This window comes from Nannobrachium achirus, assembly GCF_963921795.1.
Source record: "Nannobrachium achirus genome assembly, chromosome: 11".
Lineage (NCBI taxonomy): Eukaryota > Metazoa > Chordata > Actinopteri > Myctophiformes > Myctophidae > Nannobrachium > Nannobrachium achirus.
The window spans coordinates 55,039,783-55,283,767 of record NC_137820.1 but is presented as its reverse complement, the minus strand read 5'-3'; the positions used below and the strand labels follow the sequence as shown (position 1 = coordinate 55,283,767).

The 243,985-nt window shown below is 43.2% G+C and overlaps 3 protein-coding genes across 7 annotated transcripts in view; 1 reads left to right on the top strand and 2 right to left on the bottom strand.

Moving 5' to 3' along the window:
- The first annotated feature begins 722 nt into the window (after positions 1 to 722).
- On the top strand, positions 723 to 111,709 carry LOC308294632 (FYVE, RhoGEF and PH domain-containing protein 4-like). Of its 5 annotated transcripts, none has more exons than XM_080737379.1 (18): positions 723 to 859; positions 50,224 to 50,307; positions 75,670 to 75,846; positions 79,733 to 79,928; positions 89,410 to 89,956; positions 98,785 to 98,874; positions 100,534 to 100,679; positions 103,100 to 103,256; positions 103,937 to 104,075; positions 104,758 to 104,816; positions 105,322 to 105,468; positions 107,113 to 107,285; positions 108,229 to 108,259; positions 108,372 to 108,458; positions 108,857 to 108,982; positions 109,551 to 109,688; positions 110,175 to 110,318; positions 110,416 to 111,709. In XM_080737379.1, the coding sequence occupies exons 1-18, from the start codon at positions 784 to 786 to the stop codon at positions 110,701 to 110,703; spliced, it is 2,805 nt and encodes a 934-aa protein (XP_080593505.1). In that variant the 5' UTR covers positions 723 to 783; the 3' UTR covers positions 110,704 to 111,709. The 5 variants fall into 5 exon arrangements, with proteins under 5 accessions (XP_080593505.1, XP_080593504.1, XP_080593503.1 ...); XM_080737378.1 differs by having other exon boundaries at positions 79,697 to 79,928; positions 89,413 to 89,956; XM_080737377.1 differs by having other exon boundaries at positions 79,697 to 79,928.
- Positions 111,710 to 117,691: 5,982 nt separating this feature from the next.
- On the bottom strand, positions 117,692 to 157,907 carry LOC308294764 (EF-hand calcium-binding domain-containing protein 4B-like). The gene is made up of 20 exons (XM_080737608.1): positions 157,627 to 157,907; positions 148,548 to 148,706; positions 147,810 to 148,071; positions 141,782 to 141,893; positions 140,955 to 141,147; positions 135,943 to 136,089; positions 135,508 to 135,598; positions 133,623 to 133,718; positions 132,291 to 132,478; positions 131,234 to 131,305; positions 128,487 to 128,532; positions 127,968 to 128,056; positions 127,246 to 127,359; positions 125,459 to 125,735; positions 124,626 to 124,758; positions 122,803 to 122,884; positions 122,246 to 122,360; positions 120,969 to 121,070; positions 120,448 to 120,524; positions 117,692 to 120,014 (listed from the first exon to the last, which is right to left on the bottom strand). Exons 3-20 carry the CDS (start codon positions 148,053 to 148,055, stop codon positions 119,927 to 119,929), a joined length of 2,268 nt encoding a protein of 755 aa, XP_080593734.1. The 5' UTR covers positions 148,056 to 148,071; positions 148,548 to 148,706; positions 157,627 to 157,907; the 3' UTR covers positions 117,692 to 119,926.
- A 42,753-nt stretch (positions 157,908 to 200,660) lies between these two features.
- Positions 200,661 to 243,985, bottom strand: part of LOC308294793 (GRAM domain-containing protein 2A-like) — a 54,805-nt gene continuing 11,480 nt past the window's right edge. Inside the window, exons 2-12 of the mRNA XM_080737654.1 lie at positions 232,174 to 232,296; positions 221,654 to 221,711; positions 217,288 to 217,360; positions 216,894 to 216,997; positions 211,517 to 211,615; positions 211,235 to 211,306; positions 208,855 to 208,917; positions 208,200 to 208,374; positions 206,927 to 207,023; positions 206,239 to 206,346; positions 200,661 to 203,523 (exon numbers count right to left, since the gene is read on the bottom strand). Of these exons, the coding sequence (XP_080593780.1) occupies positions 203,475 to 203,523; positions 206,239 to 206,346; positions 206,927 to 207,023; positions 208,200 to 208,374; positions 208,855 to 208,917; positions 211,235 to 211,306; positions 211,517 to 211,615; positions 216,894 to 216,997; positions 217,288 to 217,360; positions 221,654 to 221,711; positions 232,174 to 232,289 (1,014 nt within the window). The 5' untranslated portion in view covers positions 232,290 to 232,296 and the 3' untranslated portion in view covers positions 200,661 to 203,474. The remainder of the gene's footprint in view (positions 203,524 to 206,238; positions 206,347 to 206,926; positions 207,024 to 208,199; positions 208,375 to 208,854; positions 208,918 to 211,234; positions 211,307 to 211,516; positions 211,616 to 216,893; positions 216,998 to 217,287; positions 217,361 to 221,653; positions 221,712 to 232,173; positions 232,297 to 243,985) is intronic.

Here is a 243,985-nt window from a genome sequence, read left to right as displayed (position 1 = left end):
TCCGCGTCCCCCCGGGCCGTGCTTCCTGACAGCCGTGATGTCATTTCCCCTCCCTGGCCTGCTGACATTGTTAGGCTGTGACTCGTGAGGTTCTGTTCGGCTGTCAGGTGCACGGACGCGTTTCACTGAACACTGGAAAAAAAGCTTACGAGGACCGTGTGATGCTCCTGCTGTTTCGCTCTGTACCGCCACAGACTCCCAACGGAACATTTGGTCTAACACCTTGAGGTGGTCAGAGGATAGCATCCACCGTCCACCCAGCCTGACAGAGAGAGGGAGGGAGAGAGAGAGAGAGAGAGAGAGAGAGGAAAGAGAGGAGAAAGGTGTATTTCCAGGCCACCATCCTGTGCAGGAAGCGTGACCTCAGTCCTGTTTGACTTTCCCTTCCCTTTTACTTTCCAAACAGTCCATTCTTTCTCTCTCTGTCTCATTCTCCTGGTTGTGTGAATGTGTGTGTCTCTCTCTCTACTCTCTCTATCTCCATTGTGCTTTGGTTTGTGCTGTGTTTAAGGCAGCGGGGGGGGGGGGGGGACACAGGATGGACTGCCTGGCCACCGGTTACCGGAGGTCCCGTCTGAGACGCGGTGCTTCGGGTAGGTGATCAGGGGAACGGTGGGAGGACGGGACGGGACAAGACAGACTGGACCACCACCACGCCACACGGACACATCGCCATGGGCGTCTCTGGTCGAATAATACATATCGTCTGTTAGGAGAGCTTGTGGGGGTCTTTGTTTGGTCAAAAAGATAAGCGACGTCAACTTGGGATTTTACTTTTTTACAATGAAACGACGTCGCAAGTACTGGTTCTGGAGGCGGGAAGGTCAAAGTGCACATATGTGTCTGCTCTGCTGTTATGGTAAGATCTGGACTCTGACATCCACAAACGATGAAATCTTGTTTTGACTATTTGATCATTTCTCTCATTTAATAGGATTGTGTGATGCCGTGGATTGTAAGACCCATCGTAACGCATGCCCCTTTGGTTCTGTACCCGTTGTCAGGGCACTTGGTGCCGTATCCACTATCATGGTTCTTGGAGGAAAGTATATGACATCGGTACTACTATGCCGTCATACACAACGCCTCGCACCGCTTGTAGATTGGCTATTTTCACTATTTTAAATAATTTTTAAAATGATAAATACAAAACGAACGGTTTGGGACATACAAGGTTTCCACACAACAACGATGATATGGGGATGTGTGGATTTATAGATATTTAGGGAGAAGCACTGATTAGACTTGACACTGAGCTCCCTCGGGTTCGGCTCGGCGATACATACGCCAAGTTTGAAGTCGACCGATCAGTAGTTTCTCGAGATTCTCAAAGGACAGTTACTACTCGCAGAGATTTTGTACATTTATAGAGAGATTAGTTGTGGTTAAGGCTTGCATAGAGAGGTTAGTTGTGGTTAAGGCCTACATAGAGAGGTTAGTTGTGGTTAAGGCCTACATAGAGAGGTTAGTTGTGGTTAAGGCCTACATAGAGAGGTTAGTTGTGGTTAAGGCCTACATAGAGAGATTTGTTGTGGTTAAGGCCTACATAGAGAGGTTAGTTGTGGTTAAGGCCTACATAGAGAGGTTAGTTGTGGTTAAGGCCTACATAGAGAGATTTGTTGTGGTTAAGGCCTACATAGAGAGGTTAGTTATGGTTAAGGCCTACATAGAGAGGTTAGTTGTGGTTAAGGCCTACATAGAGAGATTAGTTGTGGTTAAGGCCTACATAGAGAGGTTAGTTATGGTTAAGGCCTACATAGAGAGGTTAGTTGTGGTTAAGGCCTACATAGAGAGGTTAGTTGTGGTTAAGGCCTACATAGAGAGGTTAGTTGTGGTTAAGGCCTACATAGAGAGGTTAGTTGTGGTTAAGGCCTACATAGAGAGGTTAGTTGTGGTTAAGGCCTACATAGAGAGGTTAGTTATGGTTAAGGCCTACATAGAGAGGTTAGTTGTGGTTAAGGCCTACATAGAGAGGTTAGTTGTGGTTAAGGCCTACATAGAGAGGTTAGTTGTGGTTAAGGCCTACATAGAGAGGTTTGTTGTGGTTAAGGCCTACATAGAGAGGTTAGTTGTGGTTACGGCCTACATAGAGAGGTTAGTTGTGGTTAAGGCCTACATAGAGAGGTTAGTTGTGGTTAAGGCCTACATAGAGAGGTTAGTTATGGTTAAGGCCTACATAGAGAGGTTAGTTGTGGTTAAGGCCTACATAGAGAGGTTAGTTGTGGTTAAGGCCTACATAGAGAGGTTAGTTGTGGTTAAGGCCTACATAGAGAGGTTTGTTGTGGTTAAGGCCTACATAGAGAGGTTAGTTGTGGTTAAGGCCTACATAGAGAGGTTAGTTGTGGTTAAGGCCTACATAGAGAGGTTAGTTGTGGTTAAGGCCTACATAGAGAGGTTAGTTATGGTTAAGGCCTACATAGAGAGGTTAGTTGTGGTTAAGGCCTACATAGAGAGGTTAGTTGTGGTTAAGGCCTACATAGAGAGGTTAGTTGTGGTTAAGGCCTACATAGAGAGGTTTGTTGTGGTTAAGGCCTACATAGAGAGGTTAGTTGTGGTTAAGGCCTGCCCTACATGTTGGTCAATTGGTGGTGAACCGGTGATGTTAAAGTCCAGATCATTGTGGGGAATGAATGATGCTGATCAAAGATGGAAGGATGTCACAGGTGGTAATGAGCTATCTCTTTCCACACAGGTGAATGAACAGTGTTAATGAGTTTCAGCTCCCAAACTCTGCAGTCATAACATTAAAAGACAACTACAAAAAGGGTTCCTATTTTAGCGATTTTAATTATTTTGATTTCAGTGGGTGGGGGCATGCGTACAAGTGAGTAGATATGTCTTTTTAGACACAATAAGCCCATTCCCAAGATGCACCGCAATTTTTCATGGGCAGATGTGACTTATACTGTAGGGGCTATAGTGGAAACTGTAAATTGTAATAAAGAAATCACCAGCTTATTGTGTCTAAAAATAAATATTTAGACAATTGTCACGCATGCCCCAGCCACTGAAATCAAAATCGCTAAAACGAATCGCTAAAAAAAACAGTCTTCTTTTCTTTTCTCTTGGACTAAATACAATCTAAATGTGAACCCTTTTTGTAAAAAACAAAAGCAAAGTTGTTCTTTAAAAACATATGTTTCCTCATATAGTAGCTTTCATTTCACCATGCCCATGGACATCTATAATAACCACTCTCAAGCTCTATGTACGTACTGTACTTTGTCATGTGACACATAGCAAATAGCAGCTCTACAAAGTCACGTAGATCTGCTATTTTGCTACTTTTAAAGCCTTTTTTTCTCCTTCTCTTTAACTATTTTCGTCTGGCTATAATGACATGCCCAAAATAGGGACGGTTCGTTACTCTATCATGCTATTGAATTACCGTGGTTGACATGATCTTGAACTGGTGTGCCCTTCAGCATTCCCAGAGCCATCTTCAAAACATTCTTTGACAAACAAACAGTATGTACTGTGGTTATACGAGCCAGACATTATTAGAACACTCCCTTCTTGTTTTCATTATTGCTTTGTCTGCTGGGCCATGCCTTCCTTATTTAACTGGCATTTGGTTTATGTCTATTTTCTAACCAGCAAGCGGGGTCCACTTTATGAATGTTATCTCTGGCCACTCGCCCAAAATGTTAGCGGGACCATGTCTTTTTCCACTGTACTGATATGTGGCCGCACTCTCTGACTGTGTGTGTGTGTGTGTGTGTGTGTGTGTGTGTGTGTGTGTGTGTGTGTGTGTGTGTGTGTGTGTGTGTGTGTGTGTGTGTGTGTGTGTGTGTGTGTGTGTGTGTTACAAAACAGGAGCAAATTATGTTAAAAGTGCTGCTGACATGAGAAACGACCGAGCCATGAGACAAATCAAGTCCTCCCCGTCTCCTCTGTCTGCTCTGTCTGCTGTGATTGAAAGCTGATGGTTTTAATGAAGTGATGTAACTCACTGGAAACGTCAGGAACTCAGGATATACAGGCTATAAACAGTGTTGGAAGAAGTACTAGAAGAAATTAGCAACACTATAGAATTATGAATTATTATTAACTCATCCGATGCAGACGACGAGGTGCCTCATCAAACTCTTTGGCAAGATTGGCTAAGTTGATAAGGTTTTATATTAAACCGTAGCGTGCGGCCAATACGTAAACACGGATTTATCTCGTAATCTATCTCCAGATTGAGTTATTGTTGTGAAGCAAGCCCTTCTCAACGGACTATAACAAAAGCACGGATGGCTGCGGATATAATCTTTCTTTACCGGGTGATAGACGATAGACAAGACGGGCTGGAAACGGAAGTAATCTGATTACATTGTGACGCTGCTGCTTTCAATGAGCCTCCGAGTCCTGGCACTGGTGATTAAATAATTGTTTATTGAATCGGTTAATATATCTTCAATGTTTGTAAATGTAAAGTATAAAGTATAAAAAAATTGAGGGGTACTGTAAGTACCACAAAAAGTTAGACAGCAACGAGATGTAGTCTACTCTGTACTGAACTGACAGTCCCCGCTGCACTCATATCATTACTAATGGTCAACTCATTATGCTGTATATCAGGATGCTGTTAATTACACAGTCAAATCTTGAGTGTTCATTTGACTGTGAGAGTGCAGGAGTGGAGCGCTACTGGAGGAGCTCGAGAGAGCATTTAAACCACCAGCCTGGGAAAAAAGAAAAAAGTCTTCAGCTCCCTGGGAACCATCTCTTCTCTCCAACCATGCTGGCCTTTTGGCAACGTCCCCAATGGCCCATTACTTAAGTCTGTGTGTGTGTGTTTGTGTGTACGCGTGCGTGTACACGAGCTAGTGCGTGTGCATGCACACAAGGCAGCGATAGTGTGGCTGTGTGTGGCAGAAAAACAAGGGAATATTGAGCCAAAGTGTGTGTATGCATGTGTGTTTCATGCATCTGTGTCTGCTTGCTGTGTGTTTTAAGATTGTTTTTTTTGTTCTTAATTCAAGGTCTAAACATCTCTTAAAATGTCTGGAATTTGAGGAGTCAAGGGGGTAATTAAATGTGGTTTGGGATACTCGTGGACGAGTGAGTAGTGAGCGAGACACATTTAACTCTGTTGTTTATTTCCTGACCTCGGCAGATACAGTAGTTACAGAAGCTCATTATGACACAATGCGAAGCAAAAAGCACATCGCAGGGTTGAAGTGGTTAATGTTCTGCCTCTCATTGTGCTGTGTATTACTTACTGGTACAGTAAAGCCTGCAGAGGAGAGGGAGGGAGGGAGGGGAGGGCAGAGTGTGAAATAATGTTCTGAGCTTCATTCTCTGGAGCCAGGAAGGAAAGGCTGTGTTGTTGGGTGGGTGGGGGGGTTGTGGACACCGGGGTAGCACTAGCAGTCCTAACTCCTTTCACCACCCTCATTGTTCCAACATGGGGAGGGTCACAGCACAAACTGTTAAAAAGCTTATACTCTACACAGCAGTGATTCCTAAACGTATTTAGCTCGAGACGTCATAAGAGAAATTTGGTCTACCTGGGACCCAAACCCAAACTGGTGGAAAGGAAATACAAACAACGTGTTGTGAGCTTCAGATTTGTTTTCTAGAAATCCCTTTTACATTTCTGAAAATGTTGTTCAGAAAATATTACCAGGGGGGGGGGGGGGGGGGGGGTTACCAGACATGTCATATATCAGGAATACAATTTCCAAATATCCCCAAATTGGAATCACATTTTGAGGGTCCTCTATTACAGCACACCTCACTTCTGCCCAGAGGCAGCAGCAAAAATAATGGTCATGTATTTAGGAGATGATGGATGGTGTAATGTGTTAATAATGTACTGTACATGTTATTCTTCTGTTGTGTCAGACAGTGAGTGTGTTCAACATCAGTGTAACAACGTATCAATGATTATCGCTGAGTCATAATTGCGACCGAAGGTTGCAGTTTAGTATGTGAAACGACACAATGCTGACTCTGTCCGTCTGGACGTGTACACTTTTTTGCGGTCTATAGGTTTGCCGTTCTGACGTCACTGTGATGTCAGGGGAACCGCTCAAACAGAATGGGTTTGCCGCTCTGACATCACACTCTGACTTCACTGTGATGTCAGGGGAACCACACTAACAGAATCCCTTTTATGCCCATACATGGACATCCCTGATGTCATCAATATTAAGCCCATATCTAACATGACGTCATATGGGAATGCCCATATATGGAGGCCACATCGGCCACATACCACACTAACAGCAGGGTTTCCTGCAGGAAAAAGTCTTGACCAGGGGGGGATCTCGATTTTTTTTGATAATTAATTAATTAATTCGAGTAATTAATTCACTTAATTTTTAATATTAATTCTTATTTTTGCCCTATAAAAAACACATGAATGTGCCCATGATGACGGAAAACACAACTACATGCTATCATCCACATTTATTCAACATTGAATAAATAGGTTTTTCACAGGACAGTGTAACTTGTTTTTTTCCCCCCAGGTTAATCAACCAGCACTTGTGCCATATAAATAGAAGTCTACAGCACAGTAAAAAAAAAAAAAGAACATTGGTGTAAAGTAACTTAGTAGATTTACTTAAGTACTGTACTTATACTGTACAAAGGAGATTTTCAGGTATTTGTACTTTACTTGAGTATTTCCTGTTTTCAGTACTTATTTACTCCACTACATCTGGGATCCAAATATTTTACTTTTACTCTTACAAAGTTAACTTTAGTTACTTGTTACTTTGGAGATATAAATGTTTATACTACAAAACATACATTAATACATTAACATACATAAAAAAAACAAGTTGTCCTTTAACTTCTTCGGTGCCATTATGTAAAGTGGGACCTCTTATATTGCCGGTTCGCCACCAAAGGGTTAAAAAAATAGTGTGCACGCTGGTGTACGAATTCGTGCACAGATGATGCACTATGCATGTACACGCTTTTCACAGCTTTCAAACAAAAAATCCGCTTGGAAATCCGCTTGGAAAAACAAACATGGCTGCCATGTTTGAAAGATAGGGTTGGTATGGGGTTTAAACCAAGCCCCCAGAACCCTGGGGGCGCTTTGAAGCAAAAAGTACATGGTGGCCGTTTGAGGTACTGCAGTTGGGTCGACTATTCAAACAGTTAGTTCAGTTGAGGCAGATAGCCCCCCCCTACCCCCGCCTCCCAGTTTCTCGCTCCCCGACCGTCGTGATTGGCTAAGAGGCCAAATAGTCGACCCACTACGTCACGTTTCAGAGGCGTTTCAAACGCGGAAGTACGCTTCATGCGCTGGGTGAGCAACTCAATGCAAGTGGACGGGCGGGGATATCAGTTGCCCTCTCTATTCTTATTATAACTCTATGGTTTAAACATGCAATTTCGCGATCGCGATCATGCCTAGTACATTGTTGGAGGTCCAAAAAGTTTTTTTTTTTTTTTTTTTTTTTTTTTTTTAGACCCTTGGGGGGGGCGGGGCGTTTTTCTGGCCGGGCGGGGCGCCTGGCCTGTAAAGTGCTGCAGGAAACCCTGAACAGAATCCATATATGGCCAAGACAGCCCATATCTGTGTGGCTGGTTCTACAGACAGGGATCTCCATGAATCTGCATAAAAGGGATTGTATATGATGTCAGATGTCATAGATGTCATAAGATTTTCACATAACGGATAACTGAGTAAATAAGCATGTTTGGGCTCTCCCAGCATATCTCCATATACAGTACATGGATCTCCATATATGGGTACCAGGGGTCTCCATATATGGGTATAACTGGTCAGATGGCCAAGACATGGCGCCCTGAGGCGTATTACTAGTGTCGTGAGGCTGAGAAAACATGACTGTGTGCTACAACTGCACTATTTCAAATACAATGACTATACTACTAGTAAGACACCTGAGGGTGACTTGCGACCTCAGGGTGACATGCATCTGGCCATTCAGTCAGACAGACAGCCATTGACTCCGGCCTAACAATGGCTACTGTCTATGACGGTAGTCCCATATGACATGATGGACTGGACTATCTCCATACATAGTGTTCTCCACATCTCCATGTTTAGGCCAAACAGGTTCGCTCTATTTCTCCATGTATAGACGGGTTTCTATGGAGGGATTATTGTATCAAAATTATCCAAGCAAAAAAATAAAAGAATCGAGAGATAAAAAAATAAAAACAGAGCAAAAAAAATGTATCCAAGCAAAATAAAAAGTATTGAGAGATAAAATATACAAACGCAGAAAAGAAATTTAAACCACAAGAAAAAAAGATATTTCCAAGCAAAGAAAATGATAAACCAAGCTAAAAGATTCAAACAGCAATCAAAAAAATAATAGTTGCAAGCAAAACATATATATATTTTAAACAAAACTTTTAGAACTCGAGAGTAAAAAAAATTAAAATAAGCAAAAATTTAAAAATAAATCAAGCAAAATCTTTTTAAACTTCAACAAAATACTTATGTGTTGTGCTACTACAAATTGTTTGAATATGTTTTTCTAGTGTGTGAGTCCTTTTTTGCGATTGCAAAAGTATTTTCTCTCTCATACTCTTCTCGCTCAGATTCTACGTTTTTGCTCTCGATTTTTTTCCCCTTTGCTTTTGAAATAATGTTTGTGTGAGGTGTGAAAGGCATCAAAGAGGTAGTTGTCTTTGATGTTTCATTGATTAGAGAGAACACTAACGAGCTATTGACACTTGTATGTCTCAATCAATTGCTCCCTTTGAACTTCAAAGGGGTTCTAAAACGCAGTAATTGATTGAGACAAGTGTCAATAGCTCGTTAGCGTTCTCTCTAATCAAGGAAACATCAAAGACAACTACCTCTTTGATGCCTTTCACACCTCACACAAAAATTATTTCAAAAGCAAAGGGGAAAATGTCGAGAGCAAAAACTTAGAATCTGAGCGAGAAGAGTTTGAGAGAGAGAAGACTTGCTCACCACATAAGTATTTTGTTAAAGTTTAAAAAGATTTTGCTCGATTTATTTTTAAATATTTTTTTTACTCGTGTTCTAAAAGTTTTGTTTAAAATATATATATTTTTTGCTTGCAACTATTATTTTTTTGATTGCTGTTTGAATCTTTTTGCTTGGTTTATAATTTTCTTTGCTTGGAAATATCTTTTTTGCTTGTGGTTTACATTTCTTTGCTGTGTTTTTTTTATTTTTTTATCTCTCAATACTTTTTATTTTGCTTGGATATTTTTTTTTTGCTGTGTTTTTATTTTTTATCTCTCAATTCTTTTTCTTTTGCTTGGATAATAAAGACACAAATGTAACTCCATAGGTTTCTTGTTTACAAACATTGAGACTAAATGCACAGCTGACTGTATCATGTAATCAATTCCCCAATGTTTTGGGGAGCGCTGGTTTCATTGGCTAATTTTGGTACGGACCCTGCGCACGCATCTAGTTTTATCAGTGTAACGTGGACCAGAAACCCGTCTATAGGTCCAAATGCCCAACGTTAAGCTTGACAACGAAGTGTTCTTAACTCTTTTACTGCCACAGAATTGAACAAAAAGCTCCATCCACTGCCAGCTAAATTGAGAATTGTCGCTCATCTTTGAAGGCCTACTGGAGAAATTTGGTTTCGACTATAAAGACAACAATTATATGGCAACGTAGAATAGAATGTCTACTTTGCAACAGAAAAAGATTTCGAGCTTTTATCTTGTTCTGTTCATTAGCTAGAAGCTGCAGAATGTGGCCTAAAAACAGCTCTTTGAGAACATAAAGCTGAGAAAAATGCATTTTTGTGAAGAATACATTTTCAGGCAGAAATCTCTCTTTAGCCTTTTATTGTTGGCTTCAGTAACATCACACCTATGATCAGTGGTTGTTTACAAACAAATTCAAAAAAATAAAAACAAGAAAAAGTGTCTTTTTACACACTTTTAGTGTGTAAGAGAAGTAAGAGCAGTAGTAAGAGCAGTGCAGAACATTGACACAGTGACATGAGCTTCAGCCTGAATCCTGCTTCAGCTTTCAGGGTTCTCTTTATCTCACTGTGACACTACATGTCTACAGAGTGTATATGTGTGTGTGCGTGCGTGCGTGCGTGCGTGCGTGCGTGCGTGCGTGCGTGTGTGTCATTCAGCCTGCACAGGGCCTGGGGCTCCATTCTGTTTCACTCCAGCCAGGCTCCTCCGGAAGGGCTCCACCGGGTCTGCTGAACTCGTACACGAGCCCATGGTCGATCTGTAAATTATACAAATACATAATTACTATAAAATACATGAAAAATAGTACACCTTCAAGCTCACAACGCGTCACAGCAGAATGCGTGACGCCCTCTCTCTCACACACACACACACACACACACACACACACACACATCCTTGTGTGACTCGTACACGAGCCCATGGTCGATCTGTAAATTATACAAATACATAATTACTATAAAATACATGAAAAATAGTACACCTTCAAGCTCACAACGCGTCACAGCAGAATGCGTGGAGGTTGGGGGCCTACTATTTTCATCAAAAGGCCGTTTTAGAAATGTCAACCCCTGCCTCTCTAACATTCTATGCACTTCCTGCTTACCACACAAATATATATATATATATATATATATATATATATAGTAATTATGTAAAAACAGCATTCATGGTCTGGAGAGGGCACTTTTTACAGATGGATAAAAGGGCAGGGGCTCAAGCCCCCTTTGATGTCTATGTGAGCATGTGCATGGTGCTAAGTCTGATTTACAGAAAAAAGTTTGTTTTTTCTTTACCTATCCTTGTCCTTGGACGACCACGATGTGGAAATGAAGAAGTAGGCTCATCATCATCGTCGACTCATCATCTAAAATCATAGCCAGGAAAATATCAAATAGTTTATATCTAAACAAATCAATTTACAATTTTGACATTTAGCAAATGACTTACAATAAGTTCATATATAACATAAAATGCAGTTATAGTAAATAGTTACCATGCATTTACTGTCACAGTGAAATTCCCTTTATACCCTGTATACCTATATAAAATGTCACAATGCAACATAGCTCTGTTTACACAAAGCTGTACTCCCTCCAACTATGTTCCCCATTTTCAACAGTTTTTATTTGTAACACTTGCTTTGGCAATGTAAACGTATGTTTTCTCATGCCAATAAAGCTCCTTTGAATTGAACTGAAAAGCTACATCATCAGCTACTGATGATGATGATGATGATGACGATAAAAAGAAACCTCTCCCTCTCTCTCACACACACACGCATCGTACGCACGCACACACAAACTAAGCCAATAAATCCTAAATTCCCATCAAATAATCTTAGTAGGCTGTGCAGTGCACGTACACTACACGCGGTACGTGCACGCGCGTGATAGGAACTCCACGTGTGTCCTGAGTAGCGACAAAAACAAACAAAGCACGTGGATCCTAACTGCTTGGATCAAGTTACTGATCCGGTCCGGATACGGAAACATTTCTTGCATGTATGTGTACGTGTAAATAGCCGGATGCAGTAGGCGGGCTCTAGACCGGATCCCAATGTCGGAGTGGCAACACGTCGCAATGGAAAACCGTTACCCACTGACCATCCCCCCATCCCAGGCTTCCAGTTCCACACGGATGCTCTGTTATCACACAGTATACAACTATATACAGTATACAACTATACAATACATACATGCACTGGATTGGAAGTCTTACTTTGGACAGTAGAATCGTGGCCTCTGTTCTCCGAGGGGTCTCTACGCGGAAGCCATTCTTCATTGGCCAAATCGCCCAGTTTGTCCGTCTTTTCGCGGCGGTACATGGGTCTCTGCTGCTGCGGCGATGTGAGCCCCCGGGCGGGGGGATCCATCCTACACGGGGGTCGAGCTCCGTCGGGATCGGTTTCCACAATATCACGAGGCTCTTGATCCATTTTTGGACCCCGGTTCTTCGCGACTGGCACCATCTTAGTCTGGGATCGCTTCCAATTTCGGGCTTTTGATCCGGTCGGGAGCGGATGACGTCCTACGTTCTTCAATCTTTTTATCTTCAATAACAATGGCTACAGTGATCTTTTTCTCTTCTTCATCATCATTATCATCATCATCATCGTCATCATCACGACCACCACCACCATGGGCGCTGGTCCTGGGTCACCAACACGGGTAGGTTGTGTAATCCTAATTCTAACAAAGTTTATTTCTATCGGTCAGGGGGGGTTGGGTCGCACTTCGGCGGAATGATACCAGCAAGTTGAGGCTGAGTTGGCCTAATACATCTCAATATTCTAGTACTGCTAAATACTACTACCTACTACAATTACTATACTACTAATACTATAAAACAACTGATTTCCGACAAAATGATCGCTTTTACCAACGTTTCTCTCTCTCTTTCTCTACTAACAGCCCGATGCATAAAACAATATAGTCCCTCAATGCTGCTAGCAGCTAGCAGTGGCGTCAGTTCAGAACAAGCTAAGGTATGGCAACATGACTGGTGTCTGGTGAAGACACCAGTCATGTTGCCATACCTTAGCAACAGGCACGATGAAAAGTACATTTTTATTATTTCCCCCTGTCAAGGTATGGCAGCTGCATACCCCTGCCATACCCAATTGACGCCCCTGGCAGCTAGTCGCTCTGGGCAGGCGGAGCCAGGACAGTCTGTTTACTTTTTTTTTTATGAAAGGTTTCCGGCTGTCCTCAAAATGACACAGACGACCAATTATGCATTCAAAAGTTGCGCAAGGACGACTTTTATCATAATCCATAAAAAACATCAAACGAACGAACGGGCGTATTGGCACAGACGTCCCTGGAGGATTGGGGCGAACAGGAACGTTCAAAGCAGTATAAGAGTTAACACAGCCGCATATTTACTTTAGAAAATATGTTAAATTCTAAGAACGTTTCGAGTACCGGTTTGATACAAGAGCAAATAAGCGCTAAACTTCTGGAATCCTGTGCGTCGACTTAAAGTCGGATCCAGGCCTAATAACTTTATCTGGCCGCCCCGTTGCCACCTCCTTGTTACATTTTCTTTTCTCCAGGTGGATGGACATTCTTTCATAGGTGATCTAAGTCCAGCCGCCCCCAGACAGTCAGACAGACAGCCATTGACTCTGGCCTAACAATGGCCTATAGTGTTCTCCACATCTCCATGTTTAGGCCAAACAGGTTCGCTCCATTTCTCCATGTATAGGTCCAAATGCCCAACGTTGAGCTTGACAACGAAATGTTCTTAACACAGCCGCCCCCATATTTACTTTAGAAAATATGTAAAATTCGAAGAACATTTTGAGTACCGGTTTGATACAAGAGCGAATAAGCGCTACACTTCTGGAATCCTGTATGTCGACTTAAAAGTCGGATCCAGGCCTAATAACTTTATCTGGCCGCCCCGTTGCCACCTCCTTGTTACATTTTCTTTTATCCAGGTGGATGGACATTCTTTCATACAGTAGGTGATCTAAGCCCAGCCTCCCCGTATCAGATCGGAGGAGGATACCGCACATTGTACCTCATCCACACTTTCTTCTCTCTCCTTTTGGTATCTTTATCCTCCTCCTCCTTTTTTTCTTTTTTATTCTTCTCTTTTTTTGTCTTTCTTAGTCTTGTGTATCCTTCTCTTTTTTTTTGTCTTTCTTAGTCTTGTGTAGCCCCCCGTACAGGAAGTGATGTCACGACTCACTGACATCACACTGACATCACTTCCTGTACAGAATACGGTCACTCAAGCGACAAGGTTTTTCAGGGTACTACTACTATGACTAATGCTGATGCAATAAGAACACTAATAGTCATACCGTAGGCAATCTGGCAAGCCGTCGTCAAAGAAAGGGAGACGCCCACTCAGTCTGTCTCTCTTCCTTTGACGTAGCCATCATTGACTCTTGTCTCGAGAGATTGTGCTATCTTTGATCAGAGGTGGGGCGAGCAACCTTTAGGTTAGAGGTCTGATGTGGCTGTGATGTAAAGTTTACTCCAGTGAGGTCATTGGTTCAGTCTGGTTGTAAACATTTGTAAGAATGTGAAAACTACTCTTAATTCCAGATTTGTGTCCACTACAGTATATACCCTCAGTGGTTGTGATGTCAGTTGTGTTTGTGGTGTTTTCTGACAAATAGAGATCCTGGGGGGATATGATTATGAATCCTGAATTTGATGGAATGGTGTTCGGCGAGTATTGGGGAGTGTCATCTGAAGGAATTGTAGTTTTATGGTAGATCTGTAGTTGTTTCTCTGTCTTTATTCTCACAAGTTCTCAAAGTATTGCATTGCGACACGCTATGATTTTGTAGGTCAGCTATTTTCTGTGAAAATATTTGGTGTAGAGAGAAAATGGGGAGTAGGTTGGAGGAGTCTACCATAAAATAGCAACTGTCTACAATTTGCTACTGGACCTAGACAGGTCTTCTAGCTTGCCAAAGGAAATTACTGCCCTCTGTTTTTCTGTAAATACTGTATACTATTGCTCGTCTTGTCTTGTCTTGTCTTGTCTTGTCTTGTCTTGTCTTGTATAGTATTGTCTTTATATGTCTTGATGAATTGAATACATAGGATCTCAAATGGGAATAAGCCCTTGTTGTGTTATTCTTTTAGCATTTGTATAACTGTACCTCTGTACATGCAATCAATCCATCCATCAATCAATCAATCAATCTCCAGTGAGTGACTCTGTTACAATAGCAGGCTTATACTTATTTATCCTCTTTTGTGCACTCACTGACGCCAGGCTGGCAGAGGCTGCCATACAACACAACACAGGCCAGTGGGGACGGCATTTAGATGAGCTTCTTAACAGGACAGGACTGATGTGTGTGTATGTGCGTGGCTCAGTCCTGCAGTCAGATAAGAGTCAGCTGTAGGGATGGGACGATATGAAAATTCCATATCACGATTATTGTGACAAAATAAATCGTGATTTACGATATTACCGCGATAATCAAAATCCATTATCGTGGGGCGGAACATTTGCCAAAAAATTGCCGATCTACAAGCTCACAAATCCATTTTTTGGGGGAAAAACATTTGATAGAGAGTGAAAAAAGACTGTATCAAGTACATATATTATAAGTACTTTTTACCAGTTATAGAGGGTTTACTGTAAGTGGTACCGGATATGCAGCTTGGCAAATAAAAGGTGAATTGAACGCAGTGCATGACGGAGGACGATATCACGATAAATTAAATCTCCACCATACGATTATGAGTGTTTTTTATCACGATAAATGATAATGTCGCGTATCGTCCCATCCCTAGTCAGCTGTATACAAGACATACTGCCTGTCAACACATAGCTAACTGTAGCGCTGTCTCTATGTCCTGGAAGTCCCTGGGTGGCTGTTTGTCTCTCCATCTCTGTGCTCATACGCAGTCACACACATCTTTATATGCTATTCTTTTTCTCTCTCTGTTGAATGGAAACCTCATATGTACAAAACTGTCTGTTACTTTTAAGGATTCAAATTAAAATAAACGCATAAGTAACAGCTCGAAAACGAGTTTGTGGATCTGTTACTTTATGTTTTTGTGACGCTGTAGTATGATCAAGTAGGGCGTTCATTTATGAAAAAAACACAAAGAAAATGAATATGCAGATAAGAGGTTTCTGCCTGACTGCGACGATATTCTGTCTCTCAAGCTATTCTCTCTTCTCTCTCTTCTTCCCCCTCTCTCTCTCTCTCTCCATCCCTGTCTCTCTCTCTCTCTCTCTTCTTCCCCCTCTCTCTCTCTCTCTCCATCCCTGTCTCTCTCTTCCTAGATCAGCATTCCTGGCGGTGTGTCGTATTATAGTCCCGATGTGATTCCCAGATCGTATTACTGAACAGGGCTCAGAGCATGCTCACACATACTGATGCTCTGATGCCAGGGAAATGAAACGCTCAGTCAGTGACATGCAGTACATAGCAGGGGTCTTCAACGTTTTCAGGCCGAGGACCCCTTAGTTGAGAGAGAGATAAAGCAGGGACCCCCACAACCTTTTCATAGATTCCATATAGTTTAATCTTTTGACAGCAGAATCATCAGTGTATTTTGGATTCGTGTCAATTTGTGTTTTCAGATATTTAACCACTTATACCGTCAATACTTAAAAAACTTGACCTTTCACTCTGTACTTAGTCTGCTCTTTTTCCCCTCTACACCAAACCTCTTTGCCGAAAATAGCCGATCTACAAGCTCACAGCTCCTTGCAGCTATTTTTGGCTAATGTTTTTTGGTTGTGCAAAAAAAAATCTACCCTTTCAAGATTTATGTACTGTATGCTCAAAAAATATATATACAGTATGTACTGCTCTTGTTTTTACTCTTATCTATTTTTTCCTACTTCTCTGTAACTTTGTAAATAACTGTATACTGCTGTGCTACAACTGGACAACTACATTTCCCCCTTGGGATAATAAAGGTATCTATCTATCTATCTATCTATGTACTGTTTGCTCAAAAATGTCAGATGTAGGCCTACTTCGTGCCGTGCTGTGAGCTTGTACATCTGCTGTTTCTGAATAGCCAACATAATGAAGCATGAATAAAGTGGTTAAAGATTATTGTGATTCCCCTGGAACCCCCTCAAGGACCCCTGGGGGTACCCGTATCCCACTTTCAGAACCACTGTTGTACAGTACTACTCACATACATCATGACAGTGTGCCAGAGGACAGTAAACACTGCAAGGGGAGCATTTCTTATAAAAACCTGTCAATGCCAAGGTGTGATTTATTAACTTTTGGCTCCAGGAACAACTGAAAAGATGATTCTCTGCAGCTGCTTGCAATGTTATTTTTCCTTTTAAAATTTGTAGTATTATTAAAAAAAATATGTAATGCAACACAAATATGATAGTATACATCCGCTCACACAAACAAAAACAATTACAAAGGGCGAACACACACACACACACACACACACACACACACACACACACACACACACACACACACACACACACACACACACACATGCACACAAGACAATTCTAAGCTTTACTCTTTACATCCACCAGGAGGCAGCAGACCTGGTCTCGTACAGGTATTGTAGCTCTGTGCATATCCCTATTGTAACCTGGCTAAGGTCATTATCACACAAATCAGTAAATGTAATGTATTGTATATGTATTGATTTTCCATAGTTGTACATTTTTTACTAATTAGATTATTTGCACCACAATAAAACTGTGCAGAGATACAGAATGCAGTGAAAACTGTGTGGATATGTATTTATCTGATAGCTTACTAACACATGTTATAGAAAATGCTAAGATGTGATATATAAGATATCCACCTAGCCATTTGAAGCCTAGAATGGCAAATCATTATCGGCTTGAACGCAAGTGACACCACTTCATTTGGCCTGTCATGAAGTCTGCAAAACAGCCATTTCATAGTATATTATACACTTCCTAAAAGGAAGTGTTCCACAGTATAACGCCACATTTATACTGCACACTCGCTCTCTCACTCACACACTCAACTCAGTGTAACAGTTTAAACAGTGTGACAGTTTAAACACAATTTGTTATAAGCAGTGGTGGAAGAAGTACGTAGTAGAATTTGGAATTAAGCAAAACGTCACTGTCGGGTAGAAACCTCGTATCTCCAAGTTTCAAATTTGTACATTCTTTTGCAAAGTATACAAGCCCTGCTTCATGCGAGGCCGTCGCACAAAAGTAGTGAAAACAGCAGATCTACAAGCACACAGTTGTAGATCGGCTGTTTTCACTAGTTTAAATCATTTTTAAAATGATAAATGCAAAACGAACGGTTTTTGACATACAAGGTTTTCACCCGACAACGACGAAAAGTACATGTACAGTAGAAGAGGAAATGGGGAGAGAGGTGAGGAGTGACACTCATAAAAGGTTGTTGGGATCGGGAGTAACTGCCCTGGCCAAAAGATTTTTGTTATGTCTTGATTTTAACACCGCAAATCTTATGGGGGTTGCTGACACATAAAAAGAAAAAAAAATCTTTTCAAATGGGTACCGGCGGCTAAATACAAATCAATGTTTGGGTTTAATCAGTTTTAATCAGCTGTGGTGTTGAGATAAATGGTGGTATTATGCATGCAGCAGTGACCGTACTATCGTCAATCTGGCACTACTGTTCTCCGTCAGCGGGAAAATACATTGATTTCTGAGGACCATGCTTTTTCTGGGGCATTTGGACGCACGCAGCTGTGTGTGTGCGTGTGTGTGTGCGTGCGTGCATGCATGTGCGTGTGTGTGGTGCATGTGTGTGGCACTCTAATAATTGAAGCCAGTCAATGCAGGGACAAGTTCCATCATTGCCTTCAGCCGACATACCCCCTCTTTGTCTGTCTGTCTGTCTGTCTGTCTGTCTGTCTGTCTGTCTGTCTGTCTGTCTGTCTCTGTCTGTCTGTCTCTGTCTATCTCTCCCTCTTTCTCTCTGTCTCTCTCTATCTCTTTTTCTCTTTCTCTCTGTCTGTCTGTCTGTCTGTCTTTCTGTCTCTCTCTCATTTACATATATAAATATAATTTGTCTTTGCAGACACCATTCATCGTTGACCTTCATAATGTGAAAACGTGAAAGGATAAAGAGAGAGTGGGATTCTGAACGTCTGAAGTGTGTGTGTGTGTGTGTGTGTGTGTGTGTGTGTGTGTGTGTGTGTGTGTGTGTGTGTGTGTGTGTGTGTGTGTGTGTGTGTGTGTGTGTGTGTGTGTGTGTGTGTGTGCGTGCGTGCGTGCGTGCGTGCGTGCGTGCGTGCGTGCGTGCGTGCGTGCGTGCGTGCGTGCGTGCGTGCGTGCGTGCGTGCGTGCGTGCGTGCGTGCGTGCGTGCGTGCGTGCGTGCGTGCGTGCGTGCGTGCGTGCGTGCGTGCGTGCGTGCGTGCGTGCGTGCGTGCGTGCGTGCGTGCGTGCGTGCGTGCGTGCGTGCGTGCGTGTTTAGAAGTGTGCATTGGGTGTGCATTTTAAGTGATGTGGGTTTAATTAATGATGTGTGTGTGTGTGTGTGTGTGTGGTTTGAGCACAATCCCACCTTTATAGACATGTGGTGGGTAATGGCCTGGAGCTCTCCTCTCCTCTCCTCTCCTCTCCTCTCCTCTCCTCTCCCAACTCCAAATTACAGTGGAGTTGGGGAGGGGGCCGGGGGGGATGGGGGGCGGAGCCAGAAGATGCCAGCATTGCCGGCAGAGAAGGAGAGAGATAGACAGGAAATACACAGGGAGGAAGGGTGGAGGAGGAATGGAGGGGGAATGAGCGCGGGGGGGGGGGGGGGGGGGGTTTGGATGGTGCCGACACCCACCCAGGGTCTGTGCTGTACTGTAGGTCACGTGAGCGTGTGAAGCCACACATGGCCGTGGGGTGGTGTGGTGTGGTCGCCCGTGGGTGACGTTTGGGGTGGGGTGCAGCTGTGGTACCCATGCAGGAGGACACGCTAAATGACACCCTAAACCTGTCATGCATGCACGCATACACACACACACACACACACACACACACACGCCTCGTGCTGCGAGGCGTTGTGAGCTTGTAGATCGGCTATTTTCTGACAAGAGATTGGTGTAGAGGGGAAAAGTAGCTAACCAGAGCCAAAGGTGAGGTTTACTACTGTACGTATTGAGGGTTTAAGTGGTTAAATGTCTGAAATAAACAAAGAACATTAATTTACACAACACAGCACAATCTGCAACACAATTATATACAAAGTAGTGGGGGTCCCCGCTCCCTGCATCTTTCTCTCAGCTAAGGGGTCCTTGACCTGAAAATTGACCTGAAAAACACTGAAGACCCCTGCTATAATAGCTCTAATATTCATAGTAGGCTAATCAGCGTGCAGATGTACTGTGGTTACGTAAACGGCATCGTCGCTCACTGTCCCACGATCAATGACCCCCGTTCATTGTCACCATGGAAACCATCTCCCTCCGGGGCCCCGGGGTCATCCTCCCCACCCCCATGATAATAATCAATGCATAGTGTCTGCCCAGGGAAGGGATCCTATTGGCTGGCTGACATCAATATTCAAATGGTAGTCGGTCAAACACACATGATTGACTTTCATCTCAAAGTCATTTCCATGTCTCAGCTCTCTCTATCTCCCTATTGGCTACTGCTGTTGTGCTGTGCAGAGACCAAAGCCAGACGACTTCAGTGTGTCATTGTCACATCAGTGTGTTTGTGTGTGGAGAAACACATTTATCTCCAAAAGCCCTTGAATCTGATGGAATATGATTAAGGATAACTGTGATTATGGTAAGCTCACGTTTTCATATTGATTGTTTTTAATTTTTATTAAAACGATTTAAAGGAGCTATAGTCAACTTTTTCATGTTTCAAAAATATTTTATAAAAAAGATTAAGCTTCATATATGTGTTTATATTTAAAAAATTACCACAAAAAGAGTAAAATAATGATAAAATAATCATTTTGGCCATTGTCAGGCTGACTTTGTTTACATCTCTTATCAATCCATATAAAAGAATAGAAGAGGGATGTAAACAAAGTCAGCCTGACAATGGCCAAAATGATTATTTTATCATTATTTTACACTTTTTGTGGTCATTTTTGAATAGAAACACATATATTAACTCATTAAAAGCCAACCCCGCGATGTCGCGGGAAAAGTAATAGAGTATCTATAGTGCCATCCACGCGATGTCGCGGGAAAAGTAATCTATTACTGTAACGGCGAGTAAAAATACCTAGTACAATGGCCGACGCTCCGGAGACGAAATCCGCGCTGATTTGTCATCATCACGGCTCCACGAGCACACAATAGTCATCCCATAACATTGAGGTGGACGGGCCGCCTCATCTTTAATGTCCATTATCTCAAAACTACACTTTAGAAGCGAAGATGGAGGCAGATGCTCGCTTATAAAACACATGTATAAACGCTACGAGCCGATCCAGCATGGCTCCACATAAACAATGATCGGTTCAGTCGAAGGATCCGATGACGTCAGACCGGAAGTACTTCCGGTGGCCTTCAAAATAAGACAAAATAAGAGAACGGCCGTGAATGGGGGGGGGTGGGAGGCACTCTGGATATTATAATCCGTTAATGTCTGAGGCTTTTAATGAGTTAAGTTTAATCCTTTTTATAAAATATTTTCGAAACATTTTTATTTTAGCGTCCGTTTTTCAAGAAAAAGTTGACTATAGCTCCTTTAAATCGTCCCATTTGAATTGATTTAAATCGATTTACAATAAATCGTTACATGCCTAGATGGTTGTGTTAGTTTTAGGTGTGTGTCAATAGTACTCGTTATTCATTTGTATGGTGCAGTTGTGTTGCTTACTAGAACATCAGCCTGGGGTTTCATGCCCCTTTAAGTGGCTGTTACAGATTTATTGGCAATTGGACCGTCCTCCAAAGATTTAGAACCCTTGGACCATTATACAACACGGTTATTATAGTTAACTAAAACTTATAACGACTATAACATCCAATGTATTCAATGGATATACTGTATTTGTTTTATGTGCAGAATGTGAGTTCAGGGTCATCTTTGTTCTGCCTCATTCACATTAGAGGATGACATTTGACAGGAATTCCCGTGGGTCCCGTGGGTCCCGTGGGTCCCGTGGGATTCCCGCAGGACAGGAGTAACATTTTTATTAATGCCAGGATCGGGACGGGACAGGAATGAAAATCAACAGGAGTGGGCAGGAGCGGGAATCATCCCAGACCAGTTCATCAAATTGCAGAATTAAATTGCACAGGAAAGTGAGGTCTTATAAAAGTATACATTATATAATAAGTGATTTTGCCCAGGAGCGGGATGGGACCAGGAGTCGTTGTACAGGAGTGGGACAGGACGGGATTTATTTTTTTACTCTGGCCCAGGATTGGGATGGGACAGGATTTTTGTGTGTGTGTGTGTGTGTGTGTGTGTGTGTGTGTGTGTGTGTGTGTGTGTGTGTGTGTGTGTGTGTGTGTGACGTGTGTGTGTGTGTGTGTGTGTGTGTGTGACCATGACCCTCGCAGCAGGGCTGTGACCTGTCAGCGGTAATGGGTCTCAGTGAATGGCTGCTGAGAGACTGAGCACGCAGCTGTTTCCAAACCACACAGGCGCACACACACACACACACACACACACACACACACACACACACACACACACACACACACACACACACGGTTGTTACAAGGTGCTGATATTGAGGTCTGGGTGTAGTTATGGCTCTCTAGGTGAAGAGAGCCCTTCCTGTCGCTAATCACTTTAATGAGGTCTGCACTTTATCAAATGATGCCTGTGCCATGTGTGTAATCTGTGTATGTTAGCAGAGAGAGAGGGAGCCGACTCAGACAAAGCAGTAAGCAGCAGCACGTTGTATTCATGTATTCAGATTAATTGCTTTAAACGTAAGCAATTGATTGATTTGCGAATTTAACTTTGACAGTCAAACCTGTACATGTATTGTTTGTTTGTTGCTGTCACGTTTTAAAGTTTGGTCACTGATCTGAATTTTGTTTAGAATTTATTTATTTTGCATGCCAACTTTAATTCATGGTGGCTTCAGGGTATTAAGCATTGTTGTATACAATATTTGGTGTCTAAGTTAATGAGGTTCTTCTTATCTCATTCCTCAAGTCTTGTTTGTTCTTCATGTTGGGTTTAGTGAAGGATTAGCTGCAGCACGTCGGTGGTGCATTTAGTAGCCAATTTATAATAAAGGCTTTGTTTTATATTTTACACAAGAGTGCCCTCCTTGGTTGCCTTTTGGTTTTATTTTGCTAATTGAAAAAGTAATTGATAGGATAATCGCAAAGAAAATAATCATTTGCCGCCCCAGTGTGTGTGAGAGAGAGAGCGGGAGAGAGGGAGAGACACTGTAAATGCGTTGTCTTTGTGCTCATGCATGTCTACAGTATACAATACATACACTGTACAGTGTTTCTGTTTATGCCTACTTGCCTAGAGGAAACCATATCCTAGGCGGGGGTAGGGCTCACTGTGTCACTAAGCTGGGTGTCCTTATAAAAGATGAACAGGTCACTGCTCATCATGAAGGCTTAACAATGGAGAGCCTCAGTGGAGTCTTTGGTCTGGCAGTGGCACTACATATCAGATGAGGGGTACGCAGACAATTCATATAAATGTGGGGGTCCTTTGATATGAAATATGTCCAAGGCAGAATGTTTGAACTAGGTTGCTTAGGAAGGCAGAGCGGTCGTGTGGGAGTTGGAAGGTTCCCGGTATGATTCCCAGTTCCTCCTGGCATTGTGCCAAAGTGTCCTTGTGCAAGACGCTGTACTCTTGATTTTCACATTGTGAGCTTGTCGGTCTGCTATTTTCGAAAATGTGGTAGATCTGCTATTTTCTATTTGTTGTATTACAATGTAGTTTTACGATGTAGTATACTAACATAAGGCTTAACAGAAAAGGAAATAAGAAATGAGGTTGGATGATGACATGAGGAAAGCAATGATGTAAAAGAGAAAGGTGTGAGATAGAAGAGTAGAGAGACAGAGAAAGAGGTGACACTGAATTAGAATGGAATTGATGAGCATGAAATCCCTCATAATCCAGTATCCTTGAACTCTTTGCGTGTGTGCGTGCATGCATGCGTGCCTGCGTGGCGTGCACACACACAGACACGTGCGTTTGTGCAGCCATGTACACACCCACACTTGTACATCTTGAGGTGACTGAGTTCACACAAACTTGAGAGGAGACTGTGTACGAAATTAACGTGTCACTAGTAACACATCGTGACAGTGCCTGGAGGACCTTTTCACTGGCAGTGTGACTGACACTTTGAGGACACGCAAAATCTTCCTCGCCACCGTGTCAACCTCGCGTGCGATGCCAAACAAAACAGGGGTGCAACATCTAATTCGAACACAGCTCAGTGACCTTGTAGTTAGATTGTCCGCCCTGAGACTGGGAGGTTGCTGGTTGGGGTTTGATCCCGGGTTCGGTCATACCAAAGACTGTAAAAATGGAACCCAATGCCTCGCTGCTCAACGGTTGGATTGGGGGGTTAGATCACCGCTACTGATTCCCGAGCGCGGCATGGCTGCGGCTCCAAGAGATGGGTCCAATGCGGAGAACACATTTAGCATAGCATATAGCAATGTATGTGACAAATAGTAGGACTTTAACTTAAACATCTAATTTGAAAGGAATCAATTTAATCATTTAGCAAAAATTGCTGATGTACAATCACGGGAAGCTCACATCGCTGATGCACTGGGCTGTCCACAGTCTGCAATGCTTGGCAGTTGAGGTCAGTACAGTAAGAGTTCCCACCTTCCTTTTCCACCACAGTGGATAAAGTTCCCATATATACCAGGCATTGATGCAGCCAGTCAGCATGCTCTCAGTGGTGACTCTGTAGAAGGCCCGTAGGACTCTTGGGACCCATACTGTACCAATCTTGTTCAGTCGGCTCAGGTGAAAGAGGCATTTCTTCCTCAGTTACATGGCTGGTGTGTACTGTATGTCCCTGGTGACATTCTCAGTGAATCGAAGCTCGCTAAACTCCTATCCACTGTGGTGCCGTCAATGTAGATGGGAGTGTGCTACTGCTCTCTGCCAGTTCTTGCAGCTTCCAGCAGTTGTTCTCTTTTGGCACCATAGACCATATTCACACGGCGGACATGTTGGCATTTTGCATTGAAAAAAACTGGGTGACATTTCATGAACTTAAAATAGCTGTGTGAATACGGTCTATTGTATCAGGTTCTCTACTTTTCTTCAGTAGGAGAGAGGTGATCGGGCCTATTACTGTTGTGTCTGTCATGTAATACAAGATATGTTGCACATTTTGTCATATTGATGTGACTACTGTCAATATGCCATATACCGGTACGTGTTTCTGCTAGCTCAGGTGGTTCGTGCATCTAGTACGAATGCCTCCTGAGCGCCTTCCTAGGAAGGTCCTCGATGCACGTCCCACTGAGAGGAGACCCCGTGGCAGACCAAAGACCAGATGGAAGGATTATATCTCCACAATGGCCTGGGAACGCCTCGGTATACAATACTACCAGAGTGAGTAGAGGAGGTTGGATAGGGAACTCTGGAAATCTCAGTTGGAACTGTGACTCGATTCCGGATAAGCGGTTGAAGATGGATTGGATGGATGAATGGATGCAATAATAGCATATACACGTGGCTATTCCTTATTGCACATTTATACTGTATATATTTTTTTTCTTCCATGACCCTAAAAGCAATTTGGAAAATATCAAAGAGTAAATAAATCAGATTTGGAATCTGACATAAGACAAAAAAAAACTTCAGTGAACACATGGCCAGATGTTCCAGAATCCCATGTGCATTAGAATCAAAAGGAACATTTCTTTTTATGATCTTTGAACATAACAAATGCATAACGCTGCCACAGTAGTGACTCCACAGCCTTTGATTTGGCAGGCATGGGAAAAGAGTAGGTGGCTTTAATCTTCTCCCCCCCCCCCCCCCCCCCCCCCACTCCACACACACACACACACACACACACACACACACACACACACACACACAGGGGATTTGAAATGTACCACACAAGACACTAAGCGAACAACTGCAAAATACAGTTTTAAATCTTTCACAGAGTTAAAGTTTAGTTGAGGCTGCAAACGCTGCCTCAACCATCTCTTGTTCTATGTCTCTCCATTATTAGACCCCTCCAGAAAATGCAATTATGCGATTTCCCGCATAATCAGCCAAATGCCGCAGATTATGCGGGAGGTCACATATTTTCAAAAAGGCTGCATAATCGCGTATTTCCACCCGCATATTTCGGAACTACCCGCATATTTCACTGCATAAAATCACATAAACCCTGCATATTTTGCATCTTTTTGCATATTTCGCATAATTCACAACTTTTCGCATATTTAGCATGTCACATATTTCTCAACTTTTCGCAGATTCCGTAACTTTCCGCAATTTCACAGCATAAAATCACATAAAACCCAGCATATTTCATCACAAAATCAAGGATTTTTTCCCGCATAATCAATGATTTTAGTCCGCATAATCAAGGATTTTTTCCCGCATAATCAATGGTTTTAGTCGCGCATAATCAAGGATTTTTGCCTGCGTTTTTCTGGAGGGTCTACATTATATGACCTTGAACAATGTTGACATCCTCGAGTCAACCATCTCGTCTTTTCAATCCCTCCGAGTTTCGGTTCTCAAGTTGTTTTTTGTCAATAATCAGACCTTGACTAACTTTGACCAAACGTTCCTCATCTCTTGGAGACAGACTGCTGATCATTTTCCTCTAGTAAGTTTCATAAAAATCTGTCCATTCGTTGTATGAAGATAACTTGGTAATGATCAAATAAACAAGCACACAATAGACAGATATAGGGTTGATTACAATACCCAGCCTGGCATGACCGTGTGGGCAGAGTAATTAACACCCACCCTCCCACTCCCATCCCCTCTCTCTCTCTCTCTCTCTCTCTGTCCTCTGTCTCTGTCTCTCTCTCTCTGTCTCTCTCTCTCTTCCTCTCTCTCTCTGTCTCTCTGTGTCTCTCGCTCTCTGGAGGGGGTGTTTTGTTAGAGTGTCAGCGCCCACTATATCAAGGCTATTGGCCACGAGCAGCAGCAGCAGATGAGCTGCTGGTCAACGGTCTCCTCCCCCTCCTCCCCTCACAATAGAGCTGATTGTCCATGCGAGACACAAGCACACACACACACACACACACACACACACACACACACACACACACACACACACACACACACACACTCAGTGCACAGAGGGAGAGCTTTACTCTGGGACTGAGCAGCGGGCTGAGTGGCGTTCCCCCGCCATATGCCCCCACATCCCTGGCGGAATGCGATTATCCTCCTCCTCAAGCGCTGCCGTAGTCTGGATTGGAGGATCACACCGACCCACTGGCAGAGGGGGGATGAAGAAGAGAGCCAGAAGGTAGAGAGAGAGAGAGAGAGAGAGAGAGAGAGAGAGAGAAAGAAGAAGTGGTCGGAAGGAAAAGACCAACGATAGGAGGCTAGGGGGGCGAGACTCCCTCGTCAGCAAGCGTGTGTGTGTGTAGAGAGAGAGGAGAGGGCGTGCGAGACAGAAGGGAGGAGGATGCAGCGCGGCTTAACGCCAGTCTGAACCTGCCAGTGTGTGTGCGTGCGCGCGTGTGTGTGTCTGTGTGTGAGCGACACACAGTGCCTGGCCGGGGAGGCTGTTAAGAGAGGGTAGAACCACCCCGTCGAACACTATTTTACTTCCACATTCAGTGGCTGTAGGACCAGCTAGGCTACTTCCCCTGGACCGGACCTCACCGGACTGGACTCTGGACAGGTTAGTTTGTTCTTCCTATAGCAGCTGTGTTGTACTGTACTGTACTGTACTGTACTGTACTGTACTGTACTGTACTGTACTAATCATGGAGGGCACAATGCAGGCGTTGCATGGGCGTGCATCCCTGATCCCCTCAGCATCACATGCTGCTGCTGCTGCTCTGCAAATAATAGGTAAAATGTGGGGTTTGGTTATTTACCACAGCAGCAGGCACGCACATATGCATACACTGACACACTGACTGAGGCTAACGGTTAAACAAAAGCTGGAGCACACACACACAAAAGACAGACCTTAGACCTCAACACAGGATGTGTGTGTGTGCCTAGAACGGATATCATAACATGTGGTGTGTGTGGGCGCGCGCGCGCGCGTGTGTGTGTGTGTGTGTGTGTGTGTGTGTGTGTGTGTGTGTGTGTGTGTGTGTGTGTGTGTGCGTGTGTGTGCGTGTGCGTGCGCTGTAGCTACATGGGGTATTAATCTTACAGTATCTGCCTGTGGACCGCCTCAACACATGCACTACAAAATGTACAAACACATGCACAGTGACACACACTGCATCTACTGCCAATGTGATTGCACTTAACTTCCTCTGATTGCTGTAATCGCCCTCAGCTGCCTAACTGTGTGTGTGAGTGTGTACGTGCGTGTGTGTGTGTGTGTGTGCGTGTGTGTTTTCTTGTCTGGGTTTTGCATGACTGTTGCAAATTATATTTCAACTTTGCAGTAGAAATGTCATTCAGAGTTGTTTTATTTTTTTAGTTTTTTTAGATTTGTTTTGGGCTTTTATGCCTTTATTGATAGGACAGTAGACTGACAAGAAATGGGGAGAGAGATCGGGAGAGACACGCAGCAACGGTCGTCGGGAACGGGACTTGAACCCGCAACACGCTGTCATGCATCAGAGCCTATGTGCTACTGTATGTGCCTGGACCGGTAGGCCAGCGAGCGCCCCAATTCAGAATGTTGCTTTGCGGTAACGTAACGTACAGTATCGTCCATTCATCAGTATGGGTGTAAGAGTTACTCAAACGTATCGATTATAACAAAAATAATTGATCATTCAATCAAACGAGAAGTATGCGCCGCTGGACTACTCGTGCTCCACGCAGGTCTAGTCTGATCTAGTTGCTGTAATGTATACATGATGACATGTTGGAGTCTCAGGCTTAGCTCACATTTTCTCACGAGCTGTCTCTTACATTGTTGAAGTGGTACAAACGTAGCAACATGTTGTGCAACATGTTTAACCACTTTAAACCCCAGCATCCGTATTCTGGGGAAAGCTTTCACAGAAAATAGCAGATGGGCTATTTCCAGCGAACACTTTCCCCACACTAACAGAAAACAGAAAAGACACTAGTCCACTTAAACCAGGGGTTCTCAAAGTGGATTCCAGGGACTGCGGGTTCCTTTACGGGGGTCCAAATTGATCCATACAAGTCTGTAACTCTGACAGTGTACAAATAGAACCGAATGGACCTCCATTCGGTTCTGTTTGTACACTGTCAGAGTTAAGGGGAAACCTTGAAATGTTAAAGTTTGAGAAACACTGACTTAAACCATATTGGGTTTAAGTGGTTAAAATGTGGGGCGACTGTGTACCTCCCAACAGACAAGGCCTCATGTCCCCAAACTGCGATCTTTGATGCTCCCCCAAGGTGGGGCCAGACCTCAGGTTGGGAACTAGTGGGCCACAACGTTAGAGTGACTTTATCCTTTACTGATGGAACTATAGTTTAAAGGAGCATTTCATCATGTCCGGCTCAGAAAGTGTTATGGTAGAGCAGTGGTTTTCAACCCTTCACATCAATGCCCATTATTTATTTGGTATTTGAGCCACAGACCACACCATGATGAGATCTAACCTCTCAGACCCAAAACGTAGAATACTAGTAAGACGCCTCAGGGCGACAAGCGACCTCATCCCTAAAGGGCGAGGTCGCACCACAGTGATGTGGACATCAGGGATGTGGACATCAGGGATCTCCATACTGTATATGGGCATAAAAGGGATTTGTTCCCCTGGCATCACAGGGATCTCCATATCTCCATATATGGGAATAAAATGTATTTGTTCCCCCTGGCATCACAGGGATCTCTCTAACAGGGCATCATTAATATTGATGACATCAGGGAACTCCATATATGGGCATAAAAGAGATTCTGTTAGTGTGACATCACATTTGAAGCCAGAGCGTGATGTCAGAGCGGCAAACCCATTCTGGTAGAATGGTTCCCCTGATATCACGTGACATCAGAGCATGATGACTTATTTTTTTAGGTCTATGGGTTTGCCCATAGAAAAATGTGTACACGTCTACATGGACACGGACAAGCTGTGCCGTTTCTCATTGTAAACTGTGACACCGAAAATACTACAGGAGACTTGTTCAAACTGTTCACAGACTGCAAAGAACTGCAAAGAACTAAGCACATTGAATTTTCCAGCCGACTGTATGCCGACTGTAATTACTGTACAGTTTTGCGCATGCGCACTGTGGTGCCATATCGGCTCGTTTACAAGCGACTTTGATCCTGTTTTCCTATAATGTTGCTAGTTGTGGGTTACTTTTGTTTGGGCATGTTTCTGAATTGTAGTTGCTTATTTGGCCTTGCTTTCAACATTCTTTTAGAAAATAGCTAATGTAATAGAGCTCAATAGGTGAAACTGGATGCTTCTTTAGGCCTTGTTTTCATAGACCTGGCCGCTTGTTTAACTCACAGAATCTGGCAACCGTGGAGCAGAAGCGGAGATGCTTCCTGTCCGGTGTTTACTTCTCCTCACACCAAAACAACACACATCACTATTACTAGCGTTGCCTTGGAGTTGATTAGTATAGGAAATTGAGAGTTGAGATTGTGAATATGCTATTTAGTTAAAATGTGCAACAGGAAAATGTCTCTGGCTTATTTAGGCTTGGTTTTGCTGCAGCAGTAGCAAACTAATGGTCCATTACAACTCGCTACAATTCACCGACGTCCAGGGGCGACTCTACAAAACTGAGCAAGTCCAGTCTTCGAGTTTTCCGTCGATACTGGTCGATAACGTTCCCGACCCGCTGCCGAAAACCTACCGATGAGCCCCCGTTCGGCAACAGACGCTTTCCGCCGCTATCCGCCGCCGATTCGGCCACGAATCTGTTTGGTTAAAAGTGGCCTTAACACAGAGCACATTTGAGAGGGTGAGTTATTTCCTTTGGAGTTTGATGCAATACCTGTTGTCAACCAATAAGAACTATAGACGGTTAAATGTCTCAATAGAAGAGCAGGGAGACCAAATACAACCACAGCAGTTCTGTTAGATATATTGTATTAACTTTATTCACACACAAAAAAAAACGCATGGATTGCAGCATCATTTAATCACAGAACCAAGTTGTCCCCCCTGTGAATGTTGTGCTGTGCTGTGCGGTGTGTGTGTGTGTGTGTGTGTGTGTGTGTGTGTGTGTGTGTGTGTGTGTGTGTGTGTGTGTGTGTGCGTGTGCGTGTGTGTGTGTGTGCATGTTTGTTTGTGTGTTTCCTGTCTCTGTCCCTGCTGTGCTCACCATAACTCATGTGGATTGCTGTTGCCAGCTATCTCTGCAGTTCACTTTATCTGCAGCCATATATTCAGTGTAAGTGCATCACTCTTTCACTGGTGGAGCTTTACTGTGCAGTGGGAGACTGATCAGTTTACAGTTGTGTGTGTGTGTGTGTGTGTGTGTGTGTGTGTGTGTGTGTGTGTGTGTGTGTGTGTGTGTGTGCGCACGCGCGCGTGTGTGTGTGTGTGTGTGTGCGTGCGTGCATGCGTGTGTGTGTTCCCACTGAGGGATTTGTTTATTCACCGCGTAACCGCTATATCGTTGCTGTCGGCAGAAACCTCTTATCTCCATATTTTAACTTTTAGGTTTTTCGTTAATCAACGCTCTACTGTACTTGATCATATTGCAGTGTCAAAAGTAGCAGATCTGCAAGCTCAAAACGCAGCGCAAAGCAATGCGGTTTGAGCTTGTTGATCTGCACATTTATTTGAATCCTGAAAAGAATGGAGTTGGATGGATATGATGTTCTGCCTCAGGAAGACGTCACACTGTGGTACATTGTGAGTCTTGGATGGATCACAAGTTCACAGTGAATCAGGTGGCAGAGGGAATGGGATCAGTAAGCTCTGAAAGACTGGAACAGACCTACAGTATGGGTTCCTGTTCAGCTCATGACCTACTGTATCTCTCTCTCTCTGTCTGTCTCTGTAAAGTAAGCCTCGCTGAGCCAAGGGCAGGAGCCTATCCTCTGTTTCTGTAGCATGAGGTTTTTCTCTGTCTCAAGATACTATATGTACAATATTTCAATAACACAATAATAATCTGCACAGTGTTATTGGTGGCTGGCCTGGGTGTCATACTGGGATCTTAGCCCTAACCAGCTGGGTTGCTAGGGCAGGTGGGGGGCAGGGAGACTGTGACAAAGGCTTCTGAGGGACAGGGGGGGGGGGGCAGTGTGACCAAAAGGAGGTTCAAATGGACAGAGAGAGAGAGAGAGAGATCTGTTTCTAAAGAGGAGCTCTGGGGAGCAACAAGGGTGTTTGCTGAGACCCTCGTCATTACTAGAACACAGCGAATGTTATACACACACACACACACACACACACACACACACTAGGGATGGGACGATACGCGATATTATCGTATATCGTGATAAAAAACACCCACGATAATCGTATAGTGGAGATTTCATTTATCTTGATATCGTCCTCCGTCATGCACTGGGATCAATTCACCTTTTTATTTGCCGAGCTGCATATCCGGTACCACTTAAACCCTCTATAATTGGTAAAAGGTATAATATACGTACTTGATACAGTCTTTTTTCACTCTCTATCAAATGTCTTTGCCGAAAAATAGCCGATCTACAAGCTTGTAGATCTGCTATTTTTTAGCAAATGTTTCGCCCCAGGATAATGGATTTTGATTATCGCGATAATATCGTACATCGCGATTTATTTTCTCACAATAATCGTGATATGAATTTTTCATATCGTCCCATCCCTAGCCCACACACACGTGGCTGCGTGTCTGTCTGTGTGTAATGTAATTTGAATGCATGCATGTCTCCTTTGCCCGGTGTCAGACCTCTGGGCCTACGGTAGCTGCCATGCTGTGTCAGCAGCCGCAGTGTCAGCATCATCATCATCACACACTCTCTCCATCCTCCTCACCTCTGCTTAAAGTAACACATCAACCCTGGAGAAGAGACTATTTTTACACTTACAAAGCAGGCAGAAAATAGCCATGCTTGCTGTGAGCTTGTAGCTATTTCGGGTATGTCAAATGATCAATGGTCGTCTCTGTCGGGCGTAAATCTCATTATGTCCCAAACTGTTTCATGCCACGTTTCAAGCTTGTAGATTTGCTACTTTTGATGCTTTTGTGTGATGCTGTAGTAAATGATCAAGTACTCTAGGGGGCGTTCATTTACGAATAAACACAAAAGTTTAGAATATGGTTTTCTGCAGTAATGATATACTACTTATGCCCTGCCTATACCAGTAAGACGCCTCAGGGCGACACGCGACCTAGGTCGTGCCATGTCTTGGCCATCTGGCCAAAGGGATTTGGTTCCCCTGGCATCACAGGGATCTCCATATATGGGCATAAAAGGGATTTGGTTCCCCTGGCATCACAGGGATATCCATATATGGCAATAAAAGGGATTTGGTTCCCATGACATCACAGTGATGTCAGAGCGTGATGTCAGAGCGTGAGAGTCAATCAAAAAAAAAAAAAAGCGTTACCCAGACAGACAGACAGACAGACAGACTGTCCCTTTTAAGCCCATATATGGAGATCCCTGTGATGCCAGGCGAACAAATCCCTTTCATGCCCATATATGGAGATATGGAGATCCCTGGGATTACAGGGGAACAAATCGCTTTTATGCCCATATATGGAGATATGGAGATCCCTGGATTACAGGGGAACCAAATCCCTTTTATGCCCATAGATGGAGATCCCTGATGTCACAGTGACTCTGTGCCACACTGGCCAGATGGCCAAGACAATGATGTGTCAGGGGAACCAGGCGCTAACCGTCCGGAAACACGGACAAGTTGTGCCGGTTCTGACAGTAAACTGCGACCTATGGTCGCAATTATAGGACATAAGTAGTTAACAGCCCCCCATAGACTCAAACATGGGCGCACAGTCAGGCGCACAGTCAGGCGCGCGCACGCGCACACACACACACACACACACACACACACACACACACACACACTTCCTTCTCATGATGTCATTCGTCCTTTCCTCTACATTGTCACAGCTAAGATGCCTGGTCAGTGTAACTGTGTACATCCCATGTTAGTCACCATTCGTCCACTCATGGCTTTGTGCCCTTTCTGAACTCCCTGTGACTCAGAGAGCAAACTATAATGCCATTGGACTACCTTTGTTCTAGCGGGAAGTGTCACGTGCAGTGCAGTGCGCACGCACGCACGCACGCACGCACGCACGCACGCACGCACGCACGCGTGTGTGTGCACGTTATTGGAGCCTCAGTGAAAGAGGAACTCCTTGCAAGGCTGAATCTTTAGTTCGACTATCGGACTACACTTCTATTCAGTGTTGCTTAATTATAAGCGACTTTGGGCTTGTTTTTTCTGCAACGTCGGTTGTGAATTTTGGTAGGGTTTCTTTTTTTTTCTTTTTTTTATTCCTTTTTTTTGGGGGGGGGGGGGGGGTTGTTTCTAAATTGTAGTTGCTTATTTGGGCTTGTTTGTTGTTTAAACTAGTGGTTCTCAAACATTTTCATGTAAGGGCCCCCATATTAATCTCCCTATCTAGGTTGTGCCAGGGACCCCCAGATTTGTTTTTAGAAAAACTATTCAAAACTTGTACGTCGTCTATTTTCAAATATCCGATGCATATAAGTTTAAAGTGCTCATATGGCCTATAATTAATAGTCATGTATTTCCATAGACCTGGTTGCTTATTTCCCTCGCAGACTCTGGCAACACTGCTCCTTTTCTCTCATCATCATTAGCATCGGAAGCCCTGTCTTCAGGCTATACCCTCCCAGGCTTCCTCTTTAGCATTCTTCTAGGAGAACTTTGCGTGACGCTCGATGATGCCTCTCAAAATTCCAGCTCCAATCCGAGAGGGTTCGGCGGGTTTCCAGCGGCCTTGAGTTGAGTCAGAAGGGCTTATTCATGCCGGAGCACAATGAGTCCCAGCCAGCTTCCACTGCTTGTTTGATTGGCATCAGTTTAGGTTCATCCATAATGCATCGCCCGGAAGATCTCCCTCTTCCCCCCTCAGCCATTGACAAATCTCTGGCCGTATGGCTTCCTGTGTGCCTTGGATCAATAGAAGGGGACAAATGCAGAGGGACACACTGACATTATTCAGACGGATTTGGGATTCATAAGAGAGGAGGGGATTGAGAGAAACATGCCCTTGGGGCCATGTGATCAGACCGGTTCATCTCCACTGAGCTAAACAAAAGATGAGAGAGAGAGAGAGGGCACAGCTGTTGTGTTTGGAGTGTTTATGCTTTTTATAGATCCGTTTGGCGTTTACTAGATTTGGACCAATGAGCAGGGGTTTTTATTATTATTGTTATTAGTCAGACTGCTGTGCTGGTAGAGGAATTTTAATTCAACATTAAATGGCTATTTTCATGCCAAACATGCTAAGAGATTACGATTTCTGTCGGAGGGTTGGAAGCTCCTTAAGACAGGATGACCCAGCCCATGTCTTTATAATTGTTATAATAATTATTATTTGCAAGTTTATTAGAGATGGACCGATTGCAAAATTCTTGGCCGATACCGATCCTCCGGTTTTATGAAGGTCTGACCTGCCAAAACCGATTTTTCCGATACCGATTTCTTTAGCTAAGAACTAGAAAATAGGGTTGCTCAAATACCCCCTTTTCAGGCCAAGTAGGCCTACAAGACATACTTCAATCTGAGTACCAATAAGCTAGAAGAACACTAATGCCATATCAATCACAATAGTACAATATCCAGTCTAATATGACCGTCTGTTTTTTTTTTCTCCTTTTTGGAGACGACATTGACACAGGATTATGGAATATATCCTTACATTGCAGTAATCAGCACCATCTGTATTCTGTAGGCTGCCACTAAGTAGACTGGCTGCTGCTTGCTAATGTTTACTTTAGTCACAGGACCAGAGCATCATGCTGTGCAGTGCCATAGACACAATTGGCATAAAACCGGTTTTATATCAGTGACCTGCCGATCACCGATTCGGCCGGTTTGATATAATACCTGCCGATTTTTTTATATTGGCCGATATCGATGTCCATCCCTAAAGTTTATTATTACACGGCAAGGGCCGTAATCAACATGAGTTTATATGTGGCTTGTCCACGGAATAACATTTGAAGGAATAACAATGGACAAGGACATACAAAACAGACTAATAATATAACTTAGCCGTGCACTATTAAAAGGTAGAGGAATCTATCTGTGTACGTATCGAATTGTTTATCCACAGCATCTGTCTGCCTGTCTGCCACTGCTGTAGCTTGTATATTTCAGATCAATATCAGGCCAATAATATCTCACAACAAATACATCAACAAACTAGTATAATGTATCATTCCAGTGCTGCCATCTACTCACACCATTAATGCAGTGACTGCTGTATATTGTAACTATCAGGCTATAAACATGTAATTGTAACTGTGCCATCATCATACATTGTTATCATGGCAGTTTGTTTTGTAGTTTATTTATGGATGATGTAGAACCGCTGTAGTTATCAAAGTGGGGTCCGGGGACCACTAGGGGTCCTTGGTGGGGTTCCCAGGGGGTCCCCAGCAAAATGTTTAATACAGCAACACATTTTTACCACTTTATCCATATTTTTATGTTGGCTATTCAAAAATAGCAGATGTACAAGCTCTCAGCGTGTGAGTGCGCTGTGAGTTTGTACATGCTATTATTGAACATTTTGTTTTTCGAAAGTATTACGAATTTTTAACACCCTTTACAGGACCCCATTGGAAACAAGTTTCCAAGTTTTATTACACTTTTTAAATGTATATCCTGGGTTTAAGTTACAGTATATTGTGTTTACTCGTATTTCTAACACAAATATTTGCTTCTGGGGGTCCCTGGGACAACACATTTTCAAATGGGCTCCTGGTCCAAATGTATATCAAATTTGGGGTCCTTGACATGAAATTCTTTTGAGAACAACTGCTAGTAGCAGAATTCATCCTGCTGTGTGGGCCGTTGGGATGCAGTGAATGGGTTGGACGAGCTACTGTAAGCACTGACCTGTCTGGATGGAAGCTCAGAGCTTGTAGATCTGCTATTTTTTGGCAAACGTTCTGCCCTTGGTTAATGTATGTTGTGGATATTGATTATCGCGATAATATCGTAAATCACAATTTCTTTGGTCACAATAATCGTGACATGAACTTTTCATATGGTCCCATCCCTACTCTCCACTGACCTGTCTGTTAGCTCCGACACAGCTGCTGCGATCCACTGTGCGGAGATACGTAGGCGATAAAGAAAATAGTACAAGCTCACAAACGCGTCGATGATGCAACGCGTTGTGAGCTTGCAAGTCTCGCAAGCAGCTTGCATTGGGCTTTTGAGGGAAGACAAACAGACCTGGTGCTGACAAGGGCGTAAATTGGACCGCGGCCTTGGAGGGGCCCCTGGGTGCTGCTGAGGAAGGAGGAAGGTGAACCAGGAAGAACGTAGGAGAGAGATAGAGGATGAGTGAAGGAGCGTTGCTGTCGATGTTATCATTGTGTTCTCACTCTCTGTTCCCCCATCGATCCTTTCACTGCCAGAGTTCAACATACAGTAGTCTACTGTCTGAATGGTAATCACTATTCTCTCCCACCTCCTGATAGGCCTCTCCCTCTCCATTCTGACCTCTATCTCTTGTCTCTCTTAATCAATATTCCTCGTTGACCGCGGGGTCCCCCAGGGCTCTCGTATACTCGACCTGGTCCTTTTTTTGGAGCTGTGTGCAGCTCCCTATACGTGGCTGTGTGGGTCTGTCTGTGTGTGTGTGTGTCTGTCTGTCTGTGTGTATGTAGCCTGACTTCGGCGCGTAACTAGTGCCGCACCATTTACGCCACTCGCGCAATATATACATCAAAATGTGCGGCTCGGCCGGGAATGGTGTTCTATTACCTTTCGTTCCGATCCGCCTTACCATGCCGACGTAATCGGCAAAAAACGACGCTTAATTGTCCCCATTGACTTATAATGGGACAATGCAAGAAATCACTTTCAAGTATTTTTCTCTCGTAAACCATAGGAGCTACAGTTTCAAACCTCGGAGAGGAGATTCATAATGATTTTAAGAATGAATCGAAAAATAATTACATCACTCGGCCTCATGGTGGCGCTATAACGGCCCACTTTACGTTTTGCCCCGTAACTCTTGAACCGTAGATCGGAAAATTAAAATTCTTTTTTCCCTGGATTCCTTGGGTCAAGACGCATCTCCCCATATAGGCCATGCCCATTTGCGCCAGGATAGATTTTCCGCCATCGGTACACATGATCTACACACACACACACACACACACACACACACACACACACACACACAGCTCCACTTCACACGGGTGTGATTTTTCTTTCTACACCGAATCTCTTTATGTTAACATTAAGCACACTGTAATAGAGTGGTTCTCAAAGTGGGGTCCGGGGTTTCCTGGGGGGAGGTCCCCAGAAAAATGGGTTAATATACAGCATCAAAATGTGTTTAACCAACCACTTTAAACCTATACATCAGCTATCTGAAAAAATACAATTCATATTTATGAAGCTTAAAGAAAATCAAATCAAATCTTGTATTGGAGGTCCCTGGCACAAAAGGTTTTCAGATGGGGGTCTGCGGCCAAATACACATTAATTTGGGGGTCCTTAGCCATGAAAAAGCTTGAGAACCACTGCTAGAATGTTAACAGACACACAGCCTCACCGGAACTTTAATGGATCTGACAGCACAAGATGCAACCCCTGCATCCTGGCCTGTCAGATTCATTAAAGTTGTGGGTGGGGGGTGGGTGTGGGGGTCTTCAGTTTGAGGATCACAGCCCTCAACAGCATGGATGTGTGCCCTCATTAGCCGGGGGACCAGGGGACATGGTGGTGTCACGCTGAGAGCTGATCTTCACATGCTGTGACCGTGGATGTAGGGGCACGTACTGCACACATCAGGTCAACCATGCTAGCAGAGAGGGCATCGACACCGTTTGTTTGTGTGTGTGTGTGTGCGTGCGCGCGTTTGTGTGATGTACTTGAATTACTGTACTTGTGAGGGCCAAATGTCCCCTACACCAGTGCTTCCTGTCAGGTGATAAGAAGTGGCGTGCTCACTCCTCATGCATTGAAGGAAGCATGAGCTCAGTCCGCTCAACCTCTCCCCAGGTTGGCAGAGGGAGAGTAGTAGCACCCAGGATTACAGCTTAGGTAATTGGCACTGGGTGAAAAATGGGTTACAAAATCATGGGTATAAATGTTTTGAAAAATAGATCTTACCGAGAGAGTGTGAGAGTGTGTGTATGTGTGTGAAGGTAAAGAAGCAAACAGCATGTACTCGTATGCAGAGCAGTGTGTTCAGTTTAAGGTGGCTGCAGGCGGTTGTTTTATGCGTTCATTACATTCACACTGTGCCATGAGAGGGAGGGAAAAAAAGGCAAAGTTTGGATTTATTTGCCCTGTCAGGCGACTTGCCATCCAAGCGGAATTAATTCTTCCTGTCACGCTGTGCGACGAGGAAGCTGAAACCTACAGTACGACAGCCCAGTGTACTGTAGAGCCTGCCCAGGAATGTTTTACCTCAGAGCAGGACAGGTTGGCAAGTTGAAAAGGGAGGTGGTTATTATGTTATGTTCTGTGCAGCCACGTTTCACTAAACTATCTGCACATACAGTAGACTTAGCAGAGTAACAGTTAACATTTATGGCCTGTGTGTTCGTTAATACGCGGAAGCTGATAAAAAGGAGCAAGGTAATAAACTGTATATCTTTCCTTTTATCTTTAACGTGTGTGTTATGTAAACCAGGCGATTCTCAACCTTTCCTAACTCAAGGCCCACACCTGGATATGTGTCAGTCAAAATGGTCGTCGGGGGCCCACCAAATGATGGTGCAAGGGCAAGGCGTTGTGTGCTTGTAGATCTGCTATTTTCACTAGTTTTGTTCGACAGTCTGGTATGATGAAGCAGGGCTTCTTTACTTTACGAAAAGACATACAAATTTGAAACTTGGAGATACAAGGTTTCTGCCCGACAGTGATGATATTCTAATTCCTAATTTAACCTATCAACTCGGGAGGGGTTCTGAGGCCCTCCAGTGGGCTCCGACAGTTGAGAATGGCTGATAAAAAACCATCTCATGTCACAGCATCAGGTAAAACATTTCAGACACTGTCAGAACACTGTCGGGAGCCCAACAGTCATGCATTGGGAGCTTGTAAATCCACCCCCTTCTTTTTATTAGAATTCTGAAAAGTAATAGCTTTTGACACGATGAGGTTTCCACCCGACAGAGAAGATATGCATCATCACGTTTCTACCCTTTTTGGGAACAAAAGTGACGTTCATCAAATAGCGAAAATAGTGAAAAAGTTGTGATTAGGGCTATTTTCGCCTTCAAGTTCACCTATTATGACTTGCCCAGAATAGACTAGGGGCGCTAGGCTTCATTCATGTGGTGAAAAGGAATAATTACAGAATTGTAATTGGCCGACAATAATTGAGACAAAGACAAAGAAAGGCACAGAGACAGACAGACAGACAGACAGCAAGAGGCTCATCCGTTTGTCTCGGTCACGTTTAAGGTCTTTACGAGGACTTTGAGTGTTCACTCCATTATGAGTGTGTCAGAACATTGTTCATGATGTAAGAACCAGAGAGATGATGAGGGGAGAGAAGCCTCATCTGGCCTCATTCAACGGCCAAGCTCCTTTGTGTTGTATGGCCGCTAACACCTCTCTGACACAAACACACGCGCGCACGCTCACACGCAGGCTTGTATTGCTATACAAGCACACAACGCCTCGTATAGCGAGGCATTGTGTGCTTGTAGATCTGCTATTTTCACTAGTTTTGTGAGACATTCTTATATGATGAAGCAGGGCTTTACTTTTCAAAAAAAATTACAAACTTGAAACTTGGAGATACGAGGTTTCTGCCCGACAGTGACGATATTCCCCTATACTTGTGGGGACATTAGGTCTTGAGAAGTATAGTAACACAAACACACACGCACGTGTGTGCACACACACACATACTGTACACACACACACACACACACACACACACACACACACACACACACACACACACACACACACACACACACACACACACACACACACACACAGTCACCAGCACAGACACCCGGTGTGATTAAAGGGGTGTGACTGGGCATATTAACATGTTCTCTCTACATTATTTATGAGCAGCGTTCTGTGGTGTTTCTAGATGTAGGCCAGCCATGCAAATGAACCTCACACTATACTGTAGTGTAAAGTAAGGTTACGCTCTTGTTGGCATTGGATTTAACTACGCTGCTCTCTCTGGGTGAGATAACACTATTGATATTGTGATATCTAGGCCTGTCACAATTATTACGTAATCGTCTAATTGCAATTATTAAACATACTGTAATCGCGATTGTTTTGTCATAATGGTTTCCATGTTGAAAAATGTTCATACATTTTCAAACATTTCCAAAAATAGTGTGAGCTTGTAGATCGGCTATTTCCACTATGAATGTTCTTTTTTAATTAGTTGTCAAATATGTCAGTCATTTCTTTGTATATTTATTAGTTATGTGTCGTATCTGCCGTGTGCAAATTCAAAGCCTAAAAGCCAAACAGAAATGTAATTGTGAATGAATGGGTGTATGGATGGATGGATGGAATGAATGGAATGAGTGATATCGTTGCTGTCTCGCAGAAAACTTGATAAATGTATATAGAGAGATTGCAATATATACAAAATTTGCAATCTCTATTCTAATTCGTAGCGAGACTAAACTAATTGATTTGCATTAATTGATTTATGTGGGGGAACAAAAATAATGCGACGCCAAACCGGAACCAACCACCGGAACCACAATTCTTTTTTTCTTTTTCTTTTCTTCTTCTTTTTTTAGAACGAATACCAGGCTTTCCTCTGAGGTGGAAAGTCGCGAGGTAACAAGGCGGGTGCCATGCAAACGTTCCCACATTAACGTAGATTGGCTGTTTTCGTTGTATATTTTTTCGTTGTATAATTCTTTAAGTGAAAGTGGTTAAGTGTGTCTGTGGCTTTTATAATTATTGAACCAATGAAAAGTAAAGAGTGTGTGAATAAATAATAACTACAGTACATTGCATCCATTGGGAAACACAGGTTTGTTTAACCATTTCCTGGAAAGTAACCGTTTTGGACATACAAGGTTTCCTCCCGACAGCCATGATGTCAGACCTTGCTGGCGATGGAATCAGGTGTTTTGTTGTGTGTTTGTAGATGTGATGTAATCAGTTGTACACTTGGCACCAGAACACAGAGCATGCACTGCAGATAACAAGACTAATTGAGGCAGCATTTCTGCTAGAAAATGGGTTTCCTCATTCTTATGTCTGGCTGGATCTGAGCTGCATAGAGTTAAACATTATAACCCCCTCCCTACTGGGCTGCCTTCCCTTTAGTTTACTGTAACAATGGTGTGCTCTGAAGAAATATTGCTTTCCATAAAACAATCCATCACATGCATTACTTATGCGCACCACTTTATGGGTCACTGACGAGTGACGACACAGATCAGCTGCCTTTATCATTTTGTTTTTGGTGTTGTTCTGTTTTCCTTTGAGGACATTGCAGGCCAGATTGAGATGGTCCAGGGGCCAGGCCTGGCCCTCGGGCCATATGTTGCCCATGGCATGTGTGATTTACAGCATCCTCTCCTCTCCTCTCAACCTTACTTTACTTTAAGTTGCTGCTAAAACCTTTCTCCTTTTACTCACTCACTTTACTTTTGAATACAGGATTTTTTACCTGTAACAGAGTACCGTGGTAAAAAAGAATTTGAGTACTTCTCCCTCCGCTGCTCATCAAACCGGTTTGTGCAGCTTTACGCGCTGGTAAGCAGAAGAGATTGCATGCATACAGTAAACATATCGCAACCAGCCCACGAACGCTCGCAACCAGTCTGTCCAAACCATGAGGAAACTGGCAGAGGGAGAGGGCCAAAACTAAATGCGATCGTGATTCGTGAGCTTTTAGCTGAAGGATAAAATAAATATGGACAGAGCCGGTTTGACAGAGAGCTGCACGGGGGAAACCCGGCCGGGTACGGTTGAGATGTTACGTGGGTTCTTTCTGGAGAAGGCAGGCTTCCTCTGGGGAGCTGCAGATACCTCTGATTGCAGCGGTGAGTTTTATAACCCTCACATATTGTTGGCACGCCGTGCCAAGCCAAGGTCTCACCAACGACAAGGTGTGGTGGGAAACTGTCCTTTACATGGCATGTATTTATATTAGTGGTGGAATGTAACTAAATACATGTACAGTTCTTAAGTACTTTATACTTCAGTAAAACTTTAAGGTATAGTTACTTGAGTCTTTTGATACTTTTTACTTTTACTTTACTGCATCTCAGAGGCAAATATTATTTGACAGCTTTAGAGTTACTACTTAGTTACTTAACTTTGCAGATGTACTGTAGATTATTATTACAAAACACACATTAACTGCTTTAGGCTTTATTCTTTTGAATACAGACCTTTTACTTATAATTGTGGCATTGCTACTTTTACGGGGGCAGCAGTGTCTCAGGAGGTAGAGAGGTGGATCCCCAGAGTTAAGCCCTTTGCACACAGGCGCGTTTATCCGTACGGATAAAACGGACAATTTCACTTTTTAAAAAGAAAACAATGATTCTCTACGACCTCATGCACACCGGATCCGAATTGGCCGTGCGACGAGTGACTGCGGCCGTGCGTCTTTTTCTCGATCGAACCCAGTTCGATTCGTGCGTCTTGTCGCATGCGGTAAAAAACTCATCACTCCTTTTATGACTCCTTTTGGGATCCGCAGCGCCGATTCCGCACAGCCTTGCACACCAAACACCAGTTTGCGGCATGAATAAAACGCATTGGATTTGGTGTGCAAGGCTGTGCGGAATCGGCGCTGCGGATCCAAAAAGGAGTCATAAAAGGAGTGATGAGTTTTTTACCGCATGCGACAAGACGCACGAATCGAACTGGTTTCGATCGAGAAAAAAACGCACGGCGGCAGCTACTCGTCGCACGGCTAATTCGGAGCCGGTGTGCATGAGGTCATAGAGAATCATTGTTTTCTTTTCAAAAAATTATATTGTCCGTTTTATCCGTGCGGTTAAACGCGCCTGTGTGCAAAGGGCTTAAGTCTCGAAGTGTCCTTGAGCAAGACACTGAACCCCCAACTGCTCCTGATGAGCAGGTTGTTGCCTTGCACGATTTTCCTCTGCCGTCGCCCATTGGTGTGTGAATGTCTGTGTGAATGTGTGTGAATAGGTCTATGACTGTAATGCACACTGTGCATTGGATAAAGGGTGGCAGTACAGTACATACAGTAAATGCACTATTTATGTATTTTTCTATTTCTTCCTCTTACTTTCTACACACTTTAGATCTCTACATTATTGTTTGTTTGTGGCTCTAAGTAAAATGTCTGTAAAGTGTGTGACAGAGTAAAGTACAGTAGAAATTAAGTGCTGTTATGGCATCATGCATACCTACACCTTCACCTTGCTATCTTACAGTATGTGGGCCTACCGGTATGTGATGTGTCATGTTTCATAACGTATCTAAATATACGCTGATGACTAGCCAACGGTAAGGTAGCCAAACTCCTCGTCATCTAATTAGTGACGTGCACAAGATTCCAGTGGGTGCACAGTGAACTCCTCCCTCCTCGGTGTAATTCAAGTCTCCTTGCGGGTCCATTTGTTTTGCGGGAGATAAAAGTCAATTCGCCCGGCAGAAAATGGATGCAGGGGGTGAGGAGAATGGGAGAAGTAATATTGACATTGTTCTGTGGTGATTCGTGATTGATGGTCACAGAGGCAGGTGATGTCATGTGCTGCCTGAGCCAATAGACCCACTGTATTTATTGTTGCTAGGGAGGAGGCTAAAGGTAAACACAAGCACATTCTCAGAACGCACATACTGTATCTTTCTGTCTCTCTCTCTGTTTCTCTCTCTCACACACACACACACACTCACGTCACGCGCACGCACGCACGCACGCACGCACACACGCACGCTAGGGATGGGACGATACGCAATATTATAGTTTTTTCGTGATACAAAACACTCACGATAATCGTATTGTGGAGATTTCATTTATTGTGATATCGTCCTCCGTCATGCACTGGGACCACTTTTATTTGCCGAGCTTCATATCCGGTACCATTTAAACCTTCTATAATTTGTGAAGGGTACTTATAAATATACATACTTGAGTTGATACAGTCTTTTTTTCACTCCCTATCAAAAACGCACTCACACTCGTGCTCCGACAATCACTGCAGCTCATCTCCAGTGACCTGTGAAGTGTGTCATGGCTGGTGGAGAGAGAGGTCACGCTTCAGTGCTTTTGAGGAGCAGAGATTACTGCGTTATGTAAACACAACATGACATGACTTCACACATGTTCGCTCTGTGTCATCACACTGTGAGAGAATACCTGCTAAAAGCACCTCGTATGAACTCCACCTAATTCTATGTACTGTATAGAAACAGTTTGCAATTTAAAATGATTTATATGTATATTTGTACTGTGCTAGACTAGTTTTATTCATTCATGTCGTTTATGCCAGGCAAAAAAAAAACTCTCATCTCCATATTTTAACTTTTTTTGTGTTTTTTGTTTTTCTTTGTAAATGAATGCCCTACTTGATCATGCTACGTAGTGTCACAGAAAAGCATCAAAGGGAGCAGATTCAGGGACACCCGCTGGCCATTCCACATAGCCTCTGATGCCTGACAGTGCATTTACATTGCCAAAGCAATCTGCCTCTGGGAAAGAGGGAGTCCCGCATCTGATTGGCCTACCGAACTTCAGTTTCTGTGACTCAGTTTCACGCAGAAGCATTCCGTAAAAATTGCCAATGCTTTTTTACAGACGCCCCAGAGCCGGAGGAGGCGTCTACCTTTCTATGTCTATGGCTTGTTCTACTTTTGCGACTTTTGAATTTGAATCCTGAAAAGTAACAGTTTTGGACATACCTGTATGAGTTTTCCATCTGACAGAAACGTTATGTACTGTGATAGTTTTATTCATTCATTCTTATCCAAAACACATGTTGGTGATCATAAAATCAGTTCAACTTGCTCAATTGCAGTGAGGTTGATTCTTTGACGACCAAAAATAGCCCCAGGACTGAAACTGCTAGTCATATAGGCTAGTTGCAGAGTCAGCTTGTTATGTCTTTGCCGTCATATTAACCGCAGACTGGCATTAAACTGAATGGCAGCCATTGACATGGCTCTTTCATTAAACCCACATAGTTTCACTTCAACATTCAAGTCACACCATGACCTACAGTATAACTACTCTGCTGTGACTGTGTGCGCACGTGGCTGGATGAGTGCGTGCGTGTGCGTGTCACGTGCGTGTGCGTGTATGGGTTATCGGGGGTGGGTGGGTGCGTATGTCCGTGTCACAGTTTGGGTCACAGTGTTGTTATGCAAAGAACGTGTTCCCCAAGTTTGTTGGGAAGTGAAAAACAGGAAGTTTACGGTCAGGAAGAGGAAGTTTTGGGTCAAAAAACTAACCGAGTCCCCCTTCAGCAAAGCATTCTGGGAAAGGTTCAGTTTTCCTTCTCCATGCTCTTGTATCTGGTGATTTCTTTAAGCCAGAGGTTCCCAGTCCTTCCTGGATCAGGGCCGATCTGACTGTCACCCATCTGACGGTCACCCATTTGACCACTTAAAACAGGTGGGCCACGTGAGTTTTTGGAGCATGATTATTTTAATGATCAATCAATTGATTGGGTACCACTACCAGCTTGGATCCATGCAAATAACATAGTATACTTTAAGTTTCTATATATTTGTATCAGGACAGGCCGATGGGACATAACTTTCGGAGTAATTTTATTTAAACATTGAAAAAAGGAGGTTTTATTTTCGGTACTTTAACCACTTAAACCCCTGTCTATTCTTAGTAAAAGGCAGTGGTTTAAAGTAACTAATTACATATACTCAAGTACAATTTTGAGGAATTTTTACTTTGCTGTAATATTTACAGTTAATGCTTTTACTTCTACTCCACTACATCTCAGAGGCAAATATTGTCCTTTTATTCCACTACAATTATTTGAAAACTTTAGTTACTTACTATGTAGATCTTGATTATTATTACAAGACAGCCCTATACATTTCGGCCATCTGAAAATAGCAGATCTATATGTTCAAAGGAGTTTATATAAATGTTATACATTTGAAAACTTGATACAGGACATTCTGCATAATGTGTGCTTTATACTTTTGCTACTTTAAGTACATTCTGATACCAATACGTTTATACTTTTACTCAAGGGCTCCCGACTTGATACTTTTACTTAAGTAAAATAATTGAGTACTTTTTCCACCACTGGTAAAGGGTGCTTGAGTTACAGTACAACTGTACTTGGGCGTCACGAAATCTTCCAGATCTACAAGCTCACAACATGTTGCATTGTGTGACACGATGTGAGCGTTGTCAGTAGAGTAGATCTGCTATTTCTGGTGAATGTTCCCCCCAACATACTGTAGGCATGCAAACTATATTCCGATGTCCACATACTTTTCTACCTTTACTCCATTAAAATCTTTAATACAGTATTTCTACATTGTGATATTGCTACTTTTACCCAAGTAAAAAAAAAGAAGAAAAAAAAAATTAAATCCACTTTCACCTCTGGTAATTTCCTGCTGTTAAGTGTTTCCTGGGGTTTTGGATACAATGTAACACGTGTTATTTCCTTCTTTAGAGTGTGGGTGTGTTTTAATGCTGCCATGGTGACCCCTCCTCCACATAGGGAGACAAAAGGCGTAATAGCACAGTGTAGATCACATGACCTCTCTGGTCACAGTCCACTTAATGCAGTGGTTTTCCACATCAAGGTGCATCATTTATTGGACATTTGAGCCACGGACCACCGTTTGATGAGATTTGATTATTTTGTTATCGTTGGACTTTTGAGGATGCTCTTTTATTCTCTCTTTGCTCTTTTTCCTTTTGCACTCTCTTCCCTAAATCTTTCTGCTTCATTATTATTGGGACCGTAGGTCGCAGTTAACTATGGAAACCGGCACACTTTCACATAACAAATAACTGAGTAAGCATGTTTGGGGTCTCAAAGCATATCTCCATATACAGTACATGGATCTCCCTATATGGGTAACTGGTCTGATATACATCACCGGACAGACGGCCAAGACATTGACCTCGCTGTTTAGGGTATGTGTGTGTGACCCCGCATGTTGTCCTGAGGCGTCTTGCTAGTTATTATTACTATATATATATATATATATATATATATATATATATATATAGCACCGCTGCATTGTCTGAAGGAATACAAAAGATGTGACAATAAAGTACAACCTTGAACCTTGGATAAGATTTAAGTTCACAATTCCATGCTGTATTTGTGCTGGCACCAATAGGAGAGATAACAGGCAAACGTTGACCAAAATAACAATTCTTCTACATTCTCTAATTGTGTAGACTTCTATTCAAAATTAAGTAAATTAAGTGATGCAGATGTTTAACAATGGTTTAACTCTTGAGAGTGTGAAATGAAACCCTACGGGTCCATTTGGTTACATTTTACCCTCTCAATAGTTAAAGATCTATAATGGTCCATTTGGTTACGCAGAATACGCACTCTCCATCATATAGCTGGGGACCACCTGGAACCCCCTCAAGGACCACCGATGGTCCCTGGACCACTGGTTGAGAACCACTGAGGTTTCTGCAAGGTTTCTGCCGACTGCTGCGATAAGCTGCTAGTATACATGCTATAGGAACAGCCCTTAATCACTGTGTGTGTGTGTGTGTGTGTGTGTGTGTGTGTGTGTGTGTGTGTGTGTGTGTGTGTGTGTGTGTGTGTGTGTGTGTGTGTGTGTGTGTGTGTGTGTGTGTGTGTGTGTGTGTGTGTGTGAACAGCAGGCATGCGTTGTCATGAGGTATCCAGATGGTGGGTGGAGAAAGCCCTGCTTTAATCCCTGTGCCAGGATATTATACCCCCCCCACGTGTGCACACACACACACACACACACACACACACACACACACACACACACACACACACACACACACACACACACACACACACACACACACACACACACACACACAGGCCTGTACGCATCCATACAGACACAGATGTTTGTATTACTATACTTGTGAGACAAGACATCAATATTTCTTATAATTATCTTTTGCAATTTTGTTTGTCCCTAAACCGGAACACATGTAGCTGAAAAGAAGCTCACAACTTGTGAGCTGGCGATCGCTATTTTCTGTACGCGACACCGGAACACAACCAAGTGTAAAACAGGCATAACTCCAGTCCCAACCCAGCCACATCCTATCCTAACCCTAACCTCTCAATGTGTTATCCTATCCCTAACCCTAACCTCTCAATGTCCCATCCTTCTGCTAACCCTAAATCTAACTCAGGGGATTGAACTACCCTGCCATGCAGAGTCTAAATAAAACTTACAGGAAATTATTGTCAAGATGGCCTGAAAGGATTTTTTGCAATAGATGACTTTCCTTTAAAAAGGATGGCGAAAGTATAATTCTTTTTATAGTGCTTTCACAAAGGAAGCCTCAAAACTTCTTCTGTGAGACAATATGAACTGAACTCAAACCCCAAATCTCAAACCCCTGTCATTCCTCTCTGATGTCACCGTCATTGTTTTATTGTTTTATTTGTTCTCTTTCATCTTTTATGTGCATATTGAACATTTGTGTTGAGAGATTATTAGAATGCGTGGCCTACATATCACAGTCTGAAACATGATAATGTAAAATCTCTAAGGGCTGCGAGACGTGGCTTCTATTTCATAAACAAAAACAGGATCAAACCAGTGATAATAAATACAGCTATTGTTAGTTCACTTCTTTCTTAGTTTCTTTCTTTGTGAAGAAAAATGAAAATAGCACATCTTCAAGTTCTCAATGCTAGTGCATAATGCAAGTTGTGAGCTTGTAGATTGGCTATTTTTTGTCCAGCTAGCTGCAATGGCTTTTCTGAGACCTTTATATGTCACAGTAAAACAGAGGCCCTCTGACTATGGGATCTAAATCTAAACTACACTGCCTTGTGGCAGAACTCGATAGGCAAAGAGTAGCCTCGGAAACCCAGACTTTTATTTTGGTGATAGGAAGAAAAATAAAGGCAAAGAGTGACAGAGACAGAGGGGCTGCCTATTTCTCACTTCAAATGTTCTCAGATACATATTTTAGTACTCTGTTTTAAGTTCAAAACAAGACCTTTGTGGGCGCCTGGTGGCCTAGTGGACCAGGCACATACCATATAGGCATTGCCATTTCGGCATCAATGCCTGTCGGCGTCGCCGGTTCGATTCCCGATCTGGGTGACCTTTGCCGCGTGTCACTCCCTGTCTCTCCCCCATTTCCTGTCAGTCTACTGTCCTATCCAATAAAGGCAAAAAGCCCAAAAACAAATCTAAAAAAAACGTTTGTAATGCATGGTACGGCTGTAGTAGCCCAAATAGGGTCTCCATAATGATAATCAGCTGTGTGTGGACTGGAGGAACATGAGCTACTATGTGAATCACACAGGTCAATGAAATCATGATTCATGATTATTCATAAGGGGATTGCTCATGTAATCACTTATAGTACGTTTTAAGATTACGAATGGACTTCAATGGACTTTTGACATACAACACATACATAACAGGACATAGGCCTACATTTCTTTTGAACCTATTGTTAATTGTATCTGCACTGTGACCCTGGATATGCTCTAAAAGTGTGAAAAACTACATTTTTCATCAGTATAACGTGTTGGTTCTGTGTGTTTTGTGTACTTGCAGAGAAGAAAGGCAAGGCCAGCTGTTTCCAGGTGAAGAGCACAGAGGAGGAGGCCTGTGTGGCTGTGAAGATCCAACACTCCACAGGTAGGCGCTGTCGAGTTGCCTCCACTCACCTCCACCTCCAGTCAGTGTTGCCATCTCTGCTCATTATAAGCGAAGCGACTTTCGTCTTGTTTAGCCTCCTATTGTCATCTGTGTGATGAATGAACTCTTCCCTCCACACGTGTTACTCTTGCCTGTTATATTGCCTGTAATGCTGTGTGTGTGTGTGTGTGTGTGTGTGTGTGTGTGTGTGTGTGTGTGTGTGTGTGTGTGTGTGTGTACATTGCCAGATTTACACTGATTTTTTTTTTTATTCTGATGTTTCCCCACGACCTGCGGTCACTTCTCGCCCTTAAGGCGTCTTACTTGTTTAGCCTCCTATTGTCATCTGTGTGATGAATGAACTCTTCCCTGCTGCAGTTTGTCTCCCTCTGTTTCTTCTCCATCTTTACATTCTATCCGTCATTCTGTATACTGTACATCTTTACTTTCATTTACTTTGTCCTCTTTTCCTCCCTTTCTCCACTGTGCTGTCCCTCCCCTCCACCTCCTTCCCCCATCTCTCTCTCTCTCTTCCTGTCTCTCTCCCTCTTTCCATGCACCCTGTTACCTCTATGTGGGTTTCCATCCAGTTAAATAACATAAATAACACAATAACATAAGATACATAGGGGTTAAGCATCTTGCTCAGGGACACTTTGACACATAGACCAGGGTCTAGGATGCAAACCATGGACCTTAGGTTTCCCAGAAGGCCTCAGTCTCTACCCATTCAGCTATTTGGTCACTCCCATTAGTCTGAGGCTGGTGAATACTAACCTGTCGACGCTGGTGAATGCAAACCTGGTGAATGCTAACCCTAACACTAAACCTAACCCTAACATTACTCGGACTAATGGGACCTCAGACTATCAAGATTTTCCCTGCAGGCGCATGGTTGTGTGTGTATTTTTATGCTATATCATTTTATTGTTTTTCTTTATTTCAACATTAATGCCCATTTATGCCTTTTCATGCCTTATATGAAGTGATTTAAATTGAAGTGTATTTTTTCCTTAGTTTTAGTTAGTTAGTTACTGTATTCTCAAGTGAGTTTGCTAGTTCTCTCTCTCTCTCTCTCTCTCTCTCTCTCTCTCTCTCTCTCTCTCTCTCTCTCTCTCTCTCTCTCTCTCTCTCTCTCTCTCTCTCTCTCTCTCTCTCTCTCTCTCTCTCTCTCTGTCCTGTCCTGTCCTGTCCTCGGTCCACCCCATGTCTCCTGACAGAGCAGATTGTGGGGTTATAATCTGACGTGGGCCCTAGGATTAGGGGATGAGCCAGGGTTAATCTGAAGAAAGGCTGGCTGGTTCAACACAAAATGGCTAATCCCCCCGCCAGGCCTTACGGGGATCTGTCGCTGTGTTTGTGGCCACGCGTGTACTGCGCGCGCAGCGCGCACACACACACACACACACACACACACACACACACACACACACACACACACACACACACACACACACACACACACACTCACACTCACACACACACACATTTAGCTTTAGGCAGATGCTCTTAGTCCAGGGTGACTTACGCAGTCTATATAAAAATGCTATCTAAACTGCATTTTTGCCTTTGCATAAGCCTGCACACGCGCACACACGCACACGCGCGCACACACACACACACACACACACACACACACACACACACACACACACACACACACACACACACACACACACACACACACACACACACACACACACTGTACCTTTGCTAATATTATCATTGTGATAAATGAAACCTTCATGTTTTTCTTAATAAAACAGAAGCAGCATCTTGCAGCCCTTAAGGCCAGACAGTAGCAACTCTTTACAACTGCCATTGGGGATTATAGTTGCATAGTTTTTTTTGCAAGGAGTTGAGACTGGTTGTGGTTGCATTCGTGTGAACTGGCCTTTAGAGATTGTAGACTATCATCTTTGTGATATTATATTGCATTCTAACACAACACAAATGTTCAATATGCACATACATCTTGAAAGAGAACTTATTTTAGTGAATAAAACAATGACGGTGACATCCACAGAATCAACGTGTCAGAGAGGAAAGACAAAAGAGTGGTTGCGTTTAAGCTGCAAGAGAGCGTGTGAATAATGTGTGAAAGAAAAACGGACGTGTGCGTGCCCGTGTGTGTTGTATGCTCATTAACGGTAAGAGACAGCTATTTAGATTGCAATAAGGTGCTATATTTGCACCAAGGTGAGAACTGACTGCTCTGTCTCAGTGCTGTGTTTATATAGTGTATGTGGTGTTCTAAAGGTCACTTACTGGTGATGACATAGACAGCACTGCTTCCTCACAATGGTGTCCGGGGCGGGGGGTCCTTGAGGAGGTTCCAGGGGGTCCTCAGCAAAATGAGTTAATCTAGCATCAACATCATTTTAACTACCTTGAACCTATAGCCGATGTAAGGACTCTTAACCCATTTAGGCCTGACCACATTATGACGCAATATTTTATGCTTTAAATATTGAAAAATAGCAGATCTACAAGCTCACAGCGCGGCACCGAGTGCCGCGCTGCGAGCTTGTAGATCTGCTATTTTAAAGAAAATCACACCCGTGTGAAGTGGAGCTGTGTGTGTGTGTGTGTGTGTGTGTGTGTGTGTGTGTGTGTGTGTGTGTGTGTGTGTGTGTGTGTGTGTGTGTGTGTGTGTGTGTGTGTGTGTGTGTGTGTGTGTGTGTGTGTGTGTGTGTGGATCATGTGTACCGATTTTTGTGACATTTGAAGAAAATATGTAGGAAAAGGAGCAAAAAGTGTGTTTTGGAGAAAATTCAAGATGGCGGAAAATCTATCATGGCGCAAATGGGCGTGGCCTATATGGGGAGATGCGTCATGACCCAAGGAATCCAGGGAAAAAATATTTTTAATTTTCCGACCTACGGTTCAAGAGTTACAGGCCAAAACGTAAAGTGGGGTGTTATGGCGCCACCATGCGGCCAAATGACACAATTATTTTTTATTTAATCCTTGAAATCATTATGAACCTCCTCTCCAAGTCTTGAAACTCTAGCCCCTATGGTTTGCGAGAGACAAATAATTGAATGTGAGTTTTTGCGATTCCCATTATAAGTCAATGGGGAAAATTAATTCACTAATAAATTAATATCAATTAAACTATAGAACCTTTCTCTTAGAAAAGTAATAGCCCACGATTCCCGAGTAAGCCGGTCGATTTGACATATGGCGCGAGTGTGTGGTGGCAAAACTGTGGGACTAGTGGCGTGCCGAAGTTTAGGAAGTTCAGGCTACATACAGACAGACAGACAGACAGACAGACAGACAGACACACAGACAGACCCACACGGCCACGTATAGGGAGCCTGTGCTTCACACAGCTCCAAAAATAGCATTTTGACCCGATTCTATAAGTGTCTTTTGAATCCTTCTAAGATTTTTGGAAAAAACCTATGTTTCTATGTCAGCAATCTGGCCAGCCATCGTCAAAGAGAGACTACTATGTCAGTGGTTCTCAAACCTTTTCACGTGAAGGACCCCCAAAATGATATTTATTTGGCCACGGACCCCCATTTCAAAATATCTAGTTCCAGGGACCACCCAGAAGCAAAATTTGAGTTACAAACGTTTGCTTTGAAAATACATACATCCAAAGATTTGCACACATTTTCACGACTTTTTCAAAAATAGCAGATCTACAAGCTCGCAGCGCGGCACTCGGTGCCGCGCTGTGAGCTTGTATATCTGCTATTTTTCACTGGTTAAAGCTTTCAATAATTATAGGCCTAAATGGGTTAAAGTCAAATTAACGCACCTAGGCTCCATTGTAGCCTGACAGCGTGTCACCGGTTCGAGTCCTGATCCCGACGACCTTTGCTGTGTGTCACTCCCCATCTCTCTCTCCCCCTTCCATAAAGGAATAAAAACGAAATCATTTAAAACAAAAAAGTTAATTTTAAACTGCATGGTTTTAGCTTCATATTGTGACAGTAATCATTGCTATAGAGCAGTGGTTCTCAAAGTGGATTCCAGGGACTCTGTGGGTTCCTTTAGGTCTGTAACTCTATACAGTGTACAAGGGGAACTAAATGAACCCGTCCTAATGGGTTCATTTGGTTCCATTTGTACACTGTCAGAGTTAAGGGGAGACCTTGAAATTTGAAAGTTTGAGAAAAACACTGCTGTAGAGTGTTTGTTCAATAACAGGGGACTCCCCTGTCTCTCCTGCTCTTTGATAAACAGAGAAAAACATACATACATACACAGGTGGGTTACAAATTTCATCCAATCAGGAAAGAGAACTCCATTTATCAGCTTGTGTTCATGTTCCAATTTTGTCCATTTGGCCATCATACGGTAACGGAACAAGGGTTTCCTGTGTGCATTCATTTGTGTGTGCGTGCGTGTGCGTGCTCGCGCGCGTGTGTATGCGTGTTGTAAGTGCAACCAACAATAGAGGAACCACATCAAGCAAGTAAAGGTTGATACCTTGCTTGCGCAATGGTGTGTCGCTCAGCCAAGATATCAGAACTACAAACCCACAAGGCCTCACGCTGCAACATGTGGTGCACTTGTAGATCTGCTGTTTTAGGTGCTGCGCAACACGGCGGCGCAACCAAGTATAAATACAGTCAGTGTCAGTTACTTACTGTAGACCTCAATGTTTTGAGCTTCACTGCACACAGCCATGGCGTCTCAGCGCTCACAGTTCCCCTCATGGACTTCTGCAAAAGGTAACAAAAAAGAACAGAAATGAGTGCAATGACTATACTTTTTTGGTTTGAGAGGCCCTTTCGTTTTCCTGTTTTTCTTTTGTACGTGCGAAGGCATTGCCTTTGCTGCAGCGTTCTGTTTCTGGGAAATGACAAACTACGTTTAGGTCTTGTCTGGTTGGAAGCTTGTTTTCTTGTTTGTTTGTTTGTGCGCCTTTGAATGTTTGCACAAGGACCGAGGCTGAGGAGGAGGCGTACTGATAAAACAACTATGGGAAAAAATGACAGATTATTATAAGCTTGGGGCTTCATTTGTGTTTACTCTACTGTGTGTGTGCACGCTCCAGGCTGTTAGCATGCTGTTTGTTAATCATTGAGAGGTCAGGTGCTCGGCAGACCAGGCACGCCTGGCAGTCAGACAAGTTGGACTTTCCCCTCTCTCTCTAGTTGTCTGTCTTTTCATCTGTCGGACTAATGCTTAGAGGCAAGTTGTTTAGATGGCATGTTAACTAGACCAGGGGTCTTCAACGTTTTCAGGCCAAAGACCTGAGAGAGAGAGATGAAGCAGGGACCCCCACAACCTTTTCAGAGATTCCATAGTTTCATTCTTTGACGGCACAATTATCAGTGTATTTTGGATTCATGTCAATTTGTGTTTTCAGATATTTATCCACTTGAACCGTCAATACTTAATAAACTTGACCTTTCACTCTGTACTTAGTCTGCTCTTTTTCCCCTCTACACCAAAGCTCTTTGCCGAAAATAGCCGATCTGCGAGGCGTTGTGAGCTTGTAGATCTGCTATCTTTGGCTATAGTTCTCAGAATATGCACGCTAGGGTTCAAGTGGTTAATATAAGAAAGGGGGAAAAAACAAGTTCCTATCACACAAAGATTTGGAGGACCCCCTGTAGTAACTCTAAGGACCCCCTAGGGGTCCCGGACCCCATGCCCTTGATCTAGACAGATGCTACTGCAGGTTCATTGTTTACCTGGCTGGTGGTATCCTATAGTTGTTAGGTTGTTAGGTGAGGAATGTTATTTAGGTAGCATGTTGTTTACCTGGTAGTTTCTTGAGGCACTATACAGTTCTCTCTTGCATTCTATTTATGTGATTATTATTTACCTTTTTTGTCGTAAGTCCCTCTGGATACGAGTGTATATTTTGTGTCGACATGTGAATGACACTTCTTTCAGTTCAGTGCCACTGAACTGAACGGAGCTCAGGTTTTGCTTGCTCAGCAGGTTCTGTCAGCCATCACAGTCGTTCAACTAAATGAAAATGAGCGTTTATGATGTGTAGAAGAAAATGTGTCAGTTTGGATCTGTCTGCCCACCTCTATCACACACACTGTTACACACACACACACACACACACACACACACACACACACACACACACACACACACACACACAGTACATTCTCTCTCCCTCACACTCTCTCTCTTTCACACTCTCTCCAGCTTGTACCCGCTTCCTTCCTCATCATCTTCATAGTGTCTTCTCCTCTACTGTAGGCTGCATCATGTGTTGTTCAGCCTGTTCGTGTCACCTCTTAAGCCCTGTTGCTGTTTTCTGCTTCATCATTAGACTGTGTTGGTAACCCATCTACAGCACTGTTTCCCAAACACTGGGTCGGGACCCATTGGTGGGTCGCGGAGAGGACACATTTGTACGGGTCGCCAGTAAATATACATTCTTTTAGCTTCTTTAAATTTTTGTAATTATTTCAAAATAAAAATAAAGAAATAGGAGAAGAAATGTACTTTTCAGGTTTCATTTTTTAAAAGAAATTCATAAAATCCAAGGAATTCCATGAAAATGTTTGAATGAAAGTAGGAAGTAGTGAAAATAGCCCATCCACAAGCTTAAAACGCAATGTGAAGCGACTTCTTGTAAGCTTGAAGATCTGCTATTTTCACTAGTTTGGGTCCCAGGAAAACGTCAAACGTCTTTCTGTTGTTTTTGAACATTATTTGAACATTGAACAACAAGTTTCACCCAGAATGAGGGATAACAGGTTGGAAGAGGTCAAAGGACCCCGGCTGGGTGTGGACTATAGAGTCAGCGGGGAGCTAGTGGAGGAGTACATGGGGGGATAGGGTGCACCATATGTTGGATTGATTGATTGATTGATTGATATCATATAATAATGATGTTAAAACATAATGTCTCATGTAACATACATCTGACCCAATATAATCAAAAGGAAGACAGCTCAGTGTTTCCCCTAGCCAGAAGCTGAAGGAGTGGGGGAGAATTGCGGAGAGCGGGGGGGGGGACCCATAAGGGTCTATTTGGTTCATAACTATTTATCATTTGGCTGGGGCTTGGGGACCCCCTGGAACTCCCTCAAGGACCCCTCGGGGTCCCCGGACCCCACTTTGAGAACCAATCCTACTCACCAGTGGTGGAAAAAGTACAGTATCAACATTCTAATGTAGACATACTGTGTTACAACTTAGAAGTAGATGTCTGGAATAAAATATGTAGTGGAATAAGTAAAGGTACAAAAGTATTGGTGTCAAAATAAACGTAAGTACTAAAAGTTCTCAGTAATCATAATAACAGTTTCCAAATGTATATATATTTTTTAAATCCTATAAAAATAGCAGATCTACAAGCTCACAACACGTCACTTTGTGAGCTTGTAGATCGGCTATTAAGCCATCATGTCATAAATGTAGAAGTACTTAAAGGGGCACTCCACCACTTTTCAACCTATGTTCATATAATTGGTCCTCACTCAAAAATAGTAAATAAATATATTTTTTTTATTTTTTATTTTTTTTTCCTTAGAGGAGGGTTGTGGGCAGGTCAGAAACTCATCGTCTTGTGACATCATCGATTGCCAATCCAGCTTATAGAAACTGCAGGCTTTCTATTCCTGAAAAGTTGCAATTTTAAAGTGGAAGCCATTGTTCTCGCAATAATAAAAATCTAAATATTTTTTTCAAAAATATTGATTAAAGTTTTTTTTTGGAAAATGATGATGTCACAAGACGATGGATTCTGAACTTCCCACAGCTCTCCTAGGAGACTTGGACTGAGTAGAATTTTTTTTTGATATTTTATCATGAACATTAGTGAGGACCTATTATATGAAGACAGGTTGAAAAGTGGTGAACTACTCCTTTAAGTACAGTACTTGTAAAGTAAATGTAGACTACTAGTTACTTTACACCACTGCTACACACTCTGTGTGTGCATGTAGCAAAGTTTATTTTCTAGTCAAAAATGTTTGTTGCCTAATGACAGTGGTGTTGATGCATCCCTCGTTTCTATTCCACATCTAACCAGTGAGTGAATGACAACCGTGTTAGCACTTAGCTCTCATTAGCATGAGACAAGTAAGCCTACTATTGCCCAACAGCGGTAAACTACATGATTCAAACCCGTGGGGCACTGCTTTTATCCACAGCCCAAATCTTCTAATTGTACACACCAGTTGCAAATATGCTAACGAGGGGCAAAGACGTAGTCAGCTCAGAATCAGAGGTGCTCAGCGCGACGAGGCTGCTGCCTGACTGACTGGATGAATGAGAGGGGAGGGGGAGAAACTAGACATATACATCTCCTTCCAACCGTATGCGAGTTTCTAAATTCTAGGAGAGCAAAGGCAAAACCACGCCCCGGACTCATTTTTGAAGCTTGTGATTGGCTGAACCGGACGTAGGGAGCGCTCTGTTGTAGTCACTTGGACCGCGCGAGGTGCACCAAACGTTGCGTTTATCGTGCACCTGGGCATAAATATAACGATTGCATTCACCACGGCTTCGTAACTCGCGCGGCGCTCCGCCGGCCGCGCGGCCCTGGCCCGCTCTTCGCGGCCACTCGTGCCTGCGGCGCTCGGGGGCGAAGAGCAGGACCAAGGTCCGCTGGCCTTCGCGCCGCTTGCAATGTCGTGGACAATAACTGAATGTCGTTGAAAACGAGCGCTCCTTGCCTGCGCTCTCCTAGAATTTAGAAACTCGCCAACCGTATGTAAGCGAGAGAAGTTAGAACGCTATGCTTCACATGAGCGCTACATTGTTGTGGGGGGAAAAAATCTTAAAAAAAAAAAAAAAAAAAAAAAATCTTAAAAAAAAGAAGAAAAAAAAAGTTAAAATCATACAGTGGCGGCCGGATTTGAAGCAGCGGTGGCCCGCCGCTGCTTAATGCATGTAGGGGAAACACTGAGCTTGTTGCCATTGTGGTCCTTAGTATGAGGTCATGTAGTGTGGTGGTGCTGGTGAGTGCATGAATGTATAGAGGTCATGATGTGCTAATGTGTTGCTGGGAACATGTGAAGAAATATCGCAGTGGATGCGTGGGTGTACCTGCCACTCAAAGTGTGTGTGTGTGTGTGTGTGTGTGTGTGTGTGTGTGTGTGTGTGTGTGTGTGTGTGTGTGTAGGGGGGGGATACAAGATACATCAAACACAATCATGATATTTCCAATATACCGCCTACAATATCGATACAAAAAGTCCTACAAAACCATATAGCATAACGCTTCAAAAATACTATTTTTCATTCAAAACAAACACATCTCTTGCCTACCATAGCTGGGTGGAGTTTATTGGGTTGAGTGGGTGTTGGTATGGAGCTCAGTGAGTAGCTAGTGAGGAGTAACAGGGGGATAGGGTGCACCATAGGCAGGTAGAGGTGGTTGGGTTGCGGGAGTAGGATTCCTGTGGAAGTGGAAATACGGTGTGGCTGGCATATATCGTATTGTACAGCACATAAACATGGACTGTTTTCCCGTGAATGCTTTATCTTTAGATTTCACCTTTGTTTACATTTTCTCCAAAGTCATTAAAATGTAACTGAACATTCCTGAAAAACGGAGTCACCAATGTTTGCATTTTATTTCGTCAGCAAACTGCTCCAGGAACGTATTTTTTACAAGTTTTTTTTAATCAATCCATGCTTTAAAATGGATAGAAATAACTCAAATGTTACCAAAAAAATGCAATATTGAATTACATAGAATGTGTTTGTGCATGTGTGCGTGTGTGTGTGGACAATGTGAATGACATCCATATTATAATTGCTGTCAATAAGAAACCTTGTGTCTCCATTTATTTTATTTTTTTAACTAATGCCCTATTTGTCATAGTCACACAAAAGTAGCTATTATTGCTTTTTTAATTGGTTAAGTGTGTCTGTGGATTTTATAAATATTGTCCAAAGTAAACGTCTTTGGATATACAAGGTTTCCACCCGACAGTGACGATAATGATGTTCTTTTTTTATATCAGTAGTTTTATTGGTGATGCAGGAACCAATGTGATGTGAGGTAGTAACATTCCCTCGCTCTAATGTCATTTTAAGAAGCGCTCCACATTCTTGGTCACAGACAAAGGGAGGTGTATTATACTACTGTACCTCATTATTATTTGATTTGATTGTTTCTTCTGATTAACTGTTTCATGTCAACCACTTTGTAATTATTTTGGATGAGTGCTTTATAAGTCAAATATATCTTTGTGACATCACTGCCCACATCACTGCCCTCTGTTGGTGCTAAATCAGTGGTCTTCAACAGGGGGTCCGGGACCCCTAGAGGGTCCTCAGAGTCTACAGGGGGTCCTCCAAATCTTTGTGTGATAGACGTTTTTTTCTCCTTTTTTATATTAACCACTTGAACCCTAGCGTCCATAGTCGGAGAACTTTAGCCAAACATAGCAGATCTACAAGCTCACAGCTTGTAGAGCGGCTATTTTTGGCAAAAAGGTTTGGTGTAGAGGGGGAAAAGAGCACACTAAGTACAGAGTGAAAGGTCAAGTTTATTAAATATTGACGGTTCAAGTGGTTAAATATCTGAAAACACAAATTGACATGAATCCAAAATACACTGATGAAGAGGTTGTGGGGGTCACTGCTTCATCTCTCTCTCAATTAAGGGGTCCTTGGCCTGAAAACGTTGAAGACCCCTGTGCTAAATGATATGCCTTGATGCAGTGATGGACAGAAACAATTCATTTCTGTCGGGCAGAACACTAGGGTTCAGATGGTTAATATAAAAAGTAGTAACTCTTGAGTAACTCTGAGGACCCCCTTGGGGTCCCAGACCCTGTTGAAGACCCTTGCCCTACTTGATCATACTACAGCGTCACACAAAAGCAAGCTGAGCTTGTAGATCTGCTACTTTTAATATTTTTGAATTTTAATCCTGAAAAGTAACAGGATTGGACTGTGTCCAAAACCTCATAATATGTCCAAAACCTCATATTATGTGGTTTCCACAGACGAGTACTGTACTTAAGTACATCTTTTGGGTGTCTGTACTTTACTCGTGTCATTCCTCTTTCTGACTTTCCCTCCACTACTATTTCAAAGACAATCTAATCTAAGCTTGTGGATCGTCTATTTAATGTATTCATTTAGGGGGGGACCATCAGCCAAAAATAGCATAGCCTATCTATTTCTAGATGTCTTTAAAGGTGTGTGTGTGTGTGTGCGTGCGTGCGGGCGGGCGTGCATTCGTGCGGGCGGGCGGGCGTGTATGAGAGAGAGAGAGAGAGAGAGAGAGAGAGAGAGAGAGGGAGAGAGAGGAGGAGTCTTGTTGATCCATATACTGAGCTGAGTCACTCATGATGCATTGACTGCCTGGGAAGATCTCGTGCAACCACTAAACTTCCCATTTCTAGCGCTCCTCTGAGACGCACACACACCCACTTACACACACTCACTCACTCGCGCGCACACACACACATACACGCACGCACGCACGCACACACACATACAAACACACACTTGCACATACGCATGTACAGTACGCACTCACACACACTCACTCACTCACTCAGAACGTGGATGCTCACATTGTGTGCCACTGGGATTGTGTCTCTCTCAGGCTTTCGGGTGAGTTTTGTTGTCTTTACTTTGGATTCTCCTGCTCAGTGTTGACACCGGTGTCTTCAAGATTTTGTGTGTAGAGTAGACCAGGGAAAAAAGGCTAAAGTACAGAGCCAGCTCGGGTCAAGTTTTTCTACATGGAGGTTTTAAGTGTGTAACTTCTGTGGACTCTGTGTTTCCTATCCAAGGCAGAGCCATGCAGGCAGCGTGGGAATGACTGTGGGTGGATGACAGTGGGGGACATGTTCTCACCACTCTTCCACTGAGGAGTGTGACACTGTGTATACACTTAGTTTATATACACTCTAGAGCAGGCTTTAGTCTTCAATACAGTACCTGCATGCCGCTATAGGCACGTTATAGGAAGAAATAAACATTTAGTCCTTCTGCCTGGAAGGTTTTGAGACAAGGGCACTTATATCATTCATTCATGACTGGGCTCAAGTCTAAAGTCAAATAATGTTGATAAGATACAGTATGCTGCTGTTTCAGTTTAACTTGTTTGACTTCTTTATTTTCTCCGTCTGCCTGTTCCCCTTTTACGCACTTTCACCCTGGTGTCACTATCTTGTGCATGTCATTATAGGTGAAAATCTTCAAATAAAGTTAATAACGTTTTTTTCCCTCAAAGGAATAGCAGATCTAAAAGCTCACAGCGTGTTGTGTTGACGTCCTTATACTGTATGCCCAGCAAGTGGTCCCACTTGTGCTTACATATCTGGCAAACATTTATCGAAAGTATGTGAGCTTGTAGATCTCTTCAGCAAATCTATTTAGTGTAGAGGGAAAGCAGGAGCATGCCCTGGTACAGACCCCTGGGGGACTACAAATTATGTAGTATAGTGTTTCTCAAATGGGGGTACGTGCACCCCTAGGGGTACGTGGGGGTACGGCAGGGGGTACAGGAGATAACGGGAATATGTATTTTACTGTTTATGGCTAATGACAAAACATTGACAGTCTTTGTGTGAACCTTCTCATAATTTGTTAAACCAAATCACATCAATAACCTTGAGTAGTACAGCTGTTATTGAATAGAAAGCAACGTTTATTTGCCATTATGCTGTTTTATTTTGAACATATTGGCATTGTAACTGGACTTTTGATGTACATTTTATAAGCTAAATGCCGTAGTCAGGGGAAGGGGGTACTTGGCAGAAATCAGTACTTGGCAGAAATCATTATACAGGGGTATGTCTGTATAGGTTTTAAGCGGTTAAGTTGTGAATGTTGTCCCTACAGGAAAAAACACAGAGAGAATCTTCGGTATGGTAACCGGTTTGGTAGTGTATTAAGAGTCCTCTCAGACATTGTGTCTGCATGCATGTGCTCTGCCTGGAGGCAGCAGGCTTTAAATATTTTAGGAGAGAAAATGAGGCTTTTCAGCTTGAGGCCGTGTCAAGAAGACACTCCCTGCCCGGTGACAGGGTGGGGACACTGAGACAGGTGTGACGCTGTCTTTTATGCAATAACGCTGTGTTTCAGAGCATTGGCACACACACACACACACACACACACACACACACACACACACACACACACACACACACACACACACACACACATTACCTCAGAGAGATAAGACAGACAAGACAGTGAGGGACAATAGAGGGCTTGTAACAACTTTAAACTGGAGTGGAGTCACATTATTATTATAGGTGAAATGTTTCACATTTGTTTAGCTTGTAGAGTAGACTACCTAGTTTCAGCCGTTTTTGGAAGTAGGACTTGAGTGGTTAACGTAGGCTACCAAAGGCCTCTTCAACTCTTCAGCTGAAAAGTTGCGTGGAGCGGAGTGGACAAAATGAAATGCCAAGGTAACGCCTCTTTCCTCCTTCATGGCATCTTTCCTCCTGTCATGATAACTTTTGATGCACCTTTTCTAAATATTGTGGCCGAAGTCAAAGTCCGCCTTTAGATTAGAGTTTAATATCATGTACAAGCGCATATGGATAAGCCACTGAATGTGATACTTCTATTTTATTTCAGTGAAGTAAAAAGAAAAAAAGACAACATTTTAGTCGTCTGCTTTGAAATATTTTACTATTTTAAGCACTTCCCAGGACCGCCTCCTTTGTTTGTGTGTCTGTGTGTGCGTGTGCACGTGCGTGTGCATGCACGTGTGTGTGAGTGTGTGTGTGTTTGTTTTTGTGCACGAGGGAGCTGAGCTGTAGAGACAGACTGTACCGTAGGAATAAGGAGAAAAACAGTCCTACATTTTGTGTCAGCTTGACAAATTCTCCTTCCTCTGTGCTACTGTAGATGAGCCTATAGTTGCACTTTGAGCTTAATTATTTTATTCCTATTTTATTATAATTACCATGTCTTTATTTTATTCCTTCTATTCATTTACTCTCTTTCCAGTAAAGCTCTTTGAATGAGTCTGGTTTGAGTGTGAGAGAACTTTTCCCTTGCATTTAATGACGTGCATGCCATCTACACTGTAGATGGCATGCATTATCTTTAGAATATATTCTAGATATACTGTAGATTCTACAGTATATCTAGAATATATTCTAAAGATAACCTACTTTATATTTTCTTTCCAGCATGGGTAGATTCAACAACCCTCTGTTTTCAATGACATACTCACATAGTGAGGAAGTGAGGAAAGTACTCCAAGTACTGTACACAATTGGAGAACACACCAAAACACTTTACAGACCTTTAAGCCCTTTCCACACAGGCGTGTTTATCCGCACGGATAAAACGGACAATTTCTTTTTTTTTTAAAGAAAACAATGATTCTCTACGACCTCATGCACACCGGATCCGAATTAGCCGTGCGATGAGTGGCTGCGGTCGTGCGTTTTTTTCTCGATCGAACCCAGTTCGATTTGTGCGTCTTGTCGCATGCGGTAAAAAAATCATCACTCCTTTTATGACTCCTTTTGGGATCCGCAGTTACGCTTTCAGGAAATAGAAACAAATTACCTGTGTTTCAGATCTAATCATGCAGGGAAAATAGCAGATCTACAAATGTGTGCGACGTTCCTGGAGTAGGGCATTCATTTGACGAAAAACCATTAAAAAGTTGAAAAGTGGAGATGGCAGGTTTCTGCCCGACAGCGGTGATTTATTAGGAGAGGAGGCAGATGCGTCCAGCCTCTCTCAGTCCTGTTGTAAAATAAATGTTCATCTTCAGAAGGCAGCGGGCCAGTTGCCATGGCAGCCAAGTCCTCCCAGACTAAAAAGCAAGGACACGTCCCGACTTCCCGAGGTTGAGTTGCACTTCAAATGTTACTTCTCCTTCTTCCAGAGACAGCGGGACGGTGTTTTAACCACTTAAACCCTTTTATTATGGTAGGCCGGAGTCCCTCAGGGCTCTGTACTAGTGTCTTTTCTGTCTTCTGTCATTGTGGGGAAAGCTTCCTCTAGCAAGCTCAACGTGTCGCTTTGCGAGTTACGCGTTGTGAGCTTGTAGATCGACTATTTTCCCCACAATACAGATGCTGGGATTTAAGTGGTTAAACAATAAACGTAGAACGATTTGCTAGATTATATTAAATCGTAAAATGTCCATTATGTATTGTTTCTTCCTTGTTACAGATAGATTTCAATCATCCATTGCAACAAACATCACCAAACCAGAGTGAATAGCAACAGCAGAATAGAGCTGTTTGGCATTGATTGGCAGAGAAGATCTGTCTGCTGTTTCTTTGGCTCAACCCACATATTCGGCTGTCCTGCTCAGTTCATCCCACAAACGCATGTTCCTTATAAATGGAGCACCACATAAACAGGCTTTACAACAGTATAAAAGTTATTGTCAAGGTTAATCTACCAAACACAATGTTTATTTAATACTAAAGACATACTAAGTACTTTAACAGACTAATGCTATCTTAAAGTTTGCGGTCATGCCATCTCCATGTCCCTGTTCTGGGGGCGAACAAACATTCGGCGAAAATAGCCACTTTACAAGCTCACAACGCGTTACAAGACGACACCGCGTGAGCTTGTAGATCGGGTGTAGAGGGAACATAGAAGCGGACAGAGTATTAGAGTCCTGGATGACATAGGGGCCTCTTTTTACTTTATCTATTCGAAAATAGCCGATCTACAAGCTCACAGTACTTCCCTCCACCCCTGGTCAACACCATGGGCCTGGACTGTCAGGGAAGCCTCTCCTCGTTCCATGTGTTTACACATCAGCAGACCTGTCTGTCTAGTCGGGGAGCCACAGGCCCAAAAGCTCAAAGAATAGGGTTTTACCTGTGACGTCATGACATACTTTTTATTTTAGTTTTTTCTGTTCATTTTGTCATTAAGGTACACAGAATGAGAGGCCTGCTCTGCCGGAAACATTGCGAAAAAAAGTTATGGCCATTTTATTCACTGTCCCATCGACTTCACTATACAGGAAAATAATACAAAAATAAATTTGTTTTAAGTAGCATGTGAGGGGTCAAACTAGGGGTTCTTAATGATTCTGAATCCATTGCAAGCATTTGTTTTGCATGAAAAACATTCCTTGGGGTAGATTTCGGCCTCTCAAAACTGTGATTTTTGATCACTTTTCACAGTTTTTTGGGGCTGAAATCTAGCCTACGGAATGTTTTTCATGCAAAACAAATGGTTGCAATGGATTCAGAATCATGAAGAACCCCTAGTTTGACCCCTCACATGCTATTTAAAGCAGATTTATTTTTGTATTCTTTTCCTGTATAGTGACGTCGATGGGACTTTTTTTTTCGCAATGTTTCCGGCAGAGCAGGCCTCTCATTCTGTGTACCTTATTGACCAAATTAATAGAAAACTAAAATAAAAAGTATGTTATGACATCACAGGTCCTCTCAAATGTTGGGCCCGTGGCTCCCCGGCTAGTCTGAGAGGCTCCTTCCTCTTAAAGAGACCGCAGGCAGACTGCTCTGAAAGGGGCCAGAATGGGACCCTTTGTGTCCACTAACAACTTAATGTTCACATGCTTTTATTTAGCGCTGCGATGGCCGCTAATTTGCATGGAGTTCTATCAGTTTTTGCCAGCTATGCTTTAATGACAGGATGGCAGGGAGAGGGAGAGGGAGAGAGATTGAAATGCTTATTTTTTGTGGTTTTGTAAGCTAGTGATTTTCCTAAGTTGCAATGTGACACAGCTCTGTTTGCACATACATTTCTTTGTTAGGTTTTTTATTTGACACTTGCTTTGGCATTGTGTAGACACATTTTATCATGCCAGTAATTGCTCCATTGAATTGAATTGAATAGAGTGAGAGAGAGCAGTTCCCATCCTTGTTCCCATCCTCTCTCTCTCTCCCTCTCTCTTTCTCTCTCTCTCTCTCTCTCTCTCTCTCTCTCTCTCTCTCTCTCTCTCTCTCTCGCTGTGGTCTGAATACCTACCAGAGGTGATTTACAATAGAGAAGCTGGTGTTTGACACAGTTTATAACAACCCCAGGAGAGAGCCAGTTCGTCTGTGGAAAAGTGAACCCTCTGCAATCTCATCCCATGAATTGAGTGTGCGTGCGTGCGTGCGTGCGTGCGTGCGTGCGTGTATATAGTAGAATTGGAGAAATGGACATAGAGAGGACCATTTCCCTGGCCCTCACAGGAGAAATGGTTGTGCTGTGGTTCAGACAGATTTGGGGAGTTAGACTTTCAATTAGGAACAGATTAAGGTTGGGTTTTAGCGTTGGGATTAGACATTTAGAGGTTATGTTTAGAGGTTGGGTGATTTTGGTTGCATGGCAGTGTCACACTCAAAAATAGCTTGGGCTTATTATATAGACCTAAGGTGCAATGTGACAGAGCATATAGTGGTTCTTAGTAGAGTTTCTCAAACTTTTACTTTTGAAGGTCTCTCTTTAACTTTGACAGTGTTACAAATGGAACTAAAGGGTCCATTTGGTTCCAATTGTACACTGAAGTTACAAACTTGTATGGGTCAATTTAGAACCCCATAAAGGAACCCAGAGAGTCCCTAAAATCCACTTTGAGAACCACTTATATAGACTATTTCCGGTTTTAAAATTGAACACCCAAAAAATTGCAAACAAAAAGTTAATTCGCTGTCCTAAAAAAGTTGTTGTCCTCTCAAGTGTAGTAATGCAAGTGTGTGTGTGTGTGTGTGTGTGTGTGTGTGTGTGTGTGTGTGTGTGTGTGTGTGTGTGTGTGTGTGTGTGTGTGTGTGTGTGTGTGTGTGTGTGTGTGTGTGTGTGTGTGTGCGTGCGTGCGTGCGTGCGTGCGTGCGTGCGTGCGTGCGTGCGTGCGTAGTATGTGTGTGTGTGTGTGTGTGTGTAGTGTGTGTGGTGTGTGTGTGTGTGTGTGTTTGGGGGGGATGGGTATTTATGCTGTGTGGGTGGAGTCTCCGCTTTGTGCCAGAAATGTGCATTATGAGGTGTAACCCGTTCCTGGATGCTTCCTTATTGTGCTTATAATGTGGCCGCAGGAGGAAGCCAGGCACATAATCAGGAGGAATTCCTGAGGCCAGCGTTTTAAAGATTGATCATAATTTTAAGGGACGTGTTTAGAAAGTCCCTCGGCAGCGCCGAGCGTGGGAGCAGTGCAAGGCGGACAGTCACTGCGGTCGTTGCCTTTAATTAGGGTCAGGACTGGCAAAAAATAGGAGCCGAGAGTGTATGATTCTGTGGCATTTTCCCCTCCAGATCGGTTTTAGATAAAGATCACTGTTCAGAGCGAGATGAAAGGGGAGGGTTGTGGACGAACGCCATACTGGATGTATAGTTAACTTATTCTGCCCCCCACCACCACCCAGCCACCCACCCTCCCCCCCTGCCATTTTCATACCCAAGTTATACCCACTATATGTTTTGTTTTCATGTGCTGGGCGCTGTTTATAAATAGAACGGTACACTGTGTGCACGCTGCTGTGTGACACATTGGGTTTATTGTGTTTCACTGAGGAATCAGAGGAATGCAGCCATTCATGAGCCCTGCATTTGGGTTTCTCCTTTTGCTTTCGAGGGGTGTTGGGAATCAGAAACAGAACAAAATATTACATTTTCGATGAAAGTTAACTTTCTGTTAAACAATTGAAAACGGGACTGACTTTCAAAATAGTCAATGCAAATCTACCATCAACCCCCACAGTGCCCGCATATTTGACCAAACACCTCCAAAAAGTAAGCGACACCCACAGCTACAACACCAGAGGGAGTGCAAATAACGATTTAATAATAGAAAACCCATGGTACAAACATGGGGAAATTCTCCTTTTACAATACAGCCACTGAAGTGTGGAATTCCTTGACTATTTCCCTTAAAACAAGTAACTCGCTGGCCTCTTTCAAAAAGGCCCTGAAAATTCATCTTTCAGGAGGTCAGAGGCGTAGGTAGTCATCACTTTCTCCCTGAAGACAGGCGAGAAGTTCAGTCAATCAGGAGCGAGTGCCCATTTATCAGCTTTAATTTGATAGTGTTCCAGTTTTATTTGTGTCCTCTCTTCCACTCGTCTAGCCTGCATCCTGCACTACTGATTGGATCAAATGCGTATAATCCTGACCTGAAAATACATTTTCTGTTTACTAAAGAGCTGGAGAGACAAGAAGACCGGCCTTACTGAACAAACACTCTGTACTGTAGCAGGGCTACTCAACTTAAGATGGCTCAGGGGCCACTCAAAATACAAAAATCCTTGTTACTGAACAAGCACTCCATAGAAATTATTACTATCACAATATAGAGCTATTTAACACTCTATAGCAATTAGCTATTTAACACATATTTTTAACACTTACAGTATTTTCAATACTTATGTAACTGAACGCTACACCTTGTTACTGTAGCACTCTTTAAACTACTTCATCACATGCACTGTGTGTGTGTGTGTGTGTGTGTGTGTGTGTGTGTGTGTGTGTGTGTGTGTGTGTGTGTGTGTGTGTGTGTGTGTGTGTGTGTGTGTGTGTGTGTGTGTGTGTGTGTGAGTCGATGCGAGTCAGTGTGTAGAATTTGAGAAATGGACATAGAGAGGACCATTCCCCTGGCCCTCACAAGAGAAATGGTTGTTTTGTGGTTCAAACAGATTTGGGGAGTTAGACTTTCAATTAGGAACAGATTAAGGTTGGGTTTAGACATATAAAGGTTATGTTTAGGGTTGGGTTTGAAGTTTTGGTTGATTTGAGTGATTTCTTATTGGTTGTACGGCAGTGTTGTGCACCAAAAATAGCCAATCTACATAACTGTGGGCTACATATCAATACTGTAGCTCTTCTTTAAACTGCTTCATCACATGCACTGTGCTGTTCCTGCATTTATCTTATCATAGTTAGTCAAGAGTGTCAGTTGCCAAAAAAGAACAGAAAGTAGTCAAAACAGACAAGTGATATATCTACCAGCTACAGTATAAGCTTGTAGCTCATTATGGCGTGAACCAACTAGGCTGAGAATGCTAGTTGTTTCCAACTCGTTCAAACACTGCTTACATAGTTAACTTTTTGTATCTGTCATGTAATGTTTACTGTTTCATGATTCCAAGGAAGTCACTTGCCTGCAATTTGCCACAAACGTCATCCATCAGTTTGCTCCCCAGCCAGTAGCTTGTAACCAAATTAGTTCGGGGGTCTTTTACAGATTGTAGCAACTCGCTTGTTGCAGCAAATGAATGAATGGTGTCATTTTGTGACATGTTGAACAGATCTGAGCTGCAGTGTGAGTATCTGGAGATGATACAGTAGCTTGGCTTATCCTTCATTGTAATCCTGCTACTGTACAGCGTGTGATCAATGCATTGACAGACCATTGTTTGTTGCACCCTTTGTAAATCCATTCATCTTGCTAAATGTACCAAGGAATGAATGCCCGTTTCGACGCCACTGCAGAACTCAGACCTGTGCGTGTGTGTGTGTGTGTGTGTGTGTGTGTGTGTGTGTGTGTGTGTGTGTGTGTGTGTGTGTGTGCGTGTGCAGCAGGACAGTAGGCAGCAGGCTACTCTCAGGAAACCACACACTGTATTGTAGTAGTTAATAGTTGCGACCGTAGGTCGCATTTACTACCAAAACCTCCACAGGCTGTCTGTCAGTGAGTGAGTCAGTGAGTCACACTTTTGCCCTGCTCATATCTCCACAACCGTTGCCCCCATCCATGCCACATTTTGCACACACACTCCTTACCTGCCAAACTACAACCTCCAAGGACCCCCGGAGCTCCAGGGACCCCCAGGTCCCTGGGGGACCCCCAGGTGTAAAAAGAATTCCCTCCGTGAGTGACACATCACACGTCACACTTTTCCCCTGCTCATATCTCCACAACCGTTGCCCCCATCCATGCCACATTTTGCACACACACTCCTTACCTGCCAAACTACAACCTCCAAGGACCCCCGGAGCTACAGGGACCCCCAGCTCCCTGGGGGACCCCCAGATGTAAAAAAAAAAACCCAAATGTGCAAAAATGACCAAATGACCACCCCAACGGGGCTGCTCACGGGGAATTCCCGGGGACCACCGACTCCTGGTGCTCCAGAACGGATGCAAAAGTGGTGGTGCCCCCAGTGGAGGACCCCCTACACTGCAGCTCACATAAAATGCTGTAACTCCGGCTAGGAGCGACCGGGAGAGCCGGGGCCGGTACCTATTCGTCCGCCTCGGCGCCGCGCAGACCCCACCCCTCATTTCTCACATGGCCCTCTTCTAGCGCCACCATCAGGCCGATTCTTGCAAAGCCACCTACGGTCGCTTATCTCCCGATTAGGGAGTCTTACTGGTATTGTAGTGCTTATAAATCTACGTATCGTAATGTTGTGTTTCTTCATTTAATAGCCTCATAATTATCATAGTAATGCAAAAATAATTCAGCAACTTTAAACTGCCACAATGGCGGGTAGCCTGGCAATGTTTATAACGACCAATTAAGATTCCAGACGACCAATGTACGGCTATATACCGGCTAATGGAAAACTTGCTATAAATACGGTATGTTCCATAAATGTAAAAGGACAGATCAGACCTAAAAGAGCACAATCTACTTAAAAAAATAATAATAATAATACAAATAGAAGCGATCTAGATTCATACCACCGGGACGGAAATATCACTCTTCCATGTGAAATAAATAAAACTATAAATAGGAACACTGTGTGCATCTACAGTACAGGACAGGACAGTACGTATCATTGCAGTCATTTATCATGAGTTTTGCCTTCTATTCTAGAGCAGTGCCTCTCAAACAGTTTCATATCAAGGACTCCCAAATTCACACTTATTAGCCCGCGGACCCCCATTTGAAAAGATATGCCAGGGACCCCCATAAGAGAACATTTTTTACGGATTCTTACAATTCAATGTTCATTTAAGTCATTAACTCTCTGAGTTACATACCGATACTATCTTTTGGTTCCTAACTATTATTTAGCCTATCATTTCCCTCAAGGATCCCTGGAGGTCCCCGGACCCCACTTTGAGAAACAATGGTCTAGAGTACTAGTAGAGGCAGGATGACAGATGAGCTCTCCATTGAAAGTTAAAGGACCAGGTCACCTCTGGGACAACCAGATCTTATTTTATTGTTGTGTGGGACACGATCAACACAATCCTGAGTTATTTTTTGTGTTCAATCTGTGTTTTTAGATATTTTAGTATTTCAGCCGACAACTGGTCATATGATGCAAAATGCATCATATGACCAGTTGTAGCATGCTGAAATACTAACATACAATATAACCTATATCTCTACACTATATGTGTCCTGTGAACATGGAAGAGACAGACCATTCTTTTTGCCATTCTCAAGAGGAGGAGATCATTCAATACAAGTGGGACGGAACAGAACATCACTTTACCATGTTCCATCACCGGGGGCCAAACAGAGGGCAGACAGATGTATCTGACACACTTTTAAAGAGTGGACACGCACTGGAAAACAATTGACTCTGATGATAGAGTATTATAACATGAACATACTGTAGTCCACTGCTGTTGCCACTGTGTGCCTTTCAGGCACGTGCACACATAGACATCAAAGGGGGCTTGAACCCCTGCCCTTTTATCCGTCTGTAAAATTGCCCTCTCCAGACCATGAATGCAGTTTTTACTATGGTGAAAGAAAGGCAAATGCCCTCTTTCCATGCCATACCTGAAGGCAGCATTCAAGAGAATTGTCTTGTACAAACTCTCCTGAACTTGAATTTAGCATCTTATGGTTAAAGAATTGTCCTCTCTGTGTAGAAATCCATGCCGTATGCCACATCTCCAGTATTGACTGCTTTGTTCTGTGTGGTATCATGCAACGAAAATAGCCACCAAAAGCCCCTGTCAGCCCCTGCCTCGCTAACATTCTCTTTGTGAATTGCATTGGCACAATGATTGCTGCCCCATATACAGTATACAGTAGTATCGTCTCTGTCGGGTGGAAACCTTGTATGTCAAAAACTGTTGCTTTTCAAGATTCAAATTCAAAAGTAGCCAAAGCAGCAGATCTACAAGCTCGAGACACATCGCTTCACATCACGTTTCGAGCTTGTAGATCTGTTACTTTTGATACTTTTGTGTGATGCTGTAGTATGATCAAGTAGGACGTTCATTTACAAGAAAAAAACACAAAAAGTTAGAATAATGGAGAAAAGAGGTTCCTGCCCGACAGCGACGATATACTATAGTGCAGTGGTTCTCAACTTTTCAGGCCGCGACCCCCAAAATAATCATATTTTAACTGGGGACCCCCCCCCTCTCTGAAGAGAACTAAGAGTCGAGGAATTACATTTTGTCTAACACGGTTCTATTGTGAAAATAGCAGATCTACGCGAGGCGTTGTGAGCATCGCTATTTTCACAATTTCTGCCTCTAATATTTGACAATTTGGCCAATGTTTCATTTGACATTTTGGAGGCATCAAAAAGTCCTTAAATTGTCACTTTAGAAATGTGCAGATACCCTCTATACACTTAAACTTTATGTTGGTTCGTTTACTGTTAAGAGAGAAAACAGTGTTGCACATTGATTTCATCATCTGGGGACCCCCCAAAATAATTTGGGGGTCCCGACCCACAGGTTGAGAACCAATGCTATAGTGCACTGTATACAGTATGTGATGCTTCAGTGTGACTTGTTAAGTGTCCCGCTGTCGTTGTGTGAAGGTTTTAAACAGAGACTAATGGACCAATAGACAACCTCTGTGTTTATAACATCATGAGAGAGAGACCACCCACCGCTCTGTCCTTCTGGAAAGATGGCACCGCATGAAGAGGCTTTACCTGTGCGTGTGTGTGTGTGTGTGTGTGTGTGTGTGTGTGTGTGTGTGTGTGTGTGTGCGTGTGCGTGTGCGTGTGCGTGCGACCGTGCTGTTTAATCCCTCAGCGTTGCAGTAAGCTGGTTGGGTGAAGCCTGACATCATTAGCTGGAATTTTAAGTGCCGATTGCAGCGATTCTTGAGGATATTGCAAGTGGGCCCCTAAATAATTTGCAAACACTACGATTTTATTAATACTATAGCATTCATGTAAAAGAGGGCATATAATTCTTTTGCCTCATTTTGATACAAATATATTGGAACGTAAGGTATACTTAGTTAGCCTGAACACAATCGATCGATCCTTAAAATAAACATGTTTTTTTTATTTAGACATGTGCCCTTATGCTCTATATATACTTACAGTCACAGGATAATAGATTTATAAGACTTGTTGGACTGATATCACTTTGAGAACATACCATAGCGCTGTGTTTCTCAAAGTGGATTCCAGGGACTCTGTGGGTGCCTTTAGGGGGGACTAAATTGACCCATACAAGTCTGTAACTCTGTGTGTACAAATGGACCTTAATGGGTCCATTTGTTTACTGTCAGAGTTAAGGGGACACCTTGACATTTTAAAGTTTGAGAAACACTGCCATAGAGCCAGACAGTGGATAAAAGCAAAGTCACACACCACCACCACCACCACAAGGAGCTCCACTGCATCAGGCTGAGGTCAGCATTGACGTAACAACAGTTAATGACAACACATGTTATCTTCCTCTTTCTTCACCCATATTTCCACATCTTTGACCAACAGACACCAACTAATATATAGCCTACTTGATGTGTTTATTGTTGGACAAAGCCTTGAAATCATTGATCCCTTAAAGTTTTAAACCCTGTGTACTTTGTTGCCTATACTTACCTACCCTAATGGCTTTGTTACTCTGAGAGAGTACAATAAGGAACTAAAAGGACTGTAACTCTCCATAGCCTAATCAAACTGGGGGTCCTTTTTTTTGGGGGGGGGGCAGCATGTATTATTGAACAATACATGCTGTAAATACACAGGATTTAGCAAGAGTCCTCCATCTCAAAATACGGCCGCACTGACAGGCCATTCTGTCCAAAAACCTCACAGTCTCCTCTAGTCTAGAAGTTGACCTGCTAGTCCTAAGACAACATATGTTTCCTTTTTGATCAGTTCTCCTGGGGGAGGAGGACAGAGTCCTTAATAAGCTTGAGCAGGGGTCTTCAATGTTTTCAGCCAAGGACACCTTAGTTGAGAGAGATGAATCAGGGACCCCCACAACCTTTTCATAGATTCCATATAGTTTCATCATTTAATTGACAGCACAATCATCAGTGTATTTTGGATTTATGTCAATTTGTGTTTTCAGATATTTAACCACTTGAACTGTCAATACTTAATAAACTTGATCTTTCACTCTGTACTTGGTCTGCTCTTTTCCCCCTCTACAGCAAACCTCTTTGCCGAAAATAGCCGATCTACAAGCTCTGTGAGGAGTTGTGATCTTGTAGATCTGCTATAAAGTTCTCCTACTAGGGTTGTAATGTAAAAAAGGATTTTTCCCTATCACACAAAGATTTGGAGGACCCCCTGTAGTAACTCTGAGGACCCCCTAGGGGTCCCGGACCCCCCCGTTGAAGACCCTTGAGCTTGAGCATCAATAAATGAGTCTTCCTTCTCTCTCTGTGTGTTGCAGCTGTGGGCAGCAGTTCGTCGTGCGGTCCGGGTCAGAGGAGTCCTCCCAGCGTCAGGGCCTGTCTGACCAGAGCAGAGCGAGGTGCAGGCGGTGCGGCAGGCAGGGAGAAGAGCAGCAGGCCAGGAGTCAATGGAACAGCCTCTGGCAGCAGGCCCACACTGCAGCCCAAACCACAAGGTACGGTGTGTGTGTGTGTGGCTGTGTGTGCGTGCGTGCGTGCGTGCGTGCGTGCGTGCGTGCGTGCGTGCGTGCGCGCGTACGTGCATGCAATAAGATAAGATGAACCGCTATCGATCTAAATTCAGGTGTCATAGCAGCAACAGCAGTAATGCTGCATTCGTTCACACAGGCATTTTCAGTGGAAGCCAGTGAAGATGCAAAGATACACCTGACATTTGTCAGCTGCTGCTGTACAAAAGCTACAAAAGAAGGCCCCGTTGGCGTCCCGTCTCCCTGTAAGCAGGAAAAAACGGAGGAAACCACGACAAAGCGCGTGACGTCATGGCTCCCGCCATGTGCACCACGTGCGGATGTAAACAAACAGCCATGTAGTAGGAAGTAGAACGAAGGAGTGGTTCTACACATGCACTTGTCTATCTGGTCACTACAGTGTTTTCAATCCCTGTTGTGTCACCGTGTTACCGTCTGTAGAGTATACAGTATATGGGCATAGCTTTGTCCATCTCTTTTTTACAGTCTATGGTCTAACATGGCCTAGGTCGACTTCAGACACAAAGCTACAAAGCGACAGATGTGTCGCTTTGTAACTTTGTATATTTTGTATCTGCCGGTGTGAACACAGCATGAGAATGGACCGCAGGAGAGGTCTGATGGAGGTGTGATGCGAGAGCGTGGTCGTCTAGCCCAGTGGTTCTCAATCTTTTTTGGCTTGAGTACCCCCTTTCCCTGATTTCTGAATCCAAGTACCCCCTTTACCCGACAACATTTTGCTCATAAAACTGCATAAAGCCATTAATAATGGTAGGCCTGGCCCTATATGAGCACTGAACAGATTTATTTTCAACACTGTGGCCAAAACATTTCAGTCCAGTTTTCATGTCAATAACTATCAAACTTTCAAACACATCCCAGGTCCCTGGTACTATTTAGTTTGGGGTGGCAACTATCAGGCTCACACCAATGTCTCCATGTATCATCATTAAACATAACATATTTTCCCTCTCCTAATTCAATGTTTTTGGAGCTGTGTGGAACACAAGCTCCCTATACGTGGCCGTGTGTGTAGGTATGTGGGTGGGTATGTGGGTATGTGGGTGGGTGGGTCTGTATGTAGCCTGTATGTAGTAACCCTGGGTGACCAGAGAGGTGCTGTTGAGTCTAGCCTGCCCTGAGCATCAACTGCAATACACACACACACACACACACACACACACACACACACACACACACACACACACACACACACACACACACAGCTCCACTTCGAACAGAGGTTCGATTTTTTTAAATTATTTAACTATGAACAATATGTTTGGGGGGCATTTACCTGAGTACCCCCTGCAGTACCTGTGCGTACCCCTAGGGGTACACGTACCCCCATTTGAGAAACACTGGCCTCTAGCCAACACCAACTCAGGACTCCTGAATTGCTGCCTTTTTTTTCCACACCCTCCTGTCTGTAGCATCAGGGTCTTGAGCTCTGCAGTGTTGTCAGCTCCGCTGTCTGTTGTGCTGCACTGCATCTACGTAGGTGGGTGGTGGTGCGCCTCTTTCCTTTCCTGGTTGTGAGTCTGACCTGGGCTGCACCTCCCCATTGATTGAGCGCCAGGACAGTGAGCAGGCAGAGTACAGATTGTTTCTTTAGAGACCAAAGGCAGTTCTAGCTCAAGGTGTGAATGGAAAGAGTGGAGGCAGAGACATGAGAAAAGCATTCTACCTCAGTCAGCCTTCAGCATACAGCAGCACAGAGCGTGAGGAGAAGGTTCAAGGAAGAGTGATTCAAGAGCCTAGATTCTGCATAGACAGATTTGATTCTGAGACTTCATCATACATTGTACATTCTATTAACAGTAACTATATGACTGGGGTTTGATTAAGTCAGTGTTGTTATCTTCATATGGTTATCCATCATCCAGGTGATGATAGTCAGCTGTCTTGCTAACGAATTCTGTCTTGGCCATATGGAGCATCCATATATGGGAATTGCCAAATATGAGCTTAATATTGACGACATCAGGGATCAACATATACCTGTATGACCTGTCTTGGTCATTGAGTCAACAATGTGATGTCACAACAGGTCAGCTATAGACATTGAGGCGTTACCCACTAACGTACGGACAGGATCTGCCGGTTTTCATAGTAAACTGCGACCTACGGTCGCAATTATGTTTGGATATGTTGCACAGCTCATCAACACTACTATGAGTATGAGCGTGAAGGCATGAGTCACCAACATCATAGTCTCTGGAACCAGACTGCTGACTCACAATTTTCAGATGCTTCCGTCATACTAACATTCTGTTGAAATGTGTGAAATCAAATTAGTCAAACATAGCTTGCGTGGGAGAAATGGGAATTCTAAGAATATATTTTCTTGAATGCAAATGACGAACATGATGACAGCTTCCTTTCTCAGCTGTCAGGAGTTTTAGTTCCACACAATATATTATGGACCTTTGTAGGAATAGACTCGTCTGGCTACATAAAAGTACTATTTCTGATTTACACCACGTATATAAACGTAACTATTCACAGAGAAAAACACCTTGTATAATTTTTAAATAGAGCACCAAAGTCTGACGCAATTTACACATCCTACCTGGTATTTTTCTTTACCCCCATTCTGAATTCCCATAGACTTTCTTTTTTTTAAATATTGCGTCAAATAAGATCTGTGTATGAAGTGTGTATGTAACTGCCAGCAAATTTGTAAAATTTTCGTCAGACACAAACTGTATCAAATATGAGTGACTGTAAACGATACAGAGCCTCCCTGTCAATATTTTAGTTTGTTTATTTTTTGACCACAATTCTTATATGAGACGATTTTAAGATCACTCAATGTTATTCTCCATAGAGGAATTACTCCTATGACCCAGGGGGTGACAGTGGCTGGACAGTATAGTGTATGCTTGCCTCATGACTCTGCACACACCACCACTGGGATGCAGTGAAAGCAGAAGAGGCCAGGAGATTAGGAGAACCTTGAGTTGCATTCCTCTTTTATTTGACGAAGGGTAAATCTTTCTCCACACGGACGAGGAAGCCATTATAAACCAAACAAGGAACCTGTTAACCCTAGTTAATGTTTAACTGACGTTATAAAAATGTAAAACTAAAATAAAACTTCTCTTCTATGCAGTTCATATACCAGGAACGCTTTATCCACTTTATAACCATACTTTTTAACCATAATTTTATACTGGCTATTAAAAAATCTTGAAAAGTTTGTGCAAATCTTTGAATAATATTTTGGTTCTGGGGTGTCCCTGGAACAATGTTTTGAGATGAGGGTCTGAGGCCAAATACATATAATTTGGGGGGTCCTTAGATGCAAAGGTTGGAACACCACTGCTAATATCAACATTTTTTTAGAGACATTTTTAGAATCTCAATGGGTTAATTCAGCATAGTCAATAAAGTCACTATGGTCTCTCCACCCATAGCACTTACTCTAGCACCCAATGACCATACATAAAAGCTAGATAGCCTTTTATATATATATATATATATATATATATATATATATATATATATATATATAATGCCTAAAATTGTAAATTGTTTTAAATGTTTAATCAGCAAACACCACTTGTTTCAAAAGAGGTCAGAGTCTTATTGGTCTGAGGTCAGGGTGGATTATAAGATGGCTTTTGCTGCCCTCTTGAGTTCACACTGTTAAATGACACTCAAATCCCATGCTTGAAATATCCATGCTTCATTTGACCTCATCATCATTATCATAGCCATCATTCCTACCATGTCAGTCAGTGGGTTCTCAACATGTATTTTCATAACCTGTGTATACTGAACCTCTTTCACTTTCGACATTTTTCGGAAGCAGCGTCTGCGACGGCTCTTCTGTGTGTCTCTGCCACAGTGCCTCCGAAGCCACCTCACCTCCAGAGCCCAGTGACGGAGCAGACCTCGTCCCCTCTGGCTCAGCTCCAGAGCCCTCTGTTCAGAAGCAGCATGGAGGAGGGAGGGGGAAGGGGAAGGGAGATCCTGAACAACAGAGCCAGAGAATCCAAACACAGCAAAGTGTCAGAAATCATCAACAGCTTTGAGAAGAAATGGTGAGTCCCTTTACACATGTCGTCATCATCATCATCATCATCATTATCATCACTCATAACATGTCACCTATCGCTGTGGTTCCCAAACTGGGGGTTGGATTTTTTATTACACAAGAAAGAGGCAAACATTGTGAAAATAGCGAAACTACGACTGCGAGGCATTTTTGTAGTTGAATTTTCACAATATTTATCTGTAAATGTAATACATGTCTGCAATTCCAAGTGCTTACTTTGTCAGGGTGGGGGGGTCACCAGTTCAAATCTGATTATCTTGCGGGGTCCACAGCCTGAAACGTTTGGGAACCCATGACCTATCTTACAGTTTACCATAAACACCACATCCACACCTGTGTCTATCCCGTCCGTCCGTCCGTCCGTCCGTCCGTCCGTCCGTCCGTCCGTCCGGCTGGCTGGCCTAAAGGTCAGAGGAGCGGGTTTGTAACCGGAAGGTTCTCGGTTCGATTCCCCCGAACTGGCAGAACAAATCGGAGTGGAGAAGTGAATGGCCACCACTGACACACCCCCTCCCCCCAAATCAGCTGGTTGTATTCGAGAATTGGTGATGGAGGGAACCTCCTTACCTCCCCTGGATAAATAAAGTTTAATACTAATTGTGAGGAACATGTTCAGGATTCAAGTGATTTTAGGACTGTCATCTGGTTTCGTGTGAGTCTGCCTACTTTTGTGGACTCTGCTCCCATTGAATGAATCTCGCTGACTCAAGGCGGTTTTAATTACCCCCCTCTCATCTTTAAATGGCTTCGGGTTATACAACGAGAGAGAGGAGGGTCAAGCTGCGGAAATCCCAATAAATGTCACATTGTAGCTTTCACAACAGAGCTGCCTCATTAAGGGCTGTGGTAACCGGTCCGGAGACCTTCTGGAACGGAACACATTGTCTTTGCTAACATTTCCCCACTACTATTTCAAGCCCTCAAAAAGCAGAAGTCGTTTTTTTATTCTAATATATACTAGGCTGTACTAGACTATCCGCTCCTCTTGGTGGTATTAACTTAGGGAAGACACACACAGAATAAGCCCCGTGCTTCACGCGTCCAGTGCTAAAGCGAGGAGGGGGGATGAGAGGAGATTTGTTCAGCCTCGGGGAAACTCAGCGCCTCGTTCAGTCGTGGGCCAGAACTCAGTGCAGTAACATGAAACCCAGTGGCATGAGGTAGGAACTCTCTTTAAAACACTCTGTTATCTGTAAGGTCCATCTGATGGACATGATGGTCGGTTGTATAGCTTTGATATAGTTTTGTGTGTGTGTGCACGTGTGTGTTTAAAGTAATTGGACTTTCCTTTTAGCATAAATAGTTTTCCATTTTGCCACAGAGCATGTACTATTTCACCCATAAAAACCAGGAAAGCATCTGTGTAATTTTTTGATTTTAACTTTGGCTATTCAAAAAATAGCAGATCTACACGCTCACGGCGCATCACTTCCTTTTCACACTCATCTTTTATTCTGGGGGTCACATCTTCAGATTGGGGGTCCACGGACAAAAATATCAATTTGGCCCATTCTTGGCACAAAAAGGTTGATTGGAAAGTACTGATTTAGAAGGCATTTGTAGTATGATTTGTTTCAGTAATTCTTTGCATACAAAGGTATTTCCATATTGTCCCTTTTATAGGACAGTTTTGTCCCGTTTTAACCCATTTAGACCTGGAACCTTTATTTTATGATTTAACTATTAAAAAATAACAGATATACAAGCTCACAGCGCGGCAGCGAGTGGGGGACCTTGACATGAAAATGTTTGAGAACCACTGATTTAGAAGGAGGATTTAAAAGAATCAGGTAAAAAAATATTGTAAGCCTTGCACAAATATTCACAATTTGTCAAAAATGGCAGATCTGCAAGCTCGTAGCGCGGCACTCGGTGCCACGCTGTGAGCTTGTGCATCTGCTATTGTTAATAGTTAAAGCATAAAATAATGGTTAAAGTAATAATGTGGTCTTTCCTGGTCTTGCAGGTTGTAGTGAGTGAGGGAGGCCTGTTGGTGGCACACAAACAATAGTGTCCTTGTTCCAGTCGCTCATACAGTGAAGTGCAAACACATTCAAGGCGGCAGCGAAACACAACCATTCACCCAGTTCTCTAAAGTGTTACACTGTTCCTTAAGGCTGAGCTGGGAAATACATGCGCACGCACGCATGCACGCACGCACGCACGCACTCACGCACGCACACACACACACACACACACACACACACACACACACACACACACACACACACACACACACACACACACACACACACACACACACACACACACACACACACACACACACACACACAGTGATGGATCACTGCTGCCTGAGGCTGCATGAGCCTGTGATCATTTCATCGGCACCCTTCCTACTGTATCTCTTCGAGGTGTTCATCACAGAACAAGGTCGAACCGAACCGAGCAGTGCTGGAAATAATTTACCCAAGGACTGTACTTTTACTTTACTTGAATATCGTTGCTGTCGGGGAAGAAACATCTTACTGCATGTCCATATTCAAACATTTTGTGTTTTCTTTTCGTAAATGAATGCCCCTACTTGATCATACTACAACACAACACAAAAGCAGCAAAAGCAGCAGATCCGCAAGCTCGAAACAAGCTTGTAGCTCTGGTTACCACTTTGTAGATTTATAATAATAGCCAATCTACAAGATTTGGACACATTTTGAAAACCTCTCAACACACTTACTGTACTTTTGCTATTTCAAGTATCCTGATGCCAGTCCTTTTGTACTTTTCCTAAAGTACATTTTTGAATACAGGAATATTACTTGTAAAAGAGTATTTCTGCTTTGCGGCCACTTTTACATACATAAAAACCACCACTAGAACTGAGATTACCACTCTGTGGACATTAGAGCTTTAGCCCCCTCTAGTGGTGAAACAGAAAGGCCTGCAAATCTTCAGAGGGAAAATAATTAGCCCACTAAAATACTAATCTGGTTCACAGTGCTGCCGGCTGCCTCCATGGGGCCTGCTGAGGATACCTCCTCAGCTGTTTGTAATGCCACTCTCGTCTGGGTCAGCCTGGCGGTGAAGAGGGCGTGCATGAATACAAATGACAAGTTTGCAAAAGATGTCTTGTTCGCAAGTGTTGTTGCTGTCAAGAGTGACTGTGATTGTAGCCGCGTTGTTGTATGTTTAAAGGGCAACTTTGTTTTTTTACAACTTTTAGATAGTCATTAGAGAAAAGAAAAGATGAGTGTTAAAATGTTTTCATTTACTTCTTTCTATCGTTTTAGTGATTTTAAAGATTTTGATTTGCATGCATGCCCCCAGGATGGGGCGACCTCGCACTTTAGGGTCGCTTTTTGCCCTTAGGTGTCTTGCTAGTGTATTATAATGTTTTAAACATTCTATAATAGTGGAGAATAGCTGATCTAAAAGCAACTCTCTTGTGTGACACTCTGGTATGATTGTTGAGCATGGCACTAATTTAGGGCAAAAAGTAATTGAAATATGGAGATGCAAGGTTTCTGCCCAACGATGTTCATCATCTCGCAGCCTGAGAATGACTCATCCATACTGTGTTTCATCAGGCTGTTGTTCTTCCGCTATTTTAATCTTACTTCCTGTTTTCTTAAGGGACAATGTACACTCAGTGAGCCTCCAGTTAATCCTCTTGTTTAGAGCAGTGCTTCTCGGACATGTTCACATCCAGGACTCCCATAGTCGCATGTACCGTATTTGGCATGCAGACTCCCATCTGAAAACAGCTTGTGGCCAGGGAAGCCCATATCCCATACGAGAAGACATTTTTCAAAAAACGCAGATCTACAAGTTCGCAATGTGGCCACTATTCACCACTATTCGACGTTGTTCACCGAAGTCGAATATTCGCTTCTCTTTAAAAAATCAGTGATGTTACTAGGTTTTCAATGTAATGGGTCCCGGGACCCACAGGTGGTCATTCAAATGGGTCCCAGAAAAGTTTTATGAGTCCTCAATATAAAGTTTACGCTCGCAAAATGGCGTCAGACGTCGGTGGAATCAAAACATTGACGTTTCTATCGCCTGTTTAAGACTTACTCTACGTGGATTTTATTTGTGTTAACGTAGGGTAAAGTAGGATGCTTTCACCCATGAACAATGGTGGTGTCTGTGGACATTTTTTTTTTCTTTTACCGCGACGCAGTAAATTATTTTAACATGGACTCCAAAGGCGCATCCCCGGGACCCCAGGACCATGACATGAATGAGTCCCTGGGTGACTTGAATGAGTTTTTGATGCGGGATGCGCACGTAATGACATCACTGAAAAATATATAGATTATAAAGCTTGGCTACATAGGAAGTCATAAATAATGAGTTGTCAATGCCCCTGGTGGATGAATTTGTTAATGCTCTATACCAGGGGTTCTCAAACCTTTTTAAGCTATGACCCCCAAAATAAACATATTTGAACTGGGGACCCCCACCCTGACAAGCACTTGGAATTGTAGGTATTACAGTTAATGTGACTCGGTACCACAGATGCGTTGTGAGCATGTAGATCGGCTATTTTCACAATGTTCGCCTCTTGCTTACTTAATATTTGACAGTTTGGCTTGGCCAGTCCTGTCGAATATTCGAATACTTTGAGGTTGAATAATTCGAATACTAAAAATCACTTTTTGTGAATGCCCTACCTTGTAGATATGCTATTTTAAAATAGTCTTGTGGGGTCATTTCTAACAGTAAAACCTTGACTATGCATAATCCTGGTTCAGGTTGCAGTGTCATACTGCTTGGCTCCTCTTATCACTGTGAGGAAGAACGCAGGGCTCAGCAGAAACTGGGTTACTGCACGCTGCCACTGAGAGTGGTCCAGTGCACAGAGCAGCACCAGTTCTGCGAGAGAGGGCGAGATCATTTAGCGACCTACAACCGGGTCGCAACGCGGTCGGTTGTTTTCAGCGACCGGGTCGCAAAAGCTACCAACCGGGCCGGTAAATCACCGTATGTGCCGCTAAATCGAGCGGTCGCTCGATTTAGCGACCCGGTCGCTGAAAACTACCGACCACGTTGCGACCCGGTTGTAGGTCGCTAAATGATCTCGCTCTTACTGGGTTCTGCAACGCTGCCACGCTTTTCCACCAAAAGAACGTTGGTCCTAGACAGTGTAAAAACAAGTACTCACATTTTCTACTTAAGTAAAAGTACCAGTAAGACTCCCTAATCGGGAGATAAGCGACCGTTGGTCGCTTATCTCCACAATCTGTCGGTAGATAATGCCGGTCTTATATAAGGGTCATTTGTGTACGGTGTGATGTCATACTGATGTCAGCAGTGTGATGTCATACTGATGTCAGCAGCTATGTCTCTATATATGGAGTTATATGTTGTTCGTGTCCAAATATGGGGCTTGTGAGGTCAGACTTAGTGAGATTCGTCGGTTATCTCCATATATGGAGGGATGTGTTGGTTATCTCCATATCTGGAGATTCAACCTTCAACGTGTAACTATGGCTACCTAACCACTAGCCACATGACGTGAAGGTGAGTGAGGGTCTTTGTAACAGCCACCCCCAGATTTCCCATGGAAATCTGTACAATATCGAGAAGGCCCGAACGGAAACTCTTAGTCAACTGGCCACCCCATCAAAGAGTAAAGGGACATCAAGGCCTCTCTCTTGTCAATGGGCTGGTGTCGGCCACCCCATACGGGTTCTAGTCTGAGGTGATAGCCTGCCACCCCGTTAGTAGGCAGGGGTCCCGACAAGCCAAGGGGTCGATTGCACCAGATTCCTCCTGCCGCGAAGGGTGCCAGCATGACTCACCATCCTTCCTAGACGATTTTGACATCTTGTTACTAATCTGTCGGTAGATAATGCCGGTCTTATATAAGGGTCATTTGTGTACGGTGTGATGTCATACTGATGTCAGCAGTGTATTGTCATACTGATGCGGAGATATGAGCAGGGCAAAGGTGTGACGTGTGACGTGTGACCGACCGACGGCCGGACGGCCGGTGGAGGTTTTGATACTAAACTGCGACCTGACGGTCGCAATCAATACTGCAATTACTCTGTTATTACAAGTAAAAGTCTGGAATTCAAAAAGTATTGGCATCAAAATGTACTTAAAGTACCAAAAGTAAAAGTACAAACATTTTTTGAAAATAGCAGATCTACAAGCTCACAACGCGTCGCGAGCTTGCAGATCGGCTATTTTCAAATAGCCTAGGTACAAAATAGGGCTAAAGTGGATTAATGTATGTTTTATAATATAATCATTTTTATCTGCAAAGTAACTAGTAACTAAAGTTTTCAAATAAATGTAGTGGAGTACAATATTTGGATCCGAGATGTAGTGGAGTAGAAGTAAAAGTATTGGAAATTGGAAATACCCAAGTAAAGTACAAATAACTCAAAATTGTACTTAAGTACAGTACTTAAGTAAATGTACTTTACTTTACTTTAGTTACTTTACACAAATGGTCCTAGAATTGTCCGGTCCTACACTCTTGGACCCTTGGTGGTTTCACGGAACCAGCCGTGAATGGCTTGCAGTTTTGCTTTTCTTTTTCTTTTTTTGCTTGTTTTTTTTCCATTATATCACATCTGCATCTTCCAACCTGTAGAATAGTGATACGCCCACTTTGGTTGCCAGTGCAGGCCAAAACAACCTGTGTATTTTTTGGTTCCCTTTCCAAACCAACCATTAGGGTTCTGAACCAATTGATTTTCTGTGGAAACTGTCTGAACTGGTTCAAAATGAGGCGTCCCCCTCCCCATATACTCAGAGGGGGCAGGAAATAGCCCAAAAATAGCAGATCTCTTTTTGGCAAGGAGGTTTCGGTGTAGACGGAAAAAGATCTTGGCCCAAGGACAGAGCTAGCTTACTGGGTCATGGACAGCTTCACTATGAATGAGAATCCCTGCGATATGATGATTGTGATAGACTATAATAACGGTTATCGTGGCGTTCCCTAAACGCTGCAACACATGCAAGGGACCAGAGAGTGGTCCGCTGCACGGGGCAGTGACGCGTGATTATGGATCCCACTGGGAAAGACGGATAACCACGCCCCAGACTCATTTTTGAAGCTTGTGATTGGCTGAACCGGACGTAGGGAGTGCTCCGTTGTAGTCACTTGGACCGCGCAAGGTGCACCAAAACCCAATTATCATTGCGTTTATCGCGCGCTTGCCCAGGCCTTACGGCCTGGGCATAAATAGAACGATTGCATTCACCACGGCTTCGTAACTCGCGCGGCCGGCCCTGGCCCGCTCTTCGCGGGCACTCGCACCTGCGGCGCTCGGGCGCGAAGAGCAGGACCAAGGTCCGCTGGCCTTCGCGCCGCTTGCAGTGTCGTTTCCATCCATCTTTCCCAGTGGGATCCATAATCAGGCGGCAGTGACGACGCAGGGGACTGGGAAACAGCTGGATACACTGCTATGACAGGATATGGTGCTACCGGATGGTAGAGGCGTCAATTGGGTATGGCAAGGTATGACAGCTTGGCTCCAGGGGGAAAAATAAATGTATTTCTTAAAATGAATTCACAAATATCTCTATGACTATCTGCGTTTGTTATTAAATTACTTTAAACTAACTACAATGCAAATTAGAACAAAATGAATGCTTTCACAAGGTATTAAATTCTCCACAACACTTGTATCCACCCCTATCTTGACAAATGGTTTATTCCCCGGTTCAGTATAGGTCAGCACAGGTGCAATGTATTATTGTTAATTGGCAGCAGTGGCACATTAAGTAAGGTATCCACAAGTTTCCGCGGGAGTTTACTGGAGACTATCAGGACCAAACTTCCGGGTTTAACAGCAGACATACAAGCTTACGTCGCGTCGCAGATGCAACCCGTTGTGAGCTTGTAAATCGGCGGCGGAACCTCGGTGCAGACGGTTGCGCAATGCACTATGGGGCGTAGGAAACTCGTGGATAAAACGCTAAGGTATGGCAATATGACTGGTGCATGACACCAGTCATGTTGCCATACCTTAGCTTTTGCTGAACTGACGGCCACTGCCGGATGGTCACTTCAACGCGCGCGCGCGCGTGCGTGCGTGCGTGCGTGCGTGCGTGCGTGCGTGCGTGCGTGTGTGTGTGTGTGTGTGAGAGAGAAAGAGAGAGAGCATGTGAACAAGCATGTGAACAGCCATGTGTGTGTGTTAGAGAGGAGTAGAAGTAGGCCAGCGGGGTCCCTCCAGGGACCACCGTTGTACCCTCACCTCCTCCTACCCCCCCTCCCCCTCTCTCTCTCCTTCTTCCTCCACACTAACCTCCACTCTCTGCTGCCCCACAAGACTGGAGGAAGTTTGTATATCACGACCGACCGTTTTATTTTTAACCCTCTGTCTCTCTCCATCTCTCTCTCTTTCTCTCTCACTCGCTCTCTCTCACACACACACGCTATAGATCCCTCAGGTCACGCACACACACACACACACACACACACACACACACACACACACAGCAGTGGCACATTAAGTAAGGTATCCACAAGTTTCCGCGGGAGTTTACTGGAGACTATCAGGACCAAACTTCCGGGTTTAACAGCAGACATACAAGCTTACGTCGCGTCGCAGATGCAACCCGTTGTGAGCTTGTAAATCGGCGGCGGAACCTCGGTGCAGACGGTTGCGCAATGCACTATGGGGCGTAGGAAACTCGTGGATAAAACGCTAAGGTATGGCAATATGACTGGTGCATGACACCAGTCATGTTGCCATACCTTAGCTTTTGCTGAACTGACGGCCACTGCCGGATGGTCACTTCAACGCGCGTGTGCGTGCGTGCGTGCGTGCGTGCGTGCGTGCGTGCGTGCGTGCGTGCGTGCGTGCGTGCGTGCGTGCGTGCGTGCGTGCGTGCGTGCGTGCGTGCGTGCGTGTGTGTGTGTGTGTGTGTGTGAGAGAGAAAGAGAGAGAGCATGTGAACAAGCATGTGAACAGCCATGTGTGTGTGTTAGAGAGGAGTAGAAGTAGGCCAGCGGGGTCCCTCCAGGGACCACCGTTGTACCCTCACCTCCTCCTACCCCCCCTCCCCCTCTCTCTCTCCTTCTTCCTCCACACTAACCTCCACTCTCTGCTGCCCCACAAGACTGGAGGAAGTTTGTATATCACGACCGACCGTTTTATTTTTAACCCTCTGTCTCTCTCCATCTCTCTCTCTTTCTCTCTCACTCGCTCTCTCTCACACACACACGCTATAGATCCCTCAGGTCACGCACACACACACACACACACACACACACACACACACACACACACACACACACACACACACACACACACAAACACAGGGCTCGGAACGGTAGCTGAGTTGGACTTCTGCTCTTGGGTTCGCTGCTCTGTTCTGCTCTACGTTGCTCCCATTTCCTCTGAACCGGCCTCTCTCTCTCTCTCTCTCTCTTGCTTCTGCTCTCTCTGTGTCAGCCGGCAGCAGCCAGAGAGCCAGAGAGCCAGCGTTGTGACTTCCTCCTTCTGCCCTCTCTCTTCTCTCTTTTACTTCTCTCGCAGCAGCCGCAGCAGCGAGGACGCCAGGAGAGACAACGGCAGCAGCCGCAGCAGCGAGGACGCCAGGAGAGACAACGGCAGCAGCAAGCAGCAGCAGCAGCACGGCATCAGCAAGTCGGCCAACTGCACGCCGGCTCACCAGCGCAGCACCCACCACCAGAGGCCACCGGACACTACCGGCGACAGGACGCCACAGCGCGGCCACTCCCCTACGGAGCTGCCGCTCGCGCCGCCGCCTCCCTCGCAGGATGCCAAGCCCAACGGTAAACCGGCGGCCAACGGCGTGCTAGCCCAGATGGACAGGGACAGGGACGCCGCCTCCTCGGAGCAGGAGGACATCAGGACGAAAGAGGAGAGGAGGGACAATGGGACTGTGAGGACAGAGACGGCGACGGCCGGCCTGGTCAACGGGGACATGGGGGACGGCGGCAGCGAGGAACAGAGCGGAGACGGAGAGTACTCGGAGAGCCAGGACCAGGACAGCGAGCCGGAGTCACAGAGCAGCGAGGTCCACGGGAAGCAGGAGGAGGGGAGCGCCTCAGAGCCCAAGGTGAGCGCAGGTGTCTTTGATTGATTGAAGACTTTATTGCTGGTTTCAATTACAGCTGCAGGACATGTAGTGCAGACAAGAGTTACGCTGAAAGGAGAACACACAAAGCCCCATGGGGCTTGTTTTCCATTGTGGTCTATAAGGTTTTCCAAGTTGTTCAACTAAGCCCAGTTTGATTCAGGTCAGCCATTCTTTCACGTTAGTTTTGAGTTTGGGCAGGGAATCAAGATCTTTGTTGGCAGCATAGTAGAATGCCCCCTTTGAGACGAATTTTGGGGGAACGAGGTTAGACGAGCCCCCTCTGGTGAAGTAGTTAGACAGTTTAAATGGCCACTGTTCCTTTAAGTATACAATCTTAAAGACCAGGCCCATTGCAAGTTGCTGTAATCTTGTCTTCCACCCTGACAAAGTGAGCTGGGGTTAGGTGAGTTCTTGGAGTGAGGTCTAGTAGTAGTCTCACCAGTGTTGTCTGTCTGATGGCGGTTGGGTTTGCTTAAGCGTAGTGTAACATACTATGGTGTAACATGCACAGGTCTAGACTTTGAAACTACAGACTTTCAAAGTTAAACACACAACATTGTCCTACATACAACCTATGTACACGAAGGAACACATTCTGTAAATGTCTGCCTGTCTCCTTGGCTGAGAAGTGTGTGTGTGTGTGTGTGTGTGTGTGTGTGTGTGTGTGTGTGTGTGTGTGTGTGTGTGTGTGTGTGTGTGTGTGTGTGTGTGTGTGTGTGTGTGTGTGTGTGTGTGTGTGTGTGTACTTTGGTGAAATTGCACCTCAGTGGTGTGTATTTATAACCTCTGTGCCAGATGTTTAATGTCTTCTCCCCTGGGACGACAACACTTGTTTCTCAACCAGTGGTCCGCGGCCCACTTGAGGTCATTAGAACACCTAGGGTTGCCGAAGGGTTCCCAGTTTGATCCTGGGCTCCCCCAGAGTTAGTGTCGAAGAGTTCTTGAGCAAGACTCTGAACCCCTAGTTGCTCCCGATGAGCAGGTTGGTGCCTTGCATGGTTTCCTCCACCATCGGTGTATGAATCTGTGTGAATGGGTGAATGTAATGCACAATCTGTTTAAAGTGCCTTGGATAAAAGCGCCATATAAATGCACCATTTACCATTTATGTGAGCTGATACAACATTTGTGTGATTTATCATTAACTCATTCTGTGCCGATCCCGAACTAGTTCGGCTTTATTTCAATCCAATACAATTTTTTTTTTATTAATTCACTTACCCCGAGCTGCTTGTAGAGTCGTGGGTGGTCCTGGCTCGCTAGCCGCTAGCCAGCTAGCCATTCTACTCTGTCCGACGATATATTCCATTAAAAATGGTTTAAAATACATTTTTGAGCTCCCCAATGTTCACCCAATGTTCGGCGCCGCTTCCGATGAGTATACGAGTGTGCCGATCCCGAAGTAGTTCGGCTTTTTTTAATGAAATTAATAAAATGATAAGAGGCCTTCTGAAGCCTGGCCTGATTTTTCTAGCTACTAGCCGAAAGCTAGCAACCTCCCGGCCGGCCGTTATTTGCGAACAAAATCGCCAATCTCCGCCTAATCCAATGAAAGACCACATCTTTGAAGGCTTATATCTCTGGATTGTGTCTTTAGGGAAGCGGCGCGAGGTTTATTTACGGCGAAATCGCCCAAAAATGATCTTTTAGATGACAAAATGGGAATAGCCATTCTGTTAGCATTATCATCCGGGACCTTTCCATGACGTGCATGAACGTGAGCACGTGAGGTCCTGGAAGGTGAGGTCCTGGAAGCTAAAGCGCTCGCCTATGAGAGATACCCTGGCATTCTATGGCCCCTAGAGGGCGCTGGCACTAAATGAGTTAAGTGTCAATGTGTGTGTGTGTGTGTGTGTGTGTGTGTGTGTGTGTGCGTGTGTGTGTGTGCGTGTGTGCGTGTGTGTCTTGCTCCGTCAACCTGAGAATAGCTCCCTGTCTGATGGAGCAGTGAACTGAACGGATGCAGAACAGGTTGACTGTGACCCTCATGGGAGTCTGCGTTCACATCACTGTCTGCTGGCTCAGACATGCAGCCTATAGCCACGCTGTCGGGCACAAACCTTGTATTTGTTTTCTGATAATTAAGTGATTTGATATTCTCACACCTACTGTACTTTGCTTCAGAGATACCATTTACACAGAGTGTTGCTGCAGCTCATATCGTTGCTGTCGGGCAGACCCTAACCCTTATCCCCATATTCTAACTTGTTGTGTTTTTTCGTAAATTAACGCCCTACTTGATCATACTACAGCCTCACACAGAAGTATCAAAAGTAGCAGATGTACAAGCTCGAAGTGTGACGTGAAGTGTGACGCGAAGTGTGGCGCGAAGCGACGCGTTTTGAGCTTTTACATCTACTACTTTTGAATTTGAATCCTGAAAAGTAAGACTTTTGGACATATACAGTTTCCACTCAACATAGATGATATACAGTATGTGTTCCATGTAATCAGGTTATAGTCTGATTCATTGTCAAATCAATATCCTCCTCCTTTAATGATTATACCAATCTAATCCACTCCATCTACACTATACTTTGTAATAATGAATTACAGTGGAGATTGAAACTATTTTTCTCATATTACATTAACTGTTATTACATGTTTGAGTATCAATCAGCAGGGATCAAATAATATTTGATTTATGTATAAAAGATGACGACCATTCCCTGAAGAATCCCTTTAGATCAATCCTGCATCATGGCTACGAGTGGGCGGCCTTTTCTTTACTTTTATTCTCAGACAGCAGAACCTCATCAATACTGGTGCACCCTTCTCCTGTTTGCTTAAAAGATGACTGTCACAGTTACTGTGTTTGCATCTTCAAAATCGATTAGTTTTTTCTGGCAGTTTCAGATTATACATAATATTTATTTACATAATATGATTTTCTCTCCTTATTAAACCATGTCTAGTTCCTTCCAACCAGCCAGGTTACAATTACTTCTCTTCCATCGAGGCTGACATATTATTCAAATGAATTCAAGGAATACTCTATTAAACTGTACTTCACATTCTGAAACTACATCATGAATAACATCTGACTTGCTGAGAAGGAGTCACTGAACCAAGGAATAAGCTATAATATTAAATATGTTTGCCTGATTAAACATAGTGTCAGCGTCTGACAACAGACACAGTAGTTTCTCTCATTGCTCTCACAGAATGATATTGTTGTGTTTATATTTAAATGTTCTGCTTCCTCAGCCTTTATGTCAGCACAATGGTCTGAGACATGTGACCACTAACCAGACTTCACACAAGCATACTGATGTTCTTTTGTTAACTCATTCCCTGCCAGGCCCGATAGTCCCGAGATTATTCCAATGTCTTTCCCCGCCAGGCCCGATAGTCCCGAGAATTAAAAAAAAAAAAAAAAAATCAAAAAAATTTTTTTCAAAATTTTTTTTTGACCCCCAAAAATGGAGTAGGCATGATAGCAATCGCGAAATTGCATGTTTAACCCCCATAGCAACCCCATCTTTCAAGCATGGCAGCCATTTTGGCAGCCATCTTTGTTAAACATAGTGGCTGTTATCTCATGAATGCCTGAACGGATTTCCATTCGGATTTTTTTGTTTGAAAGCTGTGAGCAATGTGGACACACGTGGTGCATTATCTAGGCATACATGGAAGTCTATGGAGACGAATGGCAGGTGGGAGTACGGAGGTATGTTAACTCATTCTGAGCCCAGGACATTAACGGATTAGGGGGTCCAGAGTGCCCCCTCCCGGCCCCATTAACGGCCGCTGTCTTATTTTGAAGGCCAGAAGTCTAGACCGGAAGTACTTCCGGTCTGACGTCATCGGATCGTGCGCCGGAACCGATGCGTGTCCACGTGGAGTTGTGTAATGGCCGACCGGGAGCTTTTATAACTGTGTAAAATAAGCGAGCATCTGCCTCCATCCTAGCTTCTAAAGTGTAGTTTTGAGATAATGGACATTAAAGATGAGATCGGCCGTCCACCTCAATGTTATGGGATGACTATTGTGTGCTCGTGGAGCCGTGATGATGACAAATCAGCGCGGATTTCGTCTCCGGAGCGTCGGCCATTGTACTAGGTATTTTTACTCGCCGTTACAGTAATATATTACTTTTCCCGTGACATCGCGTGGATGGCACTATAGATACTCTATTACTTTTCCCGCGACATCGCGGGGTTGGCTTTTAATGAGTTAAAATGGCGGTTAATGTGGGAGGAGAGTCCATTCAATACACTTTTCTCATTTCTTAGTTCCATTTAGAGCAGTGGTTTTCAACCTTTTTCATTTCAAGATCCATTATATTCTATCATTTGAGCCGCAGACATCCGTTTGATGAGTTTTAGCCTCTCAGACCCAAAACTTACTGTAGAATATTTTGTTATCATTGGATAAGATTTTGTCCACAAGTCCATGCTGTATTGATGTAGTAGAGTAGGAGGAGACATAACAGGCACAACTTTGATCAAAATAACAATTCTTCTACATTCTCTAATTGTGTAGAGTTCTTGTAAATTAAGTAATGCAGGTTTAACAATAATTTAACTTTTGAGAGCATAAAATTAAACCAAATGGAGGGTCCATTTGGTTTCATTTTACACTCTCAAGAGTTAAAGATCTATAAGGGTCCATTTGTTTACCAACTCATCATTTAGCTGGGGACCACCTGGAACCATGGACCACTGGTGGTCCCCGGACCACTGGTTGAAAACCACTGGTTTAGAGCGGGATACTCAAATATTTCCATGTCAAGGACCCCCATAAATTGATATGTTTAAAATGTTTACATTTTTTTCAAGCACATTGTGAGCTTGTAGATCTGCTGTTTTTGAATAGTCAAAGTATAAAATAGACTTGTGATGCCATATTAATTCATTTTGCCTGGGACCCCATGGAACCCCCCTCAAGGACCCCTGGGGTTCCCTGGACCCTACCTTGAGAACCACTGGACAATGTGAATACATTGTCTACTATGTTAGAGGTTGTGGTATAAAACATCTGTCTCGTTTCCTCTCTAACCTTTCATATCCTGTCCTGACAGGAACCTACACAGGTTCTAGAACAGCATGACAATAAGTAACTATACAATGCAACGACCACCTGAAACCATCTTGTGCCAGAGAACCAGTGGTGTAAAGTAACTAAGTAGTTTTGTACAGTTTTGAGGTATTTCCATTTTCCAATACTTTTACTTCTACTCCACTACATCTCAGATCCAAATATTGTACTTTTACTCCACTACAATTACTTGAAAACGTTAGTTACTAGTTACTTTGCAGATCTAAATGACAAAACATTATAAAACATACATAAACCACTTAAGCCTGATATTATACGGTGGCCATTTGAAAATAGCTGATCTACACCGCGTTGTGAGCTTGTAGATCTGGTATTTTCAAACATTTTTGTACTTTTACTTTTGGTAATTATTTATGCCAATACCTTCATACTTTTACTCAAGTACATTTTGAATTCAGGACGTTTACTTGTAACGGAGTACATCTACAGTGCAGTATTGATACTTTTACTTAAATAGAAAATGTGAGTACCTTTTCCACCACTGCCCAGTCCCAGTCCCAGCCTAAACCCAAAGCAAAAATAAAAGCTCACAACACAGAAATTGTGTCCTTAATGTGCGATTTGTGAAAGGCACAGAAAGGAGCTCCACACTATAGTGCTGTTTCCTAAACAATTTAAAGTTGTACCATGTAACTTTTTTTATAAAACAAATCTTAAAATTGTCCTAACTCTTAAATCGCTAAAGTTTTAGAACACCCACTCCGTTATTTTCAGCTTCTGAAGCCTTCTCTTTATATGTTTTCTATGATCCTGACCGGGGTCCGGTTTTCGCGCAAAAATTACGTCATCATACACTACCGGCCAATCACAGCGAGGGTTATACACTGCCGGCCAATCACAGCGCATCTTGAAGTGGGGTCGCTAGCTATCACAATAGGGCGGCCATATTTGTAGGCGCCCGTGTGTCTCTAGCTATACTCGGGTGAAACACTCCGTTTCTCCGGAATGCCTGAACGCACAGGAACCAGGGACCCCTCTAAAGATAGATCTCGGCGAGGTGGAGGCAGACGCGGGGGTGGCGCGGGGGTGTGAGGCCCGGTCCGCGGCGAAAAACGGCCGAAAGACGCGGACGCTACTGACCACTAGTTGAGCAACTTACACAGTATAGCTTTAACACAACATGTAAAATGATGATGTTTTAGCAGTATAGGTCCTGATGTTCTGCATACTGCCAGTCAGGAGAAGAAATCACAGATTGCCTGCCATTAAGACCTGGAACGCATTATTACCGTAATCATTATTTTATGCTTAACTATTGAAAAATAGCAGGCCTACAAGCTCACAGCGCGGCACCTATCCTTCTTCTAAATCAGTGGTCCCAAAACCTTTTCATGTCACGGACCCCCAAAATTACATGTATTTGGCCGTGGACCCCCATCTCAAAATATGTTGTTCCAGGGAACCCCAGAAGCAAATATTTGAGTTACAAATGTTCGATCTACAAGATCAACACAATGTGCTGCGCCAAGCGTGCTGTGCGTTTGAAGATTCACTACATTCTAACCTAACAGACCTTCAAATAAAAATAGGGCTCAAGTGGATGAACTGTCTCTGTTTTTTGCTGGGAAACAAGCCAGTGAACAGTGAACAAGCCTACAATGCACCGTTTTCTCATTGCAATGAGTGAAATAAAGCACTTTGTGTTTGAAGAAAAGCTCATTGCTCTCTGCTAGAGACTAGTTGTTTGTCTTAGTGTTGTTTCTCTGTGAATTCGTGCTGCAGCTTTTAAGTGGATGCGTGACAAATATACTGTAGCAAAGAGGAACTTGCAGAAGGCTCCTAACGTTGAGTTGTTCACACGAGGACGGTGTGGGAGTAAACATTGAACGACCGAGTCTGTGTCCCTGACCTCCTCCCACGCGTTGTTGTCCAGTCAGCCCTGGTTTTAATTCTGTCCCATGTGAGCTGAGTGCTTCCTTTCTCTTGTCTCTGAAGAGAGCGGTATGTCAGCGTTTTGTCTTGTGAAACAGCGGACACAAATATAGACATCACAGTTTACTGTTCTGCAGCTGACCTTAACTTTCACACTCCCCCGCCAAGGTCGTAGTAGAGGGTTGTTGTCGGTATCGGCTCAAATGCAGGAGTCTATCCCCGTTTCAGTGCGCTGGGAGGTGGATGGCTGAGATGGAGCGCAACACCCACAGTACCATCAGCTCCCAGTACTTCTCACACGACTTGCAGCGCCCAAGCCGTGCTACTCATACTGTACACCGGGTTGTTCCTTCAACCTGAGAACAGCGGTGGGTGATATGGAAAGATTCAATATCACAATATTTTCCCAAGCCGTATCACGATTCTTCTTTCATTGTTTTTTATGGTTATTTTTCAAGTTACTTGACAAAAACTAGACTCTCTGGGATCCTTTTGGGAGGTCTAAATTGAACTTTACAAGTATGTAACTCTGACAGTATTCAAATGAAACCAAATGGACCCTTGCGGGTCCATTTGGTTTCATTTGAATACTGTCAGAGTTAAGTAGAGACCTTGACATTTTAAAGGTTGAGAACTGATGATTTTGACCAAAATGCAGGTTTAATTGAATTCTGCAATGAATCTCTGTATTAACGATTAAACAGGATTTTTTACAAGGCTCCCTCAATTGTATCACGATATACACGATACCTCTGAAAAGGCATATCGTGGAGACATTACATCGTCTCAACGATAATTATCACCATATCGCCCAGTCCTACCTGAGAATAGCCCCCAGTCTGATGGGTAGTAGTGAACAGATGCAGAATACAGTAGGTTGACTGCCCAGGATCAAACCCATGACCTTTTGGTCCATAGGCGGGCCGGTGCAGTAGATTAGAGTTTATCATGATTGATTATGTATGACGTTATAGAGTAGATCATGTATTCATTGATTATATTAATATCTAGGTCTGTACAGTATGATGATACTAATACTTGATAGTTAGGAGTCGAGAGGTCTTCAGAAGGCCTCAGTAACTATTGTTTTGATAAAGCCTATCTTGTTATGGTACAGCTTGTTCCAGAGGCCTTGAAGCCACAGTATAACTCTAGTGTTTGACCATTCTTCTGGGCAGAACTCTTTTACCACTGTCCAGAGTGTTAATTGTACTTCTGTCCATGATATCATGTTATATAAACTTGACCACACCACCACCTAATATAATTGTCTTTTCTCCTCATTTTCTCATGATTATTGATTGATCTGAATTCCATGACACCGGGTTCTATACCGACTGAGCTACCCAGACACACAATCCTCCCCAAAATTTGTTATGATTCAAAGTTAATCAACACTACCAATATTGATACAAACCCAACCAGGTTTGGATTTGCTGGTGGGGATGGGGGTAATAAATACCTCAGCTTTTGATATTATAGCCTACTGTATGCCTGTCTGGTCATTCATGTTTATGGCTGGAGGGTACATGTTTTATTTCTCCCTACTTCTGGTCACATGCATTTCCTTAATGGAAATGAAGACTGTCTGATCGTTTTGATTATATTTATCAGATGTATCCCGATGGTTAACCACATTAATCCTCTGGTTAAAAAAAAGCAAAAAAGAAAAGCACAAATAGCCGAACTACAAGCTCACAATGCGACGTGATGCGACATGTTGTGAGCCTGTAGATCGGCTATTTTATCTATTTGTTGTACAAAGAAGTAAAGAAAAATTTACAAATCACACCCTGGTCACAATCATGTTTTGCTTGTTGCTCATTGAGTAATATATACAGTATATAATACATGATCCTGTCCTTGTATTCCAGGAGACCAACGAGCAGAAGCTGTATAAGATCGCCAACGAGCTCCTGCAGACAGAGAAGGCATACGTGGCGCGTCTGGACCTGCTGGAGCAGGTAAGGAAGGCCCCTATTGCAGGGTTTCCCAAACCTTTTTGTCTCAGGGCACCCCATAAATATTTCTTTAATCCGAGGCACCCCTAAATTATAATTTTCACTCCCAGCACCTTATATTTATAGCATATCGTCGTTGTCGGGTGGAAACCTTGTATGTCCAAAACCGTTTGTTTTGTAATTATCATCTATAAAATGTACTAGTGAAAACAGCAGATCTGCAAGCACAGCGAGGCGTTTTGTGCTTGTAGATCGTCTGTTTTCACTAGTTTTGTGCGACAGAGGTTTCTGCCTGACAGTAATGATATTTTAGTGATTATGTTGCGAGGAAAACATTGAGATAATAGCCATTTTGGTTAGAACTGACTGAAAATAACTGTACTTCAAGTTAATAAAAATGATACTAAATATTTCTTTCAAGTGTCAATTCAAATATTATCAAATGATCTCGCGGCACCCCTGGACTGCCGTCACGGCACCCCAGGGTGCCCCATCACCCACTTTCAAAACCCATGCCCTATAGCACACCACCCACACAGAGAATTTTCACTTTTTAGTCTTGAAGAGCCAGACAACCTCTTTCCACATTCTCTGGAACTACAGTGCTCTCATGAAAACCGTGAGAACGAAAGCTGTCATCTGTTCTTTTTAAGTGCACAAAATATATCTTTAAAAATACAGTTTAGAATTTAACAACTCTGCTATTAAGCAGCAAGCTATATATATTGTCTCTGTCGGGCGGAAACCTCACATGCCCAAAACTGTTACTTTTCGGGATTCAAATTCAAAAACATCAAAATTGGCAGATCTACAAGCTCTAAATTGTGGATCTGCTACTTTTGTCTGAAGCTGTAATATAATCAAGTAGGATGTTAATTTACGAGGGGGGGACTCAAACAGTTAAAATATGGAGATAAGAGGTTTCTGCCCGACAGCGACAGGTGCCATGGCGTTGGCCCGAAATCTCATTGTTCCTACAGTACATCCCATTAGTCAGAATATGGTGATGTTAACCTTTTTTTTTTTTTTTTAAACAATATGTTTTTTTTTATTTTAACTTTCAAAACAATATATACATCACAATAAAGGCAAAAAAAAACCCCACAAAAACAAAACCCCAAAGAATACAAAATAATCATAACACAAAGAGCACGTACATCACATCAACATCACAACAGGCCAGACAAATGAATGAATGCAGAGGGAAAACAAAACAAAGAAAGAAACAGTCACCCCACTTCTGGTTCCTCCATCAGATAGGAAAGAAGAAAGAAACAGTCACCCCACTTCTGGTTCCTCCATCAGATAGGAAAGGTCATTTCCCTTGACATACCGGATAAAACTTCCCCATATTTTCTCAAATAGCTCTTGTTTGTTTTTGAGAGTGTAAGTAATTTGGTGATGTTAACCTGGTGAAAAATACTATGCCTAAACCTAACACTAACCTCAGTAAAACTATGCCTAAACCTAACCCAAACCCTAACCCTAGCCTCAGTAAAACTAGGCCTAAACCTAACCCTAAAACCTAACCCTAACAAAATTCGGACTAATGAGATGTAGGACTAATGAGATTTCGGACTTATGGGCAGTCCCCTGGCAACGATCTACTTTTGTGCCAAAATGGGTATAGAAGATGGTTGTAAGACGTGTGTGTGTCTCCAGGTGTTCAGTGCCAGGCTGATGGAGGAGGCTAATAAAGGATCCTTCCCAGTGGAAGTGGTGAAAAACATCTTCTCCAACATCTCGTCCATCTGGAACCTGCACAGCAAGTTCCTGTACCCAGCACTGGAGAAACGCATGGGGGAGTGGTGAGTTCATGGGATGATATGAACATGTCATGTCTGTCTGTCTGATTGATTGATTCTTTGATTGATTGCTATCTTAATTGATCATGAAATAAAACATAACGTTGTTGTCGGGTGGAAACCTTGTATGTCCAAGACTGTTCATTTTATATTTATCATTATAAAAATGAACTAAAATTGTGAAAATAGCCGATCTACAAGCACACAACGCCTCGCACTGCGAGGCGTTGTGTGCTTATAGATCGGCTGTTTTCACTACTTTTGTGCGACAGCCTTGTATGATGAAGCAGGGCTTTACTTGGTGAACAAAAGTACAAATTTGAAACTTGGAGATACAAGGTTTCTGCCCGACAGTGACGATAAGGTCACATGCAATGCGACATACATCTGAGCCACCATAATCCAAAAGGATGACACAAAAAAATTGTCATGTAGTGTGGTGGTGCTGGGGAGTGCATGCATGTATAGAGTTCATCATGTGCTAATGTGTCCCTGGGCACATATGAAGAAGTCTCTGAGTGGATGCCAAAGGAGGCCAGAGGTACTGTAGTTACACTTCTCCCTTAGACAGGCGAGAAGTGTACCGCCCCACAGGATACATCAGAAATACGTATTGACAATACGACACAACACACGCACGCACGCACGCACGCACGCACGCACGCACGCACGCACGCACGCACGCACACACACACACACACACACACACACACACACACACACACACACACACACACACACACACACACACACACAATTAAATAAATAAATCACTAATACACACACACAGGAACCAGGAATATCAGGAACCGCAATGCCTACTACCTACCTACTCAGTTCCCTAATTTAGAAACAGCTTCTGGTGCTGCTGACCAACTCTTTATGTCAACATTATAGTTGCCAAAATAATTGTGATTAACGATACAATGCACCCTGACGGCCAGCAGAGCAAAGCTCCACACAGCCCTGGTGGTTGTTGAGCATATTGCATGCATGAAGTGACTGTAGTAGAGCTGCTGGGTGGCCAACAGTTTTTGGTTGATTGAAGAATTTATTAGAAGGTTGCATAGGAAAAAGTACAGTTTCATGACAGTACAAATGTATCTCATATAACATTAAAAGACAGATGGATAGAACACAGTACTTTGCATATCGAATTGTCAGTAACACAAAGGGAAAAAGATAAAAAGCAGTCATAAAAAAATAAAATGAAATAGGAGATATTTACAAAGGAAAAGGGGAGGTAGGTATGGACTTTGTTTATTACGAGTTCCGAATAGCAGCCGCTTGTAGGTGTCTTTTCAGACCGATTTTGAAGGAGGCTAGGGATTTGCACTCTTTTAAGGCCTGCGGTAGGGCGTTCCACATGTTGGTGGTATAGCAGGAGAACGAACTAGGGCCTTTTTTAGAGTTAAAACACTGTAGTTGCCAGCTGTGAGTCTGTGTTAACTGTATGAGTGTGAAAAAGAGAATTTGTTCTCAGCGAACCTACCCCGGATAAATTAAGGTTAATTGTGTAAAAGCACATAACAATATTTAACTTATGTTGGGGGAGGAACAACTCAGCTGAAATGTCTAAATACTGGTTCTGCTCGGATCAAACAGATTGATAAATGTTTTGAGCTGTAACGTGATGTAATAGTTGGTGTAATAATAATGACAGTAATGAATCATGACAGGCCATTCAGATCAGAATCGTCTCGTCTCCGGCTGGGGTTTTCCCTCAACCTTCCACAATTCATCTTCATATGGGGAACTTGTGGTTTCCAACAAGTCACATGATCAGCTTGTGAACAATTCAGCCCCTGAGGGCATGGTCAAGTTATCAGTCGCCACGACCGATTTCAGTCATTTGGATTCCAATCCAATGGAATCATGTCACATGTCACTTTTGCTTATTAGTTATTTTAAGATGAAAGAGTATTTCAAATTGGTCAGACTAGTGATAGAATACCATGTCCAATCTTCCAGAAAATGATCTCGGATATGTCATAAAGGCAAAGGTCAACGCCTCAATCTCCAATTTCCTCAAACCATTATACTGCCCTACAAAGGCAGAGTGCAGTAACTACGTTTTCGGACACACCTCCTTATTTGTGTCACCCAAAGGTCAAATTAGCCTTCATAATATTGGGGACGAACAATTAGCTCAAGGACAGATATACAATCAGTTTAATATCACTTTTATGCCTTTATCTTATTTGGCTGATCAGCTGTAACACTTTTAAACCTATTTTTTAGTGAAATTCTTGTACGTAGTTACTGCACTCTGCCTTTGTAGGGCAGTATAATTATTTGACATATTTAGCTTGTTTATGAAACACAGCGCTAAGGTGAATTTCACAAATCCCAGATTAGGACTTGGCGTAACAAAACGCTGAGTGACGTTACAGTATGTGTCTTGTGTCTCTGGTGTTGTCCAGGGAGACGACGCCTCGCATCGGGGACATCCTGCTGACTCTCACTCCCTTCCTGAAGATGTACGCCGAGTACGTGAAGAACTTTGAGAAGGCCATGGAGCTGCTCAAGCAGTGGCCGGAGCGCTCGCCGCAGTTCAAAGCCATCATCCTGGAGATCCAGGTACTTCTACGCAACTGTTCATTTCCTTGACTCAAACGATGACGAAAAAAACTACCTTTTTTCGACTACCCTTTTTTCACTGAGGAAAACTAAATAAAAACTTAGCTATGATGACTAAAACTTACATTTTTTGACAATTTAGTGAAATAAAAACTACAGTAAAATGTTAGGGAGGTAGCCTGATTTCAGACTCTGAGAGTGGGCGGGTCTATGGGCTGGAACCAAACTATTAGGGAGGGACTAGTGGAGAAGAGATCCAGTAGAACTCAAAGACAAGTAATGTTTGGCTGCACTCAGGTTTTGCACTCTGAAAATATCAGATCTACAAGCTTATAACCCATCACGGGTGTGAGCTTGTAGCTTGTAGATTTTCAGCATGCAACCAAGTGTAAAATGTAAAAACGCCATCAAGGCCTGACAAAATACAGTTTTGGCAACAAAATCAACTGTAGATTTAGTCGACTAAAATCGTACATTCTAAAACTAGACAAAAACGAAAACTTTTCAGATGACTAAAATATGGCTACAGTAAAATGTGATATTCCAAGACTATGGACACTGAACAGTAATGCCTAATTTTCTCCTTCCAAGTATGAATCAGGTTAATGTTTCCCTAATGTTCAACCCAGAATAGGGACGCTTTAGAGTTCAATGTAACATGTATTGTTGTTGCTCCTCAGAGTCAGGAGGTGTGTGGCAGTCTGACCCTCCAGCACCACATGCTGGGTCCGGTGCAGAGGGTTCCTCGCTACGAGATGCTGCTCAAAGACTACCTGAAGAAACTGCCCCAGGACGACCCCGACCGCAGAGACGCAGAGAGTACGTACAGTAGCCTACACCAGGGGTTCCCAAACGTATTTGTCCCAAGGCACCCCATAAATATATTTTTAATTCGAGGCGCCCTACATTATAATTTTCACTCCCATCACCTTATAGCATATCGTCGTTGTCGGGTGGAAACCTTGTATGTCCAAAACCGTTCGTTTTGTATTTATCATCTATAAAATTTACTAAACTAGTGAAAACAGCAGATCTACAAGCACACAACGCCTCGCATTGCGAGGCGTTGTGTGCTTGTAGATCGGCTGTTTTCACTAGTTTTGTGCGACAGTCTTGTATGATGAAGCAGGGCTTTGCTTTACCAAAAGACGTACACATTTGAAACTTGGAGATACGAGGTTTCTGCCCGATAATGGCAACAATTTAGTGATTATGTTGCGAGGAAAACGTTGAGATAATAGCCATTTTGGTTAGAACTGACTGAAAATAACTTCAAGTTTCAAGTGTAAAATGATACTAAATATTTTTTCAAGTGTCCAAATAAATTCCAAATATTATCAAATTATCTCGCGGTACCCTTGGACTGCCGTCACGGCACCCCAGGGTGCCCCGTCACCCACTTTGAAAACCCCTGGCATACACACACACACTTGTTTGACTATCATTGTCTGTCTCTAAAAGATAACCCTCCGATGCTTAATTACCTTTGTTTTCTCCCTAGAATCCTTAGACTTCATCGCCAATGCAGCCACTCATTCCAACAGCGCTATCCGAAAGTCTGTAAGTAGTGACTCTACTGGCATCATCAGTCAATGCTCTGGTTCTCAATGGCAGGTCCTTTACAGTCCTGTAACTCTTAAGAGTGTACTTATAGTCCCACATACAAATAAATACACCATGGTGACAGCATGGCAAATAGAGAGAAGAAACGACTAACTGCCGCAGCAAGTGGCTGCGGCAGTGCATTTTTCTCCCGAACCCAGTTCGATTTGTGCATCTTTTCGCATGCAGTAAAAAACAAATTGACTCCTTTTATGACTCCTTTTCGGATTCGCATTGCGGATTCCACACAGCATTGCACACCAAATCCAATGCATTTTAATCATGCAGCAAACGGAAAAGAAAATGCAACAGGGCTGTGTGCAAAGCCCTTTACTGTAGCCCTATTGTAGTTTGGGAATCTACAATAGGGCATGGAAATATATGTTTTGCCTGGCCAGTAAATGCTACATCTGTAGCCCCACTGCAGTCGTATGAACATCCTGTGTTCCTGGTGGTTTTTCAGGAGAATCTGAAGAAACTGCTGGAGATCTATGAGATGCTGGGTGAGGAGGAGGACATCGTCAACGCCTCCAACGAATTCATCAAGGAGGGGCACATCCTGAAGCTGGCTGCCCGGAACACCAGCGCCATGGAGAGATACCTGTTCCTGGTGAGACTTAAACACATCAACCCATTTAGATTATTGCTCATTATTACTTTAACCATTCTTAAATGCTTTAACTATTCAAAAATACAGATATTCAAGCTGTGAGCCTGTAGATGTGTTTTCTTTTCTTTTTTTCTTCTTTTTTTTTCGTGAAATGAGTGCAAGTCTTTGAATATTTTCACCTGATTCTATAAACGTCTCCTAAATCCTAAACAGGTTTCTGAAAAAAAAAAAATATATGTTTCTACTGTATGCCAGTGGTTCTCAAACTTTTTGAGCGGTGGTCACAACGCTCCTATACGTGGCCGTGTGTGTGGGTCTGTCTGTCTGTCTGTCTGTCTGTCTGTCTGTCTGTCTCCGTGTCTGTCTGTCTGTCTGTCTGTAGCCTGCAGTAACCTTTTCTGACCACACATGTTAAGGGAGGGGCGCTGTTGCACACACACACACACACACACACACACACACACACACACACACACACACACACACACACACACACCACCGCTCAGTTCACACGAGTGTGATTTTTTCAAGTCAAGGATCCCCAAAATGATGGCCACAGACCCCCATCTAAAAAATATTTAGTGCCAGGGAGTGGGGACCCCCAGAAGCAAAATTTGAGTTACAAATGTTCGCTTTAAAAATAAATGTAATCAAAGACATTTTCATGACTTTTCAAAAGATAGCAGATCTACAAGCTCGCAGCGCGGCACTCACTGTGAGCTTATATATCTGCTATTTTTCAATAGTTGAAGCATAAAATAATGAATAATGAATAAGTTCCGCCTCCTTCTGCTTGTTTATGCTGAGTTTACAATGGGAAGGAAACTCAGCCCAGTCACTAATACTGCAGGTGTTCCTTTTTTATTGAGGCCAAGTTTAAAATAAGAATGTCATACGTTCAGTACCAGGCAACTAAAAAACACCTTGCAGCAACCAATGGGGCGTCGGGACCATGGTCATGGGACCACTTTAAACCTGGTGTCCACATTTTGGACATTATAGATGAAATGACCATGTACACTACCGTATATGTAAAAAAAAAAATAGACGATCTATAAGCTCACAACACAATTTACGAATTTACACTCTCATTATGACAAAGTAGGTAATTTATGAAAAGTTTACATGTTTCTGCACGATCGTCTCTGTCTGGAAAACCTGATATTTTGAGACGCTGTAGTATGATCAAGTAGGGCGTTAAATTTAGGCCTAACCTATAGTTAGGCCTAAATCAGAAATTAGCCTACAAAAACAAATATGTTGCTACATACTGTACATGTACTGTAAGCCCCTCCCATACACTAAAATGTGTTCCCGGCCTGAATGGGTTATTTAAAAAAAAAGAAAAAAAAAAACATCTTTCATGGAGAATGGAGAGTATTTTTGCAGAAACACCCAAATGGCAAGAAACCACTCCATTCTCATTGAAAAACAGAATCCACCTTCATAGGTAGATTTAAACTTCGAAGTCAGAGAAGGTCATACAAATAGCAAAAATAGCTGATCTACAAGCTCAATGCTCTGCCAAACCACTGGAAATCTTGCCAATGGCTGTACATGTGAAGTTTTGAAATGGCACATCTGTATGGAGATGAGAGGTTTCTGTCTGACAGCAAGGATATTGTTGTCTTTGTGTCTCATCAGTTCAACAACATGCTGCTCTACTGCGTGCCTAAGTTCAGCCTGGGCGCTGCCAAGTACACGGTGAGGACGCGCATCGGCATCGACGGCATGAAGATCCTGGCCACGCACAACGACGACTACCCTCACACCTTCCAGGTGTCTGGCAAGGAGAGGACCCTGGAACTGCAGGCCAGGTACATGATGACACCAACACATCATTCCATTTATGCGAATGAATAGCCCAAGTATAAAACAGGGTTAAAGTGGTTAAGCTGTTCCTCATTTTAGCTCTCTCAAGGACCCCTGGGGGTCCCCGGATCCCACTTTGACAAGCACTGCTTTAGGGGAATAACATTTGAGGCAAGTCAGATGTGTGACGTTGTCTGTTGAGCTGCCTAAAGTGTCATTCCCACCTGGCAAGATAAAGATAAAAGCATATCATTCTCAATTGAAGACGATGGTAGTGTCCAGACTGGACGCTACCATCCACTACCATCCACTTCAGTTGAGAAAGATATTTTTTATCTTTATCTTGGCCGGTTGGAATAATGTTTATTTTGCTGTTTCTAGCACCCTCTGGTGGACAGATTTTGTCAAATAAACCTACTGTACATACCCAGACACATACCCAGTTTACATTTTCTTCAATCTGATCTATCTAATATATTTCCTGCCAAAAACACATTTTAGTGTATTACAGTACATGTACAGTATGTAGCAACATATTTGTTTTTGTAGGGTAATTTTTGAATAATATTGTTTTTCAGAAAACTTCAGGCCTAAATGGGTTAAGTTGTGGCTAGTTCCATGGAGCATAGTTTTATGTGCAGAATTTTGAGCATTGTAATTTAGACAACAGAAATGCTGTCATCCCTTTCCAAGTTTATGTAGGCTGCCTGCATAATTACATTTTTATAGACCACATTACTGTCTGAATTCTTAAAAATACACACTCAAACCACCAGCCTGTTCATATCTAGAAAAATGCAACTAGCAACTACAAACAACCACACAAAGTGTCGTTAATTATGCAAAGAGGGAGTTCTATATTGTGGTAATTTATCATTATGTATAACTTTCTCAACAAGCCTTTTGAAAACCTTTGTTTGTTTCTTTGTTTCTCTCTCCCTCCCTCAGCTCTGAACAGGACAAGGCAGACTGGATAAAGGTACATGCAATGAGTGTGTTATTTATCACAGTACTGTATTTATGTGGTTTACATGATGTGTTTTATGTGGTTTTGTAGTGGGTTCTGATAATGTGTGTGATGTGTCCTTCAGGCGTTCCAGGAGACCATTGAGATCTTCCAGCAGAAGAACGAGACATTCAAGACAGCATCTGCACCCAAGGAGGTGGACGAAGTATCGGTACGTGTCCGTTAAAAAAATAATCTATGTATTGTATTATTCTATAATGTTTATTGTAAAATCTGTAAACAATATTCTATGATCAAAATTCTGTAATCTGTATTCTACAGTATATTCTATATTGTATATTTCATGATTGAAATCCACTTTTAATTTACAGTCTGTTGTATTCGCTCTCATTCACTCTCTGCATAGGACAACTGAGTTACCTTTTTTCTCATCTGTTATGATTATAGACCAGTCAGACATTTATTTTATGTCAAGGACCCACAAAATCGATATGTACAGTACTTGGCCCCCATCTGAATAGATTTTGTGCTAGGGACCCCACCACATTTGAACATTTCCCCCAAAACATCAGATCTACAAGCTGCGTGTTTGGTGTGTTTGTTCAACAGAAGGCAGAGCTGGGTAAACGTGCCCCTCGGTGGATCAGGGACAACGAGGTGACCATGTGTATGAAGTGTAAGGAGTCCTTCAACGCTCTGACCAGGCGGAGACACCACTGTCGAGCCTGCGGTTATGTGAGTCACCTCTGTCTTACACTGATACACTTCAGCCATGCTTAGCAGAACATATTCAAATCTTTTGTGTTTTTTACATAAATGATTGCCCTACCACTTGATCACGCTACAGTGTCGCACAATGGCATCAAAAGTAGCATATCCACAACCTCGAAATGCGGCGCAAAGTGCTGCGTTTTGAGCTTGTCGATCTGCTACTTTAGCGGTTTTTGAATTTGAATCCTGAAATGTTACAGTTTTATGCTCTTATACAAAGTGACTGAACAAAGTACAACATCTGAGTAAATGACAAAATCTAGTCAACGGGGTAAATGGGTCACATAAGTAGAGTGCAGAGAGAACAATGTAGGGCCTCAAAGAGGATACAGGAATGTTAATTTGGATTATTTATTGTTGCCAAAATGTGAAAAAGGGGTCTAAAGTAATGTAAAGTATATATACAGTATGTGATTTGAACATGCCCTTCAACTTCTTAGTAGTGGGAGATGAACGTTTGATACTTTAGTGCTTAGTGACCAAACTGAACATAGTTGTACTATTATTCTCTAATGCTTGTTCTTGTGATCAGGTGGTGTGCTACAAATGCTCAGACAACAAGGTGCCGCTGGAGTACGATGGCAACAAGCTCAACAAGGTCTGTAAAGACTGCTACTCCATCCTTACTGGAGAAGAGAGATCCGAGGGGAAGAAGAAGGGAATTCTGGAGGTGAGAAACTATGATGGACATGCGCACATGCACGCACACACGCGCACGCACACACACACACACACACACACACACACACACACACACACACACACACACACACACACACACACACACACACACTTTGTATTTTTTTAGGAGAGTGATTTAACAAACAAAATTTCTACAATTATTTGGCATTTTAACTGTAAGCCTAAAGTTGAAAAATAGCAGCGTCAATTTTTTCAAGTTCAACACTTAATTCCAACCACTAAACCTAACCTCAAAATGTCTAATCCTAAGCCTAACGACAACCTGAATCTTTTTTCGAATGGTAAACGTATCTCTTAACATCTTTTTTCAATCATAAAGTAACCATATCTCTTGTGAGGACCAGGGAAATGGTTCCTTACAAGGTCCGTTTCTCATATTCTACTATACTGTATGGGGACATTTGGTCCTCACAAGTATAGTAAACACGCTCACATGTTTCTTCTGGCCGTGTAGATCGAGGCGGCCCAGTTCACGGGGAGCAGCGTGATGTTCAGCTTCCTGCGGCAGTACTGTGAGAAGACCAAGCAATGGCAGAAGGTCTGGTGCGTCGTCCCCAAGAACGAATGCCTGGTGCTCTACGTCTATGGAGCTCCACAGGTAAACTGCCCACACACCCCTTGTTGTTCTGTATTAACGTTATGGTTTTATATTGTGGTTTTTAATTGCGTTTACTTTACTTAATGTGTGGCTGCAGGATGTGAAGGCCCAGTGCACCATCCCTCTCCTGGGCTACAACGTGGACGACGGCCTGCGACCCGGCGAACCCCAGGCCGCCTTCCCGTTCCGCCTGTCCCAGTCCAACTCCATCCACAGCTTTGCCGCCGAGAGCGAGGAGCTCAAGCAGCGCTGGCTGAAGGTGATCCGGGTGGCGGTGAAGGGCGAAATGCCAGAATGCCCGCTGCCGCACCCCAACGGTGACGACCCCCCCACGGACAACAACAACAGCGACGCGGCACAGGAAGCCCCCACGGACGGCACATAGGACGGACAGACGGGTGGGCGACTCGCGTGCCGAGAGACTGCTGTGTGCAGATGATTTACTACAACACAACAGACCCATCACACTCCTTATGCTGTCCTGCTGGCTATGGCAACACGTTCTCACACCCGTTGCATCAAAACGGGGTGATGAGTTGGGGCAGGATTTGACCGATTGCGGCAGTCGAACTGACACGACGGGACTCCCCCTGCTTCAAACGTTGAGGCAGCGGGACTGGTCGTGCCGCGTTGCATGCTCACAGGGTCAGGTGGAAGTCTCTACCTGTCGGTATGCAACTTGAAAAGCGCAGAGTCGGCAGATGTGGACTTGTGCCCACCGTGAAGGCAGCACAGAGCGAGCTGTTAAGCGAGTGGCCACTCATTCACTCAGTCACCCAGCGGCTCGCTCTGCGCTGCCTCGTGGGGCTAAAGTCTGCTTCTGGCAGCGCACTCGCCTTGTTTTACAAGTTTTAAGCAGACTCAACCCATTACGAGTTGGGAGTGAGAACGGCACGCTCCGAGAGCGTTTTAAAGAAATGACCCCAGCGGGATTCCCGTCACATGGAGCAGCTGACACACGGTCAGATGTTGCCCCAACTTGTCATCCCAGTACGACTTTAAGAGTGAGAACAGGTTGAACAAACATTGACTCTCCTGGTGCTGCTGCTGACGGAGCTCAACATGTTCAGGGACAACAGAGTGAACAGAATCAGTGCTGGATAAGATGCCTTGGCCTCTTCCTTCTTCCTTGGATTTGTACTAATCATCACGTGTTAAGTATTAACCGTTGACCCCACCAATAGAGCTGTGCTGACATCAATGGGTTCTGGTACAATCAACACTAGAGCAAGGGTGACCCCTCAGGACCGGTTCTGCTTCCCACCCCCTAAAGAGGGACTATCATACACCGCTCGCGACCCAACATGCATGGATGGGTCCTCGGCGTCATTCCTGAGCCAACAGACTTAAGACAGTGTGTCCAACAAAGCGTGTCTTCTCCCCCCCCCCCCCCCAAACTGAAAATGGCAAGGCGCGCTCTCAGGCAAACTAGTTGAAAATAGTCAAAAACTCTGAGCGACCTGATAAAAACACGCCGATCAGAATAGACGCCTCGTCACGCTAATGGCGTTTCCAGCATACAATAGCATTTAAATATGCCGGGTCCCTGTTGAAATCAAGTCAAAAGTTTAAACATGCTGCGATGTGCTCAGGAGAAGAAGGTGGACACAGCCCTTAACTGCAGATTCAGACCACCTACAGCATGTGAAGGGTCTGTCTGCCTGTGCTACACCGTAAAGCCTGATTCATATTCGGCCCACGACATCGGCGCACGTCGAAAACAGCACATCTACAATCTCAAGTGTGAAGTGATTGTAGGTCGGCTTTTTTCAGCTTGCGACGGCTGCCGTGCGACGGAGCATACATTTGGAATATAACTCTGTGTTCATGTACAGTAGAAAGTGTTATGTTTTTTTTTTATTTGGTCCTTTTAAAAGAGCATCATGTGTTTTAAATGTACAGAAAGAATCGTTTTCGCAACCTTGTTTTGATATGATGGATGAAAGGAGACAGTGTAATATAAAGTATGTTTCAAGATTCTAGATGTGGGGGAAGAACAATAATCACAGACATACACATGTCCAGTAGTCTCAGATCATAATGCTGACACAGTCTAATCAAACTCATCTTTTAAGTTAAGAGAAATAACTAAGTTAGGCTAGTGGAAGTGATAGACAAACTATTTTAACACACAAACCATGTTGTACAGTAGCATTATAATAAATTCTGCAGAGTCAATTCAAACTGGCACGTGGCAATCCTGTGTATTAACATACACAACAAACAGATTACACACATTTCAGCAATAATGCAGTTACAGAAAAACAGTAACAGACAGAATATTATTAGTATTATTCATGTTCTAGGGAGAGATTTGAGAAAGACAAATGTTTTTTTCCTCCCCTCTAAGCAGAACAATCAGATTGAGACATAACAAGGGGGTAAAGCAATGTAAATATGTTTTTTAATGCTGTAATTAATTTGTATTATTTAAAGTAATTTATAGAATATAACGAGCATGACCGTGAAAGAATGGCTGGCACAAATAAAGCTCTACATGCCTCAGTTTGTTCTTTTATATGCGCTCAGTCAAACAGTTCTGGAGGTTTCATTACTACGGTAGGTCTCAACCTCCCCCTGTCACAGTATACACAGCAGGATAAAGACTACACAAACGGCTGTGAACTTGGATGTAATGTGCCTATTATATCTAGTATATCCCTCCCCTTTGTGTGTTCGTTGACATTTTGGATTCTTCTTTTGATGCTCAAGTCTTTCCTTGTTCATTTGTCCCCGCTCCCCTGTTCCTCAGTATTAACAACTACAAAACAAAGAGCACAACCTACATCATCTGTAAGATCCGAATGTAAAAGCTAGATTTGTTTGTATTATACGTATGCTACCCCACCATCCCACGCGAAGGTTTGAAAATCCATGCACTTTAAAGTCTTATATAAAGTGTATACCTTGTAAGAAAATAAACCAAGATTAAATATTATGGTAAAAAAAAAAAAAAAGGTTCTTCCCGTTTGTTTGGGGGGTTTTTGCATGTAGATTGACGAGTGCATTCCCTAAACATGGACTCAAATGTGAATAACACACCAGCAGATTTGAGTCATTCAGTTCCTGGTTGTTGTGATAAGACATGTGTCTCTTTGCTAGAGATACGCTCTGCTCTCAGAGGGTTGCACAGTAATGCACACATTTAGAGTTTGTCAAATTTGACAAAACTGGCAATGTAGACGCCCATCGGTCGCCCAACATTGGACTGTCAGAATCCAGGGATCCAGAGATTAGAATATTAACTTTACTAACTGACGGTTAAGATAAAAGGACACATCTGTAAAGCGTTGTAGTGGTGGTGTGGTGGTCTAATCATCCGACCCTATGCACAGAGATTCCATCTTCAAATCCCAGTCTATCTGGAGGTCACTGCTGGAGGCTTTCAACTTAAGTTTAATAATTGAAGGGTAACATACAAAAGAACTCTTCAACAACGCTAAAGCCCAAACCACACCAATGCTTTGTCTTGCAACAAAACTATTTTGAGGTCAACAGCACTTGATCTATTATCAGAGATGTTCAAATCCCTGTTCTCCTACAGTTAGTAGTAAGAGTAACAGAGCAGACCCAAGAGTGACTGAGGCATAGTATGGTGGCCTAATTATTGGACTCTCAACCTTGAGGCCTGAGTTCAAGTCTCTGTTGATCTGTGGTTCAATGCTGGGGTGTTAAACTTTACCAACTAAGAGCTAACATACAGTACTAAAGAACAATTCAACATTACTAAGAGATGTGTGACTGAATGGTGTAGTAGTCTAATTATCACACTCACAACACATAGATTCCATTTTCAAATCAGCAGTTTAATTTAATTGTAATAATTGCAGACTAACATACAAATTAATAGGACTAAAACTAATTTGGAGAATTTGTCGGAGTGGTGGTGTAATGGTCTAAGCATCTGATTTTATGTGCAACCAGTCCTTGTTCAAATCCCACACCTCCTGTTATTCAATGCTGGAGTTTCAACTTAACTTTACTAACTGAAGGCAATCATATAAAATAACTCTTGAATAGTAAGAGACGACTGCATTAAACAAACTGAGTTATAGATGTCTAATGTTCTCTTTTTGGGGGATTTTGGGACTCACTTTTCACCGGGTGTTTCGCCTTGATGGGACTCACTTTTCTCTGGGTGTTTCGCCTTGATGGGACTCACTTTTCTCCGGGTGTTTCGCCTTGATGGGACTCACTTTTTTCAGGTGTTTCGCCTTGATTTTGGGACTCACTTTTTGGGGGATTTAGGGACACACTTTTCTCAGGGTGTTTCGTCTTGATGGGACTCACCTTTTTCCAGGTGTTTCGTCTTGATGGGACTCACTTTTTTCCAGGTGTTTCGCCTTGATTTTGGGACTCACTTTTTGGGGGATTTTGGGACACACTTTTCTCAGGGTGTTTCGCCTTGATGGGACTCACTTTTCTCTGGGTGTTTCGTCTTGATGGGGCTCACCTTTTTCCAGGTGTTTCGCCTTGATTTTGGGACTCACTTTTCTCTGGGTGTTTCGCCTTGATGGGACTCACTTTTTCCAGGTGTTTCGCCTTGATTTTGGGACTCACTTTTTGGGGGATTTTTGGACACATTTTTCTCTGGGTGTTTCGTCTTGATGGGACTCACTTTTTTCCAGGTGTTTCGCCTTGATTTTGGGACTCACTTTTTGGGGGATTTTGGGACTCACTTTTCTCCGGGTGTTTCGCCTTGATGGAACCCACTTTTTTCCAGGTTTTTAACCTTGATTTTGGGACTCACTTTTTTGGGTCGTGGGGGTGCACGGAACTCCACAATGGTCTCAGTTAGGTAGCCTACCACAGATCACAAAATGCTGACATAAAAATACTATTAAAATACAGTACTTGATGTATGCTGTAAGTGTTCACTTCACATGAAGGCAAACATTTCCTCTCCAATGACACTATATATCTTTTATAAATGAATGTCCTACTTTATCATGTATACAACAGCCAGTGTCACACAAAAGCATGGAAAGTAGCAGATACAGAAGCTTGAAACGTGGTGCGAAGCAACACATTTTGAGCTTGTAGATGTGCTGTATTTGCCAATTATTAATGTATTTGTATTATTTGAATGCTTTTAAGGCTCGCTGCCTGTCTCAAATAGACTGCACTCTGTCGAGATGCCAACTTGCGCCTTTAATATTTAAATTGCTAGTAAAGCAGGTAATGTTTTGGATCTCAATGGATAAGATACGAACGTCAACGTAGCCTACGTGCCGGCGTTGTATTTATTTCAAAGGTCCCCCGGACCGGTTTCAAGGCAGCAAAATGCGTGTTTTTGCGACGACTGGTGGTGAGGTCTGTGTATGGACGTCTGACTTTGGACGTCGTATGCACGTCGTATAGACGGCGTGCCAACGCTGGCCTAGTAATCGTTGTTTTTTGGTTGTTTTTTGGTGTGTGGCAGGTCTGACTTGGACGTTGATAGGTATTTTGTTATGGTTCATATCATCTTTTTATCAATACATATTGATGACCACCTGAAGTTGAAGGCACAGTGACTGTGTCATAAAATGTCATGTACAGTACAACACAAGGTCTCCGTCTGGTTGAAATCAGACCTTATCAACTGCCTGGAGCCTGTACCGAAAACAATGAGAATTGTTTTGGTTTATAAGGCTCAGTGTCATCCAGACACGAGCAAGGACATCTCTCCTCCCAGGAACCCTGTATATGGACTCTTTGTCTTGTGTTGAAACGTCATCCATTGACTGATGAAATGACCATACTTATAGGTCTACTCATGTAAAAACATAATTTGTCAGAGAGAGCACGAACCATTGATTATTCTGTACTGTACCTGTCTTGAATACTCTCTCTCCATAGTAAACATTCCATTCTCACTCTGAATCACTCTCCTGTCTTATTTCTGTGTGATGGATTATTGTATCTCATATGGGAATAAGAAGGTGTTGTTGTTTACAAATAATATATCAATCAGACGTCGTATGGACGGCGTCGCCCGCCGGTTGTGTGAGTGGGCAGAGGACAGAGTGGAGGCGCCACATTAACGTCTTTGTGCAACATTTAAATATGGCCTTAAGGCCTTTGGAATGAAATCGAAGTGTTTTCTCATGCCAATAAAGCTCCTTTGAATTGAATTGCAAGAGATGAGCCCGTAACTCGCCATGCCAGCAGGCTGGTCTTCTTGGCGTAGCGGGTTGCTTCCTTGTCTGCTGAGTGGTGGACTAGGGTTCGCCGAGCTGCCTCTCTCAATATGCTAATACATTACAAATAGGCCTATATAATATTTGGACCAGTGAGTCACTGAGGTGTTCAATATTTTAGCTGGATAATAAGACAAAAGGTAGAGTCCTGTTTCTATTGTGGTTCCAAAACATTCAAACATCTAGACAAGCAACAACAAACCATGCTGTTTTCTTTTGTAACATTGTTTGTTGTTCCTCTAATAAGAAAAGACTGATATGGTTCAAGCAATAAATAGCTCAATGAAATAGGATACTGAGCTAATGATTGAGAAGCTGTGGGTTCAAGCCCCACTGAATATCTTGCTTTAAAAACTGATTTCCAGCAGAATAACTTCAAAAGCATCTTGAGAGAATTCTGTTAATTTAATAGTCCATTTTATTCTCTCTCTGTCTCTGTCAAACATAATCAATGTGTGTGTGTGTGTGTGTGTGTGTGTGTGTGTGTGTGTGTGTGTGTGTGTGTAGATTCTTCCTCTTTTCTATGTAAAAAAATAAACGAACTAACAGAAAGCAATTATACAAAATAACTCTTGAATAGTAAGAGACCATTGCATTAAACAAACTGAGTTAGATGTATAATGTTCGCAGAGATTCCATGATCAAATCCCAGGCATTAATTACAATTTTTGGCATAACAGAGAAGACAATATCACTGGTTTTCATGAGTTATAGGCTACAGCCATCTAAACACTTCAATTTCAATCCAAAAGCCATAATTCAATGTTGCACAACAAAGACATTGTTATATAAGGCCTATATATGATGTCTTTTCTACAGTAGCCTCAGAAAACCATGCTTTAAATTTATTTGAAAGATAAAGATCCATCACAGCTTTTCCAATGCATTTTGGTGTTCCTCAGGTTTGAGAAGATTTCCAGTGCATTCCTCTGTTGTGTGGTGCACCGTATTTTAGAGCATTCCATGAGCACATGCCATAAACTAACTGGTTGACCACTATAGCTAAATAATTAATAAACAGTCCCCAACATTAATCACCGAATGAAGATGAACACGAATATCATTCACAGAACCATTCATTGTGTTTTATTTACTTCATCTTTCTCATTTACTGAGACATAGACCGGCATGTTTTATTGAATAAAATATGACTTTGACCAATCTGTATGGTACAATACAATATCTGTACTGTCTGTAAGCCAGTGTTTTTTTGTGTTTTTTTTTTTGTATCAAGGTCCACTTGAAAATCTTGAAAGCCGTGTGCATTTTCAGAGGTTTATTTTAATAATCAATCAGTGGAAATAACAATATAATGGTATCAAATAAGAAAACTAAAAAACATGTAATTTTCTTAACATACATTTTTCAATATTAAGGTTATATCATCTATAAAATCTTAGTGTTTTGCCAATTATTTGGTGGCCCACTTGTAACATTCATGTGTTCAGTGTCAATAATTTGAATCGAGGCACATTGCGGTGATCTAGAAATAAATATCATCAACATTATATACATACGAACACAGTGTAACTTCTCTGGTCTGCCCAAACAGTGGTTCTCAAACAGACCCCCAATTTGATTTGTATTTGGTGGAGGACCCCCAGCTGAAAGGAGTTTGTGCCAGGGACCCCCACCAGGACAGAAGACAAGTCTAAATGATTTCAATGTTTCGTTGTGTGATTCTTTTCCTCCAAAAATAGCCGAACTACAAGCTCACAACTCATCATAACGTGGCACCTTGCGATCTTGCACAATGTACAATGGCTATTTTTAAATTGCCAACGTACAAAAAGTGATCAAACTGATTGTGACGCTATTTGAACTCATTTTGCTGAGGACCCCCTGGAACCCCTTTATGGACCCCTGGGGGGTCCCCCGGCCACACTTTGAGAACCACTGTATTAAAACTACAACTGTAGTAACAACCTATTGAACAGTGAACACCCATTTAGCCATAACATGTAGCCACATTTAAATAAATCACAATACAATATATACTAGGTAGTTTCTTTTTGTAAGAAATTCACACATAACACTGGACAAGTATATACAGTAAAAAGGTCAAATCCCACAGATTTTGGAGATTGCAAAACATTAGACAACTTCCAACAGAACTAGTATGAATGGAAGTATGACCTCTAGAATGTAACATTAAAGGAGCACTTCCCCCATTTTGTACCATATCTTCATATAATGGCACAATTTACTCACTTCGTGTCTCAGAGGAGGGATACAAGTGTGACATTATCGGTACTCAGGTTTGGACATTTTAAACATGATTTAAAACCATTTCTTTGTGTTAATGCAAGAACAATGGTTTAAATTTCGGTACGCCAACTTTCTGGGAGGAGAAAGGCGCTGTAGTTTTTATTAGTTTGGAATGCTAATATGATGATGTCATTGGTGGGGAGGTTCCTGGACTGTGCTTACAGTATCACAACAGTGAGGCACGTACTGAGTAGACATAAAATGGTCTCAATCTTATGAGCATTAATGAGGACCAGTAATATGAAGGTAAGGTTGACAATGGGTTAAGTGCCCTTTCAAGAGAAGCTGCCATTTCAAATATTACATTACATACTTCTGTTATGAGTAGGAGTTAATCATTCACACGGCAACATTAAAACATGGAATCCACTATCAATTTTAGCAACTTGAAAAATAGATTTAATGGTTAATGAATGGCTATGAAAATTCTTGGCTATAAAGTCAATCACTCCGTTATTATTATTACCATTATTATTAATAAATTAGCTTGCTACAATGGCCTAGTGTAATAAGAACATCAGTGTTCAGTCAGATCACCTATCAGGACTGGCTCAGAGAACAATTATACAAATCACATCTAATCGCTTCTGACTTACCACCTCCACACTGACGTACACAGCGCGTCAAAACTACCATGAAGAGAGATGTACAGAAGTCACTAGTCCTACTCCTATGTTGTATTGTTTCTTTTCTATTAATGTGGAAATTGGGAAATGAGATGTTGTTCGAAACAGCTCCGGAATCAGGCACAAAGACAGGGGTGAAAACATAATCCCTGTCCCCAGGGAGATGTATAGCAAACTCTACTGGTAGAAACTGGTATTGCGGTATGGGTATAGGTATGAATATTGGACTAAATACTCCGTTATGACAGTGGTTCTCAATTATATTCATGTAAAGGATATTGATATGTATTTGGCCACGGACCATCATAAAGAGATTTTGTACCAGGTACCCCTATAAGAGAAGATTTGTCCTCGTTATTTGACATTACTTACTCACCACCATGCGTTGTGAGCTTGAAGTTTTAAGTGTTTAAAGTTTAAACAGTTCCATATTCTGTCTGGGGACCCGAGCCCAACACTGAGAACGCGCTGCGTTAATGGATAGATATCAGCCAAAATGTCAATATGGTGTCAACATCCCTGTAAGTCGGTGTTAACAGCAGAAAGTCCTCTTCTGCGAGGGCGTGTTGACCAGCTGGACTGTCTTCTCCTTCTCCTTGTCCTCCTGCTCTTTGAGGATTCTAGGAAAAAAACATCCACCACAAAAAAAGTCATCTCCTAAAGAGGACGTCACCCATTTTCAACCTTTATAGAAGCTTGTAGATCTGCTATTTTCAAATGATTTAAATTTTGAAAACTTGAAATGGGACGTTTCTGCATAATGAGTGCTTTTACTTTTTGTACTTTGTCATTTTGATACCAAAACTTTTGTACTTTCACTCAAGTAAATTCTGAATATAACTGGTCCTCACTACTGCTTACTAAGTAAAATAAATCTGAGTAGGACTACTTACTGTTACTTTGTGTTTTATAGAAGCAGATAATAAAAAAATGTGTGTGCCTACAGCATTAAGTCAGTGTCCCAGGAGTTCTTTATCATAATATTGTCTCTGTCAGGTGGAAACCTCATATGTCCAAACTGTAGGGCCGCATCGTACAAGAACTGTATCTCACCTGGCTAAATGTGTCATGGCCTCCACCACATTGTGTCCAGAACAAGCACTGCACTCGTAGAAAATCAACTGGCACTCCTGGGAAAAAAACAACTTGTTAATGATGATGAAGCACACAGAATAAAAGCGCAGATAAATATCTGTCAAAGAGCAAGTGAGAAGGATACACACTACAGGTGTGTGACTAACAGCAAGTACAGTAGTAGGTAGACACACACAAACTACCCACAAAAGTTAGGAAACATAACTTTGGCCAATTATATCTCCCCTTTAATAATACCAATTGGTATTGTGTTTTATATCATTTTTATCGTTGATTAGTCACCTTTACAACAAGGTACAGCTTGGCATGCATCTGGCGTTCGTGGAATGAGCAACAAAGCCAAACATGTGTGTAAAGGTGACTAATCAACAATAAGAATGATAAAAAAGTAAACACAATTGCAATTGGTATTATTAAAGGGAGATATAATGTACTGAAGTTATGTTTCCTAGCTTTTTGTGGGTAGTTTAGATACTGACCTTGGCTAGTTGTTCAGCCACTCCACCTAGGATCAGCCTTCCACTCTCCAGGTCTGTTTTATTCCCCAGCAGCATGATGGTTATGTCCTCACCTGCACTGTCCTATGGACACAAGACAGGAGAGGGGGAGCCAGAAAGAAAGGTTGTTTAATAGCACAGTGGTTCTCAACCTTTCTCAGGCTGTGACCCCCAAAATAATCATATTTTAACTGGGGACCCCCTCCCACCCTGACGAGCACTAAGAGTTGAGGCATAACATTTTGTATAACACGGTTCTATTGTGAAAATAGCAGATCTACATGCTCACAACGCCTCGCGTTGCGAGGCATTATGAGCATGTAGATCGGCTAGTTTCACAATGTCAGCCTCTAATATTTGACAATTTGGCCAATGTTTAATTTGTAATGAGGTATTAAAAAGTCTTTAAATTGTCACTTTAGAAATGTGCATATACCCCATGTACACTTAAACCTTATGTTGGTTTGTTTACTGTTGAGTGAGAAAACAATGTTGCACATTAAGTCAATCATCTGGGGACCCCCCTGGGGGTCCCGATCCACAGGTTGAGAACCACTGTAATAGCATACAAGGATGAGTTTTGGGGGGAAATTGTTTCATGCATTCCTATTCTGGGGGGATCATTCGTCAGCTAATTTTGGTGAGAGATTTGATGTAGAGGGTGAAGAAAGTCAGAGTTCTCAACAGGCCTGAAAATGAAGGCCCGACCCTACTGGGCCCTAACTGACTAATTAACCGACTAATTAGCATACATTTTAGGCCCTACCCGTCACGTCGGGTCGGGTAGAGTCTAGTTCGGGAAGAACTTGAGAACTCTATCACAGAGAAAAAGTAATATAAATAATATTACCGAGCCAGAGGCCTCTAATTAGCATACATTTTAAGCCCTACCTATCCTAAATGTCGGGGTCGGGTTCGGGCAGAATTTGAGAACTCTAAAGAAGGTACAGTGTCAACTCAGGTCTGTTTTACATCAGTAGTACTCAAACCACTTTGTGCCAGACGTGCCAAGGAGCCCCAAATTGATGACCCCCATCTGAAAATGTTAATTTGTGCCAGGGATTTGTTTTTCAGAAATGCTCAATAATAGCAGATCCAAAGAGCAGATCTACAAGCTCTCAACGTGACGTGTTGTGAGCCTGTAGATCTGCTATTTTCAATAGTTTGGGTCCCTGGCGAATGTCTAATTTATCTTTTGGGTCACGGGCTACCACTAATTGAACGACACAAACTGAATTCAATGGAAAAGCGTCTCTCACCTGCACACTGGTCAGCCACTGTCTGACGGACGTGAAGCTCAGCTCACACGTGATGTCATACATCACCACCACACCGTCTGCCTTGCGGAAGAACTGCTTGGTGATGCTACGATACCTGAACAGGAAGGTACATGTGGGCAGGGCCGTCACCATCATGGCTTTCTAGTTAAAAGTCCTCAGTGTTCACTAGGTCCCATATGGTCTAGCGGTTAGGATTCCTGGTGTTCACCCAAGCGGCCTGGGTTCGACTCCCGTAAGGGAAAGACTCTTTACAGTATATACCAGCTTCTATGCTAACGCGCCATTTCTAAACCTCAAGTACATAAAGTTTGGATGGATATGCTAAGTATAAATATGTCAATTTTGTACTCCTTCCCCTCTTCTCTCTCTTTCTTGAAACAATCAAAGACTAAATTCACTCATTGTTTTACACCTGTAAACATCTTTTAGTATGTGACAATAGATTTGATTCTGAGAGCGTAACATGGATCCTAACGGACCCTTAACCATTTGGACCACTTGTGGTCCCCGGAGAAGCAGTGAGTTAAGTGTCTCACCTCTCCTGTCCTGCTGTGTCCCATATCTGCAGCGCCACCTTGCTGTTGTCCACAGTTATTGTCTTCACACTGTAGTCTATGCCTGGTCAAATAGAAAACACATTGTTTTTGCAATTGTTTTCACGATTGAAAAAAATAAATAATCTGATCTACAAGATTAAAACGTCACGCATTGTGAGCTGGTAGAATGACAAATTTCGTAGTTAAACTGAGGCTAAAACTATAATAAATATTTGTCAAAATAAAAAAGAGCTGACCTTTCAAGCAAAGTATAAAAAGTGTAAAAACGATTGGTTAATGTATTTTTTTTGTAACTTATAACTCAAATTTTCAAATGGTCAAACTCAATTAAAGTTCAGAACAACAATGTCTATTGTCTATTGTTGTAAATGTGCTAAGCACATTTACAACAATAGACATTGCCCAAAGAGACATTGCCCCAGATTGTACTTGAGTAAATTCTACTTTCCAGCACTACTGAGTGCATAACACATAATAATAATTACAGTAAAGTGAGACTTCATGTATGTTTTTAGAATTTAGATATGTAAAGTAACTAGTAACTAAAGTTTTTAAATAGACGTAGTGGAGTAAGTAAGTACAAGAGATGTATTGCAGTGGAGTAGAAGTAAAAGTATTGGATATTGGAAATACTCAAGTAAAGTACAAATATCTCAAAATTGTACTTTGTTACTTTACACCACTGAAAACGATTGGTGGAAATAGCAATCTACAAGATCGAGCTGATTCAGCGCAGACGCCTTTTCTCTGCGGTTATGGTGAAATTAGCTTTCCCTTTCATCATATACTCTGGCTGGTGTCCTTCACTGTCAGGCAGAGACCTTGTATGTCCTTTCAAGTCGGCATTTTCTTTTTTGTAAATTAAAGCCCTACTTCATAATACAAAAGTGTAGCACAAAAGTAGTGAAAATGTGAGGCGTTGTGTGCTTATAGATCGGCTATTTCCACTACTTTAAATAATTTTTAAAACAATAAAAAAAAAAAATAGGTTTTGGGCATACAAGGTTTCTATCCGACAATAATCTCTCAAGACAGGCGCTGATAGCTATCAGAGTCTGTCTCAAGAGATTATTGTATGAAGAGGAACATACAATTTTATTTGACGATGGTTTGCCAGATTGCCCAACAACGACGTGTTGTTAAACCCAGTGACACATTTACCTGCTGAGCTGACCAACACAGTGGCAGGAGTGTGAGAGTGCAAGGCCAACCGTGGTCAGGGAGCGTTTCTAGGTATACCTAGCTAGGCCTGTCACAATTATTACATAATCACACAATTATTTGATATAATGGCATATTATTTTTTGCATAATTTTCATAATAATTTCCATGTGGAAAAATGTTTGCACTATTTTAGTAAAATGTTTGGGAATATATAAATAGCACATCTACAAGCTTAAAACATGTCACGATGTGACGTGTTTGAGCTCTACGGTGTTACTACAAGTGAAAGTTGCTCGGTCAAATTTGTACTTGTTTTAAGAAAACTCAAGTATTCAAAAGTTTACAAAAATGCTTAAAAAGTGAAAATTACAAAGTACATTTTATTTTTATAATGAAATTGCTGTATTAACGGTTACATAAGTGATAACTTGTTTTGCCACTCTCTTTTCTGAAATTATGACCCTTGGAAGGTGCCTTGTGTCTCTGTGTGTGTCTGTGTCTGTGTGTGTCTGTGTCTGTGTTCATGTCCGTGTGTGTGTGTGTGTGTGTGTGTGTGTGTGTGTGTGTGTGTGTGTGTGTGTGTGTGTGTGTGTGTGTGTGTGTGCATGCGTCTGTGTGTGTGTGTGCGTAGTGCTCACCCACAGTAGCAGAGGTGTCGGGGTAGAAGCAGTCGTCACAGAAGCGTTTCAGGAGCGAGGTCTTTCCCACGCTAGAGTTCCCCACCAGGACAATCTTGAAGAGACGGTCAGGGGGTGAAACAGCATCCTCTTCCTGCAGCAAGGTTATTATAAGTTTGTCAAAAGGTGCAGCAGAGAACCGTTTCCCAAACACTGTTTGTAGATCTGCTATTTTCACACATATCGGCAACATTCCAGCACTTATATTGTCGCACATGCCTGCATATGTATTCAATTCAGTTTGATGCAACGCATTGTGAGCTTTTAGAATACATTAACAAATTGTTAGTTGTTGTGCTGGAAACCCTGGGAGAGAGAAACTCACCATTTACATTACATACACTTTGAATGTATTAATATTAAAACAAACAAAGTAGACATAAAAACAGAATCCTTTCAGATATGTTGCTCAGATACTATGGTCAGACTCAGATCAGCACCAACAGACCCCGTTTCTTGTGTCCGAAACAGCAGTGGTCTTTCTCTCGGTCCTCCGCTGATGTTCCATACCAGTCGGGCCGGCCCGATCATCCTGCGAGCAACTCGGCAGTGTTCAGATTGGATCTGTGAACCCTCACACTAGACGACATTTATGCCTGATAATCGTCCCTGTTTCAGACGCAGGCAGCCCGATAGTCGGGAGACTCATGAAATGCCCCGATTATCGGCTAGTGTGCGGCTACCTTAAGTCGCTCTGGATTCGAGCGTCTGCTAAATGCCTAATTAGTAAATAATAATCACCTGAATAGAGAGCATGGATCTCACATCATGCAGACAGAGGGATAGAGGCTTACATTTAGGGTGGTCTCCTTGCCAACAGGCTGGCCCCTGGGCGAGGTGGGGGGTCCCCCTCCGTCCTCCACGTCCCCCGTCCTCTGAGGCGGCTGGCTGGTGGGGGCCGGGGTGGGACTCATCAGGATGTCGCTCATCACCAGGTCTATGTGCTCGTCCTCCGCCTCCTCGCATTCGCTCCACTCCTGCAGCGAGGAGGAGGACTGCGACTGGTAGCCCTCCTGCAGGAGCTGTGGCAGGTGGTCTTCCTCGATGGAGATGATCCTGGGCAGGTGATGCCTGCGCGTGTGAGGGGGTTGTTGTCAGAGGTGGAAAAAGTACTCAAATGTTTTACTTAAATAAAATTATCAATACTGCACTGTACATGTACTCCGTTACAAGTACAAGTCCAGAATTCAAAATGAACTTCAGTAAAAGTATGAAAGTGTTGGCATCAAAATATACTTAAAGTACCCAAAAGTAAAAGTACAACGCGACGCGTTGTGAGCTTGTAGATCGGCTATTTTCAAATAGCCTAGGTATAAAATAGGGCTAAAGTGGTTAATGTATGTTTTATAATATTTTAATATATACCTGCAAAGTAACTAGTAACTAAAGTTTTTAAATAATTGTAGTGGAGTAAGATTACAATATTTGTACCTGAGATGTAGTGGAGTAGAAGTAAACGTATTGGAAATACTCAAGTACAAAGTACAAATACCGCAACATTGTACTTGAGTACAGTACTTAACAATTTTGCTGCCATTTTAAACATAGCTGTAGTAAGCAGCTGCCAAATTGTCCTTAGCTTTTAACGTGGGCACGCGCACGCATTGTGCACAATCTGTGCGCGACTCATCTAGTAGACGTGTAGACTCGGTGACAAGCTTTCGAATAAAAAAAACCCCATTGAAATAGACATATCCATTGCCACGCTGTATACCTGCTTATCCGCCAGTGTTTACATGAAAAAACATTGAAAAAAGCCAACTGTGCGTTATGGTAACAAGTGGACACGTTCGCGCACAAAACGCACGATATGTGCGGGGATCATAATCCAGGCGTGTAGAGACTGGATCAAAGTTTCCAAACGCAAAAATCCGATTGAAAAACGAGTGTTCCATCGCCGAGTAGCTTTCTCTTCGGTTACAATGTAAACCAACGGAGGCGGGACTATGGCCCAGGCTCAGACCGGATACGGAAAGCTAGATCCGGTCCAGACCGGAAATGACCGGATACAGTTAGGGGGGCGGGCCTAAAGAGCCAGAATCAGCGAAAATCAGCGATAATACTTTTAATCCTTTCATAATGATTAAAGCTAATTAAACTTCCGGGATCTACGGGCATGGCACCGCGGTACAGCGGGAAATCTACGGTTTCTACGGGGATCGCGGAGTATGAGTTAAGTAAATGCACTTAATGACTTTCCACTACTGGTTGTTGTCACCATCAGGACATTTTAATATGACGACTAAACGTGCTACAAATTACCAATATTAATGCCTTAGGTAGGTTGACGACTAATTGTACTACAAAATGACTGCTATTAATGATTTAATTGCGTCTTTGTCATTGAACACTGGTACATATAAATTTAAATTACATTTCTGCTTGCATTTTAGGCTTTTCTATACAAGTGCTATTGCCTTTAACAGCTCACACAAGGCCATAAACATAATCATTTCATAAACGTTTTTCAACATAGTTTCATTTTTTTAATGGAAACGAGTCTACAGTATACAAGTTTATAATAATTGTGATTATCTCAAATGATTGCGATCAGGCGATTATGTAATAAATAAAAGAGTACCTGCGGGACGGGGGTCCGAGGTTCATGGGCTCCTCCACTGAGGAGCTGAAGGTCTGGTAGGAGGAGTGTACCAGGTTCCTCCTCTTAGAGTGAGGAGAAGCTACCTCCTCCTCACTGCACGCACACGCACACACACACACACACACACACACACACACACACACACACACACACAGTAAGTACTGTTCTTAAAGTAGTAGACAGTTCACCCCAAAAAGGACTTCGGTGCCCTCCACACTAGGCGCGGTTGCCGTCGGGGCTGCCGCTAGGATCAGCAGTGGACGCACTGCGGTGAGACACAAACAGTCGCTCAGTGAGTAAACGCTGCACGGTATTTCACAAAGATGAACACAATCCATCTCTCACCGCACGCGTACACAAACGAGCACGCTCGCGGTGGATTTCATGGGACCGCGCCCGCTCGCCTCGCCGCCCTAAAACTTCGCTGCACGGCTGAAAAAGCCTCCCGCCTCTCATTGAAAAGGAATTGCTAGGAGGCGGTGACCGCGCCTAGTGTGGAGGGCACCTTATTGTCTATCAATTACACACCCCATGAAGCCTTGAATTCATTGAGTTTCCTCAATAGGAGACTCTTTCGCCGCTGATTAAATTATTGACTTAAAATAAAATAATGTCCTTGAATTCAAGTATTAAGTATTAAGGTTAAGTATTAAGTACTTTTCCACCACTGATTAAAAGCATTTTCGCAGTCACTACTGTACCTTTGGAAGACATTGTTGTTGTCTGAGTGTTTCATAGAATTAAAGAAGGTCTTCTGGTTCCATGGTGGTGTTTTCATATTCTTGGGTTTCTGTGGAAACAACCGGATTTCATGTAACTGAGAAATGGACTTTGGGATTTTAGGTTTAAAGCTGCAGGTTTAAAGCTGTTTAACTTGTATGACCTGATATGAACCCAGGTCCTGCGCCCACATGTGCCCAGATTTCTACTGTGGATTGGATGAATTGTGTTTTGAGCTTCATACAGTACCTCGTGTCAACCAGTAGGTGTCAATAGAGGAGCAGGGAGTCCAACTACACCCACCACAGTTGTGATAGTTAATTTGTCAACAGATTGACCAAAATACCATTTCATTCATTAGAAAAACTGTTGCGGATTGCAGCTTTAAAAGAGTATTCGTTAATTTCATTTTGGCGATAATTGCGTGTTTCTTTGAACCGCCAAACATTGTACTGTATATACAGGGGATATTAAAATAATGTACTGTCATGACCACATACCAGGGATACCACGTCTCTCTCATCTCGTAGATGTTTGTTCATTTCCCTGCAGGCAACAGACAGACATCAAAACCAACAATGAAAACACGAAAGGTTTATTTTACTTGGTTAATACTGTATTATCTCTGTGGTTCACTTCACTGGCCGGCCCTGCCTTTAGACAATTTTAATATAACTACTGATAGATATTGACATCTTCTCTTATGGGGTCCCTGGCACGATTTCTTTCCAGCTGGGGGTCCGTGGTCAAATACCGATTTAGGGGTATTTAGACAATATAGAATCTCCAGTACCATTGCCATGTCTAGTTTGTCAACCAGTGGATATTTAGAAGAAAATAACATACATGTATCTCTAATAGTCAATAACAATATCTTAAAGGAGTAGTTCACCCCGAAAATGATTCTGATGATTAGTCACACCATGGAGAATAATATTTTTTAGTAATCGTCACGTTCCTAAGACAAAAAAAAATGATTATAGTAAATGTACCCCCATTGATTCTGGATGGGGACCCAAATGCATGGGCCTTTATGGGGACCCAAATAAGGCCCTGGATGGGGACCCAAATGCATTTGGGTCAGAATCAATAGGGGTAAATGTAGGGTCAAGGGTCACCCAAATGTACCCCATTTTCAACTGTTTTCATTGTATTTGTGACACTTGCTTTGGCAATGTAAACGTACGTTTTCTCATGCCAATAAAGCTCCTTTGAATTGAATTGAGTCTCACACAAATGCATTTGGGTCCCCATCCAGGGCCTTTTATTTGGGTCCCCATCCAGGCCCATGCATTTGGGTCCCCATCCAGGCCCATGCATTTGGGTCCCCATCCAGAATCAATGGGGGTACATTTACTATAATACATTTGTTGTCTTAGGAATGCAACAAATACAAAAAAATATTATTTAACTCAAGTCTCCATGGTGTGACTGATCAATAGAAGAAAAGTCATTTTGGGGGTGAACTACTCCTTTAAAGGTATATTCAGTGATTTTATTTCATTCAAATACAAATATAATTGGTACATTTTCCATTAATTCTCCTCACTAGAATGTGTGCTGACCATGTAAGGACTTCCACCATGGCCCGTGTTACGAGCATAGCTAGATTCGGTTTTCAGAGGTGGCCAGCCAGTCCTCGACCAATCATGGTAGAGTATGGCCGTAGTTATGTTATGATGATGGTCAAAATAAAAGTTTTGAGAACCAAAGTCGCTCTGAATTAAGAACTTCTGCCTAATGCCTAGATTGTAAACTACTGAACTCATAAAATGCCACAGTCTCGTAGTAAATCAGTATCATACATATCCTGAAGCTGGAGATGTAGGCTTACCGATATTCAGTGATTGGGTCTAATGATCAAAACGAGAACATTATACTGGTGTAAAAAATCTATAAAAAACTAAACATTTCCACGCTGTAAGGCCAGTAAGGGACAAGATGACCCCCGGCCACTTTCATTATCACTGAATACAACTTTAAGTGTCCTGCTCTTCCAGGAATAAGGTTCATGAATAATACTGCTCCAATGTGACAATGCTGGCGTTATCTACCCGGAAATAGATAGTTTTGGTTGTGGTTCCGTCAGGGTGATTATGGCCTGTAATGCTGCTCTGTGAGGTGACATTAGAGAGTGTGGCGGATAGGCGAGTCCTGTCCTGGGAAACTCCCAGGTAGGAATGAGTGTGAAGCACAGCGTTGCAGCAAAGCAGCTCATTGTACCATGAGCAGGAAATCTCCTCAAACTTCTGGAAAACTGATCAGATGTGCTTTCTAATGTGACCGGTCTGGAATGCAGGGACTTCCTTCTATTAAGTACTGTTTAGTCGCCAAGCGACACGCTGTGAGTTTTATTTGAGATATTATTTTTTGATTTTATCATTTAAAAATATAGGGTATTCCTAATGTGCGTTTTTTGAATGTGCTTTTTGTTTGTTAGTTTGTTTTGCTTTTTTGCCAAATAATCTCTATTTCTTTTTTTTCTACAAGTGGTATACAGCTGAAAAATGTGTAAGAAAAAGAAAAAAAATATATGTTTGTTATATTTGTACAAGTTGCCTAAACTGAAATAAAAACAAAGTTCATATATATATATATATATATATATATATATATTCTTTCCAAGGATGTACACTCTAAGAGCAGTGGCGTCAGTTCAGCAAAAGCTAAGGTATGGCAAAGATGGGAGTCCTTATGGAAAATAGGCATTACATTTTGGATAACACGGTTCTATTGTAAAAATAGCAGATCTACATGATCACAACTTACTCGCGCTGCGAGGCGTTGAGCATGTAGATCGGCTATTTTCACAATGTCTGAAAAAAAAAAGACTTTTGTCAGTTTTTTACACAGGTTTCTACGGTTTCTTGGGCTGGATATGGCAGCCTGGAATGTTTTTCAAGTGCAGCTAAACTTAGCATGTTAGTAAACGTGCCACAATTAACAATAATGCATTGCACCTGTGCAGCTGACCTGCAGAACCTGGTAATATACCATTTTGTCAAGCTGGGGAGAATACAAGTGTGGAGAATATAATATAATACCTTGTTAAAGTGACCATTATGTAAAATTTTGCATTTGCAGTTATTTTACTGTAATTTAACAACATAATAACAAGCGCAGATAGATAAAGAGACATCCATGGATTTATATTTAAAAGTAACTTTTATTTCCCCCCCTGGACCCAGGGTATGGCAGCTGCATACCCCTGCCATACCCAATTGATGCCCCTGTCTAAGAGTTGTACCTGAGAAGGTCCAGTTGTTTCAGCAGGCTCTCCCTCTCTCTCTGCAGTCCCTCAGTGACCCTGTACATCTCCCTGTGGACAAGAACCACACATGGTCACGGTCTGCTGGAAACCAGTGGAAAGTCCAAAACTGTAACTTTTTAGGACTTTTTACTTTTGTTCGACACTGTAGTTAGTATGACAAATGAGTCAAGAGTTGCAATATGGATTGGAGATACGAGGTTATTGCGCAACAGCGATGCCATTCTTGCATGACACCTGGGACTAATCAGGCATGTGCAACGCCAACGCTTCATTAGAACAATTATGAGAAAATAAACCTTTTATCAACGATAATTTCAGGCAAGTGTACAGTAGTACGCAGCATTTTACACTACAAAAGTATTTTTCTTACTCTATTATTAGTGACAGCTATTAATCTATATTGAAAAATGTTTATGGATATATATTTTTTCTTAAGCAACAACTACTCCAGTACTTCAACTCAAGTACAATTTTGACAGTAACTTTCACTAGCTGAGTAATATTTTACAGTGTCTACAGTATACTGTAGACTGTTGACTCACACACTTTGCAAATGCTTCCATCATACAGTCTTTGGCCACGCAAGACTACCTTGTGACCGACTGCCAGTGGAGGTCAATAGTATTTTTGAAAAGTTGTGAAAATGTGAGCAAATCTTTAAATATATGTATTTTTTAAACGAAACGGGGGTCCCTGGAACAAAATATTTTGAGATTGGGGTCCGTGGCCAAATATATATAATTTTAGGGGTCCTTCACAATGACATAGAAACATAGAAGGATATGAAATACTTGCACACATTTTCACGATTTTTCTAAAGTAGCAGATCTACAAGCTTGCAGCGCGCTGTGAGCTTGTAGATCTGCTATTTTTCAAAGGTTAAAGCACAAAATAACGTGTAATAATGCGTTCCCAGTCTAAATGGGTTAACCCCCCCCCCCCCTCCCCCCATGAAGAACATTCATGGGGGGCCCCGCAGTGAATCCTTGTACCCAGGGCCCAGGATTTGGTGTGACACCCCTGTCCTACTCACATCTCCCTGTCCTCTCGGAGGCGCGCGGCCTGCTCCTGCAGCACAGCCAGCTGCTCCTGGGCCAGCCCCAGCTCCTGGCTGGTGAGCTCCAGATCGTGAGCCAGCTCAGTGTTGGTCTGCTTCAGCTTGACGTTCTCCACCCGCGTCTCCTGCTGCTCGCTGTGCATCTCAGTGCACTGGTGCTCCAGCTGCACAACGACAACAACACAACCAAGTGGTGGGGAAAAAAGTACTCAAATGTTTTACTTAATTAGAAGTATCAATACTGCAATGTACTGTAGAAATACTCTGCTACAAGTAAAAAGTCTGGAATTTGGAGTCTGAAAGTGTTGGCATCAAAATGTACTTTAAGCTTAGATTGCTTATGCTTCATCAACAACGATTCACCTGTTGCTCTGAATAGTTAGGTTGCTTGACAAAGGAACAGATCTATAAGCTAACTACGCATCACGCTGAAGCACTTTGTGAGCTTGTAGATCTGTTCTTTGGGTTAGGGTTCGATGAAAAAATACTTACAGTATGTTACATATTTTGTGTAATGTTATACATGTTTTAGAAAATGTTTTTATTAAAAAACCATGGTCAAAAACTATGCACAACCAAATATTTTCCAGGAGCTTCCAGGACCCTTGATCTCCAAACCTTTTCCAGTACTGGAAAACGATTTTTCTCATTTCAAAATATTTCCAGGAATTGGAACCCTGCAAATATCACCCTCCTCGCCCGACTACCTCACACCCACAAAAACATCCACAAAAAGCAAACTCATGCTCTTTCACTTCCTCTACGATGTTATCATGCGTCTTGTTTGATGTGCGTTGTTCATTCTTTTGAGCTGGGAGTCCCAGACTATAAGTTGAACACCACCTGTCTGGATACACAGACAGCCCTATTTGGGAGTCCCAGACTATAAGTTGAACACCACCTGTCTGGATACACAGACAGCCCTATTTGCACACAGTAAATATATTTGTATTATTTATGATCTTTGTTTCGTTTCAAAAGATAATCTTTCAAAAGAACTTACATTTTAAAATGAATAAAATCTGTCAGCTTAGAATGATTTTAAAAATGCATTTTTTTATAGTTATAGTTATAGTGATCAGTGTGTAAGAAGTGAAAACAGCAGAGGTGCAAGCTCACAACACGTCGCATCGTGACACACATACAAGTACATTTTGAATTCCGGAGTTTTACTTGTAACAGAGTATTTCTTTACTTCAGTATTGATACTTTTGTACTTACGTAAAACATTTGAGTACTTTTTCCACCACTGTTAAGGGCACATTTTCAAACAATTTCAGAACACTGAATGAAACACGGTGTGTTTACCCGTTTCTGTTTGCCCAGCAGCTGGTCCAGGAGTCTCTCCTTACTGGTCAGCTGCAGCTCCAGGTCTTGACTTCTAGACAGGAAGCGCTGGTGGTCCTTCAACACAAACACCAGGGATATGAGAACCTTGTATGTCCACAACGTTTACTTTTCAGGAGATATAAAAATAGAAGTCGTTTTCCAATGTAGAACCCATTTAGGCGTAAATACGGTTTTCTGAAAAACGGATGTTTCTTTATCTGTGGTGCTCATCTGCTATTTTTTAATTACGACCATATGGTCGCAGTTTAGTATGTGACCGGTCACAGCTTGACCGTACATCTGTCTAGACCAGTAAGACTCCCTAATCGGGAGATAAGCGACCGTTGGTCGCTTATCTCCACAAATAGGCCAAAAGTTTGTTTTACCAATTATCAAGACATACGGGCAGTTGACAGTTTGCCATGGTTACTCATTGAAGTTGAATCTCCATATGGAGATAACCTACGCATCACACTAAGTCTGACCTCACCAGCCCATATTTGGGCATGAGCAACTTATGTCTCCATATATGGAGATATGATGACATCACACAGTCCTCAGCCGATGATGTGGCGTGATGTCATACAATACACAAACGAGCCCTACAGTATAAAGGGGCAATTCTTGCCAGGAAAGAAGCATTTCTTCGACTCAGACCTTATCGCCAGGGTTGGCTTATAGCAGCTGTCGGTAGGACCATATATGGATTCTGTTAGTGTGGATCTCCTAACAGGGCATCATCTGGGATACAATCCCTTTTATGCCCATATATGGAGATCCCTAACAGAATCCCTTTCATGCCCATATATGGAGATCCCTAACAGAATCCCTTTTATGCCCATATATGGAGATCCCTAACAGCATCCCTTTTATGCCCATATATGGAGATCACTAACAGCTAACAGAATCCCTTTTATGCCCATATATGGAGATCCCTAACAGAATCCCTTTTATGCCCATATATGGAGATCCCTAACAGAATCCCTTTTATGCCCATATATGGAGATCCCTAACAGAATCCCTTTTATGCCCATATATGGAGATCCCTAACAGAATCCCTTTTATGCCCATATATGGAGATCCCTAACAGAATCCCTTGTATGCTCATATATGGAGATCCCTAACAGAATCCCTTTTATGCCCATATATGGAGATCCCTAACAAAATCTGCTCTGAGTATCTGACATCAGTGTGATGTCACCTGTTTATGCCCATATATGGAGATCCCTGCTCTGCGTATCTGGTTGCTATGGTAAACAGTTGGTTGCTAGGGTAAAAAAACATGGTTGCTATGGTAAACAGTTGGTTGCTAGGGTAAACAGTTGGTTGCTAGGGTAAAACCATGGTTGCTAAGGTGGTTGCTAACGTACACTAACAGACCAGCAACAACAGACTGTTGCCACAGCAACGTACACAAAGGTTTGTGTACACATGTGGTGTGATGTCATACTGATGCGGAGATATGAGCAGGGCAAAGGTGTGACGTGTGACGGACGGACGGACGGACGGACAGCCGGTGGAGGTTTTCATAGTAAACTGCTCCCTGACGGTCGCAATAACACCTGACACTGTGGTTCCCCTGACACATCACTGTGACATCACAGTGATGTCAGAGACTTAGAGCAGGGATCTCCATATATGGGCATAAAAACAGGTGACATCACAGTGATGTCAGCTACTCAGAGCAGGGATCTCCATATATGGGCATAAAAGGGATTCTGTGATGTCAGCTACTCAGAGCAGGGATCTCCATATATGGGCATAAAAGGGATTCTGTGGTTTCTTGGGGTTTAACATGACAGGGAATACAAAAGAGGTACCCAAAGGAGAGACATACTGTATAGGTCGGACTGTGGCTCAGTACCTGTAGGAGAATGCGGTCTTTTTCATTTTTGATTTGAAGCTCCATCTCCTCGTAAAGCCGGTGGATCTCGTCATCGTGCGTTGCTGCCTTCCTGCGTGGTTAGAATCACGTATCAAATACACACAATAAGACACACTTACTACCACGCTCACGTACGACTGTCTATATAACATGTCTTGTCTTCAAAGACATATCCGAGCCATTCATCTGTTGCTACCTCAAGTTTAACAGGCTGTTAAGTTCAGGGACATAGTAGCGAAATCTGGCATTAAAGATCGAATATCTTAATTACAATGAAATGAAGTTGACATGTTATTTTTTTTAGAGTAACTGTTGTATAATCACAATATTACACTCGAGGATCGTGCTTTATCATGATTATTGGCACTTCAGCCCTGCCTATAAGGAAATCAGCTGTCCGAAGCTGAAGCTGACCTTTGCAGGGCACTCTCCATTTCCCACTTCTCCTGGTTGGCCTCTTTGATCTGTGACGTCACCCTGGCCAGGAACTCCTCAAAGTTAGACAGGAGGTGAGGCTCGTCTCTGCGCAGCTGAGCCCACAGGCTGCGCACCTCCTCAGGACTGTGGGCCACGGAACAATGGAAACATAATGTTAAGTCTCAGTGAAAATGTTGAGATGTGTTAACATCTGTCATAGAATGCACTGTGCGTATCGTATCATATAGGTTAGGTTTCCCCAATAGGCGGCCCGCTTGCAAAACACATTTTTGGAAACAGCTCCTACAATCTTTGCCCTAAAATCACGCAAATCGGTACACAGTATGTCTACACTCATGTCATCAACATGGATATGTCCCATATAGCGCCACCTTCAGGCCGATTTTTAAAAACACATTTTTGGACACTGCTCCTACAGATTTTGCCCTAAAATCACGCAAATTGGTACACAGTATGTCTACACTGATGTCAATAACATGGATCTGTCTCATATAGCGCCACCATCAGGCCGATTTTTTCAAACACATTTTTGGACACTGCTCCTACACATTTTGCCCTAAAATCACGCAAATCGGTACACAGTATGTCTACACTCATCTCATCAATATGGATCTGTCCCATAGAGCGCCACCAACAGGCCAATTTCTTCAAACACATTTTTGGACACTACTCCTACACATTTTGCCCTAAAATCACACTGCGACCTGACGGTCGCTTATCTCCCGATTTGGGAGTCTTACTGGTATAAGAGCCGCAACAAAACTAGTATACCGTCGTTGTCGGGTGGAAAACCTGTATCTCAACATGTGTACGTTCTTTCGCAAAGTAAAGCTCTGCTTCATCAAACAAGGCCGTCGCACAGAAGTAGTGAAAACAGCCGATCTACAAGCACACAACGCCTCGCGGTGCGAGGCGGCGTGTGCTTGTAGATCGGATGTTTTCACTAGTTTAAATCATTTTTAAAATGATAAATGCGAAACGAACGGTTTTAGACATACAAGATTTTCACCCGACAACGATGATATCCGAACTGTCACTGGAGTAGCGGGAACGCCACCGTCGCCCCCTGCAATGTTGTGGCCCTCGGCTTGGTACCCTAGACATAATTTGGCCCTTGGGGAAAACTAATTGGGGAACCCTGATATAGGTGCACTGAATGGTGGTGGGATTCTTGGACACTGCAGGTTGCTGCACACATGACAAAATAAGAATGCATATAAAATGGCACACACATTCCTGTTTAGTCCTTGACCTGAAATCAATAGCCTAAGAATGTTACTCGTCATGTTTAGTGTGTCTCAAATACTATGACAGCCATTGGAAAAAAGAGGAAGCACCTGCATTTAAACACTGGCTTAATGAAATGACTAGTACACTTCACCTTGAGAGAATACGATATTCACTTAAAGACAGACAGGCACAATTTGATAAGATCTGGCTGCCCCTTGTCCGTTACCTGAGTAGAAGGATGATGTTAGTGTAAACAGACTGTTTATTCTAATGCATGTCCATTGGACAATTCATTCTGATTCTCTATTATGCGTTTCGTCACTGAGCAGTAGGGGTGGGAGGGTATGAAGGGGTTGTTTTGATGACATATTGTATTTTATTTTTTGTTGTTTTCAGCTCTTTCCTTTTCTTTCTTTCTTATATATGCTAAAACAGAAAATTGTTAATCTTATAACTGATACATCCTGTTGTTGATAATCTGTTGGCAATAAAACTTATTTGACAAAAAATACTATGACAGCAGTCATGCCTTTCAGAGTTGACATTGGAGTGTGCATGTGTACAGACAAAGTCGTATTTAGCCCAATCCTTTCCTTGACTACATGAATCACTGCTGCCAAGACAACTGGAAAGTCTGGCTGTGCCACCTCTTTATGAATGCACTTCCGTGACCATCAACTCTCTGAAGACACTAATTATTTTTCACTAACTGTGTGGCTAATAGTGCTGGTGTTTGTGAATTGAATTGGATTTGTTTTGCTCATGCAGTGAGGCTCAGTTCCACATTGGTGCCAAATGTGTGCAAATTAAGCAAAGTAAATATATGCAAATCACATCGGAGCAACGAGACACTATTTTGCTTGACAGCGCAGTTAGGGGTTTAACCACTCTAACTCTATTTACAATGCTGGCTATTTGAAAATAGCTGATCTACAAGCCCACAATGCGATGCAATGTTAGCTTATAGATTATTATTTTCAGATGGGGGTCCGCAGCCAAATTCATATTAACTTGGGGGTCCTTGACATGACAAAGTTTGTTAACTGCTAATAATAATATATAATAACAATAATACAATTTATATAGCACTCGCTTTACAGAAACAAAAAATATATTTATTGTATTTATTAGGAAGTTACTTTATTAGTAATCTAATCTCACCTGTCGAGCTCCACCTTATGTCTAATCTCTATCTGCTCTGTGTATATGTATACGCCCAGGATGCGTGAAAGTCCAATATCTTAACCACTAGAGCCTATGGACTGGGGGAGACACTGAGGCAGTGAGTCACTCTGCTACATATAAAGTACACTGTATGTAGAAATTACATTAGATTATTTTCTTTAATACTTTTTCAGTTTTTCTCCCTGCTGTCCCCACCCACCATTTGGATTGTTTCCTTAAAACAACGTAATGATGTAGCTTACACCAAAAAAATAACTGATTTACACCTGTAAACCTGTGATGTGACAATAAAACATATTGTGACTCTCCAGCCAGACCATCGGAAGTCACCAGGATGTACATAATATTACTGACATCCTCCTCCACTGCTCTGTCCTTTGCTCTGTCGAGCCGCAGCTGTTTGCTAAAGGTGAGTGTGTTGTAGTAGCCACGCCGTTGTCGATAAGACAGGAGTTAAGAACAACAGTTTATACCGCTGCAGTTAGCAAGTTTGCATTGTCTGATGATGTCTGAGCAATGCAACGGCACAGCAGCTATGATTATTTATTCAAAGATTGAGTCAGCTCAGCAGACTGAAATTGGATGACCCTCCTCTAAGCCTGCAGGCTTTTCTAAACGTTCCTCCCAGTTTCTATGATTTCTTTCTTAGTTCTGCCAAACAACAGATTGACTACCGTAAATACCGAAAATAACCTTTAATCACGACACACGTGTGAGCTTGTGGATCTGCTATATTCTCTATTTGCCTTTTAAACCCATTAAAACCAGGAAAGAATTTCTGACATTATCTTTATGTATTGCCTATTCACAGCAGATATACAGTCTCACAGCACGTCACTTCGTGCCGAGCTTGTACTGTACATCTGCTATTTTAGAATTTTGATTGAAACAATCTTGAAACTACTGATTTAAAAGGCATTTCTAGAATCTGCCTCAGGTCTTAATGGATAAACTGGTCCATCTGCTATTAGTTGACGAAGACATTGACATTTATTTATTTAGTTTCCCTTCAATGCTGAATGTCTTGCTAAAAGATGAGCACATGTAAACTCTACATATAACTCTTTAATTATATGGCTGTTTTGTCCTCTAGGACGATATAGCCAGTAGCCATTGTGGAACAAACATTTGAATATTCAGTTCTCAACCTCACAAACTTGACAAAGTGAAGTCTGGTGGTCTTTACATGATTGTGTGCAAGTTTATAGATTTATCGATTAAGTCAACGTATTCATTAGTCGATACATACCTACAGTATGATAGACTATTAGTAGACTAAGAATTACTATAACTCGAGGACAGCCCACATTTAGAACTTACAAAAGGGACATCAGATTTAATATGGTAAAGACGTAAGATTTTCCTCAGAACAAGTTTCTAGCCAACACATAACCTTAAGCAGAAAAGCTAAGGCTTGTTCTGTGCGAGCGGCCCCGGGTCTATCCACATTGTCTAACAGGGAGGTTTGGCTTGAGAGTAGAAACCTTGTTGAGCTCTTTGTTTGTTTTGCACAGCTGGCGTCTGTCCCACACTAAGCCACTGAAACCATTGTGTCTGTGGACTTAACGGAGCGTGTTTGACCAAAGTTTCAAAAGATAAACTGTGGACCTCGCTGAGCACACGCAGATAGGCTAGGGCCAGCGTTTCCCCAAACAGATTAGACGCAGAACATGGCATTCCCTATGGTCCTCGATGACGTGTGCACTGCGCAACCGGGTTTACGCCATCTACAGGTGCGCAGGGATTTTGCGCATTTACTGTAGGATTAGCACCCAGATGGCATTTCGAGCCTGGTAGCTCTGGGGAAGAGCTAGCATGCTTGAAACGTCATCTGGGTGCTAATCTCATATCAATGAACATACTTTTGTAGTTTGATGCCATTTGCAGCCTCTATTCTATTTTGATGTTTGTTTCCTACATTTCTAAGTACCCATTAAGATCTGGAATTCATTATTACGCATTATTATGCATTATTTTTTCTCTGTTAAGCACTTGTGCTTCATTTTTAATCATTTTATGGTCTGTAAAGCGCTTTGAGCTGCATTTCATGTCATGAAAGGTGCTATACAAATAAAGTCTTATTATTATTATTATTATTACTTTAACCATTATATTATGATTTAACTATTAAGAAATAGCAGATATACAAGCTCACAGCGCGGCACCGAGTGCAGCGCTGCAAGCTTGTAGATCTGCAATTTTTGACTATTTTGCCCCGATTCTATAAATGTCTTCTTCTAAATCCTACTTCTAAATCAGTGGTTCTCAAACTTTTTCATGGCAAGGACCCCCAAAATTACATGTATTTGGCCGCGGACCCCCGTCTCAAAATATGTTGATTCAGGGACCCCCCAGAAGCAGAGATTTGAGTTACAAAAGTTTGCTTTGAAAAATAAATATTCAAAGATTTGCAATACATTTCACAATAAAAAAAATATATAAAAGAAAATAGCAGATCTACAACCTCACAGATCTTGTGAGCTTGTATATCTGCAAATTTTCAATAGCTAAAGTATAAAATAATGGGTTAAACTTTGGATGAGAGTCACTTGTTTACAAAAACACAGCCTCACTCTTCAAACACGGTGCTGGCACCCAGGCTCTCCATCAGCATGCAGAAGTGCTTCTCCTCGTCATCCTCCACGCCTGCATGCAGCCTATCCTCCCACTGGCTCTGGTACAGGGTTTCCGGAGGGTTCTCGCAGGGGCCCGTGTCGTCCTGTGCCCGCTCCACTGATGAAATCCTTCGGCCATTCAAAAACTCACCTATCCAAACAAACAAACAAACAAAGACAGCTTTAAATGAATGTGCACAAAGGAATTGAGAATGACATAATTAAAGGAATAAAACGTGAAGAGGATACTCATGAAGCAACTATATTTGAATGAAAAACTTTATAAACTCTCTAACACAGCTCTCACAGTATAACCCAAGTGTCCTGTATCCAGTCCTTGTCTTCATTACTTCCAAAACATGCATCTTCACTCCAAAGAGAACTTTACATACATTATTATTATTAATCACAATTATTTGTATGACATCAAATGATCATCAATTTAAATGTCATGAATGTAACAGTCCTAAATACAAGGTACATTTATGCAGTGGTTCTCAAAGTGGGGTCCGGGGACCCCCAGGGGTCCATTTTAGGCATTTTATCCATTTACACGTTGGGTATACAAAAACAGCAGATCTACACGCTTGCAGCGTGTCACTTCGTACAGCGGTGCAAGCTTGTACATCTGACATTTTTGAAAATGTTGATAATTATTTTTACATGAATCTTCTCTTCTGGGGGTCCGTGGCCAAATACATATCAATGTGTGGGTCCTTGGCACGAACAAGCATGAGAACCACTGCAGTTCTGTTTTGAAAGGGAAGTTGTGAATGTGATCGTACTGAAGCCACGGGAGAACTCGTCCAGCGTGAGGTAGCCGTTGCCATCAGAGTCCAGCTTATCGAACACATCCTCCAACTGGTCAGCGCTGAGCGGAAGCTGTCCGTTTAGCCTCTGTTGGACAGGGACACAATTGTTACTTGTTGGGCCACAATCTAATACAGGGTTCCCACACATTTTTTACAGTTTTAACACATTTTAAAAGTATTTTACCCCATGTTCAGGCCTATAGCAGTCATACGGTGCAATAAGGCTGTACAGACTGTACATCAATGTGCTATCGATACCCCAAGACAGACTTGAGCAGATGACAGATCTACAAGCAAACAACGTATCTTGCAATGCAACATATTGCTAGCTTGTAGAGCGGTTATTTTTTTCCTACACAGTACAACCTGTATACATTAGGCCGCACTCATGCAGCTCGTGCAGTGCAGCACTACATCTTAACATATTCCATGTGAGTTATACGTCACCATGCACTACGACCAACTGAGGTCACATCCACACAGTTTTACACACCACCACCACACCACTGTTGTCCAACGTTTACAAGGCTGTGAAGCTTTAGGTTTTATGTATGTGGGATTGACACAGCCACAGCTGTAAACTGAGCGCACACATAGTATCCAGGGACCACACAATGGAAGGACCAACGTCTGCATGAGACCGTTGGCTGTTTCTGCGTCAGCTCTGTATGTGGGTGCGTGTATGTGATAACATTAATATGCAGTGTCCCGGTCCACATAAACACATAAAGTAAAAAGTAAAGTATGTTGGACTGATATGACATTGAGAGCATACAGGCAGGCAGTGGTTGAAAGCAAGTTATGGTTTTGTGCAACATGTACTTTACAACCATGAATCTCCATATTTCATCTGTTTAATTTTTAGTAAGTAAGTAATGTAACAGTTTTACACAATAGCTTGTGACTAAATAGTTACTACATTGGATCCATTGGAAAGCTTTTCTTTTTTTATTATTTCCTGAAAAGTACAATTATTGCGACCGTCAGGCCGCAGTTACTATCAAAACCTCCACCGGCTGTCAGTCTGTCAGTCTGTAAGTCAGTCTGTCCGTCACACGTCACGTCACACTTTTGCCCTACTCATATCTCCACCACCGTTGCCTCTCATTTTTGGACACTCCTAGAGATTTTGCCCTAACAATCACGCAAAAAGCGGTACACAGTATCTCTAAAGTCATGTCATCAACATGGATCTGTCCCATTTCCCATATTCCCTCCTGATTGGCTACCATTGCCTTCTAAAGTTTGTGTATGCGACCTGACGGATGCTTATCTCCCGATTAGGGAGTCTTACTGGTTGGAATATATTCCATTTGGGTAGATTCACCGACCTTGCAGGTAGGCCTACTCCAACTAACATGCAATAGGTCTGTGACCTACTTATCTGCAAAATTAAATGACACAAATTAGCATTGCAATAGGACTTTAAACTCATTGTGCTCTCTTAAGCACAAAACAAAGCAGCTGTCCCAAATACACTGGATGATACTTATCTGGAAAGTGGGTTGGATGTGATTAAAGTAAGCCATGCCACTTGGCATAGATTGGCATAATGCCTCGATTGTTGATTGTTTTCTAAATCTATCAGGAGATGAATGAGGGTTACAAATGGATTTCTTACTTTCAACTCACTAGATCCTCTTTAGCACAACAAGGCACAAACAAAACATCAGAAAGTACAGTAGTTGTTGCTGGCTGCACAGCACATGATTTTAAATTATTACATTTAAATTGGTTTATTATTTTTACTCAACGTAGAACTCCAAACCTTTTAGTTGTTGTTTTCACATTGTGTTAAAACATAATAGAGGGGGCAAGTAACTGAGTACATTTACTCAAGTACTGTGATTAAGTACAATTTTGTGATATTTTACTCTACTTACTAAGTAACCATTGTTCAATTCTTTATACTTCTACTTCACCTCATCTCATAGGTAAACATTAGATTATTTACTCCACTGGAATTATTTCTATGCAGTACATAACTCCATTAAGACCTACTTTATACTTCAGCAAATCTACAAGCAATGCACAATGCATTGAGACACTTTGTGAAATGGGACAGTCTGTAAGTATTTATATTTAAATATATAAATATATTTTGCATTTTGCGCATACGGCTATTAATAGCCGTATACGCCATTATAATTAAAAGGTTTCCACCCGACAGCGACCATGATCCATTAGCCCACAAATTTCCAAGCCATTATCATAACCAGTGGGATCAAAGCTGTGCTTCTATTGAGATGTTGTGTACAGACAACGTGGGCCCTACAAGTGCCTCATCAAAAGGAAAACAGCCACAACACAGATGAATATCTGAGAGCCGGGCGATGATGAATCTGCACAATAATGCACACGGCTTCGTCTCTTTCATGGCGTCCTGAAAAGAGAAGCATTCATGGCATCAGCGCACGTGTCCGATGTTACGCAAGCAACTTGACTGAATAGGTGGATGTGTTCACCTCACGTTGTGTCCATGACTGTAAGCACAAAGCAGTCCTTTTTTTCGTTTGTTTTTGAGCTGCCAGCGCTTTTGTGTCAATGCATTTCTATGGTAAAAACATGCTGGAGCCTTGTGCGCTTCAAACAGAATATACATCAACTTTTGGGACTAGGGCACCACTCACTAATGTATTTTCCTATTCTTTGAAACACAAGTCAATGCAAAGACCGGCACGAACGAGGCGATGCAAACTTAGTGTTCCGTCTCCTCTGTCGTTGCTCCAGGCTCCAGTTCGAAAAATCAAGTCATGTTTACAGACGGTGACCAGCGCGACCGAAGTGAAGCGAAACTGAAACGGTCAGAGTTACAGACCAGTAAGCAAACGGTGAGAACCAGTGTCTTAGAGCAAAGTTTGCTCAAAAGCTAAAAGTGTTTTTACCACCCACCCACCCACCCACACCCTCCCAAATCCACACACACACGCAAGCACACACACACACACACACACACAACAACCACTCTCCCCACCCCCACAAACATACATACACAAGTTAATAGTTGTGTTTAAAAAGAAAATAGGCGCCGTTTTTCGCCCGCGCACAGCACAGGCCGAAAAAGACAGGTTTTTCACGGGAAACTATTCATTTTACAGTAAAATAATAGGGTTTATATAAAGCATGATGTCTTAGGGTCGTTTCACACTCTAATAAGGAACCTAACTAATTTCGGATCGGGAGGGCTCCCCGACCCGAAATTATTTAGGTTCGGGGAGAGTTTATCCATCCTTTATTAACGGCTAGTGCCGAAGTCGCTTGTAAATATTGGAGGTCCGTGGCCGATGAATGAGCGTTGCAGGGCGGATACATATCTGACTGGCCCTCGCGCTGCACGCTGAATGACTGGAGGTCCAGTGAGTAGCACCAGTAAGACTCCCTAATCGGGAGATAAGCGACCGTAGGTGGCTTATCTCCACAAATAGGGCAAAAATGTGTTTTTCCAAAATCTTCCTGATCCATGTTGATGACATGAGTGTAGACATGCTGTGTAGTGATATTCGTGATTTTAGGGCAAAAACTGTAGGAGCAGTGTCCAAAAATGTGTTTTAAAAATCGGCCTGAAGGTGGCGCTAGAATAGGGCCATGTGAGAAATGAGGGGTGGGGTCTCCGCGTTGCCTTGGCGGACGAATAGGTACCGGCCCCGGCTCTCCCGGACGCTCCTAGCCCGAGTTACGGCATTTTATGTGCGCTGCAGTGGCAGGGGGTCCTCCACTGGGGGCGCCACCACTTTTGCATCCGTTCTGGAGCACCAGGAGTCGGTGGTCCCCGGGAATTCCCCGTGAGCAGCCCCGTTGGGGTGGTCATTTGGTCATTTTTTACATCTGGGGGTCCCCCAGGGACCTGGGGGTCCCTGGGGCTCCGGGGGTCCTTGGAGGTTGTAGTTGGGCAGGCAAGGAGTGTGTGTGTAAAATATGGCATGGATCGGGTCAACGGGTGCGGAGATATAAGCAGGGAAAAAGTGTGACGTGTGACGTGTGAGCACATTTGGTCATTTTTTACATCTGGGGGTCCCTGGGGCTCCGGGGGTCCTTGGAGGTTGTAGGTTGGCAGTCAAGGAGTCTGTGTGCAAAATTTGGCATGGATGGGGGCAACGGTTGTGGAGATATGAGCAGGGCAAAAGTGTGACGGACTCACAGACAGACAGACAGCCCGTGGAGGTTTTGGTAGTCAACTAGCAGCTCCAGCAGGCAGCAGCACCAGCGGGGTCTCTTCTCTCTCTCTCTCACTCACACTCACAAACGCTCAAGCTCTGTCAAAAACATTTAATCTACAAGCTCACATTATAGACGTGCTGCCTCCCTTGCTGCATGCATGTCATCACACAGTCACAACTCGTCGTGGAAAACCTATCAACACGGAACACTAGCAAAGTTGTGTTTAAGCTCTTCTTTTCTATTTAAAACGGTCGGCGACGCGTTAGCGATACACGCAGCAAAGCTGTGTGTGTGTGTGTGTGTGTGTGTGTGTGTGTGTGTGTGTGTGTGTGTGTGTGTGTGTGTGTGTGTGTGTGTGTGTGTGTGTGTGTGTGTGTCTCACGCGCGCGCCTCCCAGTCCATCACTCTGGTCTCCAGCCAGAGCGAGAACCAGCTGACAATGTATCCGCTCTGCGACGCTCAATACACGGCCAGTGCCACACAAGCATTGGAAGTCGGTGTGTCTCCCTCCCAAACGACCGCTGTTTCCTTGGCTTCACAGCCGAGCATATGAACTTGGAGCCGGGCTGAATGAATGAGAAGACACCGCTGACTACCGAAATTAAGTCGGGAGGTCACAACATTTCGGCAGCACCGTGGAGCCGAGTTTAGTCGGTTGACGCCCCCCCGAACCGGGAGGGGAAACCCATATTTGAGTCTGGACATTGCCGAACCGAAATTAGTTAGGCTCCTTATTACAGTGTGAATCGACCCTTAATCTTACCATGGGAGAAAGTTCTTTCACAGTCACTCAAATCTTTCCTACACAAACTAGACTGCTCCCGAGTCCCGTTCAACAGACACACACACACACACACACACACACACACACACACACACACACACACACACACACACACACACACACACACACACACACACACACACACACACACACACACACACACACACACACACACAGTACCCTTTGCCCCCCCCCCCCACAATGTGTCGCACTGTAAGCTTGTAGAGCTTTTTTTTAATACATTTGTAAAGTTGTGAAATGGGATGTTCTGCATAATGAGTACTTTTACTTTTGGTACTTTGAATACATTCTTTTTTTTTTTTTTTTATAATTTTTATCCCACGATTTTGCAACCCATTTTTCACCCAGTGCGAATTGTCTATGTAATCCTGGGCTCTGCTCTCCCTCTGCCGTGCCTGGGGAGACAACGGACTGACCTCATGCTTCCTTCAATGCATGAGTAGTCCAAGTTGTTTCTTTTCACCTGACAGGGGGGATTTCCCCGGGATGGACGTAGCGCGTGGAAGGAACACGTTATTCCAACCAGTTCCTTTCCCCTCCATCAAGCGCCCCGGCTGGCCAGGGGGAGGCATTATTGAGACCAGGATTACTGCATGTTTTTGTGAGGGTATCAACCCTAGGAGACACGGGGAGAACATGCAAACTCCACACAGAAAGACCCTATCGCCGACCCCACCTAGGGTGTGGGCGCTGATGACGCGGAGGGAGAAACACGCCCCCAGCACCCACAGCGTCCCCCGGTCGGAATCGAACCCAGGACCTTCTAGCTGTGAGGTGAAGCGCTAACCACTGCGCCACCGTGCCCCCACTTTGAATACATTCTGATACAGAATTTTTACAAGCTTTTTTACTGATTAGGTGCTTGGTCTAACTACGTTATTTTTCTCTAGATTGATATTTCTATGCATCTGTATTAATGTTGATGTATTGTATTACCTTGCTTATCGTAAATCGCTCTGGATTAAGAGCGTCTGCTAAATGCCTAAATTGTAAATTGTTCGAGCCCTCCGTCCAGTTTGTAACAGCGCTGTGACTCACCTGCATGTCCCGACGCGTGACGAAGCCCTTGTCCTCCACGTCACACATCTGGAAGAACTGGTGGGTTTTCTCCAGGACGGTGTCGTGTCCTCCTGCTTGCTCTCCGTCTCCTCCTCCGCTGGGGTCTTCAGCGCGCCCTCCTCCCCGTCTCCAGGGCCGTGGGGTCCGGGTGGTCGCGGTGCTGCCAGGACTGGTGGGGGTGGTGGTACCGACACCGCTGCCGGTACCACCAGTGAATGCCGCCATTGCTGCTCCTGCGTATCTGTGGGTCGAAAACCAGAGTCTCTGGGTTCTTCTGTCCAGGGTTATGTATAGTTAAATAAAACTAATGAAAAGTAGAATTGAAAAAATAAATAAAATACAAATTAGGTAACGGGGAAAAAAGCTTTACAAAAGAAATAAACACAATAACTAACTGAAACACAGGTTTCAGTTAGTTTTGTATGTTTCCAAAACTGTCCTTAAATGCCCTTAGTTTTAAGCAAAAAACAGATCTGCAAGCTCACAACTTGCTATTTTGTAAAATTTTGCCCCAGACTAATCCATATTACAGTGAAGAAAATGAAACTAATAAAAACAAACAGATAAAAGTAAGCCTTTTAAAAACAAAAAGTAAACAAAAAACTAAACTAGCCATCCCATTTGCTCATCAAAACTAAAACTGGAATTGAAAACAAAAAAAGTTCAAAATGAAATAAAAATATATATATAAAGAAAATGCAAAAACTCTTAACTAACCTGGGTCGTTGTCACATGAGCCGCGTAGGGCACGTAGAAGGAGAGGAGTGAAGGGGACCTGTGGAGCTTCAGGCTTCTGCACATCAGATACTGTGCGTTCAGCGATTGTCACCGCTTCTCATCTCCTAGCAACCGCCTCTTTTGATTCATCAATGAAGCCTGGCGAGGGAGAAAGACCAGCGGAGACCCATAAAGGAGGACAGTAGGAGGAGGAAGTGCTCAGATTGTTGTCTTAATTAAAATAATAATAGTAGTAATAAAAAAGTAATGGTTTGGGACATACGAGGTATCCACCTGACACGACAGCCACAATAAGATAAAAATATAGAATTTAACACAGACATCAATATAAAATATTTGTATACAATTATTGACAAAGAGATATTCAATGTTAAAGCAAGAATATCCTTACAAAAACGACAATAGTAATTAGTAACATAGTATGGTGTGTAAAGTTTTAGTCAATTATAAGCATAGTACCTAAATAAAGTATTCATTGCCTTGTGGCCCAGACTGCCTGAATTTCACAAAGCGAGACGGCACAAAGTGAATGCTGTTGATCACTGAACAACATTAGATTGGTTTAGTAAAATATAGGCGCTGCTTTGCATAATTATGCTTCACTTATCTCTGCTCAGTGGCTGGATGAAGGTTACTCTGCAGTTACTCTGTAGCCTACTATTACTGAACAGCACTTTAACAACACTGTACCTGTCACTACTTTTTGTTTTGTTTACATCGCCTCATGACAGCATGTTATGTACAGTACACACCTGCATATCACCTCTGTCAGGAGGACACCTGATGTGTCCGAAACTGTTACTTTTCAGGACTTCAAAAACAGCTCAAAAAACAAATGTGGAAATAAGATTTCTGCTCGACAGCAATGATATGGTTCTAATGTTCCTCCTGAGAAGGCTGAGATCGTTTGGCGTGTGCAATAGGATGCTCTGTTCTATCAGTCTGTTATGGCAAGTGTTCTCTTTTTTGGAATAACTTGCTGGGGGGGCAACAACAGAGCGGGCTCTGTCGTTGGGTCCTCTCTGCAGCGGGTGGAGGAAGTAGCCAGGGTGTGAAAGCCCAGGTAGCTGGACTCCATCTTGAATAACTCCTCCCACCCCCTCCACCCTGAGATCCTCGGTTATTGGAGTAAGAGAGGAAACAACCATTTCATCTACCCAGGACGTAGATGCGAGAGAATGGGAAAGTCCTTTGTGCCGGTTGCTCTCAAGTTATACAATGAGATACAACAGGCGCCGGCCCCGGCTGGCCAGGGGGAGGCAGTATAGAGACCAGGATTACTGCATGTTTTTGTGAGGGTACCTACTACATAGTGCGACGATTCGTAAGGATCAAAGCGAGTTCAGGGGGCAGTCCCAAGGGAGCGCGCGCGCGGAGGGGGGTGGGTCACTAGGTCCTGCCCCCCCCCCTTACCCATAGTTCTTAGGGAAGTCAGATGGTGGGACTCAGTCTTGTTGCATAGCACTGCTGCTGCTACCACGCTGCAGTACACACACAAGTGCCACACTTGTGGCTTGCAGGTAGCTGTGCTGTTGCCCACCGCTTGGAGAGGGTGCCTAACTTGGCTGAGTATTTCTGGCTGTTTCTGCTATTTTACTATCGCTCAATTCATGTTCTTAGCTGCCAAACTAAGAAGCTGTGTTCTTGGCCAGGTTGTATGGGAAGTTTGAGATTGTTATTCTGGTAATCGCTGAATTCTAAACTGCTGTTTCAAGGTTCAGATTTCTTGCTATCGTTGCTGGTGCCTAGCTGATTTCTGTACTTTCAGTTGTTTGTTGCTAAAGCTATTTCAAAGGTGCTACAGGCTTGCTAAAGGTGCTAAAGGTAAACTCAGTATCATAGAAGTTGGCTGTGGCTACGGGCTAAATGCTAACTTATTTCGTGCCCTGGTGGGCCTTTACTGGGCTACCATGAGTTAAAGTAATCTCAGTTGTTGGGTTGTCGATAACAATGTCAGTACTTTGCAACGGCGCGGGCCGTATCGGCTAGCGCGGAACAACAGGTTTAATGTACAGTCAACTTGGAGCTAGCTGGTGGCTATTGCTAGCCGGCTATTTCGGTAGAGCGGCGGCCCGCGTGAAAACATGGCCCCGTAGCAAGTAATGAATCACGCTAGGAGGATTCAGTTTGTAGGTTGCAGGTGGCTGTAAACGGCAGCGTTCACCTAGCTCTGAGCTAGCCGAGTCACGTCAAGCGGTGATTTACGGCATGACGTTCGGCAGCGATTACTAAGCGCTGCGTGTGGGAAATGTAGTTCTCTATCATGCCAAGCCTCGGCGTCGTGCTAGTAGCAAGAGTCGAATTACTTTCGATTCAAGCTTCGCTCGCAGCATGCTTAATCTAGTTAGTATGGGGCCTATATTGCTTCTGCCTCGCCTCGGGTTATGTGTATGTTTGTAGGTTGCAGGTGTCTGTAAACGGCAGCGTTCACCTAGCTTCTGAGCTAGCAACTCAGAACTCATGTAGCTAAAGAGGTTTGCTAATGTTCCGTAATGACTCTTCAAGCTGCATATTCCATGGGGGTTGCGTGTGTCCGTGGTCAGCAGCTACCTAGCATACAGGCTAGCAGAGGGTAGCGTCACGAAGCAAAGGGTGGCGCACGTTCTGCGCATACTGAGCGCATGGGTAATGTGGCTCTCTAGCATTCAACCTCCTTGTCACCTGGTCCGTTACGATTCTTTTTCGTTATTATATTATTTTATGTGCACGCGCAGTTCAATAGGGCAGGGATGCGCATGTATTATCAATGTCTATGCTTCGCTTGTGCCCACTGTTCAAGCTTAGCATACAGGCTTCGTTTGCTGTTCATGAGGATTTGCCTGGTCTCGGTTAATGCTAGCTTTGCCCAAGCTGCGGCTGCCTGCTGGCATAGCAGCTGATGAGGGCTGCCGATGCTACGCTTGGTGAAAACGCTAACATAACATGTCCCCGTGGCGTTTCCGTAGCTGCGGCACTCGAGCTAATAATTACAGCTAGGGCTACTGCTAGTGAAAAATGACGAGTTGTTTATCGTTACAAACCATGTTAAAGCGGCTACAGGACTGTTGCTATCACGTTCACCATTGCAGCTCCAGGATAAAGGCTGCTAACGCCATGCTTTCTTTTCAGCTTCAGGCTAAAGTGCTACATGTCTGTTGCTAACATTACTTTATCACTACAGATCCATGCCGGAGCCGCGGCAGGCCCGCTACTACAGCATCAGGTTATCATGGCAGCTTTATGCTAAAGCGGCTACATGTTCCACTAATCGTGTTTTACTTTATAGCTTCTTGCTGCGGCTGCTACATGTCTAACTGCTAACATGATTTCTATACTTTCAGCTCGTGCTGGAGCTGCTGCATAGCGGCTACAGCAGCAGGTCGCCATAGCAGCATGGCGCTGCAGCTGCTGAGGTTTCTGCTAACAGATTTGTCATTTCAGCTCCAGGCCGGAGCTGCAGCATGCCCCTGCCACGGCATCAGGTTAGCATTGCGGCTTTGTGCTAAAGCTGCTACATGTTCCACTAAATCGCGTTTTTCTTTGTAGCTTCGGGCCACGGCTGCTACATGTTGCTGCTGACATCATGTCTGTCCTTTCGGCTTCTTGTTGGAGCCGCTGCATAGCGGCTGCTACAGCATGCCATCGTTGCAGCGTCGCGCTGCAGCGGCTGAGTGTTTTCTGCTAACATGTTTATTCTTATAGTTTCGTCCACTACTGTATAGTTCCATGAGACCAGTCAGGAGTCGGTTGGCACTGGAAAGGGCGTCGCTACTACAGCTTCCGCTGCTTCTGCCGCTGCCATGGGCTGCCAGCCTGCCCACCCGCCCTCCCGCCTGCCCGCCCGCCTGCACTGCCTGCCCTCCTGCCCGCCCGCCCTCCCGTCCGGCTGCCCGCCCACCCGCTACAGCATCAGTTGATGCTATTACCGCTGCTACCATGAGCATGAACCAGCGCTGCGTCGTGCTGGAAGCCTGGGGTGCCGGCCCATCTTCCGGGGGCGCTGTCAGGCTGTGACCGTCGTCGCCACCGCCAGGTCGCAAGGGAACATGGGAAGCTGCAGTTTCAGCACCAGCGGTGGGAACTCCATTCCTCTCGCCAGCTGCAGCTTTCCCAGATGCACTGAGGAGCCACACTCTAGCAGGTAAATAGCAACGCATTTGCTTGTTCGATTCTGTGAGCGTTCAGCCGCTCTCTAAGCTGCTAATAATAGGCAACCATAGTTACATAGCAGCGACTTACTTGTACTGAATGTTGGGCTTTAGCCGCTCTCTAGGCTTGCATAGCTTGCCTTTAAAGGTCAAGACGGGTATCTCGTGGAGATTCTTATATGTGCAGCAGCAGACTCTGCAGCAGAGCGCTCTGTGGGCTGCAAAAAATTTCTCGGTGATCCTAAAAAATCAGCGACCCTAGGCGTGGTTTCATTGCTATGGTCAGCTAAAGCTAAGATTGTATTTCTGCAGCAAGCACATGCGGTCACCAAGGCCAGGCTTAAGATGTGACTAGCACATGGCCTCTGAAGATTGCAGCTCGCAGTTAAACCAGGGAAGGTACACCAGTGTCAGTCGCAGAACTAACTCTCCCTTCTGTCCTTTCATGTCCATGCTGAACACCGGGCTGTCTGCCCGACGTCTTCGTCACACGACCCCGGAGAGAGCTGCTAGATTGGCGGCCCGCCCCTCTTCACTCTGCATTCTCTCCGGATCGGTGCAGTCACACCACCAGCACTTCTGGTGCCCTCAGCTAACTCAAGATCCTGCACGCCCAGCTATCAAGCACACATAACACAGGACTGACCAAAGCGTGATGGTTCCAAGCTGGAGTTGGACGCGCTTCAGTTAACGCTTCTGCTGCTGATGCTAATAGTGCTGCAGGCACTATTAGCAGGGTTGTTCCATAGGGTTTCACTTTGCTGCTTCTGCTGCGTTACTCGGGGCACGCGCCCCTGATAGGTTGCATGTTTTCTTTGCTGCTTCTGTTGCGTTACTCGGGGCACGCGCCCCTGATAGGTTGCATGTTTTCTTTGCTGCTTCTGTTGCGTTACTCGGGGCTCGCGCCCCTGATAGGTTGCGGGCCACGATAAATTTTACGCTTTAATATTTCAATCTCCGGCTCAGCAGTAATCGCACATCCATTCGCTGTTGCCTTTAGTATTCCATAGCGCTCTGAAGCATTAGGTTAGGCGGTACATAGTTTAGTTGCCCCCCGCTCCGCAGTAAGGTTAAAAGGTATTTGCTTAGAGTACAGCCAAGCTGCCTCCTTCGCCGTTGGCTAGCACTGGCATAAGATTATTATTCTGAATAAACGGTGCTCACCACTGCTTCTGGTTCTGCTGTCAGTTATATAGTTTTCAGTGATGCTGCTCCCGTTATTCACTTGGGCCGTTTAGCAGTACTGCAAGTTAGATAGTTTCAGTATTGCTGCAAGTTAGATATGTCAGTGCTGCCGCACTATATTAGGCCACTGTGTTGCTGATAGGTTTGCTCGTTCTAGGTTAATTGCATCGCTGCACGCTCCAATATTTCTATCATGCAAAAGCTAGGTGGTTGCTGGGGTGTTAGTTAGGTAGGATGTGAAGCTGTATGGCGCTGTAGTTATATGAATTAAAGGTTTCATCGCTGCTTCTGGTTCTGCTGTCTATATATATATACGTCCATGTTGCTGCTCCCGCTTTTCTCTAGGGTGTTTTAGTATGGCTTCAGTCAGATTGCAGTATATCGTTATAGTCAGCAGTACCACCTTCCTCACCGTTGGTTCGGTCTGCCAGCTGCTAACATTCTTAATTATTAAATTGCTTTAGCAGTACTTATAGCGTTTTTGGCAAGCTGCCAATATCATTGCTTAGTATTTTGCCTTAGTAATATTCGCTCTGCCAGATGCTAATATGCTTAATTATTATTTTTGCGTTAGCAGGAAAGGCAGTTCATAGTTTGCCCCGCAGTAATGATAACTTAATCGCTAGAGTCACAGCAGAGCTGCCTTCCTCGCAGTTGGCTAGCACTGGCATGGGATTCTGAGATTTTGGCGTGCTTTGGGGGTTTGTAGTTTTGGGGGGTATCGGGCCAGGGCTCGCTGTAATTAGATTATGCCCTCGATGCTCATGGTAACATGAGGATCGTGGGTTCAGCGAGCCATGGCCCGAGGCAGAACCCCATGCCAAACCATGCTAACTTAGGCTATAGATTCTATGCTGTCTTATAGTAGAGCTAAGGTAGGCTGCCAATACTATGCGCTTAGATATAGGCTTAGATTCTATGCTGTCTCTATAGTAGGGTGCTCAATATGCCATGCTGTGTGATGCTTGCTTTCTGCTTCATTCTGGTCAATAAAGTATATCTTAACCCAAGTGATCGTCTCCTGAAATAGTGCGACGATTCGTAAGGATCAAAGCGAGTTCAGGGGGCGGTCCCAAGGGAGCGCGCGCGCGGAGGGGGGTGGGTCACTAGGTCCTGCCCCCCCCCTTACCCATAGTTCTTAGGGAAGTCAGATGGTGGGACTCAGTCTTGTTGCATAGCACTGCCCCGCCACCACCCCAGCGCCACCTTCAGGTTCTGCCTTAGATCCCCCTCGGGGGGTATCGGGCCAGGGCTCGCTGTAATTAGATTATGCCCTCGATGCTCATGGTAACATGAGGATCGTGGGTTCAGCGAGCCATGGCCCGAGGCAGAACCCCATGCCAAACCATGCTAACTTAGGCTATAGATTCTATGCTGTCTTATAGTAGAGCTAAGGTAGGCTGCCAATACTATGCGCTTAGATATAGGCTTAGATTCTATGCTGTCTCTATAGTAGGGTGCTCAATATGCCATGCTGTGTGATGCTTGCTTTCTGCTTCATTCTGGTCAATAAAGTATATCTTAACCCAAGTGATCGTCTCCTGAACTACCCTAGGAGACACGGGCAGAACATGCAAACTCCACACAGAAAGGCCCTTTCGCCAACACCAAAGGTATGGGCACTGATGAGATGGAGGAGTGAAAATTGGGATGCTAGCGTTCAAGGAAGTGGTTAATAAAAATAAAAATAATTGCATGTGTTCCTATCACAAAGATTTGGCTGACCCCCTGTAGTAATCCCAAAATGCCCTGTTGAAGACCCCTGTTTTAGAGCCTAGATTGGTGGTCCCCAGAGAGTTTTTTTTTTTGCATCAAATGGGGGTCTACGCCATGAATCAAACTGGGGGTTGTGGAAATTCTAAAGGTTGCACTCAACATTGGCTTTAGAAGACAAACGACCCAGGCACATAGATTTTCACGAGCACATGGAAATGCAACAAACCTTAGTCTTATAAATGCTTGTTTGTGCCAGTTTACACAAGCTAGGTTTGAGTGCTCCATGACATAATGAACCACAAGTCCCTTACTCCCTTTTCAAACAAAGCCTCCAGTCCACTTCAAATAAACTAAACTGACTTCCTGGAGCGGTTATCAAGAGGCCAGTTCCACATACATATCGTTTCTGACGGGCAGAAACCTTGCATCTCCAAATTGTTTATTTTCCGTACATTAACTGTAGTACGACTACACTTTGTCGTAGGACAGTGTCACACAAAAGTAGTGAAAATAGCCCAATTTACAAGCCGACAACGTATTGTGAGCTTGTAGATCTACTATTTTCCCTATATAAAAGAAACATGTTGAAGTGAAAGGTGTTAAGTGCATCTGTGGATTGTATATATTGGATTAATCAAACAAGACAAGAGCTTGTGATTAAATAATAGCCTACCAGTAACTACATTGGATCCATTGGAATGCAGGTTATTTTTTTCCTTTTCCTGAAACAGATTTTGACATACAAGGTTTCCACATGACAGCACAAAGCTGTCATGCAAAACTTCTGTTGTTAGTCCTAAAGGTTTGACACTTCATACTTAAGAGGCAGAAGGCTGTCCTAATGTCCCATTTGTACGGCTTGTTTGCTTGATTGTTTCCAAACATAATGTGTGTCTTGGGCTAGCAAAACACTACTGTAGCTGCCTGTTTCATCACCACCACCAGCTAAAGATAAAGAAAATAGTGTTGTACTCCACTATTTGAAAGCTTTTGAGTTAATTTACAGAGTATTGACACAAACCACAATATGATTCATATACTTAAAATACTTCAAAGAAAGAAATAGTTTAGTTTACAGTTTAGGCATTTAGCAGACGCTTTTAATCCAAAGCGACTTACAATAAGCAGATAACATCACAATAATAAACAAGATAATATGTCAGTACATCATCAACAATATAACAAATGCAAATGTATATCTATCTAGAAAAAAAACACAATATAATCAAAGTTCTTAAAAACCTAAAAACAAAAACAAATGCTGCTAACTAGCTTCATGTATGGTCATTGATTTTTAGACACACATATCTTCAAAACATGTGTATGTGAATAGGCCTACTTTTGGTACTTTTAAGTATATTTTGATGCCAATGCCAATACTTGTAACTTTTAATTTTAAACTTTAACTTTTGACAGAGCATTTCTATATTAGATAGGCCTACCTTATTAAAAGTTTGCATAGGAAAGGGTACAGAACAGTAACTTACAGGGCAGTACAGCTGTACTTACAGGGCAGTACAGCTGTGGTATTTACTACAATTTACTAAAATCTGCAATTCTGCATACTTATTCCACCTCCATACCACACCACCAGCAGCCAGACATGCAGCCCATGCTTGACTTGTGATAAATACAACAGTACAACAAGGCAGGTAACAGTCAGGTTATCGTCCATCCTCACAGACAGCATAAACCAGTTGCACAAAAACACACGTGTAAAACAGACATAGCCTACTGTACACTACAGTACAACTTCCTTCCTTAAACGCCTCAATAATGCAACCATAACTGACGTGTTTTGTTTTAAGAAACTTGCTGAAGTTCCTGGCAACAACAGAAGACAAAAAAGAAAAGAAAACAACTTTCTGTGATCTGTTTCACTCTTCTTTTATCTCTAGACTACATATTTTAACACAGCAGCAACCTCAGAAAAACTTTAGTTCGACTAACTTTTTTTAGCCATGCTACACCTCCTACTAGAAGAAAGAGCGATGATAATAACAAACACTTCTGTATTGTTTTTCACTCACTTGACTTGATAGACTGATGATCCTCCAGAGTTTGATCTGCACTGCAGACACAATATTAAAACCCAAGAAGACGCGCACCTCCGCGCGCAGTGTGTGAAGGAACCCAACTGTCACCAAAGTTTTATGTGAAGTAGAATTCTTCGCTCCTCTGAAGCGTCACATTCATGATGAGTCACACACTGACACCAGCAGCTGTTTGATGCAGAGCAGCAGCACAGAGTGGAGTAGTAGCCTATACAGTACAGGAATGAATGTGAGTGCAAGACTGTCTGTCTGTAGCTACCTCACATCATGCCTCCTCCTCCCACCTCCAAAGAAAGGCGTTGTTGGTGTTACGGCGTAACTGGTGACCTGCCGAAATATGTGACCATGTGAGTGGTGGTGTTAGATACACAGGATAGATTGATTGATTGATTGATTGATTGATTGATTGATTGATTGATTGATTCGATTGAAGACTTTATTAGAGGTTTACATAGGAAGAGCCAAAGGTACAGGGCAGTACAGTTCACTGATACAAGGTCAACTAAAAGGATAAAGGATAGCCATTTTAACTCATATTAATGTTGTTCAGATTTCACTGCAGCAACTGTTGCTTTCAGGGGAGGAGGGACTTGAGGTATTTGTAACTAGTACACGTCGATCCGACGCGTGTTATTGGTGCCACCTACTGGCCATTCTGCGTTAGTGTTTGGACGTGGAGAACAGTTGTGCGGTGCTGATTACTTGATTGAGAAACAGCTGTGCTGACAGGTGTGCTCAGAACGTAAGAAGATCATCATCGTTGTGCCTTCGAATGCTGCGTTCTAAAGTTTCATGTTATGTCCTACTAGTAGCTTAGTCTAGCCTGGCCGTTGCTCATACTAATTCCGTCGGATATTAGTCTGGACTCGGGAGCAGAATTTTCATTTCCAAGGGGTGGTTTAAAAAAAATTCAAGGTGACTTGCTCTTAATTGCTCCCTCTGAACTTCAAAGGGGTTGTGAGCTGCGGTAGGCCTAATTGATTGAGCCATACAAGTGTCAATAGCTCGTTAATAGTTCAATGAAAGCATCAAAGACTACGATCTGTGTGATGTCTGTAATAGAGTTGAGGGGGAATGTGTTTGAATACACACAGACTCGCCTGATTGGCTGAATGGTTCTGAACCAGGTCACCACTAGCCTCGCGTAGCCAGGTTTACTCATCTGCGAAGAGAAAAAGCCTGGTGACAATAAAGGCAGAAACCGTTCTAGGAGATGGGGCTGAATTTTCCCGGAAGCTGTATTTTTTTCACAGTGCGGTGTTCCTGCAAACGTATTCCCTGCACGAAAAAATCTGGTCTACGTCTCCTGCTCCGTCGGTTGCACTCGCAATAAACAATATACAAACAAAAACATTGATTCAAGCAATGTTACACCTATTAAGAGCTACAATCTATTTTAGTTTTTTCGCTGGGGAATGTAAACACAAACAGACCCGCATCGCATGACGTAACGTCCGTTAAACGCAGCACTTCCGATCTTGGAACCAACCGGAAGGCATATTGTCTACGGGGTGGGTCACCACCCACCACGTGCCCCAAGCCTACAGCCCTGATTGGCTAGCCCTTTCTGAGGGCTGTGAAGGGCCAGACTAAGCTTAGTCGTTGAGACAATTATAGAGCAGAACCGTAGGCTATCGAGGTATGGGGTCAAGCAAGCGGCGAAAATATCCGATCTACAAATTAAAAAAGAAAGAGCATAGTTTTGTGACGTGAGCTTGACTTTATTTAATTTGTTTTGAAGGTATTAAGGTGACTTGAACACCATCAGTTCCTGTAGAGATTTCTTTCATGTTCTTAGACGAAAGGGACACAGACTGGACAGTCTGTTAAAATGGGTGCTATGACACCAGGTAGAACAGGTATTGAATAAAAGGGTGGGGCATGCACTCCCTATTTTTGTTCCAAACTTGCATTGTTCCCAAGCAGACTGGTGCCCGACGGGCACAGCACAGGTCTACTTAGTGTGGTTGCTACAGGCGACACACTATTGTATTCCGTCTGAGGTATTTCTCCCAGCAAAGTGAACCTGTTTTTTGTAAACTTTCTGAGTAATGTTATCCCGGGTGGCTGCACAACAGAAAAGTGAAGCTAATGGTCATGCTCACTTGACATCACATGTGCGCCTGCCGCCTGCTGACCTATTGGTCCAGGCACATACAACATAGGCTTTGTAGCCTGTAGTGGGTTGCTGCCTGGTTCGATTCCCGAGCCTGACTAGATTTGCTGTGTGTCACTCCCCCCTGTCAGTCTCCTGTTCTGTCAATGAAGGCATAAAAGCCCCCAAAAGATATCTTTAAAAAAAAAGACACAGAATTCATGTCCCAGTGTATTCCTCGTGACTCGCATCACGGAAACCACACTTGCAATTTCCCAGAATTGCATCTTTCTAGTTTTCACAATTTTTATCCACCTGTTTCCGCGGGAGTTTACTGGAGATTATTTGGACCACACTTCCGGTTTAACAGCAGACATACAAGCTCACGTCGCGTCGCAGATGCAGCCCGTTGTGAGCTTGTAAATCACACTCGGCCGCGGCGCCGGAAGCTCGGTACAACGTCTGCGCAATGCACTATGGGGCGTTGGAAACCTGTGGATACATTTTGGAATATATATTTAATTATAATTTGAAATAATAACTTTATGGATGGAAGTCAATGGCTGTCAGATCTGGCTGAAACCTTGCCCAAATATGGAGTCATTATGTAATGCAATAGAATGACATCATAGACTAGATTTGCAGAAGTGACACGTGTGTTGAACTTATATGGTGTTGACGTGTGCAGCTACATCCATTTGAAATAGTTTTCAGCACAGGTTTAACTATGGAAGATGAATGGGAAGAGCAGGAGCAGCTGGTCGTAGTTGAGCTGTCTGGTGTAATGAACAATGATCTGTCTAAGTTACATGGCACCTGCAAGATACTGGATATCGACAGTGAGAGACCCATGATGCAACTTGGGCAGTATGTACTTGTTGGGGAGTATGAAGATGTGGTGGGTACCTGTGTGCTTTTTGAGGAGGGGCCATCAAAGGGGAACAAAGATGCCAGTCCAGAGCTCAAGTACAAGTGTCACACTATGAAGAGACTAGTGATGCAGCGTACTTTCCTCACTGAGAAGGATAGGGAAACCAGCACAGAAGGTCAAGACGCTACCTTTCACCCAGCAGTACAAGGAGAACACATACGAAGGACACAGGGTGGGAAGGTTGTATAGCAGGGGTCTCCAATGTCTTTCAGGCCAATGACCCCTTAGCTAACATAGAGACAAAGAAAGGACCCCCACTACATGTTTCATATAAATGTGTTGCATGCAGATTAACACGACTCATATATGGGCATAAAAAGGATGTCACGTGACACTCAGGAATCACTGAAAAAATTCAAAGAGAATGACAACACTGCATTTGATGACATATTGGAAAAAGTAATCTCAACAAGTTTTGATTGATTGATTGAAGACTTTATTAGAAGTTTGCATAGGAAAAGGTACAGTTTCATGACGGTACGGTTCACTGGTACAAGGTCTACTAAAAGGAGATCCATGAAAAGACTAAGCTTATTTCCACAGGAAACCATTTAAGTATCTCATATAACATTGAATGACAGACGAATAGAACACAGTACTATGCAGTAGATATGTAAAGAAAAAAAATGATAGAACAAAAAAAGAAAACAGTAAGTCTAAACAAACAGTAAGTATATACAAAGAAGGGGCAGGGGAGGGTAGGGTTGGGCTAGGTTAGTTTTTTTTACCAGTTGCGAACGGCTGCTGCCTGTAAGTGGTTTTTCAGGGCAATTTTAAAGGATGCTAGTGATCCACACTCCTTTATGGCCTTCGGTAAGGCTTTCCACATTTTGGTGGTATAGCAGAAAAACGAGTTTGATCCTTTATTGGTTTTGACTCTGGGTTGGAAGTGATCTGTAGCGCTGCCTCTGGTGTTGTAATTATGGACATCCTTAATGTTTATAAAGTATTTTGACAGGTCCATATCATGTCTTCATAAACAAAGTCAAGGTGACAACATACCAAAATGAGAAACAAATGAACCACACAGTACTGAAAATCAACTGCTGCTCTGGAACACATGGGTAGTGTTCCAGACATCTAGGCTGGTAATCCAGCTTTTTTTTTTTCACAGGTTCAAGTCCTGACTTGCGACCTCAAGTCCCCATCTCTCTCCCCATTTCCTGTCAGCCTACTGTCAATAAAAAGCAGAAAAAGACCCAAAATACTGTCCAGATGGCAAAGGCATGGCCCATATCTGTGTGGCTGGTTCAGATATGGATCTCCATGTATGGGCATAACATATATTGTATGTATATGGATACATATTATTATTAATAAAGGATAAAATAAAATAAAAAGTCCATATATGGTAATTCCCAGAAAAAGAAAAAAAAACTTTTATGCCCATACACGGAGATTTCTGATGTCATAAATCCCAGGCCGAAAATGAGAATGTTAGGGTACCCCCTTATGCTAATATATGGAGATCCACAGGCATCAAACCAAGGCCTTAACTCACCAAGGCCCTGCTTGGCATTACTTACGTACGTTTTATGCCCATATATGGAGATTCCTATATTGTCAATATTAAGGATATTATGTTATCAATATTAAGGACATATATGGGAATGCCCATATTTGGGAATGTCCATATATGGGCATGTTTTGACATAACATAACTATCATGAAGGGGTATCCATATATGAGTAACTGGTCCCATATACATCACTGGCCAGACCTCGCCCTTTCGCATGTCACCCTGAGGTCGCAAGTCACCCTGAGGTGTCTTACTAGTAGTTTTATTGTCTACAAATGTTTCTCTTGCTGTTGGTTAGTCATGGCTGCCACTTCCCACCTGATGTCATGTGGGAGTTCTGACTTCCCCAGGTTGTACTGAATAACTGCTACCTTGCACAACGTCTTGAGACTAGGACTCAAGTCTAAGATGTACAGGTCATAATCATAGAGGATGATACGATCTCCCACCATGCAACAGCACATCCAAGACGTCCTTGTGCACGGGCCTGTTCCCTTGGGCTCAACCTTCTTCCAGCAGAAGGTTTCTGGACTGAATCTCCACAGATCATTCAAGTCCTGGCCAAGGAAGTGGCCACCAAATATGTACAGCTCTCCATTGTGGGCAAAGGATGAATGACCCCGGCGTCCATCTGGAAGAAGATGTGCAGAGGGGGTGCTCAGCCAGTAGTTGGTCTCTGTGTCAAACACTCTGATGCTGTTGTGCTGGTTCCACTGGTGCCCACAGCCCCCAAATACAAACATCTTTGTCCCGATTTTGGTGGCAGAGTGATGTGATGAAACAGGCGGTGGTGTGCCTCTGGTGTTAAGTAAAGACCAGGCCATTGTGGTGGTGTCCAACTTGTAGATGTCATTGTATGGTTGCTTCTGGTTGTTGTCTCCTCCATGGATATACATTACCTTCCCAAAGACACAGGCTGAGTGGTAGCTCCTCCCCCCTGGAACTGTGCCAGAAACCCTGGGTTTGAACCATGTGTGGGTGTGGATCTTAAAGGCATAAAGCACGTTGCAGTACTTCAATGGGGAAACATGATCTCCTCCCCAGATGAAGCTGATCTCTTCTATCAACACAGCTGTGTGGCCCCTGCGACTGGCGGGTACCTCAAGGTGATGTTCTCCTGTTTCAGTTGTCACAGAGGTCACCTTCGTCCAGCGTAAAGACATTGTGTTGAAGATGTTCACATCAATCGTATTCCTACCATTCATGTTGTCATCCGCTCCAAAGGAGTACAGCTTGTTGTCCACGACAACAGCAGCATGACGAGCGTATCTATATGGTGCTTTGTTGAGATGAGCGGTCCAGTGAAACATCTGTCACAGTTCTTGCAGTTCTGTAGACTAAACCACCGTGGATGAAAGTGGATTAACTCAGCCTTGTTCTGTAAAAGAGTGCAGTTGTAATGTGCGTGCGATCACTTATATGGGAACAGAACACAAAACATACATCATGTTACGTTTAGCCAATCAATGAAGCCAACATCAGGGATCTCCATTGTGGATATTTGTTCATTGTGGGCTCGCTGAAAGGTGAGACCAGTATGTTATACCAAAACTTTATATACCAAGTTTATTCTCCTCAAAAGAACTACCTACAGTACAAAGGCAGGGCCTTTAGCCAATGAGGAGCAGCGTTCTTGGTGACATCACCACCAACAAGTGCAACCTGATATAAATAACAACAACACCCGCATGAAATCTTTTGTAGTAGGTTCTCCCAAATCTTTATATAGGGCAGGGGTGGGCAACTTTGATGATGGTGAGGGCCACTATATTTCCACCTTCACTCCAGAGGGCCACATATTGCGTCATATTGTGTCCTACGTCATTCTAGTATCTCATACAAAAGAAGCAAAAATAGCAGATCTACAAGCGCTGCGATGCGTTTTGAACTTGTAGATCTGCTATTTTTGCTTCTTTTGAATTGGAATCCTGAATAATTTTTTTGTTATTTTTTCATTGGAATCCTGAAATGTAACATTTCAAACGCATTTACGGTAGTTATATACTCATGTTAACTTTATGAACTTAAATACAAATACATTGAACATAAGCTGACAGAATTAAAGCGGGTCATGTTTGGAATTGTAACCGCTGAAATCAATAACATCAGTATTCCAGTATTAACCTGTGGGCCGCGTTAAGTGAAGGTGGGGGCCGCATGTGGCCCCCGGGCCGCCAGTTGCCCATGTATGATATTATAATAGGGGATCTGGGGGATTGAATGTAGGAGAAGTAATGTTGGAGTGCCCGGTTACACCAATTGACATTTTTGCCATATTCCTCCAAATATTATATTCCTGAAATCTTAGATCAAGTCATGAAAAAAACAATAAAGTATGCAAATAACTTGTTTATCTTTTAATTTGTTCCTATTTTTCCATGACATTATATTATGACATAGTCTGTTTCATGACAGAGTAATGTAAATATGAACATTTAGTTTTTTTTATTCCACTATCATTTTTCTGACAGCACAATATAGCATTATCGTTTGGACACCATAAGCAGTTGATGCCATAGTATATTGGTCCTCTTACAGAGCCTGACTCTCTAGTGTGGAAAAAGTACAGTAAGCATAAACAATAATTTGTTTATTAGACTCTTGGTTGTCTTACAGTCAACGCTATGGCAAGACAGATTCCCTCCTTTTCAGACTCTGTTCTTAATGTCAAACCAAAATTTCATATAAATAAATACATACAGACTATTAACTGTAGCTCTACTGTACATCTCACCCACAGTGTGTCATCACATGCCACGGAGGGATGAGAGCAACGACTATTTCCCTGCTTTTGGGTTGCAATAGTACTGATTAATTTAATGACATTGAAAATGTACATCATTTTGGCCCTTCACAGTAGAAGAGACACTACTGGCGTACAGCATTCAGGTATATTACACATTGAGGGCGGTACAGCAGTCGACTGTAGCTTCATTCAGAGACACTTGACATCCATTGACCTGACGGATTGATGGTTCTGTCCAACAATTGGCGGCGAGAAGAATTACAGCGGCCTGAATTACCCCTTCAAGTAAAGATACTACCATGCCAAATAGCAGTAACTGTGATGACTAAAACTTGTTGTTTACTGTATGTCTTCCATTCGAATCATAACCCAAACAGTTTAAATAGTTATGGCTTCTCGTCTTTGTGGAGCAGAGTTTTAAACAAATCCTGATACTGGACAGTGAAATCATTACTTTGCTGGTATGGTACAATAACACAAAGAGCACAAGATCTGTTTAAAAGAGCGTAGATCTGTTTACATTCCCATCATGTGTCTTGTAATGCCTGTAGTTAATTGCATTAATGTGTTTCCCTCAGGCTTAACATTTAAGCCAGACGCAGATCACGTTAAAGTCTCTGAACTTTCATACAGGTGTTTTCCATTAGGGCTGTGTGGGAGTGTGCACAAACTCGGTTTGATTGACAGCTCCCTCACAACCCTGTTAGTTTTGTTGCACCTCTAAGGGAAGGACAATCTACCTCATCATTCCCCTAGGCTACGCCATAGGTTTTTGTGACATCATAAAATTGTCAGAATACAGGTTCACCCAGGTTTAACCTGACTAAACTCAAAAGGTTTGCGTCCCATTCACTTCCATTCTATTCGAGTGAAGGGGTCGAGATTGAGGGCGCTTGGCACATCGCGTGCCGTCACTCTACATGACGACATGACGGTTTGACGCGTTGTCGTGCGTTGGCTACTCCCCTTCAGTCGTGCATGTGACTACACTAAGAGTAAATGAAAACACCTGTCATTGTTCAGAGCCTTTAAATGCACTGCTATGTTAAAGTGACAGCTTGGATCAGTCATCAGTGTGGATACCAGCATCACTGGGTAAGGGTCAGTTCACTTCAAGTTCAAATGAAACAGGCTAGGGTCACAAACAGGAATGCAGGTTGGAGCCCAGCATGTTTGCTTGACCAAGACATGAAACCAGCTCAGCTAAATTAATAGTGTCTTTTAATTATTTTACATTATTATTGTTATTTAAAAAAAACTAAAACCCACTTCTTTACACCTGTAAACATGTGATATGACAATAAAGCTGACTCTCATTCAGAATCATCCATAACTTGACAATGAGCTGGTGTGGGACAAACAAAACACAGCAGAATGTGGTTTAAAGGGCCTTGAGATTCGATTGAATTTGTAATGAACTGCCCCGGAGCAACCAGTATTGTCTCACATTAAAACAATAAAACATGTACAGTAGATGATATTCACATCTAACCCGCTGCTGCTAACTTCTCTCCTGTCTTCTTGTTCTCTCCTGTATAGACTGACTCTCCTTCTCTCCTCTGTTCTTTCTTCAGCAGTTTACACTTCATTATGTATTGGAACTAAAGGCATTCTTTATGACGACACAATGGCATTCCCCCATTGACTTCCATCTTAAATTCATTATTTTACACAAGTCAACATGTGTAATATTTGCTGGGGCAGCTGTTTTGGGTAAATGTGGGTTTGTATTGACCCCTTTATCGAGTGATTGATTGAAGACTTTACGACAAGTTTCATGACAGTACAGTTCACTGGTACAAGCTCAACTAAAAGGAGCTTTATTTATTGAATGAATTATTTCCCTGTCTCCACACCAGGCCCAACTGTGCCGCCACTGACTGATAAATTGCGACCGTCGGGTCGCAGTTACTATCGAAACCTCGACCGGCTGTCTGTCTGTCCGTCACACTTTTGCCCTGCTCATATCTCTGCAACCGCTGCCCCGATCCGTGCCAAATTTGGCACACACAGTCCTTGCCTGCCAAACTACGATTCTCACATGGCCCTCCTCTTCTAGCGCCACCATGAGGCCAAAACTCATTCTGGACACTGCTCCTACAAATCTTGCCCTAAAATCACACAAATCGGTACACACTTGCTCTACGCTCATGTCATCAACATGGATCTGTCCCATGTAGCGCCACCTTCAGGCCGATTTTTTTAAACCCATTTTTGGACACTACTCCTACAGATTTTGGCCTAAAATCACGCAAATCGCTACGCAGTCAGTATATACTAGGGAGTCTTACTGGTTTAATTATTTATTTCCCGACTATGTTTCCGAGACTGATTATTTATTTCCCGACTATGTTTACCGAGACTGATTATTTATTTATTTATTTATTTCCTGACTGTTTCCGAGACTGATTATTTATGTAATTAATTATTTATTTATTTCCGCCCCTGGACTCCGCCCCCCCCCCCCAGGCGTCTGCCTATCGATCGGCTGGGCTTTAAAGAGCCATAACTCCGGTTTGCAGCGTGCTACCGTCTCCAAACTCGCTTTCTGGCTTCTCGTGTTACTGGTATTAAATACCACATACAAGCTCCCGGAAGCTCCATCCAACTTCTGCGCAATGCATTATGGGATGTTGGAAAGTTGTGGATACTAGCAACAGAGTATTTAAATAAATAAATAAATATATAATGAATGAACGCACACATGAATAAATAAATAAATAAACAAAGAAAGTGTGTGTGTGTGTGTGTGTGTGTGTGTGTGTGTGTGTGTGTGTGTGTGTGTGTGTGTGTGTGTGTGTGTGCATGCATGCATGCGTAATTACTGCCTCCTCGTTAAGAACCCCACACATTTAGGCAAATTCTTTCTTTCTTTCTTCCTTCCTTCCTTCCTTCCTTCCTTCCTTCCTTCCTTCCTGTAAATGAGGCCGCATGACAAGCGTTCTCGTCACCGCGCTGACGGGGTAATTACACGCAAATACAAGGGGTGGAGCTCACAACGCGTCGCATCAAGACGCGTTGTGAGCTTGTAGATCTGCTATTAACGAGTGGGCGTGGTTTCAACAAGAGGGAGGACTCTGACTTAACGAGTGGGCCTAACGTAATGAGTTTTGTGGGCGTCGCACGCATTAATTATGTAAATTAAGCCGACTTATGCAAATGGGGGGGCGGGGCATGGTTTGGAAATGCGTGTGGGCGTGGTGCGTGCATGCGTGTGCGCCTCAATTAATTAATTAATTAATTAATTAACTGCCTCCTCGTTAAGAACCCCGTAAATTTAGGCAAATTCATTTTCTTTCTTTCTTTCTTTCTTTCTTTCTTTCTTTCTTTCTTTCTTTCTTTCTTTCTTTCTTTCTTTCTTTCTTTCTTTCTTCCTTCCTTCCTTCCTTCCTTCCTTCTAAATAAATACATAATTAAATAGCGGGGGTCCCCGAGGGTGTCATCGCGTGCGGGGCGGCGAGCCTGATTATTATGTAAATGAGGCTGCATTAATTATGTAAATGAGGTCGGGGTGTGGTCTGCATTAATTATGTAAATGAGGCTGTTAAGTGGCGTTTCCCAGCGCGTAAAAAATTTAGACGACCGTATGTAAATGAAGGGGAGGAGCTTAGTCGACATATGCAAATTGGGGGCGGGGCATGGTTTGGAAATGCGTTTGGGTATGGTTCGCATACATTATGCCCGCATACAATATGCTAATGAGGGCGTTAAGGTGGGTTTCCCAGCGCGTAAAAAATGCAGACGACCGTATGTAAATGAAGGGGAGGAGCTTAGTCGACTTATGAAAATTGGGGGCGGTGCATGGTTTGGAAATGTGTGTGGGTGTGGTTCGCATAAATTATGCTAATGAGGCTGTTAAGTGGCGTTTCCCAGCGCGTAAAATATGCAGACGACCGTATGTAAATGAAGGGGAGGAGCATAGGCGACGTATGCAAATTGGGGGCGGGGCATGGTTTGGAAATGCGTGTGGGCGTGGTTTGCAGACATTATGCTCGCATACATTATGCTAATAAGGGCGTTAAGGTGGGTTTCCCAGCGCGTAAAAAATGCAGACGACCGTATGTAAATGAAGGGGAGGAGCTTAGTCGACGTATGAAAATTGGGGGCGGTGCATGGTTTGGAAATGTGTGTGGGTGTGGTTCGCATAAATTATGCTAATGAGGCTGTTAAGTGGCGTTTCCCAGTGCGTAAAAAATGCAGACGACCGTATGTAAATGAAGGGGAGGAGCTTAGTCGACGTATGAAAATTGGGGCTGGAGCATGGTTTGGAAATGCGTGTGGGCGTGTTGCGCATACATTATGCTTGCATACATTATGCTAATGAGGGCGTTAAGGTGGGTTTCCCAGGGCTTAAAAAATACAGATGACCGTAGTTAGCATTCGTTCCACGAACGCATTCATTCAATGAATGAATGAATAAATAAATAAAGTGCACGTGCACACACGTGTGTGCGTGCGTGCGTGCGTGCGTGCGTGCGTGCGTGCGAGCGAACGCGCGTGCGTGCACGCACGCACGCACGCACGCACGCACACACGCACGCACGCACGCACACTTTATTATTTATTCATTCATTCACGCACGCACACACGCATGCACACTTTATTTTTTAATTAATTCATGAATACAGCCTGCGATATGCGTGAAATCTTGCAAGCACATTCCCACTAGGTCAAGGAACAGATGCCTCCCTTCTCACATTGGCCTGTTATAGCGCCACCAGCGGGTCAACTTTTGCATAACACATTTTTGGAACAAAATGCCTCAAATCATGCATGCAGCTAATTTCAGTAACGTCAAAGAGAGCACTGCCTGCGATCTTGACATTTTGTACTTTTATAGACATTGTTTTCTGGCTTGAAGCGAGCCCACAATTGTTTCGAAGGAACAATATTTTCTAGTTTCCATATGATATGCACATGTATGTCCAAAATTTTTTTTTATTTAAACTAGTCAAAACAGCCGATCTACAAGCACACAACGCCTAGCGGTGCGAGGCGTTGTGTGCTTGTAGATCTGCTGTTTTCACTACTTTTTGTGCAAACAGTAAAATTTTTACTTTTGTGCAAACAGTTTCATTTTTTCCTAATGGCCCGGCCTGGACCGACCGATAATGAACCGGCCGTTCGGGAGTTGTCCCGCTTTTCCCAATGGCCAGCACGTCCCTGATTGAGTTACATCCCATAGATTTCAGCGGGTGATGGATAGAGAATGGCATGGCCCCTCAGTCCAGGGGTGTTGTCCTCTCTCCTGTTGGGAGGAGCCAGGTTTAAAGATGGAGAGAGGAGCCTTGGCTCACCGTCCTCTATAGGTCAGTCTGTGTAAGTGCAGTTTTCCTCTCTCCGATTTGCCGACTTGAGTTTCAGGTGCCCGTCTTCTCGTTGGCCAGCCAGCACGGTACGTCCCCACACCTGTAGGATCAATTAACATTTCAGTCAGTACATCACTTGTAGGATCAATTTCCATTTCAGTCAATACATCACTTTCTATCCACTAGTTTCCCAACAAGCTTTACTGGGGGTGTGTTAACGTGGGCTACACGTCCTCCTCCACACAGCTGATTCAAATTAACAAGCACCATGTAATGACCATGCAAGAGATTCAGGTGTCACAGCATAGACATAAAAAGGTAGACGCCTCCTTCGGCTCTGGGGCGTCCGTCTTGGAGGATAGGCAACTTTTCCAAGACTGCATGGCTGCAGGCGTGGACGCCAAAATGCTAACCCATTTAGAAGCCCGATCTAAAGCTATTTCAGCCGCAAAAAACTTTCTCTTTGGGTCTGGGAACACAATCCGGAGAAAATCCTGTCTAAAGATGTGATTTATTATTGGAGTGGGCGGCGCGATGCGGCCGTTAGCGCGAATACGGCCCGTGGATGGCCGAGTCTAAGTCCCGGCCATGGATGGACGTCTAGACCGGGGCTTCGTTGAGGCCTCCGATTAAATAATTCATTTTATTAAATATCCCGGACATGTTCGGGATAGGCACCCTGGAATACGTCCCGGTACCGGTACCGGTACAGAGTTTTTTTTTGGGGGGCTCTAAACTTTATTTTAAACCATTTTCAATGGAATAAATCGTCGGAGCATCTAGCGTCTCTCGTTGGTGAGCGCTGGGCGAGCCGGGACCACCCACGTAGCAGCTCGGGGTAAGTAAAATAGCAAATAAAAAATTGTTTTGGATTGAAATATCCCGAACATGTTCGGGATAGGCACTTAAAGAGTTAAGAGCTACAATCAATTTTAGTTTTTTCGCTGGGGAATGTAAACAGACCCGCATCGCATGACGTAACGTCCGTTAAACGCAGCTCTACCGATAGAAATCTTGGAACCAACCGGAAGGCATATTGTCTACGGGGTGGGTCACCACCCACCACGTGCCCCAAGCCTACAGCCCTGATTGGTTAGCCCTTTCTGAGGGCTGTGAAGGGCCAGACTAAGCTTAGTCATTGAGACAATCATATAGAGCAGAACCGTAGGCTATCAAGGTATGGGGTCAAGCAAGCGGCGAAAATATCCGATTTACAAATTAAAAAAGAAAGAGCATAGTTTTGTGGCGTGAGCTTAATTCGGACTTTATTTAATTTGTTTTGAAGGTATTAGGGTGACTTGAACACCATCAGTTCCTGTTGAGATTTATTTCATGTTCTTAGATGAAAGGGACACAGACTGGACAGTCTGTTAAAATGGGTGCTATGACACCAGGTAGAACAGGTATTGGATAAAAGGGTGGGGCATGCACTCCCTATTTTTGTTATAAACTTGCATTGTTCCCAAGCAGACTGGTGCCCGACGGGCACTGGTCTACTTAGTGTGGTTGCTACAGGTGGTTGCTACTTAGTGTGGTTGCTACAGGTGGTTGCTACTTAGTGTGGTTGCTACAGGCGACACACTATTGTATTCTGTCTGAGGTGTTTCTCCCAGCAAAGTGAACCTGTCTTTTGTAAACTTTCTGAGTAATGTTATCCCGGGTGGCTGCACAACAGAAAAGTGAAGCTAATGGTCATGCTCACTTGACATCACATGTGCGCCTGCTGACCTATTGGTCCAGGCACATACAACATAGGCTTTGTAGCCTGTAGTGGGTTGCTGCCTGGTTCGATTCCCGAGCCTGACTAGATTTGCTGTGTGTCACTACTCCCCCCTGTCAGTCTCCTGTTCTGTCAATGAAGGCATAAAAGCCCCCAAAAAATATCTTAAAAAAAGACGACACAGAATTCATGTCCCAGCGTATTCCTCGTGACTCGCATCGCATCACGGAAACCACACTTGCAATTTCCCAGAATTGCATCTTTCTAGTTTTCACAATTTTTATCCACCTGTTTCCGTCGGAGTTTACTGGAAATTATTTGCACCACACTTCCGGTTTAACAGCAGACATACAAGCTCACGTCGCGTCGCAGATGCAGCCCGTTGTGAGCTTGTAAATCACACTCGGCTGCGGCGCCGGAGGCTCGGTACAACGTCTGCGCAATGCACTATGGGGCGTTGGAAACCCGTGGATACATTTTGGAATATATATTTAATTATAATTTGAAATAATAACTTTATGGATGGAAGTCAATGGCTGTCAGATCTGGCTGAAACCTTGCCCAAATATGGAGTCATTATGTAATGCAATAGAATTACATCATAGACTAGATTTGCAGAAGTGACACGTGTGTTGAACTTATATGGTGTTGACGTGTGCAGCTACATCCATTTGAAATAGTTTTCAGCACAGGTTTAACTATGGAAGATGAATGGGAAGAGCAGGAGCAGCTGGTCGTAGTTGAGCTGTCTGGTGTAATGAACAATGATCTGTCTAAGTTACATGGCACCTGCAAGATACTGGATATCGACAGTGAGAGACCCATGATGCAACTTGGGCAGTATGTACTTGTTGGGGAGTATGAAGATGTGGTGGGTACCTGTGTGCTTTTTGAGGAGGGGCCATCAAAGGGGAACAAAGATGCCAGTCCAGAGCTCAAGTACAAGTGTCACACTATGAAGAGACTAGTGATGCAGCGTACTTTCCTCACTGAGAAGGATAGGGAAACCAGCACAGAAGGTCAAGACGCTACCTTTCACCCAGCAGTACAAGGAGAACACATACGAAGGACACAGGGTGGGAAGGTTGTATAGCAGGGGTCTCCAATGTCTTTCAGGCCAATGACCCCTTAGCTAACATAGAGACAAAGAAAGGACCCCCACTACATGTTTCATATAAATGTGTTGCATGCAGATTAACACGACTCATATATGGGCATAAAAAGGATGTCACGTGACACTCAGGAATCACTGAAAAAATTCAAAGAGAATGACAACACTGCATTTGATGACATATTGGAAAAAGTAATCTCAACAAGTTTTGATTGATTGATTGAAGACTTTATTAGAAGTTTGCATAGGAAAAGGTACAGTTTCATGACGGTACGGTTCACTGGTACAAGGTCTACTAAAAGGAGATCCATGAAAAGACTAAGCTTATTTCCACAGGAAACCATTTAAGTATCTCATATAACATTGAATGACAGACGAATAGAACACAGTACTATGCAGTAGATATGTAAAGAAAAAAAATGATAGAACAAAAAAAGAAAACAGTAAGTCTAAACAAACAGTAAGTATATACAAAGAAGGGGCAGGGGAGGGTAGGGTTGGGCTAGGTTAGTTTTTTTTACCAGTTGCGAACGGCTGCTGCCTGTAAGTGGTTTTTCAGGGCAATTTTAAAGGATGCTAGTGATCCACACTCCTTTATGGCCTTCGGTAAGGCTTTCCACATTTTGGTGGTATAGCAGAAAAACGAGTTTGATCCTTTATTGGTTTTGACTCTGGGTTGGAAGTGATCTGTAGCGCTGCCTCTGGTGTTGTAATTATGGACATCCTTAATGTTTATAAAGTATTTTGACAGGTCCATATCATGTCTTCATAAACAAAGTCAAGGTGACAACATACCAAAATGAGAAACAAATGAACCACACAGTACTGAAAATCAACTGCTGCTCTGGAACACATGGGTAGTGTTCCAGACATCTAGGCTGGTAATCCAGCTTTTTTTTTTTCACAGGTTCAAGTCCTGACTTGCGACCTCAAGTCCCCATCTCTCTCCCCATTTCCTGTCAGCCTACTGTCAATAAAAAGCAGAAAAAGACCCAAAATACTGTCCAGATGGCAAAGGCATGGCCCATATCTGTGTGGCTGGTTCAGATATGGATCTCCATGTATGGGCATAACATATATTGTATGTATATGGATACATATTATTATTAATAAAGGATAAAATAAAATAAAAAGTCCATATATGGTAATTCCCAGAAAAAGAAAAAAAAACTTTTATGCCCATACACGGAGATTTCTGATGTCATAAATCCCAGGCCGAAAATGAGAATGTTAGGGTACCCCCTTATGCTAATATATGGAGATCCACAGGCATCAAACCAAGGCCTTAACTCACCAAGGCCCTGCTTGGCATTACTTACGTACGTTTTATGCCCATATATGGAGATTCCTATATTGTCAATATTAAGGATATTATGTTATCAATATTAAGGACATATATGGGAATGCCCATATTTGGGAATGTCCATATATGGGCATGTTTTGACATAACATAACTATCATGAAGGGGTATCCATATATGAGTAACTGGTCCCATATACATCACTGGCCAGACCTCGCCCTTTCGCATGTCACCCTGAGGTCGCAAGTCACCCTGAGGTGTCTTACTAGTAGTTTTATTGTCTACAAATGTTTCTCTTGCTGTTGGTTAGTCATGGCTGCCACTTCCCACCTGATGTCATGTGGGAGTTCTGACTTCCCCAGGTTGTACTGAATAACTGCTACCTTGCACAACGTCTTGAGACTAGGACTCAAGTCTAAGATGTACAGGTCATAATCATAGAGGATGATACGATCTCCCACCATGCAACAGCACATCCAAGACGTCCTTGTGCACGGGCCTGTTCCCTTGGGCTCAACCTTCTTCCAGCAGAAGGTTTCTGGACTGAATCTCCACAGATCATTCAAGTCCTGGCCAAGGAAGTGGCCACCAAATATGTACAGCTCTCCATTGTGGGCAAAGGATGAATGACCCCGGCGTCCATCTGGAAGAAGATGTGCAGAGGGGGTGCTCAGCCAGTAGTTGGTCTCTGTGTCAAACACTCTGATGCTGTTGTGCTGGTTCCACTGGTGCCCACAGCCCCCAAATACAAACATCTTTGTCCCGATTTTGGTGGCAGAGTGATGTGATGAAACAGGCGGTGGTGTGCCTCTGGTGTTAAGTAAAGACCAGGCCATTGTGGTGGTGTCCAACTTGTAGATGTCATTGTATGGTTGCTTCTGGTTGTTGTCTCCTCCATGGATATACATTACCTTCCCAAAGACACAGGCTGAGTGGTAGCTCCTCCCCCCTGGAACTGTGCCAGAAACCCTGGGTTTGAACCATGTGTGGGTGTGGATCTTAAAGGCATAAAGCACGTTGCAGTACTTCAATGGGGAAACATGATCTCCTCCCCAGATGAAGCTGATCTCTTCTATCAACACAGCTGTGTGGCCCCTGCGACTGGCGGGTACCTCAAGGTGATGTTCTCCTGTTTCAGTTGTCACAGAGGTCACCTTCGTCCAGCGTAAAGACATTGTGTTGAAGATGTTCACATCAATCGTATTCCTACCATTCATGTTGTCATCCGCTCCAAAGGAGTACAGCTTGTTGTCCACGACAACAGCAGCATGACGAGCGTATCTATATGGTGCTTTGTTGAGATGAGCGGTCCAGTGAAACATCTGTCACAGTTCTTGCAGTTCTGTAGACTAAACCACCGTGGATGAAAGTGGATTAACTCAGCCTTGTTCTGTAAAAGAGTGCAGTTGTAATGTGCGTGCGATCACTTATATGGGAACAGAACACAAAACATACATCATGTTACGTTTAGCCAATCAATGAAGCCAACATCAGGGATCTCCATTGTGGATATTTGTTCATTGTGGGCTCGCTGAAAGGTGAGACCAGTATGTTATACCAAAACTTTATATACCAAGTTTATTCTCCTCAAAAGAACTACCTACAGTACAAAGGCAGGGCCTTTAGCCAATGAGGAGCAGCGTTCTTGGTGACATCACCACCAACAAGTGCAACCTGATATAAATAACAACAACACCCGCATGAAATCTTTTGTAGTAGGTTCTCCCAAATCTTTATATAGGGCAGGGGTGGGCAACTTTGATGATGGTGAGGGCCACTATATTTCCACCTTCACTCCAGAGGGCCACATATTGCGTCATATTGTGTCCTACGTCATTCTAGTATCTCATACAAAAGAAGCAAAAATAGCAGATCTACAAGCGCTGCGATGCGTTTTGAACTTGTAGATCTGCTATTTTTGCTTCTTTTGAATTGGAATCCTGAATAATTTTTTTGTTATTTTTTCATTGGAATCCTGAAATGTAACATTTCAAACGCATTTACGGTAGTTATATACTCATGTTAACTTTATGAACTTAAATACAAATACATTGAACATAAGCTGACAGAATTAAAGCGGGTCATGTTTGGAATTGTAACCGCTGAAATCAATAACATCAGTATTCCAGTATTAACCTGTGGGCCGCGTTAAGTGAAGGTGGGGGCCGCATGTGGCCCCCGGGCCGCCAGTTGCCCATGTATGATATTATAATAGGGGATCTGGGGGATTGAATGTAGGAGAAGTAATGTTGGAGTGCCCGGTTACACCAATTGACATTTTTGCCATATTCCTCCAAATATTATATTCCTGAAATCTTAGATCAAGTCATGAAAAAAACAATAAAGTATGCAAATAACTTGTTTATCTTTTAATTTGTTCCTATTTTTCCATGACATTATATTATGACATAGTCTGTTTCATGACAGAGTAATGTAAATATGAACATTTAGTTTTTTTTATTCCACTATCATTTTTCTGACAGCACAATATAGCATTATCGTTTGGACACCATAAGCAGTTGATGCCATAGTATATTGGTCCTCTTACAGAGCCTGACTCTCTAGTGTGGAAAAAGTACAGTAAGCATAAACAATAATTTGTTTATTAGACTCTTGGTTGTCTTACAGTCAACGCTATGGCAAGACAGATTCCCTCCTTTTCAGACTCTGTTCTTAATGTCAAACCAAAATTTCATATAAATAAATACATACAGACTATTAACTGTAGCTCTACTGTACATCTCACCCACAGTGTGTCATCACATGCCACGGAGGGATGAGAGCAACGACTATTTCCCTGCTTTTGGGTTGCAATAGTACTGATTAATTTAATGACATTGAAAATGTACATCATTTTGGCCCTTCACAGTAGAAGAGACACTACTGGCGTACAGCATTCAGGTATATTACACATTGAGGGCGGTACAGCAGTCGACTGTAGCTTCATTCAGAGACACTTGACATCCATTGACCTGACGGATTGATGGTTCTGTCCAACAATTGGCGGCGAGAAGAATTACAGCGGCCTGAATTACCCCTTCAAGTAAAGATACTACCATGCCAAATAGCAGTAACTGTGATGACTAAAACTTGTTGTTTACTGTATGTCTTCCATTCGAATCATAACCCAAACAGTTTAAATAGTTATGGCTTCTCGTCTTTGTGGAGCAGAGTTTTAAACAAATCCTGATACTGGACAGTGAAATCATTACTTTGCTGGTATGGTACAATAACACAAAGAGCACAAGATCTGTTTAAAAGAGCGTAGATCTGTTTACATTCCCATCATGTGTCTTGTAATGCCTGTAGTTAATTGCATTAATGTGTTTCCCTCAGGCTTAACATTTAAGCCAGACGCAGATCACGTTAAAGTCTCTGAACTTTCATACAGGTGTTTTCCATTAGGGCTGTGTGGGAGTGTGCACAAACTCGGTTTGATTGACAGCTCCCTCACAACCCTGTTAGTTTTGTTGCACCTCTAAGGGAAGGACAATCTACCTCATCATTCCCCTAGGCTACGCCATAGGTTTTTGTGACATCATAAAATTGTCAGAATACAGGTTCACCCAGGTTTAACCTGACTAAACTCAAAAGGTTTGCGTCCCATTCACTTCCATTCTATTCGAGTGAAGGGGTCGAGATTGAGGGCGCTTGGCACATCGCGTGCCGTCACTCTACATGACGACATGACGGTTTGACGCGTTGTCGTGCGTTGGCTACTCCCCTTCAGTCGTGCATGTGACTACACTAAGAGTAAATGAAAACACCTGTCATTGTTCAGAGCCTTTAAATGCACTGCTATGTTAAAGTGACAGCTTGGATCAGTCATCAGTGTGGATACCAGCATCACTGGGTAAGGGTCAGTTCACTTCAAGTTCAAATGAAACAGGCTAGGGTCACAAACAGGAATGCAGGTTGGAGCCCAGCATGTTTGCTTGACCAAGACATGAAACCAGCTCAGCTAAATTAATAGTGTCTTTTAATTATTTTACATTATTATTGTTATTTAAAAAAAACTAAAACCCACTTCTTTACACCTGTAAACATGTGATATGACAATAAAGCTGACTCTCATTCAGAATCATCCATAACTTGACAATGAGCTGGTGTGGGACAAACAAAACACAGCAGAATGTGGTTTAAAGGGCCTTGAGATTCGATTGAATTTGTAATGAACTGCCCCGGAGCAACCAGTATTGTCTCACATTAAAACAATAAAACATGTACAGTAGATGATATTCACATCTAACCCGCTGCTGCTAACTTCTCTCCTGTCTTCTTGTTCTCTCCTGTATAGACTGACTCTCCTTCTCTCCTCTGTTCTTTCTTCAGCAGTTTACACTTCATTATGTATTGGAACTAAAGGCATTCTTTATGACGACACAATGGCATTCCCCCATTGACTTCCATCTTAAATTCATTATTTTACACAAGTCAACATGTGTAATATTTGCTGGGGCAGCTGTTTTGGGTAAATGTGGGTTTGTATTGACCCCTTTATCGAGTGATTGATTGAAGACTTTACGACAAGTTTCATGACAGTACAGTTCACTGGTACAAGCTCAACTAAAAGGAGCTTTATTTATTGAATGAATTATTTCCCTGTCTCCACACCAGGCCCAACTGTGCCGCCACTGACTGATAAATTGCGACCGTCGGGTCGCAGTTACTATCGAAACCTCGACCGGCTGTCTGTCTGTCCGTCACACTTTTGCCCTGCTCATATCTCTGCAACCGCTGCCCCGATCCGTGCCAAATTTGGCACACACAGTCCTTGCCTGCCAAACTACGATTCTCACATGGCCCTCCTCTTCTAGCGCCACCATGAGGCCAAAACTCATTCTGGACACTGCTCCTACAAATCTTGCCCTAAAATCACACAAATCGGTACACACTTGCTCTACGCTCATGTCATCAACATGGATCTGTCCCATGTAGCGCCACCTTCAGGCCGATTTTTTTAAACCCATTTTTGGACACTACTCCTACAGATTTTGGCCTAAAATCACGCAAATCGCTACGCAGTCAGTATATACTAGGGAGTCTTACTGGTTTAATTATTTATTTCCCGACTATGTTTCCGAGACTGATTATTTATTTCCCGACTATGTTTACCGAGACTGATTATTTATTTATTTATTTATTTCCTGACTGTTTCCGAGACTGATTATTTATGTAATTAATTATTTATTTATTTCCGCCCCTGGACTCCGCCCCCCCCCCCAGGCGTCTGCCTATCGATCGGCTGGGCTTTAAAGAGCCATAACTCCGGTTTGCAGCGTGCTACCGTCTCCAAACTCGCTTTCTGGCTTCTCGTGTTACTGGTATTAAATACCACATACAAGCTCCCGGAAGCTCCATCCAACTTCTGCGCAATGCATTATGGGATGTTGGAAAGTTGTGGATACTAGCAACAGAGTATTTAAATAAATAAATAAATATATAATGAATGAACGCACACATGAATAAATAAATAAATAAACAAAGAAAGTGTGTGTGTGTGTGTGTGTGTGTGTGTGTGTGTGTGTGTGTGTGTGTGTGTGTGTGTGTGTGTGTGTGTGCATGCATGCATGCGTAATTACTGCCTCCTCGTTAAGAACCCCACACATTTAGGCAAATTCTTTCTTTCTTTCTTCCTTCCTTCCTTCCTTCCTTCCTTCCTTCCTTCCTTCCTGTAAATGAGGCCGCATGACAAGCGTTCTCGTCACCGCGCTGACGGGGTAATTACACGCAAATACAAGGGGTGGAGCTCACAACGCGTCGCATCAAGACGCGTTGTGAGCTTGTAGATCTGCTATTAACGAGTGGGCGTGGTTTCAACAAGAGGGAGGACTCTGACTTAACGAGTGGGCCTAACGTAATGAGTTTTGTGGGCGTCGCACGCATTAATTATGTAAATTAAGCCGACTTATGCAAATGGGGGGGCGGGGCATGGTTTGGAAATGCGTGTGGGCGTGGTGCGTGCATGCGTGTGCGCCTCAATTAATTAATTAATTAATTAATTAACTGCCTCCTCGTTAAGAACCCCGTAAATTTAGGCAAATTCATTTTCTTTCTTTCTTTCTTTCTTTCTTTCTTTCTTTCTTTCTTTCTTTCTTTCTTTCTTTCTTTCTTTCTTTCTTTCTTTCTTTCTTTCTTCCTTCCTTCCTTCCTTCTAAATAAATACATAATTAAATAGCGGGGGTCCCCGAGGGTGTCATCGCGTGCGGGGCGGCGAGCCTGATTATTATGTAAATGAGGCTGCATTAATTATGTAAATGAGGTCGGGGTGTGGTCTGCATTAATTATGTAAATGAGGCTGTTAAGTGGCGTTTCCCAGCGCGTAAAAAATTTAGACGACCGTATGTAAATGAAGGGGAGGAGCTTAGTCGACATATGCAAATTGGGGGCGGGGCATGGTTTGGAAATGCGTTTGGGTATGGTTCGCATACATTATGCCCGCATACAATATGCTAATGAGGGCGTTAAGGTGGGTTTCCCAGCGCGTAAAAAATGCAGACGACCGTATGTAAATGAAGGGGAGGAGCTTAGTCGACTTATGAAAATTGGGGGCGGTGCATGGTTTGGAAATGTGTGTGGGTGTGGTTCGCATAAATTATGCTAATGAGGCTGTTAAGTGGCGTTTCCCAGCGCGTAAAATATGCAGACGACCGTATGTAAATGAAGGGGAGGAGCATAGGCGACGTATGCAAATTGGGGGCGGGGCATGGTTTGGAAATGCGTGTGGGCGTGGTTTGCAGACATTATGCTCGCATACATTATGCTAATAAGGGCGTTAAGGTGGGTTTCCCAGCGCGTAAAAAATGCAGACGACCGTATGTAAATGAAGGGGAGGAGCTTAGTCGACGTATGAAAATTGGGGGCGGTGCATGGTTTGGAAATGTGTGTGGGTGTGGTTCGCATAAATTATGCTAATGAGGCTGTTAAGTGGCGTTTCCCAGTGCGTAAAAAATGCAGACGACCGTATGTAAATGAAGGGGAGGAGCTTAGTCGACGTATGAAAATTGGGGCTGGAGCATGGTTTGGAAATGCGTGTGGGCGTGTTGCGCATACATTATGCTTGCATACATTATGCTAATGAGGGCGTTAAGGTGGGTTTCCCAGGGCTTAAAAAATACAGATGACCGTAGTTAGCATTCGTTCCACGAACGCATTCATTCAATGAATGAATGAATAAATAAATAAAGTGCACGTGCACACACGTGTGTGCGTGCGTGCGTGCGTGCGTGCGTGCGTGCGTGCGAGCGAACGCGCGTGCGTGCACGCACGCACGCACGCACGCACGCACACACGCACGCACGCACGCACACTTTATTATTTATTCATTCATTCACGCACGCACACACGCATGCACACTTTATTTTTTAATTAATTCATGAATACAGCCTGCGATATGCGTGAAATCTTGCAAGCACATTCCCACTAGGTCAAGGAACAGATGCCTCCCTTCTCACATTGGCCTGTTATAGCGCCACCAGCGGGTCAACTTTTGCATAACACATTTTTGGAACAAAATGCCTCAAATCATGCATGCAGCTAATTTCAGTAACGTCAAAGAGAGCACTGCCTGCGATCTTGACATTTTGTACTTTTATAGACATTGTTTTCTGGCTTGAAGCGAGCCCACAATTGTTTCGAAGGAACAATATTTTCTAGTTTCCATATGATATGCACATGTATGTCCAAAATTTTTTTTTATTTAAACTAGTCAAAACAGCCGATCTACAAGCACACAACGCCTAGCGGTGCGAGGCGTTGTGTGCTTGTAGATCTGCTGTTTTCACTACTTTTTGTGCAAACAGTAAAATTTTTACTTTTGTGCAAACAGTTTCATTTTTTCCTAATGGCCCGGCCTGGACCGACCGATAATGAACCGGCCGTTCGGGAGTTGTCCCGCTTTTCCCAATGGCCAGCACGTCCCTGATTGAGTTACATCCCATAGATTTCAGCGGGTGATGGATAGAGAATGGCATGGCCCCTCAGTCCAGGGGTGTTGTCCTCTCTCCTGTTGGGAGGAGCCAGGTTTAAAGATGGAGAGAGGAGCCTTGGCTCACCGTCCTCTATAGGTCAGTCTGTGTAAGTGCAGTTTTCCTCTCTCCGATTTGCCGACTTGAGTTTCAGGTGCCCGTCTTCTCGTTGGCCAGCCAGCACGGTACGTCCCCACACCTGTAGGATCAATTAACATTTCAGTCAGTACATCACTTGTAGGATCAATTTCCATTTCAGTCAATACATCACTTTCTATCCACTAGTTTCCCAACAAGCTTTACTGGGGGTGTGTTAACGTGGGCTACACGTCCTCCTCCACACAGCTGATTCAAATTAACAAGCACCATGTAATGACCATGCAAGAGATTCAGGTGTCACAGCATAGACATAAAAAGGTAGACGCCTCCTTCGGCTCTGGGGCGTCCGTCTTGGAGGATAGGCAACTTTTCCAAGACTGCATGGCTGCAGGCGTGGACGCCAAAATGCTAACCCATTTAGAAGCCCGATCTAAAGCTATTTCAGCCGCAAAAAACTTTCTCTTTGGGTCTGGGAACACAATCCGGAGAAAATCCTGTCTAAAGATGTGATTTATTATTGGAGTGGGCGGCGCGATGCGGCCGTTAGCGCGAATACGGCCCGTGGATGGCCGAGTCTAAGTCCCGGCCATGGATGGACGTCTAGACCGGGGCTTCGTTGAGGCCTCCGATTAAATAATTCATTTTATTAAATATCCCGGACATGTTCGGGATAGGCACCCTGGAATACGTCCCGGTACCGGTACCGGTACAGAGTTTTTTTTTGGGGGGCTCTAAACTTTATTTTAAACCATTTTCAATGGAATAAATCGTCGGAGCATCTAGCGTCTCTCGTTGGTGAGCGCTGGGCGAGCCGGGACCACCCACGTAGCAGCTCGGGGTAAGTAAAATAGCAAATAAAAAATTGTTTTGGATTGAAATATCCCGAACATGTTCGGGATAGGCACTTAAAGAGTTAAGAGCTACAATCAATTTTAGTTTTTTCGCTGGGGAATGTAAACAGACCCGCATCGCATGACGTAACGTCCGTTAAACGCAGCTCTACCGATAGAAATCTTGGAACCAACCGGAAGGCATATTGTCTACGGGGTGGGTCACCACCCACCACGTGCCCCAAGCCTACAGCCCTGATTGGTTAGCCCTTTCTGAGGGCTGTGAAGGGCCAGACTAAGCTTAGTCATTGAGACAATCATATAGAGCAGAACCGTAGGCTATCAAGGTATGGGGTCAAGCAAGCGGCGAAAATATCCGATTTACAAATTAAAAAAGAAAGAGCATAGTTTTGTGGCGTGAGCTTAATTCGGACTTTATTTAATTTGTTTTGAAGGTATTAGGGTGACTTGAACACCATCAGTTCCTGTTGAGATTTATTTCATGTTCTTAGATGAAAGGGACACAGACTGGACAGTCTGTTAAAATGGGTGCTATGACACCAGGTAGAACAGGTATTGGATAAAAGGGTGGGGCATGCACTCCCTATTTTTGTTATAAACTTGCATTGTTCCCAAGCAGACTGGTGCCCGACGGGCACTGGTCTACTTAGTGTGGTTGCTACAGGTGGTTGCTACTTAGTGTGGTTGCTACAGGTGGTTGCTACTTAGTGTGGTTGCTACAGGCGACACACTATTGTATTCTGTCTGAGGTGTTTCTCCCAGCAAAGTGAACCTGTCTTTTGTAAACTTTCTGAGTAATGTTATCCCGGGTGGCTGCACAACAGAAAAGTGAAGCTAATGGTCATGCTCACTTGACATCACATGTGCGCCTGCTGACCTATTGGTCCAGGCACATACAACATAGGCTTTGTAGCCTGTAGTGGGTTGCTGCCTGGTTCGATTCCCGAGCCTGACTAGATTTGCTGTGTGTCACTACTCCCCCCTGTCAGTCTCCTGTTCTGTCAATGAAGGCATAAAAGCCCCCAAAAAATATCTTAAAAAAAGACGACACAGAATTCATGTCCCAGCGTATTCCTCGTGACTCGCATCGCATCACGGAAACCACACTTGCAATTTCCCAGAATTGCATCTTTCTAGTTTTCACAATTTTTATCCACCTGTTTCCGTCGGAGTTTACTGGAAATTATTTGCACCACACTTCCGGTTTAACAGCAGACATACAAGCTCACGTCGCGTCGCAGATGCAGCCCGTTGTGAGCTTGTAAATCACACTCGGCTGCGGCGCCGGAGGCTCGGTACAACGTCTGCGCAATGCACTATGGGGCGTTGGAAACCCGTGGATACATTTTGGAATATATATTTAATTATAATTTGAAATAATAACTTTATGGATGGAAGTCAATGGCTGTCAGATCTGGCTGAAACCTTGCCCAAATATGGAGTCATTATGTAATGCAATAGAATTACATCATAGACTAGATTTGCAGAAGTGACACGTGTGTTGAACTTATATGGTGTTGACGTGTGCAGCTACATCCATTTGAAATAGTTTTCAGCACAGGTTTAACTATGGAAGATGAATGGGAAGAGCAGGAGCAGCTGGTCGTAGTTGAGCTGTCTGGTGTAATGAACAATGATCTGTCTAAGTTACATGGCACCTGCAAGATACTGGATATCGACAGTGAGAGACCCATGATGCAACTTGGGCAGTATGTACTTGTTGGGGAGTATGAAGATGTGGTGGGTACCTGTGTGCTTTTTGAGGAGGGGCCATCAAAGGGGAACAAAGATGCCAGTCCAGAGCTCAAGTACAAGTGTCACACTATGAAGAGACTAGTGATGCAGCGTACTTTCCTCACTGAGAAGGATAGGGAAACCAGCACAGAAGGTCAAGACGCTACCTTTCACCCAGCAGTACAAGGAGAACACATACGAAGGACACAGGGTGGGAAGGTTGTATAGCAGGGGTCTCCAATGTCTTTCAGGCCAATGACCCCTTAGCTAACATAGAGACAAAGAAAGGACCCCCACTACATGTTTCATATAAATGTGTTGCATGCAGATTAACACGACTCATATATGGGCATAAAAAGGATGTCACGTGACACTCAGGAATCACTGAAAAAATTCAAAGAGAATGACAACACTGCATTTGATGACATATTGGAAAAAGTAATCTCAACAAGTTTTGATTGATTGATTGAAGACTTTATTAGAAGTTTGCATAGGAAAAGGTACAGTTTCATGACGGTACGGTTCACTGGTACAAGGTCTACTAAAAGGAGATCCATGAAAAGACTAAGCTTATTTCCACAGGAAACCATTTAAGTATCTCATATAACATTGAATGACAGACGAATAGAACACAGTACTATGCAGTAGATATGTAAAGAAAAAAAATGATAGAACAAAAAAAGAAAACAGTAAGTCTAAACAAACAGTAAGTATATACAAAGAAGGGGCAGGGGAGGGTAGGGTTGGGCTAGGTTAGTTTTTTTTACCAGTTGCGAACGGCTGCTGCCTGTAAGTGGTTTTTCAGGGCAATTTTAAAGGATGCTAGTGATCCACACTCCTTTATGGCCTTCGGTAAGGCTTTCCACATTTTGGTGGTATAGCAGAAAAACGAGTTTGATCCTTTATTGGTTTTGACTCTGGGTTGGAAGTGATCTGTAGCGCTGCCTCTGGTGTTGTAATTATGGACATCCTTAATGTTTATAAAGTATTTTGACAGGTCCATATCATGTCTTCATAAACAAAGTCAAGGTGACAACATACCAAAATGAGAAACAAATGAACCACACAGTACTGAAAATCAACTGCTGCTCTGGAACACATGGGTAGTGTTCCAGACATCTAGGCTGGTAATCCAGCTTTTTTTTTTTCACAGGTTCAAGTCCTGACTTGCGACCTCAAGTCCCCATCTCTCTCCCCATTTCCTGTCAGCCTACTGTCAATAAAAAGCAGAAAAAGACCCAAAATACTGTCCAGATGGCAAAGGCATGGCCCATATCTGTGTGGCTGGTTCAGATATGGATCTCCATGTATGGGCATAACATATATTGTATGTATATGGATACATATTATTATTAATAAAGGATAAAATAAAATAAAAAGTCCATATATGGTAATTCCCAGAAAAAGAAAAAAAAACTTTTATGCCCATACACGGAGATTTCTGATGTCATAAATCCCAGGCCGAAAATGAGAATGTTAGGGTACCCCCTTATGCTAATATATGGAGATCCACAGGCATCAAACCAAGGCCTTAACTCACCAAGGCCCTGCTTGGCATTACTTACGTACGTTTTATGCCCATATATGGAGATTCCTATATTGTCAATATTAAGGATATTATGTTATCAATATTAAGGACATATATGGGAATGCCCATATTTGGGAATGTCCATATATGGGCATGTTTTGACATAACATAACTATCATGAAGGGGTATCCATATATGAGTAACTGGTCCCATATACATCACTGGCCAGACCTCGCCCTTTCGCATGTCACCCTGAGGTCGCAAGTCACCCTGAGGTGTCTTACTAGTAGTTTTATTGTCTACAAATGTTTCTCTTGCTGTTGGTTAGTCATGGCTGCCACTTCCCACCTGATGTCATGTGGGAGTTCTGACTTCCCCAGGTTGTACTGAATAACTGCTACCTTGCACAACGTCTTGAGACTAGGACTCAAGTCTAAGATGTACAGGTCATAATCATAGAGGATGATACGATCTCCCACCATGCAACAGCACATCCAAGACGTCCTTGTGCACGGGCCTGTTCCCTTGGGCTCAACCTTCTTCCAGCAGAAGGTTTCTGGACTGAATCTCCACAGATCATTCAAGTCCTGGCCAAGGAAGTGGCCACCAAATATGTACAGCTCTCCATTGTGGGCAAAGGATGAATGACCCCGGCGTCCATCTGGAAGAAGATGTGCAGAGGGGGTGCTCAGCCAGTAGTTGGTCTCTGTGTCAAACACTCTGATGCTGTTGTGCTGGTTCCACTGGTGCCCACAGCCCCCAAATACAAACATCTTTGTCCCGATTTTGGTGGCAGAGTGATGTGATGAAACAGGCGGTGGTGTGCCTCTGGTGTTAAGTAAAGACCAGGCCATTGTGGTGGTGTCCAACTTGTAGATGTCATTGTATGGTTGCTTCTGGTTGTTGTCTCCTCCATGGATATACATTACCTTCCCAAAGACACAGGCTGAGTGGTAGCTCCTCCCCCCTGGAACTGTGCCAGAAACCCTGGGTTTGAACCATGTGTGGGTGTGGATCTTAAAGGCATAAAGCACGTTGCAGTACTTCAATGGGGAAACATGATCTCCTCCCCAGATGAAGCTGATCTCTTCTATCAACACAGCTGTGTGGCCCCTGCGACTGGCGGGTACCTCAAGGTGATGTTCTCCTGTTTCAGTTGTCACAGAGGTCACCTTCGTCCAGCGTAAAGACATTGTGTTGAAGATGTTCACATCAATCGTATTCCTACCATTCATGTTGTCATCCGCTCCAAAGGAGTACAGCTTGTTGTCCACGACAACAGCAGCATGACGAGCGTATCTATATGGTGCTTTGTTGAGATGAGCGGTCCAGTGAAACATCTGTCACAGTTCTTGCAGTTCTGTAGACTAAACCACCGTGGATGAAAGTGGATTAACTCAGCCTTGTTCTGTAAAAGAGTGCAGTTGTAATGTGCGTGCGATCACTTATATGGGAACAGAACACAAAACATACATCATGTTACGTTTAGCCAATCAATGAAGCCAACATCAGGGATCTCCATTGTGGATATTTGTTCATTGTGGGCTCGCTGAAAGGTGAGACCAGTATGTTATACCAAAACTTTATATACCAAGTTTATTCTCCTCAAAAGAACTACCTACAGTACAAAGGCAGGGCCTTTAGCCAATGAGGAGCAGCGTTCTTGGTGACATCACCACCAACAAGTGCAACCTGATATAAATAACAACAACACCCGCATGAAATCTTTTGTAGTAGGTTCTCCCAAATCTTTATATAGGGCAGGGGTGGGCAACTTTGATGATGGTGAGGGCCACTATATTTCCACCTTCACTCCAGAGGGCCACATATTGCGTCATATTGTGTCCTACGTCATTCTAGTATCTCATACAAAAGAAGCAAAAATAGCAGATCTACAAGCGCTGCGATGCGTTTTGAACTTGTAGATCTGCTATTTTTGCTTCTTTTGAATTGGAATCCTGAATAATTTTTTTGTTATTTTTTCATTGGAATCCTGAAATGTAACATTTCAAACGCATTTACGGTAGTTATATACTCATGTTAACTTTATGAACTTAAATACAAATACATTGAACATAAGCTGACAGAATTAAAGCGGGTCATGTTTGGAATTGTAACCGCTGAAATCAATAACATCAGTATTCCAGTATTAACCTGTGGGCCGCGTTAAGTGAAGGTGGGGGCCGCATGTGGCCCCCGGGCCGCCAGTTGCCCATGTATGATATTATAATAGGGGATCTGGGGGATTGAATGTAGGAGAAGTAATGTTGGAGTGCCCGGTTACACCAATTGACATTTTTGCCATATTCCTCCAAATATTATATTCCTGAAATCTTAGATCAAGTCATGAAAAAAACAATAAAGTATGCAAATAACTTGTTTATCTTTTAATTTGTTCCTATTTTTCCATGACATTATATTATGACATAGTCTGTTTCATGACAGAGTAATGTAAATATGAACATTTAGTTTTTTTTATTCCACTATCATTTTTCTGACAGCACAATATAGCATTATCGTTTGGACACCATAAGCAGTTGATGCCATAGTATATTGGTCCTCTTACAGAGCCTGACTCTCTAGTGTGGAAAAAGTACAGTAAGCATAAACAATAATTTGTTTATTAGACTCTTGGTTGTCTTACAGTCAACGCTATGGCAAGACAGATTCCCTCCTTTTCAGACTCTGTTCTTAATGTCAAACCAAAATTTCATATAAATAAATACATACAGACTATTAACTGTAGCTCTACTGTACATCTCACCCACAGTGTGTCATCACATGCCACGGAGGGATGAGAGCAACGACTATTTCCCTGCTTTTGGGTTGCAATAGTACTGATTAATTTAATGACATTGAAAATGTACATCATTTTGGCCCTTCACAGTAGAAGAGACACTACTGGCGTACAGCATTCAGGTATATTACACATTGAGGGCGGTACAGCAGTCGACTGTAGCTTCATTCAGAGACACTTGACATCCATTGACCTGACGGATTGATGGTTCTGTCCAACAATTGGCGGCGAGAAGAATTACAGCGGCCTGAATTACCCCTTCAAGTAAAGATACTACCATGCCAAATAGCAGTAACTGTGATGACTAAAACTTGTTGTTTACTGTATGTCTTCCATTCGAATCATAACCCAAACAGTTTAAATAGTTATGGCTTCTCGTCTTTGTGGAGCAGAGTTTTAAACAAATCCTGATACTGGACAGTGAAATCATTACTTTGCTGGTATGGTACAATAACACAAAGAGCACAAGATCTGTTTAAAAGAGCGTAGATCTGTTTACATTCCCATCATGTGTCTTGTAATGCCTGTAGTTAATTGCATTAATGTGTTTCCCTCAGGCTTAACATTTAAGCCAGACGCAGATCACGTTAAAGTCTCTGAACTTTCATACAGGTGTTTTCCATTAGGGCTGTGTGGGAGTGTGCACAAACTCGGTTTGATTGACAGCTCCCTCACAACCCTGTTAGTTTTGTTGCACCTCTAAGGGAAGGACAATCTACCTCATCATTCCCCTAGGCTACGCCATAGGTTTTTGTGACATCATAAAATTGTCAGAATACAGGTTCACCCAGGTTTAACCTGACTAAACTCAAAAGGTTTGCGTCCCATTCACTTCCATTCTATTCGAGTGAAGGGGTCGAGATTGAGGGCGCTTGGCACATCGCGTGCCGTCACTCTACATGACGACATGACGGTTTGACGCGTTGTCGTGCGTTGGCTACTCCCCTTCAGTCGTGCATGTGACTACACTAAGAGTAAATGAAAACACCTGTCATTGTTCAGAGCCTTTAAATGCACTGCTATGTTAAAGTGACAGCTTGGATCAGTCATCAGTGTGGATACCAGCATCACTGGGTAAGGGTCAGTTCACTTCAAGTTCAAATGAAACAGGCTAGGGTCACAAACAGGAATGCAGGTTGGAGCCCAGCATGTTTGCTTGACCAAGACATGAAACCAGCTCAGCTAAATTAATAGTGTCTTTTAATTATTTTACATTATTATTGTTATTTAAAAAAAACTAAAACCCACTTCTTTACACCTGTAAACATGTGATATGACAATAAAGCTGACTCTCATTCAGAATCATCCATAACTTGACAATGAGCTGGTGTGGGACAAACAAAACACAGCAGAATGTGGTTTAAAGGGCCTTGAGATTCGATTGAATTTGTAATGAACTGCCCCGGAGCAACCAGTATTGTCTCACATTAAAACAATAAAACATGTACAGTAGATGATATTCACATCTAACCCGCTGCTGCTAACTTCTCTCCTGTCTTCTTGTTCTCTCCTGTATAGACTGACTCTCCTTCTCTCCTCTGTTCTTTCTTCAGCAGTTTACACTTCATTATGTATTGGAACTAAAGGCATTCTTTATGACGACACAATGGCATTCCCCCATTGACTTCCATCTTAAATTCATTATTTTACACAAGTCAACATGTGTAATATTTGCTGGGGCAGCTGTTTTGGGTAAATGTGGGTTTGTATTGACCCCTTTATCGAGTGATTGATTGAAGACTTTACGACAAGTTTCATGACAGTACAGTTCACTGGTACAAGCTCAACTAAAAGGAGCTTTATTTATTGAATGAATTATTTCCCTGTCTCCACACCAGGCCCAACTGTGCCGCCACTGACTGATAAATTGCGACCGTCGGGTCGCAGTTACTATCGAAACCTCGACCGGCTGTCTGTCTGTCCGTCACACTTTTGCCCTGCTCATATCTCTGCAACCGCTGCCCCGATCCGTGCCAAATTTGGCACACACAGTCCTTGCCTGCCAAACTACGATTCTCACATGGCCCTCCTCTTCTAGCGCCACCATGAGGCCAAAACTCATTCTGGACACTGCTCCTACAAATCTTGCCCTAAAATCACACAAATCGGTACACACTTGCTCTACGCTCATGTCATCAACATGGATCTGTCCCATGTAGCGCCACCTTCAGGCCGATTTTTTTAAACCCATTTTTGGACACTACTCCTACAGATTTTGGCCTAAAATCACGCAAATCGCTACGCAGTCAGTATATACTAGGGAGTCTTACTGGTTTAATTATTTATTTCCCGACTATGTTTCCGAGACTGATTATTTATTTCCCGACTATGTTTACCGAGACTGATTATTTATTTATTTATTTATTTCCTGACTGTTTCCGAGACTGATTATTTATGTAATTAATTATTTATTTATTTCCGCCCCTGGACTCCGCCCCCCCCCCAGGCGTCTGCCTATCGATCGGCTGGGCTTTAAAGAGCCATAACTCCGGTTTGCAGCGTGCTACCGTCTCCAAACTCGCTTTCTGGCTTCTCGTGTTACTGGTATTAAATACCACATACAAGCTCCCGGAAGCTCCATCCAACTTCTGCGCAATGCATTATGGGATGTTGGAAAGTTGTGGATACTAGCAACAGAGTATTTAAATAAATAAATAAATATATAATGAATGAACGCACACATGAATAAATAAATAAATAAACAAAGAAAGTGTGTGTGTGTGTGTGTGTGTGTGTGTGTGTGTGTGTGTGTGTGTGTGTGTGTGTGTGTGTGTGCATGCATGCATGCGTAATTACTGCCTCCTCGTTAAGAACCCCACACATTTAGGCAAATTCTTTCTTTCTTTCTTCCTTCCTTCCTTCCTTCCTTCCTTCCTTCCTTCCTTCCTGTAAATGAGGCCGCATGACAAGCGTTCTCGTCACCGCGCTGACGGGGTAATTACACGCAAATACAAGGGGTGGAGCTCACAACGCGTCGCATCAAGACGCGTTGTGAGCTTGTAGATCTGCTATTAACGAGTGGGCGTGGTTTCAACAAGAGGGAGGACTCTGACTTAACGAGTGGGCCTAACGTAATGAGTTTTGTGGGCGTCGCACGCATTAATTATGTAAATTAAGCCGACTTATGCAAATGGGGGGGCGGGGCATGGTTTGGAAATGCGTGTGGGCGTGGTGCGTGCATGCGTGTGCGCCTCAATTAATTAATTAATTAATTAATTAACTGCCTCCTCGTTAAGAACCCCGTAAATTTAGGCAAATTCATTTTCTTTCTTTCTTTCTTTCTTTCTTTCTTTCTTTCTTTCTTTCTTTCTTTCTTTCTTTCTTTCTTTCTTTCTTTCTTTCTTTCTTTCTTTCTTTCTTCCTTCCTTCCTTCCTTCTAAATAAATACATAATTAAATAGCGGGGGTCCCCGAGGGTGTCATCGCGTGCGGGGCGGCGAGCCTGATTATTATGTAAATGAGGCTGCATTAATTATGTAAATGAGGTCGGGGTGTGGTCTGCATTAATTATGTAAATGAGGCTGTTAAGTGGCGTTTCCCAGCGCGTAAAAAATTTAGACGACCGTATGTAAATGAAGGGGAGGAGCTTAGTCGACATATGCAAATTGGGGGCGGGGCATGGTTTGGAAATGCGTTTGGGTATGGTTCGCATACATTATGCCCGCATACAATATGCTAATGAGGGCGTTAAGGTGGGTTTCCCAGCGCGTAAAAAATGCAGACGACCGTATGTAAATGAAGGGGAGGAGCTTAGTCGACTTATGAAAATTGGGGGCGGTGCATGGTTTGGAAATGTGTGTGGGTGTGGTTCGCATAAATTATGCTAATGAGGCTGTTAAGTGGCGTTTCCCAGCGCGTAAAATATGCAGACGACCGTATGTAAATGAAGGGGAGGAGCATAGGCGACGTATGCAAATTGGGGGCGGGGCATGGTTTGGAAATGCGTGTGGGCGTGGTTTGCAGACATTATGCTCGCATACATTATGCTAATAAGGGCGTTAAGGTGGGTTTCCCAGCGCGTAAAAAATGCAGACGACCGTATGTAAATGAAGGGGAGGAGCTTAGTCGACGTATGAAAATTGGGGGCGGTGCATGGTTTGGAAATGTGTGTGGGTGTGGTTCGCATAAATTATGCTAATGAGGCTGTTAAGTGGCGTTTCCCAGTGCGTAAAAAATGCAGACGACCGTATGTAAATGAAGGGGAGGAGCTTAGTCGACGTATGAAAATTGGGGCTGGAGCATGGTTTGGAAATGCGTGTGGGCGTGTTGCGCATACATTATGCTTGCATACATTATGCTAATGAGGGCGTTAAGGTGGGTTTCCCAGGGCTTAAAAAATACAGATGACCGTAGTTAGCATTCGTTCCACGAACGCATTCATTCAATGAATGAATGAATAAATAAATAAAGTGCACGTGCACACACGTGTGTGCGTGCGTGCGTGCGTGCGTGCGTGCGTGCGTGCGTGCGTGCGTGCGAGCGAACGCGCGTGCGTGCACGCACGCACGCACGCACGCACGCACGCACACACGCACGCACGCACGCACACTTTATTATTTATTCATTCATTCACGCACGCACACACGCATGCACACTTTATTTTTTAATTAATTCATGAATACAGCCTGCGATATGCGTGAAATCTTGCAAGCACATTCCCACTAGGTCAAGGAACAGATGCCTCCCTTCTCACATTGGCCTGTTATAGCGCCACCAGCGGGTCAACTTTTGCATAACACATTTTTGGAACAAAATGCCTCAAATCATGCATGCAGCTAATTTCAGTAACGTCAAAGAGAGCACTGCCTGCGATCTTGACATTTTGTACTTTTATAGACATTGTTTTCTGGCTTGAAGCGAGCCCACAATTGTTTCGAAGGAACAATATTTTCTAGTTTCCATATGATATGCACATGTATGTCCAAAATTTTTATTTATTTAAACTAGTCAAAACAGCCGATCTACAAGCACACAACGCCTAGCGGTGCGAGGCGTTGTGTGCTTGTAGATCTGCTGTTTTCACTACTTTTTGTGCAAACAGTAAAATTTTTACTTTTGTGCAAACAGTTTCATTTTTTCCTAATGGCCCGGCCTGGACCGACCGATAATGAACCGGCCGTTCGGGAGTTGTCCCGCTTTTCCCAATGGCCAGCACGTCCCTGATTGAGTTACATCCCATAGATTTCAGCGGGTGATGGATAGAGAATGGCATGGCCCCTCAGTCCAGGGGTGTTGTCCTCTCTCCTGTTGGGAGGAGCCAGGTTTAAAGATGGAGAGAGGAGCCTTGGCTCACCGTCCTCTATAGGTCAGTCTGTGTAAGTGCAGTTTTCCTCTCTCCGATTTGCCGACTTGAGTTTCAGGTGCCCGTCTTCTCGTTGGCCAGCCAGCACGGTACGTCCCCACACCTGTAGGATCAATTAACATTTCAGTCAGTACATCACTTGTAGGATCAATTTCCATTTCAGTCAATACATCACTTTCTATCCACTAGTTTCCCAACAAGCTTTACTGGGGGTGTGTTAACGTGGGCTACACGTCCTCCTCCACACAGCTGATTCAAATTAACAAGCACCATGTAATGACCATGCAAGAGATTCAGGTGTCACAGCATAGACATAAAAAGGTAGACGCCTCCTTCGGCTCTGGGGCGTCCGTCTTGGAGGATAGGCAACTTTTCCAAGACTGCATGGCTGCAGGCGTGGACGCCAAAATGCTAACCCATTTAGAAGCCCGATCTAAAGCTATTTCAGCCGCAAAAAACTTTCTCTTTGGGTCTGGGAACACAATCCGGAGAAAATCCTGTCTAAAGATGTGATTTATTATTGGAGTGGGCGGCGCGATGCGGCCGTTAGCGCGAATACGGCCCGTGGATGGCCGAGTCTAAGTCCCGGCCATGGATGGACGTCTAGACCGGGGCTTCGTTGAGGCCTCCGATTAAATAATTCATTTTATTAAATATCCCGGACATGTTCGGGATAGGCACCCTGGAATACGTCCCGGTACCGGTACCGGTACAGAGTTTTTTTTTGGGGGGCTCTAAACTTTATTTTAAACCATTTTCAATGGAATAAATCGTCGGAGCATCTAGCGTCTCTCGTTGGTGAGCGCTGGGCGAGCCGGGACCACCCACGTAGCAGCTCGGGGTAAGTAAAATAGCAAATAAAAAATTGTTTTGGATTGAAATATCCCGAACATGTTCGGGATAGGCACTTAAAGAGTTAAGAGCTACAATCAATTTTAGTTTTTTCGCTGGGGAATGTAAACAGACCCGCATCGCATGACGTAACGTCCGTTAAACGCAGCTCTACCGATAGAAATCTTGGAACCAACCGGAAGGCATATTGTCTACGGGGTGGGTCACCACCCACCACGTGCCCCAAGCCTACAGCCCTGATTGGTTAGCCCTTTCTGAGGGCTGTGAAGGGCCAGACTAAGCTTAGTCATTGAGACAATTATAGAGCAGAACCGTAGGCTATCAAGGTATGGGGTCAAGCAAGCGGCGAAAATATCCGATCTACAAATTAAAAAAGAAAGAGCATAGTTTTGTGGCGTGAGCTTAATTCGGACTTTATTTAATTTGTTTTGAAGGTATTAGGGTGACTTGAACACCATCAGTTCCTGTTGAGATTTATTTCATGTTCTTAGATGAAAGGGACACAGACTGGACAGTCTGTTAAAATGGGTGCTATGACACCAGGTAGAACAGGTATTGGATAAAAGGGTGGGGCATGCACTCCCTATTTTTGTTCCAAACTTGCATTGTTCCCAAGTAGACTGGTGCCCGATGGGCACAGGTCTACTTAGTGTGGTTGCTACAGGCGACACACTATTGTATTCCGTCTGAGGTGTTTCTCCCAGCAAAGTGAACCTGTTTTTTGTAAACTTTCTGAGTAATGTTATCCCGGGTGGCTGCACAACAGAAAAGTGAAGCTAATGGTCATGCTCACTTGACATCACATGTGCGCCTGCTGACCTATTGGTCCAGGCACATACAACATAGGCTTTGTAGCCTGTAGTGGGTTGCTGCCTGGTTCGATTCCCGAGCCTGACTAGATTTGCTGTGTGTCACTCCCCCCTGTCAGTCTCCTGTTCTGTCAATGAAGGCATAAAAGCCCCCAAAAAATATCTTAAAAAAAAAAGACACAGAATTCATGTCCCAGCGTATTCCTCGTGACTCGCATCAAGGAAACCACACTTGCAATTTCCCAGAATTGCATCTTTCTAGTTTTCACAATTTTTATCCACCTGTTTCCGTCGGAGTTTACTGGAGATTATTTGGACCACACTTCCGGTTTAACAGCAGACATACAAGCTCACGTCGTGTCGCAGATGCAGCCCGTTGTGAGCTTGTAAATCACACTCGGCTGCGGCGCCGGAGGCTCGGTACAACGTCTGCGCAATGCACTATGGGGTGTTGGAAACCCGTGGATACATTTTGGAATATATATTTAATTATAATTTGAAATAAATTTATGGATGGAAGTCAATGGCTGTCAGATCTGGCTGAAACCTTGCCCAAATATGGAGTCATTATGTCATGCAATAGAATGACATCATAGACTAGATTTGCAGAAGTGACACGTGTGTTGAACTTATATGGTGTTGACGTGTGCAGCTACATCCATTTGAAATTGTTTTCAGCACAGGTTTAACTATGGAAGATGGATGGGAAGAGCAGGAGCAGCTGGTCGTAGTTGAGCTGTCTGGTGTAATGAACAATGATCTGTCTAAGTTACATGGCACCTGCAAGATACTGGACATCGACAGTGAGAGACCCATGATGCAACTTGGGCAGTATGTACTTGTTGGGGAGTATGAGGATGTGGTGGGTACCTGTGTGCTTTTTGAGGAGGGGCCATCAAAGGGGAACAAAGATGCCAGTCCAGAGCTCAAGTACAAGTGTCACACTATGAAGAGACTAGTGATGCAGCGTACTTTCCTCACTGAGAAGGATAGGGAAACCAGCACAGAAGGTCAAGACGCTACCTTTCACCCAGCAGGACAAGGAGAACACATACGAAGGACACAGGGTGGGAAGGTTGTATAGCAGGGGTCTCCAATGTCTTTCAGGCCAATGACACATAGAGACAAAGAAAGGACCCCCACTACATATTGCATATAAATGTGTCGCATGCAGATTAACACGACTCATATATGGGCATAAAAAGGATGTCACGTGACACTCAGGAATCACTGAAAAAATTCAAAGAGAATGACAACACTGCATTTGATGACATATTGGAAAAAGTAATCTCAACAAGTCATGTCTTCATAAACAAAGTCAAGGTGACAACATACCAAAATGAGAAACAAATGAACCACAGTACTGAAAATCAACTGCTGCTCTGGAACACATGGGTAGTGTTCCAGACATCTAGGCTGGTAATCCAGCTTTTGCAGCATCACAGGTTCAAGTCCTGACTTGCGACCTCAAGTCCCCATCTCTCTCCCCATTTCCTGTCAGCCTACTGTCAATAAAAAGCAGAAAAAGACCCAAAATACTGTCCAGATGGCAAAGGCATGGCCCATATCTGTGTGGTTGGTCCAGATATGGATCTCCATGTATGGGCATAACATATATTGTATGTATATGGATACATATTATTATTAATAAAGGATAAAATAAAATAAAAAGTCCATATATGGTCATTCCCAGAAAAAGAAAAAAAAAAAAACTTTTATGCCCATACACGGAGATTTCTGATGTCATAAATCCCAGGCCGAAAATGAGAATGTTAGGGTACCCCCTTATGCTCATATATGGAGATCCACAGGCATCAAACCAAGGCCTTAACTCACCAAGGCCCTGTTTGGCATTATTTACGTACGTTTTATGCCCATATATGGAGATTCCTATATTGTCAATATTAAGGATATTATGTTATCAATATTAAGGACATATATGGGAATGCCCCTATTTGGTAATGTCCATATATGGGCATGCTTTGACATAACATAACTATCATGAAGGGGTATCCATATATGAGTAACTGGTCCCATATACATCACTGGCCAGATGGCCAAGAATTGGCGCGACCTCGCCCTTTCGCATGTCACCCTGAGGTCGCAAGTCACCCTGAGGTGTCTTACTAGTATTTATTGTCTACAAATGTTTCTCTTGCTGTTGGTTAGTCATGGCTGCCACTTCCCACCTGATGTCATGTGGGAGTTCTGACTTCCCCAGGTTGTACTGAATAACTGCTACCTTGCACAACGTCTTGAGACTAGGACTCAAGTCTAAGATGTACAGGTCATAATCATAGAGGATGATACGATCTCCCACCATGCAACAGCACATCCAAGACGTCCTTGTGCACGGGCCTGTTCCCTTGGGCTCAACCTTCTTCCAGCAGAAGGTTTCTGGACTGAATCTCCACAGATCATTCAAGTCCTGGCCAAGGCAGTGGCCACCAAATATGTACAGCTCTCCATTGTGGGCAAAGGATGAATGACCCCGGCGTCCATCTGGAAGAAGATGTGCAGAGGGGGTGCTCAGCCAGTAGTTGGTCTCTGTGTCAAACACTCTGATGCTGTTGTGCTGGTTCCACTGGTGCCCACAGCCCCCAAATACAAACATCTTTGTCCCGATTTTGGTGGCAGAGTGATGTGATGAAACAGGCGGTGGTGTGCCTCTGGTGTTAAGTAAAGACCAGGCCATTGTGGTGGTGTCCAACTTGTAGATGTCATTGTATGGTTGCTTCTGGTTGTTGTCTCCTCCATGGATATACATTACCTTCCCAAAGACACAGGCTGAGTGGTAGCTCCTCCCCCCTGGAACTGTGCCAGAAACCCTGGGTTTGAACCATGTGTGGGTGTGGATCTTAAAGGCATAAAGCACGTTGCAGTACTTCAATGGGGAAACATGATCTCCTCCCCAGATGAAGCTGATCTCTTCTATCAACACAGCTGTGTGGCCCCTGCGACTGGCGGGTACCTCAAGGTGATGTTCTCCTGTTTCAGTTGTCACAGAGGTCACCTTCGTCCAGCGTAAAGACATTGTGTTGAAGATGTTCACATCAATCGTATTCCTACCATTCATGTTGTCATCCGCTCCAAAGGAGTACAGCTTGTTGTCCACGACAACAGCAGCATGACGAGTGTATCTATATGGTGCTTTGTTGAGATGAGCGGTCCAGTGAAACATCTGTCACAGTTCTTGCAGTTCTGTAGACTAAACCACCGTGGATGAAAGTGGATTAACTCAGCCTTGTTCTGTAAAAGAGTGCAGTTGTAATGTGCGTGCGATCACTTATATGGGAACAGAACACAAAACATACATCATGTTACGTTTAGCCAATCAATGAAGCCAACATCAGGGATCTCCATTGTGGATATTTGTTCATTGTGGGCTCGCTGAAAGGTGAGACCAGTATGTTATACCAAAACTTTATATACCAAGTTTATTCTCCTCAAAAGAACTACCTACAGTACAAAGGCAGGGCCTTTAGCCAATGAGGAGCAGCGTTCTTGGTGACATCACCACCAACAAGTGCAACCTGATATAAATAACAACAACACCCGCATGAAATCTTTTGTAGTAGGTTCTCCCAAATCTTTATATAGGGCAGGGGTGGGCAACTTTGATGATGGTGAGGGCCACTATATTTCCACCTTCACTCCAGAGGGCCACATATTGCTGTGTCCTACGTCATTCTAGTATCTCATACAAAAGAAGCAAAAATAGCAGATCTACAAGCGCTGCGATGCGTTTTGAACTTGTAGATCTGCTATTTTTGCTTCTTTTGAATTGGAAACCTGAATAATTTTTTTGTTATTTTTTCATTGGAATCCTGAAATGTAACATTTCAAACGCATTTACGGTAGTTATATACTCATGTTAACTTTATGAACTTAAATACAAATACATTGAACATAAGCTGACAGAATTAAAGCGGGTCATGTTTGGAATTGTAACCGCTGAAATCAATAACATCAGTATTCCAGTATTAACCTGTGGGCATGCAGCGTTAAGTGAAGGTGGGGGCCGCATGTGGCCCCCGGGCCGCCAGTTGCCCATGTATGATATTATAATAGGGGATCTGGGGGATTGAATGTAGGAGAAGTAATGTTGGAGTGCCCGGTTACACCAATTGACATTTTTGCCATATTCCTCCAAATATTATATTCCTGAAATCTTAGATCAAGTCATGAAAAAAACAATAAAGTATGCAAATAACTTGTTTATCTTTTAATTTGTTCCTATTGGTCCATGACATTATATTATGACATAGTCTGTTTCATGACAGTGTAATGTAAATATGAACATTTAGTTTTTGCCAGACCCATGAAATGGGTAGGCCTACATAAGCAAATGTCGGTCTGTCTGTCCGGGTTTTCTATATAAAGGGTATATATGATGATGACATGATGATGACATGCCTACAAAAGGCATGATGTCATAAATGATGATGACAGACAGGGGGTTGGCAGAACCGGGGTCTGGTACAACCAGGTTGACCTGGTCTAGTTTTTATTCCACTATCATTTTTCTGACAGCACAATATAGCATTATAGTGTATAGTTTTTGGACACCATAAGCAGTTGATGCCATAGTATATTGGTCCTCTTACAGAGCCTGACTCTCTAGTGTGGAAAAAGTACAGTAAGCATAAACAATAATTTGTTTATTAGACTCTTGGTTGTCTTACAGTCAACGCTATGGCAAGACAGATTCCCTCTTTTTCAGACTCTGTTCTTAATGTCAAACCAAAATTTCACATAAATAAATACATCCAGACTATTAACTGTAGCTCTACTGTACATCTCACCCACAGCGTGTCATCACATGCCACGGAGGGATGAGAGCAACAACTATTTCCCTGCTTTTGGGTTGCAATAGTACTGATTAATTTAATGACATTAAAAATGTACATCATTTTGGCCCTTCACAGTAGAAGAGACACTACTGGCATACAGCATTCAGGTATATTACACATTGAGGGCGGTACAGCAGTCGACTGTAGCTTCATTCAGAGACACTTGACATCCATTGACCTGACGGATTGATGGTTCTGTCCAACAATTGGCGGCGAGAAGAATTACAGCGGCCTGAATTACCCCTTCAAGTAAAGATACTACCATGCCAAATAGCAGTAACTGTGATGACTAAAACTTGTTGTTTACTGTATCATATGTCTTCCATTCGAATCATAACCCAAACAGTTTAAATAGTTATGTCTTCTCGTCTTTGTGGAGCAGAGTTTTAAACAAATCCTGATACTGGACAGTGAAATCATTACTGTGCTGGTATGGTACAGTATTAGTACAAGAGACCTTCACCCAGTAATAACACAAAGAGCACAAGATCTGTTTAAAAGAGCGTAGATCTGTTTACATTCCCATCATGTGTCTTGTAATGCCTGTAGTTAATTGCATTAATGTGCTTCCCTCAGGCTTAACATTTAAGCCAGACGCAGATCACGTTAAAGTCTCTGAACTTTCATACAGGTGTTTTCCATTAGGGCTGTTTGGGAGCGTGCACAAACTCGGTTTGATTGACAGCTCCCTCACAACCCTGTTAGTTTTGTTGCACCTCTAAGGGAAGGACATTTTACCTCATCATTCCCCTAGGCTACGCCATAGGTTTTTGTGACATCATAAAATTGTCAGAATACAGGTTCACCCAGGTTTAACCTGACTAAACTCAAAAGGTTTGCGTCCCATTCACTTCCATTCTATTCGAGTGAAGGGGTCGAGATTGAGGGCGCTTGGCACATCGCGTGCCGTCACTCTACATGACGACATGACGGTTTGACGCGTTGTCGTGCGTTGGCTACTCCCCTTCAGTCGTGCATGTGACTACACTAAGAGTAAATGAAAACACCTGTCATTGTTCAGAGCCTTTAAATGCACTGCTCTGTTAAAGTGACAGCTTGGATCAGTCATCAGTGTGGATACCAGCATCACTGGGTAAGGGTCAGTTCACTTCAAGTTCAAATGAAACAGGCTAGGGTCACAAACAGGAATGCAGGTTGGAGCCCAGCATGTGTGTCCTTGACCAAGACATGAAACCAGCTCCGCTAAATTAATAGTGTCTTTTAATTATTTTACATTATTGTTATTTAAAAAACTAAAACCCACTTCTTTACACCTGTAAACATGTGATATGACAATAAAGCTGACTCTCATTCAGAATCATCCATAACTTGACAATGAGCTGGTGTGGGACAAACAAAACACAGCAGAATGTGGTTTAAAGGGCCTTGAGATTCGATTGAATTTGTAATGAACTGCCCCGGAGCAACCAGTATTTTCTCACATTAAAACAATAAAACATGTACAGTAGATGATATTCACATCTAACGCGCTGCTGCTAACTTCTCTCCTGTCTTCTTGTTCTCTCCTGTATAGACTCTCCTTCTGTCCTCTGTTCTTTCTTCAGCAGTTTACACTTCATTATGTATTGGAACTAAAGGCATTCTTTATGACGACACAATGGCATTCCCCCATTGACTTCCATCTTAAATTCATTATTTTACACAAGTCAACATGTGTAATATGGGGCAACAACACGCACGCACGCACGCTTGCACGCGCACACACACACACACACACATCTCTCCCCATCACTTAACACTCAGTACCATTATGATATACATAATTTTGTACAACTATCTACACGGCCTGGAGCACTACTGAACACACAAATGTCTTGCATGCTTAACTTTTGGCCTCTGGAGGGCGACATGAGTCCACAGACTGGTCTGTGACAGACAGGTGCCTCCCACACACAGGCCAGCAAGCTGTGTTGGGAGACCCAAAGACCTCCTTGGCTGTGGTTGTCTCTTCTGTTCACCTACAACCTCCTCTACTGTGAGCCAACAACAACTCAGCTCCAGGTAAAGTGCATTCTACAGTGTGACTGGGACGTCTCTATAAACCAGGGTTAGTGTTTGTGGTGTGTGGGTGGGGGGGGGTCTATTGAGTTACATCCCATAGATTTCAGCGGGTGATGGATAGAGAATGGCATGGCCCCTCAGTCCAGGGGTGTTGTCCTCTCTCCTGTTGGGAGGAGCCAGGTTTAAAGATGGAGAGAGGAGCCTTGGCTCACCGCTGTCCTCTATAGGTCAGTCTGTGTAAGTGCAGTTTTCCTCTCTCTCCGATTTGCCGACTGGGGTTTCAGGTGCCCGTCTTCTCGTTGACCAGCCAGCACGGTACATCCCCACACCTGTAGGATCAATTTCCATTTCAGTCAATACATCACTTGTAGGATCAATTTCCATTTCAGTCAATACATCACTTGTAGGATCAATTTCCATTTCAGTCAATACATCACTTGTAGGATCAATTTCCATTTCAGGCAATACATCACCTGTAGGATCAATTTCCATTTCAGTCAATAAATCACTTTCTATCCACTAGTTTCCCAACAAGCTTTACTGGAGGTGTGTTAATGTGGGCTACACTTCCTCCTCCACACAGCTGATTCAAATAAAGGGCCATTTATAGTTACGTATGGTTGATTTTGTGTACATTTGGGGGTGAGACAGTACGTACGGTAATTGCGTTGACATTCATACTTACCGTACGGTCTCTGTGTACAGGGTTCAATAAAGCCTATATGTACATACTATATCCACTAGATGGCACCCACATGCATCTTCCCAATGAGCAAATGCTACATGCTACATACATAGCGCCTACATTGTTGACAGAGAGGTTTATAGACACCCTTGGAGGACATACACTCGGATTGAACGACACTAACCATCGGCGCTAGTCACTGTGCTGTCCGGGTATAATATAAAAAGGACTGGAGAATGGATGAGCTTGGACACATGCCGTTGCGAACGCCTAGAGCGCAATCTCAATGGGGGGGCCGCCGACAGTTAATGAGCCACGGTTCGGTAGCCACCCAAACCGACCCAAAACCGACTAAAAACACCCCGTGCACGGGAGTGGAGAGAGACGCATTTGAGAGAGCTCAGCTGGTAGAGAGCGCTGATTAGGCTGACAGTGATATGCAGGTCTGCGTCCTGGCCTGTTCACTGTTCAGCGTGTACTTGTGATTTTTTTGTTAGTTTTTTTACTTCCTCCAACGAAATGGATACAAGAAAAAAAGACGAAACATTTCTCCCTCTACTGCCCCCACGGTTGACACAAGTTCGCCACGGGTAGTTCATGTGTACGTACGTTTTTAGCGGTTTTTATCCGTCGGGTTGAGTGTTGTCCGTAAGGTTACGGAGACAATCAATTACGTCCGGACGGCCGGAGGAACCGGATTAAATCACTCTCCCCCTCCGTTTCTTGTGTATTCCTGCGGTCCTTATGTACTACTATGCATGGTACTAGCACCATGTAATGACCATGCAGAGATTCAGGTGTCACAGGCTCACACAGGGGTGTCACACCAAATTCTGGGCCCTGGGTACAAGGATTCACTGCAGGCCCATGAATGTTTTTCATTGGGGAGGGGGTTTAACCCATTTAGACTGGGAACGCATTATTAAGCATTATTTTGTGCTCTAACTATTTTAAAGTAGCAGATATACAAGCTCACAGCGTGGCACCGAGTGCCGCGCGGCACACGTTGCGACACGTTGTATCCTCAAAAGGTCTAGTGGGTTGGGCTGCTGCATGCAAGGCCTCCCCCTGATATTGAGATATTACTGTCAGAAGCAGTTGCCGCATGATTTCACCCGCATGCAACTTTCACGCGGGCTCATGGGACACAGGAAACTTGTAGATTGGTCCCTTATCAGACCACATCACACAAGGGCTGTCAAATAAATTAGCAATCTTCAAAATAGCCTACATTCAGTGTCTGTGTGTGTGCAGAAACTTCAACCTGTCATCCATCTAAACCAGTAAGACTCCCTAATCGGGAGATAAGCGCAGGTCGCAGCGTGATTTTAGGCCAAAATGTGTAGGAGGCGCAGTGTCCAAAAATGTGTTTGAAAAAATCTGCCTGACGGTGGCGCTATATGGGACAGATCCATGTTGATGAGATGAATGTAGACATACTGTGTACCGATTTGCGTGATTTTAGGGCAAAATCTGTAGGAGCAGTGTCCAAAAATGTGTTTGAAAACATTTGCATGATGGTGGCGCTATATGGGACAGATCCGTGTTGATGATATGAGTGTATATATACTGTGTAGTGATTTGCATGATTTTAGGGCAAAATCTGTAGGAGCAATGTCCAAAAATGTGTTTTAAAAAATCAGCCTGAAGGTGGCGCTAAATAGGACAGATCCATGTTCATGACATGAGTGTAGAGCAAGTGTGTACCGATTTGCGTGATTTTAGGGCATTTTAGGGCAAAATTTGTAGGAGCAGTGTCCAAAAATGTGTTTGAAAAAGTCGGCCTGATGGTGGCGCTATGTGGGACAGATCCATGTTGATGACATGAGTGTAGACATACTGTGTAGCGATTTGCGTGATTTTAGGGCCAAATCTGTAGGAGTAGTGTCCAAAAATTTGTTTTGCAAGAATCGGCCTCATGGTGGCGCTATAAGAGGGCCATGTGAGAATTGATGGGTTGAGGTTGTGGTTTGGCAGGCAAGGAGTGTGTGTGCAAAATTTGGCATGGATCGGTGCAACGGTTGCGGAGATATGAGCAGGGCAAAAGTGTGACGTGTGACGTGTGACGGACGGACGGACAGACAGACAGACAGACAGACAGACAGACAGACAGACAGACAGGTGGAGGTTTTGATAGTAAGTGCGACCTGACGGTCGCAATAAGCCTAAAAACATTGCACGTTCATAAGATGACTGAAAAAACTTTCCATGTTTTCAAGTGTTTATTTTGATCTGTCTGGTGCGAATGAATGAAACTAAGGCTTTTGTACCGAAAACTATTCTTGCAGACGAGTGATGAAACCAAAGTGTTTCTCATACAAATAATCGTGTCTTGTGCCAACCAGTTCAGACTGCATACCTGTCTCGTAGTGGTACTGAAGGCTGTGTGTTGAGGAAGGACAGTTGTTGTTCCAGGCTGCACACTCTGAAGGCCAGGTAACAGGAAGACAGGATCAACAGGATGATCCTAACAGACAGACAGAAGTTCAGACAGACAGAATTCACATCAACAGTATAGAATTTGCAGCAGTGATGAGTCATTTTGGTGCCATTTTGTACAATCTTTTGGAGTGAACACTAAGGATTTTAGTAGCGTTGGGTTAGATTGAAACCCTGCCTACAAACAGCCCACTGTGAGTGATAGATATAACAGCAGTACTGTTGTGGGGCATTGGAACGATTTTTAAAACTGTCTATATAACATTAACCACTAGATGGCAGACAGCGGTCAGGTAGTTGTGAACCCTCAGAACAGCATGTAGAGGATTGGTTCTCCTAACAGGCGTCAGTGGTGCATTGGTGATTCAATGTTTGGGGGGTCGCTTATCTAGAGATGTCCCGCGAAGATCGCTCAACACCTACTATGAGGTCTATTGATATATGCATATAGGCTTGAGGCGAGACCCCTGCTCAGAAAAGATATGGGGCGGCGGGGGTGCACGACCCAAGACAAAATCAACACTGACAGGCGTGTAGAGATTGGTTCTCTGGCTGTTTAAGTTGTGTATTTGTAAAACTAAAAGATTTAAAGTGGTGTTTTGTCTCACAGCAGGATGAAGAACTTGAGCAGCTGGTATTCTGTGTGGCCCAGTTCAGGTACCGGTTCGGTTAACAGGATCTTCTCTGTCTCCAAAACCCTGTCCACTACGCACGCAGGCACGCACACACACACACACACACACACACACACACACACACACACACACACACACACACACACACACACACACACACACACACACACACACACACACACACACACACACACACACACACACACACACACACACACACACACACACAGAGACACGCACAGAACACAAAGAACATTTTCATACAGTTAATGCTGTCACCACAGTGCCAGCTCCCGCCCCAACACTCCCTGCCGACACGTTTGTATTGTTTATCAACACAAGGTTACCATCCATCAGGTTTTCTTTGGAAGTCAGCAAAGAATCTGTGTCTGTACAGTCCAGTAAGATTAAAACGAATCTGTAACTGTAATACAGAGGCAGAGTATGAAAGACAGGCTAAAGACCTGTGGGAGCGCTTTATAGCGAGCGGTTATGGTGAGAAGACATTGTGCAACAGCATGTCTAAAGTCCAAGTGTTCCTCTACCTCCAGAGGAACAATCTATTGTATTGTCTATCACCTATTAAATCCCCCAATCTCTCACAATATTGTTTTTATTTTATCCAGTGATCTGATTGTGGGAAAGACTTTCTCCACTCGGCCTATTTTTGCAAATAAAATGTCCAAAAGAGAGCTATGTTGATAAGATATGACCCTTTTATAAGACCTCAATATTTCCTAAGCACTTTACCTTCAGGTAATCTTCCATATAATAATTGTGTGAATTGTAATGCCATGGTTAAGGAAGACTCATTCAAGGGGGAATACATATGCAGTCTATCTTTTAAAGTGTCCTTGTGTTTGTTTTGTTATATTGGGGAAACAAAGAGAGAATTTGTTTGCACTGTGCACTGCTATTATATTGTGTATTGTAATGTGATTACATAATCTATTACAGCAAAAAAGCTATATAGGTCACATCCATCTAGGCGGGGCAGCAGCTGATGAAGGCCTGAGTACTCGAAACGTGTCTGTTTGTAAGAGACTGCTGCTGCGGAAAAAAACAATTATAATAATAAAAACTCTGTGTTGGCAGGCACTTTACCACTGCTCAGATTTTTTTGTTTAAAATCTTGAAAAGTGAAAATGGAACCAGTGCTGTTGGTTCCATTGATCCAAGCCGGAAAACAATCTATTGATATTGATCACTAAAACAAACGGGCCACCCAAGTGGTCAGATGACTGACCGGTGATGAGTGGTGTCTGGCCAATGAAGGGCGTGTCCAGACTGTCCACCACAGCGCTGAGGCTGGCGGTGGAATCCCCCAGCAGGTCTGGTAGGGAGGAGGACACCACTGGAATAGAAGGCTTCCTGCGCCACTTCAACACCGGAGCAAAGTCACCCGACACTGCAAACTCATCCTGGAGAGAGGGGGAGAAAGTGTGTGTGTGTGTGTGTGTGTGTGTGTGTGTGTGTGTGTGTGTGTGTGTGTGTGTGTGTGTGTGTGTGTGTGTGTGTGTGTGTGTGTGTGTGTGTGGGAGGGGGGGGAGGAGGGAGAGAGAGAGAGTGACAGCTTCTTAACACAATCATGTTAGCTACAGCCAGTGGTGGACAATAACTAAGTACATTTACTTGAGTACTGTACTAAAACAGGTTTCTTCCACCCTGGTCCTCAGGGATCTGTGGGACTATTGGTTTTCTATCCTTTGCAAAAAAAAATAGCTGATCTAGATCTGCTATTTCTTTTGAAAATGTTCCGTTCTGCCCCAGGATAATGGATGTCAGGGATATTTTGAATATGGCGATAATATCATAAATCGCAATTTATTTGGTCACAATAATCGTGACAGGAAATTTTCATAACGTCCTTAAGGGCAACCAGACTAAATCTAATGAGTTACCATGGACAGTGAGCTGGGCTCCTCCAAGAACTGCTTCAGACTTAAACTCTTCTTCCCATTCACCTGGAGAGGAGAGGAGAGGAGAGTATATCATTCACAGGTACAGGTAATAATCCAAGACAGATTAGAGTCAACGTGATTCAGAAGGCTGTCATTAGCAATCTGTAAATATGGTTGTTTATGTTACTGAGTGACAGTGAGGTTTTCTATCCAGAAGGAAGAGCTTTATAAAAGTGCACAACTTGTTCCTCTGGTACAAAGATGTACCCTCACACTGGTACAAAGACACCCTGTTCACATATCTGTGCACCCAGCACCACAAAGAGCTGTGCAACACCCCTTAATGAGTATGGTTGGCCTATAGACCAGAGTGTTTACTGAGACGAGATTTTACGGAACAGGCAATAACTTCTCTCTCTCTTTCTCTCTCTCTCTTTCTACATAGTCAGGGAATTTTAATAAAACCCTGGGAATAAATTCCTTACCAAACAATTTCTTCACCAATGTGTTCGTAAAGGTGTCTAGTAACATATCTAACAAAGATTGAAATTCAACATCCCTAGCAAAATATTTGACAGCTAGGGTAATTCTGGGTCTCATTCACTTACTATATACACTGTACTATAAGGGAAAGAATCACTCCCAAAAATATGCTTTAAGTATCATTTTAGGGGTCTAACTAGGTGTTTTTAATTATTCTGAATCGATTGCAAGCATTTGTTTTGCACGAAGAACATTCATTGGGCCAAAATCAGACCCAAAAAAACTATGGTTTAGTGATGAGTCATCACTTTTCACAAGGTGTATAGGGTCCATTTTTTGGCCCAAGGAATGTTTTTGGTGCAAAACAAATGCTTGCAATGGATTCAGAATAATTAAAAACACCTAGTTAGACCCTTCACATCCCACTTAAAGCATATTTTTGGGAGTGATTTTTCCCTTATAGTACAGTGTATAGTAAGTGAATGAGACCCAGAATTACCCTAGCTGTCAAACATTTTGCTAGGGATGTTGAATTTCAATCTTTGTTAGATATGTTACTAGACACCTTTACGAACACATTGGTGAATAAATTGTTTGGTAAGGAATTTATTCCCAGATTTGACAGGTATTCTGCTAACTTTCCCTGACTAACAGCTTTGAGAGACGGTGAGAGAGTGATAGAGAGACAAAGAGAAAGTGTCTGGAGAGGCTTACACATACAGTATGTACAGCACTATGAGGGCGATGTATGTGACAAGCAGCTGACCAAATGTTCTGTTTATTTAACCTCACCTCATTCATAAAGTAAACTTGCTGTCAGTGCCACTGAATGTTGTATGTGCTGTGTTTGCACCAGTAGGTTCTGTTTTCCCTAAGGCAGGGGTCTTCAACGTTTTCAGGCCGGGGACCCCCAAACTGATGGGGAGATGGAGCAGGGACCCCCTACCACCTCGTAGGGTGGGGGGGTCGGGGCTACGACATATTTTTAATTTTAAACATGTACAAGTTACAGCGAGCAGGTTGGGCCGTACCACTACCATTTCTAAACATACTACTTATTAACTGAGAACCAATGTCAATAAATCAACAATCTGTCAGTTGCATAGTAATCATGTATTCAAGCTATTCAAAATGGATAGAATCATGATTTATTTTTTAACATAAATGTGAGAAATGATTAAAAAAAAAAAGAAAAAAAACATTTTTTGAAATCTTTTTTTTTAAATAATTTCACGGACCCCCTGCAGTACCTCCGCGGACCCCCTGGGGGTCGCGGACCCCCTGTTGAAGACCCCTGCCCTAAGGGTTGTTTTCCCCTGGGGGATTTGTTACAGATGTATACTGTATATCTCCTGGCTCTTAAATGGTTGTCTTCTAATGTGCTGAGCAAGGAGTAATATCAAATATAATATTCACACTTGGATTTACATTTAATACATAACACTTTATACTGTAGATACTAATGTTCTTAATCTATTTGTGAGTTATCGGACTGAACTGGCACCAGGAATTAATATAGAGGGTATGTGCATGCGTAAAGTGAATGGCAAATCGAGTGGCAAAGTGAGTTGCAAAGTGAGTTTAACGTTGTTTAACCTCATTTAATGCATTCCGGTAGGACTTTTCTGTTTGGATGTATGGGCTGTCAATGCCAGAAAGTATTTTTTTGCCACTCAGTAGGCGTTCCCGCATAACCTCCGTGTATGATGATGATGTCACGCGCATGTACCCTCTATTAAGACTTTGCAGATTACAGAGAGAGAGTTTGAATGACAAACATCTGTTTATAATTGCATGTAGTATATAAGACCGGGTATATCATGCATCCTGCGCAGTGCGCACGTCACAAAGAACCATATCTGATCGGCACATTCGGATCGGCATCTATTATTCTTACCTGTAGGTGGGTGCAGATTCTTCTGAGGACGTCATACACATTGTCTCTGGACAGCAGGGACACAAATACATACTGTCACGCACACGCACCCACACACGCACCCACCCACACACGCACCCACACACCCACACACCCACACACACACACACACACACACACACACACACACACACACACACACAGCATGAGGAGATGGGCTGCACATGGTCGTTCTATACAATATATAACATGTATAGTCAGTCCATTAGTCAGCATGCAGTACAGTATATAGTGTAATAGTACCTTCTGTCCAGAGTCAGTAGTGATAGCCAGTCCATTAGGAACCAGACCAGCTGTTTTGTGTTTCTTCACCAGACGTACAGACACTACAGGGATGATCGCCTGGTGACACACACACACACACACACACACACACACACACACACACACACACACACACACACACACACACACACACACACACACACACACACACACACACACACACACACACACACACACACACAGAGAGAGAGAGAGAAAGAAAGAGAGAGAGATTACACATAACATCAGCGAGTTGACACAAAGTATTGTTTAATGTGTTATCATTAACTCATTCTCTCCAATGATTCAGAGCCAATCCAAAGATATAGGCTTCCGCTTCAATCTTGCGTCCAAGCCAATCTCCAATACACATCTTTTTTACCAGCTTGCAAAGCAGACGTCCCGGTTTGGCCGAGAATGTCCCGTTTTCAAGCTGCGTGTCCTGGTGTCCCGGCAAATATCTCTAAAAAACTAATACCGGTATGTCCTACAAAATTGTTCAGTTTTTTGCCAGAATTAAAATAATAGTAGCTGTTTTCAGTGGTTGCATAGACATTTAACATGTTTTTTTCATGTAAACATGCTCACCTAAACAATCAGAAAACATGAACAAATTCATTGCAAATTCAAAACACTGATTTAGATTTTTGTTTGTTTGACAATAAATGCTAAGAAGATATTGAAGATGTTACTAGACAGATGAGATAATAGGTTTGATGTTCAGCTGGTATCCTGGTAGTTACTGTGCAGCACTTCATTGTTTTTCTTTGCACTCTATTGACCCTGCTGTTAGTTAACTAGGTTTCATGCCATTTACTCTGATCCTGCACTAAATGCCTAAATTGTAAATTGTAATTGCAATTGGTCTGTTGACAGCTATTTTCTAAATCTACATACTCTGGACAACATGCTCACACAACACCTCGTATATCGGCTATTTTCACAATAGAACTGTTATACAAAATGTAATGCTTCAATGCTTCAATGCTTCTTAGATGTGTAATTGTATATTGTCCTATGTGTGACATACTTACTGTATACATGGAGCTACATGTAAATTGTACTCTATGTTTACATACAGTACGTGTGGGATCCACCCTGCATAATACTTTGCACAATGCACATGTATCCTGTTTCTAAGCTGCACACTGTGCGACTGAGTGAGAGTATTGTCAAACATGAAAGAGTGTCCTAAGTAGACAGACCTTGACCTTTGCTGTCAGCCAGCCAGCCAGCCAGCCAGCCAGCCAGCCAGCCAGCCAGCCAGCCAGACAGACAGACAGACAGACAGACAGACAGACAGACAGACAGAGAGACAGACAGAGAGACAGACGGACGGACTCTGGACAAAGCACTGTGAGCACAGTGGGTCAAGGTGAACACACACACACACACACACACACACACACACACACACACACACACACACACACACACACACACACACACACACACACACACACACACACACACACACACACACACACACACACACACACACACTCCAACAAAGACACAGTGCAAAGTAAACAACAGCATAAATAAAGACTTGTACATCTGATGTATGTACACAAACAGTAGTGCGCACACACACGCACGCAGGCACGCGCGCGCACACACACACGCACACACACACACACACACACACACACACACACACACACACACACACACACACACAGTATGAGTGGAAACAGTGAGCTGATGAAGCAGTTGGCCATCAGGGTAATGTTACTGAACACGTACAGAGTGAGATAAGAAGAGAATGTAGGGCAGCAGAGTGGAGGACAGTAGTAGAGTTTACATATAGTACAGCTGAGTTAGAATAGAGGATAGTGGATATACAGCAGAGTTGACATGGACGCTAGAGTTTAACCCATTTAGGCCTAGAATTATTGAATGCTTTAACCAGTGAAAAATAGCAGATATACAAGCTCACAGCGCGAGCTTGTAGATCTGCTATTTTTGAAAAATCAAGATTTTTTTTTTTGCAAGTCTTTGAATATGTCTATTTAAAAGCGAACATTTGTAACTCAAATATTTGCTTCTGGGGGTCCTTGGAACAACGTATTTTGAGATGGGGGTCCATGGCCAAATATCTGCAATTTTGGAGGTCCTTGACATGAAACGGTTTGAGAACCACTGATTTAGAGGAAGGATTTAGAAGTCGGGGTCAAAGATCGGGGTCAAAGATATTCAAAGACTTGCACACATTTTCACGTTTTTTTTCTCAAAAATAGCAGATCTACAAGCTCACAGCGCGGCACTCGGTGCCGCGCTGTGAGCTTGTATATCTGCTATTTTTCAATGGTTAAGGCATAAAATAGTGGTTAAAAATCTAACGCGACTCAGGCACGTTCCAGGTATTTGAGTGTTAAATATACAAAAGCGTTTTGATAGTTAGACTAAAGAGTTTAGATAGACAGTAGAGCTAGCTCCCCTGTCTATCTAAACCAGGGGTCTTCTGTCTTCAACAGGTGGTCCGGGACCCCTCGGGGGTCCTCAGAGTTATTAGAGGGGGGCCGCCAAATCTTTGTGTGATAGGATTTTAAAATTAACAACTTGAACCCTCGCATCCCAATTCTGAGGAGAACTTAAGCCAAAAATAGCAGATCTACAAGCTCTCAACACCTCGTGTTGCGAGGCGTTGAGAGCTTGTAGATCGGCTATTTTTGGCAAATAGGTTTGGTGTAGACCAAGTACAAAACTAGAAGCAGTGCTCTTCCGAGCACAGGTCTCCACCAGGCCGTGCGTCCTGGTGGTGCTACTGTATAATAGGCCAATGTAAAAAGGGTGGCATATGTTCTTCACCTTAGATCTTTCATGGCAATCTGATGCTGCATGCATGATTTGAAGCATTGTGTTCCAAAAATGAGTTTTGCTAAAGTCTACCTGCTGGTGGTGCTATAACAGGCCAATGTGAAAAAGGTAGCATTTGTTCCTTGACCTAGTGGGAATATGTGTGGCAAATTTCACGGTAATCGCAAGCTGCGTTGATGATTTGAGGCATTTTGTTCAAAAACGAAGCAATCCTGCAAGCTTTGGAAGCCAATATTAGCCAATCAGGATGGAATATGAAATACAGACGGATCGGACTTGATCACATGACTATAGAGATACTGTGTACCGATTTGCGTGATTTTTGGATAAAATCTCAAGGAGTAATATTGTAGAAAAGATATACGACCATATTCGGAGACTATGCGATATGACATTGTGATGTCATACACAACATCATAATTGACTATAAGAAGGGCCTACTCTCTCAGACCAGACGAGTTTGGATGAAACCATATTAGAGATCGGATCAAAGAGAGTTCAAGGAACCAGGCCTGGGCCCCCAAGCCTTATGTAGGTGACTGTTGTTGAACGACACATGGCACATGGCTCTTATACTTAATAATTACAACCTTGGCAGGCGAGTAGCGCGCCTATATTCAATATAATAAACCCTACATATTGGATTCTTCGCTACGTAGAAAAGAATATACGACCTTATTCGGAGACAATGCATTATGACATCATGATGTGATACATGACATCACAATTGACTATAAGAAGGGCCTACTCTCTCATACCAGACGAGTTTGCATTAAACCATATTAGAAATCAGATCAGAGAGAGTTCAAGGAATACCAAGGCCTGGGCCCCCAAGCCTTATGTAGGTGACTGTTGTTGAACGACACATGGCACATGGCTCTTATACTTAATAATTACAACCCTTGGCAGGCGAGTAGCGCGCCTATTCCAATATAATAAACCCTACATATTGGATTCTCCGCTACAAATATCCATAAATGTGTTTTACATTAGTCGGCCCAAAGGTGGCGCTATAAAAGGCTGATGTGAAAAATGCAGGGTAAAGGTTTATCCTTAGCCTCTAGGGAGTGCGCTTACAAAGTTTGAAACTGATCGGTGGAGTTATAGGTAAAACCACAAATCGGCCTGTTATAGCGCCACCATGAGGCTGATTAAAAAAAATTTAAGTGGTATTTCTTCCTCGGCCTAGTGGGAAAGTGTGTGCGCGATTTCATGATAATTGCACTTTGCGTTTGTGATTTGAGGCATTTTGTCCAAAACGGCTCAATCCTACAAACTTTGGAAGCCAATCTTAGCCAATCAGGATGGAATATGCAAAATCGGACAGATCCGTGTCGATCACATGACTGTTGAGATACTGCCTACCGATTTGTAGGATTTTTGGACAAAATCTGTAAGAGTAGTGCACAGAAATGTGTTTTGCGAACATCGGCCACTAGGTGGCGCTAGAAAAGGCCCATTTGAAAAATTTAGGGCAGAGGTTCTAGATTGGCATCCAGGGAATGTGTGTGCTCACTTTGGCAGCGACCGGGCCAACGGCGACTGAGATTAGCTGCACACAAACTGCAAGGACGCACGGACGGACGCACGGACACACGGACGGACGGACGGACACACGGACGGACGGAGGGGAAAACATACTCTCCCCCATGCCTTCGGCTGGTGGAGACAATGAAAGACGATTTAAGTGGTTAAAAGTCTGAAAGAGAAACACATCGCCACAAATCTAACAGACTGATGACATCACACATTTATACAATATGTAGAGGGGGTCCCTGCTTCATGTCTCTCTCAGCTAAGGGGTCCTTGGCCTGAAAACGTTGAAGACCCCTGATCTAACTGTATTAATGTATAGGCTCATTTAATAGTTGATACGGCATTGAAGTGGATTGTTTAACTATCTTTTTATTGCCAGTGTACACCAGAGTGATACAGTAACAGTACAGCTGTAAAGTAGTCTGGCATGTCTAAATCTTTAACATAATTCAGTGTGTTTCAAGTTTGATTCAAGTGTACAATGTGTGGCCCTTCATTCACTTTATTGAAGGCAGTATGGCCCTCTGTAAATACATCTTGCCCACCCCTGTGCTACATGCTCACAGCTATTCATGGGTTGTATTGCATTTGTAGTCCTACACCAGCCATTTTGAGGACCAACACAGGTGTTTTGATTAACGTAGAACATTGGTTCTATGCCAATCAGACACATTGAACACCTGTGTTGGTCCTCAATATGGCTGGTTTAGGACTACAAATGCAACCCATGAATTTTAACAATTTCTGCCTCTAATGTTTGACAATTTGGGCAATGTTTAATTTGTTATTTTAGAGGTATTAGAGTCGCAAGTCCTTAAATTGTCACTTTAGAAATGTGCAGATACCCTCTATACACTTAAACGTTATGTTGGTTTGTTTACTGTTGAGTGAGAAAGCAATGTTGCACATTAAGTTAATCATCTGGGGACCGCCCAAAATAATTTGGGCCCCGATCTACAGGTTGAGAACCACTAGACTAGAGGTCTGTGTCATACTGTACCTTGATGTCTTTTCCAAACAGGTTGGCGTAGAAACACAACCAGTTCCTGGAGATGTACAGTCTGCCCTGGAGAAGGATGTCTCTCAGCAGAGCACATGAATACACTGCAGATGAACCAACAACACACACACACGCACGCACGCACGCACTCACAGACACACACACACACACACACACACACACACACACACACACACACACACACACACACACACACACACACACACACACACACACACACACACACACACACACACACACACACACACACACACACACAGGAGGTTAACAGCAACAACATATGGTATGTACTGGAGCTAACAACAAAAATACACTTGAGATTAATAATAAATACACAACAAGAACACACTAGATGTGATTAACGTCAGCTTACCTTTCATAAGGATCTCCTCCTTGGGAACAGTCTGGAAGAGCTTATGATACTGGGAATTATATTTACTGACCGTCTGAGGAGAGGAGAGGAGAGGAGAGGAGAGGAGAGGAGAGGAGAGGAGAGGAGATAATTTGTTGTATGTCCAAACGTCACAATATATTTGCAGAATGTTCGCCTATTATGACATGCCCATAATAGGGGTGCGCTAGGCTAAACAGACACACGTACACCAATGACATCACACACAGGTGCAGCCTGCACTGTTCTATACCCCAGCCTAAACCTTCTGTACTCTGAGTGATCTAGACAGTGGGTGTCTGTCTGTCCCCTGCTGGGATCTGACCCGCACATCTAACAGGCAAGCATGGCAAATTCCCCCCTCCTACTGCCGTTGGCCCTGCTTAGACCCTCTCCAAAGTCTCTCTACACCAGTGGTTCCTAAACGTTTTAGCTTGTGACCCAAAATAGAAATCAGATGTTTGCCCGGGACGGGAAAGGTAAGCTCACAATGCGTCGCTTCGCGCAGCGTTGTGAGCTTGTATATCGGCTATTTTCACGACTTCTTAAACACGTGTTTTCCAATTTATGGAATTTCTTCGATTTTTCATATATGCGTCATGGTAACGCTAACAGGAAGATTCCCGTTTTGGCCTCTTGAACCATAGGTCATACAATCAAAATTCTTTTCCCTTTTATTTTTACACAACTCCCCAAATAAGCCACGCCCATTAACATCTGTGACTGGATTCCAAAATTGCTGGACCACAATAAGCTAAGTTGTTCTAGTTTTTGGTATTAATGTTTTATCATCATATAACAAGTAGGGGGCCTACTTGCAATATCCTCACGGCCAACCAGTGGGCCGCCAAACACGGGCTGAGAATCTAGTGTTCTAGTAATAGTAGACAGACTGTCACAGAACAGCAGACAGCTACTTCCTGTCTGCACTGAGACAAACACAAAACAGAATCGATGAAGAATTGATGTAATTCCCTACAGCTCTAACGCAGTGCAGGAGCCCCAGACAGTGGGCTGGTCCATGGGGACAGACCAACAAATAACAGCTTCCTTTTTGTCCAGACTAAACAGACAACACCCTGCCTCTGAACCTGCAACAGTACAGAAGGTAGGCACGCACGCATCCATGCGCGCGCAAACGCATTCAGTATCAAAGAAACACCGATCACAATCTGTATGTAACACACAAACCACACATGTGTTCATGGCTGCATGCGCACAAAGGCTTTCCTTGACTTGATTAAAGGGCCTACACCATGAATTTTCATTTTTCCAATTTTTATGTATTTTCTTGGTGTCCCACCAGCAACTTCTATCCTCACAAAGTCCTATTTCTGACCATTGTGTCTTTCTCAGTTTATGGGCAGATCTATGTTAGCATGTCTCAGAACGGTCCTGATTGTGAAAGGTCAGATTTGTGATGTCACAAGGCCTGAGAAGGAGGCAGGAGGAGCTGGGAGAGGGTTGGGGAGGGGTGGGCAGGCCTGAGAAGGAGGCAGGAGGAGCTGGGAGAGGGGTGGGGAGGGGTGGGCAGGCCTGCTGAGCAGGAGGTGGGGAGGAGTGTGGGGCCAAAACTGGCTCAATAGCGCAGTCCTCCCACTCAGGACAAGGTGGTACTGCAGCTGAAAATGCTCTGAAAGCCAGGCAGAAATGACAGGGGCTCTGTATTCAGGAGTGGTAATTTAGCCTCAAACCTTTTCAAAAACGTTTTTGGGACACAAACAGTGTTATATAAATTATTTTTAAATGCATGGTGTAGGACCTTTAAGGAAGTGTGTGTGTGTGTGTGTGTGTGTGTGTGTGTGTGTGTGTGTGTGTGTGTGTGTGTGTGTGTGTGTGTGTGTGTGTGTGTGTGTGTGTGTGTGTGTGGGTGGGACATGTCAGATCCCAAACCCACTGCGTCATTATTATTATTATTATTACACACACTATGCAAATTCATTTAAATTAGCGGCAAACTAGGCTCAACAACATGAAAGACAACAACCTTCTCATCTCCACATGACAGGATAATGATGGGAGTCATGTAAGCCAGTGGTTAAAGTGAAGTCACAGACAGACCATTTTCTGTTCCTATTTTGGCCATTAACATCATACGATTTAAACAAATGTAAATGCAAATAGCTAGACCTACATACACACAATGTGTCATATCGTAGCACACACACGCAGCTTGTAGATGAGCTATTTTCAGAAGATTCAGAGAAAACCTTCACAACTTGCCGCATTGTCCACACAGTACTTTAAAACCCATTTAGAACGGGTACACATTATTGTGTATCATTATTTTATGCTTTAACTATTGAAAAATAGCAGATATACAAGCTCACAGCGTGCTTCTAGATCTGCTATTTTTTAATCGTTAAAATTACAATTTTGTCCCAATTCTATAAGTGTCTTTTGAATCCTTCTAAGGTTTTTTGGCAAAACCTATGTTTCTATGTCAGAAATCTGACCAGCCATCGTCAAAGAAAAGGTCCTTTTCACTCAACTGGAGCTCAGTTGGTCTGTTCTTGAGAGACTACCATGTCAGTGGTTCTCTTTTCATGTGAAGGACCCCCAAAATGATATGTATTTGGCCACGGACCCCCCATCTCAAAATATTTAGTTCCAGGGACCCCCCCCCCCCCAGAAGCAAAATTTGAGTTACAAACGTTTGATTTAAAAATACATATATTCAAAGATTTGCACACATTTTCACAACTTTTTTCAAAAATAGCAGATCTACAAGCTTGCCGTGCTGTGAGCTTGTATATCTGCTATTTTTCACTGGTTAAAGCATTCAGTAATTCTAGGCCTAAATGGGTTAACATGACGTACCTCTGCCTGAACCGTGTTAAAGACAAACACACAAACTTCTGTGTTATTAACGCCATTCGCCTGCTGAGTCATCTTCACAGCTAACACCTCAGAGACATCACTCGAAAACACACTGAGGTCGCATGTCCAAAATAACCCTTTTCTGTGAAATGTGACTCATCTGTGATGCTGCCTGCATATCTGCTGGGGGCAAGACTCACTCTAACCTACTACTAAACTAACTAGTGTTAACACAAATTAAATATTCATCTGTGATGTCATGATTTAGTCCACCCTGGTAAACTTACCTAGACTCCCTATAAACAACCACTCGAACCCTAGCATCCTTATTCTGGGGCAAAAATAGCAGATCTACAAGATCACAGCGCATAGTAGATCATCTATTTTGGGCAATATGTTTTGGTATTCCCATAAATATGTTTTATAAATACATTTTATAAACGTTGGAAAAAGGTGTTGAACAGCTAAATCTGCCCCACCCCAAATATTCAGCTGTGATGTCATGATAGCAGTTAGTCCTCCCTGTTAAACCTACCTAGACTCCCTATAAACAAATACAAGGATATAATATTAGTATCGTATCATTAAGTCATCACTGGGCAGTTCCGTTCCTGTTACCTTTTTAAGTCATTTCCATATAATTATATGAATTTAAATGTAAATATCAAAAGCTGCCCTGTTATCGTTTTCCCTACCTTAAAGCACTTAGTATGTAGTATGTATTAGTATTAATATGTGTAATTAGTGTCAGACAGGTTTAATAAGTTCAACAGTGAACTGGTCTGGATATAACCTTCCTGTGTTTGATTTGCCCTCACCCTCTGCAGTACATTGCATTGTATGTATGTGTATACTGTATACAGTATACTGCTGTTATGTATACTAACTACGTACAGTAGGTACTTATTCATTAAACTCTTGAACCCTAGATGGTAAGACTGTATATTAAGGCTTCATAACACTCATTATAAATGTTTACAATGCATAACTTACAACAAACTAAGACACCTTATAACTGACTAGGTTATGGTAGTTATAATGTGCTGTACCTCTGTACTTATAATGCAATTACAGTATAATACTTCATATAAGTTGTTATGCATTTATAAACATGTATTAGTGCATGTTATAGTGCTTTAGAATACATTACAAAATGAACAATATTTTCCATATAAGGTAATCCTCCAGTTTTATCTAACATTCCTTCCACCATAACATCAGACAGTAACACATAGATGTCAGGACCTGAAATAACTGTAGGTGTGATGTTTGACTGGTCTGTCATACTCTCTCTGTGTGTCCTCTGACTAAAGAATCAGTAGTTTCATACCTTTGTAATCAATTTAGAATCCTTATTTATGATACTTATCACAACATCCTGTGTTGCTGGTTGAAGGTTTTAATGAGTTTTGATGAGTGATCGAGTGTGTGCGTGTGTGTGTGTGTGTGTGCATGCACGTGTGTGTGTGCGTGTGTGCGTGCGTGTGTGTACGTGCGTGTGTGTGTGTCTACATGCAGCAGTACTCACTGATCCTCGATAGCACTTCTTAACGTCTTCATAAGACAGGTCATCTATTAGCTGGAGCCTGAGGACACACACACACACACACACCCACCCACACACACACACACACACAAACACACACACACACACACACACACACACACACACACACACACACACACACACACACACACACACACACACACACACACACACACACACACACACACACACACACACACACACACACACACACATTTAACATCTTTATTTTGCGTTCTTTATTCCCGTACAGATCAAAGGTACAGAAAGCATCGCTCCTCCATACAGTAGGCTATAGGGCGATTTATAGGGCCAATTATCACAGATACTGAACAGAATTCTGCCAATGCCCTAGGCCTAGCTCTTGGCTTGGACATTCATGCAATCTGCAGGACTCTCACAACTGATTGTTGGACAATACTGAGGCTTCCAAATATGAACACAAGCAGTTTACAGTTACCAAGTTACCACAGTAACCAAGTTGTTTAATAGCATACTTAAGATGTTGGTACTTGAACACCTTGGTAAGGAATGCCTCTTCAAGACTGTGGGCAAATGTATATGTGCAATGTACAGTATGCTCATTGTACATGTACAATGCGCACGCGCGCACAGGCACGCACACGCGCACACACACACACACACACACACACACACACACACACACACACACACACACACACACACACACACACACACACACACACACACACACACACACACACACACACACACACACACACACACACACACACACACACACACACACACACACACACACACACAATCTTGAACCCAGCCATGCAAACACAGCCCAAACGAGTACCCCAAACCAGGAAATTCCCCTTGTGTGCATGGAAAGGCTTTTAGGAATATGAAAATTATGCAAAACCATTTTCTAAAAGCACCAACTGAAGGAAACACAATAGGTGCAAAAACCTCAGCTGCAGATCCTAGATCAGCAGCATTATTACATCCAGCCAACAGTAGAGAGGTCGTTGCACACTTTTATTTTGGTGACGCCTGTTGATTCGTACAGGTTGATGATTTTATTCATGCTGAGAAACAGCAGTTTAGATCAGTGATTCCCAAAGTTGTTTGCACAAGACCCAAAAGAGAAATGCGATGTCTCCCTGGAAGACAAAGTAGTGAAAATAGCAGATCTATAATCTCACCAACGCGTCGAGATGCCACGCGTCGTGAGACACGTGGCACGTCATACGACAAAGTATGAAATATACGACAAAGTATGAAACAGATCTGCAATGCTTCATCTGGTTGGAGATGCAAGCCAAGACTTACAAGTTGTCGTTAAAATTGTTAAAATCCTAAAGGATCCTAACCCTAGCCAAAATATCCTGTCATCACAGAGATTCCCAGATCGTCACCGTGGATGTGGCCTTCCAGATGTCGGTGTGTCATCACTTTTCTGCTGACAATGTGCATGATGTGTTTCCTAATGACAGCCATAGCTAAACTGGCAAAACAATTATAATAATTACATTAACATCCCTCTTTTTTATTTGGAGAACCAAGTAGAAACTGGATATGCACTGACTTCCAAACCACTTTTTCATTGAGGCCGTATTGACATAAAACACAGGTGTTACCAATGATACCACTGTAAATAAGGTTCTGTGTTATTTAAGCGTAGGTTGAACCCGCGACAACAGCAGCCTAAACTGTCATCAGCAGCTTAGGTACCCGGACCGTTACCCTAGCCCTGTATACAGTATATATAATCCATGGCACATAAGACATACAACATGGGTGAAAAAATAAATTTAAAAAGTACAATAGATAGATCAATAAATCAAAGACATTTTGACTTTCATATTTAGCAATCAACTCAGAGCAGAGGTGCATAAAATTGTACTGTGTTTTCTTAAAACCAAATTGGTTGTCAAATGTCAATAGTTAGAACATTTCCATCCTGGTTAAAGGGATTCTTTCCAGCACTTTTGACAGGATACTGTCAAGGGCAATAGGCCTGTAATTGTCTATCTTTGGAAGAAAAATAAAAAAATAAATAGCCGAGTGGTTAAGGCACGTACCACAGAGGATTTGATGCGATGCCTGACAGCATGCCGCGGGTACAAATCCCTATCCCAAGCCTGATGGACCTTTGCTGCATGTCACTCCCTGACTCACTCTCCCTGTCTCTCTCCACTGTGGCCTATCAATAAAGGCAGATATATTGTGCTGTCGATAAAACACTAACATCACCACCCCCGATGCCTTACAGCAGCGATTCTCTTAACGATTTCTTTCAAGTGGCCCCTAATCTAGAAACGGTTGAGAGCCACTTCCTCACAGTATGTTCTATGTGTGCATGCAGGCTGTATGCAGTTTCTGTGTGTGTAATGATTTTTCATGCGGGTGGATGTGGGGGTGTGTGTATATTACTGGTGTGGTGTGCAGGGGGGGGGGGGGCTGTAATGAGAGGATTTAGTGAGCTCTGTTGAATAAGTGAGTTTGTTCACATGAGCTGCTGAGCTCCTAGCATGTTTTTCAAACATACACGCACACACGCAAGCACGCACGCATACTCACACGCACATGCGCACCTCATTGGGAGCTGATCCCATTCAGTAGGTCATGAGAGGCCCTGCTCAGTAAACTGTAGGTCTATTCACTGTGGACTACATTCACTCACTGCCTGATTGTTTACCTCTTGAAGCAAAAGCTAAATACAACCAAACATGCATGCTTACAGTGATTACCCTATGTATATCTGTATGCACGTTTCTTCTGGCAGAGCTGTAGCTGTTAACAGAGGATCTGTGTGCGTGTGTGCGTGTGTGTGTGTGTGTGTGTGTGCGTGCGTGCGTGCGTGCGTGTGTCCATCATCAGTGATCCTATTGATTCCAGTATCCAACAGTTTTTAATTACAGAGCAGTCAACTCCCCCGCTGACTGTGGCCACCCAGCCTGTCGGAGTCGTTAGCACAGTGACAATGATTGCCCTCTTGCCCAGCTTCCCTCCCCCCGAACACGGTCAATTGTGTTCATATAGAACAGTTGTTCCCAGTCTTTTAGCTCGAGTCTCCCCGGGCCGGGACCATTATTATATGTGTGTGTGTGTTTACACACTTCATTTCTGTCATTCTTTTGAAAAATGCTTGATTTTTTTAATTTCTGAAAAGAAAAAAGGACATTTGTGAATTTCTTTTTTAAATAACAAAAAGGGGGGATATTTGCTTGCGACCCATAACAATGAGTTTGGGAACCACTGAAGCTGGATGCACCACGATGGATTGGAACCCCTGACCTCTGTGGTAGTGACAGCTGACAGGCACTACCCAAGTTAATGCTTCACAGTTCTTAACTTAGGTACCGCTTCATTACTCTCATTATCTGATTGCCTCACCGCTCCCTCACGTCCATCTCTCTAGGGCAAGAGTTCTCAAACCTTTTTAGGCTGTGACCCACAAAATAAACATATTTGAACTGTGGTCCCCCACCCTGACAAGCACTTGGAATTGTAGGTATTACATTTAATATGACTCGGTTCCACAGATAAATATTGTGAAAATAGCAGATCTACATGCTCACAACGCATCGCAACGTGAGGCGTTGTGAGCATGTAGATCGGCTATTTTCACAATGTTCGCCTCTTGCATACTTAATATTTGACAGTTTGGCCAGTTTGGTATTAAAACGGTCTTGAAAGTCCTTAAATTGTCACTTTAGAAATGTGCCGATACCATGTATATACTTATACTGTGTGTTGGTTTGTTTACCATTGACTGAGGAAAATAAAGTACACTAAGCTAATCAGTGTAATTTGGGGACCCCACAAATTAATTTGAGAACCACTGCTCTAGGGACATTGGAAGGCGTTTTCAGTGCGGCTGGTGAAATTGGGTGAAAACACCTGCCGTATTGGCTATTGACAGTGTCGATCGTCACAAACCTTTGAACATAGACAAGAAAGCTTTTGGGATAATATTAAACATGTTTCATTTAGTTGGAATGGTCAAGACAGAGTTTGTGACCAAACAGAAAAAAGTGGTAAGATCTAAGATGTGGGTGTGCACTAGACTAGACTGAAGTGTAAAGTATGATCTTACATAACGCCAGTCCTACCTGTAACATTGTACCACTGGTATACATTGATATAGTCTTAACTGCCCGACGTTTGGCCGTTTGTGCTCAGTTTTCAGAGGGCTCTGACGGTGATGTCACAGTACACGCTCAGTTGATTTATAAACGGTAAACAGTAAAAACAACACACTTGGCTGTGGCGGATGTAATGTATTGTTGCTTTGAGCCTTCATGCCTGTTGTCTGTATTGTCCCTCACTGCTTCCTATACCTGTCCTGCGCCCCGTCAGTCAGTCAGATAATAAACAAACAGCAATGACTGGCAGTAGCACTTGTTTTCTCTCGTTTAGCAACACATTTAGCCTCATCTAGAAGGCTCAGTGCTCGGAGTCAACGCGCTGAACAACCCTGCTTCAGAGTAGGGTGGGTTGCACCCGCTGTGCACCTAGGGCGCAGCGCACTTAATTGTCTAACAACAATGCACGGACTGCACTGAATATATACGAATGACCAGACAGCACACCAGTGCTCTCAGTGCATATTTCCGAGTGCATAGAAGTCACATCTGGCAACTACAGCCTTCAGATGACTGTAAATGCAAAGGGCTTAAGGGTTAACAATGATTATATTATATTGACACCTGCTGTTCATCCCATCTGCTCCCAGCCTGCCCATGTTTACTCACAACACCACATGCTGACAATTCAGTCCATTTCTAAGCAATATTACTCATTGTTTGTATTCTATTCATTGTCACATTTTCTTTTCTATTAATAAACATTTTCCTTTCTATTGTAGATTTGTATTTCAATTTTTCTTACATCTTCGATTATGCGTTTGCATGTTTTAACGCAGAGTAACCAACAGTACAAGACTAATGAACATAGCCAATGAACTGATTCTCTCTCTATACACCCCCTGCTGTGGCAGACCCCTCCCCAACTCAGTCATTCTGATTACGTAACAAGGTCTATGCTCCTTGCCTGCAAACGTGAGCTGAGCTGCACGTGTTACAGAAGCACTTCAGTTCACGCTTGTACACGCACACGCACATGCACACAAATGTGTGCACACTGCACAGTGCACACACACACACACGCACGCACGCACGCACGCACGCACGCACAGCATTGTGTGGGATCCAGCCTCCAATCTTCATCCTGTAGCTTGTTCTGTACGTGAGAGGAATACCAGGGCAGTGTGTGTGTGTGTGTGTGTGTGTGTGTGTGTGTGTGTGTGTGTGTGTGTGTGTGTGTGTGTGTGTGTGATGGAGAGTTGGTGGGGGGGGCAGGGGTCTGCTGAGTGTTGGTAGTCAGGTCAGAGGAGAAAAGCCCATTTACGGCCTGGTGGAAAGGGAGTGCGCTCACGCGTGTTGGTGTGTGTGTGTGTGTGTGTGTGTGTGTGTGTGTGTGTGTGTGTGTGTGTGTGTGTGTGTGTGTGTGTGTGTGTTGAAGTGCTCCATCCTCTAGCCCAGGGGTCTTCAACATTTTCAGGCCAAGGACCCCTTAGCTGAGAGAGAGATGAAGCAAGGACCCCCACTAGAGCCTATATATATATTGTATACAATTGTGTTACTTCTACTGCTCTTCTTTTCCCTCTACACCAAACCTCTTTGCCAAAAATAGCCGATCTACAAGCTCGTTGTGAGCTTGTAGATCTAATGTGCCCCTAATGTGCCACTCACAATAGGGATGCTAGGGTTCAAGTGGTTAATGTAAAAAACATGATCATATCACACTAAGATTTGGCGGCCCCCCTGTAGTCACTGTAAGGACCCCCTGTTAAAGACCCCTGGTCTATCCTACACTTGTAGGATAGGCATGTAGTTTAGGCCAATGACAAAAGAGTAAAGTCTCTCTTCAGCCAGTTAAAATGTTGCATTTTGTAAGTGACTGACTGAAACTCAAGTCACCGGGATTTCCACACAGAGGGAAAAGAATTACTCGATTTATAATAACATCAGAGGAAGTCACCCAGTGCATTCCCGTTCACGCAAATTATACTTATCATCATACTCTCCCTCGCCCACTCTCCCCCACTCACTCTCTCTCAATTCAATTCTCTCTCTGTCGCTCTGGTCTGACATCACACACAACCTTTCTCCCTCTCTTCCCTCTCCCTCACATACTTGTATGAGCAAGTGCCACAAATAAACCTTGCATTTTTAATCATGAAAAACAGTGTGTGTGTGTGTGTGTGTGTGTGTGTGTGTGTGTGTGTGTGTGTGTGTGTGTGTGTGTGTGTGTGTGTGTGTGTGTTGAATTCCAACCGTCCCCTCTGAGGTCTCTCATGCTCCACTCTGCTTTCATCTATGGCCAAACAGCACAATTATCTCATCACAACACACACACACGCGCACACACACACACACACACACACACACACACACACACACACACACACACACACACACACACACACATACACACAGGCACACAGGCACGTAAGCAATCAGGGTGTTTGATTGTGAAGCTAGGTCACAGAGGAGGGAGCAGTCGTTTTAACAATAGCATTCACCCTCTCACAATGCACGACCACGCACTCACGAACACACACACACGAACCCTGCATTAGAGGATCTGTCTGTCTGTGTGTGTGTGTGTGTGTGTGTGTGTGTGTGTGTGTGTGTGTGTGTGTGTGTGTGTGGGGGGGGGGGGGGGGGGGGGGGGGGGTCTATGGGGGGGGGGGGGGGGGGTATATGTCTTTACTGCAGTGATAAAACCACTGGACACATGAGAGTCATACTGTATATCCACAACCTGAGAGGTGTAGAAAATAGCACTCTCCATGCAAAGCACAGGGTTATGCCTCCTGGCACAGAACTCATAGCATGGAGTCATTAGTCCATAGACTAATGATTCCTTCTACAGATCGTTCCAGAGGCCTTGAAGCCACACAGTATAATTCGGACCATTCTTCGTGGCAGAACTCACTTACCACTGTCCAGAGTGATCATTGTACTTCTGTCCATGATATCATGTTATATAAACTTGACCACACCACCACCTAATATAATTGTCTTGTCTCCTCATTTTCTCATGATTATTGATTGATCTGAATTCCACCACAGTTTTTTTAAGGCTTAGTTTTACTTTAATTTACAAGTTTTAGTTTTTAACATAATATGGGGTATTTGTTAGGGGTGAAATTCAAACAAGACACATACGGGAACAACCATGCATAAGGGAACAACCATGACCTGGTGCCACCCAAATTTAGAAAAAAACATGAGAAAATTCTCATTCTACTACTCTTCTACAAAATGTTGAATGCTCTGACACCATCCATCCATTAAAGAATGTGTATCACTGGTTTCTTTCAAAATTAGCCTGAGCCTTGTGGCCTCTATCAGGAGACCACAAGGTCCTTAATGTCTTACTGTACCTTGTACATTTCTAACTAATAAAGTATTCAATCAATAGAAATACAAATAAAATCCCTGGGACACATAACATTGTCCTGAGACCCATTTAAAAGACTACCTGTGAGTCCCGGGACTCATTACATTGAAAACCTAGCAACATCAGGCATTTAGCAGAGCGACTTATCCAGAGCGACGTGCAAGCACACAGGGAGCAATTAGGCCGGGGTTCAGTGTCTTCTTGCTCAGGGACACCTTAACACGAACACCTTATGATTCCAAGACAGCTGCTCTATACCTCCTGAGCCATTGCCTCCACCAAAACGGAACTTATCTGTGTCATCACATCACACTGGACATATCTTACAGCAAATGCCAAAGGGCTCCATCGATTTGATGCCCATGAAGATCCCTGTTGTCATCGATATACATCACTGGCCAAATGGCCAAGACATGGCCCATATCTGTGTGGCTGGTTCAGATAGGGATCTCCATGTATGGGCATAAAAGGGGATTGTATGTTGTGATGTCATGGGAACCACTCTAACAGAATCCCTTTTATGCCCATATATGGAGATCCCTGATGTCATCAATATTAAGCCCATATCTAACAGGACTTCATATGGGAATGCCCATATATGGAGGAAGACAGCCCATATCTGTGTGGCTGGTTCAGACAGGGATCTCCATGTATGGGCATAAAAGGGATGTACCATCAGTACATGGATCTCCATACCAGGGGTCTCCATATGGGTAACTGGTCCGATATACATCACTGGACAGATGGCCAAGAAAAATGGCGAGGTTGCCCGTCGACCTGAGGCGTCTTACTAGTATATACAGTATATACATTTATATATACAGTACTATATATGGGAACTGCCTTCTCTCCTGTTGAGCACACGTAGGGGGAAAGTACAGCTATGACATTACACAGATGACTTATCAGCCCCTCCCTGTGAATTCTAATCCAGTGTTTGGAGCTGGCCTGATGAGCAGAGAGCAGGCCTGTCCACACCTGCCCCAGACAGACAGCAAGACAGCAGACAAACACCTACTGTATCTACTGTACAGCACTAACGTTACAACCACACCACCATCAAACGACTAGCCTGACACTGCCAGACCAATTCACATGATGTGAATGGAATTGGTCTGGAACCTTTCAGTTTATTTCTGGGGCGTTATCAACAGGTGCAGACCAAATGCCTCTGGACACAATTGGATAGACTTACAACCAATCTGAGCAATGAAATCTGAGCAATCTGAGCAGTGTGATGTAGTAGCGCTGAGTAGCAGATATACAAGCTCACAGCTTAGATCTGCTATTTTTGAAAGATTGTGATTTTTTTGCAAGTTACTCAGATATTATTTGCTTCTTGGTGGTCCCTGGAACAACATATTTTGAGATGGGGGTCCGCAGCCAAATACATGTAATTTTGGGGGTCCTTGACATCAAAAGGTTTGAGAACCACTGATTTAGAAGAAGGATTTAGAAGACGTTTATAGAATCGGGTCAAAAACATTCAAAGACATGCACAAATGTTCACGATTTAAAAAAAATAGCAGATCTACAAGCTTGTATATCTGCTATTTGTAAAAGATAAAGCATAAAATAATGGTTCAAATGGTTCAAATCTAACGTGACACAGATTTGCATTCAGGCCTAAAAGGCTTAAAAATGTTTAATAATAAGGGTATAGGCTAAAGTGTGTGCGTGTATATTCTGTAAAGCCCTTATCAGAGTCTGCGGTGAAGAGCCTATCATCGCAAATTTTAGGTGATAAGCTATCCACCTAAAGTGAGAAAACAAGTGGAGGCCATCATAGTCAGTCACGGTGAAGTCCTATCACTGTGACTGACTGGTCTAGATCGACCAATCAGTGAACGGGGTGATGGGCCGATCTGTCAAAAAAGTACAAACAGAGAGATGTGTCGCATTGTGTTGGGGTCCACGGTGGATAGCTCTTCACCGCGAGTAATGACGTAATGTTGTAGTTTTATGACTTAAAAAGACTACACCGCGGTGGATAGCTTATCACCGCGGTGCCTACTATGATAGGGGCATAACAATCTACCTATTTTTCATGGTAATTTACCAGCTCACACAAGTGTAATCAGAGTAAACAGGCAGGCTGTAACATTGTAACAAGCTTGCTTATCAGTGTCAGGTTCAGACAGAAGAAATGTTTAGTAGAGCCCAGCTCTACTAAACAGTGCAATAAAACATGTTTCTGAAATGCAATAAGTTGTGAGCTTGTATTGTAGATTGACTATTTTCAAATAGCCAATGTACTGTACTGTATATAGGTTTGAAATGGTTAAAAAGATCTTGATCGCCTCTGGCGCCTGGCATTGTGTTTTATAATTACATTTTGGGTCACATGCATGGTGGAGTGGCCGACTTGGCAGGATTTTAAACTAATCTTGCTGGGGAGACCCCCTGGAAGATTCCTGGACCCCACTTCTAGAATCACTGCCCTGTGATGTCAGCGTGCAGTCACGAGTAGGGTTGGGACGATAAGCAATATTATCCTTTATCGTGATAAAAAAACCTCAATAATGGTATCGTGGAGATTTACATTTATCGTGAAATCGTCCTCCGTCATGCACTGGGTTCAATTCACCTTTTATTTGCCGAGCTGCATCTCCGGTATCATTTAAACCCTCTATTGGTAAAACGCACTTATAATATACGCACTTGATCGTTTTTTCACTCTCGAAAAAATCTCTTTGACAAAAAATAGCCGATCTACAATCAAAGATATTTTGATTATCGCGTTAAGTGAAAAGGACCTTTTCTTTGACGATGGCTAGCCAGATTTCTGACATAGAAACATACAGTTTTTCAAAAAACCTTATAAGGATTCAAAAGACACTTATAGAATCGGGTCAAAAATTCAAATTTTCAAGATTTTTCAAAAATAGCAGATCTACAAGCTCGCAGCGCGGCACTCGGTGCCGCGCTGTGAGCTTGTATATCTGCTATTTTTCAATAGTTAAAGCAGTCAATAATCCTAGGCCTAAATATCATATATCGTAATTCGTAATATGGTAAATCGTCCCATCCCAGGTAACGAGGGAGCCGTTCCTCACCTGAAGTACGGAGGGAAGTGTCCGTCGTCCTCCCTGGGGGGCTCCACCTGGTCCTGGGGGAGCGGGGCCACGCTGATGTCATCACCCTGTTCCGGATGCTCCGTCATCATCATCATCACGAGCCTAAGGTTGAGGCACAAACAAATGACATTAAATAAAGCCTGAACGCAAATCTGTGTCACTTTGGATTTGAACCACTTTAACCATTGTTTTATGCTTTAACTATTAGATCAGATGCCTGAAGAAGGTCTTTGACCGAAACGTTGAGAGAGTTTTTTTTGGCAAGTTGAAGATGGTGTGCGGGCCCTGTACTTCTTGTGCATGTTTGAAATGATGTTGACCCCCGCCTACGCACCCATCGCTAAGATTTGATCAGGTGTGCATAAGACTCTGTTGCCTATGCTTTAACTATTAAAAAAATAGCAGCTATACAAGCTCGCAGCGCGGCACTGAGTGCCGCGCTGCGAGCTTGTGGATTTGCTATTTTCTTGAAAAATAACTTGAACATTTGTGCCATGTCTTTGAATGTTTTTGACCCGATTCTATAAATGTCTTCTAAATCCTTTTTTTCTCAGTGGTTCTCAAACTTTTTCATGTGAAGGACCCCCCAAAATGACATGTATTTGGCCACGGACCCCCATCTCAAAATATGTTGTTCCAGGGACCCCCCAGAAGCAAATATTTGAAATTATAAATGTTCGCTTTTAAAAGGATATATTCAAAGACAAAAATAGCAGATCTACAAGCTCGCAGCGCGGCACTCGATCGACCAAGCGACCGCAATCGCATAAAGCTCAAGGACATTTAATCACCAAACAATCAGTTTATATACTATATACCCCTGAGTAGCTGCAGATCAATGATAGGTTCTTTGAATGTCTTTTTCATAAAGCCTGTATCTGCATAAGCTTAATAAAAATTAAAAATAAAAGAAAAACTCGATGCCACGCTGTGAGCATGTAGATCTGCTATTTTTCAATAGTTAAAGCATTGTATAATTCTAGGCCTAAATGACATTAAGTACAGAGTAAAGACCAGCCTCAACTTCACCTGGACACACCCCTTTAGATGAATTAGTATGCATGACAGAAGGGCTGGCAGCTGCACCTACTGATTCTCTTCTCAACAAATCAATGCGAAACAATGCTGTTTTTTTACAATCAACTTCATTGATTGATTAGTCTCCATCTCTCACACAAAAACACACACACACACACACACACACACACACACACACACACACAAACACACACACACACACACGCACACACGCACACACGTCACCTGTGGCCTTGAAACATTACAAAAACTATTTGTGTCACAGCACCTTCAGATGTCCAATGTCTCAGTCCCAACAGTTACCCTTTGTATGAAAATGTCACATATATTCTCAGCATTCCTCACACCAATGACACCAGTGAAGCCACAGTTCTTCATGTGTCAGGTGTCTACTACTGATCTGGATGCAGATCTTAAGTAATGAGAGCTGCTGAATCAGTCTGGTAATGTGAGTCAGTCATAGCCTGGCCAGCCATCCTCATACTGTGCATTCACTCGTTCCTTCCCACAATATACGCAAGTCTGGACTTTGGGCGGCAGCTTGAAAAGTGGGTCGGAGTACTTGCCTTGACAGACAGACTCCTCTAACCAATCAGTGTAGCAAAACATCTCTCAGCCAGTCGGGAAACGGCAAACAAACACATCTTTTCGGCCGATGAACTCTGCTGGCGCAAACTCCTGTTCCTTTTTAATTGTTTTAATTGATTCCAACTATGAAATAACTTCACTTATTGCTTGTTTTATTGTTTCAGCGTTAACTGTTACACTTGTTGCATTGAGGGCAGTCATGTTGTTTTGATTTGAGCATCTACGTCACCATCTACACATGGACTAATCAGGGGAAGCTTTTCACTTGTTGTGCGGAGAGCAGTTGAAACACAGTCACTGATTGGCCCCGATCAGAAAATGATCGGGGCCAACTTCTCATACTCGGTGCCTATCTGCTGAAGTCCAGACCTCATACTGTGGGAAGGAGGAATGAGTGAACGCAGTATGAGGGATGGCCGCGACCGGGTATTTCCCGGTGAATCTGTGTGCAACGGTGGGGGCTTGGGAGTGTGGGGGACACGCACCACTGACTATTGCTGATGATGGAGAGGTGATAGCTTAGCTTTTATGTATTATGTTATGTAATGTAATCTTGCCGATTTAGTAAGAGACCCCGTCGCCAATTGCAAGATATTTAAAAGTTATTTGGGGCCATGATGAAATCCATTTCTTCCCACAACTAGACTAAGGATTTATATTGTCTGTGTTATTGTTTTACAACCACAATTATTCACGTGTGGCAAGATCGCGGTTCACTAGTTTTTAGTAGGCTATTAGTGTAGGCTTAGAAGCCTTTTCAGAAGTTAATTTAATGTTTTCCATTTAATGATTTCCTTTATCCTCATCTAATCTTGCGCTAATGCACACAACTGTTTTTGCCATGTTTTAAGGCCGTGTTAGGCTTTTCAGAAGTTAATTTAATGTTTTCCATTAAATGATTTCCTTTACCGTCATCTTCCGCTAATGCACGCAACTGTTTTCACCAGGTTTTAAGGTCTTATTTTAGTTGTTTCTCATAAGCTCGCAACCCTCCTTGCCCATCGGCCCCCACCTTTGCGCACAGATTCACCGGGAAATACCCGGTCGCGGGATGGCCCGCCAGCCTAAGTCAGTCACACATCTCACATGGCTTGGCTGACTCTTTGATGTTTGTGGATATTTTAATCTCCACATAACAGCCAGTTTAATGAGGATTTTAATGTCTCCACGAGAAAGGAGAAAGAGAGCAGAAATGTTACTCCAATTGAAAGACTCCTCCCATTATAAAACCTTTAATACATTATTATTTTGTTTGGATGACTAATTTCTCCTTACGGTCCAGATCAATAATCTGGTTTAGAAACAAACTAAAAATTGCTATATAGCCTGGTAGAAACCTGGCTTCTTATATAGAAATAGATCTTCTGAGCATTTCTGAGAAATAAAGGCTGGATGAAATAATCAATTAATAATGAATCTCTATTTTCGGCAAGCCCTGAAAATCCCCACTTCACGTACTCCAAAAACATCCCCTGGCTCAGTGTTAGACTTCCTCACATTTGTTTACATTTGTTTATATTGTTCCGCACTGTGTCCCCCCGAGTAAAATATTCTGCATGTCTCTAGGCAACGATGTAAGGAGAGCTTAGAGCAGGCCTAAGTGAGCCAGAACTGAGAAAGACTTGCTTTGTAAGGGAATGTAGAATGGTACACACTAGCGTTTTTATTTCAATTGTCAACATGCCTTTCTTACATTCAAACTCTACAGAAGTACCCACAATGCATGCAGAAAGCAACATCATAGTACTGTAAAGGGAGATTGAAAAAAAATTGCTAGTTGGAAATAGATTCAAGGTTTTCAAATGATGATAATTGTAGGCGCATGGGCGTCACAAGGGGGGGGGGGGGGGGAGTGGGACTAAATTACTAGGGCCCAAGGTGGAGGGGCCTTAATTATATTATACTTTAGCTATTCTGTGCCTGACACGTGCTTGTAGATCTGCTATTTTCGTGAAAAAAGTCGTGAAAATGTGTGCTTGAATGTGTGTTTGAATATATATATTTTTAAGAGAACATTTGGAACTCAAATTTTGCTTCTGGTTGGGTCCCTGGAAGTAAATATTTTGAGATGGGGGTATGTGGCCAAATACAGTATATATCATTTTGGGGGTCCTTCACTTGAAAAGGTTTGAGCACCACTGACATAGCTCGCAGCGCGGCACTCTGAGCTTTTATATCTGCTATTTTTCAATAGTTAAAGCACAAAATAATGCGTAATAATGTGTTCCTAGTCTAAATGGGTTAAAGAACATTAATGGGGTGCCTGCAGTGAATCCTTGTACCCATTGCAGCTGGAAGTGGGTGGAGTAATTTGTGAGTGGGAGAGTGTGTCTGCCACAGCAGGCTCACCATGGCTCTTCAGAAATGTCAAAACTGGCTACGTAGTTTGGGACCAAAACATCTCATAAAAATGTGTTTAACTCTCATAGTCATAATAAATACAAATGATTTGTATGAGCATTTAATTGGTATAACGCACCAGAGTGGTCAGAGCGCGGTGGTAATGGAAACAATGTACAGGAATTATAGGTTACACCAATACACTGAACTGAAGTGAACTGTCAATGTACATTCTCACATATACTTACACAACCTTTTTTGTACAAGGACAGAGTTTATACATGAGGCCCCAGTTGTTTGACAATCAACTAAATAAAGTGACTATCCTTACAGGATCTAAACTCAAGTCGATGGCATGTTTGCAGTCAGGTCGTTGGACGACCATACAAACTGTTCACAGATGATATTGTTGAGGTACGGCACGTCTAAAAAAAATAACAGACTGAAGAGCAGGTAGCCTTTAGGTTCCTGTTAGTGCCTGACCAATGCCAGATTTCTGGTCCAATGCCAATTCCAAATAAAACAAATGTTAAAGTATTTATAAATCTGAGGTTCATGATGTGTGCATTTTGTGCGACGTGCCTTTAATAGCACAGTGACAGACTGTAGGGAGAGAAAGACTGAAAAGCTTGGGTTTGACAGACAGACAGACAGAGAGAGAGAGAAAGCAAGAGAGGGGGAGATAGAGAAAGAGAAAGAGAGCGGGACGGACAGAGAGAAAGAGAGGGGGAGCGAGAGAGAAAGAGAGTTAGAATAGAGAGAAAGAGATAGAGGGAGGAAGAGAGCATGAGAGGGAGAGACAGAAAGAGAGAGGGAAACAAAGATTGAGAGTGATGGATAGAGGAAGGGAACATAAAGAGAGGGAAAGAGAGAGAGAGAGATAGACAGCAACAGGCATGTGCACACATATATAGACATCAAAGGGGGCTTGAGCCCCTGCCCTTTTATCCGCCTGTAAATAAGTGCCCTCTCCAGACCATGAACGCCGTTTTTACTATGGTGAAAGAAATGCTAATGCCCTCTTTCCATGCCATACCTGAAGGCAGCATTCAAGAGAATTGCCTTGTCCAAACTCTCCTGAACTTGAATTCAGTGTCTTATGTTGAAATAATTGCCCTCTCTGTGTATAAATCCATGCCGTTACGCCACATCTACAGTACTGACTTGATATTAGTTTAGTGTGGTATCAAGTATCGAAAATAGCCGACCTCCAAGCTGACAACGTGTCGCGCTGAGGTCTGCTATGTTCGATATTTTCATCAAAAGGCGCATTTAAAAATGTCAGCCCCTACCTCTCTTACATTCACTACACATCCCTGGACAGCAAGATAGAAAGTAAGAGAGAGCAAGAGAGAGATAAAGCAGGTGGAAAGAGAGGCAGAGACTGAGAGATTGGAGGAAGGTATGATGATGATGAACCCATAGAGGTGAATATCACCTTGTAAGTCATACAACTCTGCCCAGGGTAGATAAGGAGCAGATGTGAGCGGAGAGAGAGAGAGAACAGAAGGTGTTAGACAGAAGCAGATACCATACGTTCTAAATATAGAAGAGTAACCTTGGGTGCCGAATTAATGGTAGCCTCTGCTCCGCTGCTCCCTAATAGTTAGGATGTGCAAATGTACCATGAGAAGGGTATTCGCTATGTGCAAATGCACTCACTGCCGCAAATACCACCAAAACAACAACATGGTTAGAACTGAAAGTGCATTCATACATACCATACGGAATAAAAACTATTCATGTCACTTTGTTTATTCACGGGAACTCTGTCACTTTGATTCATCTGAAATGTTGTGAATTTGGTGACAGCTAACCTCGCATCACTAGGCTTTCCAGTAATGGCATCATCAGTGATCACTCAGGGTAGGTTACGTCACAACCAGTGTGATTAAGTGTGGTAAAACAGGTGAACACAACATGGGCTTACCCACTATACCCAGGGAGGCAGACAGTTCTTTCTCTCTCTAGGGATCAATCCACACAGCAACAAAAACTTCTTTTCCAAATGGATCCTGAATTGGATGTTGCTTTGTTCACTTTGGTGAAAATGAATGGTTTCAGTGATTTGTGCATAATGCTCTAGCTGTGTCGCCCAACCCATCAGGCATCAGTGTTCCGTGGAAACGTTGTGTCATCTTGTGATGCATATGGAAATCTTTATTTCTGAGTGCAACCCCCTTGTCTTTGATTTGTTGAGCATTTTTTGATATAACGCACCAGAGTGGTCAGAGCGCGGTGGTAATTGAAACAATGTACTGGAATAGGTTACACCAATACACTGAACTGAAGTGAACTGTCAATGTACATTCCCACATTTACGTGAAAACGCTGCTTACACAACCTTTTTGTACGAGAACAGAGTTTATACATGAGGCCCCAGTTGTTTGACAATCAACTAAATAACATGACTATCCTTACAGGATCTAAACTCCTGCTCCAGCATGTTTGCAGTCAAGTTTAGCAGAGGACATTGTTTAAACTCCATATGTGTGCAGACAGGTCGTTGGACGACCATACAAACTGTTCACAAATGATATTGTTGAGGTACGGAGCCTGACCAATGCCAGATTTCTGGGTCCAATGCTAATTCCAGTTTTGGAAATTTCTAGACCACAGATTACATGTTTGACCCATATACAAACTTTGAATTGAAAAAGGTTTGTTTGAGAACATTTATCTCATGAAAAGATCTTAATAAATAGACGATTTACAAGCTCACAATCCTTTGCAGAACACATACTGAACACAGACCACACACGTGGCTAGATTGGCTATTTTTGAAGGTTTTCTATGACATGCTCAAAAATAGGGATTGAAAGTGGTTAAGAATCAGAACACATCAGCTGTATAATTGCTGAATGATACAATCTTTTTTTAAAGGCTGATATATTGGCCAAACTGATTGTAGGAGGCTAGGATCCATATGTGATTTCTCTGGGTTTTATGCGGAGGTATGCACATTTGGTTGACAGATTGGGCACTGCACTGTTAGCAGGTGGTGGGCGCGTGGGCATCGGTGCTGGGGCGCTGCCATGCTAATGACTACTATGGCGTTCACCAGGGCTCAGTAGTGGTTGGGAATCTGGTCGGAGAGGGAGTGAGCTTGGGAGCGACATTTTCTGTTGGCCACTGAAAACGCCACTTAACACAGTAACAACCACGTTAGTTAAAGGTTTGCTGGGAACTGCTATAAATGTACGTGTGTTAATAATAAATGGTCAAACGCATGGATTGGAGTGGACCTGAATTCTTTGGGGGTGCATGTCATACAGTATGTTTTAACTTCCATGCTTAACTCCTCGCTGCCTTTTAGAACTGCCTATTTCCTGCCGCAATACCGATAGATCTGTCTGTACTCTAGTGTATATTCGGCAATACATAATTTCACCCCTCATTTATAGATTGACATGGTATGAATATAAAAGATGTACTACTGACTATTCATTTTTAGAGAGTTTCTCAATTTGACATCCTAGTTTGAAAATGATGATGTTGCAGCAGCAATGTTCCATACTTTGGACTGTGCCTTGACACTGAAGACACACCAACACACTTAACACACACCAAAATCTGTCAAACCAACAGACCAAATTGTTGCCAAAAAAGATATATCCACAACTACTGACTGGATTGCCATGGGATTTGCTCCCCAGAGGATGAGCCATACTGATTTAAAAGACACTGTGCCCTTTTCTTTAGATCCACATTCAGGCCAAAATGTCAACTTGCACATAAGATATTGCCAAATCTAATTTATTCTGCACACCAAAACAGCAGCGAACTATTTATTTGAAAACAAAGCTGATTGTAATTGTAAAAAGGAAAAATATTGTAAGAATACACCATTATATTTTTTGAAGCTATTGGTATCGGAGAACTAGTACTTGACTGTCTACACATTGACATTCATTTTATTTAGCTGATCATTCGATCTAACCTGATGATATGCTATGGTTCACAATTTCTCTTGTCTCTGCCGCTAAGTAGCCTATACTAGCAGTTGGGAACCAGGTAGGATGTGTAAATGATGTCAAACTTTGCAGCTCTATAGACATGTGATCAAGAAAGACTGATCTGTCTGATATTTCATATTCCATCCAAATTGGCTTACATTCGCTTCCAAAGTTTGCGGGATTGGTCAGTTTTGAACAAAATGCCTCAAATCATAAACGCAGCTTGCAATTTCCGTGCAATTTTGCACGCACGCACATTCCCAATAGGTCAAGGAACAAATGCCACCCTTTTCACATTGGCGCCACCAGCAGCTAAATTATTGCAAAACAAATCTTTGGAACAAAATGCCTCAAATCATGACAGGCCGCGGATGACATGGCACCCTTTTCACATTTGCCTATCATAGCGCCACCAGGAGGCCACAATAATCTACCTGACCTGGTGGAGACCTGTGCTCGGAAGTGCACTGCTTCTAGTTAGTTGTAACTAGTTACCTCACCATATTTTACTTTAACTCATTAAAAGCCTCAGACATTAACGGATTATAATATCCAGAGTGCCTCCCACCCCCCCCCATTCACGGCCGTTCTCTTATTTTGTCTTATTTTGAAGGCCACCGGAAGTACTTCCGGTCTGACGTCATCGGATCCTTCGACTGAACCGATCATTGTTTATGTGGAGCCATGCTGGATCGGCTCGTAGCGTTTATACATGTGTTTTATAAGCGAGCATCTGCCTCCATCTTCGCTTCTAAAGTGTAGTTTTGAGATAATGGACATTAAAGATGAGGCGGCCCGTCCACCTCAATGTTATGGGATGACTATTGTGTGCTCGTGGAGCCGTGATGATGACAAATCAGCGCGGATTTCGTCTCCGGAGCGTCGGCCATTGTACTAGGTATTTTTACTCGCCGTTACAGTAATATATTACTTTTCCCGCGACATCGCGTGGATGGCACTATAGATACTCTATTACTTTTCCCGCGACATCGCGGGGTTGGCTTTTAATGAGTTAATATCAAATATAATACTAAACAATCACTGCCCTTGTGACTATAGAAGGGGCCATAATGTTAAAAAAATAGAAGAGAAGGGGGTTCTGCACACTTGGATCACTGCACATTTAATGTCAAGGTTTCGGTCAGATGACCTTCATCAAGGCGTCACCTTCATCATCTGACTGAAAGGTTGCAATTTTTTTTTATGAAAGAAACGTGCACTGATCCAAGAGTGCAGAATGTCCTTCTCTTACAGTGTATTACAGTATATAAGATCTAATATAAAAGTTTGGATGCAATCACCAAATTATGCATCACTGCCAGTAATGTAAAACTGAAACTGTGTGTAGGCAGTAGGCACTGTCTGCCACCAGTGTAAAATGTTAGGGACAGAGAGAGGAGGCTTGGTGGCTCTGTGCTGTTGGAGTGCATCCAACAACTGTTCTGAGAAAGGCTTTGGGAGGGAGGGGTGTGTGTGTGTGTGTGTGTGTGTGTGTGTGTGTGTGTGTGTGTGTGTGTGTGTGTGTACTGGAGTCTGCCACACACGAAGCCAGACAGTGTCCCATTGGTTGGCAGGAAACAGAACAGAGCGGATTTGTGTGTGTGTGTGTGTGTGTGTGTGTGTGTGTGTGTGTGTGTGTGTGTGTGTGTGTGTGCGTGCGTGCGTGCGTGCGTGCGTGCGTGCGCGCGCGCGCCCGAGCGTGTGTGTTGGGGGTGTAAGAGAAGAAGGGAGGGTGATGTCATTGGTTAAAGGACATCTCTGTGTTGGGGACAGAGACTGATAACAGCAACACTGGACATGTCACATGATAACGAGGCTTTACATTTCAGATCAGCAAAAATATGAAATATAACATCATAATCAGAGAACCCCTAGTATCCTCATCACGCACCAATACCAGTTTCAGCAGGACAGAGGTAACATTTGTCTGTTTGGTTGTGGACAAATAAGAGAGCAGGACAGGTCCAAGAAATTGAACAGTCAACCTTATGGTCACAAGCCTGGCGCACTAAAGAAGCCTGGTGTAAAACACGGGTCTGCTTCAATATGCTGACGGGCCGGTATGGCGACGACCTAAACCTAACCTTAACCCTAACCTCAGCAAAACTAACGCTGGTGAATGCTAACCTGGTGAAATGCTAACCTTCCGACGCTGGTCAATGCTAACCTGGTGAATGTTATCCTACTCTGACCAACGGACCCTTGGAACAATGAGTTCTCCCCGTAAAACACAGGGCCAAGGTGGTTAGTTTACCTAGGTCCTCGCATAGGTCCTCGCATCACCAGACTTTCCACCATGGAGGAAAGCCTGGTATTCATTCTAAACTGGCCTGTGTGATCCGGTTTAGGAAAAAAACACAACCGTTTTCTGGTGGTTGGCTCCGGTTTAGGGATGCAAATTATTGATCCATTAACCGATTCATTGATAAGCGTTTTTTTTTTCTTTTCTTTTTTTTAGGTCCAAAAGGAAAGTTATTGTCCAAGACCAAAAATGAGTGCTGAAACATGATTGCCTTGATGTATATAACATTAACGGCCAAAGACACAGTGCTCTACAGTGCTCATTTCTCTCCAAAAGTCTTTGAATATGATGGAATAGGAATATATATATATATATATATATATATATATATATATATATATAAACGATTAATTATAATCGTTTATATTAATCAAATATTTTCTTAACAGCAATTAATCAATTTTAGATTGGTTGGTTGCTTTGTTTTTTTGTTCCCCACATAATGCAGTTTAGTCTCGCTAGTCTTTTATGAGTTAGAATAAAAGACGGACATTCCAAACGATTATTATACCAAAAGAAACAAAACGCTTGCTTATACCAATTTAAACCAAATTTTAAACTTAGACGAATCATTTTGGAGGTGCACGCCCGGCACCGGAGGTGTTCCAGCCGCCTGATGACGATGTGAAGTTATTTCCGTCCTGTCCGGATCCTACACCCGGAAATGGCATTGATCCCAGGCTATAGGATGCCAGGTCAACAATGTCCTGGCATCTGTCTACACAACCTGCTATCTAATTACAGTAGCCTTTGCATAAGCCTGCAAGGTCATGGAGGCCAGCAGGGGTGTAGCACCAAATTCTGGGCCCTGGGTACAAGGATTCACTCACATTTTGTGCTTTAACTATTGAAAAATAGCAGATATACAAGCTCGGTGCCGCGCTGCGAGCTTGTAGATCTGCTATTTTTGAAAAATTGTGAAAATGTATACATTTATAAAAACCTATGTTTCTATGTCAGTGCTGCTCAAAACTTTTCATATGAAGGACCCCAAAATGATATGTATTTGGCCACGTGCACGGAGTGCCGCGCTGTGAGCTTGTAGATCTGCTATAAGCTAAATTATAAAATAATGAAGGCCCCTCCAACTTGGGCCCTAGTAACTCAGTCCCACTTTTCCCCCCCTTGTGACGCCCCTGGAGGCTAGGGCAAGTGCTACGACATGTTTCCATTGTGGTCCTATGTATGTTTGTTGATGAAATGATTCACTTCATCAACATAAACATAGCATAAAAAATAACGGCAAAATACAATATCATCAACAAATATAAAACACTATGTGTACAGACAGAGTAGAAAGGGGGGTGGGGGGGATGCAGTGAATGCCATCACCGTTCTTTTGTCTCCCCCTTTGCTTTGGCCTCCTAAAAGATGGATTTCCAGGCCTGCTTTGAAAGAAGCCAGTGATGTTTTAAAGGGATGGTGTCAGGGCATTCCACACGTTGGACATTAACACATTTTGGATGGTAAACTCTTGTTAGTGGATCACTTTAATATAGTCATTCTGCATAGTCAGCCCATACACAAAAAAAGGGATATTTAACTTTAAAAGAAATCCCCACAACAT

What these genes read in the sequence shown, in the direction of transcription:
- LOC308294632 (XM_080737377.1), top strand. Translation starts at nt 784, where the DNA reads ATGAAACGACGTCGCAAGTACTGGTTCTGGAGGCGGGAAGGTCAAAGT. An exon ending in GAAGATCCAACACTCCACAG is followed by an intron (nt 50,308 to 75,669) that starts GTAGGCGCTGTC and finishes TGTGTGTTGCAG; the next exon opens with CTGTGGGCAGCAGTTCGTCG. An exon ending in ACAGCGCTATCCGAAAGTCT is followed by an intron (nt 104,817 to 105,321) that starts GTAAGTAGTGAC and finishes GTGGTTTTTCAG; the next exon opens with GAGAATCTGAAGAAACTGCT.
- LOC308294764 (XM_080737608.1), bottom strand. Translation starts at nt 148,055, where the DNA reads ATGGCGGCATTCACTGGTGGTACCGGCAGCGGTGTCGGTACCACCACC. An exon ending in GCCAGCACCGTGTTTGAAGA is followed by an intron (nt 136,090 to 140,954) that starts GTGAGGCTGTGT and finishes CGTGGCCCACAG; the next exon opens with TCCTGAGGAGGTGCGCAGCC. An exon ending in AACAACAATGTCTTCCAAAG is followed by an intron (nt 127,360 to 127,967) that starts GTACAGTAGTGA and finishes GTGTGCGTGCAG; the next exon opens with TGAGGAGGAGGTAGCTTCTC.